This window comes from Mercenaria mercenaria, chromosome 5 (genome assembly GCF_021730395.1).
Source record: "Mercenaria mercenaria strain notata chromosome 5, MADL_Memer_1, whole genome shotgun sequence".
Taxonomy (NCBI): Eukaryota; Metazoa; Mollusca; class Bivalvia; order Venerida; family Veneridae; genus Mercenaria; species Mercenaria mercenaria.
In genome coordinates, this window is record NC_069365.1 from 54191324 (window position 1) to 54458749 (window position 267426).

At 35.8% G+C, this 267426-nt stretch overlaps 7 protein-coding genes across 18 annotated transcripts; all 7 read left to right on the top strand.

The window, feature by feature from the left end:
- The first annotated feature begins 16573 nt into the window (after positions 1–16573).
- Positions 16574–42671, top strand: LOC123557246 (kinesin-like protein KIF3A). Of its 4 annotated transcripts, none has more exons than XM_053543606.1 (18): positions 16574–16697; positions 20883–20972; positions 22569–22740; positions 23136–23280; positions 24719–24803; positions 25349–25454; positions 26129–26268; positions 28414–28611; positions 29211–29385; positions 29669–29767; positions 31724–31735; positions 34699–34852; positions 35252–35432; positions 36258–36368; positions 37156–37281; positions 38441–38563; positions 39122–39261; positions 39613–42671. In XM_053543606.1, exons 1-18 carry the CDS (start codon positions 16692–16694, stop codon positions 39653–39655), a joined length of 2106 nt encoding a protein of 701 aa, XP_053399581.1. In that variant the 5' UTR covers positions 16574–16691; the 3' UTR covers positions 39656–42671. The 4 variants fall into 4 exon arrangements, with proteins under 4 accessions (XP_053399581.1, XP_045204543.1, XP_053399580.1 ...); XM_045348608.2 differs by lacking the exon at positions 16574–16697 and adding an exon at positions 19840–19869; XM_053543605.1 differs by lacking the exons at positions 16574–16697; positions 26129–26268 and adding exons at positions 19840–19869; positions 26605–26744.
- A 2713-nt stretch (positions 42672–45384) lies between these two features.
- LOC123557248 (E3 ubiquitin-protein ligase TRIM71-like) lies at positions 45385–47817 on the top strand. Its single transcript, XM_045348615.2, has 2 exons — positions 45385–45886; positions 46205–47817. Exons 1-2 carry the CDS (start codon positions 45594–45596, stop codon positions 47592–47594), a joined length of 1683 nt encoding a protein of 560 aa, XP_045204550.2. The 5' UTR covers positions 45385–45593; the 3' UTR covers positions 47595–47817.
- Positions 47818–51238: 3421 nt separating this feature from the next.
- LOC123558416 (serine/threonine-protein kinase PLK4-like) lies at positions 51239–68925 on the top strand. 3 transcript variants are annotated; one of them, XM_053543602.1, is made up of 17 exons: positions 51239–51428; positions 54971–55066; positions 55980–56075; positions 59344–59458; positions 60325–60437; positions 60910–60998; positions 61200–61432; positions 61820–62153; positions 62390–63470; positions 63628–63767; positions 64035–64150; positions 64300–64362; positions 65214–65347; positions 65518–65730; positions 66212–66424; positions 66706–66812; positions 67234–68925. In XM_053543602.1, the coding sequence occupies exons 1-17, from the start codon at positions 51411–51413 to the stop codon at positions 67367–67369; spliced, it is 3297 nt and encodes a 1098-aa protein (XP_053399577.1). In that variant the 5' UTR covers positions 51239–51410; the 3' UTR covers positions 67370–68925. The 3 variants fall into 3 exon arrangements, with proteins under 3 accessions (XP_053399577.1, XP_053399578.1, XP_053399579.1); XM_053543603.1 differs by lacking the exon at positions 64300–64362 and adding an exon at positions 64544–64561; XM_053543604.1 differs by lacking the exon at positions 64300–64362.
- Positions 68926–71223: 2298 nt separating this feature from the next.
- On the top strand, positions 71224–216582 carry LOC123557249 (bridge-like lipid transfer protein family member 1). 4 transcript variants are annotated; one of them, XM_045348616.2, is made up of 73 exons: positions 71224–71340; positions 93781–94319; positions 95361–95504; positions 96070–96289; positions 97768–97837; positions 98268–98482; positions 101017–101096; positions 101399–101540; positions 103384–103540; positions 104863–105033; positions 105381–105498; positions 106501–106656; positions 108512–108609; positions 109232–109398; positions 109848–110166; positions 112018–112221; positions 112855–112992; positions 113850–114026; positions 115331–115579; positions 116156–117529; positions 117880–118089; positions 119767–119875; positions 120989–121094; positions 122523–122769; positions 123314–124584; positions 124862–125042; positions 126289–126846; positions 127212–127361; positions 128146–129024; positions 129302–129824; positions 131145–131225; positions 131994–132231; positions 132879–133091; positions 134480–134675; positions 138169–138258; positions 141894–141911; positions 147098–147232; positions 148732–148836; positions 149875–150003; positions 150329–150449; positions 150781–150854; positions 151541–151624; positions 153019–153115; positions 153805–154019; positions 154369–154483; positions 154852–154998; positions 159128–159333; positions 160151–160296; positions 160591–160714; positions 161745–161842; positions 162692–162826; positions 165265–165462; positions 171914–172093; positions 173843–173993; positions 174866–175051; positions 176580–176670; positions 180474–180652; positions 181402–181495; positions 184617–184823; positions 185653–185811; positions 186684–186827; positions 190585–190605; positions 192397–192630; positions 195940–196213; positions 197678–197835; positions 198295–198496; positions 202603–202826; positions 205136–205390; positions 206847–207017; positions 208978–209151; positions 209720–209848; positions 212925–213075; positions 215714–216582. In XM_045348616.2, the coding sequence occupies exons 2-73, from the start codon at positions 94112–94114 to the stop codon at positions 215922–215924; spliced, it is 15201 nt and encodes a 5066-aa protein (XP_045204551.2). In that variant the 5' UTR covers positions 71224–71340; positions 93781–94111; the 3' UTR covers positions 215925–216582. The 4 variants fall into 4 exon arrangements, with proteins under 4 accessions (XP_045204551.2, XP_053399584.1, XP_053399583.1 ...); XM_053543609.1 differs by lacking the exon at positions 190585–190605; XM_053543608.1 differs by lacking the exon at positions 141894–141911.
- A 17093-nt stretch (positions 216583–233675) lies between these two features.
- On the top strand, positions 233676–261689 carry LOC123557251 (uncharacterized). 4 transcript variants are annotated; one of them, XM_045348620.2, is made up of 13 exons: positions 233676–233805; positions 242258–242385; positions 242728–242974; positions 243280–243396; positions 251931–252120; positions 252990–253256; positions 253932–254111; positions 254712–254877; positions 255346–255507; positions 258080–258186; positions 259204–259338; positions 260276–260410; positions 260661–261689. In XM_045348620.2, exons 2-13 carry the CDS (start codon positions 242300–242302, stop codon positions 261143–261145), a joined length of 2277 nt encoding a protein of 758 aa, XP_045204555.2. In that variant the 5' UTR covers positions 233676–233805; positions 242258–242299; the 3' UTR covers positions 261146–261689. The 4 variants fall into 4 exon arrangements, with proteins under 4 accessions (XP_045204555.2, XP_045204552.2, XP_045204553.2 ...); XM_045348617.2 differs by lacking the exon at positions 233676–233805 and adding an exon at positions 234351–234488; XM_045348618.2 differs by lacking the exon at positions 233676–233805 and adding an exon at positions 234359–234501.
- On the top strand, positions 236593–239454 carry LOC123558417 (zinc finger MYM-type protein 1-like). Its single transcript, XM_045350296.1, has 2 exons — positions 236593–236837; positions 238251–239454. Exons 1-2 carry the CDS (start codon positions 236593–236595, stop codon positions 239452–239454), a joined length of 1449 nt encoding a protein of 482 aa, XP_045206231.1.
- On the top strand, positions 239524–240285 carry LOC123558418 (uncharacterized). Its single transcript, XM_045350297.1, has one exon. The coding sequence runs from the start codon at positions 239524–239526 to the stop codon at positions 240283–240285; it is 762 nt and encodes a 253-aa protein (XP_045206232.1).
- Positions 261690–267426: the final 5737 nt, after the last annotated feature.

Sequence of the window (267426 nt, forward strand, 5' to 3'; positions counted from 1 at the left end):
CTTCAAATAATAAATGGTATTGCCCAAATTGTATGATGGACCAGTCCATTTTCGAAATTTAGCAGGGTATAAAGGTTTATATGATAGATATGGCAGTCCAGTCTAAGTTAAACTTAACACATGGCAGTATGGATTCTATTCTTGTCTGGAACAGAATTTGCAGATTTAGTATCAGCTAAAATTAACAACAATGTCTCAAAGCAAAGAGCTGCATTTTCAAAACACAAAATTATGCCCCTGGGTGTGTGACCAAAGATTTTCTTTCTTGAGGTTTTAAGATCACATGAAGGTCAAGGTCATCTATATATAGGTCAGTTTGCAGTACTATGAAGAATGAGAGCTGTAGGCCAAAGCATTCTTTGAATAATAGCAGAAACTGTTTTTCAGTCTCAAGGTGACTGTCACAATGATATTTATTCTACTGACCCCAAAAACATCTACCGACTACAAGCAATCATCCTAAAAAGTTTGAACACTGTTGGCCCAAGCAAGCTTTAAATATTGACTGGGAACCAAATGATCTCCAATAGATGCCATGACCGACTGACAGACAGACCTCCCAACGTAAGCAAAACAAACAAATTCAGTGAATTTATATTCCCCACCAAATAGGTTGTTTTGCGAATGAGGGGACTATATTTTGAAAGATATTCATTTCAAATATTTCCATATATACACAAGTTATGTACAAAAGCACTGTGCAATTTGTTGCTTCTTATTTTTTACACAATAGGGCCATCATGTGTCGCTCACCTGAGTACTATTGCTCAAAATGATATGATCGTTTAAAACCAATCTCATTAGAAGCTGCTAAGGTGTATTCATTTAGATAAATAATAAAGGAGGTAATCTGTCATAAATTCAGTCAATATGTATCTTCACTGATTGTCCAAGTCCATCTGTTGACATAAATGAAATTTTAGATCAGTATCTTCATTAGTTACGGAGATATACCCATTTTAATTTGAAATAAAGGGAGGTAATTTGACATTAAATCAGTCCATAGTTATCTACCCTGATTGTCTCAGTCCAACTAATGACAATAATGAAATTTCAAATAAGTCCTATAAGTACTTACTGATATAAATCCATTTTGATTACAATCAGGGGAGGTAATAAGATATAAAATAACTCTGGAACCTACGATTGGATCCGACAGGTTCGTCATGGAATCCAAGATTTATTGTTGTTAAAGATATTTTGGAAGTTTGTATCAAATCAAACCATAAATGAAGTCTCTATATGGCTGCAAAAGCCAAAATAGCCAATTTTGGACATTTAAGGGGCTATAACTCTGGAACCCATGATGGAATCTGGCCAGTTCAAGAAAGGAACAAAGATCTTGTGGTGATACAAGTTGTGCACAAGTTTGGTTAAAATCAAATCATAAATAAAGGTGCTATTATGCAGACAAGGTCAAAATAGCTAATTTTGGCCCTTTCAGGGGCCATAACTCTGGAACCCATAAAGGGATCTGGCCATTTCAAGAAAGGAACCAAGATCTTATGGTGACACAAGTTGTGTGCAAGTTTGATTAAATTCAAATCATAAATGAAGCTGCTATTGTGCAGGCAAGGTCAAAATAGCTAATTCTGGCCCTTTCAGGGGCCATAACTCTGGAACCCATAAAGGAATCTGGCCAGTTCAAGAAAGGAACCAAGATCTTATGGTGATACAAGTTGTGTGCAAGTTTGGTTAAAACAAGAGCCATGTTAGACATGGCCAATCCCCCCGCCGGGTATATTATAATTGAAGGCTAAAGTTCCTGGCAAGTTAGTGTCTGAAAGTATTAATTTTGGGGAAAGCTTTGAAGAACCGTTTAGATGTGGTCTGCATCAGGGGTTTTAAAGATGTGGAAGAAAGAATAAGTCAGTAGTGAGGTGGTTTACTGCTAAATTTTATTAATTTTCATGAACAGTATAGCTATGATGTTTTTCTATATGGCTACTGTAAAAAGAAGGAATGGAAAGCTAACAGGGAACAAGAGTGCCAGAATGTCACAATATATGCCCGTCACAGCAAATTTCTTTACTCTAGCAGCTGTATTTGCAAATGGAATTTTAATTTTGTGGTTGTTTAGTAATCATTGTAAGTCTTTTGTTTTTCTAAGTCCACAAGAAACCTCCTTACCAGGTAGAGATATCTTAAAATACACCTAAAATTGGAAAGTAACATCCATGTTGTACCACAGAAAGGTAGTCTTGTTTTTTCCCTATGGTCAATTATAACAAGAGCACCGCCTTGCGGGTGCTGACGCTCATCTGATTTTTTTTGTGTAATAGAAATATTGTCCTACCCATGATTTTCTAAGTCTAAAAAGGGCCATCATTCTTGCAAAAAGCAGGATAGAGTTATGTTTCTTGATGTACAGTGTCCACTTATGATGGTGAAAAACTGTTGCAAGTTTTAAAGCAATAGCTTTGATAGTTTATGAGAAAAGTTGACTTAAACATAATACTCAACCAAGAAAATGATTTTCTAAGTCCAAAAGGGGCAATAATTATTGCAAAAAGCAGGATGTAGTTATGTTGCTTGCTGTACAGGGTCAGCTTATGATGGTGAACAAGTGTTGCAAGTTTCAAAGCAATAGCTTTGATAGTTTAGGAGAAAAGTTGACCTAAACATAAAACTTAACCAAGAAATCTGATATTTTCTAAGTACAAAAGGGGCCATAAATCTTGCAAAAAGCAAGATGGAGTTATGTTTCTTGCTATACAGGGTCAGCTTATGATGGTGAACAAGTGTTGCAAGTTTTAAAGCAATAGCTTTGATAGTTTAGGATAAAAGCTGACCTAAACATAAAACTTAACCAAGAAAACTGATTTTCTAAGTCCAAAAGGGGCAATAAATCTTGCAAAAAGCAAGATGGAGTTATGTTTCTTGATGTACAGGGTCTGCTTATGATGGTGAACAAGTATTCCAAGTTTCAAAGCAATAGCTTTGATAGTTTAGGAGAAAAGTTGACCTAAACATAAAACTTAACCAAGAAATCTGATATTTTCTAAGTACAAAAGGGGCCATAAATCTTGCAAAAAGCAAGATGGAGTTATGTTTCCTGCTATACAGGGTCAGCTTATGATGGTGAACAAGTATTCCAAGTTTCAAAGCAATAGCTTTGATAGTTTAGGAGAAAAGCTGACCTAAACATAAAACTTAACCAGGCAACGCCGACGCCGACGCCGACGCCGACAACCGCTCAAGTGATGACAATAACTCATCTTTTTTTTTCAAATAATCAGATGAGCTAAAAATGTTACAATATAAGTTATTTATAGTAACAACTAAGGGAAGTTAATCTTAAAAAAAAAAAAAAAAAAAAAATTGTAAGTCCACACAAAAATCTTTACCAGGTTAGAGATTGGTCAAAATACACCTCACAACTGGATGTAGCATGCATGTTGTACTACAGAAAAGTGGTCTCGATTTTTCCCTACGACTAGTAATGAAAAAGTTACAATAAAAGCTATTTAAAGTAACAACAAAGGGAAGTAATTCTAAAGAAGGGAACTGCGCATGTCACTTCGTCTCATGATGGTGTATAATTGTGCCAAGTTACATCAAAATCCCTCCATGCATGAAGAAGAAATGCTTCGGACAAAGTCATTCTTGTATCTGACCTTTGGCCTCTAAGTGTGACCTTGACCTTAGACCTAGGGACCTGGATCTTGCGCATGACACTCTGTCTCGTGGTGGTGAACATTTGTGCCAAATTATATCAAAATCCCTCTATGCATGAAGAAGAAATGCTCCGGACAAATTATTTTAAGAAAATATGATAAAGGGGAATAACTCAAAAAAAAGGCAAGGCAGAGTTATTGTTCTTGAACAATGCACTTCCTCCCAATGTGTTCTATCAGTGTATGAAGTTTGAAGAAAATCCCTCCAGTACTTTTTTGAGTTATGCTCCGGACAAAATTTTTTAAGAAAATATGATAAAGGGGAATAACTCAAAAAACTGGCAAGGTAAAGTTATTGTTCTTGCACACTGCACTTCCTCCCAGTGTGTTCTATCAGTGTATGAAGTTTGAAGAAAATCCCTCCAGTACTTTTGGAGTTAGCTCCGGACAAATTTTTTTAAGAAAATAAGATAAAGGGGAATAACTCAAAAAATAGGCAAGGTAGAGTTATTGTTCTTGCACACTGCACTTCCTCCCAATGTGTTCTATCAGTGTATGAAGTTTGAAGAAAATCCCTCCAGTACTTTTGGAGTTATGCTCCGGACAAAGATCGTTGCGGACGCACGGACGGACGGAGAGCATTTCTAATATCCCCTTCGCCTTTGGCGGGGGGATAAATAAAGTTATAAATGAAGCTGCTATTGTGCAGACAAGGTCAAAATAGTTAATTTTGGCCCTTTCAGGGGCCATAACTCTGGAACCTATAATGGGATCTGGCCAGTTCAAGAAAGGAACCAAGATCTTATGGTGACACAAGTTTTGTGCAAGTTTGATTAAATTCAAATCATAAATGAAGCATAATACTTGGTTTGGTGATTCTAGCTAACATACTTTTTGAATTATAAGGATTTTCATTTTTTTAACAAATTATATGGAAAAATTCTGCTTTTACTGGGTCAAAGGGGATAATACTACATACGAGCTCAAGTCATGTGCTAATTAATACTAATGAGAAGTTTGGTGAGTCTAGCTTACTCTCTGAATAAATAAATATTTTCAATTTTGGACAGATTCACTGATGGATGGATGGACAAACAAACTGACGAATGGCCATATGGACAATGCTAAAACAATATCCCTCTGACTTCAGTGGGGGAAAATAATATACCAAAATAATAATAAAGGTTAATAATGCACCTGATAAAAGGGATGTTTTACATTTGAAAATCACACATATATTTGGATAAAAGAAAACACCACATACACATTAAAATTGTTCAGGTTTTTTTTTATTTCTTTAATAGTTTTCTTAAAATTATTACTACAATTATCAAGTAAACAATACAGATTGAAATGCATATGCAAATTAAGGCTTATCACTTGATATTAAGAATTCATAGGTTCTACATGAAGAAAATACCATGAGCATACATGTATACAGAAAGGTTTTCCTTTTACATTAAACTTAAATTCCTTTGATTTAATTTTTTTGCAAATCCCAGATGATTTTCTTTTCATTCATTCTGTCAGAAAGTTTCAAACTGTTTCTCTTGTCAGTATCACCAAAATTAAAGTCAATACAAATATTAAAACAGTTATTGTATGATTACCTGGTGAATAATCCAAGTTTATGGACCTGACCAAGGTGATATTCATTGAGGGCCAAAAGCTAGATGTGAATATCATCTTGGTCAGGTCTATAGAGTTGTTTATATATGTTCTAAAAATAACATAAATTTCATTGGCCGAAACCGCTTATCATCTTATGTTTAATGGTTAGTGGGTTTAACATTAAATATGTTGCAACAAATATCAATGACTTATTCATAAACCTGAAACCATATAATAAAACAATTACTGACCCTTGAGCCATTGGATATGATGTGATATCCACCGGAAAAGGGGGAATAGTGACCTCTTCCTGTAAATATCACATCATATCCAATGGCTCAAGAGTCAATAATTGTATAATATTCACTGATATTGTCACTCATTAAGTGTTTTATTTTATGACTACCCTTAAAAATGAGCAATATGGTTAATATCTTGGTAAGACTGATTGTAACAAAAAAATTATTACAGTCAATATACAATTTTATCAAGATATAACAAAGGTATTGATTGGAATGGGCGTTTACGGAAAGTAGATATGACTGGTTGTGTTTAAAAGATCTATATTTAGTATTGTGTGACTTTGTTTTGACAAAGTTGCTCGTTCATGATTGTTTACAACTTTTTGCCGTGAGAGTCAGTATCACTTTCTATCGACCTACATGTGACCAGTTATTGACCAATGAGATTAGCTAAATTTACAAGTCTTAATATAATATCCTTTGTTACAGTATGACCTCTGGTCCCTAAAAAATGGTTGAATTAAGTTTTTACTACCGGTAATGTTTGCACAAATGTTACACAACTCCCAACCTGCAAGCCTGCAGCAGTCTTCAGAACTAATAATATTTTTGATACCAGACTATTTCTAGTATATTCAGTATACCGCCAGTCATAACACCCTATTCCAAATCTTAGGTATATATTTTTCCTTTAGTAAATTCTTGTGTGTAAATTCTTGTGTGTATATTATCAAATCTGGAATATTAGCACAGCTTAAATTTGTCTCAGAAATATGCTGTACTGTAGACATTCATCTGTACCTTTATCCATTTTTTAAAATTCTTTTTAAACTATAGATGTAAAAAAAGCAAACAACTATGTATATCAAATACACATGACCCAAATGAATTAAATACACATAGATTTTGCAGTATCAAATATGAATTGCTATTCTGTAACATAATTCAACAAAAGATCGGAGAACAGACTCAGCCTTATATACACTAATAAGTTTTTCATCACAAATGAGGTAACACTTTTCATCCTCTGTTATAACAAGTCACCAAAGTTTGTTTTGAATATTCTATCTACATTCATCCACTATCATTCTCGTTTTCCTCGAAACCTTGTCCGTGCATCAAGCTGCAAATAGAAGAACATATGAGCCGCGCCATGAGAAAACCAACATAGTGGCTTTGAGACCAGCATGGATCCAGACCAGCCTGCGCATCTGCGCAGTCTGGTCAGGATCCATGCTGTTTGCTTGCGAAGCCTATTGCAATTAGAGAAACTGTTAGCGAACAGAATGGATCCTGACCAGACTGCGTGGATGTGCAGGCTGGTCTGGATCCATGCTGGTCGCAAAGCCACTATGTTGGTTTTCTCATGGTGCGGCTCATATCATTTGTTGTTAATACAGTTACTGCAGTCTCCTAAAGTGAATCTTTATAAAACATATGAATTATGAAACATCCGCCCAATCAGCTCAGTAGGGAGAGCACAGATCTGTGGATTGAGGGGTTATGAGTTTTATCTCCAGGTAAGCCGTTCTCCATGACGATTGATAAAAGATATGTTGTGTCTGAAATCATTTTGTCCTCCACCTCTGATTCATGTGGGGAAGTTAGAAGTTATCTGCAGAGAACAGGTCAATACTGCTACAAAATCCAGGAAAGCTGGTTTGGTTAAATGCCCGCAGTTATATAACTGAAATACTGTTGAAAAATAGTGCTTAACACAGAGCAAACAAACAAACAAAATATGAAACAGACTGTGTTTTTTTTGGGTGAAAAACATTTATTCATTTTTAATTCCTTTTTAAATTCTTGCACAAATTTTATTTACACCTCATTTACATTTTTGATATCTGTTTAATAATAATTTTGCTGTTCAAAGTTCATCTGAGCTTACTGTTTTATGGCTTGCAGACTTGAAACAAAACTTATCTTACTGATTTTCATCTAAACAGAAATATAAGTCTGCATAATAATAAACATCTATCTTTTTATGCGCAAGTGTCAAAAGTTAGAAAAGACTGAGGAAATTACATATATATTTCATTAAACAAGAGCTGTCACTAACGGTGACAAACGCTCCCTCAGCGCCTTGACCTTTGACCTGGTAGCCTTGACCTTTGACCTGGTGACCCCAAAGTCAGTAGGGGTCATGTACTCAATAATTACTATCAGCATGTGAAGTTTGAAGGTCCTGGGTGCAGTGGTTCGCGAGTAAAGTGCCTTCATGCAAAAAGTTAACATTGTGACGAACGAACGAACGGACAGTTGAAAACTAATATGCCTCCCTTCAGGGGCATAAAAAAATGAAAAGTAACATGTTGGAAATAATATTAAAAATAGAAATTAATACATGTATACATCTGTTTCTCATCATTTATTATCACAACAGTATTTCAGGTATATAGTATATATACACTTGTCAATATACCTAATCTGTGTTCCAGGAATCCTTGCTGATATAAACCTGTTCCTCTCAAGTAAAGTATCACTTCCCAACAAGAATCTTAGGTGGAGGAGAAATAACCTATTAAGATGTATTTCTACTATCTATCACAGCAAAAAATAATTATCTAAAGACACGGCTTGCTAATTAAAAGTTCTGTGCTCTACCTATTAATTGAGCCTATTACAAGCAAGTCCAAGATATATAGGAAATCTCTCAAACATTTTGAATATCACTCATTCTCACGGGAATTGGGAATTTGATGTCGCCATACACTAAGTCCAACATGTGAATGTTATAATATTGATTTTGAAAAACAGATATCAAATACAGGGTGCAATCGACCCACTGGATGCAAAAAATTGTCCCAAAATCGATCAATGCATTAGAATTTGCTACATTACTGTGCAAAATGTAATGTTCGAGACTGTCGCCATTTACATTGTTCTTCTTTGGGTAGATGTACTGATGTACAATTGGACATTTTAATGATATATTTATCTTTGTTGCATATTTTGATATGTTACAAACAGAGTCTTATATGATTTCTTGAAAGAAATTGACGAAATAAATAAAAAATATGCCCAAACATGATGTCGCCAAATTTCTTGTTGCATTGTAATGTCCGCGATCAGTAATCTTATGTAATGCACAGTCCATTATATTTACACAACAGACATGCGAATTTCGTCACAAAAGGTGGTAGATTGATATGACATATCAAATTAAAGAATATTGAAATATTACGACAAATTTTAAATCACAATTATAGTTTACACTGAGGCCTGTTAACTCAGTAAGCTATATTACTGAACATAATGTAATGTCCGCGATCCATTTTCTATGATAAAGGTAAATCTTGGACGTTGTATTTATTTCATCACTGAGTTACATCAAATGGCTGTACGGCGGTAGCTTTTGGTAAGTTAAAAACGCAATAAGGCTGATTTGTCAAGCCAATAACAATGGTGTGTAATGTACGCGATTGTAATGTTCAATACTGTACTCATTAAATTGCAATTAAAAGACATTAAAAACACCTGTTAACTACGTCATTAATAGTGACGTCACAATTCTGTTCCAAGAATTTGTTTACTGCTAGAAAAATACCCCGGCAGCCATTTTTTGTGATGTTTGTTCTACGAAAATAAATACGATTTGGTAAGTAAATTCTTCTGCTTTCTTTTATATATTAATAATCATTTATGTCTTTTGCAAATTTGTAATGTTGTAACCATATAAATCGGGTAAGCGATGCAAATATAAATGATGAAAATATGTGAATAAATACATGCTTTGTATGGCGTGTAATGTACGCGATCTTTGGTATCGAACATTACACATTTATATATTATTTGAAATACTTTTAAGTACTTGTTTCTTTTGTGTTATATACTTGAATAAACAGCATCCCTCCCCTTTAAAAAGGTTTATCTATTCAGGGAAAAATATTTTTGATGCACATGAATGTTGTATATAAAATAATGCGTCGTAAAACATGTGTTATGTTTGGTATATTGTTCTAGCATTTGTTTAATGACATAATCCAAAAGGGGATATTTCTTAAGCAATTAATTACAATTTTACTAGAAACCAAGCCTTAAACTTGCATTTAATAGTTTTAAAAGCATATGATCAGGCGCCTTTATTGTAAAACTTGGTCTCGAACATTACATTATTATGTATCGAACATTTCATTGAAAATGGTAACGTTTTTCGTTTATATTTCAGGTGAATATGGTAAAGTCACGATCAGAAATATGTAAAGATTACAGAAAAAGGCTTAAAGAACAGGATAATGAGGCATATCTAAGAAAGGAACGAGAGAGGCGTCGAAAGAACTATGTCCCTTCTGGTGTATTAAGCTCATCTGAACGAGCTGTAAGACGGCATAAAGTATGTGAGGCCGTAAAACGATGTCGCGAGAGGAAAAAGGTGATAGCACAAGAAAGAGATAGGGCTGATCAACGTGAATCATTAAGCACAAGTGGGTATGAAAGTGCAGGTGGGTCTGCGGAAAATAGCGAGAGGCTTGTTGTTGCGATGCAGTTTTCAAATAGAGCAGTCGGACCAAGGAATCGAGTCACAAAGGAGTTAAAACGCGCCAACCAACAACTGAAAATGGCTAACCTAAACCTAATGAGAAAGTTAAAAACTGAACAGCGGAAACGACAAAGAATCGTCAAAAGACTTCATGGTTCACCCCAAACCCCAAGAACCAGTACAGAAAAGCTGATGAATCGAGCTGGACTTTCTAATATTCAGAAGAATAAAGTCAGAAAAGAAATCATATTTGGTCATGTAGTAGCTGCTGAGCTGAAAGAGAAGGCAAAGGTTTGCAATAAGTCAACAATAAAGAACATTCACCGACTTATTGCGGGTAAAATAGTCAAGAAATATAAATGTCGTTTCGCACTTGGCAAAAAAATTGGACTGAACAAAAACACTGTAACCAAGTACTCAGCTAATGGTGTACGAGTAAACAAAGAAAGCCTGAAGAAAACAAGAAAGTTGGAACAAGAAATAATCCAATTCCTCGAGCGCGATGATAACAGCCGAATGCAACCTGGGAAAAAGGACACAATAAAACATGCTGGAGAAGTCAAACAAGCAAGGGTTCTTACAGATTATCTTCAAAATCTGTATGAAAAATTTCTAGCTGAAAATCCAAGGAGCAACATATCGTTTGCAACATTTTGTAGAATCAGACCTAAACACATACAACTTTCCGCATTCATTTCAAGAAGTAGTTGTTTGTGCACTAAACACCAGAATATGGCACTAACGGCCAAAACACTGCGACGAGAAGGGGTCTCAACATCAGTCAACCCAGAGGTATTTTTAAAAGAGAACCACGATAGACAGGAAGTACTAGGCAAAATATCAGAGACAATTGCTGTACCTCAATGGAAGAGAGTTGAAATTGAGGATAGAGGGAAAAAGAAACATGTAATGAGGATAACCAACACTGATATGAAAAGGGATGAATTCGCTGATCACATTGATAAACAGAAGAATGATTTTGGTGAGCATGTTGACAGAGTCAAAACCCAGTATGCCCAAATAAGGACACTTAAGCAAAACCTACCTGTAGACCACGCGATAATTCAGATGGATTTCGCCGAAAACTATGCCTGTAGAAGTTCTGAGGAAATTCAATCGGCATATTTCAACCAAACTGGTGTGACACTACACCCTGTAGTGTTGTACTTCAAAGAAGACAACGAACTAAAGCACAAAAGCATCGTAATTGTGTCAGATACTCTTTCACATAATGCACAGACTGTTGTTACATTCATGGACAAAATTGTTCCAGAAGTAAAGAAGTTCGTTCCTAACGTGAAGGTGTGTCATTATTGGACTGATAGTCCTACGTCTCAATACAGGAATAAACTGATATTTGACACAGTGGCCAATCATGAGAACATATACAACTGCGCAGCTGTGTGGAATTATTTCGAGGCGGGCCACGGGAAGGGCCCGTGCGACGGGTTGGGCGGCACGGTTAAAAGAATGGCCGATACAGCCATTAAAACAGGACGAGCCATGATTCAAGACGCAAAAGATTTCTTTACGTGGGCAAGTGAGGCATCTACGTTTGAAATGTATCATTTATATTTGTTGGGGATCAAGCCATAACAGAGAAGGTCCGTGACATGTCACACATATTTGAAGATCTTCGACCGGTCAAAGGAACAATGAAACTCCATGCAGTTGTTGGAAATGGACAATCTAGCGTCTTAGTGAAAGAAACAAGCTGTTACTGTCAGCTTTGCTTGTCAGTGAACGCTGCAACACGTGGAGACAAGAACGAACACGTAAACGGAATACAGAAGTTGGAAACCAAACTGAACCCGAAAAACATTTGGACACACATATTGCAACACATACAAATATTACCATTGATGATTACGTTGCAGCAGTGTATGAGACCGGGTGGTATGTTGGGAAGGTGGTGGATATCGATGACGAAGATGACGAGGTTGAAATATCCTTTATGGTGAAGAAAAAGGAATTATATCAGTGGCCGAGGCAAGCTGACAAGATATGGATTGCAATGAGGGATATTTTGTGTGTTATTCAAACACCTATAGGAACTGGAAAAACAAAGCGAATGTACAAACTAGTAGATACTGATGAGGCGAAATGTGAGCAGTTATATGCAAATAGAAGTTAGATCTTATAAAGGTCAGGTTAATTGATTATATGACCAACAAAACAACATAGATGGTTTTGTAATGTTCGATACATCAGAACATAATTAACAAATTTTACTGTATATACATACTTATCAAATACAATTATGCAGAGACAACTAACTGTCATCATATATGAATGCAACGAAACATGTTTAGACATTATGTATTTACAAACAGAAGTTTATCTATTCATTTATAGAATTGAGTAATGTCCGATACCCCAAAATTTTTATAAATGTTTAGCTTGTATTCATATTGATAGCTTTATGATTGAAATTGTTATTATTGTTGATTTGTTTGTTCGATGTTGTTGGCAAAAATGTTTCTTTTTAAAGTTTATAATGGAGTAGAAAACATAAAATATGTGTTAATTAGTGTAATAGTGTGTATATTTGCATTATCCAAGAGAATTCATGCGTAAAATGTTTACCAATAATGTTGCAAAACATATGTTAAACAAATTGATGATATCATAATAACCAAATTTATGTGTTTGAATGGATATATAGTAATTATTGAATGGAATAACCGGTATAGTGTCTGTTACATAATCCATGTAATGTCCGATACAATTAGATCTAATATCAAAACGTATCAATACAGTATAGAATACGAACTTTCAAGTATTCAAATGTTATTATATTCAATTATAAACCATATACTATCTGTTTAAGAGGTTATTTTAAAAATTATGTCACATTCATCTAAATTATATACATTGAAACAAGGTAACTTTCAAATGTACACAATATTTTTATCAAGCACATTATATACACCTTCTTTGGATATTTCTAAATGAATATTATATAAATGTTTATTGTAAGATATCTTGTTCCACAACAGGCGTTGCTATACCTTTCGTTATTACAGTCGTTTATAGCCTACAATTATATGCTTCAATTACAGTATAAGGTATTCTTGTCAATACGTGTACATGTAGCGTACATTACTGGACGCAAAATAGGCAATCTCATGCTGTATTTTCAATGTGTCATAATTTTTTTGTTTTCTAAATGTTGTTCGAAAGTTTTTCACAATGTTTTATTCAATGTTCGATCAGTTAGTTCCATATAAAATAAATATATTTGGAACAATTCCATTTTGTTGTTTTTAGGTATGGCCGTTTTCCCAATTCTCGTGAGAATGAGTGTATGCTAAAGCAACTTGATGACAACTTTGTTTATACACAAGGTTTAATGTCAATCTATGTGGACACAGGGTGCATGTGTAATGAGCATATAATATGAAACTTCCAGTATGCAGTCTTCATATACAGAACAAATGCATGTTTATAGTTACATTAATATTCTTTCACTGAAAATAAATAAATCCAAATATGAATGGCAATGGCCTTTAAAAGTGATTACCTGAGATCTTTTACACTGGTACAATCTCATTCTGATAGGTTTACAGTCTTCTGGCATGTCATCCCCTCTTTGCAGACATTCTCTTGGTGTCAGGCCCTCCTACAATACAGGCATTGTACGTAAAGCATTTTCTCTAATGAAATTATTCATGTTTTTTTTTTTAATTCACAAAAACGTTTCAAATTCTTCAGATTAACAGCAAGATTGGGTATCCAAGTCTGATAGACATCACCTATTGCATTTCATTTCAAACACAACAGTATCAATACTAGTTATGCCACAGGTGGCAGAATCATTCATTAGCCCCCATCCTTCCTCACACAAGACCACTGATACAAGCCTGAAAAAAGTCATGAGCATTCTCAGGCTAGTACCAATTTAAGCCCTACAAGACCCTTGCTACAACCCTGAAAAAATCTAAATAATCAAGTCAGTACTTATTAACTTAATCACAATGCAGGTTGCAGACTCCAAAATGTCTTCCAATGACGAAAAAAAGTGAAATGGAAAATATTTTATTACAGTATAGTCATTTGTTGGCTCTGAATTAAGCAAATGGTGGAATTTCAGACATTTTAAATGAATAACAAGTATAGTGACTTGCCGTTAGAATACACCCGAGACTCCAAAACGATGATATTCTATGTTCCACATCCTTTGGCAAATGGAAATATAGCAGGCTTTTGACCTTTTAGTAACTACTGACTTGATGCACAGGCATGAGTATCATACCTGGGATGAACAAATATGACCAGACAGATAAAAAAAACATTTTTCACCCTAAATCAATCCAAAATGAGAAATATGCGGTGAAATATAAGCTTTTTTCAAATGATATATACATGTATATATATGATAGATGATGATGATGATGATGATGATGATGATGATGAATTGATGTGGGAGGATTTTTTTATTCAGGATTGTATCTTAGGGATTCATCCGGTGGGGATTACTTTTATTTATAATGTCGCGTAATTTTGGAACATGGTGGGGGCAAGAGTGATGTTATGTGCGCACCATAAACCAGTTTAAGCTCCCCATTGGTGTTTTTGCCACTGACAGTTCCAAGGAATTGCCCCACTGTCTTCCTTGTTTGTTTTGTCTTCATGTGTTTGATTTGTATTTGCGTGCGTGCACATACATGTGTGTTTGTTGTGTGCACATCAGCTTGTCCAACTAATTGTATGAGCTCTAGAGTCACGATATTGTGATAATTTTTGCACAGGTCAATATCTCTCCTCCACGTACGACATAGGATGGACCTTTTTCAGTGGTGAACCTTCCGCGTCGATTCTACGCGGCGATTTTTAATTCGTATTTTAATTATTAAAAATCAAAAATATCATTGAAATTTTAAGATATCTGGAAAGAATATCTATTTTTTTCGTCCATTCAATTGATGTATATGTGAATAAACGTCAAAACACGAGTCTGTCACTGTTTTAAAGAACACACCCTAAAGTTTACACACATTTTACACGTCTCCACTTCGGGTCACGTGACCGATAACTGCACTGTCAGCTGTACTGAGTTTAATGGAAGACATGTGAATACAGTAAGGTAGCCAAATGAAACATGTAGAGTTTACCCTTTAATTATTAGGCAGTGGCTACGATTACGGTACCGTAATCCTAGCCTCCGGTTCTAGGATTACGGAAGTTCCGTATTCCTAGACAACCCTATGAGGATAGGCTAGGATTACTGAAGTATTTTAAGAGGCATAAAGTATATGTTAGGACACGCATAAATGATGTTGTAAACTTACTTATTTCACTTGATTTTTCATGCCTGCCTTATTATTTGGTGTTTTCTATCCGGCGTTTTGGGGTAGTATAATTTTAATGGCGGCGCGCGGAAATATATTAGAAATATGAGTGTCAAAGTTATAGATTTAAAAAAAATTCTATACTTTGAATTTTATGATTTATAACCATATTGTATGTTATTAACCCTTACCCTGCTAAATATCTAAAATGGACTGGTCCATCATTCAATTTGGGCCATACCACTTATTATTCAAAGGGGTGTTCACTCAAAAATTACTGACTGAATAGCGAACAGTGCAGACCATGATCAGACTGCACGGATGTGCAGGCTGATCTTGGTCTGCACTGGTCGCAAAGGCAGAATCACTTGCCGCTAGCAGGCTAAGGGTTAAAGACCATTTGTGTTGACTTGATGAGAAAAAAAATGCAGGTATATACGAAACATAGATAATTCTATATTTCCGCGCACCGCCATTAAGATTATACTAACCCAAAACGACCAATTGATAGCACGAAATATAAGTGAAATTAAGTGAAATGAGTAAGTTTACAATGTCATTTATGCATGTCCTAACATAAATTTGATGCCTCTTAAATACTTCCGTAATCCTAGCCTATTCTCAAAGGGATGTCTAGGAATACGGAACTTCCGTAATCCTAGAACCGGAGGCTAGGATTACGGTACCGTAATCGTAGCCACTGCCTAATTATTAATGTGTTTTAATGTTATGTTTAAACCATACAAAATGATAGTTTTATTTTGTTTTACCACTTCATCCTTTAAGTATATTGCCTGTTTGTGTTTTTACCTAAATCTATTTTCACCATAGAAAAGGTCTTACTGGTTTTGATGTAGAGAGGAATTCTGCCCAGAGTATCACGAAAATATCTCAAAAATTTATTTTATCAGTTCTGACCTCAAATTATTTGGACTTAATCAGCTTGCTGGGAGTTGCAATATGGCGCGGCTGCGTATTTTTAGCGTGGTATTCCCTGCTGGATATTTATCCTTGTTCTTTCAGTAGGGTGGGTCTGAGATTTTTTTTTCAAGGTTGCATCAGGCAGGGTTCTTTCAATCTTTGTGGAAAGTGTGTTAACTGTTATGCAAGGCAACCTGTACACAAATCTTACAATTTTGTAACACTCTGATTGAAGAAGACAGTTCAACAAATCCTTTCTTGCTGATTCACAGGCAATTTTACTCTCTGGCATGACGCTGACACTAACAATACAGCTCCCTGACGATAAAAAATGAAGTCGTTGATTTGTTTGTTTGCAATAATTTTAGAGAGTAGCCTCCCCTGCATACGTCCTTAAAAATTTTAACCAATCAAAATATTGGTCTGTATTTAGTGCGAAGCTGCATGTAAATATTTTTGCAGAAATATTTTGTTTTGGTGAAAATTTGTATCAAGACAGAAAACAACATTTCAGTCATCTAAAAGAATGCCGGTACAGATTCTTTGATTTATAATAATCGTTATAAACTTGTAATCAATTCAACAATTTTACAGGGGCGGCTGTTTCATCGTTCAAATTTTATTTGCTTTATGCTAATGAGGTGGGTGGGGAGATGGTACCATTGCTATAATTTTTAAAATTGTTCATAAATGACAGCCCAGGGAGAGCCACACATCAGTTATCAGTGGAACGATCAGAGTCTCAGCTGCAACATGCATTGGAATCTGTGACCTTGACACCTGAAATTGGTAATGGCAGTTGTAGCGACAGCTTTGTCAGCGTTAGGGAATTTTTAACTAAAAATGAAAAAAATATATGTCAGGACCCACTGACATAACAGAATTAGGGTAGTAGTATATGGTTCATGTAAAAGAAATACAAATTTTATCATGTATCTTGTCATGTATACAGTTTATTTTCCCCAAAAAATAATTTTCTGTACTGTAAACTATTCTGCCAATTGCAGTGCCAATTTCTTAATTGTAATACTACTGAAACTTGAAAAATAGCATTTCAGATTATCAAAGGAGGCCCCGGATAAATGTCTTGATAAATAATGATTAATGAGCCACATTCAAATACAGGTAGTTAAAATAATTCGACGTTCAGATTGTTTTATATTTGTGACGGGCAATCTAAATGTCAAAACTTTGAAGGACCAAAATAATGGAAGTTAAATAACAGTACACAGTCATGTAAAGTTATTGGTTTTATATGCCATGTAGACACACGGTAAACGTTGATCGTGTACAGTACATACAAACGTTTAAATCACCAGAAAACTCGTAATTTCAGTCTTCGTCGTAACTGGGTTGCCCGAAGTCCGGGACAAGTAGATCCAGTTTCGGGCAAGCCAAAGTTTTCAGGTGGTTGCCCGAACGGACAAGTGCTTTTTCCGAAATTTAAATCCCTTAATTTTCACAATAATTACAAAAAAGTATTTCACGAATCTGAAATGAACATCCTAAATACTAGCTTTCGTATATTTATGCATGAATTGATGACCACATTTGCAATATATAACATTGCTTTACAAAATTCAGAAATTACATCCCTATGACTGGAGTTTACCCGCGAATCGTAAAGATATCAAAACGTCATGCCAGGAATTTTCCATTCCTCGAGCACGTGCGACCTATCGTATCGCCGTTACTTTTGTTTATCGACACGTACACAAAAAACGCGTGTAGTGCATTCATTTTTTAATATAATCGCTTCAAATTTTCAACACCGCTTGAGAAGTAATACAGTTTGAATTCTGTAACAATTTTAATAAGATATCGACAGAAATGAAGGCAAAATTCTATAAAAACGATCGAAGTTTCATACAATTATTTGTAAAATTTCAAACAGCGCGATCTTAATTATTTATTTATTTCTAAAAGTAAATAAATAATACATACTATGGTCATAAAATTCAGACTTTTGACAAGAAAGTACAAAAAACAGAATTAAAAAATCATAAATAATGAAAAAGCGGCAGCAATTTAAATACATCGAGTAAAACGTTTTTTGGCAAACAGATTTCTGCAAGTGCGGCAGAATAGGTTACGTGACCTCGTGAACGTAAATAAAAAATTGTTTTAAAATAAAGCAGTCTGATGTCGCTGTGGTTTTTAATAAGTTTAATAAGTATATGAATCTTTGTACATGTCTTTTTTGACTCCACACTATGTCAGATATTCTTTTCAAACAATAACGTAAATTCCTTGAGGGCAAATAGGTCACAGAGTGTAGGATATCTACTATTATCGTTTGACACATTTACCTGTCAGTTTATACGGGATATTGCACATTCGCTTTTAAAAAAAATTAAAGAAGATACTTTTTTACTGATTTCTTCTCAGCAATTTAAAGAACCGAGGCCGTACGATCAGACAGTGAAATGGCGCGAAAACATGACGTAATGCCATGACAATCTCGGGCAACTATACCGCTTTGATCTCCACTTCAAATGCCATGATACCGACACACTTCTTTTAGCTCTTTGAGGGGGTTTTAATTGATAATGAAAACAAGGGCAATTACTTGTTTATCAACAGAATAATTACCGATAATTGTTAATGTTTTTTTTTTCGCTTTAAACACGGGTGGGTTGATGATTATTGTGTCCATATTTTTTGGACACGTCGCCCCGGACTGTGATATTTACTTGATAATAATGATTCAACTTTTTTTGGCCATGCCACCAGAAACACAACAATTTTTTTTTGGGGGGGGGGGGGGGTGCCTAACCAGGCTGATCCATTATTGCAGTTAAATTTGAACAACTACACTATATTTTAAAGGCCCTGGATTAAAAAAGTAAGTTTTAGAAGGGTAGTGTAAATTTGAACCCCACACCTGGCATATAACTGGATACTGGTATAGGTTTTACTTTTTTTCTACAGTTTTCTCCCATAATTTTTGTCGGCTAGTTACTTGAATATTGCAACATGGTTATCCACTTATGTTGGCTTAGCCTGCCCATCAATAGTGTGGGTAGGTTAGTTGACTACCATTTAAATAACTGAATGCTGAATTAAGCATAAACCAAAATACATCATATTTATAAACAAAATGATTTCGGGCAAGTAAAAATGTTTTCGGGCAAGTGGTTTTCTTAACTTACTTGCCCAAAAGGACAAGTGCTGAAAAAAAATTAAGGCGAAGACTGTAATTTTGGATATTATTTGATAATATTTACATAGATTAATGAGGAATTGAATCCCCTTCTGGTACATGTAAGTTTTATTTTAATTTATGGCCAATTTGTGAAATAATCGGCATTTAAACCTATATAGCATGTAAGGCGTCGGCAGCGATGAAAATTTCATCGTAGTTGCTTCAACTATTTTGGTCTTTCAAGTGTTTAACGCGAGTGGGGATATTGCCCATATGAAAAAAATATCTCAATATTTCCTAGGATCCCATCAAATTAGTTGGACTAAAATACAGGGTAGAAACAAAAAAATAAATAAAAATAGTAACAAAAGGTGCTTGTCTGAAAATGTAATTGCATTTATTGGTGGAATATTTGTCATTTTTATTATTAGATAATTAATTTGAATAAAGCTTAAAATAGATATGACATACATAGTTTACATCAACATTCCTGAATGTTAATTTAGAGAAAGAGACTGGACTTTTTACATATTAAAAGAAAACTATGAGGATACCTTTGGTAAATTATTTGTTTATAATTCCCTGTACATTATAAAATCCAGTGCTGTATTATACTAAATGAAATTGTCTTATTGTTAAAACATCTTATTTAAGTCACTTAAGTTTGTAAATAAGGCATAATGCATAATGATGTTAATTATAAAAGATCATTTGGATAAAGAATTGAAGTGTATTTGTTTTCACATATTAATTTATTTTAAAACACATGTCTGAGACAAAGAAAGGACAAAACAAGTGTAGAATCCAGTGCAGAACAGAATGGTCATAAACCACGAAGTCCTTTCAGTTTGCTGTTTTTTTTGGCAGTTGCTAAATACAAGTATTAACACATTTTAAGAAAGACTTCATTAAATTTTTACCCCCTCCCCCTACCAAAATGAAAAAAATATATAAAGAACTTACTAAAAGCAAGTAAGAATGTGTAAGTATTGCTTGATAAAAGGAAGTGATGTCTGAAGTTAGCTTTTTCTGACTTCCTCATTCTCTTCAGTATTACCAAAGCAGTCCTAAGTTTCTTCAGTATTTTTCAGTTTCAATTGATTGAATACACGGATTACACTCTGTATCACTGACTTGTTCATATTAGCAAAACATTGGTACAGCAAATATGATAGTCTTAAAAAACGTTACTTGGCTGCATTTATATTAATTTGCAATGTTTCAGACTACTTTGATAGTTGATTACTATCTTCTTTGTAGTGAGTACTCACGGGGGACACTTACGGGGGTGGAACCATCATGACACAGTCACACGTCAATTTACATGTGATTTCATATTCTTGTTAGGCAGTTTGGCATTCTTTGGATGTAAAGTAGCTAGGCACACACAATAAAAACAGGAAAATGCCGAAATCGCTTAGTTACAGAGAATGCATCATTTGTCGATTGTCATTACAGGTCCACTACCTGTCTTTCTATGAAAATTTATGTTATTTCATATGTTTGATAATGTATTTTGATAATAACTTTAGATAGTTTTACAAAATTTCTATTTTTTATTTTACATAACAGGAGAAGGAGAATGACAATGTGCGGGTATGTGTGCGATGTCGTCCCATGAATGATAAAGAAAAGGGGCAAGGATGCACACAAGTTGTTAATGTAAGTATTAATAGTTATGTTGACAAAAAAAATTAAAAGTTGCATAGTTATGAAATAAGTTTTAATCTATTGGATATAAACTGTAGTGAAGTTTATTGAATATGATTTTAAATGATATATTATTAGACAGGATAGGCCAGTAAATTTCATTGATGATAAATGCAACATGTACAGTAACATAATACTGGGCATAGAAGCAAACCTTGCTGAATATGTAGTTCCACATATACCATATGAAGTTACTAGTTAGTAATTTCTGTATTTGTGACAGACTTATTTTTAGGAATTCTGTGGTTACATCAGTGCATTAAACTGAATCCTGACAGAACGGAAATTTAATACGTCAGACTCAGATAAATATCTGTTTTTAGTGAAAGCTTTAAATTTTGTGCCAATGAAACTAAATGATTTCACCAGGGTTCTCACTAGCAATTTCAAGTTGCAGTCCTGGGACTCCCAAAGCTGAAAAAGTTGCAGTCCCAACTACTGACTTGACTGACGGACAGACTTAAATGTTTCGTCAAAACACAGGCCTCTATTGTACTGTCAAATTAAGTGTAGACCGACAGACATTTTGTAATCACAATTCTTCACCCAAATATTGTTAAGGTGCGATGAAAAGGTGTCAAAAATTAATGTAGGACAAAATCACCCCTGCACAACACCCCCTCCCCTTTTCTGCCCCATCCCTGCTGTTTCTGATCTTCCTGGACAAAATCCCCCTGTGAAATTATCAAGGTGGACAAAATTCCCCTTGTAAAAATATCAAGTTAGACAAAATTCCTGGTGATAATTTTATCTTTACCTTTTTTATTTCAAAATGGAAACGTATATAAACATGGTCCTATAAACATACAGTGAAAAGAAAATACATGAACAATTACTGCTTTTATTTTAATATTTATTAAAGTTAAAACATTCGGTCTAAAATACATTAAGAATGCACAGTATGTCTATGATAACATTTTAATAAATGCTTCTTCAGTAACATCATCGATTTTGCAGAAAAATAATCACGTTTAATACTAAGACTGGCATCGACAGCATCTTAAAATTACTCGGATATTCATTCCTAATTATCACCTCTTCTAAAAAAGATCTTTAAAACTGCCTAGTAATTAGTACGTGAGAAAACAATCGGAGTTACTCCAAACACTACGTAATCCGTCGTTAACAATAAGAAATTGTCACCTATGCAATCACGCCGACAATCACATGTATACATTCGAGTTAATTATACATATGCAGCTTATCTCTCGGTGTACTGTAAACGGGCAACGCTGATTGGCTATACGCGGCTATTGGTGACAAGCGAGTGACTCTGCCCACATATTTTGCTCTCGAGTCAAACCTTGTGTATTCACAGGTTTATGTAATCAATTAATTTTCATTGCGTCTCACTGCAGAAACGTGCGTCCGGGGACTCCCAAGCTGCAATAAACACGCGTATACCGGGACCAATTATGCGTACAGGGACGCCGATTTCGGCGTTTCCGAGAACCCTGTTTCACAAAGTGTATAAGGAAAGCCTAGAAGCATACCATAATTGCAATAAGGTAAGGTAGAAGGCTCATTCTCTATTATATATTTTACCAGGTTGACACAGTAAGGAAGACAATCACAGTGGACCACAAAGATCACACAAACAAAGGAGAACCTCCAAAAACATTCTCATTTGATCAAGTATATGCTCCTGACAGTAAACAGCTTGATCTCTACAATGAAACAGCAAGACCTATTGTTGACTTTGTCTTGGAGGGATATAATGGTAGGTTAGCTTAAGTAAATTTTGTTCTTTTTCGATCGAGTAACGTTACGTAAGATAAAAAAAAATGTTTTTTCTTTCATGCTGTTTTATTTCTGAAGAAAGAAAAAACTCTTTTAGTCTTGTTATAAGAGCTAGACTGTATTGGAAATGCAATTCTTACAGTTGTCCGACTTTATGCTGGACAAAAGTTGCACACTGAAGTTACTTAAATGTAGTCATTTGAAAGAAAAATGTTTGACATAGCGCATTGATGAAAACAGGCTCTGGGTTTGGAAATATAAATGTTTTGGCGCTTGTTTTGGTATATGTGAACTTTTTGCAGCATGTAGAAATCTAAGACCAAGTGTAACTGGGTTAACAGTGTGTTAACAGTTTGATGAATTACTGTATTACAGGAACTATATTTGCATACGGACAGACAGGGACGGGTAAAACATTCACAATGGAGGGTGTCAGAGCTGTACCAGAACTTAGAGGAGTCATACCCAACTCATTTGCTCATATATTTGGTCATATAGCCAAAGCAGAAGGAGATACTAGGTAAACAAACAGTTTTCAGCCGCCTGGTTTTCTTTAAGTTTTATGGTGATTAATCAGATTTTGGCCATGTAACGGATTGGTTCGAAACTTTAGCATCTGATCATTTACACTCATTTATGTTCACTTAACACTTAATACAAACTAGATTTTCACTGGAAGTATTTTTAAAATTTCATTTTCCTATCCTGGTTGCCCAACCAAGATAGAGTTATTTTATCATAAGTATAAATTTGATAAACATACTTTGCCTAAGGAATTGTATAAATATTAGACATATTGTAATATATTTGTAAAATATTTGCATTAAAAATTATGTATTTAGATGGAATTCATTAGAAACGCAAGTTTGAAAATTATTATTACTTCCCTTCGCCTATCTTGGTTGCGCAACCAAGATAGATTGGAAATAAATGAATTCAGAAGCTACACACAGCTTTTTAACTTGCATTTTGGTTCAGATTGTTCAATAGTTGATATGTCTATCAAATGCAAATGTAAAACTAGACATTGTATCGAAATAAAAAGAAATACCCAGCTTTTTATATACTTTCATATTAAAGGGGAGTAATTACAAAATTTTATAAAAATAATAAAATATACATTTCAAATAGGAATCTAACTCTATGTAATCGGTCTTTTTGTTCCTTAAATAATTCTCTACCAGAATATACAAAAAGTAAAAAATGTCATTAAATGTTGTTTAAATGTGATTGACCACCTTTAAGCCCTGTGGTCTGAAGAGTTGAAAGTTTCAAAATAAAGAAACACCACCCTATTATTCATGTTTTAGAAAAAAGCGTTTTAACAGGTGAGAGGTTCTAAATTGAAATGACTTATGATGTGGTAAACTTTCTGAAATGAAGCAGTTTTTTGGGAGCCTGATTTTGTCTAATCAGTTTGAGGTTAATTTTTATCAAACAGTGTGTGAGAGCTTTATGAAATAATTTGAATTGTCGTTGTACACAGTGAACTTGAATGTTTCAGAACTTCAAATGAAATTGATGACATGGTTTTTGAGATTTATTTTTCTACCTGGTTCAAAATATATGAAGGCTATATTGGAGTCAAAGATGTTCATTTGGCTTTCCTTCGAGAATTCGTGTCCTCAACATATTTTCTTAACCACTGGCAATATTTTCATAATACTTGCAGCGCTTATTAACCTCATGGAGAGTGCACAGCCCAGGTCACTAGGTTAAAGGTCAAGGTCACACTTGAAGGTCAAAGGTCATTATCACAACATTGTACTTTCCCTGTATCAAAGCAGCATCTTGGGATATTGATCAGCTTAAGTGATAGCTCCAGTTTTCTAAAATATTTTTATTTTTACAAATATCTGCGTTCTCATTTATTTGAATCATTACTGCCTTACATTATATGGTGTTAGAATTTAGGTATAGCATATACAGCAAAGTGATCCAACTGTTTTTCTATACAGGTTTCTGGTGAGAGTCTCATACCTAGAGATTTACAATGAGGAAGTTAGAGATCTGCTTGGCAAGGACCAACACCAGAGGTTGGAGGTAAGCTTGCTGTTACTAAGTCTAAAGATTGTTTGTTGCCGTTAGTCAGAAGATTGTTTCAGAAAATTGTGAAACTTCAACTGTTTGCAAAATTAATGGAGTTTAATAATGCTGTTTCAAACATGTTATTGATATTTGAGAAAAAAGAATATCTAAGAAACAACAACTTTTATAAATGTATCGTAGTACCATAATTAATTAAATTAGCTGTTAAAGGTAAATCCTTTCTTTCTGAAAGAAGATGTTTTTGCATAAACATTTAGGTTCAGCAAATGTGCAGTTGAAGTATTTAAAAAAAATTGTCTTGTTGAAACATAAAGACTCCTTATTAACAAAAGACCTGACTACAAGTATGGATGTCAGTCTCTAGATGCAGTCTTATGATTGGTCCATTTCAGTACTGTGTACAAAAATAACCAGTCAGGTTTTAGAAATGTGAGACTGGTCTCAAAACCTCAGTTTTAAAACCTAATGTCTTGTTTTGTAACGGGATGCTCCATAGTGACTTTCATGCTTGTTTCACTGTTATTTGCTTTTTTATAAAGGTAAAAGAAAGACCAGATATCGGTGTATATGTAAAAGATCTATCAGCTTTTGTTGTAAACAATGCAGATGATATGGATCGTATAATGACTTTAGGAAACAAAAACAGTACGTTATATTTCACGTTTTGATTTTTTAGCTAAGTTATCTGATCTGCTTGTTAAAAAAATTATTAAGATTAATGGTTCTGTTTTACTCATCATGTGATTCTTTTTAAAGAGAAATTACTTTGTGATGTTTACTGCAAAAAAGATTTTACTTTCCCATATCAAATTGGTTTCAAATTATTTATGCACGTGTTTCATTATTTTTCAATTTCCTTAAAACAGAATTTTTTTTTTTAAGCTGCAACTATTGCCAGCCTAAAAGCTTGTCTTTTCTAGACTTTCATTTGTTCTTCATTTCTTTTTTGATTTCAGTAATCACATGCTATTGATTAATTTCAGTCTAAATTGCTTCTGTATTTAATCCTGTATATTTTATATGTTAACTTAAGTATTTCTTTGAAATATTTTTATGCAAAAGGAAGTTTTTAAATAACATGCATGATATCTTTTCTTTTCTGCCAGAAACTACTGTTGTGGAGACAGACCCCTGTGTGAAAAGTTTAATGTGTTTATTGGATGTAATTCCATTTTTAGTTTGTACATTTTATATTTTTGATACCTTGATTATTTGTATATGTAGACATATGTTGCATGTATAGTTTAAGATCTATATTATGTCAATAATTCTGTCTGCATTAATTATTATGTCAGTAACTCTGTCTGCATTTATTATAGGGGTAACAGGTGCCACAAATATGAATCTTCATAGTTCGAGATCTCATGCAATTTTCACAGTAACTATAGAATGCAGCGAGAAAGGTCCTGATGGCGAACAGCACGTCCGAGTGGGAAAATTGCATTTAGTAGATTTAGCGGTATGTAATCGAATATAATAAACATGGTGTATATTATTTTAAGGGTGTTTTGACCAACATTTGCCTTGACCCAACACAGGTTTCAACCAAACGATGCAAGGTAGAATAGGAGTATATATTATTGTTGCAGTAAAAGGCATTTGTAGAACTTTCATATTCTGCAAATTGCCTTTTCCTGCCAAGTTGTTGTTTAAATATGGTGTGTATGGTGCCCACCAGTTTGATGGAGCAGCAGGAAAGGTGAACACGTGTATGACATTTTTCACGCGGTATGGGTAAGTTAGAGAATTAGTTGAGGGTTTGTATGTGTATTACACCATCATACACTATTTTAAGGAGTGACAGGAGCAACAAACATGAATCTGCACAGTTCAAGGTCACATGCTATCTATACATGTACGATAGAATGCTGTGAGAAAGGCGCGGATGGAGAACAGCATCTGAGGGTGGGGAAGTTACATTTAGTGGATTTAGCAGTAAGTGGTGCAGTGTGGAATCAGTTCCAGGTTGAAGTTGCTCTTAAAACTCAGCTTATATGTTAATTTAAAGGTGGTGGCCCTGTAATGACAATAAGCAATTTTTGTGGAATAGCTCTTACAGGCATATGGTGGAAATCCACATGGAAAGTATGTATTCAATCCACATGGAGATTATGTATGTATTTCAAACGGAAATTTCCTATCCACATGGAGATTATGTATGTATTCAAATGGAAATTTCCTATCCATGTGGAGAGTATGTATGTATTCAAATGGAAATTTCCTATCCACATGGAGAGTATGTATGTATTAAAATGGAAATTTCCTATCCACATGGAGAGGTTGTATGTATTAAATGGAAATTTCCTATCCACATGGAGAGTATGTATGTATTCAAAACAAAATTTTCTATCCACATGGTGAATATGTATGTATTAAAACAGAAAATTCCAATCCACATGGAGAGTATGTATGTATTAAAATGGAAATTTCCAGTCCACATGGAGAGTATATATGTATTAAAACGGAAAATTCCAGTCCACATGGAGAGTATGTATGTATTGAAATGGAAAATTCCAATCCACATGGAGAGTATGTATGTATGTATTGAAATGCAAATTTCCAATCCACATGGAGAGTATGTAGGTATTGAAACGGAAATTTTCGATTGTCATTATGGGTTCACTACCTTCATGGAAATATTTAACTGAAGAGTGAAGTGTGAAGCTATGGCCTTTAAATACTGCTAGTATTATAAGTAGAGAGAACATATTTTTTTCTGGGTGTAAACATTTTTTGATATGAATATGTTGACAGTCTTTGCAAAACAGATCAGTTTCATGTAATAAATCTTTGCTACATATTGTTGCCACCTCTCACTTCCCCTTTGAGTAAAATAGCAATTAAAATAACTTACAAAATTAATGCACTTTGCACTTCGGTTATTTTCAATATTGAGCATTAATTTGTATACATGTATGTTAGTAAGCAAATTATTATATAGTTATCAGCAACATGTTCCATGTAACCAATGTTTGTAATTGTTTGCCAGAAGCTTTTTAACTAGAGCATGACCATGACATTGTATCATCATTCATTAGTCATTAGAATTGTGGAAAAACACCTGTCCTTGTAAATATTGTATATTGTGTGTGCACGGTTATAATACTGAAATGTTTATTGTGAAGGAAATGAGGCAACAGTGAGGAAGTGGTCTTAGTGGATCTCTTAAAGGAGCTTGCTAGATTTTGACTTGATGGTGAAATGACTACCGACCATGATTATTTGAATCAAACTGGCACTGTATTTTTACCAGTGACCCTAATCAGTTGTAACATTATATATTTAAAGTTCCAGTTTCAATGAATGTTTCAAGATCTGTTTAGTACTGTTCTATTGCTTTTTGAACACTAGGTGATTCATAGATTTTATTTTTTAAGATAATAAAATACATACATATTTAATGTTTGTCATATTTACATATAGCCATCGATACAAGTTTAAATATTGTAGAAATAGCTAGTAGAATGATTATGCAATCCAATTAAAAGGAAAGTTCTCTGTGTAATACTAAAATAATGCATAACATCTTAAGCTGATATTTGTTTGCTTGAGTGCAGTGCTAGCTGTTTGAAGTGGCATAGAAGTTAACTCAGTTAATTTTCAGGGTTCTGAAAGGCAAGCGAAGACAGGAGCTACAGGCCAGCGCCTGAAGGAAGCAACAAAGATTAACCTGTCACTGTCTACATTGGGTAATGTGATCTCAGCACTTGTGGATGGCAAGAGCAGCCATATACCATACAGAAACTCTAAACTTACACGTCTCCTGCAAGATTCTCTTGGTGGCAACTCCAAAACTGCTATGGTAAGTTTATAACTGTATGAGCAATATGGAAGTACATGTAACAAGAAAGTGGCCATATGACTTTTAATTGTTACAGTGTGATGTTAAACCCTACAGAAAAAATTACGAATTGTGATTAATTAAATAGGATTTCGAGACTGACCTAGTCTGTATAGTGCTAAGAAGGCAATAGATTTCTCAAAGCCTGCTGCACTGATGAGTAAATTATCTCCTTATCAAGGCTGAGGGTCTTCCATAAGATAGATTATCATAATAATGATGAAGAGAAGCTCCGCTTGGGCCCGTTTTTTCGTAATTATTTGTCATTTAGATCTTAGGGAGCTTCCTAATCCAGTTGGTACCAGTTTGCCAATTTGAAACCACTTGTTCCTCACTCTTTTGTTTAGATGTTAAGGTCTTTCATGTAAGTAAGGAGCTGTTTTAAACAAGGTTTGTAGTTCTATCCATGTGTCCATTCATACCTGAAATAACGTCCATAAAGGCACCTTGGATCTTAGGCCAGATAGTCGCCATACAACAAGTTATGTCCGTATGACACCAACAAAACAAAGCATATCATTAGAAGTGAAATACGAATAGATTCTCTCTGATTCTTTCAGATAGCAAACATTGGTCCTGCTGATTACAACTATGATGAGTCTATCAGTACATTACGTTATGCTAACAGAGCTAAGAATATCCAGAACAAAGCCAAGATTAATGAAGATCCCAAAGACGCTCTTCTCAGACAGTTCCAGAAAGAAATTGAAGAACTCCGTAAACAATTAGAAGAAGGTAAGGTTATTTGTTTTTCAGAGTAGCTATATATGCTCTGTGGAAAGAATTTGTTTTTCAGTACATTTTCTTGCCAGACAAAGGTCATATAAAGAACATACAGACTTTATCCCATGCACTCATACGCAGACCACAGATAATGTGCATATATAACACCATTTTTCTTACTTTGTGACATATGATATTGCTCTTAGAAATATGTCAAAATAGTGAATTTTGATGATAAGGCATTGTAACAGATTATAGACAGTTACGTATATTGTATTACTTTACTTCTGTGCAGGAGTGACAGATAGTGAAGGATCAGAGGAAGAGAGTGAAGAAGAAGTTATTGGAGAAGATGGAGTGAGGGTTAGAAGGAAAAAGAAGAAAACAAAGAAAGGTATTTTTTTTTAATTGTAAATGGGATGATTATATAAATTTTGTAAAATAATGGATTGTTGATTTGCTAACATGTAATATTCATTCGAGTTTGAAGAAGTATTTAATCAATTCATTAACATCAACTTAGCTTGTGATAAATAGGTTTTATAGGTATATATAATGGCTAGATTAGGTAGGTTATTCTCACCTTCATTGGTACCAGTTCTTTTTGTATACATTTGTCGTATTCAAGAAACATTATACACACAAATATAACAGCATTAGTTTTAGTAAAATGAAATGCTTTATAGAAAAAAAATATACTCCAGAAATGTTTTTTTTTTTTAATGTATAACAATGAAAAGTCATTTCTGTCATGGGCTTGTTTTTATATGAATAGCTTAACAGAACCTGATTGTCAACAAAAAAGTAAAGTCCTGTTGGCATGAAATTCATAGTTTTTGGACAAAATGGCTATTTGATTGGGATTTGAATTCATGGATTTTACCTAAGTGGAAATTATACTTGTCTGTTTGGATTTATTTTCGTAGATTTACCCATCCATGATAATTAGTACCCCTATTAATGTTAATAATTTCACAGTATTAAAATGTTTTTGTATTTACTTCTGGAACACATTCTGAATTTCCATTTTGATTTACGTAATAAATATACACTAACTACAAAAGTTCAGAAGAATTATTTAAGGTAGCAATCTGGTATAAAATGATGTTGAATTACATAGTATATTTTAAAGGTTGACATGTTGACAAATCCATTTTATTATTTAAAGAGACTTTACTTTTAACAGGATTTTCGAAAAATCTTCAAGCCCATGAATTAAATGACTGGATTTTTGTACATATAACTGGAATATGTCAAACCTTGGAAACTAGAAAATACAAGGAACTAGAAACAAATGAGCCACACCATGAGAAAACCAACATAGTGCATTTGCGACCAGCATGGATCCAGACCAGCCTGCGCATCCGCACAGTCTGGTCAGGATCCATGCTGTTCGCTAATGGTTTCTCTAATTGCAATAAGCTTTGAAAGCGACAGCATGGATCCAGACCAGCCTGTGCATCCGCGCAGTCTAGTCAGGATCTATGCTGGTCGCAAATGCACTATGTTGGTTTTCTCATGGTGCAGCTCAAATTCTTCCATTAATTTTGGTCAAATTTTATCACTGTTTAAGATTTCAGTTAAAATTTTCAGATTTCAATTTGAAATAATACCAAAGCTCATGTTATGTCTATACAGTATTTTCTCACAGGTCTTGTCAAGGTTTGACAGTATTTGATAGATTTACAGCTTTTAATCATTGATATACATGTGGCTTCAGAGACAAATCTGTGTCTTAGGACACTGTGAAAGCGTTTGATTTCATGGGCATAAAATTTAGTGATTTTGGGGGAAAAAACAGCTTTTTAGTGGAAGCATAAATTTGGGGATTTCAAAGATAAATGATACTAGTATTTTTTGTCCAGATTCAATTTTGTGGATTGAAAAGCATCCAAGAGTCCATGAAAATTAGTTCCACTCAAATATGTTGTTGGTTTTACTGTTTTAATAAATGAAGTTAAATATTTGTTCAAATGCTGGTAATATATTTACTATTTTCCTTTAAATATGCCGGAGATACTGGCAAAAACATTTTATGCAATAAAGTGAAGGTTTTAATCTTTCATCATTTTCAAGTTCCGAACCGTATGAAATGTAACGTTTTCAGGATGTCGGGCTAATTATAAATTCAAAATTAGTAACTGCTCAAATTTCTTTGGAACACAGTTACATATTGTTAAATTTTGACAATATTCTAAGATTAAGGCATAGAAAAACTTAGAGAATGTTTTGTTTGAACAAATGAAAGGTACATGTATATCAATTAAAACATTACAAGTAGTGATAGCATAGCACTTCATGTATATTTCAACTATAACCTATTTGTTGTTGATAATTATGATATAAACAGGAGAGCAATTAGGTATGATATGTTTTATTATCTCCCCTTGCACCTTGCTTGACATTATAGAGCACTAGCTAGTTGTAATATCATGTTTCCAATACTTACAAAAAATGACAACACTGATGATATGTCAGTGGTCATTTAAAGCTTTATGGCATTTCTTGAAGATGAATTTGTAAACTGCAAATTATGATGTAAGAACCATTCCCCTCAACAAAACATCACATAATAAAATCTTGTGCAAGTGCAGTCCTTAAGGAGAAAAGTGTGTGAATTGAAACATTTTTTTGAGAATCCACAATCTATTTTCGCAAATTCATAAGCGACTGGCGTTACTTGCGGAGAACAAGTTTGTACTGGTACAGAGTCCAGGAACACTGGTTAGGTTAACTGCCCGCCGTTACATGACTGAAATACTGATGAAAAAACGGCATTAAACCCAAAACAAACAACCAAAAGCAACTGGCAGATGACAAGGCAGTACTAGCAAGAAACCTAGGAATTCTGTTAAAACGTGACCAAAGTATGTTAGAAAATGACATCGAACAGAGTGACTTTGATAATACAAACATGAATAAGTTCTAGACCAGAATTATTTTCTCATGTTCAATCATTTAGCATTTAAAACTATTGAATTCGAAGATGACGTAAAGATGTCAAAATTAAAGAAATCTGTAAAGTTAAGGTCTTTCAGAATAACATGTTGTCTGCTGAAACAAGGTGCTGTTCATGCATAATTCAGAGAAACTATCAAAAATAATATCTATTTGAATTTGCATGCAGGTAGACTAGACTAGACAAATTCATTTTACAGTGGAATAACAGTATTTACAATAAAGTAGTATTTTTTGTTTAAAAAATATTCTGTCTTGTAATATGTAAACTTGAATATGTTGATAATATGATATTGTTATATTTATTCCTTCCACTTTGGGAAATGTAGTAGATGGTAGATATACTTGTTATAACTTGTTGTTGTTGTTTCTTGCATTTTATGCACTCTCCTTTCTATAATTATATTCACTGTAGCGATACAGACAATTGCCTGAACTGTCTTTAATGTTCATTTATTTCACCTTTGCCTAAATACTTGCTTGAAGTTTGCTTATTTTCTTGTTGAAGAGTGTATATTTTGTTCTGTTCAAGTCCATGGTCTCCAGTCAATAACTGGAGAATACTTGGGTCAGTGGCACTCAAAACTTCATAGGGTGATTGCCAGTGGTTAGTAGATGACCCCTGTTGTTCTGGGAACTTGTACGTCAGCATTGAAGGTCACTGTGACTTTGAGACTTGAACCAGTTTGAACTTATTAATTGATAAATATTTGAGCCTGTGGTCATTAAACTCTGTGTTGAGTAGATGGTCCCTATTGCTTTTGGGGTCAGTACATTAATGGTCTGTCAGAATGACCTTGACACTGAAACAGTTTAAATCAGTAACTAAGGTATGCTTGTGCCTCTGGCCATCAAATTTCCTACATCATTTCATGTGGTCAGAAGATGACCCCTGTTGTTTTGGAGTTCAAGTGTAAATGGTTTGTGTCATATTTGCCTCAGGTATGAAACAGTTTCTGGTCAATAGATGATGATTACTTCACACTTATAAAATTTTATAGGATGATTTCCTGCATGAGGCAGTTGACCCCTATTTATTTGGGGGTCGTAATGTCAAAGGTCACAACTATAGTTAGTTTCAGACTGAAAAAAAAACAAAACCTTTCAGGTCAGTAGCTGGAGAAATTTTTGATCCTGTGTAAAACAAAAGGATGATTGCTTTATGTTAATAGATAATCCCTTATTCTTCAGAGGTCAGTAAATTAAAATTCAAGGTTTACACTGATCTATACCTTCAACACACCCTGAAAATGGTTTCTACTTAAGAATTGGAAAAATCTTTAACCTACAGCAATCAAATTTCACAGATTGATTTTTTCCCCAAATTTTTGAGTGAAAAATGGTTAAAATTTACAGTAAAAATGTGTAACTGTATCAGAATTGTTTCTTTGCGGATAAGTTGAAAAGTAATCAAGATAGATTGAAAATTTAAAAAAAAAATCCTATTACCTGAAAATTGCAGTTGCTTAAATTGCCCGCTTACATTTTCCCAAAAAGCTATAATGGGGGCTTATTTGTTTAAAAAGCAGCTCTTTTTACACAAAGTATTTTAGTGTGTTGTTTCAAATTTCAGATGATATGTATTAACATCCACAAGTCTTTTGCTTTAGTACTTGAGATTGGTTGATGTACATGATTGTGTGCCTCTTTTCCTTTTCTCTTATTTTATTCATGTAAAGTTTTTCTGAGAGTGCTCTCTGTCATAGTTGCCTTTCAAGTGAAAAACTTTTAAAAATGAGCCGCGTCATCAGAAAACCAACATAGTGGCTTTGCGACCAGCATGAATCCAGACCAGCCTGCGCATCTGCGCAGTCTGGTCAGGATCCATACTGTTCGCTTTCAAAGTCTATTGCAATTAGAGAAACCATTAGCGAACAGCATGGATCCTGACCGGACTGCGCAATGCGCAGGCTAGTCTGGATCCATGCTGGTCGCAAACCCACTATGTTGGTTTTCCCATGGCACGGCTCTTTTAATGATCACTATTATTCTTCACATTAGCCTATGTGCCAGTTTTACATGCACAGGGAAAGGATGAGTCAGAAGACAGGATAGATGTAGTTAATTGCACTGTGTCTTTTGGAAATTAAAATCTACATTTATTATCCTTTAAATTTCATTGACATATTTAATGCAATATACATTAGATGACTACATTTACTTAGTTTTGGGTAATTATTTAACGTTAACATTTTGACTCAAAGTAGTAGGCGATAAACATCTTTATCATACAATTAGGTTGAATAAATTCTAAAAATTCATACAGTAAAAGATCTTGACAAAGTTCCGAGACATATGCAAGTACATTGTAAGGTATAGAAAATATGCAAGTACATTGATAGGTATAGAAAATATATGGTGTTTTAGGTAAACATATCTCAAAAGAAAAAATGGCAGAAATTCAGGCAAAGATAGCATCAGATCGTCGTAAATTGGAGGAACAGAAAGATATGGCAGAGGAAGAAAGGAACAAAGTTCAAGATGATCTCTTGGAAAAAGAATCTGAACTGAAAAAATATCAGTAAGTTAATTATAAGTTAAGGTCAGATGTATTAAAATGGCCATTTAATTGTAGCCCATCAAAGGCAAACAATCTCAGAATTTGGGTTAAGTTCAGTTTTAAAGGAGTTTTCTTTACTGTAGGAGGAACATAAACAAAGGCCTGGAACATGTGTACACTTTGGCATGAAACATATGCGTCGGCCTGAAACATACACATGGGCATGGGACATATGCATGGACCAGAAATTTTGTAGTTTCAGCAAAATGGCTATTCATGTTTTCTGAAAACAAGAAATTCTTGAGTTTCATTTGTTTGGTGTGATTTAATTTTGTGGATTTATAGTGTAAAAATATCTGTGAAAATTTGTCCTCCAAGAAAATTAGATACAGATTACCTCGTATTGTTTTTGTGATTTAGAGAGGAACAGGACGCTCTGGCACAGAAACTGGCAGCTATAGAGAAGAAGATTATAGTGGGTGGGGAAAACTTGCTGGAAAAGGCCGAGGAACAAGAGAGATTGCTGGAGGAAAGTGCCTTAGAATTACAGGAGAGAAAAGTTAAAGAGGAAAAACTACGCAAGCAATTGCAAGAAAAAGAGGTAGAGATATGGGCTGTTACTGCAGTTTGTTGTGCAGAAAAGTATTTAGTATTGGCTACATTTAATGCGATATAATAAAAGGTCCATAATGCTTTAAATCTTATGTTAAAACAGATGAAACAGCTGTCCAAATAGATGTTATCCATAATTATATGGATAGAAAAGGGCTACTTTTAATACTGCACATGAACTTATTATAGGTAGAGCCATAAAAGGGAGGTAATCAGAAACAGTAGGTTCAGGAACACTTTGTACTGTGTTCATCAATATTCAAACTTTTGACAAATATTAGAGAAAGCAATTAGAAAGAAATAGGATTTAATATATTTTTAATCATAACGGAAAATATGGCAACCACATTATAAACAACAGCATTATGGGCCTTTAAGTAAAAGGAATAGCGAGGAAGACGGTGTAATGATTGTACAGTTTTGATATGCAACTTATACTTAACGATGTGTTATAAAAGTATTTATGTTTTAATCATTAAAACAGTTTTTGTAATAGTTTACTAAATAGGTGGAGCATCAGAATTCCATTTTGGAGTTGTAAGATTCAGATCTTTTGAATGGTGTGTATTCTCTGTAATGACCAAATTCAGGGTGGAGATGTCAGTTCCTTATGGAGAACAAGTTTATACCGGCAAGAAATTCAGGAAAACTGCCTAGGTTACTTTACCACCATTATATAACTAGAAAACTGTTGAAAAATAGTGTTAAACTTAACAAATAAATCTAAAACAAAGGACTGTAATATTTTATTATATTAAAAGAAATGGTAAGATACTGTTTAGATTTTATAAAAGAAATGTATTTTATATTGTAGCAAGAACGTTTGGACATAGAGGAGAAGTATTCCAGTCTCCAAGAAGAAATAACGGGTAAAACAAAGAAATTGAAGAAAGTTTGGACTATGCTGATGCAAGCCAAGTCAGAGGTTTGTAATAAATGTGTAATCATGCTAAAAACAGAGAGCTCAATATGTAGAATTTTCTCATTCTTTTTGTGATAAGGTCTCATTTCCATAAAAGTCAGATTTAGAATTTGTGTCTTGAAAGTATTATTTATGGATCATTATATAATGGGTTATTTTTTAAAGCCATTTGGTCAGTCAGTTTGAAGTAAAAAGATGTGGCACCAACTACTTACATAGTTTGAATGAATTCCAATTTCCAGTGACACTTCATTCTCTTTATCACCATGAAATTGCAGATGTTCTCTACTATTTTGTCAAGGCTGGTCAGAGCAGGGTTATATGCATTTGTTTAGCATGGTTTGACTGATTATAAACATGGTTTCATGATTCGATTAAATGTCAAATACAAATCTCCTTCAGTTTTATGCAGGGGCCTCCGTGGCCGAGTGGTTAGAGTCGTTGACTTCAAACCATTTGCCCCTCATCGATGTAGGTTCGAAACCTCATTTGGGGCGTAGAACTCTTCACGTGAGGAAGCCATCCAGCTGGCTTACGGAAGGTCGGTGGTTCTACCCAGGTGCCCGCTCGTGATGAAATAGTGCACGGAGGGGCATCTGGGGTCTTCCTCCACCATTAAAAGTTGGAAAGTCGCCATATGACCTAAAATTGTGTCGGTGCGACGTTAAACCCAACAAAATAAAAATAAAATCAGTTTTATGCAGGAAAGTATCTGAACACTTAGTAATATTCAAATTAGTAATACTCGAGTCTTAGACAGAAAGAATGTTATTCTTGCCTACTGTTACAGATAGCAGATTTACAACAAGAACATCAGCGTGAGATGGAAGGGTTGTTAGAAAATGTCCGTCAGTTGTCGCGGGAGCTCAAGCTACAGATGACTGTAATAGACAACTTTATACCTCCAGAATATCAGGTAATCTACTTTAATGTTGACCTTGTTTGCCAAAAAAACTGCTTAATGTCATTACTGTCACAACCCGACTGCCATTATTGGTCTTTTGCACTACAAAGAGTGAGAATGACATTAGGCATTAAAATGATTTTGTAGTCCCCTAGCAGTGTGCCGCAGGTCACAGGAGAGAGACATCTTTTTGTGCTTGATTATAGATGATGGGTTATTTGGAGGATATGCAGGCCAATCATTTAACCCTACTAAATTTCTAAAATGGACAATTTGGGCAGTACCACTTATTCAAAGGGGTGTTCACTGAAAATTTATTGACTGAATAGCGAACAGTGCAGACCATGATCAGCCTGCACAGACGTGCAGGTTGATGTTCGTCTGCACTGGTCGCAAAGGCAGAATAACTTGCCGCCAGCAGGCTCATTAAGTTTCAGTAAAAAAAATTGATTTGTATAGCAGCAAAAATGACAAATGCACATTTCAGTTGGGGACTTCTTGGCAATAGTTTGGTTTAAAGCCCTGCTCCGCGGCTATTCAAATTCTATTGCGTGTATGCAACCCATGATTACAATAGGTAACAGTTAACGGCCACACTTTATTTCATAGTTCATAGTCAGGATTTTCATGTGCTTTTTCAGTGACAGTTTAAGGTTAAAAGGTAGGACTGGAGCAGGTCTTTAATGTGGCTTGCCAGCCCATTATGGGTATATTGCTATGAAGTCACTTGGGGTTTATAGCAATTGTGAAAGCTTGTAAGGTGATTTTCATTCAACTTCGAATTACTAATACATTATATCAGTAAGTGACACCAGTTAAGCTTTTCATGTGTAAATGAGTGAATCTCGGATTTCATCTGTATTATAATGTACTGTGCCTAAAGATAAGGATGTTACTACTTTCTGTTTGAGTCATCTTTTTTATGTGAATTATACCAATTATTTCTATACTGAATGCACATAATGCAAATGTCAGATATACCAACCCACAAAAGTAAATCCCCCTAAAAGCAAGCAAAACTCATTCATTTTCATCTTAGAAATTGAAATAATTTCTCAACAAAATGGCTGTTTAATCTTAAATCACAATATTTTATATCAACACAATTAGATGAAAGCACAGTATATATATTTATGTTCAGCCATCACCATGTACTGTTACTATTGTCTAGGAAATGATAGAACAACATGTAGCCTGGAATGATGATATAGGAGAATGGCAGCTAAGATGTGTGGCTTACACTGGTAACAATATGAGAAAACAGACACCACAACCTGATAAAGACAAAGAGAAGGTAACACTGTAGTCCATGCTCTGAGTTTATAAACTAATTTTGAATAAAAGTCTTAAGAATGATAAGTTTCAAAATTAAGCTGAGAAATAAGCCTGCATCTATAGTTAAAAAGTTAAGGTTGAAAACCAGTTTCAGACTGCAGCCTTGTCATTGGTCAGTTTTGAATTTGAGTTCTGAAATAACCAATCAGATGCTAGAGTTTTCAGACTTGTACCTGGTCTTAACCTTTGTGTAAAGCAGAACAACAATCGGTACTTGTTTTGATGACTTACTGACTGACTTAAGGTATTAGTCCAAGATTACTTTATGTAACAAAAACACTAAAGAAAAATGGTGTTAAAATTTCAAAAAACAAACAAGAATGCAAAAGTTCAGTGGTTCTACCTAGAACCTTAACACTTATTTCACTGTTGCACTTTTTAGGGAAGCATGAGAATGAATTTTATTAATATCTTATTTATATAATTTATTTAAAAGCAAGATTCTTAGCTATAGTTTGTTAATCACTGAACATTCCTCTACAAATCCTTTAAATATATTTGTATGTGTACTTTGCAGGGCCAGGAACCAGATCTATCCAACATTTACCTCGCCTACACTGCTGAAGGGGCACAGCAAGCCATGAAACAGAAGTCATCCAAATCATCCAGACCAAAGTCAAGTCGACCAAAATCTTCAAGACCAAAATCATCCAAGAAGTAAGTTTTGTACCAGATAAATTTCAATTTTAGGGCTCTTTCAGTATGTTACAATGATTTTCAAGAGCTTGATTTAGTTCACTTTCCTTCTTCGTATTATCTTTTATAACATAAAAGCTGGAATTTTGCAATATAATGACAAATTGTAGCAGTGTGACAAGACAGTTGCTATACATAGATTTAAAAATTGGCACTGTTATTATTCCGTCGGCCCATCTCTACAAGATTTTTGTCTCAAATCCAAGGATGAAATTTTGTATGTTAATGCTGTTCTAGGGGCTACATATGTTGTTGCAACCTTTTCTAGTTTTCTTTGAATTTCTGTTAAACTAAATGAAATAATTTTTTCAGGAAGCGGAATAAAGATGCTGAGATAGACTCGGTTTTGCAGTGACTTTACCATGCAGCTTTTGCCTTACTACTTCTAGACATGTATCTCTACTGGAGTTGTCTCTACCTGACCTGGTTAATTGATGGAGAAGTGGGGCCATTGTCACTTGCAGCTTTTATAGACTTACATGGGAATCATGTATACCCCTGGCTGAATTTAAGAACTTTAGCGGCAGTGGCAACATTTGTTGTTATCATATCCATGTGGCTTTTGTCATTCTTCTTTTTGAGACATACTGCTTGAAAATGACTCGCTATATTATGATCTGAATACTTTTAACTTTTACATGGAAAGTCCTTTATTTTCCATTGCATGAAAATATCTCATTGGATAACATGGTTTTGGACCAAGTGAAAGATTTAGTGACCAGTTATTTACTATTATTTTCTTTGTAATAATTTTTATGCATATTACATCAAGCTTAATATCATAATAAAACACTGACTTGTTTTGCCACAAATATTGAATAAAAACCTCAAGAACCGTATGGAAGTTGAGGACCATCAAAGTGGAGAGATATTTTGTCAATCATTTTGATATACAGTTTACTATACAGTTTCATGCATTGGTTGTTGGTAAACAGTCATGTAGTGTAAATCTCTGATTTAAGCATTGGATGTCCCAAGCCTAGCCTGGCTTCATACCAAACAAAAATCCAATCCTGCCATTGGTAAAGAAAACACAATCAGTTGTTAAGATGTTTATTGGCCTGCAGTAACATTGAAGTTGGGATCTATGGCTGTAAAATTGATATTTGAGACCAGTCTGGGAACACTGCTTTGCTACTGGTCAAATGCTTAAATTTTTAGGCTGGTCCCCAGATATAAATTTTTTAGGCCTTAGATGCTTAAATCTTCATTGCAACAAGAAATGAGACATTTTTTATAAAATATATATATATATATAATGCTATTGTTAATCTTTGTAAGATGATTGTCTGTGGTCAGTAGATGACCCCTATTATTTTGATTGCCAGTAGATCATTAGGTCAAAAGTCAGGGTAACTACCCAGTTGCTTTCTTGGGCAGGATCGCTTGAGGCGTTTGTGTTTTACAAAGGGTTCTTGTTCAGTTGAAGCCTCTCTATATTCCAGGTTTATTCGCGAAAAGTAATAACAGAATTACTGAAAAGCTACAACCTTTAGTTTAAATTGTAAAGAATGTTCACTGAAATGAATGTCAGGCAGAGTAATGCTTCCAGGAACAGACCTCTGCTGCAAATTGGAAGTACCATGCTTGCAAATAGTTTTAGCTGAAATACGTAATTTTTTTGTGAACTTGCTAGTATGTGCCAAAAGATCTTGTGAAAGCGAGAATAGTTTGGTGTTCAGATTTATTAGGATGAAATTTTACCCAGAAATATTTGAATGGTGAAACATTACATTCTTGGTATGAATTTGAAAGAAAGTCTCCTTTATTTGTTAAGGAGAAAGTTGAATTAAAAGTAAAAATAAATTCAAAAAGATACAAAGAAAATTTTGAATACAAGTACCTGGTAATCACGGGATTGTAAAAAAGAAATAAGAAGAAAATGTGCATGATATGTTTATTTCTGGTAAATATGTTTGTATGGTGTTTTACATCAAGGTTGTCATTTATTCACATCTTCTTGTTAAAAGTTGTTAATTTTTATGTACATAAAGATGTAGTCATCAATTTTTGATATACAATGAATAATATATGTTTAGATCTTTTTTCTTTGTTTAGTATTCACATGTTTAAAAGAATGGTTGTGAATTTCTCACACAAAAAATAATTGACAACATGAAACCTTTTTGTTTCTCTTTCTCTAGAAGTCATTTCTGATGCTGCATTGTGTTGTAGATGCATTTTGTCAGAATATGTTATTTACATGCACGGCTGTCTATATCCGACATGTATGTGGAGATCTTTTGTTCACTAAATAGGACACAATGTCATGTTCTCTGTAATGAATTAACAACAGACATACTAGTAAGGTTAAAATTTGTTCATTTTCAACAACTTCAGGTAAGAGTGGGGAAGTTCAAAGTTATTGTTTATTTAAACCTAATATTTATTTTCACAGATTGCAATTACTCAGCTGATTTGCTTTTGATGATAATATTTATCACAAAAGTTTAAGGTGTTCTGCACATTCATATCTAATAATTTTTTTCTACAGTATATGAATTTGATTAAACCCTGACTTTTAAGAATTTCATAATAGATGTATACATAGAAAATTTGGCAAAAAAAAGAAAATTTAGCCAAAAAAAGAAGAGATAGGGTCATGTCCCTGATTTTTTTTACCAGAATTATTTGAAAAAGATGGAACTTGCACAAGTTTTCACAATAGTAGTCTGTGAGAAAACCATGGTTTTGATGACCTTTTCGCAAATAGAAATTTTTCTGAAACTTAGATTTAATGGAAATTCACAAATTTGTAAAAAAAAAAAAAAAAAACAACATACAGTCTATAATATGGTGAGGTCTGTGCTTGCTTTCGAGATATTTGCAGGTCCATATATTTCGAGTGACATTATTTGGAATTGTTAAGTATGTTACACTTCTAAATATCAAATTTATATCTTTAGAAAGTTGGTGAAGTTGCCATTTTAATAAATTTACTGTGTTGGTGCGCCGTAAAACCCAAATAGATAAATAAATTTACTCACAAGCTGCCATAAAGTTATAAGTGATTTTCGTTCACCAAGTCCAGACTTAGTTCTACTTCATCTGGATAAATTACTCTTACTTCCGTTTGTTAAAACATTCATATGTACCTTAACAGAAAAATACTTTGATTTGTTTAGCTTCTTTTGGTGCATGTTACCATAGTATATATTTTATTTGATAAACCTCGTAATTCATTTTACCTAAGTAATTATTACTTTTCTATTCCCTCCATTCAATTTATTATTTTTATTTTATATTTTCCATAGACAATGCTGTGATATTTTCAAGTTTGATTATTGTAAAACTTTGTTTTGAATCCAAGTTGATATAGATTTACATTGTAATTTGCTTTTCAAGCATTAAAATGTCACTATTTTACATTCTGCTTAGTTGTGTTGTTCTTTACATGTTACACTATTTGAGCCGTGCCATGAGAAAACCAACATAGTGGGTTTGCGGCCAAGCACGGATCCACGGTTGGATCCATGCTGTTCGCTAACGGTTTCTCTAATTGTACTAGACTTTGAAAGCGAACAGCATGGATCCTGACCAGACTGCGCGTATGCGCAGGCTGGTCTAGATCCATGCTGGTCGTATGTTGGTTTTCTCATGGCACGGCTCATTTCAGTTGTGATGAAATATCTCTGTGAAATTACTTGCACATACAGTTGAACTTTGTTCGCTATAACTTGGATATTTTGAACGCCACCCTTCATTGAGCTCACCGTCGGGTCCCAGCAAAATCTCTGAGTTGTTTATTGTTCAATTGCTCGAACTAGCGCTAAACTCAGAACAAATTTTGGCTGCCCCGTCGAGTTAGAGTGAACGGAGGATGACCATACTAATTAAATGTTTGAACTTTGGAAAATGTAACAGATGAAAAGGTCACAAAGACAGCGAAGAGCTAGCAGGAACTTGGTCTATATTTATCAATCATTGAAATGCTTAGTTGACATTTCGCGCTATATTTTTGTACAGGTTTTTATTAGCCGTCTACAGGTGTTTCATTGGAGCGGACTTGCGCTGTTACCCTACTAGTCTGTCAGTCACAAAAAAGTTGGATCTTGCAGTAATTTTCAACGTACGAGATGGTTTTAACTGAAACTTGGTACATGGATATATGGCAATATAAAAAAAAATATGCACATCGATCTTTTTATTTTGTTGCGGTTGCAACAAACAATCTAAAAATGTTACAAAAAGTCCTGCGATAGCTTTTAAAGTGAAAAAGCTAAAGGTAAGGTCGAGTTCCCAGAAACACAGAGCACAAAAAACAGCTAGAGCCAGAGTCGGAGAGCCAGAGAGATTTAATAGATGGCTTTCTTAAAGAAATCCTACAAGTACATTTCAATCATATTCTAGATAAAAAAAAATAGGGACGAAGTAGAAAAAGGGCTAGGTGAAAGGGGAAAAAGCAAGGATGCATATTTAACACAAAGCCATGCTCCTAAAAACACAGCCTCCCTAGATCACAAACCTTAGCACTAAACGCGAACAAGACCAACGCATGCATGCAAGTACATACAGGCACATCAAAACAAACAGAACAGTAGGACTAAACGCACAAAGGAACACGGGTTTGAAGACATTTTTTCAGGAAACTCGGTACACTGATAGATAGCAGTAAGAAAAGTATGTGCTTCCTTTTATATTGTAGCTATAACAAAAAAATGTAGTTGCTATAGTAATAAATAGTCTGAAAATACGGCAAACATGTTATCATGGGATAACTTAAAACTGAAACTTAGAGGACGGTTTGGAGAACATGTGAATTATTTTTCATTTTTTCCATTCTGTTTATCCATACATCCATGTCTGTCTATCACTTATAAATGATGGATTCTGCCATACACGTGTTTTTTATTCATGAATTTTGGGACAGAAGGAAATATGGAGAATATGCATATCGCTCAATTTTCACATTGTTCTGTCTATCAAACACAAAAAAATACTGCGAGGCTTTTTCATGAAATCTGATTTATAGGTGATTGGTTATTTGACGGCCTCCGATTAAGTTTCACTACTAAAAACTGTGACAGTAAATGTGACAATGTCCATTCCTGTAGAGGACCGTTATACCCGGACAGAAGTCTTGTTGAAACTTGCCATAATTTAAGTATATACATACAAACTAAATACCGTGCAAAGATTCAGCAATATAAGGTCTTGCAAGTAGATATTCTTTTGATCTTTTGACCCCTGTCCCTTCCGGCAGACAAGCATAGTTTGCTCCTGTATGTATTGCGTGTTTCTTTGTCATAGGCCTAGAAGCTATTGTTGTATGTTTACACTTCTCACTTGTCTAAAATTTCTTTAAAACAGATTTGCTACGCTTAAGTGTGGAGTAAAATTTAATAGATATTTTTACAAGCTTAAAGTATTCGTACTGATACATTTGTGATTCAATCTAGTGCAGATTATTTAATAATGAGACAAAAGCGTGCAACCAAATTATACATCTATTATCGAAAGTTTTCAAAGTAAATGACTGAACTTGCATGTGCATTCCCTTTCTAAATCCGGCTTAAAACAGCATGCGTTAATGACTTCTGGAAAAAGGTAACTTGGTTTTCTTATCCAATCAGTCAGTTCAATAGACAAAGTTGCGATTGAATATAACCGGGACAGAAGAAAATGGAATCGCTAGATAATAAATAATGCAAGTATTTTCTTTTAACACGTAACAAGCAATGGTCTGTGGGCCAGTTTCTATAAGTCCTCTAGTTTTTCGATTTCGTAACCCAGAAATTAGGCAAAGGTTCATCCACAAGCTGTGGTTTGTACTTCTGTACTATACAATCAGCTATGAAATTATGCCTGTAACGTTGCATGCTGTAAAAGTATTAAAAACTGCCATCATGTGACCCAGTCTGAATGCACGACCTTTTCACAGACTCGCATTTTTTTTTGTAAGTTGCAATCGGTACATTTTGTAACGTGTTTATTTTTCTTTCTGAATTTTGAGGTAAAATATTTAAGTACAACACATTTATAAACGACCCGTAATGTGTTCTACATTACAAAGGATAAGGAAATTAAATATCAAAGATTATCATCAGCGTGTAAATACAAACTCCAAAGATAAAATTGCAAACAGGAAGTTTTAAAAAGTATGTGGGCATGGACGCACGCCAGTAAATTATCAGTAAATGATTATAACACATATTACATGGAGTGTAGGGACTTCACAAGCATTTGTTTTCACGTCTAACAAATGCTCACAAAGTTCCCCTTCTCATAGAGCTCATGAACTCCAGGCTGGGAATTTGACGCACTACCTACCAGCGCACTGGATATTTTGAACAATGGATACTATGTCATGCTCTCCGTGCTCCCGAGAAGGGACTAAACTTGCGGCTGTGAAGTACTGTGTGGACTGCGACAGCCATCTGTGTGCAGAATGCCTCAAACAGCACAACCGGTTCGATGTCCTGAAAAGTCACCAGATTGTTGATAAAGCTGCCGAATTGGACACGCCTAAAGACAAAGCTGAGCTCCCCACCCAGCGATGTCCTACACATCATGGTAAACTGATAGACATGTATTGTGAGGACCATGATGAAGTCTGCTGTGTCGCTTGTGTGGCGATATATCACAGGTACGTAGCTGTGTTTCCGTATTATTTCATAAACTTTAATATCAGAAGTATTGTTCAAGCTAAAAAAACTTTTTTTGAAAAGAAAACACTTAAAAAATGTATGAATTGTACAATCAGATTTTTTTTAGATTAAAGCCAATCGGAAACAGTGGTTCCAAACTGCACTTCTCTTGTCTGCAGTTTTGTAGGCATCACATGCATCATTAAATTGTAAGTTAACTGACAGTGCTAATCGTTCATATCCCGACATACATCGTATACACACCCGCGTCTTGATCATTTAAATTACGAGAAAGTTTTATGTATTTTGTCTTGCAGCCATTGCAAAGGTATCACTTACTTGCCCCAAGCGGCTGCTGGTTACACACACAACACCACTGACGAGATTGCTGCCATTAAAGATAGAGTAAGCCAACTGCAAACACGTCTTGATGCCTTTATACCAGGTAAACAAGACGATACGACAAGAGTAAATGATGAGAAAGAATCGATACTTCAAAAAATAAAGGTTATGAAAGATATGGTAGTAAAGCACTTTGATGAGCTGGAAGCGCAGATATCGTCTGCTTTGGATGTAACGGTAAATGGTTCATTGGAAGAAATAACTGGAGATATAAACAAACTGGAAGAAACGGTAAGTGCATTGAAGAATGAAGTCCGTTTGCTGGAGGAACAGCAAAGAGGAACTAATAGGTCATCTCTGTTTGTACAAATAAAACTGACAACGAGTTGCGAGAAACGTGGGTTGTCTTTGGAGAAGATGCTGAGCTCAAAGCGACCAAAAACTATTGAATTCAATCCGAATCTGAAGTTGTACACTTTCTTAGACGAGTTGAAAACGATGGGTGAAATATTTCACAATTATTTTGCCGGTTCTTCAGCAACAACTGGAGAGTGTTCGATACACGGCAGCAAAGAGAAGAACGTCTGCGATATATCGAGCGCGTGCGCTCTCCACGATGGATCCATTCTCCTTACCGATTTTAAGAATGAAACCATCAAGAAAGAATTGGGCGGTTTTATTGTTCAGTCACGGGAGCTACCTGGTCCTCCGCTGGGGATTTGCTATATGGACCACAGTACAGTTCTCGTCAGTTTATGGAACAAAATGAACGTAAAAGCTATTTCAACCAGTAATCTGAAGGCGACCCATGATTTACATGTCGGGAAACCATGTCGCGGAATTGCGTACAACGACAGTCTCATGTACGTAACATGCGGTGGATGGACCGAAGGCAACGAAGGTCCCGGATATGTAGCTGTTTATCAGATCATTCAACACTACCAGCGGAAAGAGTCAGAAACATCGTTTGAAAGCAATTTCCTGAAAACCATAAATAACCAGATAGGCTTCCCGCACCAAATAGCAACGAGTAAGGACGGCTCGGTAATTTATATTGCTGATGCCGACACTGGTCTCATTATCATGACGAAGTATGGACGTGTCTTAGATGTTTTTAATCACAAGGATATGGACACCCCAGTTGGAGTCTGTCTAGGACCAAAGAACCGTCTGTTTGTGTGCGGCGGCAAGTCAAACAACGTCATGTTACTGACAGCAGACGGACACTACCTGAAGACGGTCCTGACAGAAGATGACGGTGTTCTGAAACCCATGTCACTTTGCTACAGCGAGGAAAAGTCGCGACTGGTCATTACCATGAGCAAGAATGATAAAATGAAAACGATTGTTTTTAACAATAACTAATATGACAAACGGCATTGTTCATAATGTGATGTAATGCTGAACTAAACTGACCAAAAGCGCTACCAGTAATTATTTTGATCGACACCGTTGGTGATAAAGTTACAACTTATTACGTTTTGTAATAAGTTTTTTGTTGTTTTCATTCAACACAAATATCAGTTACTTTTGTAAAAATTGCGAATTATAGTTGGTTTGCAAATAAAAGATGTTTTGCTGAACGAAACCGTGTATCTAAGTCTTACATATGAACTTCAAATTGACCGATAATGGCTAATCGATAAACCCGATAACCTGTTTTCAAGGGAGACAATTTCGCCAATAAGCCAGCAAATTGGCTTAGATTTCTGGGTATGCTGGAGAAAACTGAAATTTCATTATCACACTATTAAATGGTGTGCAAAATTTATCCCCGAGATGTATTTACATAATACTCAGTCAATGGTTGATTATTATTTTTTTTGGAAAACTTTTTCAGTTAGGTGCATCACTCTGTAAACTTACTGCACTTTTATACAATGCCAATACTTAGTTACTTGCTTTCTGCAAGACTATGGCAAATTTTCCATATTTCTGCAAGAAACTTCACATAAAAGTACTATCCTGTCCTTTGCAAATAACTTGCAACTTCATAATGAACTGCTATCATGTTCTCCGCAAAAAAAAACTGACCACTTGACCATATATAGAACTAACCTGTTCCCTACAAGACATGAAAACTTCGTCATGTGAAATACTATTTAGTCGTCTTCAAGTAACATATTCTCTCCAAGCCACCGGCAAATTTTTCACTTGATATACAATTGGAGAGCTACCACGTGAATACAAGAAAGAGATACCGCGTGCGCACGCAGTAATCTTTAAATGCGTACGCAAAGGCTATAACGTGTGCACGCAACGGCTACCACCTGCGCGGTCAAATGCGATGGCGTGCGCACGCTAAAAATATATGTCTTCTATGTTCCACCATAGGTAGCGCACAATATGCCGCCATTAAATTATTTTGACTAAAAAAATGTCACTGTATGTGCGTCTTTGAGATATTTGTAAAACTTCCACAATTCATACAAGAAGATGCACAACTGGGTTAAGTTTTATCATTTATTTTGTAGAGTAACTACGCATTTTTTCATAAAATCGAGAACTACTAATAAGATCAAAGAGCAACTAAATTTTATCGGTCTTGCATAAAAAAAAGCTGTAACTGATCCACGACTTTATTAGATGAATGTAGTTCCCTAATTAGGCGTCATTGTCTCGAGGGTCGTGTAGCACTTGGTAGTTTTCTAATACTGGAAATGTTCGGCCTAGTGTGCAGTTATATTCTAGCGAATCTGGGAAAGGTAACCATGTATACTTATTCGACATTCAACATTTTGATGTTATTCTTGGGGATTGAGTCTGATTGAACTCTAACATGATACCATAAATGAAATTATAGGTTTTGTAGGCGTGCATGTGGTCAAATATTTTCCGCGAATCGGCAACCAGTTGCTTATTCAACATTTAAAAAATGTTTTAATTCTCGGAATTTTGAGTTGTATTGTACCCTAACGGACAGAGTATAGTACGACCTTTTAATTTTACTGTAAAGACTTTTTAATGGTCATAATTATTAACTCGTACATTTGTTTTTTTTTTTTATGTTTTCTAAAATGCCGAAATATAACTCTAAAAGTTAATCGATCGGGTCTATTTTCACATATCGGCATTACATAGAAATATATCAAGTGAATGACAAATCTCAAAAATGACAGATAGTTACTGATCGGAAGTTATTTGATAGATTAACCAGTTGTAGCTTTTGATAGGAAGATATTTGATTTTCCTATCGTTCTAATGTTACGAATTGTCTGTAATCTTTAACCCTTAGCCTGCTGGCGGCAGATGATTCTGCCCTTGCGACCAGTGCAGACCAAGATCAGCCTGCACATCCGTGCAGTCTGATCATGGTCTGCACTGTTCGCTATTCAGTCAGTAAATTTTCAGTGAAAAACCCTTTGAATAATAAGTGGTTCTGTCCAAATTGAAAGATGGACCAGTCCATTATAGAAATATAGCAGGGTAAGGGCTAATCGCACGGCATACACTTACAATTTAACCTCGAACGTAAAAAGGCTTTTCATTATACAATTCAGAATACTTTAACCCATGTCAATAATGTACAACTATCGCCTTTATGAATGTCCAGATGTACAATGCCTTTTTAAATGTCTAATTGAGATCTGTAGTGACAGTATGATATGGATTATATCTCAGTTCATGAATTAATATAAAATAAAGACAATGTCATCGATTTGATACTTTTACTATGTATGCACATCATTCAAAAAAAATGAAAGAACTTTAAGGAAGGAAATAGAAACTTTTTTTTTGTATTTTCAAATTTTTTTCTTAGTTTCGAATTTATCGCCGGAGAAATATTTTGATTCGGTATTTTCCATATCAAACCGTAAATTTTCAACAATTATATAGGTACGAAATATGCTTAAAGATGCTCCTACCCTTATCCATATCTGGATCTTTCAAAATGAATCGGTCAAAAAGTAAGTATTAATTAGTAGGGGAAACAACCTGTTCGGTAAGTCAACTACTGGGGTTTTCCCTACTGCCAGAACGTGAAACTTAATATTAAATATATTAAATCATGATAGTAACTTTTTCCCGTTTCGGAAGTAAAATCATCCTTTTTTGACTTGTTTCATTCAAAAGGCCCAGTGTATAAGAATATGCATGGTATCATTAAATGGAATTTTATTTAACACTGAAATTTCTCAATTTCAAAATTTCCCCGCATTGGAAACTTGACTTTCCGATCGAGAGGCTCATTATATAGATTTAAATTGAATTTCTTGTCTTTCACAGAGTACTAATTAAAGTTACATGCACATATATAATACTAATAAACACTTTGCCCTGCTTGATAACTACTAAAGCAAAATATTTCCAGATGCTTCAACAAATTTTTTTCGGACAAATACAGTTTATACTCATACACGTGCAGTTCTTGTTTTAACTGTTACGTTGCTTAAAACTGCACTGGCCCAAAATGGTTTTATGCGCTAGTATGCATCATTTGAAGCTTTCATATACAGACTTGAACAAAAACCTGAAAACAAATCATAAAAAAAGCAGAGAAAAAAAGCGGACAACTGAATGCAGTTCCATGTAAATATACATTTCTGTGTTTCCTGATTTGGAAGTTATGCTTAACTTTAAAGTTAAGAAATATACAAGTTAAATAAAAAATTTGTTTAGACAGTTCAAAAAATCTTAACGATAGAATTTTTTATAAAAATGTTTAATGTAAATTGACATGTTTCATTTAATGACACCGTGTATACTTTTATGCATCTGGCCTTTTGATGGAAACAAGTAAAAAAAGATGATTTTGCTTCCTGAATTGAAAACAGGAAAAAACATTAAGTGATTTCCCGAATGTTAATTATTGAGCTTGAAGAAACGTAATGGCCTTTTAGATTTGCACTATTTTTCTTGCACGGTACCATTATTAAGAAGATAAATCATTGATCCAGTTATGACAAAAATGCATAAAAAATAGCTGTAAATAAACAGGTCAGTGGTTTGCCCAAACATCCTTTTCGTTGATTATTGTCTTTTCGCTAATTCGGTACATAACCAGTCGGAATATTTCTAACGATCAAGTCGAGGCGCGTACGCCGAAATTTCAAACATGAAGATTATTTTCTAAACAATGAAGGGATTAACGTTTTGTTTTTGTATACATTTTAATGGATGGTTGTTCAGAAGGCAGAAATATTGTGTTTGTGATTTGGAGGATGTAAAATAATTCTAAATATGAGTGAAAGTATAGATGTAAGTGGTTGTTTACATTTTAAATCGCGAAAATTAGTGACAATTGTAGTTGTCAAGTTGTAACAGTTTCAATACACAAGTGTTAGATTCAGTTAGCCTTGCTAAATTGATCTGTTTATGTTAAAGTAAATGTTAAAGGACAATATGATTGCACTTATTAGACTGGCACTTGTGAATTTTGAAACCCAATCAGTGAATAACATTAAAATATTTTGTGACCAAAAATTATCATTGAAAATGCAATCTAATAAGCTTGGGAAATCCACTATTTTGTTCTTTCGAGTGTTTGACACGAGTGGAGATATTGCCAATAAGAAAAATAACTAAATCAGATTGCGTCAAATTAGTTGGACTATCTCTGTGTGAAGCATCGATACACAGGCTTTGCAATAGTTAAATGATGTCTTGCAAATAAGTACTCTTTCTTCCCAGCCACCATAGTACACAATGCTTAACATGATAGACCTGTTTTTAAACTGCTTTTATCTGTAAATCCTTCTTGTTTTTAACACTATCAACTGTATTTATACTGCAATACACACCGTGTATTACTTTATCCTCCTATCCAATCTACTTTTAACTTCTTGTACAGGTGCGCAGCTGCACATAATACTCGCAGAGAGGAGCGCTGCAGTATAAATAGATAGATAAATAGATAGCAGGTCTTGTAACATTTTTGAAGGAAAGTATTGAACTGTAGCATATTCCCTTAGAAATTTAGATAGGTATTATCATGTTTAGAAGTCATTTTCAATTTCAGAGAATCACTTAAAATTAGAATCATTACTGTTTTAAGTGTTTAAAACAGGGATCAGCCTAGGTCAAAATTTTAGGGAGAAGTGACTTCTCCCTCCACAGAATTTAGGGAGAAGTTGAGAAATTTAAGAAGAATCGGCATAGCATTCAGTTTCTTGCCTATATATATCCACTTTCTGTGGGTCTAGCTGTAACTTATAAACAGTAATTATTTAAGGAAATTGATTCTTGCATTATCATTTTCATGAATTTCTAAATAAAGTATAAACTTAGCTATGAAAAAGTCGCCTTTAAATTTTTATCCGAAATTTACATGTCCGAAATTCGTAAATTTAACAGGTGCACGATCAAAACGGCGTGAAAATTTTCATTAATGTTTCGATTCTCGTACTTTTATAATGCCCGATTTTTGCACCAATTTGTTCAGATTTATACATTTAATTTATTCATTTATTATTTTTTTCGAAAATAATACCAAACTCGTAGTTAATGGCGATCTTTTTACAATATTTTGTACGGCAGTTCTGACGTCCGCGAAATCATTTTTTATCCACAGTACCCGAGCCGTTCATTTACAGAAATTGACCGTAATTATGGTAATTGAAATAATTTTTGAAGTAATCTTTAATAAAATGAAAGAATAATATACAATTGTTGCATAAAATCATGCTCTCGTTAAGTTTATCGGCTTTTTACACGCCGATTGAAAATTTTCAAAATGGCGGCGGCTTACAATTTGATTGACACTGTTAGATATTAACGCTACGATTGGCTGAAGTTTGACAGGCGAGTAGGCGGGGTTGACTATAGATTTATCGATAATTTAATCTAGAATATGCATCAAGTTTTGCAACTTTAAGTAAACAGATAATAACTCGCTGAAAAATTCGGCGATTTGGATTTCGCCCGGAGGCGATAATTAGGCGAAGTGGCCGACTTTAAAGCGACGATATCGCTCAAATCGCCTTGTAGGCTGATCCCTGTTAAAATGAAGTAAGATTAATAAAAGCTAATAAACAGGCCTTTTTGGGGTTGCTCAGTGTATATATTATATTTATAAACTAACAAGGTAGGGACTTCATCTAGTCTAAATAATGAGACCTCGGGTAGACCGATTTTACATTTTGATATTTTACGTTGTCTACCTAGAGGTCTCAACCAGAAACAATCAAAACTGTGGTGGAAACTGTGGTCATTTGAAATTACGATTTATCAGTAGTCACGATTTTTCTTTAGCCCTTACAACTTACCTGTTGTTTTAAATCATAAATAGTAAATAAAAAACATAAGAACAGGACATATTTATCAAGAATTTCTGTTGTAAAAAATTTAAACCTCTAACGTTTCAGTCTTCTTCATGTATTATGTAATGGCGGTCGGAGGCGTGACCAATGAAAACGCTTCGTGTAGTAATGTGTTTACCTGTATCGGCCAATATGTAGTACACGCGATTTAAACCTCTGAATTTTTTTAACTGCCATAGTTGGAAAGTTTTTTAAGGAATCTAGATAATATATACATCATTGGAAAGGAAAAATTACAGGCTTTCTATGTATGTATTTCTTTTTTTGATCCGTCGCTTTATTATAACACAATTCCCGCCCAACGGATTCAGTTGGGTGTTATTTACGCAAAGAAGGGGACAGTGCTATCACATTCTTTTCCTTTTCTGGTTTGTACTCGAAGGCGGATATCGACAAGTCAAAAAAATATAATGATATTCAACTCTCGAGTACAATTATTTGGACTAGGACTTCATCTTGCAGACCAGTAATGTTTTCAGTTAAAAGCAATCGGGTTTCTCAAAGTAGGACTTCGTGTGAGATCTTCTGCGCTTCCTCGTTGTGTGCAGGCTGCTTCTTAAGACCACACAGTGCTTCGTGTACACAGTAGGCAGTAGAAAACATTTTTTTTTTAGTAATTTTGATGAATGTATTTTTGTAATTTATATACAGTGATATTAAGCTGTATCAGATTGTTTAGCTTCCTGACCTAAGTAGTATACTTTACAACACAGTATCAGGGGTTTAAATATTTTCATTAATAATTGAAGTAAAGGGGGGAAGTTGTAAATTAGAAGGGGATCTGAGGGTCCGCCCATTTTAAACATTATTTGCTATGGAAAAGGAGCCAGGGCTTCAGACCACAAATCCCCACCCAGGCCCATAATAAAACTTCTGTAGTATATACTGATTTGTAAGTCAGTGCTTACTGAGCTACATTTGGTATGAAACTTCACATCACAGAATATTTGGTAGCAAGATCATTTGTGTCATTAGTGAGGCATTTAGAAATAGTTTAATGTCTTTCGGGAATATAGTATGCTAAAATGTACAAAAATGTACGTCAGGGTTGGGAATGGGTGGTGGGAGAATCTTGCGTACTGCATACATGATAAACATTCACACAAACTATTATCAGTTCTAAATTGGTTATGATAAAAAATGTAACAAATTATTTGATGGCTTGTCAGTGGTGAGTTTTTAGAGCATTATTCTGCAGAAATTCTGTATTTTAAACAGTTTTTTCACAAGAGAAGGGCCTGGTCCTGTAATTTTAGGATATTAAACAATTGCTAGGTATTTGTGCAAAGGGAAAATAATCTAATTCAAAGTCATGTTTTGTGGAAAACTGCATGATATGAAAGAAGTTTTCTGATGGAATGGGCCTTTGAACAGGCTTTACAAAGTACCACAGACGAAAAACAATATGCTTCATTTATAAAACATACAGTATGATTATATAGTGTTTATTTAAACTTACGCCAAGTTTATTCTTATTTCCAGGACTATCGAGTGCTCAATCTGCTTGGTAAAGGTGGATTTGCCTGTGTATACAGAGCAAGAGCAATAAAGACAGGGCTCGAAGTTGCCATTAAAATGGTAAGTTTCAATAATATTTACTCTTAAATGATTTGTATTTCTTTATATATATTTTTAATCTTTATTCTTCATTAACTTGTTATTGTACATGTACAGTACATATGGAGGGGCTCTAGACAGTCTACAGATCCATTTGTCCGCTCAAATATTACAAGTAGAAATCATCGCCAGACAAATGGAACTTGCTATAGTAATCATCCTATAGGCTCTTCTTGTAAGGATAAGTGTGATTTTTTACCAAAAATAATTAAATATAATTTAATAATACCTTTAACAAATTCTTGACAGAGCCATGCAAAAGGCTATCGAAATGGAAGTTGTTTCAATTTTATTGTCTTGCAATTCTGAAATCGGTCCTGTTTCATAACAGACTAGCGGTAGCACAATATGGTGGCAAAAGGTATATGCTTGGTAACCTCCCATTCAACTTGAATTTCAAGTGTGTGCTGTTTTTAAAGGCTTTTAGCATGTTTAGAAATACACAATTTATAAGAAACTTTGAAAGTATAAAAGGCATTTTTCTAAAGTGAATTGCATTACAGTACAGATTGCAACAGTTTGAGTGAATGCAACAGTTTGAGTGAAAATTCTAAGCAGCTCACACTGCAGTGAGTGCAGTATGATTTACTTTGAAAGAATTTGTTGAGCTCTGTACAGTAAACTTTTTGTATGCTCGTGGAGTGCCTATATATGTAAATGAGACTTCAATGCAAGAATTGTAGATGCCCACATCTAATTAGACTTCAATGTAATTTGTGATGCTATAGATCTACATTTGTGCATTTGTGATTAACAGTGCACATGCCTTTTTGCTACAGGTCTGTGAAAATTAGGCTTCATTTGGTGCATTTCAATAATTTACTCAGAATTATAATGTTGAATTATTCATTATCCTGTTACTTTCCGTTTTAAGATTGATAAGAAGCTGATGAAGGCAGCTGGCATGGTGACTAGAGTAAAGAAAGAGGTTGAAATTCATTCCAGACTCAAGCATCCGTCGATCTTAGAGGTAAAGACACATTTTTGTTTGAAATGACAGGTTGCAGTGGCTTTTATATAAATATTGTTTTCTCTATATATTGCAGAATACTTAGGCTCATTTTTAATAGGAACCCGCCTGCTTAGCTCAGTAGAGAGAGCGTTGGTCTACGGATCACGGGGTCGCGAGTTCGATCCTCGGGCGGGGCGTATGTTCTCCATGACGATTTGATAAAAGACATTGTGTCTGAAATCATTCGTCCTCCACCTCTGATAATTCATGTGGGGAAGTTGGCAGTTACTTACTTACGGAGAACAGGTTTGTACTGGTACAGAATCCAGGAACACTGGTTACGTTAACTGCCCGCCGTTACATGACTGAAATACTGTCGAAAAATGGCGTTAACCCCCCCCCCCAAAAAAAAAAATCATTTTTAATAGACTTTTCTGCAAGGAAAGTAGGATATATAGGAACTAAGTTCATTGGAATACATCATTAGTCATGCCAGTAGTTACCAAAATTATTTTATCACTGAACTGGACAGATCAATTTTATCTGTTAACTTATATTGCAGTGTCATGTTTTATGGCTGTACACTTGAGAAAGCCACTGTCTTCAAGTAGATATTGATCTTGTCTATAGTGAGATTACTTATTGATTATTGGATGTAAAGTTGAGACATCTTCTATAGGAGAAATGATCAGAATTCAAATTAGCGTAATATACACCCACACACCTTAACTAATGGGATTAGATTGGAAAAATAAATACAAATTTTCTACATTTATACATTCGATTAAAAGATTAATTTTACTTAAATTTAAACCTTTATTCTTCAATACTGTTGACAGTACAGGGTATTATTAGCTCATCTGATTTTTTGAAAAAAAATGATGAGTTATTGTCATCACTTGAGCGGTTGTCGGCGTCGGCGTCTGCGTCGGCGTTGCCTGGTTAAGTTTTATGTTTAGGTCAGCTTTTCTCCTAAACTATCAAAGCTATTGCTTTGAAACTTGGAATACTTGTTCACCATTATAAGCTGACCCTGTATAGCAAGAAACATAACTCCATCTTGCTTTTTGCAAGATTTATGGCCCCTTTTGTACTTAGAAAATATCAGATTTCTTGGTTAAGTTTTATGTTTAGGTCAACTTTTCTCCTAAACTATCAAAGCTTTTGCTTTGAAACTTGGAATACTTGTTCACCATCATAAGCAGACCCTGTACATCAAGAAACATAACTCCATCTTGCTTTTTGCAAGAATTATTGCCCCTTTTGGACTTAGAAAATCAGTTTTCTTGGTTAAGTTTTATGTTTAGGTCAGCTTTTATCCTAAACTATCAAAGCTATTCCTTTAAAACTTGCAACACTTGTTCACCATCATAAGCTGGACCCTGTACAGCAAGAAACATAACTCCATCCTGCTTTTTGCAAGATTTATGGCCCCTTTTGGACTTAGAAAATATCAGATTTCTTGGTTAAGTTTTATGTTTAGGTCAACTTTTTTCTCTTAAACTATCAAAGCTATTGCTTTAAAACTTGCAACTCTTGTTCACCATCATAAGCTGACCCTGTACATCAAGAAACATAACTCTATCCTGCTTTTTGCAATAAATATTGCCCCTTTTGGACTTAGAAAAATCATTTTCTTGGTTGAATATTATGTTTAAGTCAACTTTTCTCATAAACTATCAAAGCTATTGCTTTAAAACTTGCAACAGTTTTTCACCATCATAAGTGGACACTGTACATCAAGAAACATAACTCTATCCTGCTTTTTGCAAGAGTGATGGCCCTTTTTAGACTTAGAAAATCATGGGTAGGACAATATTTCTATTATACAAAAAAAATCAGATGAGCGTCAGCACCCGCACGGCGGTGCTCTTGTTTTTAGTTTTATTGTAATGTTTCAATTTTATGAAATATCAAATATTAGAACTCACTCTATTATAACATTATTGTATTAAATATTAACCCTTATCATGCTGGACACGATTGATTCTGCCTTTGCGTCCAGAGTAGATCTTGATCAGCCTGCACATCCATGCAGTCTGATCATGGTCTGCACTGTTCGCCATTCAGTCAGTATCTTTTTGGTAAAGATGGACAAGTTCATTTAATATAGAAATTTAGCAGGTGCAGAGTTAATTTAATAAATACACATTTGAAAAGCAAACAATTTTATTTTATCACAAAAAAAAAACCACATTTTTTCGAGCTTTACTTTAATCGAGGTCAATCTTTTTTTTTTTACAAATTGTGAGTAAAACTAATGATAAAATATTTTGGTAAGCACCATATCAAGTCATATCAAGTGTTCAGTGTATTCATGTCCAACAATGGGAATCACCACAATTTATTAATCACTTTGTTAGTAACCACAATTAGTTTGTCAGTGGTCTATTGTTAGGTGTTCCACAGGAATAATAGGGTGGCAATTGTTTACCAATATAATCAGATTAAGGTCATCACACCTGTGCACAAAACGAAATATATACTGTAGTAGTAAACATGCATCTACTTAAATCCAATCGGATTATTGGATTTCAATAAACTGATTATCTTTTTGGAATATTCATGAATCTGCATAGACTGGTTCAGATGTCATTTTGTCACCATCTCTAAATACCATTTAATCCAGTTCTCCGTTTTCTTGTCTTAACAGGTTTTTAGAGTCATTCATAAACATTCAAGATAAGGCACTGCCTCAATGGGTTTTACATACTTTAACAGGATTAAATTGAGATCAATTAAACCCTCAGTAATAAGTTAGAAGATCTGAAATGGCATATACTTTCATGTTGCACAGACTTGTTTAAGATTCAGCTCCCTTCTTAACTTTAAAGTAAATATGTAAATATCCCATATAGATAATTCATTTCAACCTTATCTCTGGGTCTTGTTTACATGGCTTGAAAAGTTGGTCTTTTATATTCAGTGCGGATTAACGCCGATATTTGAGTATCGAATTTCATAAAGTGACTTTTATTGGAGTTAGGAAATATTGATTTTAATTATTGAGGTAGTAAAGGCTTTCACTTGGTGCTATTTAAATAGAACAATATTTTCGTTAAATAAATGTTTAAGTAATTAAGTTTATTGCAATGAAGGTGTCGATGACCTGTCAAATTTACTGTATACAATTTGGGTATTTTGAAAATAATATAAACTAACGATAGTCGTGTTTTCGCTTGCATGTAGTAAAAAAATGTTTACAATGAAATAGCATCGTTATTGTTATTATCATCGTTACTGTTATTGTATGAAAAATAAAAGTCTTTTATTCTGTTTGTTGTAGTTGTACAACTATTTTGAAGACAACAACTATGTGTACTTGATACTGGAGATGTGCCAAAACGGTGAATTACAGAGATATCTCAAGTCCAGCTGTAGAGTACTCTCTGAAGATGAAGGTGATTTATTGATTTACCTTTCGTAGAGAATTTGTCCATTAAAAGACAAAAAGTATCAATGTCTAACAGAACAATTACTTTAAAACATACTGTATTTTATCGAAAACGTTTATGTTTTAAATAACGTAGAAAGTCTCACAAGTGATTATTTTTGTTTGAGTTTTGCAAGGAAAATCATGCAAAAGGGAGATTGCAGAGTGGAATTCACTTGGATCATTCAGGGATATTTCTTTGCTTACATGTACTTACATTCTCTTTGAAGTTTTTGATTACTGGAATCAAACATTTTAGCCAGAACTTCACTGTTGCAGAGGCAAAATGTAACACAGTCTGAGCATTTCTTTAATGGAATTCATTAATTATCATCATCTATCGTGGCTTCTGATTGGTCTGGTGAGCACAAATGTGCATTGTTTTTAACACTTCTACTAACTTCTGTTGTATATTGATTTCTTGCATTGCTTTGATGTACCTTTGGTGTACCTTAAGTGTGAAAACAATTTTTGCTTTTTCCAACAACCATGTATTTAAAAGGCTTACTTTGAAAATAGTATTAGTCTGGTATGATGGTCTCAGAAAGGATGATAACTGAAAAGATAATAATTTTTATAATAAAATTGTGTTAAATTTTATGACAGTTTTATTTGAAGTGATGTATAGAATAGTTGCAATAAGTGAATACGTACATGTAGGGTTAGGTATACAATTAAAATTAAAAACAATGTTTAATGCAAAAAAGATGTACATATAATTTAGGTCCTAAGGAGAGTTAAGTTTGGTCTTGGATAGGTGCATTTGTTTATTTTAATGATACGTATTATTAAACACTTGCATTGCAATATAATTCAAATTGATATAAATTTCAGCTCGCCACTTCATGAAGCAGATTCTGGAGGGTATGCTGTATCTCCACTCATACGGAATTCTACACAGAGATCTTACACTCGCCAATCTTCTACTCAGTAAAGATATGGATGTGGTAAGTCTGTTTCTGCAGTACAAAAGAGGAAATTTGTCTTCCCTGCCGTATGTTTGGAGATATAATGATTTTATTTTGTCTGTCTGCGTGTCTGTCACAAAAGTTTGTCTGGACTTCTGCTCAGGAGAACCTGGTGGGATTTGAATTACATTTTGTAGAAAAGGTTAAGCATAAAGACTTATTTTGCATATGTTATATAATTTATCCATTTATTTGAGCATTAATGTAGATGATAATTATTGAACAGGGTTGAATAAAGAAAATCGTGTCAAGGTAATTTGTCTACATAAACAAGTGCCGTGCATTTCTTTAGAAGTTATTTTAGTTAGTGAGTTTCTTGATAACTTGTTTTAAATGTTGATTGCATCATATTGCATTTTACAATGGTAACATTTTAAATTATCTACTATGTTGAAAAATTTACTTTGCAGCTGTGTTAATGGATTATGGTATTTATACTTTCGTATTTCAGAAAATTGCTGACTTTGGTTTAGCAACAAGACTGAATGGTCCTGAAGAGAAACACTTCACCATGTGTGGAACACCAAACTACATTTCTCCGTAAGTTACTTTAGTTATATCACTAATAAATTATCAAGTAATAATGAATATCATTTTTTGTGTTTAGATATATAGGGAAATCAGTACAATTTTCTGCATGAAAGTAATTTGTTTTAAAAAGTTGATAAGTTAACTGACACATGAAAAAATAATTTTGATATCTATACAGTGGGTAATAATTCATTATTTTTCTGTTAATAGAGAGGTAGCAAGTCGATCTGCCCACGGATTGGAAGCAGATGTATGGTCCCTTGGCTGTATGTTCTACACATTCCTGGTTGGTACACCACCTTTCGACACCGACACTGTAAGAACCACACTGAACCGTGTTATTAAAGGTGACTTTGACTTACCAGACAACTTGTCACCGGAAGCTTTAGATCTAATTCATCAACTTCTCCAGAAAAATCCAACAAAAAGGATTCCTTTATATGGTATGTACTATTTAAAGTTCTTAGTTTATAGCTATACAAAATAGATATTAACGTAAGAAGAATGAATAAAAATATTGTAATTTATTTGGATTTCATTGCAAATATGTTACAGTTTTACCTGTGGGTTCGAGTCATGTTCATCGTGTGAGGAAATTGCCGATCTGGCTTACTGCAAGTCTGGTTCTTAACAGGTGCCTGCTCAGTGCTTAAAATACAGAGAGGCACCTTGGGTAATCTTTCACCATTAAACCTGGACTGTGTCAGTAAAAGTTAAAACAACAAAACAGTCTGTCACAGTCTTGAGGTTCATAGTTATACTGTATTCAGTTGTAGTCAGTCGACTCAAGCCTTGAATTTTCAATCGTAAGTTCTAAATTATGTTTTCAGATGTGATGAAACATCCATTCATGTTGAAGGAAAGCTCTACTGATTACACAAAAGGACATACAAATCTCGCGGAAGTGTCCATAGATAGTGGTCAAGGAACCATGTCAACAGGAATCATGTCTCGCATGTTCGGTGCTCCAAAACAAAGGCCGATGCCAGCATTACATCACATAGGTTCTAAGATTCCAGAAGATAGGGAAAACAGTGTGGGAGACAGTGATAGGTCAGCAGATGGGTACTACTCTGGAAATATGGCTTCAAGAACAGAAGCGCCTGTCATTAAAAATCCAGCAATGAGACACCCTCCATCACCTCCTGTTAGGTTACGTGATAGGTAAGTTTAAATTCCACTTCAGAATTTTAGTCGGGACCTTAAAAAAAATCTCCTTTAAATGCATTCATTGGGAAAGTTAATGAACATTCAGTGTGTATCTTCGCACGTCTCGGTCAAAATTGTGAATAAAGGCTTCATGAAACTGAATATTCAATTTCATAAAGATGTAGTTTTATTTACTATATAAATGTAAAAATAGATTTTTATGTGTTCATGTTGCTATTTTTGTCTTGCAGTAAAATGGAACGAAACAGCCAGAAGTCCCATAGCAGTCATAGTGATAAAATCTTCCCAGATAAGTTTGCAGATAGAAACACTGAACAGATGGGCAATCTTGATACTAGAATGGTTACTACCCCATCTAGTGATAGAAATGCACAGTTTGTTGACAGAACTCCAAAAATGAATCATGTGTCAGAGTTCACATATAAAGGTGGTGATACTGGTTATTGTAGTGCCAGTAAACAATCTAATATTAGTGATAATGAAAGTAGGTCACATAACCAAAGAACGTTTGATGTACCAAGGTTAAATTTAGCACAAGCTCAGTTTGATCCTACTAAATACCAGGAAAGGGTACCGACTCCTAGTAATTCCTCAGGATGGTCTTGTAGTGCCTCTTTGCACAGTAATGATGCAAAGGTGCCAAGTCCACGTGAACATACTGACACTAGCGCACAGGATATGTTACGAAAACAGGGATCAACTTGTATAAGTACAGTGTCAGATGCTTCTTCATACGACGGCAGTGAGTTTAGTTTACAAAATACGAAAAAAGTGCTTAATTTTGAAGGTGATTCACAGCCTAATAGTATCAGTGAACAATATTATCACAATGACAGTAGGGAATATTATTCAAACACACAGTCCAGAGAGAATACAGAATTCACTCATAAACAGATGTACGGTAGGAGTAACTCAGTCGATGAGTTGGAGTTTGACCGACCAAGACATAAAGTGATGGAGGCTAGAAGTAATTCAGTGGATGAATTAGACTTTGATGAACCAAGAGAAAGGCCTCCTAAACCAGTCCCATCAAAAACAAGTGGGCATGAAAATCTGAATAATTGTGCGAATGGTTTGTCAAGTGGATGCTTACCAAAGGAAGATTGTGTTAAATCAAAGCAGGTTTCAAGTAAAACAAACGATTTGGGTTCACCAATCAACTCGGCTCGATTGCGCCCCATCCGTCAACGAACGAGGAATGCCATTGTAAACATCATGGAGAACGGAGAGGTGTGTTTGGAGTTCGTAAAACAGAAACACAGAGAAGAAAAAGTTGTAGAAGTGTTTGTTATCTCTCAAAATGGCATGCAGGTAATTAACAAATTTCATATCAATTCTCTTGGTTTAATATGGTTTCACGTTAGAAGTTACACATACAAATTTGAATGTAAATATGAGATGTGTATGGTATATTGTATTCGTGCAAAGTAATAACATGCTGTAGTGACCAAGATCATTTATTTTTCAGGTGAGCATTTACCAACCTAACAATGGCAAAGGAGTACCTGCAGAGGACCAGCCTATTGCTTTACCGAAAGTCCCGTTGAAATCATTCGCTTTTAGTGAACTGCCAGAGAAATACTGGAAAAAGTACCAATATGCTTCAAGGTAAGCTAACCCAAGTATGCTTATATCATTTAATATTCGTAAAACATAGTTACAAACTAGCTGCTATTACCATAACATTGTAATTGCAGTCCAGTGAGAGTTGACATTGAAATTAAACAAGCACAAAATTATATTTGGTGGCATACAAACTAGAGTAAAGTGAAAATACTGTAAAGTGAAAAGGCTGTCTCCGCTAATCCTAATGAAGATTCTATTTTAATGTTTTCAAAGAACATCTAATAGAATAGATTATCTTTTGTGTTGCAGGTTTGTCAAGTTAGTCCGCTCCAAGACCCCGAAGGTAACTCTGTACACGCAGCGCTGTAAGTGTATGTTGATGGAGAACGGTCCTGACGCTGACTTTGAAGCCGTATTCTATGATGGTAAGCTTGCTTCTCTTTTGGCTGTTTTATTTTTTCACGATAATGAAAGCTTTCCTGATATATTTAGCATTTCCATTATCAAAAAAAAAGCTTTATTTTTATGTAGAAATCTATGCTTTAAATATACAAATAACAATGTTCACATTCAGATAAGCCAGACAAAAGTGTTATCCCGAGAAAGGGGTGTGATGACTCGGATATTATTAGTTGGAGTAAGTTCTAACACGTGTGAAGTCTTCTTGCAGTTCCACTGAGTTTGCAGCATTTTATAGAGAAAATTGATATATGCTTGCACAGATTTTTAAAAAGAAATGATTTGGCATATACATCTTTTAAGCTACTTTTCCGGGAGAAATTGAACAGAGTTAATTTTCTGAATGCTTTGATTTCTAGCAACTGGTTCATTACTTGGTATGTGTGTGGTGAAAATATATAGTGTGTGTGGTGTTGTGTTTCTTTGTTCTCCTCTGTACCACCACCCATACATCAAAATATTCCAAAATTGTTGTCAGATTTTTTTAATCTGTTGTGACTATTGTACCCATGTAACTTCAGAAATCTCTTAAATTTAACCGCTTTTTATCACCCTTGCCTTTTTTTACCTGCATGCATATAATCGCAAATATATTTAAATATTTATTTATATATGTATTGAGACTGTGTATTCTGTCTTTGTGCTTTTTCCTATATCCTATTTTCCTCAGATGGTACCTTGCACACTGTCAGTCTGTTTTCTGCACTTGATTCTACACAAAACTTGTTTACTTCTTCAGCATATTGCATTTGAATATTATTCCCTGAATTGTAATCAAGAGGCACAAAAAAAAATTGATTTGATAATATCACATGTTACAGTTCACAAGCTCAGTTTTTTCTCTCAGTAAATTGCATGTTTTTGTGATATATATCTTGAAATTAACTATGAAGATATTAAAGAGAGTCATGTGCTTTCACATCTTGTAACACCACAGATCTACATATTACTTGCAGAAGAACATATTGAATCACAGAAATTTGAAAGTTTCGTAGTTTTTACCATGCTGTGCTCTTTTTATTTTCACAGGTGCAAAATTTACGTCTAGCAGTCGTGGAATGAGAATCATTGAGCGTACAGGGACGTCGCTTGTCCTGGAGTCTCCAGACATGGAACAGAGGCTTACACAAGAAACCCAGAAACTCCTTGAATATGTCAAACAGGTAAACATTATGTAAGAATTATAAAAAAAAAATATACATTGTAATTTCAGTTTAGGTAAATGTGTACCGGTAATTGTGTCTATGTTATGTTAAAGCCAACAAAACAAATAATGAATATTTGCTAGAATATTGCATGTTTATTTGAAGCATGGTTGTTTGTTTGTTTGTAGTGTCGGCAGCAGTGTTTAGAGCTGGAGTCAGTGGTAACTGCAGTACAGGAGAGGTGTTCATTACAAGAAGAACTGTTCCCAATTATCATTGGCCGTCGACCCAATTCTGGTAATCTTAATGACTCTGGCAAGTTCAGCACTGCAAGTATAGGAACCGGAAGTGATGAACACAATACAAGTAACAAGTCTACAGATAGCAACAGGCCTCCGACAGTAAGTCCTATTGATGTTTCTATTGCTGATGAAGTATTTGAAAAACAGATGTATTTCATTTATGGTTAATTTTGACTTAAATTTTAGGAGCCCCATGGCCGTTTCATTTGCTGACTGAAATCACTTACACAGCACCTCTCGGTTCGAAACCCCTATTAGGGATATAGAACTCTTCGATGTAGTTTTTTCAAGGTGCCTGAAGTAATATCTGGAGGGGCACCTGGGGTCTTCCTTCACCATTAAAAGCTGTAATGTTGCCATATGACTTAAACTTACAAGTGTGGCTTATAAATTCAGCAAAATAAATTGACATAAATTTAGTGTGTTTTTGATAAGCAAAATTTGAAATGTAGAGTCAGAAAAAAAAAATACAGTTAATACACACTGCAGTCATTGATTCTAGAATTTTGTTCACAAAACATTGAATATTTTTGTTGTTCTTAATGTATCAATGTATTGTAATTGTGGTTGTTATTCTCAGATGACCTCCTTTGATGGTACTGTTGTCAGTACTGTAACTGACTGTGGAGAGAAGATGAAGTCTGACAGTTGTCATGACAACACAATGAGGTCCCAGTCTACAGTGATGGGAGCACAGGCCAATACCTCACCCACTAGCAGTCATGTACGCAAGCTGAACGCCAAGGATGTGCTCCGACAAGTGATGGTTCATGAGATAGGCTGGGCATCACAGGTATATTAATTTCTAATGGTATCAAAGCAAAAAAGTAAAAAAAAAATAGTGCCTTAATGATTCAATAGAAAAATGCTTTCTTGTTATATTCAAAACTGTGGTTAATAATTTTGTCAGTTCATCTGTATATGCTTGTGAATAAACATTTAAAAATGGTGAAGCATATTTGTGTTCTAAGAAATCATTTTACTAGGTCTTCATTGATTAAAATGAGTTTGATATTCTTGTAGGCTAAAATGTTTTTTTCTAGCTAATTTTTAATTGTTTCATCTTGTTTACAGCATGCTAATGGAGAGATCTGGGTGAAATTTTTTGATGGTACACAACTGGGAGTTAAATCAACCACAACAACTATCAAATTCATTGATCAGCATGGAAAACTTTGCAGGTAATTTATTCAGACTTTGAAATTATGATAATATAATATTCAGAAAGTTAGATTTGGGAAAAAAAGTTTAATAGTATGGTTATATGTAATGGAGATACCTCTTTTAATTCTTATGCTGGACAAGATTGATTCTGCATTTGCGACCAGTGTAGATCATGATCAGACTGCACGAATGTACAGGCTGATGCACTGTTTGCCATTCAGACAGTAACTTTTTTGTATGCACCCCCCATTAACAGTTAATGGTGCTATCCAAATTGAAAGATGGACAAGTTCATTATAGAAATTTAGCAGGTTAAGGGTTAAGCAACTGTCATGAAGCAGATACATTTTAGGCTTTCCAGTGATGTTTGATATAGGGCGGTTGCACTGTATTACTAGAATTGTCAGTTATTTACAGTTTTTGGTTTTTCATTTTCAGGTTCCAGAAGACAGACGTTTTGCCTGATGTTGTAAAATCGAGGCTCGAAAAAGTTCCTTTGGTGCTAGAACATTTGCTTCAAGACTCTCAACAACAACAGCAACAAATGTTAGGGAATCATCAGACACCCAGATGAAAATTTACGTAGTTATAGAAGCATCAATAGCCTTATCTGTGATAAAAATAGACATTCCTTCAGCATTGTGTTGAAGTGTCTGATTGGTCAGAATGCTCCAATTTCTAGACTTCTGTCATTTTCTGCAGTGATGAATGGCACTTTATAGTTCTAAATATATTAGGTTAGAAGTTTAAATTTTCTCCACAGGAAAACTTACTTTAGATAGATACTCAGCGGTAGATAAATGCATACGTGAATGAGATAGAGGACACAGGACTATAGTTTATATGGAGGTAGAGTTTCTCCTGCGTATAATGTACTTTACGTAGGAGTTTGATTACTGTGTCTGACAAAGAGTGGGTGTACAAGAAAAGCAAAGAAGATTTTTTGAGAAAAATGGTGCTGTGTACAAGAATTTGTAAGCATGATCAAGTTTGATTAATGTTGTTGGTTGATTGTGCTGACAGTTTTGTGCTAGGTGTAGACAGGACTTTGTAAATGTGTAATATCTGATTATTTATTTATTTATATTTAATTACCAACATGAGACGACTGTCCTTTTAGGCTTTATATTAGTAAGAAAAGAAATTGTTTGTTGACCCCTTTTCTTATTGAACTTCTTTCTCACTTTTTTGTGCCTTCCCTCTTGGAGGCTCTTTTCCTTCTTCTTTACTGCCATGTTTCAGGAATTACTTAAAACGTCCCCACCCCGCTCACAAAGTTTTTTTCTAAAATACTAGCTATTTGCAACAGTTTTGTCATAGGTCTGTGTTAAACTGCCCATATTTTAAATAGAATTACAACTGCCTTCTAAGTCTGGGAAGTTTTACATACGTAATAATTTATAGAATTTCATGCATATCATTTCAGTTTAGTTTAAGGAACTTTCTCAGGGAAATCTTAGAATTTTCTTGTATATACAAGATAATTTTAATGTTATATCTTGTATTGATTCATTTCTTGGTGCATTAAGATCTAACTTTTCACGTACCAATCTTAGTCATTCACTGAAATTTGCATTTGAACAAAGGTGTTGTTGTTTTTTTCTTCACTTCAAAATAGACTTTTTTTTGAAAAGCATACAGTTCTCATTTATCGTAGAAAAAAAATCAATTGGTAGAATTTTTGTTAAAACAAGTTTGAAAATGCATTTGTGTATACAAAAGTACAAGTGTATAAAACATATGGTGGAGTACTTGCATCTCTATGTTGTAAAGAATGGACTTTGTCTTAAATGTTGAAAGTGTTTTAATGCACAGGAACTGGCGCTATGGTAATAAATAAATGTTTGTTGTGGGTAATCATTTTAAAAAGTTGTTCTAAAATATGAAGTGACTTTAGAAATTTTTAAAAAATACTTTATTTTAATTAATATTGTTTTGTACACTAGAGTGTAGTGATATGAATTTTAGAATTCAAAGATTTTTAAAAAAACACTATGACATGTTTTGCATTTAGTTTTCATGATATGCCATATGCCAGTTCCTCTGTTAGAATAGATATAATTTATCTATGTTACTATTTATATGCTAGTCTATATATATGATAACTACAAAAATAAAACATAAAAGAAGTCAGTTCTTTTAGTATTTATTATCTTCGCCTCCGCTTAATTCGTCTGTTTGAAAAAAAAGTGAGTCATGCGATAACTTGGACTTTTTTCTGTGAAATCTGGTAAATGGAAAATGATATATAGTGTATGCACCTGTTGCTACATACATAAAAATACCGTTGCTTTGACAAATATTTTATACTAATTTGTTTTAGCTCGATTGTGATGGAAGCTTCAAGCTTACTGGAACCACTCTCAAGTCCGCTTCCTGCAAAAACCAGTACTGGTGTCATATGAGAAGTCATGGTCGTGACCCCAGTGGGGCTCGAACCCACGACCCCTAATTGATCGGCCGACACCTTATCCACTAGGCCACCGCTCCCCTTTATATAACAAATAATTCTAAAATGTGACAAAAATCGGACACTGCCATACTAAATTCAAAGTAAAAACAACATGGAAAGCAATCCGGTATGTTGAATATACTCGTTGTATTTAGCCTGTCCGTTATCACAACGATATTGTTGAAACAGAAAAAAAAATCTGTATGCAAACTAGCCAAGAAGCTGACTTCCTTTTTATCAGAATTTTATTAGCGGAGGCAGCATATATCTGACAGTTGCTCATCTCTGTATGTTGATTCTGTGCATTTATTTACAGTAAAACTTCCTTTTGATAAACTTAAAATATACAGTCGTATATTCTGTCACAGAAATGTTAACAAGCACATCACTTGCTATTAAAACCTAAATCTGTGTCAAAACAAAACGTAAACGCATTACATACGTACTATTTGTTAAATTTTATTTTTATACGTTTTCTGCTAGAATAACTTTACTGCATGCTTGTATAAACAGCATCTGCAGAATTCCTCGGTAGTCTGAAGATGTTATAACGTGACCAAACCATGCAATATCCCTTGGCTACAAAAGAATGATACAAAATATATTTATGTAATGATGCTAAAAAAAAGTTTTATTATAATGCGGACAAGCTTGTACGATTTTTTGGCGGGCAGGGTTGGGTTGGGTGAGGAGGTGGGGGGACACATGGATCATAGCCTAACCAAGGATTACTTTTGTCCGAACCCCGCATGTTATGTAGTTCTTTCTTTGGTGACCTCTTTGCGTGATCTTCTAAATTTTGTCAGACGGTTTGGAATCGGCGCGGAATCTCGTTTCTTATGACAAGAATAACTGTTGGGAAGTTGAACTGCCAATCGTTTTCTGATCTTGCGACCCAAAAACCTAATGGTTCATTTTCATGATTGTCACTTTGGCCCAGTTATCACAATTATCAAATCTCATTAAATTCCATACCTTTAGTATACTATACGTATGATTGTGGTCTTATTCAAGGTGAAATTCTATCCATTAAGTGAGGGAAGGTTTCCGGGAGGCATTGAACACCCTAAACACAGCCAGAGAACCAAAAATTTGTGTAAATGTTGTCGATACATCATTGATCAACTTTAGTTATGTAATTAGTTAACGACAATAATACTAATTCAAGATTTCAAGGTTTATTTAATACTGTCGTGTTTCATACGAACGTGTCACATAAAATACAAAATAATATAAAATGTGAACATGTAACAACCGGAACACAGAAAATTATACAAAGTAACAGGAGAATGAGTAACTATTACATTGTACTCATAATATTTTCTCCCACGTTCCAGGATTCCGTACCAAGACAATTAGCAAAGGTCCAAAATACCTGGGAGAATGACTAGCCTCCCTAGACTAGTTGATAATTCTACTTTTTATTGCAAAGATATTGGAGTAATCCCAAGTTCACCACATAACATACAATTGGGAGTACTTTACTTGAAATTTAGTATAATTTTGTCAAATTTTAGCTGAAGCTGATCAATAATCTTTAAATTTTCTATACCCCATGTTTCTGAGCCATAACAAAGAATAGGAACAATTATTGCATTAAATAAGTGGATTTGTAAATCAGCAGAAAGTAACAGTCGGTTAAAAAGCGTTTATAGTCGGTTAAAAAGCGCTTGTCGCTTATGTTGAATTGTTTCTCTGTCTTGCCGACATAAAATAAAATTTATCTTATCTTAACAGTATTCTAGCTTTTTTGACCAAGGAGAACATAGCTTTCCTGGCTTGGTCGATAAGACGTTTTTTAGTTTTAGCAAATTTACCATTATACGCAAATTGAATACCCAGATAAGAAAAATCTAATTCTAAGTTTTCATTATTAAAAGAAAATTATGTTGTATTTTCTCATTGCCCTTTAATTTTATTTCGAGTAGTTGGATTACTTTTTGATATTTGACGATCTTTGGGGTACTTGGAAACATATTCGGATGAATTCTGTTATGTAGGACTGTTTGTACTGTCAAAGAGAAAAAATACATAAAACAGCATTTTATTCGATTTATGCATAATGCACTAAACTTTCATAGTATATGGATGCAGTAAGTATGTTATATTGCCTCGAAAAGTTGTTGCCGTGTCGTATGGACCTCATATTCCTGTAAATTTTGTCTTGTCGCCTCCTACTAAACCTTCAGCCTGTTCAGGCCTAAAAAAATGTTTGTTTCCAGTAACATGCTGAAAAATATGGGGGTCGGTAGGTAGGATTTTTTTTTTTTTTTTTTAAATTTTTTTTTAGTAGGTGTCAGAACATTTCAGTGTTTAGTAACCTTATTATTGCCAATTAACTGCCTAATCGGGCCGCAACCTTAACTTTTTTCAGCAGTTGCCAGCAGGTTCACCAACTGCTAAAATCTAGTAGACCTGCTCAGACTTTAGTGGACCTCCAATTCTATCTCATAAATTGTGATGCTGTAGACGTCATAACTTCATATGACTCAAAGAAACAGGACTTATTTCTAAAATAATTAAAAATGGAAGACTGTAGCAATCTGTTATCCCGAAAAATAATTATTTTGAAAAATGTCCCAAAATATGGACACAATCATCATCCTTCCGACCAGTGTTGAAAGTGAAAAAAAAAAAAAAACATCAACAATTATCGGTAATCATTCTGATGATAAACTAAGTAACTGGCCTCGTTTTCATCATCAATTAACACCCCCTCAAAGAGCTAAAAGAAGTGTGTCGGTTATTGTGGCATCTGCAGTGGAGATCAAAGCGGTATCGAGATTGTCATTGCATTACGTCATGTTTTCGCGCCATGTGACACATCACTGTCTGATCGTACTTTCTCAATTCCTTTAATTGTTGAGAAGAAATCAATAAAAAAGTTTTTTCTTTTAATATTTTTTTTAAAAGCAAATGTGCAATATCCCGAATAAACTGACATGTAAATGTGTCAGACCGTGAACGATGATGACCTATTTGCCCTCAAGAAGTTTACATTATTGTTTGAGAAAAATATCTAACAAAGTGTTGTGTCAAAAAATATATGTACGAAGAATCATTTAAAACTTATTAAAAATTGCAACAACATCATACTGCTTCATTTTAAAACCACATTTCTATTTACGTTCATGAGGTCACGTAACCTATTCTGTTGTGCTAACAGAAATCTGTTTGCCAAAAAATCGTTTTATTCCATGTATTTAAATTGCTGCCGCTTTTTCATTATTTAAAATTTTTTAATTGTGTTTTTTGTACTTTCTGGTTCAAAGTCTGAATTTTATTACCATAGTATGTACCGTTTATTTACTTTAAAAAGGGAATAAATAATCAAGATCGCGCTGTTTGAAATTTTACAAAACATTATATGAAAATTTGATCGTTTTTAAAGAATTTTGCCTACATTCCTGTAGATATCTTATTAAAATTGTGATAGAATTCAAACTGTATTAGTTCTCAAGCGGTGTTGAAAATCTGAAGCGATTATATTAAAAAATGAATGCACTGTGCGCGTTTTTTGTGTCAAAAGTAACTGCGATGTAAATTAAGTATTACGATCGGGCGCACGTGCTTGTGGAATGGTAAATTACCAGCATGGCGTTTTGATGTTTTTATGATTCGCGGGTAAATTCCTGTCAATCCAGGTAATTTTGCCTGATGTAATTACTCAATTTGGTAAAGTTACCACGTAAAAACCACTCGCCTGATCGGTGGAGTATTCCATTCGTGCTATCCTGACTTTAACTCGCCAATGCTTATAACTGAAGAATGCCGTACTAATGCAAAACCAACTTCCGTTTTGTGAATTCGCCGATATGGGTACGATTCCCCCCCCCCCCCACCTCTATTTTTCACTTTTAAGGGTTTTATTTTATTTGCAGACCGTGACTGAAAATTGGTTGACTGTCGGTCTACCCAACTTTTGATGGTGGACCTGCCGATATTTTGGTTGCGTCGGTCCAACGGTCCACCGCTAAGGTCGAGGCCTGTGACTTAGCGTGACCCCTGAACAAGTGGTACAAACATAATAATAGGCTGCTCTTCTACGAATTGTTTACACAGGCCTTTTTTTATGCTGATTTTAGGGCCGAAATTCGGCCCCATTCCCCAATCTAAAAAGTATACTTTTTTCCCCACCTTGGCCAAAAATTCCCCATGCAAAAAAAAATAAAATTAGTTTTGATTTTCAGTCCTGATTTTAACACCTTTTCAGCAAATATATTCCTCCAAACAATGATTTCGCGACGTAAATTTCCCCTCCAAAAGGGACCTGGTACCCTTCCCCAAATTTACAAAAAAAGGGCTGTTACACATTGATCAATAAACACCTTTCATAATGAAGGATATTATTGTACTAAATACAAACCGTGAGATGGCCACGTGTCAGTTGGCGCGTGGCGTGATTGACATCTGTCAGTAGCTATTTAGTATATGACGCTCCGCCTACTGCCATACTTCCGCTTGTGGCGGCGAACAGTATTGAAATTCACCGAGATTTTGATTGACAAGGGGCAGAACTTTTGAACTCGATATGCATCAAAGAAAACTTCTCGATTTTCGCGGGTGAAAACCCGGAACCATGAGTCTACCGACAAACAGGCTTTTCGCCATGTTGTTTCTTGCCAACAGAACCAGGAACGTTCGTTACTATGCACGACGAGGTCGGGTACAACTAAATTATCCCTATAATCAATAAAGATATGATCAGAATCTCGAATTTCGGCCCATAAAAAAATTGCGGTCGGCGGTAAAAACTTACGGTCGGTCGGGTTACAGGAAACAGACATATTTTTTTTTTAGGCCTCAAATTATTTCAGTTTCCCTTTTGCCAGGTGCATTTTATTGATTCATATCCTCATCATTTATAACCCAGTTATTCACAGAATACGTAGAGATAGGCTTTATCCTGTAATAGTCCCCTCTACGGAATCACGGTGCACAATCACGTCTGATTTTTTTTCTCTTTATGGAAAAGGTCCGGTACCGGATAAGTTGGGAAAAATAGCGGGTTTTTTACTCAGATTGGGAATTTTTATAGTTAATTAATAACATCATTTAGAATGCTTCTTCCGTTAATTCCATGTAAATAGCTTCAAACAAACTGTTGAAATGGTTAAATCATGGTGAATATCAATGTAACTAAATCTTAATTTGTTCATTTGGGGAATATTTGGATGATAATTGGGAAAAAAGATTGCATTTTGCAATTGGGAAAAGGTCCTTTTAAGGGTACTTTATGAAGAAGGAAAAAAATTGCTGCATGTGACTTGTGACGTCTAGTTGGTCGTTTATCAAGGAACAGTCGCTTGAGTTTGGTTTTCAAACCATTTGAAAATATGCTTGCTGTGGAAGCATTGCGGTTTGTCCGGGTTACCAGCAAAACTAAAGCAGACACGGACATATGTTATATCACCGGAGGTACGCATTGATATAAGGGCTTGCACCAGTTATGTGTCATTTCACAAAAATATATCTTTAAAAACTTTACCTTAAAAAACGTTTTGTTTACGAATTTTGCTTGACGTGATATCCCAGTTGAAACGTCACAAGTCACGTGATTGTGCACCGTGGGAATGAAGTGTGTTAACTTGTAGATATTTAAGAATAACATTCAGAAGTTTTTTTTTTAGTACTCATAATTTTGGCTTATTGGGGTGACATATTTTAGGAAGTGGCTAGGGGTTTGGTATAGGGCAGGCTAGAGGTCTGGTAATCAAAATGAATACTGAGAACTGTATTTACAAAGAGCTAGGTTAAACATTTAGTAGATTAAATAAAAACAGATTTAAAAAGTTATATCTTGTTATCTTGTTGACTCCGTACATCAGTGTTTGGAAAGTTTATCAAAGTTTTAAGTCTAATTTTGCAGTATGGTAAATTTTTATGCCCCCACTTCGAAGAAGGAGGGGTATATTGTTTTGCAGATGTCGGTCGGTCTGTATGTAGACCAATCCGTTTCCGGATGATAACTCAAGAACGCTTTGGCCAAGGATCATGAAAGTTGATATGAAGGTTGGTCATCACCTGCAGATGACCCCTATTGATTTTGAGATCTGTATTTCAAAGGTCAAGGTTACAGTGACTCTGAACAGTTAAACGGTTTCAGGATGATAACTCAAGAACGCTTGGGCCTAGGATCATGAAAGTTGATAGGGACGTTGGTCATGATCAGCAGATGACCCCTATTGATTTTGAGGTCAGTAGGTTAAAGGTCAAGGTCTCTGTGACCAGGAACAGTAAAACGGTTTCCGGGCGATTACTCATGATTGCTTGGGCCTAGGATCATGAAAATTGATAGGGAGATTGATCATGACCGGCAGATGACCCCTATTGATTTTAAGGTCATTTGGTCAAAGTTCAAAGTCAGATTGGCCAGGAACAGTTAAACGGTTTCTGGACGATAATTTGAGAACACTTGGGCCAAGGGTCATGAAAGATGATAGAGGGTTTATCATGACCAGCAGATGACCCCTATTGATTTGAAGGTCAGTAGGTCAAAGGTCAAGGTTACAGTGACCCGGAACATTTAAACCGTTTCCAGACAATAACTTGAGAACGCTTGGGCCTAGGATCATGAAACTTGATAGGGAGGTTGGTCATGACCTGTAGATGACCCCTATAGATTTTGAGGTCTGTAGGCTAAAGGTCAAGGTCATATTGACCCGGAACAGTTAAACCCTTTCCGGAAGATAACTTGAGAACGCTTTGGCCTAGGATCACTAAACTTAATAGGGAGATTGATCATGACCAGCAGATGACCCCTGTTGATTTTGAGGTCAATAGGTCAAAGGTCAATGTCACATTGAACCAGAACAGTAGAACTTTTGTTTACAGTGAGCAAATAATTTCTGTTCCTTGTGAAATTACTGAATGCATCAAGGGGGGCATTTCGTTTACTATTTACTATTTTATAAGAGATTAATTTAAGAAGCAAAAAGACCCATTACATAAGACTTATATCTCTATTAGTTCAACAAATTTGATGCGATCCTAGGAAATATTGAGATAATTTTTTCATATGGGCAATATCCCCACTTGCGTCAAACACCCGAAAGACCAAAATAGTGGAAGCAATTTCCGATGAAATTTTCATCACTGCCGACGCTTTACATGCTATAGGTTTAAATGCAGATTATGTCACAAATTGGCCATAATTTCAAATAAGACTTACATGTAACGAAAGGGGATTCAATTCCTCATTGATTTATGTAAAAATTATCAAATAATATCCAAAGTTACGAATGTTCTGGTGATTTAAACCTGTATATGTACTGTACACATTAACGTTTACTTTGTTTACACGCCAATATGTGCCACAGGTGCCTGTCCAGTCTTGGTGCCCATATGGGTGCCGCCCCCTTTTTAAAAAAAAATTAAAAACACTGTTTAAAGCCTAAAACGAAAAAAAAAAATTTTTTTTTCCCGCTATAATATACTCTTAAATATGAGTATATATAGGGAAAAAAAAAATTAAAAAAAAATTCGTTTTAGGCTTAAAACAGTGTTTTTAATTATTTTTTTTTTTTTTTGAGGGGGCGGCACCCATATGGGCACCAAGACTGGACGGGCACCTGTGATATGTGCAAGCGATAAAACCAATAAATTCAAATGAATGTGTACTGTGATTTATCCTCAATTATTTTGGTACATGTATGTGCAAGCGATAAAACCAATAACTTTACATGAATGTGTACTGTGATTTATCCTCCGTTATTTTGGTCTTTCAAAGTTTGGAAGTTTCAATTGCCCTGTCACAAATATAAAACAATCTGAATGTCAAATTATTTTGACTAATATCCCTATTAGACATGTACATTTCACAAGTTTGTTTTACAGCTCACCTGTCACGTAGTGACAGGGTGAGCTTTTGTCCGTCGTCCGTCCGTTCACAATTTCTTGTGAACTTGATAGAGACCACATTTTGCAATCAATTTCAGTCAAACTTGCACACAATTTGTATTGGCATAATATCTAGTTTCTTTTCCAAAACTGGCCAGATCCCATCATGGGTTCCTGAGTTATGGCCCCTTAAAGGGCCAAAATTTGCTGTTTTTGGATTGTGAACATGGTAGAGACCACATTTTGCAATCAACTTTAATCAAACTTGCACACAACTTGTATTGGCATAATATCTGGTTTTTTTTCTCGAAAACTGGCCAGATTCCATCATGGGTTTTAGAGTTATGGCCTCTTAAAGGCCACATTTTGCCATCAACTTTAATCAAACTTGCACACAACTTGTATTAGCATAATATCTTGACTCCTTTCGAAAACTGGCCAGATCCCATCATGAGTTATGGCCCCTTAAAGGGCCAAAATGTGCTATTTTGGCTTTTGCAGCCATATAGAGACTTCATTTATGGTTTGACTTGATACAAACTTACAAAATATCTTAAACAACAATAACTCTTGGATTCCATGATAACTCTCTCAGATCCATTCATAGGTTCTGGAGTTACGGCCACTGATTGACCCCTGAAAGAGCCAAAATTTGTTAATTTTTACCTTGTGAACACGGTAGAAGTGACATTTTTTATTTGATTTTAACCAAACTTACACACAACTTAAGTCACAAAAAGATTTCGGTTCCTTTCGAAAACCGGCTAGATTCCATCATGAGTTCTAGAGTTACTGCCCCTCAAAGGGGCAAAATTTTCTATTTAGGCCATTTCAGCCATATAGTGGTTTCATTTATGCTTTGATTTGATACAAACTTACACAGAATGATGATCTTGATGATCTCTGGGCGTGGATTGAAACTAAGTCAAATCAGAGGAAAAGCATGTTAACACTCTTCAGGCCACATTTATGACCCTATCTTCATAAAACTTGGTCAGAATGATTATCTTCATGATTCCTAGGCCAAGTTCGAAACTGGGTCTTATGGGGTCAAAAACTAGGTCACCTGGTCACCTGGTCAAATCAATGGAAAAGCTTGTTAACAATCTTGTTCATTTGATGTGCATGAAACTTGGTCCAAATGTTTGTCTGCATGAAATATCAAATTAATTTTTATCTGGGTCATGTGGGGTCAAAAACTAGGTCACCAGGTCAAATCAAAGAATAAGCTTGTTTACACCCTAGGGGGCACATTTGTTCTATCTCGATAAACTTCGAAGAATAGTTATCATATCTTATATTCAATCTGGGTCAGGTCGGCGTCAAACTAGGTATAGTTGCATCAAAGAAAACTGCTATCATTAAGGCAATTTTGAAACTTTTTAAATTTTTTCATGCAATTTGACCAATTCAACTGGGTCAAGTAAATCTTGTATTTAGCACTTAGAGCCCTTTTGGTGACTTAGAAAATTGGTTAAAGTATTTACATGAATCACTATAAAACATGTCAGATATTGAATTGTAACTTCAGTGGTGACCTGGGCTTTGACTGTTTAATTAAAACGTCTTCCAAATTCTTTATTTCCAAATTATTGACTTTTGAAGGTAGTAATAATATTTTACAAGTTTGAGTCATAATGAATGCTGATTTATCATTTAAAGCATTATCAGATATTACAAAGCTTTATTTTCTTCTATTGCTAATAAATCAATGTACCTACCTCTATCATGGGTGAAGTATTTTCCCAGTAAAATTTGACATGCATTTTGCCAATATTAGCTTAATTAGGTTACTTTACTTGAAAAATCTGTTAACATCTTCTTGTGAAGATTCAACAGTATTATCTAATAAGGATATACGATTTCAAATTATTATTCTTAATCTAGTCCAATTCTACAATTCAACAAGGACAATCTATAACCCAGATGTTTGGCCATTATGCCACCTCTGACTAAGAAAATTCCTAGGGTTAAAGTTTTGCCGGCAGGTAATCAGCTATTACTAAAAGCATTTGGAAATCATGTGATCTTGTTTCTAGATCATTCCTAACTGTAGGGTCATTAGTTTAACAACAGGTTATATTTGACAGCAAAGTTAATCCTCCTTTTGGATTAGAAAATTCAATTTGAAGGTTTTACATGAGCTTCTATCCCCAAAACTAATGAGGTTTTGAATTGCAAGAACACTTGTTAACTTTTCTCTCGAGTGTTATAAAACTATTTTTGGTCAAACATCAATGTCCCAAATTATAATGCCATTTTGCAAACATTAGACTTAACCCATTTTTTTTTAAATTTGGCAAGATGAAAGTTTTACACTTCACTGTACAATATATCCTCGAATCATCCAGCTTTGCGTTTATTGGCAGTTTTTATCATTTTCATAATAACTTGTGCAGATGTTATGTTATCATGGGCAGTCCCTGTGGATGTACATTTCAAAGCTTGGGTCACGTGGGTTAATAATTTATTAATCTAGGTCAAAATAAGGAAACTTTATACCAGAAGGCCAACTTTTTATGCGAGTAACTTTGTCGAATTAATTTTAGTTAACTGAAAATTTTTGAAAGTTGCAAATCTGTGGCAAGAAAAGTCTTGTTTACATTTGATGAGGCCTTACGTTATAGGGGAAGTCCAAACAATGTAATTGTCAGATTATTTTGCTTTGCATGATAATCTCTGGTAAAGAACATTTTTAGACTGTTTATGGATTTTAAAGAGTGAGTACTCAAGTCCTCTTAGGCTCCCTGAGTTAATTTAAAACTGATAACTTCCAATTCATTGTATTTCAGTTATAGATTTCTATACCTGATACAAGGCAAAGTAATAAATAATTTTTACAAGTTAGATTCCTCAATAATTTATGGCTGAAACTAGTAATCAATTTAAACTTTAACATGTAGATACACAAGGCATTTACTATCATTGCAAACATGTCAATTTGGCTAAATCTAAATCTAAGTGAGATACTATGGTAATATCAACTCGTATACAGTGGATTGGTGTGGGGGGAGGGTTTAACAGGAATGCTCAGTGAAAATTTAACAATGATTTTTAGCTCACAGTTCAATAATAGGAGTATCTATCGATGAGGTTAGCTATTACGTTGTGTACACAAATCTGATTAACCCAATCTTTAAAACCATGAGAATTGCATTCATACTGTTACATCATCCCATCTTAAACAGGATACAACTCTATCATATGAATTATGGCTTTTGCTTTGTAATTATAGTTTGTCCCCAAATTCACAATTATCAACAAGAAACTAATTTAAACCCAAAGATGTTATGGCCTTGACCATATACCTACTGACCGCAAGAAGAAATACTAACCTCAGGCAGTCTTTGCAAGAAGTTTGATGCCCAGAGGCCCAGGTAATTTTCAGCTATTGAGCAGAAACCATTTGACCAAGTCACTGTGACCTTGATCTTTGACCTGTCCCAAAACTGTAAGGGTCATTAGTTTACAACAGGTTATCATTATATGCAACAGCAACAGTCATAATCTCTATAGTTATTGATAAAAAAGTTTTTCAATCTTGAGGTAACTTTGACCATGGACTTCTTGATCCCCAAAACAGTATACTGAGGTTGTTTGTTGACCACAGGTAAGCATCATTTTTAGTTTGACAGCTTTAGTCCAAGCCCTCTGCAGTAAATGTTAGAAAACCATTTTGGTCAAACAGTTGAAAGATGATGTCCAACATTTATAAATGCATTATTATGCAAAACAATAGACTGTGATTACCCATTCTTTTTTTTTAAATGTGGCAAAGATGAAAGTTTTTACACTTTCACATGAAGCAAAATGTGTATCACAATATCGATAAATTCATCCAGTTTTCGGTTTCATTTGGCAGATTTTATCATTTTTACAATGGTGAATTCCAGACTTTGTGCCAGATTGTTAATTGTTAACTTTCAGCCTCCGTGGCAAGTGTCCAAACTAGAGATGGATTATGTTACAAGTTTGATACAGCTAATGCAGGTCAGACAGTGATAGTTAATTATTTTATTAAATGTAGATAACATTATTAAATTAAGTAATACAATTATTGACCAGTGAGCCAGATCATAATTATTCTATGGCCCGCTAGTCAACAAAAGTTGTATTACAGAACATTCAAATTCATCAGTAATAGTCATAATACTGACAAAGAATGATTCACATACTGATTTGCAAATAAGCAGTGTTATGTTGGCAAAGCAGGGTATCAGTCTGTGTTTCTTAATATTGATGAGGCCTTATAGTTAGATAGGGGAAAGTCCAAAACCAATGTAGTTTTGAGATTGTTTTGCTTTGCTGATCATGCTCTGGACCAATGAGATTCTGATTATTTATAGACTGTTTACTTGGATTTTAAAGAGAGAGCATACCTCAAAAGTCATCCTTTTAGCTCACCTGAGCATAAGTGCTAAAGGGGAGCTATCTTGATCGCTGTGTATCTGGCAGTGTCCAGTGTTGTCATTATCAGCAATTTGACTATTAACACTCTAGAGGTCACAATCTTGGCCCAAAGTCAATGAAACTTAGAATGTTTCCCTAATAAATATCTCAGATAAGTTCATAACTGGGTCATAAGAAACTAAGTAACTAGGTCAAATATTTGATAACCTTGTTAACACTGTAGACTACTACTAGAGGCCACATATTCTACCTGATCATTGCAAAACTTTGTCAGAAATGTTTGTCTTTATGAAGTCTAGGTCGTTAAGTGAGATAAAAACTAGGTAACTAGGTCAATTCATAGTATACACAGTAGAGGCCAAATCTGGTGGGGGGGAGGGATTTCAGACAGGAATGGGCTGAGATGAAAATCTAACAATTATTTTTTTAGCTTGACTGTTCGAAGAATAGGGGAGCTATCCTACTCGCCCCGGGGTGAGTGTTAGCTTTAGCGTTAGTGTCACACAAATGTTAAAGTTTGTGTACCACCCCAAATATTTTCAAAGTCCATTGAGATATTGCTTTGATATTTTGCATACTTGTTTACCATCATGACCCCAGTCTTTAAACAGGAGCAGACAACTCTATCAAGCATTTTGACTGAATTATGGCCCCTTTTCGACTTATTGTAATGTTAAAGTTTGCATTCCCCCCAAATATGTTCAAATTATGGCCCCTTTTCGACTTAGAATACGCTTATTGTAATGTTAAAGTTTTACTCATAGCTTATATTATACTATCAAGCACTGAGAATAGTCGAGCGCGCTGTCCACTGACAGCTGTTGTTGAATTATCTCCCTTCCTTATACAAAATAAGGCTTGTCCAGAGCATTACTTGAAAAGTATTAATGGCATTTCATTGAAACTTCACAAAATGATAGAGGCCATTGACGGGAAGTACAGTGTCAAAGAATCATAGCTCTACCTTACCTAGTTTTTAAATCATCTCCCTTTATTCAATTTTCTTCTTTTTATTATCTCCATTTTTAGCTCCACTATTCTGAGAATAGGGGTGCTATTCTACTGGCCCTGGCGTCGGCGTGTCTTTTCTTGGTTAAAGTTTTTCGGCAACCTTTGTTTTTCTGTCATATCTTTGTTACTATTGCTTTTATCTTACTGCAACTTCACATAAACATTGTCCAGCTTACAAACAAAATATGTGCAGGGGCTGGGCCCATAATACCAAGGTCAAGGTCACCAAGGTTATTTTTAAGGTTAAAGTTTTTCGACAACCTTTGTTTTTCTGTCATATCTTTGTTACTGTTGATTATATCTTACTGTAAGCTCACATAAACATTGTCAAGCCAGGTGCGTAGCTAGGGCATTTTTCATAGTACGCAGACATAATGGGGGTGGTGGGGGGGCGGTGTATCCTCCCCTTGATTATTTATCAATGTGAGAACCGCAAATGGTGCATTTTAGCGTGTATTTGAAGCAAAAACATTGCACGAAAACCTTATTTCTTTGTTAATATAAAATGTTTTATTTTACTAGGTATGTGCGTAATATTGCACGTTCAGTCTGTGATTTAGTGATCCATGTTATATATGTGCAAGTATTAATTCAAAACAAATGGTTAGTGGTGGCACACTTTGAAAATATCATTATGATTGGATATATCATTCAAGAGATATGTCTGTATGACTGTATATATATGATAGCTGTTGTCAAACCTTGGCAGTACGCGTAGGATTTAACTAGATGTAATTATTTGATTTCTATTATATTTTATTTTCTACAACATTGGGACCATGGAATAATTGATAATTTCATACATTTAAATACCGTATTTTGGTGTGTATAGGTCGCGGTAATGTATAGTCCGCATCTAATTTTTGCTCTGGAAATGGTCGGAAAATTTAAGTTCTAGCGTATTAGTCGCAGTTAACTTTCGGATTTTTTCCCCAGCAATATTTAATATTTACCGGCAAAAAAGTTATGGCGGCGGCCATATTGATGCCGCGGACTGAATTATTATCAAAACCTGATTGGTGGAAATCGGACAGTGTTATTTTCGATCCCAACCGTTTCGTACCAACAGTAGTATCGGTAACAGACTACATCAAAGAAAAGCAGCTTTTTGACACTAATTGGCAGCAGACGGTTTGCGTTTACATTCTGTAATTATGCAAGTTTAAATGTGAATTGTTTGCACATCAATTATGACACCTTTCCACGTCATGTAATTAACCGCGTTCTTTTGATTCTGAGATTAACAAAATATCTCTTTTTGGATTTTTTTTCTTTTATTTAAAAATCAAAAGTAAAAAAATATCTTTTAAGTTTTTTAATGCGCTAAGAATTAGTATAAACAATGTTTGGAATGGATGACGGATCTGTCCGGATTTTATCCAACCCGGAGTACATGTCAATGGCGTCCAGTAAAACGAAAGTAGAAACAAACGTAATTGAAATTGCAAAAACATCTTTGAATTAAAGTAATTCGTAATTTTAATAGTCTGTATGGATTATTTACGATATATTTTATTGAAAGTAACCGCTATTGGTTGAAACGCCGCCGATATTGATATTTTTTATCCATTTTGTTCGTTCGTAACAGATGCACGTAATTTTGCGAGAGCTGCGGTCAGAAAATTGGCCCGAAAAAAACTCTGCTGGCAATGTTCTGTCGTATAGGTCGCAGGAACTTTTTCAGACAGCAAAATGGGTAGAAAAAGTGCGACCTATACACACCAAAATACGGTACAATTATAAAATATATCTATGATATCTGAAAATTACATAATAATTATTATGCGTGACAAATTACGTCTGCAATGTTATACAAATTGTCCTATTCAAAAGCTTTTAGCCTTGAAAATGTCTCTTTGCCGATTTCTCAACCAACAGTTTATCAATTTTTGACATGGTATTATAACTTTATTATAGAAATTTGACTCTTTAAACCATTAGCATAGATGGCGTATGAATGTAATATTTCACCTGGTCAGGATTATTACAAAATAAAAAGTAGGATGATGACTGTACCTAAATTTTATAAAACTACAAAGACAATTATTGGCGGATTTCAATGCATGTTAAATCAACCAATTATATAAACCAGTTTGCTATTACTTCAGTTTACTGTACTTTAAACAAAATATGAAGTAAGCAATGATTGCGTATGAAGCAATCTCCGCTGCATGATATAGACTTCTTGTTGCAACCAAATAAATTAGCCAGTTTGCCAGATTTTCACTATGCAGCTGTGTATCTGTGTAAAAGCAGCTACACACTAGCCAGCATACAAAGTATGTGCAAGGGATGGGCCCATTATACCCAAGGTCAAGGTCACCAAGTTGTTATACTTTGAATTATTTTCATGTTAAATTTTTTCGAAAGCTTCGTTTATATACATATCTTTGGTACTTTAAAAGATAATGACTTGAAATTAAAAATATTTCTTTATAATCATCACCTACATGTGGCGTTACAATCCCCATAACTCTAATTGTATTTTTGACAGAATTATGCCCCTTTTTTGGCAATCTACGCTTTCTGGATATAACTTTAGTACAATATAAGATAACGACTTGAAACTTAAAATGTATCTTTATCATCATCATCTGCTATAGTAATAAATAAAATAAATAAATAAAAAATAAATAAAAATATAATTTGAGTTTAGCAAAGTCTTTATACTTTATGTGCATATAAATTCTTGGACTATTTTTTCTGATGTAATTTACACGGGTGGTAAATGCGCAATCCAATTCCCGCTGGGAATACGCTTAAAATGGGTTGCGCAATGTCCGGTGCTGGTGTTGCGCTTAAAAAAAGACTAAATTGAGGGATGTGAAGTTATGATTTTGCTTAGTATGAGACAAGAATAAAATTTCTTGAAAAAAGCAAAATGCTATTCGACACAAATATGATAATACATCATATATGTAGAATATCTGGTTTGTAATTCATGATTCGGCTCTAATATCACAAAAACTCAGGCGACACGAAGCTTGTAAAAAGTATGAAATCAACAAAAATAGAAGTTTCTGACCTCATATGCCTAATCTGAGGACATCTGATGCTTTTTATGATAACTCAAATGTTATAAAGTAACGAATATCAAAATTATTTGCTTCAAATCCTGCTTATGGGGACATAATTGACAAAAAATCATCGGGAATGGGGTTGCGCACCGGGAATGGAGTTGCTCGTATACATCATAAAGTATATAATGTATACGCGCAACTCCATTCCTGGGGCGCATCCCCATTCCCGATTATTTTTTGCCAATCTTTTTCCCAAAAGCAACATTTCATTCAAGTGTATGTAATATTCATGACTGTTTTACGCATGTTTGATCATTAGAAACGTAACATTCCAGAAATATGGCACAAGAGTTAGAAAATTTGCATTTTTCATGATTCCATGCTTTTTTTGACAGTTCTAGCCAGCAGAGTTTTTGTGATAACAGAGCTGATTCTTAAATTAATAAGTTGGTATTTCACATATATGATCTTTATTCATTTTTGTGTCGAATTGCATTTTGCTTTTTTTCGAAAACACGCGTAAATGTGTCATTATTTACAAAAACAAAAACCCACCTACCTTGATTTTGTATATATTGATGTGCAACACCAGCACCGGAAGTCGCGCAACCCATTTTTAGCGTATTCCCAGTGAGAATTGGATTGCGCGTTTACCACCCATGATTTAATTCCATCAAAATAAAGAATGTCAGTACCACTTCCATACTTGACCTTTAACCCCTCTGGGTAGTACGGTCTTTTTAGCTCGACTATTCGAAGAATAGTCTAGCTATTCTACTCACCCTGGCGTCGGTGTCGGCGTCAGCGTCGGCGTCACACCTTGGTTAAGTTTTTGCATGCAAGTACATACAGCCATCAATTAAAGGCATATAGCTTTGAAACTTATTTTTTCTTTTTCTAGGTCAATTACAAACCTCTCTGGGTCAAGTCCCATAACTCTGACATGTATTTTGAGCAAATTATGCCCCCTTTTGGACTTAGAAAATTTTGGTTAAAGTTTTACACGCAGGTTACTATCTCCAAAACTAATGCAGATATTGATTGGAAACTTCACATGTGTCTTCGGGGTTATAAAACTAGTTAATAGCAGGAAGTGCCATAACTCTGACCTTCATTTTGGCCAAATTATGCCCCCTTTTGGACTTAATAAATTCTGGTTAAAGTTTTGCGTGCAAGTACATACAGCTATATCTAAAAGGCATATAGATTTGAAACTTATTTTTTCTTTTTCTAGATCAATTACCAACCTCACTTGGTCTAGTCCCATAACTCTGACATGTTTTTTGAGCAAATTATGCCCCCTTCTAGACTTACAAAATTTTGGTTAAAGTTTTACATGTAAGTTATTATCTCCAAAACTAATGCAGATATTGATTTGAAACTTCACATGTGTCTTCGGGGTTATAAAACTAGTTGATAGCAGGAAGTGCCATAACTCTGACCTTCATTTTGGCCAAATTATGCCCCCTTTTGGACTTAGAAAATTCTGGTTAAAGTTTTGTGTTCAAGTACATACAGCTATTACTAAAAGGCATATAGATTTGAAACTTATTTTTTCTTTTTCTAAATCAATTACTTACCTCACTGGATCAAGTCCCATAACTCTGGCATGTATTTTGGGCAAATTATGTCCCCTTTTGGACTTTGAAAATTCTGGTTAAAGTTTTACATGCAAGTTTCTATCTCCAAAACTAATGCAGATATTGAATTAAAACTTCACATGTGCCTTTAGGGTTATAAAACTAGTTGATAGCAGCAAGTCCCATAACTGATATTCATTTGGTCAAATTATTCCCCCTTTTGAACTTAAAACTCTTTTGATATTTAACCTTTTTGGGTAATATTTTCCTGCTTCTGGGACAATATTTCGAATAGTCGAGCTTGGCTGTCTTACGGACAGCTCTTGTTGTATATTGGTGTATCTTCCTTTTAAAGTAGAGGTCTCTTATTGAGACATAAATTCATTTTACTGTCAAATCGCCAAATAGTGGAGCGCCCTGTCTTATGGACAGCTCTTGTTTTTGGTTTCTAATACATTCCCCATATTGGGACAAGTACATGCATCAGGGAGCATCATTCATTTTACCGATTCTTTGTAATAACCTAACTTAAGAATGCTTTTACCTTTGATCTTCAAACTTTACATGCAAATTGCATGACATCTATTGATTTTGAGGTCAGTAGGTCAAAGGTCATTGTCATTGTGACTGTTTGTACAAACATCATCTTCAGAATGCTTTGACCTATAAACTTCAAACTTGACAGGTATATTTGCTCATGGGCATTGCATGATGCCTATCACATTTTAGTTGAAAGGTCAGGGACACAGTGACTGTTATGACAAAAAAAAAAAAAACAACAAAAAACGTTTCCACTTGTCATCTTGAGAACCCTTTGACCTAAGATCTTAAAAATTTGCAGTCACATTGCCTGTGGGTAGTGAATACCCTTTTTGACTGTAAGGCCAGTTGGTCAAAGATCAAGGTCACAGTGACTGTGTTTCCTCTCAATGTCTTGAAAATGCTTTTAAATACTTAACCTTAGTAAGCACAATTGTCATGGGTGGTGAATGACCCATACTGATTCTGAGGTCATTGGGTTAAAGGTTAAGATTACAGTCTGTCTGTTTGCAGTTTAGTTTCCACTCAGTAACTTCAGAATGCTTTGACTATACCATGATTCTTAAATTTGAAGCACATTGCCTTGTGCACAGTTTGCTCCACACAGTGATGTTCGTATTATTGTTTTTACGTCCATTAAATCAATGTATTTAAGATTTCAAATTTATGTAGTGCTGCTGAAACGTCTCATTCTTTTTACCAGTATTTTAACAGGGCCTCCTCTGCCATTCGCCAATGTAGCCAAAGGCTACAAATTCAAAGAACTGGCTACAGATTTTTGAAAGTGGCAACAAGAGTTTTATTAAAATGTGGCCAAATTTCAGCAATTCAGGTTCAATTTGGCTCTTTCTCTCACAAAATGGCTACAACTTTATAAGGCCTAGGGGAGGCCCTGAATTTATTGTGACAGTTAATCTTTAGGCTAGCATGTTTTTGTATTATGTTAATCTTTAACCTAAAAAAGGTACTAGTAGTGTAAACATAATACTTGTGTCTGAGTCACTGTCAGTGATGACTTTACTTCTACTTTTGGGTCAGCAATAAAAAAGGGTTGTAAAACTTGTAAAAAGTAAGAAAAATGCTCATAAAATTTGATGTGAATGGATGGTGTAAATTTATTTATATTGAGAGAGTGGTATGATATACAACAATGGTTGAATTTACAACCTATTGCGATAAAGCATACTCAGAAATCCTGATCATTTATTAATGAGAAAATTTCGTGGAATATCGTAGACAGATATACCACAAAGTGCACCCAGTTGTTGTAAAAGAAGAAATGAAAGGAAATAGTTATAAGTTTGCTGTCATTGGCAGTGTAATGGAAGTGCCCTGTAGGAAACCAATAAAATGGTACAAGATAAACGATTCTTTCTGCACAAGGAAGATATAAGTGTATTGAGACATTAACCCTTAGCTTGCTGGCGGCAAGTGATTCTGCCTTTGCGACCAGTGCAGACCAAGATCAGCCTGCACATCCGTGCAGTCTGATCATGGTCTGCACTGTTCGCTATTCAGTCAGTAGATTTTTAGTAAACACCCCTCCAAATGATAAATGGTACTGCCCAAATTGGAAGCTGGACCAGTTCATTATAGAAATTTAGCATGGTAAGGGTTGATTAGTTTTATGTTCACTCATTATTCCAAGAGGTTTCTTGGCTGCAACAGTTTGTGATGATGTTGCAGATAGTTTGTGATTTAGAGTTAAAATATGAAAAAGGGAAAACATGCAAAATGTAGAAGGGATATCTAGCATTTCTGGTAAGGGAAGAGTGAAACTTAAGGAGAGACATTTAGTTTGATAGTTTTTGAAGACTTTGTCCAGCTTTAAGCTATTTTGAGGGAATTATGTGGGGCACATTCAGTGTATATAAGATTTTTAGGGAGTAATTTTTTGTGATCGCCCTGTGTCCGTCGTCGTCGTCAGTCGTCAACAATTTGACTGTTAACACTCTAGAGGTCACAATTTTGGCCCAATCTTAATGAAACTTGGTCAGAATGTTACTCTCAAAAAAATCTTGGACGAGTTCGATATTGGGTCATCTGTTATTGTAATGTTATTTTTGATAATCTTTAGGTCAAGTTCAAATCTTGGTCATCTGGAGTCAAAAACTAGGTCACCAGGACAAATCACAGGAAAAGCTAGTTAACACTTTAGAGGCCACATTTATGACCATATCTTAATGACACTTGGTCAGAATGTTGATCTTGATAATCTTTAGGTCAAGTTCAAATCTGGGTCAGGTTGGATCAAAAAATAGGTCACAAGGTCAAATCAAAGGAATAGCTAGTTAACACTCTAGAAGCTACATTTATGACTGTATCTTCATAAAACTTATTCAGAATGTTAACCTTCATGATCTTTAGGTTAAGTTCGAATCTGGGTCATGTGGAATGTGACCTACTGACCTACTTTCTTGTTTTTAGCTCACCTGAGCACAAAGTGCTCAAGGTGAGCTTTTGTGATTTCCCAGTGTCCGTCGTCGGCGTCGGCGTCATCAACAATTTGACTGTTAACACTCTAGAGGTCACAATTTTGGCCCAATCTTAATGAAACTTGGTCAGATTGTTACCCTCAATAAAATATTGAACGAGTTTGATATCATGTCATCTGGGGTCAGAAACTAGGTCACCAGGTCAAATCAAAGGAAAAGCTTGTTAACACTCTAGAGGTCACATATTTGGCCCAATCTTAATGAAACTTGGCCAGAATGTTACCCTCAATAAAATCTTGGATGAGTTCGATATTGGGTCATCTGGGGTCAAAAACTAGGTCACCGGGTCAAATCAAAGAAAAAGCTTGTTAACACTCTGGAGGTCACAGTTTGGGCCACATCTTAATTAAACTTGGTCAGAATGTTACCCTCAATAAAGTCTTGGATAAGTTCGATATTGGGTCATCTGGGGTCAAAAACTAGGTCACTGGGTCAAATCAAAGGAAAAGCTTGTTAACACTCTGGAGGTCACAATTTGGGCCAAATCTTAATTAAACTTGGTCAGAATGTTACCCTCAATAAAGTCTTGGACAAGTTCGATATTGGGTCATCTGGGGTCAAAAACTAGGTCATCGGGTCAAATCAAAGAAAAAGCTTGTTAACACTCTAGAGGTCACAATTTGGGCCCAATCTTAAGTAAACTTGGTCAGAATGTTACCCTCAATAAAATCTTGGACGAGTTCAATATTGGGTCATCTGGGGTCAAAAACTAGGTCACTGGGTCAAATCAAAGAAAAAGCTTGTTAACACTCTAGAGGTCACAATTTGGGCCAAATCTTAATTAAACTTGGTCAGAATGTTACCCTCAAGAAAGTCTTGGACGAGTTCGATATTAGGTCATCTGGGGTCAAAAGCTAGGTCACCGGGTCAAATCAAAGAAAAAGCTTGTTAACATTCTAGAGGTCACAATTTGGGCCCAATCTTAATTAAACTTGGTTAGAATGTTACCCTCAATAAAGTCTTGGACGAGTTTGATATTGGGTCATCCGGCTTCAAAAACTAGGTCAACAGGTCAAATCAAAGGAAAAGCTTGTTAACACTGTAGAGGCAACATTTATGACTGTATCTTCATGAAACTTGGTCAGAATGTTAATCTTGATGATCTCAAGATCCAGTTTGTATATAAATCATGTAGGATCAAAAGCTAGGTCACCAGGTCAAATCAGAGGAAAAGCTAGTTCGTCATGAAACTTAGTCAGAATGTTAGTCTTGATGATCTTAACGTCAAGTTCGAATCTGGGTCAGGCGGGGTCAAAAACTAGGTCAAATCAAAGGAAAAGCTTGTTTACACTGTAGAGGCCACATTTATGACTATATCTTCATGCAACTTAGTCAGAATGTTAATCTTGATGATCTTTAGGTCAAGTTCGAATCTGGGTCATGTGTGGTCAAAAACTAGGTCACCGGGTCAAATCAAAGGAAAAGCTATTTAACACTGTAGAGGCCACATTTATGACCATTTCATAATGAAACTTGGTCAGAATGTTAATCTTGATGATCTTTAGGTCAGTAGGTCAGGTGAGCGATACAGGACCTTCATGGCCCTCTTGTTTAAGATACAGCCTTGAAATTTGGATGACATGTACAGTTTTGCACACCAATCTTAAAACTAACATTCAGTGACCATGAAGGTGACCTGCTGACCTACTTTCTTGTTTTTTAAAATACAGCCTTGAAATTTGGATGACATGTACAGTTTAGCAAACCCATCTTAAAACTGACTTTCAGTGACCATGAATGTGACCTACTGACCTACTTCCTTTTTTATGCCCCCACTTTGTGCGGGGGGGGGGGGGGGGGGGGGCATATAGATTTGCCCTTGTCCATCCTTCCGTCCGTCCGTCCGTCCGTCCTTCCGAAAATGTTGTGTCACACCTAGCTCCAAAAGTATTTGACGTAGAGTCACAAAACTTTACAGGAATGTTGGTCAGCATGTGTAGTTGTGCACCTGGGGTTTCACGTCCGGATTCATTCAGTCGTGTATGAGTTATGGGACCTGACTTTGTAAAAATTGGTCATGTTAGTGTTGTGTCACGCCTAGCTCCAAAAATATTTGACATAGAGTCACAAAACTTTACAAGAATGTTGGTCAGCATGTGTAGTTATGCACCTGGGGTTTCGCGTCCGGATTCATTCAGTTGTGTAGGAGTTATGGCCCCTGGCTTAGTAAAATATTGGTCATTTTAATGTTGTGTCGCACATAGCTCCAAAAGTATTTGACCTAGAGTCACCAAAGTTTACAGGAATGTTGGTCAGCATGTGCAGTTGTACACCTGGGGTTTCGCGTCCGGATTCATTCAGTCATGTAGGAGGTATGGCCCCTGACTTAGTTAAAAATTGGTCATTTTAATGTTGTGTCGAGCGTAGCACCAAAATTATTTGAGCTAGAGTCACTAAAGTTTACAGGAATGTTGGTCAGCATGTGCAGTTGTGCACCTGGGGTTTCGCGTCCAGATTCATCCAGTCTTGTATGAGTTATTGGCACTGACTTTGTAAAAATTGGTCAAGTTAGTGTTGTGTCGCCCCTAGCTCCAAAAGTATTTGACATAGAGTCACAAAACTTTACAGGAATGTTGGTCAGCATGTGTAGTTGTGCACCTGGGGTTTCGCGTCAGGATTCATTCAGGATGACATGTACAGTTTAGCACATCAATCTTAAAACTGACTTTCATTGACCGTGAATGTGACCTACTGACCTACTTTCTTGTTTTGTAAGATACAAACTTGAAATACAGTTTTGCCTGCTGATCTTAAAACTGACTTTCAGTGGCCATAAATATGACCTACTGACCTACTTTCTTAATATTTTAGCAGTTTGACATTTGAAAACCTGTAGCTCATATTACTCAGGTGAGCGATTCAGGGTCATCATGACCCTCTAGTTGATCCCTAGTTCTGAGCAGTTTGTGAAGAGAGCCTTAAGTATTTTTCCCATTAGAATCTGCTCTGAGGCTTATAACACAGTAGATAGCACACTCAGGGGTTTCACTAAGGGCCGGAGGACAAGAATTTCCTCATATAGTAGTGGTGCTGTAGCCCAGGTAACTTTTCCTGTGGCATACAAAATTCTAGATAGACCGGGAGGAGCCACAGACCCCAGTTACTTTGCAACTTTCACTTTCAAATAACATTGTTGACTTGACTTGACTTGACTTGACTTTCATCTTTGACTTCAATACTTAATCCCTTACCATGCTAAATTTCTATATTGGACTGGTCCATCATTCAATTTGGTCAATACTTTTTATTATTCGAAGGGGTGTTCACTGAAAATTTACTGACTGAATAGCGAACAGTGCAGACTATGATTCTCCTGCACGGATGTGCAGGCTGATCTTGGTCTGCACTGGTCGGATCCGTGCAGGATGATCCTGGTCTGCACTGTTTGCAAAGGCATAATCACTTCCCGCCAGCAGGCTAAGGGTTAATGAAACACCTGCAGATAGGGGATGTTAGTTTAGTTAGATATTATGCCAACTATCTTGCATTATGACAGATAGTATTTAGTCTCAAAACATAATACAAATTATAATGTTTCTTTGGAAAAGACATGCTTTTGTTCTTTTATTTAAAAAAAAAAAAAAAGATTTTAATAATGTAATACAGTATTACATTAATGTTTGTCATTCATATTACAGATACAAGTCTGTGAAGTGAAGACACTGATATTTTGCCTGAAAAATGTTCCTGGAATGGCCTGACTGTAAGGAAAGAATCTCAATTTAGCACTGACCTTTTATGAATTTTTAAGATGTTCTTAACAACAAATCCTATTATACAAAAAGCTGTGGTTATTGTCAGAACTGTAATGAACAGTTTGTAGTATTAGTAAGTCTGAAAAGTAATGCGCGTTAAGAAGGCCGATTGTGGACTTTCAAGTGAGAGTAATTGTGCAACATGTCATCATTGAAGTTAGCTTGTTGAAATTAGCTGACCAGTTTAACATTAATTTAAATAAACACAACCAAGATGGCTGACAGAGTTACCAACGAGACGGAAAGCTTTATAAAAAGTATCGAGACAGCCATACCAAAGTCTACTCTCTACTGGTTCTTCATTTCACTAGCCGCAGCTATAATATGGACAATTTACCTCGCTTATTACAACTCGAGGGTGATGGGATTGATTGCCACACTGATTCTTAACAAATTCAGCAAATATGGCCGCATAAACATTGGTAAGTTTTGTTTCATTTTAGACAGGTTTACTCTACAAGTTCAATAAATCACTGATCGCTCAAAATTTCAATTGAATGAAGAAAATTGTTTTGCTATCCAGGGTTTCAAGTGATCTAAACATAGAAATGTAAGGAAAATGGCTGGTATTGGCTGTCCAGGGTTTCAAGCAATATTAAACATAGAAATGTAAGGAAATATTTAGCTGGATATTGGCTGTACAGGGTTTCAAGCAATATTAAACATAGAAATGTAAGGAAAATGGCTGGATATTGGCTATCCAGGGTTTCAAGCAATATTAAACATAGAAATGTTAGGAAAATGGCTGGATATTTGCTGTCCGGGGTTTCAAGCAATATTAAACATAGAAATGTAAGGAAAATGGCTGGATATTGGCTATCCAGGGTTTCAAGCAATATTAAACATAGAAATGTTAGGAAAATGGCTGGGTATTGGCTATCCAGGGTTTCAAGCAATATTAAACATGGCTGGATATTGGCTATCCAGGGTTTCAAGCAATATGAAACATAGAAATGTAAGGAAAACAGCTGGGTATTGGCTATCCAGGGTTTCAAGTGATCTAAACATAGAAATGTAAGGAAAATGGCTGGATATTGGCTGTCCAGGGTCTCAAGCAATATTAAACATAGATATGTAAGGAAAACGGCTGGATATTGGCTATCCAGGGTCTCAAGCAATATTAAACATAGATATGTAAGGAAAACTGCTGGGTATTAGCTTTCCAGGGTATCAAGCATTCTAAACAAATAAATTTAAGGAAAACTGCCAAATATTGGCTATACAGGCGATCTAAACATAGAAATGGTCTAGACTACATAAATTGCTTGAGTAAGCCAAGGAGCTTGAGACAGCTTGCCAGTGTCTGAAATGATGTTAAGATTGGCACCAGCAGTTTTCCTTCACCATTAGAAACTGGCAAGTCATCATATAACCTGCATCATGTCTGTGTAATGTAAAACCAAACAAATTAAAATGTTTACGCACTTTACTTTCAGTTTTACAAGAATCCTGTTTTATTTCAGGGTCAATATCATTGTCAGTACTAACAGGTAAACTGATGTTTAGGGGTATACATTATATCACAGAAGATTTCTCTGTTAGAATCGAGTATGGCTGGATTATCTTTAAATGGTGGAGACCCTACGTTTATAAGGAACTTGGAGAAGGTAGTATAATTATGTTCTAATTGCAAGAACTTATGTTCTTACATGGATACATGTACAATCTAAGGGATGCAATGTTATCATTTTTTGTGGAGTATTGTATTAAGCTGCATTTATAGGGGTTTGACATGTAATTTCGGGCATTTCATTACTGTTTTTGGATCATTAAATGCAAATAATGTATGTCAGTAGTGTAATTAGATTTCTTTGGAAAAATTAGCATAACTGAAAATACATGTTACTGGTTGAACATGATGTTGAGGAAAACATGGTCAGGTGGTTAAGGTCATCAGAAGTGAATCGGTTCCCCCTTGCTTGTTCAGGCTTGTACCTTACATAGTACGCAGGTTGGTTTATGTGATGAAGGTATCCAACTTCCTGACTTTTAAACGGCTGCTTGTTCATCCCATTTCTTCCCATATGTGCCCTAGAGAAGACAATTTGGGGGTTTTCCCCCGCAATTTCAAGCCTGAAAGTCACCATAATTATTACCATTTGTGTCACTGTGATTTAAATTGGAACAAAACATTGAACGAAACCTAAAACTGATGGATACATCATATTTCAGACATGTCACACTCGGAGACGAGATTATTTTCCTTTATTGAAACATTTGAAGTTCACGTTTACAATCGATCAGCCACATACTCACGTCTAGAAAAATTATTTGGTCTTTCAACGGAACTAAACAGTGAGGAAGATGAGGAGGAAGAAGAAGAAGAAGACAATAAAAATATAGAAACTACTGATGATAAACCGGGATCACCTGACAATGGAAAGAAAAGCAGGTAAAAATACAGGTTTATGTACAGAATTAAAGATGACAGTGTTGCATACTGTTTTGTCATACAGTTGAACTTGCCTCGGTGGCCATCTGTATTAAGTAGCCTTAAGAAGCCAGCCAATTAGTCCAGCCAGGCTGTTTGTACAGTTTACTTGACATTCTGCTGAACAGACTGTACACAAAGGACGGGTACATGTGCTATACCATAGTGGATGGGTCACAGAGTGGGACAACCAGTCACCTGACTTCCTAAATTAACCTTTTGTTTTAATTTCAACATCTTAAACAGCCAACTGCATTAAGCAACCAGATTATGTCACTCCCTTGACTGGCCACTCAAAACAGGTTTGACTGTACAAACTATAAAAACTTTTGCTCTATTTTATGAAGCTTGCAGCTTTTTTGAGTCACGATATAGTCTGCTTTCATACAAAAAAAACAAAAACAAAAAAACATCAATGACTGTAGTAAGAAAACCTGGTCCTAATAAAGTTCATAATGCCACAATCAGGCTTGAGTTTGAATGATTAAAACTGACCAAGGGAAGACATAATATGGCTACTAAAAGGCAGATGAAAATAAGAAAATGTCGGTTCAGGATGTTAGTTGGCTGGCTGCTTAATGCAGATGACCACTAAGGCAGTTTAACTGTAATAGCATGAGTATTCTTTAAATTGTCTGTAGTACATAAAAGTGTAAGTAATAAAAAGAGGATATACATGAGGAATTTTTACTCTGACATTCCCTAGCCTGCCCGCTCAGCTCAATAGGGAGAGCGCACATTACGGATTGTGGGGGTCATGAATTGGATCCTCAGGTGAGGCGTATGTTCTCTGTGACAATTTCATAAAAGACATTTTGTCTGAAATAATTCATCCTCCTCTGATTCATGTGGGGAAGTTGGCAGTTATTGGAGGGGAACAGGTTTGAACTGGTACAGAATCCAGGAACACTGGTTAGGTTAACTCCCTGCCATTACATAACTGAAATATTGTTGAAGAACGGTGTTAAACCCATATTAAACAAACAAATTTTAGAGTTCATATGCATGTACAAATACTTTGAAAGTAAAGATGATTTTCAATTTTCTCAGTTTATTTTCAACAGGATTTTGAAGAGAATTCAATACAAGAATTGTTCTCTTTTATTTTACCAAAATATTTAAAACTCTTTAATAAAACAGTTGAAATTTGTTTGCTCGTTATTTCACAGGACAGGCAAAATTTGCTGGAGTTATTGTAGTTTAACCCGCCGAAAAATATACATTAAATAGGGATTTTTGGACCTGACAATGAGCTGGAGTGAAGGGTGGCATATGAATTATCAGTTTGAGTGAACAAAGTCAAAAGAAGTTTGCATTATGTTTGGTAATTCTGTGTAGATACCCAGATACTGGTTGCCACTCTGGCATTGTGGGGGCCAGGGTTGATGGGCACACATGGAAAAAATATTACTTACCGACATATATTTTTCATGTTTCAGGGTTGATATCAGTAAAAAAAACTTGCACTGGAGAGATTTGATTCCAGTTTGTAAATTTGACATCACTACAGTAAGTTATTTTGTTTATAAATTAAATTAAAGTCTATATTGTGTATATATATATGTGTGTATATTGTAAACTTGTGAGCTTAAGTTTCTGATTTTAAGTTCTAACACAATCCTTTGCTGAGTGAATTTCAGCAAATAATATATAAGGCAGAATTTAAAGCACAGCTGGTTAGCTGAGTAGGTAGGGGACAAGACTGTTTTTAATGTCCTGAGCATATACTCCATTGACAATGTGACCAGAAGACCACAACTGTGTCGGAAGTGACTCGCCCTTAACCTCTCATTCATGTGGTGAAGTTGTGAGAGGAAATCTCCAGAAGTCAGTACTAGTGTAACATGTTACGTTAATTGTGTATTCATGAAAATGGCGGTAAACACGAAACAGACAAGCAAACAAAACAGAAAAGAACAAATGTTTACATGTATTTCAGTGCCGATTTGTGTTTGGCAACAACCTAGTCCCAAACACTTTGATAGTGCACCTGGATGACAGTCATGTGACCTATACCACAACTCCGCCTTCTACGCCCTTTGACCTTTTCATGCATGATCTCAAAGTTAAATCAGACAGTCTCAGGATAATGTTTGTACCCAGTGACAAATATCAGATGAATTCACAGTTTTTCTCTGGCAAAGTCGAGGACGAGTAAGTGACAGTTGATTAACAGTTTTTGCTTTAGTATGTTTAATGACACAACAAAGTATTGTGTCTGCCATTGAAATATGCCTGTTATGTTTTATATTTACTTTTTAGCTCACCTGTCACATAGTGACAAGGTGAGCTTTTGTGATCACGCAGCGTCCGTCGTCCGTGCGTAAACTTTTCCTTATGACATCTCTAGAGGTCACATTTTTTGTGGGATCTTTATGAAAGTTGGTCAGAATGTTCATCTTGATGATATCTAGGTCAAGTTCGAAACTGGGTCACGTGCCTTCAAAAACTAGGTCAGTAGGTCTAAAAATAGAAAAACCTTGTGACCTCTCTAGAGGCCATATATTTCAAAAGATCTTCATGAAAATTGGTCAGAATGTTCACCTTGATGATATCTAGGTCAAGTTCGAAACTGGGTCACGTGGGGTAAAAAACTAGGTCAGTAGGTCTAAAAATAGAAAAACCTTGTGACCTCTCTAGAGGCCATATTTTTCATGAGATCTTCATGAATATTGGTCAGAATGTTCACCTTGATGATATCTAGGCCAAGTTCGAAACTGGGTCACGTGGGGTCAAAAACTAGGTCATTAGGTCTAAAAATAGAAAAACCTTGTGACCTCTATAGAGGCCATATTTCTCAATGGATCTTCATGAGAATTAGTCAGAATGTTCATCTTGATGATATCTAGGTCAAGTTCGAAACTGGGTCACGTGGGGTTAAAAACTAGGTCAGTAGATCTAAAAATAGAAAAACCTTGTGACCTCTCTAGAGGCCATATTTTTCATGAGATCTTCATGAATTTTGGTCAGAATGTTCACCTTGATGATATCTAGGTCAGTTTCGAAACTATGTCTTGTGGGGTCAAAACTAGGTCAGTAGGTCTAAAAATAGAAAAACCTTGTGACCTCTCTAGAGGCCATATTTCTCAATGGATCTTCATGAAAATTGGTCAGAATGTTCACCTTGATGATATCTAGGTCAAGTTCGAAACTGGGTCACGTGCGGTCAAAAACTAGGTCAGTAGGTCTAAAAATAGAAAAACCTTGTGACCTCTCTAGAGGCCATATTTTTCAATGGATCTTCATGAAAATTGGTCAGAATGTTTACCTTGATGATATCTAGGTCAGGTTCGAAACTGGGTCACGTGGGGTTAAAAACTAGGTCAGTAGGTCTAAAAATAGAAAAACCTTGTGACCTCTCTAGAGGCCATATTTTTCATGAGATCTTCATGAATTTTGGTCAGAATGTTCACTTGATGATATCTAGGTCAGTTTTGAAACTGGGTCTTGTGGGGTCAAAACTAGGTCAGTAGGTCTAAAAATAGAAAAACCTTGTGACCTCTCTAGAGGCCATATTTCTCAATGGATCTTCATGAAAATTGGTCAGAATGTTCACCTTGATGATGTCTAGGTCAGGTTCGAAACTGGGTCACGTTGGGTCAAAAACTAGGTCAGTAGGTCTAAAAATAGAAAAACCTTGTGACCTCTCTAGAGGCCATATTTCTCAATGGATATTCATGAATTTTGGTCAGAATGTTCACCTTGAGGATATCTAGGTCAAGTTCGTAACTGGGTCACGTGGGGTCAAAAACTAGGTCATTTGGTCGAAAAATAGAGGCCATATTTTTCAATGGATCTTCATGAAAATTGGTCAGAATTTTTTATCTTGATGATATCTAGGTCACATATGCTCAAAAACTAGGTCACTATGTCAAATAATAGAAATAACGACGTCATACTCACTTCAACACTGGGTCATGTGGGGATAGGTGAGCGATTCAGGACCATCATGGTCCTCTTGTTTGTGTTTTTACACCAAAAAAATGCTATCTGGTAAATGACATTGAGAGATTTCCGTTATCATTGTCAGATTTTCATTGTAAACGAACAGCATGAATTTGGGGATAAAGGAACAGTAATTGGATGTATGCTGATCTGAATCCGTGTTGGGCGCAAAGCCCTAATACTTGTTAACGCCTAGCCACACTTGCATCTTTTTGGACATGATACTGAAAATGCTTTGACAGCTTAAAATTTAACCGCCTCGGTAGCCTAGTGGTAGAGCGTCCACTTCGCGTGCGGGAGGTCGTGGGTTTGATCCCCGGCCGCATCATACCAAAGACGTAAAAAATGGTACTAGCAGCTTCCTCGCTTGGCGCTCAGCATTAAGGGGATAGTGCTAGGACTGGTCAGCCCGGTGTCAGTATAATGTGACTGGGTGGGGTATCATGCCACGTGTCTACGGCGTGATATTCCAGTGAGGCAGCACTATAAAGTTGGGCATTGTGCTCACTGCTAGAAGTAGACACCGTCGTTTATATGACTAAAAAATTGTTGAAAAAGACGTTTAACCCGAACACACACACACAGAGCTTAAAATTTGTCAGTTGCACTCATGTTTAGTAAATTGTATCTATAAGGAAACTCAAACGGTAAAGGATATTCCACATCGTATTATTAGCTCAAGTTCTAGAAACGTTTGAAAATTGTGTAAGCATAACGATTTAAACAAGTTACTTATTTTGTAGACCACCAAGAATGATGGGAGAAGGTTTTGTGCTCATGCAGTCCACTGAAGTCAAACTTCATTATTATATGGATGAACCAGGTTTGTAATGTCTTCTTGTGATGACCCGTGTTTAATCATGATGACCCATGTATACTCTCACGATTACCCGTATATACTGGTGATAACCCCTGTCTACTGGTGATAACCCATGTCTACTCGTGATGTGATTACCCAAGTCTGCTCTTGTTGACACATGTTTAATCATGATGACCTGTGTTTAATCATGATGACACGTGTTTAATCGTGATGACACATGTTTAATCAAATTTATGAATGTTGAGTATTTTGGTGAAGAAATGTGATGTCCGGTTCTTTTTTTCAAACCTGAATGTTATTTTCAGGTTTAGTCCCATACGAACCAGAGAGAGTAGAATTAGCTGATGGTGAAACTCTGGTAAGAAGAACATATCCAACCATTGCACTAGATGTGGAGTGTGGCAAAAATACAGACTTTAACTATGGGCCTTGGGCAGATAGACAAAGGTGGGTACATGAAGTATGAATTAACTTCCATTAACTTTTACTGTGCAGCAGATAAAAATGTTCAGTCTTTGGAATGTCATTTTTGAGTCGGCTAAACGATGTAATCGTTTTGACGAGTCCTTGCTATCCAGCGATTCTCTAAGTCTAAATGGACCAAATAACACAGTGAAGCGATGTAGTTCCATTAGATTTCTCAAACTTCAAACAGTTCACTGCAAGAATGAAATTAAGTTGCGTGAATTCCCTTTGCTATGACCAATATACGATGTAATCTGTCATATTTATGACTTGTAATTGTGCAATACTCGAATGTAACTCATTAAGCATAAATGTGCATTTTATGAATTGCGCAGGCTTACAAAGCTTGCGTAACATCCAGCGAAAGACAAAAAATAGTTCCACAGGGATCCAGATAAGATGCGTATTAGCGTAAATTACGTATAGAAATAATGCAAATACGCATGTCTAATAATTTCTAAACGTATATAAAATTACAGAAATGCACACAGTGCTTTTTTAAAAACAAAATCTGAATCATCTGGATGCGTTAGGTAACATAGCCGATCCCGATCAGCCTTAATTCTCCCACATTGAACGTATACACGCATCGTATGATTTCTATAAACTTTGCGTGGGTTTCTACACACACACATGAATTTTGCAGGCAGTAAACGGATAAATTATCGGAAGAAGAAGCTATTACTGGTTTGTTTAGTTACTACAGATATTAAAAATAATTTTAATTCTTATTTTTCGAGAAATAAACAAATCGGCGAAACATTAAATTGTATTTTCTTGTAGTTTTTGAAATCGAAAGTAGATCGTCTATGTTTGGCGAAATGAAACAACTTTTTTATGAAAAGATTTAAATAAGAGGTAATTTAACCGTAAACTTCAATGTCAGATACTGCCAATTGCTGCTAAATGTCTTCGTATCATCACAATTTGTAAAATATATTGTTCAAACTGGAGAAAAGTGTAATCGTATCCGGATATAATATTTTGGGTAAATATCGAGCTGTGTTATGAAATTTTAAGAAAAAAAAACTAAAAACAAACTGAAACTGGTAGACTATACTGTCAGTACATCAATCATTAGCCGACTCAGGCCATTCAGGCCTTTGATTCTGTATTACTTTTTATGTTCCCGGCATCTACTGATGTGGGAGGCATATAGTGATTGTCCTGTCCGTCTGTCCGTACGAGGTTAATCAAATGGGACCGTTTCGTCTAGCATCAATACCCCTTACTAGAATGACTTGATACTAATGCAGATGTATTCTGTGACCATTCCTCATCTTCAGACATCACCTGACCTCGTTTTGGACTTAGGTTGCTTTGTATCGACAAGGATGCCACTGGGGGCATCAAGCGTTTATTGAACGCAGCTCCTTGTTCTGTGTTACATTTTATATGTCTGTTTTGGAAAATTACCCCCCACCCCTCCCAAAAAGAAAAAAAAAAGACCCAAAAACCCTGTCCTTCGTATTTTGTGTCTGTTTGTCTGTAGTACACTTCCAAACTATTCAAGGTATTGAATTTAGCCTTTTTTAGTTCATTTTAGCGGATGTACCCAAAACATTTATAAGTCTGTCTGTCAAAGACTTGCCATCGAAAGTTGTTTGAAGTAGTCTTAATGATTTATATAGTAAAATAAAGACATATAGCAAAGAACATAGTTCTTGCAGAGATCAAGTTTAATGCAAGTAAGGCAAAGTGATGTTGTTTTTTTTTCAAAAGACTATTGACTTGGGTTAACAAATTGTAGCTTTACTTATAGCCTAAGAATTTATTACCTATAGCTGAATTACTTTCATGTGAGGTTTTACATTTTATATTTCAGGGAATATTTATGGAAGTTTTTCTATCCCTCTGACCACCAGCCAATGGAACCAACCAAAGTAGCTGAGCCTGGAGAGAAAAGACAGTTTAAGACATTTGAATTTAGAATGAATATTGTAGCAGAGGCTACCAATGATGTTCTTTTTACAAAGAACTCGGTAAGTATCTTATGTTGTAAAATAATAGATAAAAGGGCCTCCATGGCTGAGTGGATAAAGTCACCAACTTCAAATCACTTGCCCTTCACCAATATGGTTTCAAGCTTCAATCAGGGCATTGAATTCTTCATGTGAGGAACCCTCCCAGCTGGCTTACAGAAGGTCGGTGAATCTATCTGTGTACCCACCCATTGTGAAATATTACAGGGATGAGCACCTGGGGTCTTCCTCTACCACCAACAAAGCTGGAAAGGCACCATATGACCTATAATTGTGTCATTGTGATGTTAAACCCAACAAAAACAAAAAATAATGGTTAACTAAGTCTTTTTTAAAATAAAAGGCACTTGGAAGGAAATTGTAATTGTGCTGTCATACTGTGAAATGAATAAATTTGGCATCAAATGTCATGGGCTAATTTGAGTATTTCGAGGCTACAGATGGTACATGAATTTGTTCATTACAAGTATTACATGTAGAATAAATGAGAAAACTTTATCACAAAATCCATTAGAAGTTGTTTGACATGAAAAGTAATGCTATCACAGCACTTTGGTAAATCACTTAAAAAGAAAGCTTAAGCTGAACACTTGGCTTGATTTCACATAAAAATACAAGCAATAATCTGGTTTATTTAAAGGCAATAATCAAGTTTCCTATTTAAAAGCAGTTATCTGGTTTCCTTAATAAAAGACAATAATCTGGTTTCCTTATTTTTAAAAGCAATCATCTGGTTTCTTATTTAAAGGCAATAATCTGTTTTCCATATTGAAAAGCAATTATCTGGTTTCTTTATTTAAAGGTTCTATATTTAAAGGCAACAGTCTGGTTCCCATGTTGAAAAGCAGTAATCTGGTTTCCTTAATAAAAGGCAATATTAATTTGGTTTCTTTATTTAAAGGCAGTAATCATGTTTCCTTATTTAAAGGCAATAATCTGGTTTCCTTATTTAAAGGCAATAATCTGGTTTCCTATTTAAAAGCAGTAATCTTATTCCTTTATTTAAAGGTTTTATATTTAAAGGCAATAATCTGGTTTCTTTATTTAAAGGCAATATTTTTTTTTATTTAAAGGCAGTAATCAGGTTTCCTTATTTAAAGGCAATAAACTGGTTTCCTTATCTAAAGGCAATATTAATTTGGTTTCTTTATTTAAAGGCAATAATCAGGTTTCTTTATTTAAAGGCAGGAATCTGGTTTCCTTATTTAAAGGCAATATTAATTTGGTTTCTTTATTTAAAGGCAATAATCTGGTTTCCTTATTTAAAGGCAATAATCTGGTTTCTTTATTTAAAGACAATTATTTGGTTTCTTTGTTTGCAGGAAACACAGGCTGTACATATGAATATGGGTCAAGGGTCATATATAGAAGCGAGTATACCATGGGTCACTGAGGAGACAGGTTATACCTCTGTGGTTAGAGGGCAGTTGTTGTTACTGGAAGCCACAACCAGTATGAAATACAGGTCTCTCCTGGAGTGTGAAACTTTAGATGTAAGTTATAGTATGTGTATTTTGGTGTATATTTCATACGATATGATGCCATCTTTCTTCAGTCACTCAGTGAAAGTATCCACCAGTTTTTTTCGTAGTCTTCAAAATAAAACTACTACTTTCCCAGATATAACTAAAGTGAAAGAATAAAGACAAAAATGTAGCGAGACCACATTGCAGTGCTATTTTCAAAATGATTAGAGGAAAAAGATGGTTGTAGCAGAACAATTTACTTGAGATATTAAATGAGCTGGAGCTAATTTGATTCTTTTGTGGTAATTTAGGACAGTTGAAATGATTAAAAGAATCATAAGACTGATGTAATATTTTAATGTGTATTTTTTCAGTTTAATATATCTGTGGACTATCCACTAGAATGGAATGACCATCAGAACTGGACGTGTTCTTTCACAGCATGTAAAGCTACCGTCTACTTGATTTTTGCACACAAACTTTTCATTAGTGGTAAGTAATTAAACCATTTTCTAGAACTGTTTTGTCGCTTCTATTACAGAGGGCTCTGTGGCTGAATAGTTAAGGTCACTGACTTCGAATCAGTTGTCACCCACAGGTTGAAACCTGGCTTGGGATATAGAATTCTGTCATGAGAGAAAGTATGGAATGTTAATGTTTCTACCCAGGTTCCCACTTGTGCCTAAAATTATTCAGGAATGGGCACCTGTGGTTTTCCTCCTCAAAAGCATGAAAGTTGCCATATGACCAATGATTTTGTCTTGATATAAGTTTATTTTGATATAAAAGTTGAACATCTTCTTGTTGCGTTGTCAGTTATCTCAAAACATTTCATGTCTTGATTTGTAAAGTTGACTTATGGGCTTTGATTAAAATTACATTTATTTCGCAATGATTGCTAAAGTTATCAGCTTCTTTCACACAGTTTCCTTCTACACCTTGCCATAAAAAAACTTATATACAGTCATGTACTTTAATATATCTTAAACAATGATTTTATCAAAGGAATAATATAACAAGGATGCAGTTTTAAGCCGTATTTGTCTTTAGTGCGTCCCAGTGACATTAGATGCCATGACTTTATTATTGTGATTCACAAGCAGTGATTGTATAGCGTAATAACGTCTCACTTTCGGTCCGCTATGTTTATTTGGAAAACAAATCAGGTAGTGTTAGAATAAAAATTTGTATCTTTAAGGCTGTTATGCCTTTGGATGTAACACTGATTGTTGTTCACATCTATTTTAAATTCTCGAGTTACACTGTTTTTGAATATAAGTGAAATGTACAGCAATTCCAAATATTTATATAATTTTTATGTACATGACCCTAAGAGGACTTGTAATTTTACAGTATCTTCAAGTAACTCCTCATTTGTATCCAAAAATGCATCCCATATTCATTGTAATGTCATTTTTGTTATGGATTAACACATGTACTAACAATTTCACAGCATATTCGGACTAAAATTGTTGAAATTATATTTTCCCATAGATCTGATAGATGATTGGTCAACAAAGAGCGTGCCAGATGTGGTGCATTTTGTGCCATATACCTACAACATAAACATTCTGATTAACCAGTTTGAACTAGTCACACTGTGTAATGAATACAACTGGATAGATACATCGTCACACAACCCAGAAAATGGTAGGGACGTTGGATATCACATATACACTGTTTAAGAGTAGATATTTAAGAAATCAAAAGGTACCTGTGTAGTTATCACATAAATTTAAGTAACAAACTTAAGGAATTCAAAAGACCAGTATATGTAGGTGAGTTATGAGTGTTAACATTTCTTATTCATCCCAACTTCCCTTTGAAGAAGACGGTATATTGTTTTGCTTATGTTTGTTGTCTCATCCATAGGCCCTTCAGTAAGTACTTTGGTTTCTGATCAATAACTAGAAAACACATTGTCCTTGAGTGGTCTTATTGCATTGGATGATTGTCAGTGGTCAGTAAATGACCTCTATCATTTTGTTGGTCAAAAGTTTAAAGGTCAAGGTCATGGTGACCTTCGGAACTGAGACGATTTTTGCAAAGTAACTGGAGAAGGGTTCAGACTTCTTAGGATGATTTCCCTTGGTCACCAGGTGACCCCTTTTGTTTTAAGGGTCAGTAATTCAAAAGGTCAGGTTGCAGTGACCTTTAAATTGAAAACTGTTTCTGCTCAATAACTGGAGAAGGTTTGGGCCTGTAGTAGTCAAACTTCATTGCATGATTGTTTGTGGTCATATATAAGAAGTCAGTATGTCAAAGATCAGGGTAAGAGTGACCTTCAGGCAGAAAACGGAATCCGATCAGTAACTTCAGAGTGATTTGGTATACAGAGGTCAAACTTCATAGGATGATTGACTGTGGTCAGTAGATGATCCCAATTATCTTCAGGATTAGTAAGTCAAAGGTCAATGTCATAGTGATCTGAAAATAGTTTTTGTGCAGTTAGCTATAAAGTGGTCAGACTTCACAGTATGATTGCCTGTGGTGAGTACAAGACCCCGATCACTTAGGAGGACTGATGGTCAATGATGTAATCTCAAGACATTCAGACTGAAAACTGTTTCTGCTCATTAACTAGAGAAGCCTTAGCCCTGCAGTGGTCAAGCTTCATTGCATGGTATCCTTTGGCTAGAAGATGACCCCTATGACTTTGGAAGTCAGTTGGTCAAATACTATAGTGGTCAGTAGGTCAAATACTATAGTGGTCAGTAGGTCAAATACCATAGTGGTCAGTAGGTCAAATACTATAGTGGTCAGTAGGACAAATACTATAGTGGTAGATTGATTGCTTGTATCAGTAGATGACCATTGTTGTTTTAGGGGTAAAAATGCCTAAGGTCAAGTTCACAGTAAGCAGTGTCTGATCAATTACTGGAAAAAGGCTTTTGCCAACAGGTGTCAAACATGTTTGGACAATTGCATGTGGTAAGCAGAAAGCCTGTCAGAATGTCGTAGGTAAAATTACATTGACAATGAGACTGAGAGCAGTTTCCAGTGAGTAGCTGGAGAACGTACTTTTTATATTGTTCTCAACATTTGATCTCATTTACTGTTGTTGTCATAAAATGGAACAACAGTTAAGCTTCTGACTTTTTTGTATGCCAGTATATATTTTTATATATTTTAGATATTCAATACTTCTTTCATTAATGAAAACTTGCATTACAGTGTAAGGTAAAACTGAGATGGAAAACATTATTTTAGTGCAAAATGTAAAAAGTTACAAGTATAAAGTGGATATTTAACCTTTAGCCTGCTAAATTTCTAAAATGGACTGGTCCATCATTCAATTTGGGCAGTACCATTCATTATTCAAAGGGGTGTTCACTGAAAATTTACTGACTGAACAGCGAACAGTACAGACCATGATTAGCCTGCACAGATGTGCAGGTTGATCTTGGTCTGCACTTGTCGCAAAAGGCAGAATCACTTGCCACCAGCAGGCTTAAGGTTAAAGGCTGTATTTATTCTTGAATGCATTTGTCTATGTCAATTTCAGCCCATTTAGCATTCTGTGGTGAGATGTTTGACCTGTCTCTTCAGTTACCATATATTGACTTCCTACCTGCAACAAATTCCATAGGATTTATTTTCAAGGTATCAAAATTAATGATGTTAAATGTATTTTGAACTTGTCAGCATGTAGCAGTATTCTATATTAGTGCATCAAAGCTTTTGGGTTTCTGTATGTATTTATGTGTGTAATCAGTGTTCCTGATCATAATTCCAAGCAAGTAGGAAGCTGTGTTTAAACTTGAAGTTGATCTTGAATTGTTTGGCGTCACTTACTTGTAATATTTTTAGCGTGGCGATAAACCTTGAATAGGTTGAGGCTTGGATTTAATGTCTGGTCCATATCTTCTTAAATCCATGATCTTGATTCTACTTATCAGTATGACCAATGTTATAATTGTGCCAGCCCAAAGTCAAGGTCACGACTGAAGGTCGAATGTTTTAAGTTTGGCTTGTTATTGTACAATTTACTCAAATTTTATGAGACCTATTGAAGCAATATTTAAACTAAAAACCACGAACTTGTGACTTGTGGAAATCAAAACAATATTACACTGAACAAGCAGTGATATGCATTAACATTTCAGCATCATGATTAGATAGTTGTTACACTGTGTCTGATTAAGATGCTTCTATTGGTATTTACTCCTTACTGAAGAGTCATCAGTTAAAATATTTTATACAGAATTCTGTTTTAAATAAATAGGTGGAGACAGTGTTTTGTCGGATATATCTGCCAGAGAACAACACCAGCCGTCATGTGATCATAGCCCTGTCAGAGAATATGAAGATAGTGGATAGAGATGGCAACATTCAGGAGGACCCGTTCTGCTATGACATAAAGAAACAGTGGAGAAGACTGACAGAAAGAAGGTGAGTGTAAATTGCAAGGTTTATCATGACTTCTTTCTTTGAAGGGGCACTCCATCAGATCTTTGTCAACTTTTTAAAAATTTTGTTTGCATTCATTTGCTAGCAGTCATTAAAGTTAAGTAAAAATAAACCGATTGAGTTCACAGTGGTATTGATTAATGGCTAGAGAGCCATGACAGACAGATCTACTGATCATTGGGTTGGAAATTCTATCCCTGAGTGAGGTGTAAATTCTCCATGTTGATTGGATAGAAGACATTGTGCCCAAAATCATTTGTCCTCCACCTTGGCTTCATGTGGAGAAGTTGGCAGTTACCTACAGAGAACAGGTTAATACTTAGTACAGAATCCAGGAACACTTGTTAGGTTAAATGCCCACCATTACATAATTTTACTACACTTGAGACACGGTGCTAAACCCAAACAAACAAACAAGTAATATTTTTCAGTGCTGGATGGATCGATTGCTGGATGACATCAAATGTTGCCTTGAGTATTACATACAAGTACCACCCAATGCCACCTCTGCTGAAAACAGACACTCACCACATCATTCTGCCCTCCATGGAGGACCTGACAGGGATTCCAGAAAGCCCGGCCATGGAAGAGTTCATTCCATTGAATTATATGAGACCAGAGTCATTGAAAGTTCCCGAGAATTTCGATGCAGGTGTAATGGACTCAGACCTGATCAGCGTGGAACTGGAGGTGGCGCCGTCAGTCCTATGTGCTTATGGTTCCCTGTTGAGGAATTTCTTACATGTTAAGGTAAATACCATTTCAAAAATGAATTGTTAAACAGTGTACTATTCCTCCAATGACTTCTAACATTGCAGCTTCATTATATCTTCTTCAATGCAGTTCTATCTGTGGATGTTGTGAAATACATTAAGAAAATGATGTTTGTGAAAAAAATAATCGATAAAGCAATGAATGTTTTAAATGTAAGTCTGACGGTCTAACCTACATAGCTGTCAGAATAGCTGTCAGTTGACTCAAGTTGTGTGTTTTTGTGTGCTCATGTAAAGTAAAAGTCATTGATGTCATACTGATTTTTAAAGTTGAAGGAATTTTTATAAAAGCTTGTTTTATTGTTACACATGTACGATTGTTGATACAGTAAGCTTAATAGGTAGAGTACAATAAAATGAATGAGGAGGTTATAATTTTGATCCAAGGCTGAGGTGTATAATCTCAATGACAATTTGACAGTACTGGTTGGGAATCAGTTTCCAGACACATTTTCATATTTCGGCTCCATTATTTCCTAAAAAAATATTTGACCTAAATGAAGTCCACACTGCACAAACTTCATCTCCTTCTGCATCCGATTTTATAATCAGCATCGTGTTGTGACGTAAAATGTGGGTTCCATGGGGCCTCAAATGGGGTCACAAAAAGAAGTTATTTTCCCCGTAAGGTAAACCAGTAGCCGGACAAATATTTTGACGATGTTTTGCTGTTATTTTGATATCAGTAGCCTTGTTCAAGTGACCCTGTATATCATGTGAAGTAAGTAATTAAACTATTTTTACACATTTCTTTATCATTAATCTCTTCAAAAATGCACATAAAACATAACCCGACGTTCAACAGCAGCTACGAAAGCAAACAGAGGCTGACTATAAAAAACTCGAATTTTGTCTAACACGAATTCTTGATAATTCCAATAGATAAAGAATAAAACTAGTGCAAAAATCGACAGCCCTGCATTTTATTTAACTATTACCGTGAAATTAAAAGTAGCACATGTTATCAGCAGACAATCAATATGTAGTTTAATTATTTCTTCCCCACTTGATACCTCAACAAGTGTAATTTACTGCGCATGCGCAATGCTATCTTCATGCCCCGTTAAGACAGAAAGTTGTTTTGTAAACACAGGTGAGGTATCATCATAAAACCTAACATTATACAGCCTTGTAATATAATGGTTTGTTGTAGTCATGAAGAACAAACATCCAAATGATCTAGATGAAACAGTTACGTGAATAACAACAAAATAAAGCGGATATTACATGTGTCCGGAAACTGGTCCTGTCCGGAAACAGGTTCCCAACCAGTAACGGTTGTAAAAGACATCTCATTATTCAACCTCAGAGACATGTTGGGAAGTTGTCAGTTACTTGCCCAGACCTAGTACTGATACAGAATAACGAAACACTGTTTAAGTTCACAGACTTCCATTGCTTACTGTGAAATCATTAAATTTTGTGGGCTTGAAATTTTGTAGTATTGTGGCCAGAACAGCCTTTTTCATCAAAAGAGTTTGTGGATTTCATAGGAATTTTACTTGTTTTTGTGGATTAAATGTTGTTGATTGACTCAACCATGAAATCATCAAAAATAAGTCCCCCACGAATATAAAGTGATTTCATAGTAATTGAAATACCAACTTCATAATTTCTTGTGTTATTGCTAGTTATAGCTTACACAAGATGAAAGGTAAGGGTAGATTTACCAGAAAACACAGCCATAGAGCCATGCATCACAAAGTAGGCCTGCAAGAAAATGTAACGGAAAAATATAGTAGACCAGTTGCTTCAAAAATAATTTTAATTATATGCAAGATACAAAAATATGTAATACAGAATACAAGACATATACATATATTTACAGGAGAACTACCTAGGGGAGGATCAGACCTACACAGATTTCTATGACTCTCCAGACACGGGCGTGGAATCTAAGGAGACAGAGGGTCTGCAGGGACCACTGACAGAGAAGGAAGTGGTGGAGGGGGAATTTGACCCCAGAAAATATAGACCGTTTGCTGTCACAGTTTCTGTTACCTTACATGATATACAGGGTCACTTGATCAAGGTAAATAGTCTTAGGTTTCAGTAAGAATGAATTTTACTTTAGAGGTATCTGTGCCCATTGATATGAAATTAAAAATAAATGGTTTCTGGGAATGGTAATCAGTTGAAGTGCTCCTGATGCAGCATTTGGGCATGATACAGTATCTATTAATTGGAATTTTTACATTGAAAGTCAGACTCAGTGATACAATTTCAGTCGCATTGTTTTTCATCATCTCAGTGGTTTTCTTATGTCATGATATTAATACGTTTAAATTTCTATGCATCAGTATGCATTGTGAAGTTTTCTGTGTAATGTCTTTTACACTCTTTTAACCTACACTGAAAATACATTGCACAATACTTCTACCTATGTTTGCAGTTTTCATCTTCAATTACAGGCAAACTTGTATTAAGCAGCAAGCCAAGGAAGCGACACAATCTGGCTGTTTAAAGCAGGTGGTTGTTTTAAACAAGTTGGTTTTAAAGAAATAAAAGAATTTTATAAGTTAGCTGACTTGCTGCTTAAGGCAAGTCGCTGCTTAATACAGGTGGCCGCTAAGGCAGTCACAACTATGTTAGTATAACTAATTTGAGTTCTTAGTAATGTTTTCACAGGAATACTCAAATCCTAAAATGTTTGATGTAATTTCAGAACTGTAATTTAGAGACCGTACCGTGTCCAAGTGTGTATATAGAGAGGGTCGGCTTTGAGTTAGACAAGAGATACCACGAGACTAAGTTACAAGTTCTTATCTCACCTGCCATACTTATAGCCAGGGATAGTTTTGAGGTATGTTTGTTACTTCCAAAGTGTTTTGAATACATGTAGTTAATAAGAAGAGTTAGTGAATACAACTAACAAAGAGGAGCTATGGAAGTGATTGCCAAGTGATTAAGGTCACCGAGATGGATTCTCTTACCCCTCACTGCCGTGAGTTTGAAACCTTCCGTAGGGTGTCGAATTCTTCATTTCAGGAAGCTGTCTAGCTCACATATCGGTAGTTCATAGTTGTAAAAGTCTTCATTTCAGGACGCTGTCTAGCTTACTTATCAATAGGCCGTAGTTGTTCCCTGATAAAATACCTGGAGGGCCACCTGGAGTCTTCTCCCACCACCAAAACCTGGAAAAGTCACATGATTAAAATGGGGTCTGTGAATTTCTGAATCCAACAACTGAAATTAAAGCAAGGATTGTAGCCACAAGCTTACTAAGTTAAATAAATATACAGTAGCTGAAATAAAATTACATAGAATTTGTCTGCTGTCAGCTAGTGAAATTGTGTGATATTTCTGATTGATCTCCATTATGTTAAATAACTTTTAAATGCAAAATCAGCGTAAGCTTTGATGATTTATGTACATTGTGTTGTGTGAAGCCGTTCTGGTTTACCATGTACTAAAGATGTTTTGCAGGACTGTGAATTGGGTAGTTTTCACATCACTCTCATTTCGCGAATTTGCAGAACACAACAATATTTTGCGATTTTAAGAATTCCAGATTTGTGGCTTGTTATGGATTTTGAGATAATGCTGCTAAATATTCATGATTGTTTAGAATTTGCATGTCCTGCTGTTTTCAAAACTTACAAATATAACCCAATCTGGCCAGTAGATACAGCAAAGGATAAAATGGTTGTATGATTTCAGAGAGAAACAGAGCAAGCTCATCTGACTGAAGGTCATCTAGCATTGTCAGGGTTACAGGTCAGAGGTCATGCCATGTTCTCACATAAAGATCTCCCACTTGAAAGTGAAACATTGGAGTATGCTTGGTTAGTGGAGGCAGTGGTTGGTGACCTCTCTGGCAGGTTGACCTCCCCACAGGTAAACTCTTTATATTATCATGCTACACATGTGAACTGTTATATTTACTGTGCTTTGGAGAGCCAAAAGTGGCCTTTATTTACTTACAGGTTTTCTTTGTGTACAGGTTGTCTTTCTTTGTAAAGGGTATTTGATGATTTATAGATACAATATTACCTCTTTTTATACCCCCACAAAAAGAAGTTTGGAGAGGTATATAGGAGAGAGCTTGTTGGTCGGTCAGTCCGTTGGTTTTCATGGTTTCTGGACAATAACTCATGAAAGGCTTGACAGATTTAAATAATTTTTGGTACACAGGTGTAACATTATAAAATACAGGTCAAGTTCAATTTTGAGGTCAGTAGGTCAAAGGTCAAGGTCACAATGACCCGGAACAGTTTAACAGTTTCCTGATGATAACTTGAGAACGCTTGGGCCAAGGGTCATAAATTTTGGTACACAAGTGTAACAGCATAAAATACAGGTCAAGTTTGACTTTGAGGCCAAAGGTCAAGGTCACAGTGACCCGGAATTGTTTAACGGTTTCCGGATGATAACTTGAGAATGCTTGGGCCTAGGATCATAAATTTTGGTACACAGGTGTAACATAATAAAATACAGGTCAAGTTCAACTTTGAGTTCAGAAGGTCAAAGGTCAATGTCACAATGACCCGGAACAGTTTAACAGTTTCCGGATGATAACATGAGAACGCTTGGGCCTAGGATCATGAAAGTTGATAGTGGGGTTGGTCATAACCATAGATGACCCCTATTGATTTTGAGGCCAGTAGGTCAAAGGTAAAGGTCACAGTGACCCGGAACAGTTAAACCATTTCCGGACAGTAACTTAAGAACGCTTGGGCCTAGGACCATAATAGGAGGGTTAGTCATGACCAGCAGATGACACCTAATGATTTTGAGGTCAAAGGTCAAGGGCACAGTAACCCGGAACAGTTTAATTGTTTCCAGACGATAAAATATTTGGGCGTAGCATCACGAAACTTCAAAGGGAGGTTGATCATGACCAGCAGATGACCTCTATTGATTTTGAGGTTAGACTTTGACATTGGCTTACTTCTGTGACAAGGCCGTATTGTGGGGGTATAATTAGTCACTCCTGTGACAGCTCTCGTTTGACATGTCTGAAAAGAGGAAACCTTTTTACAAAATCTGATATTTTCCTTTTTTTAAGTAAAAACTTCAGGAAAGAAAAATCATCTATTAAAAAATATATATGTCAGTCTATTCAATTACATCGTCACATAGGCTTTAGGAGAAATGGTTACATAATAACATAGAAAAAAAGAAAGGAACTTTTTTTTCAGATCCAGAATATTGTCGAGTTTGTTCAGACATTCATCATGTTGGTAGAGGACTCGGAGAACAGTCTACAGCGAGCCGTGTCCTATCAGCTGTGTCAGCATATGGTACCACAACACAAGTGTAAGAAGTTACAACCACTGTACAATATACCATGTCCATCATCAGAGGATATCAAATACAGGATGACAAGAGCTTCTGTGGACTCGTTAAATATTTATCTCGTAGAATCTGGATCGGCCCTTAATGTTCAAGTAAGTTTGTTTAGTTTTTGCTGGTTGGTTGTAGGGTGACTTACTAGCTTTATTGGTAGTAGAAGATGCAAGGTTCTGTTTTGGGCATTATTTCAAGCCGTAGTAATAACCTGGATAGAATCACAGACCATCCACAAGCCAGCTGGTTAGCTTCAACATAGGACAGAATTTTACATCCTAAGCAGGGTTTGAAACCTGCAGCAGTGACGTAGAAATAAATCAAAGTCAATTTCTTTAATCACTTACCAACAGAGGCCCTATAGCTTGAAAGAATCCACTTTGATGATAAAATTGCTTTAAAAATAATCATAGGTATGTTTGTCATACTTTTACTTGTAGTATTTTCAGTTTGATTTTTAATGCAGGAGTTTGAAATTATGCTCATTAAACAACCTTAGCGTTATTTTCACCAAGGTAAAGTAATGACTTTGTTATGCTGGAATATACAGATTTAGAAGTTAAATTGTTGTACATCTTTACAGGTATTCAAAAATTATAAGTTGATGCAACTTCTATCAGGAATAAGTTTTTTTTTCTGACAAGAGAATAGTAATTTGTATTTTCCTTTCTTCACAGGTATTTCCAGTAAGGCTTGCTACTTGCAATCTCCATGGTGAAAATACCAGGGCAGGTATTACAGGTCTTGTTGAACATATATCGCTGAAGCAGTATATCTCTACAGGTCCAATCAGACATGACACCAGCCAACCAGAAGTCTGGATTGAGTCAGGTGGTATCTCGCTTGGACCAATCAAAGCTGAGGCAGCTATGGCATTACCCAACCAGGACTTCCATGCTCTTCAAAATGAATTTTTGCTGACTCATGATGGCAGCAGTATGAGATTATGGTTTCTGTGGCCAGAAGATACTCTTAAAGTGCCAAGTATTGTCATAGGAAAGTGCGGTTGTATAGGGGGATGCACCTTTTTTGGGAACAATAAGAATGGGGTTGGGTTTTTCCATCCCAAGAAATTTCATGAAGTGACTCCAAATGCTGTATGTAAGGTGACCCCAGAAGGGAATGACCCAGGTTTTGGACAGAGTTTATTGCATAAAAACAAACTTGTGTTTGAGATTGGAAGTACGGCAGGTTGGGGGACGCCAAACAAGGAGTTCACATTTACTAGAGGGTACATGAGTACTTTAACCACACCAGATACACCTGGTACAAGCATTACTGTGATAGAAGAATATACACCCAGTCAGAATACATTAAAACCAGGGAATGTTACTGATACACCTATTAGTCCATCTCCGCGTCAACTTGCTCGAAGTGCAACAGTTGAGACACAGTCAACGTCAAGTTTTACGGGTGAAACTGTGGGGGATAACATCAGTATTAATCCTTTTGATACTCTGAAATCCACTGACTCATCGGTATTAAGAGAGGGTGACAGAAGCATTCAGGATGAATTGACAAGCAAGTCGGCGCGGAGTATTTCCCAGAGTTCATCGTCATCTCCTCCGCCATTTAGTCCAACAATGCGATCTTCAATTGCTCACAGTCCCTCGTCTCGGTCTTCCATGCAGAGCCCTTCTGGACATTCCTCAATACATAGCACTAGTCCCACTTCTCTCAGACTTAAACAAGGACCTCGGTACGATCCAACAAGACAAAGGTCTGTTGTCTCCCTTGATAGTGAAATGTATTTCTCTGCAGAGGAGGATGCACTTTCTTCCTCTGATCCAAATTTTTCTTTAAAGCAGCCTTCATTTACAGATATTGGAATAGAGGGGGAAAGTGTAACTTGGACTCTTGATGAAACGTCACCGAAACTTGTCATGAATAAAAGTGTGATGTCGCAAGTAGATACAACGGTTATTGAGCGGCAAGATAGCACGTCTTCGACAAACTCGACATTGTCGTACATGTCAGCCGATACTGATCCAGATGAAACTATGTCAGGAGGTGTACCTGAAGAATTCTCAATGGTTGATCTTCATAGTCAGGTAGGTTTTGTTCACTCAGCAGCTTCTGTTCGGCAAAATTCATAAAATCGTTAAAATAGGATATGTTGTATGATTATAAGTGATAAAATAACAGTTCTAATTCTTACTTCAACAAATTTGATAAATGATGAGACCATCTTCATTAGAGATAGCATAACTGTATTATGAGTATAGTTGCCGTTTCAGTATATATGTACCTGCATAGCTGTAAGGGATGCCTGTTGACATTGATTTATTATGTCGTATGATGTGTATTGTGTGTAGTTGACACAAATTGATAATTTATGTTTGTATAACCTGAAAAATGTTGCCAGTGTTTTCATAGCAGTCATTATGAAAACTTTTTTCAGGTGAAGAACGATATTACAAAATCACCAGTGTTGCTGCCATGCTACTCAAATCACATGACCCGTTTGCAGTGTAACAACTGGGTGTCGCCGGCACCATTTCCTGGTCGGTACCACAGTGTTCAGACAGAACAGTCCCAGTTCTCGTTGTCATCTGTCAGCCAAAGTGTCCAGCTGGGCCAGTCTCAGATATGTCTACCTCACTTTGTTAAAGTAGGTGTCATTTTTATCCTGCATTGATTAACTCTAACCCTGCTAAATTTCTAAAATGGACTGGTCCATCATTCAATTTGGACAGCACTATTTATTATTCGAAGGGTATTCACTGAAAACTTACTGGCTGAATAGCGAACAGTGCAGGCTAAGGGTTAAAGGGGCCCACAATGCTGTAAAACCTGAAATTTAACAAGGGATTTATTTTCAATACATTCGCTTGTTCACTGTAAATTACTGTTATAAACAGTTCTGCGTATTTCACAAGCCTTGTACTGGGAACATTCTACCTTGTGAGAAAATCCTTATTTCAGAAGTCTGATTAGTTAGTTAAAATGTTAAGTGCAAATAAATCCTTTGCACAATTTCAGTACCTTTAACTTCATGGCATGTACGAATTATTTGAAAAGTCAGTCAAAAATCATGTGTTGTTTCTGACTGATTTCCTTGAATCATCATCTAAGATATGACTTACTGTAGATGTTAAGATCTTTGAAAAAAATGGCTGCCCTTTGTTTGTTTGTTTGATATGGAATTTAAGCTACTTTTTGAAATAGTATATCAGTTATATTAGGGCAGTCGGTTAACATAACTGTGATTCTGCCCCAGAATTAAATAGTTCTCTGCAAGTAAATGAGCCGTGCCATGGGAAAACCAACATAGTGGGTGTGCGACCAGCATGGATCCAGACCAGCCTGCGCAGCCGCGCAGTCTGATCAGGCTCCATGCTGTTCGCTTTTAAAGCCTATTGGAATTGGAGAAACTGTTAGCGAACAGCATGGATCCTGACCAGACTGCGCGGATGCGCAGGCTGGTCTGGATCCATGCTGGTCGCACACCCACTATGTTGGTTTTCCCATGGCACGGCTCAAATGACAATTAAGACACCATTTTCTATCAAGTCATCTCTACAACATTGCCGTAGGACAGGACTGCAACATTTTCGTTTTTGTCGTGTTGAGCGACCTGTGAAGTTTCCACTAAGTCTTGTTCTATTTCATTGTCTTTTACTCCACCTACTGAGGTTACTTGGCTCATCAAAAGGCTTATCTGATTGTGTAACAAAACGGATGATGGGGACTTTTAGGAGCATACTGCTATTGTCAGTAAAGGATTAGTTTCCTTACCGGGGTGCGGGTGTGCAGTGTCAGACTCCTGATCCAAAGGTCACAGGTTTGAATGACAGAGCTGAATTATATCACAGGCTTTTAATCCCTAACAATGTTGAGAGTATTGGCCAGATACCCAGGAAGTATTTATTGATTGTAATTACACAAGTAGTGAGAGCTCTTAAATCAACTTGAAAAAGAAAAATATTGTGAAATGATTGATATTCATGGGGGACTTATTTTTGTGGGTTTTGTAGTTGAGTCAGTTCATTAAATTAATGCCCAATGAACAGGTAAAGTTCCCATTCATTTTATGTTCATAGATAAAAAGCCACAAATTTATGTTTCCACAAAGTAGCAATTTTGGCCAAAAACCACCAAATTTCGCACCCACAAAATTGATTGATTTTTACAGTAGGTGTAAACAAGAAAATGTTCAGTTATTTGTTTGATATTTATTGCTAGAAAAACTAACTGTCCATATCTCTAGAGAATACTATAGTTTTGTTTACCGAAAAAAAATCCTTCAGTATTTACACAGAAATCTGTATGTTTGTTTGTTTTTCAGATTAAACAAGGTTTTAGTACTCGTATTATGAAAGCCAAAGATTTACTGTTCCCAGCTGAGAGCCATGATGGCACTGATTCCTGGGACAATATAGAGGAGCCATTGTTAGGTAAGATTACAGTGTCTATAACAGTAGGATGAGAACTGTGTTATTGATGTACGTAATATTATGAGAATAATGAGTGTTGGAAAAACTGATTTTTTGGCAGAATTTACCAAAAACTGTGTTCATCATTATTTATACTTTTACCAAATACCTTTCTAATCCTTTGCTGAATCGTTGTTTATTAATTGACTTTAACCTTTTCCTTGCTAAATTTCTACAATGGACTGGTCCATCATTCAGTTTGGGCAGTACCACTTATTACTCAAAGGGGTTATCACTAAAAATTTACTGACTTAATAGCGAACAGCGGATGTGCAGGCTGATCTTGGTCTGCACTGGTCTTGGGTTTGAATGACAGAGTTGAATTATAATCACAAATGTAATTAGAGCTCTACAGTCAACTTGAAAAAGTGGTCGCAAAGGCAAAATCACTTGCCACTTGGGTATGTAGAATTCATTCGTGTTTAGGAAAGCACCCAGACCACCAGTGGTATGCTGATAGGACTGCCCAGATATCTTCCGCTTCCTGATATAATTCCAAGTCTTCCACAGATAGCTACCATATGACCTAAACATTTTGTCAGTGCATTAAAATCGGTCAGAACAAACAGATTAACGTGTTGGAATTATGTCTATAGACTTGACAGACTGTCTCAGCGTAATATTTCTGATGTATTATACATAATGTTAGGTTTGAATCATGTCAGTTCTATATTGTTTTGAACTCCCACAACATGCATACATAAAGTAGACAGAAAGGTTAAATGAGCCAGGCCATGAGAAAACCAACATAGTGGCTTTGCAACCAGCATGGATCCAGACCAGCCTGCGCATCTGCGCAGTCTGGTCAGGATCCATGCTGTTCGCTAACGGTTTCTCTAATTGCAATAGGCTTTGAAAGCAAACAGCATGGATCCTGACCAGACTGCGCGGATGCGCAGGCTGGTCTGGATCCATGCCGGTCGCAAAGCCACTATGTTGGTTTTCTCATGGCGCGGCTCAAATATATATTCAAGTATACCCAACTATATATAGTTTCAATGAAGGAAATTGATTTGGACTGTAAGTATGTAAGTATTTGTGAATAGATAATTTACATGATACTGTATACAACAGATACTGTGGATGGGATGGAGAATGCAAGTAGAACTACAGCCACAGTAAAACTGAGGGGATCTGTTGATGTTCTCATTACACCTTTACTGCTAGAGTCATTCCAAAGGTTAGTATTCTAGAGTTATGTCCCTTGGTGACACAAGTTTTACTATATATGCTGTAGATGGGACTAGGATGGAGAACGCAAGTAGAACTACAGCCACTGTAAAACTGTGAGGGTCTGTTGATGCTCTCATCACACCTTTACTGTTAGAGTCCTTCCAAAGGTTAGTATTCTAGAGTTATGTCCCTTGGTGATGCAAGTTTTACTATATATGCTGTAGATGGGACTGGGATGGAGAATGTAAGTCTTACCACAGTTATAGTTAAACAAAGCCCACCTGCCTGCCCGCACCCTTAGCTCAATAGGGAGAGCACAGATCTGTGGATTGGGGAGCTCATGTTTATGATTTCTTGGCGAGGCATATCTTCTCCATGACAACATTAGACATTGGGTCTGAAATGATTTGTCCTCCACCTCTGATTCATATAGAGAAGTTGGCAGTTACTGCCGAGAACAGAATGTTTTAGACTGTACCAGTACAGAATCCAGGAACACTTAACAGACTTAACTACTTATGTAGTTCATTGTGTAGTTAGAATATTTTCTGTAAATAAAGTCGTTACTTACTTACTTACAGAAATACTGTTGAAAAACTGCCCTAAACCCGAAATAAACAAATAGTAGAACTGAGATGTTTTACCTACTAGGGATGTAACGGTTAATTAAGTCATGGTCTGTTTAATATTTCTGACTGATCCAGGATTCAGTATTTACCAACTTTCCTCTTGAATGCCTCTGCAGACTTTATGGAATCTATAAATGATTAACCAAACAGGAAGCATTAAGTACAACTTAAATCTTGTAATGATGTATCATGTAGTTTGCTACATTCTTGCCTGTTTATGTAGTTCATTGTGTAGTTAGAATATTTTCTGTAAATTATTAACATCTATTTATGCAGGTTTCTTTGACGTATGCGCTGTATAAATGGAAGAAAATTTTAAAAATGTTGTTTGTTATTTTATGGACTGAAGATATATATACAAACATTGAAGTTATTACTGAGAGTGATATTAAAAAAATGATGAAGTTTGTGGATGCAGTTTGTGGCATTATTATTTGCTGAAAACTAACTTCTGTATAAAGAGAGTAAATATTTCAAGATGATGAAAACAAAATATGGTACTGGTAAAGTGAAGAATCAAAATGTAAATATTTTCATTTGATATGCTATGTTAAGTAGATTGACTAGATTCTGTCAATTTGTTCAGGAGAGTGCATCGTAAAATTCCAGAAAAAAAATGTTTGTATTTTGAATTGGGTTTAGTGAAACAAAAGGAATAAATGACAAAAATTTTACACTTTTGTCTTTCTTGTTATCAACCAAAAAAAAAAAAAAAAAAAAAAAAAAAAAGGCAAAAATATTAATTTGTAATCAGTTATAAAATGGCCACTGAAAGATTTTGATATAAAATTGTTTGAATATTTCAGATTGTGTGAGGCCGTAACACCAACACTAACCAACCTGCACCCCTCATCAATATTGGATGGACTTCATTCACGGTGTTTAGACAGACTGAAAAGTCAGAATCGGTTGAAGAAAGTGGAAAATTCGACAGATGCCGAGACACCTGACATTGATACATCTCCCACTCAGAGACAGTTTAGTTCTGAGAGTCGAAGCAAAGGAAATGAGATAAAGACTTCAAGTTACCAAGCTTTAATCACCTTACCCAGGGTAAATACGGTTATTTTCCCAAAAATCCTTATATAAGCGCTGCTGCGCAGAAACCAGCCTTAAGGCTTTGTGACCAGTCTGGATCCAGATTAGCCTGCACATCTTTACAGACTGATCTGAATCTGTACTGTTTATTTATCAGTTGCCTACAAGTGCTGAAATTGATTAGCAAACAGTATGGATGTAGGGATAAATGAGCAGTTTGGTGGTTAAGGACAGTAAAACACTGATTATTTGAGGTCACAGGAAGATGGACAAACTGCTCAAGCTAACCAGGGTCTTGAGGGACTGGAACATAGTTCAACTCTGTAAAAACACCCAAGACCCCAAGAAATGCTAAAGTAAGCAAGGGTGCTTTAGCTGTCAATGCTTGAGTAAGCATGTTCTGCTGTAATGGTAAATTTTTTAGAAAATTTATGGAATGGGTCCTTAATCAGTAAATTTATACTTCTTATAATTCAAAAGCAAGTGAAAGAGACTTAGATAAGTAATTTGACTTAAAAATCGAAATTAGTCCATAAAATAGAAGTGAATTCTTTTTCAGATAAACATTTGTACTTTACAAGCTGGTATGGTGGAAGAACTGATCTCATTCTCGGCATTAGATAACATACACGAAATCACGTGTGTCTCTCTGATGGGTGTTTCCATTGAAGATGTGCGGTGTCAGTTACTTTCTAACAGCCATTCATGTAAAACACAAAATAGCGTGCTTCCAAATTTGTTAAATTCTTCTCCTGCTTCCAACAGAGGTAGGTTGGATACCTCCGAGACTGAGAGGGAAGATCTTCCAGAGGTTTTACGTGAGGAAGACGTTGGAACAGTTGATATCAAGGCAATACACTTTCAGTTACGTAGACTTTTAAAAGATAGTAATTTTTCAGATGGGATTGTGTTAACTGCAATACCAGAGCAGAAATCGAAAGTTATGTTTACGTTTGAAAATGATGCTACAAAATTGTTTTCACCAGTATCGGCTAAAAGTGGCAGTCGAGTTAAAAGAAGTTCTTCAGCACGGACTGAGAAGGATAAAGACAGCAGACGGCCATCTCTGGCTAGACATGTTAGTCACGATCCGCCGAGAAATGCAGATGATCGGTCTTCTCTTAGAAATGTGAACACAGAAGACAATCCTTTTGATGCAGCGCCCCAGCCGAAACTTTTACGTCAGAGGAGCATAAATAAGGATAAACCAGAAGACGTTCCACGTAAAAAATCAAAGGACAAAATTCATAATAAACATAGTATAGGTTACATCATGTTTGAATGTGGTTTAGAGGATATAGGCATTACAGCAGTAAGAAGACTGGGTTACAAAGACAAAAATGCTCCCGATATAGCATACCAGTCTGATAATTTAGAAACGTCGGTAAATGAAACTCAGAAGAAAACAAAGAGTGAAATGGAAGGATCAAGTTCTAGTAAAGATAGTAAAAGTAGTAAAAGTAGTAAAGGTAAAAGTCAAGATCAAGGTGGGAAAGCAGAAGGAACTGCTACTAAAGGCCAAGGTGCGAAGCAAACAGGTCTATCTCCTACTCCTGTTAGTCAGCCAAAGACCAGCTCCCAATCCAGCAAGGGCAATCTGCAGGTGGGAATCGACCCGTTAGGTGTTGGACCGGTTGAAATGTACACAAGTTCAAACTCTGTCCATTCCTGGGATTCCAGAATCTCTATTCCATCAGACAGTGGAGAACTAATGGAGACTAAAGAATTAGTTGGTGATGCATCCAGTGGAGTGTTACATCTCAAAACCATCTGGTTTAATTTTGCTGCACCGCCACCTTTACCAATCAAGAGAAAGGCAGACTTTACAAAGTAAGTTAGTTTAACAGGGCATTTTTTTGTTGCTTTTGTTGTTGCATTAATCTATAAAATTCCAACAAATAAGTAAAGATTTCCAAATGGCCTTTATCTGGTTTTTGGCTTGGGACTGCAGGACGAAAAGGATCTCTTTTAAAATTTTCCAATTTGATTAATTAATGACAGATAGGAATGAAGGAGATTTGAAAGTCATGTTATTAGAATATTACAAGAAATAAAAATCCTTATCAGCTTGTGTGTTGATTGTAACTATGAACTTCATGCATTTTAGATATGATTGGAACCTGCTGAGTACAGCAACACCTGCAATAAATGCCTGGTTGAGTCCCTTTGACCGGTTAATGACTGCAGCTCGAACCCTAGCACAGGAACTCACACACAGGACCAACTCAGTAATGGCTTGTATCATGACAGAGGGTTTGGAATATCAGAGCATTCATATGCCTTATAAGGTAAGGTCATATGTGTCAAGGAAACAGACATTTCTGAAGCATGTCTGTTTGTATAAATAGTGCTGTGTCATCACTGACTCATAGGCTCAGAAACAGCAGGACTGTGATATATTTATGAAATAGTCAAGGTCTTCAAATGGTTTGTCATCTAATTTATCTTGGTTCAGAGTTCAGATGCGCAGGAATTGAACCACGAGGGTGTTAGCCCCAGTGGTCAAATATCTAAGCATCTGAACGATGAACCTTGGTAAATTAGAAGATAAACCATGAGAAGGCCTTGATTGTTTTCATTCTTAAAATGTTTTGATTAATTCTATGCTGGATTTCATTTATGTGAGTAGTAGTGAACCGGACGTCATACGGCAATTTGATGTCATAATGCCCTATTAGCGGTCAGCGCATCAACCGTTGTTTATCGCAGAATATACAGAGCTTGACTTTCTTCTTTGTTTAACTAGCAGTCAAATTGAGCCATGTTAGATTGCAGTCAAACTTACGCTAAAGACTGTCCTAGAACAGATCCCACCTTACTCTTAATTTAAGAGCGCTGTTTTTATTTGGAATTGAACATATTCAATTTATGTAGCCTGTGTTTAAAGACCAACTGTAAATAAAAACCACTTTCATGCACTTTCCTATATATACAGTTTTTACTTTCAGCTAATTTGTTGTGACAGCAGTAAGTGCATTGAAATTTAATAACCAGTTTTCAGCTCCTCTCATATTGCGTTATTGACATGCATTTTTGCTGGAATGAGAGAATATAATTATATGCAAATTTAAACAGCACATTTCTTGAGGCACTGTACATTGGCCTTACTGATGATGATATTATTTAAGGAGATTGAAAAGTGATGAATATATAAACTTAATTTTTATATCAGCCCGCCTTCTTAGTTCAGTAGGGAGAGTGCAGCTCCACAGATCACAGGGTCATGAGTTAGATCCTTTGGCAAGTCATATGTACTCCATTATGATTTGATAAAAGACATTTGTGTCCGAAACTATTCGTCCTCCACATCTGATTCATGTGGGGAAGTTTGCAATTACTTGCGGAGAACAGGTTTGCACTGGTACAGAATCCAGGAACACTGGTTAGATTAACTGCCTGCTATTACATAACTGAAATACTGTTGAAAAACGGCATTAAATCCAATACAAACAAATAATTTTCATAATTATCATGTATTCATTTTGCTTAATTTTATATTTTCATAAATTTGTTTTATAACCTGTATTATTTCAGAGCAAATACTCGAAAATTACAAACTTTTCAAGAACATTACAAGAAGATGCCTCATGCCAGCTTCTAACTGTGCTAAGACGGTACATTCACAAGCAAGGAACATGCCTTGTGGAGCAGGCCGTCAGTTCGGAGACCATTCCACAGCTTATAACAATCCAGAAAGGGATCCTTGCCCTCACAAGGCAGTGGAAAAATGTCCTTTATATGCCTCAGATATCACAGTTTAACTTTAAATCTAGGAAACACAGACCATACACTGTGTCATTTGCTGTGCCGCCATCAGAAAGTGAAGAAGAAATGGAATTTGATGATGAAGGAAATGTTCAAATACATCTTGAAGATGAAAATGTGTCACTAATTGATGAAGATGTTAATGCAAAGAAGACTGGTTCCAATGTGAGTTTGGGAAAAAGACAAGTACGGTCTGGTTCCCAGCCCAGTTTAAGGCAAAGTAGTCCACAGAGATATGGAGATGCTTCCAAGGAACCAGTGCCCAATTTAAACATCTCAAGAACGTCATCATGGTCTGGAGCACAGCAGACAAGAAAAGCCCATCAGGTAGATTAAATGCTTTTTGCTTGATTTTTTTTTCTTCATCCCCAATCCTCTCTCAACTCTCCCAGAAACTTGTTAAATATGAAAAAGAGTACATCTCCTAATATTTGTTGATATATATAAAATGTTTTTATGTGTTTGAAAAAAAAGGTTTATGAAACAACTTATAGGTAATAAGTTCCTAAAGTTGTTGAGATCAGACCTTAAAACCCCTGCTTTAATTTAAGATTTATATAATCGCAAATTTCTGTTACATTTAATGTTGATGTAAGTCAATTTAGGCTTCTGCTGACAATAATATCGATAGTTCTACTTGCCTGAAATTTAAGAAATTTAGTTTCTCACTTTATTTTTGTTGACTATTCCAGGCACACAGAACATTTGAATCTCCACAACGTGAGACAAACCCTCATATGACCAGTCTATTGCGCAATGACAGTGTATACAGTTTCCAGTCCGCCAGTGCAATGAGTGGCGACCATCATGTTGGACCTACTCCTCCTGCCACACCTTATAAGGTATTTTATATGATAAAGTGGACTGTTGATAGGACACTAGACTTCAAAACGAGGGATCACTCATAATTCCTCGTCCTAAAAATTACTGACAGTTTTAGTAGGTGACTTTAATTTGAGGCAAGGTTGGTGGTTCTACCAATGTGCCCACCTGTGATGAAATAATGCCCGGAGGGGCACCTTGGGTCTTCCTCCACCATTAAATGCTGATAAGTCACCATGTGATCTTTAATTGTGTCTGCTTAAAGTTAAACCCAATAAGAAAAGTTACTTCGAGTCCGGTGTTGGCTGCTTCATGTATGAGAGAACGCTTCTGGAATTGGAGTATGTTCTATATCAAACCAAAAAGGACAGCTTCTTTTAGTGTTGAATAAAATAACCTTTGATATATTGGATATAAACATCTGATTCACAATTGTTTGTTTGTCTGTCAATCCAGCCTGGCCACTTGTTTTATTTTAACATGAATTTATATAAATTTTGACTTGGAAATCTTCTAACAGTCAGGATCCAGACATTAATCTAAATCTACAATATCTGGCATTTCTTTACCATAGTATCATTTGAGGAAGTTGTTGGTTTATCACTAAGAACATCTAAACACATTTGAAAATGCAAGAAAAACTGCTACTTTTCCATACTTTCAACTACTTTTGAAAAGGTAGTATTAAATCCAATATTAAAGTCTGCGACGACATAAATTTTGCCAGACATTGAAAATTTTGTTGTTTTGTCATCTCGTATTGAATTTTTCCATTTATGATTATTGATTACTTTTATTTTTCAGAGAGATTTTTCAAAGAGTAACATGTTGAAATCCAAGGTGGATGATTTGTATCGCTGGATGACCATGCAGCAGAGTGGTGGGTTTGCTTCCCATCCACTTGACGAGGAACCAGTTGGCTCAGTCAAAAGGCAGGACTCGTTTCTCGAGGCATTCGGACGTGGACTTGGTGCTGAGGAAAGTCACACTGATGTAAACATGGAACATTTCACGCTTGGCACGTCTATAATGCAGCTTGCAGATGCTCGGAATTTGTTCAAACCATTCTTGCAAAGTATTGGATTACACGTGGAAAATGTACGCCCAACTGCCATGCTGAAAAATTTTGGCGGGAATTTGTCTTTGCAAGGACGACTTGAAGTTTTGAAAATCCAGATCGCCGACTCTGTAAAAACAAAGGGAAAGGGGAAAGGAAAGGGGAAAAGAAGCATGAAAATTAGTGACGCTGTGCTAGATTCGTCAGCGTTCTTGTGTGAAATGTTCACGATGAAAGTCTCCATGAGAGACGTGACTGACTTTGAAAAAAGAGATTCAGAGGATGGTGACAGGTTCAAGAAATTTCCTTTCAAATTTGCCATGCATAAACTGGAAGCAAAACCAGCTACACTTCAAGTGAACCTTCTTGTTAATTGTCAAGCTGTGACGCAGTATGTGGATATGCCGCTGCTTAGACTGATACACCAGTTTGTAACGATGATTGGGAACGTGAACGAGACTCGAATTGAGTTGAAACAAGGACATTCTTCCGTTGATTGGATTAGGACTCACAGGAAGCAGGATTCTAAAGGGTCTTCGTCAAGTGCTGAAACTGTCCATTCGGAAGCATCCCGGACTGAGCTAACTAGAGGCAAAAACACTGAAGCTAGTCCTTCCTCCTCAAGGGTATTGTCTACTTTTTCATTTCATGCTATAAACTATGGATAAACAATTTGAGTATCTCTAAACAAGAAGAGACCATATAGTACCTTCAAACGTTCTTCAAATGTGTTTTTATACAATCTTAGCTAAAACTTGACAAAAAACATCATTTGTATGGTAGAATTAGAAATTGAAGGTTAACTTCCAACCCAGAATGGCCTGAAAACTTAGTCTCAAGACTGCATGCTTCAGAGATAGTGTTACATTTTGTTTCTAACTTTGCTTTCATTTATTTTTCCAGACAAACTTAGCATCAGAAGCGAGGCCCACTGACGCATTGAAATCACACAGGAGTAAACCGTCTATATCTTCCTTTAAGTTTCCCTTTGACACCATCAGACCTGAAAGACTGAGCTTCCCAAGTTCAGTGAAAAAGACTAATATTAAATTTGCTAAAGACAAAAAAGGACAAAAGATGGAATCTAAGTCACCTGGAACACATTCTCATGTCGTAACACCGCCACAGTCGCTAAATCTGAGTGATTCTGTACACATTGATTTGGGTGATATGTCGTCTCCGGCCGTCATGGAGAAGACAATTGTTGACGAAATCAAGGAAGAAACGCCACACTGTTGGAGAACTTTGTACCATTTGTTGCAACTGTATTCAACTATGCCAGAAACAAAAAAGGTAGATAGAAAGTCTGCAGGGCAACAGTTACCAGTGATTGAAGAAGAGCAGTCGGATAAGGCAAACATGAGTACACCCTCGGGAAGTGTGAAAACCCGTATTGATCTTGCTGCAGAGGAAGAGGCTGGTTTAGGTACTTATTTTGTAAAATTATATTTAAAGCAGTTTTTTTCACAGCATTTTGTTTTCGAAAAAATAATCAAAGATTTTGTAAAGTTTGTTCTTTGTTAATGCAGTCGTTGGTATAAAGTTATGGATACATAACATGTAAAGGGGTAAGTTTAAGGCCCTGAAGGATGTGGCATGTAGTAATTATACTGTTAGTTAGTTTGTCTGTTAAAAGAAAACACAACGTTTCAACTATAACTATTAAATGATTCAAGAGATTTACATGAAGCACTACTCAAATGTCTGGTCTGCATGTCGAAGGTCAAGGTAAGAGCATTTATCTGTGAGGAATTTATCACATGCTACTGACATCTCTTGCTTTTAAAGTATGTCTGCATATTACAAATCTGTTTTTTTAAAGGCACAGAAGCATTTCAGATTGGTAATATAGTACGGTACTGTGAAATCAACAATATTTGTGGAGGACTAATATTCTTGGATTTTGTGGTAGCATCAATCCATGAAGTGAAATGCTAACAAGCAAATATAATTCCCTTCATTTTGTTTGCTTAAGTTGAAATCCATGTTTGCCTGAACCACAAAGTTTCCTACCCAGGAATCTGTTTTGTTGGGTTTAACATCACACTGACACAGTCATAATTCATATGAGCCGTGCCATGGGAAAAGCAACATAGTGGCTTTGCGACCAGCATGGATCCAGACCAGCCTGCGCATCCGCGCAGTCTGGTCAGGATCCATGCTGTTTGCTTTCAAAGCCTATTGCAATTAGAGAAACTGTTAGGGAACAGCATGGATCCTGACCAGACTGCGCGGATGTGCAGGCTGGTCTGGATCCATGCTGGTTGCAAAGCCACTATGTTGGTTTTCTCATGGCACGGCTCAATTATGGTGACGTTCCAGCTTTTCATGGTGGAGGAAGACCCCAGGTGCGCTTCTAGGCATTATTTCATAATGAGCTGGCACATGGGTAGAGACGTTCTGTAAGCCAGCTGGATGGCTTTCTAACATGAAGAATTCTACGCTCCAAGTGAGGCTCAAACCCACATTGGTGAGGGGCAAGTAATTTAAAGTCAGTGACCTTAACCACTCGGCCAAGGAAATTATAAACAATTTCACAGTATTTAGAGTTTCATTAAATACCTTTTGTTATGTTGATTGTATGTATTTTTGAATGGTAATACATTTCATGTGAGTATTTGAGGTTATTGAAATATTTACTACATTTATAAATGGATAGTTTCAAATACAGTAACTCTTTTGCAATTATGGTTGTGTCTGTCTGATTAAAGACGATTCCAGACAAAAATATGTTTTGTTCTTGCAGGGCCTGGGACAAGCAGTAGTGGGGAGTATGAGAACACACCACTTGCTAGATCTACGTTCAGTAGAACCAGGTTTAAACAAAGTAAGTCAAGATCTATTTTGTTTGTGACACAGGTAATGACCTGAATATGTACAAATGCAAGAAAAAGCTTTATTAGTGAGATGGTTCATGTTGGTATTAGAATATATAGATGCCCTTGTTTTAACTGTAGTCCTTAGGAAATTGGACCTGTGGTGTGCTTTGGGGGAATATATTGTCTCAGATTTGAGCATCGTAGAGTTAATTTTTTCTGCATGTTGAGACATTAAATTTGTGTAGCACTGAAAAGTTGTTAATTATTAGAGGTATACTGGTATGGGATGACATGTGACTTTGAGAAATAAATGTTTGAATTTTTGAGATTTGTTTTCAACAGTTCACTGAGCTCATAGAATTACGTTCTTGTTATTTGTAATGAACAACTTTATGCTTTACAAATACTGAATGATTTTGCCTAAATCTAGGGATGTGTCCTTGTACTGATTTATTTTAGCTTGATTGTAATAAAAGCTTAAAGCCCATTTGAACCGCTGTCAAGTCACCGACCTTGGAAAACCAGTACTGGTGTCGTATGAGAATGCATGATGGTGACCCCGTTTGGGCTCGAACCCAAACTTTCTGGGCTGAATGTCTGACACCATAACCACTAGACCACCACTCCTGTCCCTTTCAGTTTGACATTATTAGTCCAGGTAGACTTTCTTAAAGAGAAAATGTGTCATAAATATTTTAAGATTTGAATTTTGTTCAAGTAAGGGTAACACAGATTATTGAAGCATTTGATTTAAATCTGAATAACTATTTGTGTAGGTATCTATATTGGAGACAGTATACCACTTGTTGTATTTGGCATTGCGAAAGTTGAAAAGGTGAAAATTCTGGCGGTACTCAGCGGTCTAAAGCTAGAAGCAGAGATGAGAAATGTACATGGTACTGGTACTATCAAGGAAAAAGTGAAGGGATTTCTGCAGAGAAAGTCGTCTGAGTCATCCTTCACGGCTCATGTAGGACACACCATGCTGGTGCTGCTGGAAGGCCCAAGTCTACAGTAAGTGGACCACCTGTTGAACATATAGGATGTTGCCAAAATTTATGCCAAAACCTCAAAATTTTATACTGATGAAATTAAATGATTTGACAGAACAATGTACATCTCTTTTTGCAATAGCAGATTATATTTTGTTTAATATTTTAAAAAGTTTTTGATTAAGGCATACTAGATATAGTAATTTCAAACTAAGGAATATAATGAGGGTATTTTCAAAGACTGGAAGTCTGTTTGACTTTACTTGCCTTTACTTTGCATTCAGAGCAAGTCTTGCATGCATAATTTTGCATTGTTGCATTATAGTCAAAATAATGGCTACATAAAACATTTAACTTGTAATAGACTTTTGCTAAACAAGGTAAACTTGGTAACTGTTAAACCAGACAGTTTGGCAAGGGGTTTATATTAAACATATTAAATTATAAAAATTATAAAAATTATAAAGAAATTAACTGAATAAATGCTGATGAATGTGCTGTTACAAGTAGTCCTACATATTTGGCAAGTAAGCGGTACATTGCAAATACTACCTTGCAAATTAATTGTAATTTCAAATAACAAACTTTCAGCATTGTGAAAATATTTGATTTAACAGTATATTATCAAAAGCATTAAATCACGTGGACAATTCTGTGTCTTTATTCCAGAACTGTGGTAACTGTCAATGTTGGTCGTTCCCAAGCCTTGCATACCACAGTAAAGCGAAGAGGAAAGGGACACAACTCTGCTCTTGTTTCTATAGGAGAAATTGAAGTGGATATACCACAACACCCTGTGGTGCTACATGGCATGTTAACAAGGGGAACAACCCAGTTGTCTAGCACTTTACAAGAGTTCCGCAGACCAATTTATAGAGCAAGGTTAGAAAGTCATTGATTCGCCAAGTTCCATTCGACAGTAAAACAAGGGGTCTATGAATGTAGATTGATTAGCCTTTCTGGATAGCTCAGCAGTCAGAGAGTAAGACGTTGCATTAACCCTTATCATGCTGGACACGACTGATTCTGCCTTTGTGACCAGTGTAGATCATTATCAGTCTGCACATCTGTGCAGTCTGATCATGATCTGCACTGTTCACCATTCAGTCAGTATCTTTTGGTAAACACCCCTTTTAACAGTTCATGGTACTGTCCAAATTGAAAGATGGACAAGTTCATTATAGAAATTTAGCAGGGTAAGGGTTAAGATATTGGCACTTTGATCTCAGGGCAAGGTGTGTGTTATTGTGACTATTTGAAAGAAGACAATGTGTCTGATGTCATTAGTCCTCCTGATTTATGTCGGGAAGTTGTCACTGATTTGCTGAGAAAACAAGTTAGTGCAATGAACTGTGTTAACACAACTATAAGATGGGTAAATTTAACTAATATTTAATGTCAGAAGTTGTTTACCAAATTTAATAAGGAATAAAAATAATTTTGATAATGATTGGCAAAGTTCCAGTAGCATTTCACCATTCTTATAAATGGGTCTTGACAGAAACCATCTGTTTTAGGGACAATGTCAGGACCCCGTCTTACATGCAATCCACCTTATATGCAAGTAAACATGGTACTGGTTCAGAATCAATGAACACTTGTTAACTTAACTGAAATTCTGTTTGAAAAAACATGTTGAACCAAAATCTTGAAGATAAAATAGATTGATGTGTTTTATTTTTGCAGTATCACCATTTTGACAGACTTAATCAGTTTTTCAGCTGAAAACACTTGTACTAGACTTTTAACTTTTAGGTGAAGCTGGATTTTGACAACAGAGTTCTAGTAGAATTGAGTTCTTTATAGTGTGTGTGTTCGGGTTTAACGTCTTTTTCAACAATTTTCAGTCATATAAACAACGGTGTCTACTTGTAGCAGTGAGCACAATGCCCAAGTTTATAGTGCTGCCTCACTGGAATATCACGCCATAGACACGTGGCATGATACCCCACCCAGTCACATTATACTATATTATACTATATTATACATATAGTCCTAGTACTATCCTCTTAATGCTGAGCGCCAAGCGAGGAAGCTACTAGTACCATTTTTTACATCTTTGGTATGACGCGGCCGGGGATCAAACCCACGACCTCCCGCACTCGAAGCAGACGCTCTACCACTAGGCTACCGAGGCGGTTATAGTAGAAATAAAAAAAATGTATATATAATTAATTTTTACAGTAATAGTATTTTGTTAAAAAAAGACAAAAAAAGTACAAGTAGTATCATAAGAATTTCAAAAAAGGTTTTACATATTGTTACTGTAGGAATACAGAGATGGATTATGGCACCATTGATTCTAAAGGCTCGGGAGCAGACACATCCCGTCCATCAACTTTGCCTCGCCCACAGAGAATCTTTGAAGCTAAGAAGTCAGTGACTCTCCATATACACCTGAAAGCTATTCTACAGGGAATAACAATAGGAGCTTCTTTGCTTCCTTCACTGAGAGCTCAACACAAGGTAAGTCATCCTATCTTTATATGGGTTTTCTGATCTAGACAGTGAAACTTGGACTAAGTGTTTTTGTTGTGTCTAGGTTTGCAGCCTCCAAAGCAGAATGGTTAAGTTAGTTGACATTGCCCCGCACTGGTGTGGGTTTGAACCTGGGGCCAAAATGCGACTATAGGCGTTATATTTTTAACCAAAACCTGAGTTATTAGATTGGGGTAGATGTCGGTCGGGCTGGCGGGCGGGCAGCGGTGGCGTCAAACTGGTGTTTCCGGTCAATAACTTTTGTTTCAGTAAAGATATTTGAATAAAACTTGGTATGTATGTAGCTTATATCAAGACAAAGGCTGGGATTGATTTTGGGGTTTCTGGGGTCAAGGTCAAGGTCACTGTTACTTAAAATAGAAAAAGGGTTTCCGGTCAATAACTTAACTTAGGAATGAGCTATCATGATGAAACTTGGTGTATAGAAAACTTATATAAAGTTGTAGCTTGGGATTGATTTTGGGGTTTCTGGGATCAAGGTCAAGGTCATTGTTACTAAAAATAGGGTTAGGGTTAGGTTAGGGTTAGGGTTAGCGTATCTTCTACATGCATGGAGGGATTTTGATGAAAGTTGGCACAATTGTTCACCATCATGAGACGGAGTGTCATGCGCAAGAACCAGGTCCCTAGGTTTAAGGTCAAGGTCACACTTAGAGGTCAAAGGATAAAAGAATGAAAACTTTGTCCGGAGCATATCTTCTTCATGCATTAAGGGATTTTGATGTAACTTGGCACAATTATACACCATCATGAGACGAAGTGTCTTGCGCAGTTCCCTTCTTTACTTCCCTTTGTTGTTACTATAAATAGCTTATATTGTAACTTTTTCATTACTAGACATAGGGAAAAATCGAGACCACTTTTCTGTAGTACAACATGCATGTTACATCCAATTTTGAGGTGTATTTTGACCAATCTCTACCTGGTAAGGATTTCTGTGTGGGCTTACAATTTTTTTTTCTTGTATTTTTTTTTTTTTTTTTTTTTAAGATTAACTTCCCTTAGTTGTTACTATAAATAACTTATATTGTAACTTTTTTATAATTGACCGTAGGGAAAAACCAAGACCACTTTTCTGTGGTACAACATAGTTGTTACTTTCTAATTTTAGGTGTATTTTAAGGTATCTCTACCTGGTAAGGAGTTTTTTTGTGGACTTAGAAAAACAAAAGAATTACAACCACAAAATTAAAATTACATCTGCAAATACAGGTGCTAGAGTAAAGAAATTCGCTGTGTCATTCTGGCACTCTTGTTTATTCTTATGAAAAGTGTTGAAAACCTGGTTTCGTGGCATTGCTGCGTTTCTTGTCTACCCTTGTAGCGTCGATATCCGATTATATGCGTATTATCAGGACTCCTCCCAGGACGGCGATTGACGAGTATATATAGTCTCGGCACCAAGATCAAGCTGATTGCGTCACGTACTTGTTAATTTTTGATAACCTGACAAAAGCAAAATGTATTTGCATACTGGCTATTATTTCTTACATGTTATAACTATTAATTGTGTTAATAATTAGTTCCCTCATTGAAATAAATGTTTGTAACTATGCGGTCATGTAAAGGAAATGAAAAAGACAAACTCCGCTGTGTTTCGTTGATACTTTATTTGACTTTTCAAAAGAGTACAATAATGTCGTCTGGAAGTGATCTTTCTGAAAATGAAGAAAATACATGTAATCATTATCATTCTAATTCTGACATATCAGTTCCGTCGGATGATGATTCCGACGATAAAATTCTGTTGATTCAGTTAGCTGAACATCAGAGAAATGAATGGTCGGAGAATTAGCATGTACACGTACATCGCATACTATACAAATGGATAAAATTAACACCACTAAACATGTTTGAAATTCATAAAATACAAAAAAATGTGTGTAAATAAACGCATGTTTGTAAATTTAATAATTCTTCAAAGATGGATGTAAATATCACGACTTCACTGTACTTTACACAAGCTCTCAGCGCGTGTCACACAACGTTCATGTACATGTTTATAAATAGATTATAAATCAAAATGAACCGTCGATATTCACAAAAAAACGGATGTAAATTTCAAGTAATGCTGATGTATATATTCTGTGTTAATAATGTATTTCTATTTATTGAAATTTATTGTGTTTATATGTGAAAAAAAGTAAGAAAATCAGAAATGATCAAATATTTATTAAATTTAATAGGTGTGTTAAAATTGTGAATATTTCGAATTCTATTTGGATATAAGTTACGGATGAAATTGGATATAAAAATATTTGTTCAAACTTCGAAGATTTTATAAGTTTATTTTAATTCACACCTAAGTTATTAATGTTTCTCTGCATGATTTCAATTCACTGCATGCGAGTGTGATTATGATAAGATCAGATAATGTTCTTCAACGTCAGGTAGTAATTCTTATCTCGCCGCAGCAGGTATGTTTCGCTATCGGCCTCAGGGAGTTAAAGCTTAGAATTCTTTATTTGAGGAAGCCATCTAGCTGGCTTATGGAAGATCGGTGGTTCTACCCACTGGCAGGTGCCTGACCATGCCTGGAACAATGCCCAGAGTGACACCTGGGGTCTTCCTCTACAGCAAGAGAAATGGTTTCTCTTTTCTGGTCAGTTTTTAGCTCGACTTTTCGAAGAAAAAGTAGAGGTATTGCACTCGCCCCGCTGTCGGGGTTGCCGTTGGTTAAAGTTTTTGATAAAGTCAAATATCTCTGTTACTATCAAAGCTTTTGACTTGAAATTTAAAATGATTATTTACTATCAAAGTCTTCACCAGGGGAAACAATCCCCATAACTCTGGTTTGAATTTTGACAGAGTTATGCCCCATTTTAACTTAGAATTTTTCGGGTATAGTTTTATAAAGTTTTTACTGGAAAAGCTCTGATTCAGAGTCAAGCATCGAGAAAAGTCGAGCGTGCTGTCTTACAGACAGCTCTTGTTTACTCTGCTGGATCGTGGCATAAAGATATCATAATGTTTGTCCATCTTTTGATGTTTCTGTTGGGGACGTCCAAAGACTTCAACTCACTTGCCCCTCACCACTGTGAGGTTAAAACCTCGCTTTGGATGTTGAACTCTTTCATGTGAAAAAGTCATCCAGCTGGCTTACGGAAGGCCAGTTCTACCCAGGTGCCCATGAGATATACACAGAGGGGCACCTTGGGTCTTCCTCCACCATCAAAAGCTGGAAAGCCGCTCTATGACCTATAATATTGTTGATTTTTATTAAACTAAACACAAAAATACTGTCATTCATGAAGGGATTTAGATACTTCACGGGTATTTGAAACTTTACATTGATATTCTTGATCAGTTACGTTATATGATGACTGGAATTGTTTTTATGACTTGACCTGTGTTATTTTGTGACTTATATAGTTTTTCAGGCTGGACCTATATTATTTAATAACGTTTATTGTTTTTCAGACTGGACCTATATTATTTAGTGACCTTTATTGTTTTTCAGACTGGACCTATAACAATAAGTGGTATAACACTGAAGAAAGCCAAGTTTACTTTAGACCTCCCTCATCATACACTCAGCTTTAAATCCAAGGTTTGTTTATGTTTTATAGAAACAATTTTGTGTTTGTGCCCATTAAAATGTAATCAAATGACATGAAATATAGTCAGAGTAACCCATTCATATTGAATTGATATTCATATAATATGTGATATACTTTTGAATTATTATGTCGTCCCCCCCCCCCTCCCCCACTGGGGGACTGGGGGAGACATATTGTTTTTGCCCAGTCTGTCCTTCCGTCCGTCACACTTCATTTCCAATCAATAACTGGAGAATCATTTGACCTAGAACCTTCAAACCTCATAGGGTGGTAGGGCTTATGGAATATACGAACCCTTTTGTTTTTGGGGTCACTCCATCAAAGGTCAAGGTCACAGGGGCCTGAACATGGAAAACCATTTCTGATCAATAACTTGAGAACCACTTGACCCAGAATGTTGAAACTTTATAGGATGATTAGTCATGCAGAGTAGATGACCCCTATTGATTTTAGGGTTACTCTATTAAAGGTCAAGGTCACAGGGGCCTGAACATTGAAAACCATTTCCAGTCAGTAACTTGAGAACCACTTGACCCAGAATGTTGAAACTTCATCGGATGATTGGACATGCAGAGTAGATGACCCCTATTGATTTTGGGGTCACTCTGTTAAAGGTCAAGGTCACAGGGGCCTGAACATGGAAAACCATTTCCGATCAATAGCTTTAGAACCACTTGACCCAGAATGTTGAAACTTCATAGGATGATTGGACATGCAGAAAAAATGACCCCTTTTGTTTTTGGGGTCACTCCATCAAAGGTCAAGGTCACAGGGGCCTAAACATGGAAAACTATTTCCGATCAATAACTTGAGAACCACTTGACCCAGAATGTTGAAACTTCATAGGATGATTAGTCATGCAGAGTAGATGACCCCTATTGATTTTGGGGTCACTCTGTTAAAGGCAAAGAAAATCTCCTATATAAGTGACCCCCCCCAAATACCAGACTTTTTAATCCCCAATATACAAGATCCTGTCTGGTCCAGTCTGATAAGGGTCCATAAAACCCCTGTAGACTTGACATGTAGCCTAATTATTTTCAGAGAATCATAAATTTTATTGCCTACAGGTAAATTGGTTATTTCCTGTGTTTTGCATTTTATTAATTGAAATGTTGTTGTTTTTTTTTAGTCTTTTTTTTTAGAATGTACACAAAATTATTTTAATTGATAAGATACTAAATTTGATTGCTCAGTCATGTTGAGTAATGTTTTGGCCCATTAAATTATAACTCTTATAGCAAAGCAATTCTCACTATAAAATAATTTTTCAAAACTTAATAAGAGAAATTACAAGTTTGTTTATTCAATGATTATGATCTTTTTATCAAAAGTAACAAAATAAAAACGAAAAAAAAGATAATTGCTGGATTTTATTAGAAATTAAAGAAGCGTTCAGTTGCATTTTTAATAGATAAAGAAGGTATATAGACAAAAGGATGTTATATATTAAAACTGCTTAATTCCTCTTGTGTTGTCTAAATAATGTTAACTTTCTTTTATGTATAATAAAATCCAGCAATAAAGATATATCATTGTTCAAAATACACAATAATTTATTACTTTTAAAAGCTATGTGCCTGAATGCATTTTTTTTTTTATATTTTTGATAATAAAAACAGCAATAATGAGATGTAATTGTTAAAAAACTTACTTTATTAAAAATATGATAAAAACACTTTTGTATCTTATCACTTTGTTTATTTAGCCCTAATTCAGTCAAGCTTTCTAAACTCGTTATAAAGGTGAGAAATATCACCTGCAATTTATTTACTGCACAGTAGCTATACAGTAGCTTATTATGATAAACAGAAGCAAGTCTACCAATGGTCCCGACTTGTGTATTGGCCCATATCGCCAATACACAGACCTTATCATCTCCATAGGCCACATACCAGGCATACCAGAATCAGTGTCTTTAAAGGTCAAGGTCACAGGGGCCTGAACATGGAAAACCATTTCCAGTCATTAACTCGAGAACCACTTGACCCAGAATGTTGAAACTTCATAGGATGATTGGTCATGCAGAGTAGATGACCCCTATTGATTTTGGGGTCACTCTGTTAAAGGTCAAGGTCACAGGGGCCTGAACATGGAAAACCATTTCCGATCAATAGCTTGAGAACCACTTGACCCAGAATGTTGAAACTTCATAGGATGATTGGACATGCAGAAAAAATGACCCCTATTGATTTTGGAGTCACTCTGTTAAAGGTCAAGGTCACAGGGGTCTGAACATGGAAAACAATTTCCGGTCAGTAACTTGAGAACCACTTGACCCAGAATGTTGAAACTTCATAGGATGATTGGACATGCAGAGTAGATGATCCCTATTGATTTTGGGGTCACTCTATTAAAGGTCAAGGTTGCAGCGGACAGAAAATGGAAATCCATTTCCAGTCAGTAACTTGAGAACCATTTGACCTAGAACCTTCAAACTTCATAGGGTGATAGGACTTACAGAGTAGATGACTCCTATTGTTTTTGGGGTCACTCCATCAAAGGTCAAGGTCACAGGGGCTGAACATAGAAAACTCTTTCTGATCAATAACTTGAGAAGCACTTAACCGAGAATGTTGAAAGTTAATAGGATGATTGGACATGCATAGTAGATGACCCCTACTAATTTTGGGGTCACTTGATCAAAGGTCAAGGTCACAAGGGCCTGAACATGGAAAACCGTTTCCAATTCATAACTTGAAAACCGCTAGGCCCAGAATGTTGAAACTTAGTGGGATGATTGGACATGCCAAGTAGATGATCCCTATTGCAGCCAACCATCAGTGTCTCTTTGACTTTCGCCTTTTGTCCCCTGTTGACTTCTTGCTTATATGACTATGCATTGGGGGAGACATGCGCTTTTCTACAAAAGCATCTTCTAGTTTAATTTTCATGGGCCGAAATTATTATGGTTTTGGCCAAAACGGCTATTTTGAGGATAAGACTTCGCAAATTTCCACTTCTGAACATTAAGTGAATGGTAATTTGACTTGTTGGTTTTTGATTTAATTTTGTTGATTGAGTCAACCACAGAATTCATGAAAATTAGTCCCTCATGAATATTAATGATTTGACAGTAGATTTATTTTAGGTTCTTTTTTTCTGTAAGTTTCAGTAACTTAGACATTTTGTGTGGAGGAAAGCACTCATTGTACTGTCTTTGACGCACTTTATTTTATGAAAATCCATCGAGTAATAGGGAAAATATAGGCAAAATATTACCTGAATCGGGACGTTTTCTCAGTTTGTAAGGTGTCCAAAAGTCACACGGATTGGCCACCCTTTGATGCAGTGCTTGAACTTTTTTTTATTAGAACATATAGCTACTGTTAAAATGGGTTTAAACTAAATTTTAAGCCAAGAATTGTCTAATTATCAATGTTACATTTACATATGAAAGTTTTAATCATCATTTCACATTTCATCCCAAATTTTTTATTTGTTTTCTAGTTCGCATAAAAAATATGCATGATATATTTGTCTGTAGATGTGTGCATTTTTATACATACATTGTATTAAATCTGCCCAGTGTTTTTTTTTTCATTTTGTACATATTAAACCTTCCCTGTTTTGATTGTTTGTGATGTTTTTATTTGGTGTTTTCTGTTGTTTGACCTTTTTGTAGTCTGAAATGTGGGAAAAGGTATACTATCTCTGCAATGTACTGCACTTTTGTTCTGAATATGCATGTCTTTTTGGTGTAGTTTTCTTTCTTCGTCATACACATAAAAATTTATTATTTTGAAAATTTCATAGTGTGAGTAATGATTACCACATATTGCTTATATTTTTACTTCATTCACATTTTTATGCACAGGAATATTAATTTTCAACTCTATCTAAGTCTGCTTGCAAATTAAAATATCTTGGGCTTTCTTTTATAATTCAGACTCAGAAACTTTTTTGGATAAGAAATTTTTTTTCTACCAAAGAGTTATTTGAATGCTTCAGATATCTGGTATACATGTATGTGTGAAAAAACTCTAGTTTCTCTATGATAATTTGACAATAGACTTTAATTGTTATGTTCATCATAGCATAGATATTGTTGAAAATTGATAAAACACACAGGTGCAACTACAAGGACTTGTTTAACAATAAGTTTCAAGTTTCTCGACTGGATTGAAATATTGTAGCAACTGATTGTTTTGTAATTTTTAGCTCACCTGAGCACAAAGTGCTCATGGTGAGGTATTGTGATCATGCTGTGTCCATTGTCCGTCCATCCATTTGTCAAGTCATCCGTCGTCAACAATTATGTTTAAACGACATCTCCTCCAAAACCACTGAATGGATTTTGATGAAACTTGGCCTGGATGTTCCTTGAATAGTCCTCTTTCAAAGTTTTTCAAACGGTTCCGCTTGGTTGCACATAGGGGCCGCCAGAGCTAAAAATAGAAAAATTTTTAAACGACATCTCCTCCTAAACCAATGGTCCGATTTTGAAATAATTTTACACAAATGGTCCTTCTGTCACCCTCTACCAAGATTGTTCAAATTATACTGATTCGTCAAAAAACGTGGCCGCCAGTGGGTGTGGTCTATTTTCCCTATACAGTAAAACACCGCTCACTCGAGGTGGCAAGGGGATGAGCAAAATGCTCGAGTTATCCATGGTTTCGAGCGACCCAAACATTGACCAACATATGAAGAAAATTGAAGTTTGTTTTACCAATTGTCATCAGGACCATTTACAGAGGAAACAGTGATGCGTAATAATAACACACTCGTGACATTTTCAAAAACGTATTACATACGTTATACTCGAATCCGCATATAATAATTAATCATTATTTGATCAGTAAAACTTTTCTTCAACCTTTCATCAATAATGAATCTCATTTTTAGACCAAATATACCGACAAACAAACATTTAAGATAGTCTGGGAATAGACCAAGCAATTCTCACGGCGTGCGAAAATTTTAAATTAACCAATTTCTTTTGTCTGCCGAAGGTGTTAAGGTAAATATTAATATTTTGACACCTCTGCTCGAGTTTGCCAGAAGCAACAAAGAGTAAATTAATACACAGGGACCAGATGTCATGCTCGAGCGATCGAGTTATCGATGCTTGACCCAGCCATGGTAATTTCACATAGAAAATAGAAGGAAATTGACCGGGACCAAATGAATTGCTTGAGCGAGCCCGGGTGCTTGAGTCATCGATGCTCGAGCGAGCGGTGTTTCACTGTATGTATATAGTGGAAACTTTAAAAATCTTCTTGTGTGAAACTGCAGGCCCAATTTTAAAATAATTTTACACAAATGGTCCTTATGTGACCCTCTACCAAGATTATTCAAATTATTCCGATTGGTCAAAAAACATGGCTGCCAGGGGGCGTGGTCACTTTTCCTTATATGTATATAGTGGAAATTAAAAAAATCTTCTTGTGTGAAACTGATGGCCCGATTTTAAAATAATTTTGCACAAATGGTCCTTGTGTGACCCTCTACCAATTTTGTTCAAATTATTCCGATTTGTTAAAAAACATGGCCGCCAGAGGGCGTGGTCACTTTTCATCAACAATTTCTTTAAACATCTCCTCCAAAACCACTGAATGGATTTTGATGAAACTTTACACAAAGGATCTCTGGGTACCCCTCTTTCAAATTTGTTTAAATGGTTCCGGTTCATTGAACATATGGGTCTTTTTCGTTAAAAATAGGTTTTCAACTATCACACTTTAAGAATCTTTTTCTCTTGAGCTTTGATATTTGGCATGTGATATAAGGGTTTAACTCTCTACCATAATTGACCAAATTATTGCCCTAAGGTCAAAAATGGCCATGCCCCTGTATGTGACATGTACTTACTATAGGCTTTTATATAAGAAACTTTGAAAATCTTCTTCTCTGAATCAGTTATAGCTAGAGCGTATGATATCACAGTTGTACTGTCAAACTATTGCCCTAGGTTAAAGAATGTGTGTGACAGCTAACATAGAAGAAACCTATCGATACTTGTACCATTGCGTTATACAAACACACTTAAAGCCTTATACACAGGTGAGCGCTTTAGGGTCAGTGACCCTCTTGTAAGATTTTAGTTTTAGGATTTCACTATTTAGTCCTCATTAGCATACATAACAAACTTTTGGATTGTACAATACAATACAATAAATTTTATTTAAAGTCGGCAAGACATCAAAACAAGAAACATAAGCTCGAGAAGAGCTTTTATAACCGACTGCAATAAGTTTGTACCACTGGTCACTTTCAGAGTTCTCACTTTTTATGAATTTTTTTGAGAGAAATTATTTTTTGCCTAAAATGTGCGGGTTAGTCCCTTTAAGGTTGTTGCACATTTCATCACCAGTTGAGCCGTGCCATGAGAAAATCAACATAGTGGGTTTGCGACTAGCATGGATCCAGACCAGCCTGCGCATCCGCACAGTCTGGTCAGGATCCATGCTGTTCGCTAACGGTTTCTCTTATTTCAATAGGCTTTGAAAGCGAACAGCATGGATCCTGACCAGACTGCGCGGATGCGCAGGCTGGTCTGGATCCATGCTGGTCGCAAACCCACTATGTTGGTTTTCTCATGGCGCGGCTCAGTTATGAACTGACTTTTGAAGATCGATGATGATATTATTTTCTTTAGGACTTAATTTCATGTCAACAATGCAGAAAATTAATCCAGGTGAACAAATAAAATTTCCATCTTCAATAATTTCGATCTTCTTTATTTATTTCCTTGCAACATATCCTTGCTGACTAAAAGAAATGATTCAGCAGTTACTGTTATAATTGTTAGAGATTTATAAGTCAAGTTTACTATTTCCGCTAGTAACCACTATAATTGTTAGAGATTTATAAGACAAGTTTACTATTTCCGCTAGTAACCACTACAATTGTTAGAAACTTATAAGACAAATATACTATTTCCGCTAGTAACCACTATAATTGTTCGAGATTTATAAGACAAGTATACTATTTCCGCTAGTAACCACTATAATTGTTCGAGATGTATAAGACAAGTTTACTATTTCCGCTAGTAACCGTTATAATTGTTAGAGATGTTTAAGACAAGTTTACTATTTCCGCTAGTAACCGTTATAATTGTTAGAGATGTATAAGACAAGTTTACTATTTCCGCTAGTAACCGTTATAATTGTTAGAGATGTATAAGACAAATATACTATTTCCACTTTTCTGCTTCTTTATCTTCTTTAGTACAGGCTAGTTCAAATAATTGACATTGAGCTTTGAATATTAATGGATTATTAACATGTACCATTTGTCAATTAAAGTAATATTTTGGTAGTGTTGTCACAAAATTTGTTCAAAGATACAAAGATGTTTTGATTGTAAAGCACACTAAAAATAAAATGTTTTAGTCATTTTTAGCTTGACTATACAAAGTATGGAGAGCTGTCCTACTCAACCTGGCGTCGGTGTCCTTCCGCGTCCGCACCTTGGTTAAAGTTTTGATGCACTTTCTCCTTATCTCTGTAATTACTTGATGGATTTGTTTCAAACTTAAAATAGTTATTCCTATTCATCACTCGCATCATATGGCACAAGGGCCATAACTCTCATACCAATATTTCATGAATTATCCCCCCCCCTTTTTACCTAGAATTTCAGGTTAAAGTTTTGATGCACTTTCACTCTATCTCAGTTATTACTAAATAGATTTGATTCAAACTGAAAATAGTTATTTCTCATCATCTCCCACATCATATGACACAAGGTCCATAACTCTGGTACCAATATTTAATGAATTATCCCCCCTTTTAACTAGAATTTCAGGTTAATGTTTTGATGTACTTTCACTCTATCTCAGTTATTACTAAAGGATTTGATTCAAACTTAAAATAGTTGTTCAACATCATCACTCACATCATATGACACAAGGGCCATAACTCTTGAACCAATATTTCATGAATTATCCCCCTTTTTACTTAGAATTTCAGTTTAAAGTTTTGATGCACTTTCACTATAGTTGTTCCACCTTATCACCTACATCATATGACACAAGATGCATAACTCTGGCACCAATATTTTCATGAATTATGCCCCCTTTTACTTAGAATTTAAGGGTAATTTTGATGCATTTTCAGTATATCTCAGTTATTATGACATGGATTTGATTCAAACCTAAAATAGTTGTTCCACCTTATCACCCATAATTATCAGATGACACAAGGTGCATAACTCTGGCACTAATTTTTCATGAATTATGCCCCCTTTCACTTAGAATTTAAGGTTAATTTTGATGCACTTTTTGCTTAGAATTATACTTATATAGTGTTTTGATACACTTGATTTTTACCTCTCTTATTACTTAATATTTTTGACACAGACTCAAGCTATTGTGCAATATCTTCATCCACCATTGGAGTCATTAAACACTCCAGTGACAGCTCCAGTTTCCTCAGGTGTGCCCAGTTTTACTATCCAGCATCAGAATAGTCGAGCGCGCTGTCTCCTGTGACAGCTCTTGTTTATATCATTGCAGCCATTTTCTTACAAAGTTTTCATCTTACAGTCTGATGTTTTCATTTTATTTTGTATATTTTCATACATCATCATAGTTTTGTGTGTGTAATTTATTTCCATAATACCAGTAACCTTTAGCCTGCTGGCTGCAAGTGATTTTGCCTTTGCAACCAGTGCAGACCAAGATCAGCCTGCACAAATGTGTCTGCACTGTTCACTATTCAGTCAGTAAATTTTTAGTGAACACCCCTTTTAATAATAAGTGTACACCCAAATTGAATGATGGACCAGTCCATTTTAGAAATTTAGCAGGGTAAAGGTTAAATGTTTTATGCTTTGTGTCTGCTACAGTTGGAGCATTTGAGTGTTATTATCTTTACTTTGTAGGTTAAGACAATGGAAACTTCAATACCTTCTTCGGCCAGTATAGACCTGCCACCTATACATGTATATGCTGACTACAGACACTACAGTGCTAATGCACCAATCACAGAGGATCTAACAGAGGGTCTAATGTTAAAGGTAAGCATAAATGTACTGATTTTGGACACTACAGTGCTAAGCACTGGTTGCAGAAGGTCTAACAGAGGTTTTTATGTTAAAGATAAGACTTAGTGTACATTCAGTATACTCCAATGCACTATGATCACAGATGATCTGATTGTAAAGGTTTGTGTATATGATATTCTGACTTGTGACTCTACATTCAGAGAGGGTCTTACATAAGGCCTAATGTTAAAATTATGTTTATATGCTGGCTACATTCCTATAGTAACTACCAGCTTACCCACATGAATCAGAGGTGGAGGGTCAAAGGTCAACAGGGCTTTTTTCCTGTCCGGTCCATAACTCTGCCATCCATGAAGGGATTTTGATATTACTTGGCACAAATGTTCCCCATGATGAGACAATGTGTAATGCGCAAATACCGGACCCCTAGCTCAAAGGTCAAGGTCACAATTGGAGGACAAAGGTCAATATGTTTTTTTTCGTGTCCGGTCCAGAACTCTGTCAACCATCAAGGGATTACAATATTACTTGGCATAAATGTTCCCCATGATGAGACGACGTGTCATGCACAACACCCAGAACCCTAGCTTAAAGGTCAAGGTCACACTTTGAGATCAAAGGTCGATAGGATTTTTTTCCTGTCCAGTCTATAACTTTGTCATGCAAAACAGGATTTAAATATCAGTTGGCACAAATATTCCCCCGGATGAGACAACATGTCATGCACAAAACCTGGGCCCTAGGTCTAAGGTCAAGGTCATACTTAGAGGTCAAAGGTCAAATTAAAGAATTACTTTGTCCGGAGCATTTCTTCTTTATGCATGGAGGGAATTTGATGTAACTTGGCACAAATGTTCATCACCATGAGACGGATTGTTGTGCGCAAGAACCAGGTCCCCAGGGCTAAGGTCAAGGTCATACTTAGAGGTCAAAGGTCAAATTAAAGAATTACTTTTTCCGGAGCATTTCTTCTTCATGCATAGAGGGATTTTGATGTAACTTGGCACAAATGTTCACCACCATGAGGCACCCTTGTTTTTAGAATTACGTCACTTTGTTATTACTATAAATAGATTATATTGTAACTTTTTTATTACTGGCCGTGGGAAAAATCGAGACCACTTTTCTGTGGTACAACATGCAAATCCAATTTTTAGGTGTATTTTGACCTATCTCTACCTGGTAGAGTTTCTTGTGGACTTACATTTTATAGAATTTTTTTTTTTTTTTTTTAGGGTTAATTTCCCTTTGTTGTTACTATAAATAACTTATATGATAACTTTTTTATAATCTGCCAAAAAAATTCCATATGAAAACAACTGTAGGTGTTTATATATGCAAATTTTAATTCAAGTGTTTTGTTATAATATATTGTATATATAGTACAATATTGTTCATACATCATTGACAGATATCAGTTCATTATGTTATACTGCAGTAGAGAAAATTAGGTGCCTTCCAGTAGGGGACTTTGTATTGCATGGCAATACTTCATTCACTTGTTTTTACAGGAGGGTAATTACTTAAATGCTGTAGCTGAGGTCGGAATGTTTGAGCACAGTTTGACCACAGATTTACTCAACCATCTTGTTTTTGTGCAGAAGGTCTTCATGAAGGTAAATAAACTTGAGCTAGTAGAAACAATTTCAGTGTCAAACCAAGTGAATTATATGTCATTCTAATATGACCAGGCAATGCTTAAATCATCACAACGATATTATGTTGACGTCACGTCAACTTGATATTTGTGCCATGTATGCATCGAGAAATAGCGCTTTCAAATTTGATCAAATATTTTACTTAAAAACATGTTTAAACGAAATGTCACATAGCACAACTGTTTTGATTCATTTACACACACACTGAGTTGGTAATTCGCTGTGCAGAATAATTCGCCATCATTTGCGCTCTAATTGAACTCTTTCCCAAGACGTATTACCATTTGCGGTCCAGGCCTGTATAAACAAAGGAGCGTGACGACCTACCATTTGGCGCCTTACATCTGCGAAGAAACAGTTCTGTCACATTTGAACTGATTTTTACAATAAAAGGCGTATTTGAATCGAAATAATTTATAGCAAAACCGTGTTTTAACACTATTTATACACTCCGGCGGTTATATGTCGTACGAAATAATTCACTCGGGCTATGCCCTCGTGAAATTAGTACGCTCAACGTATAACAGCCTGTCATGTATAAATAGTGTTAAAACACTGTTTTGCTATAAATTATTTCTTAATTATTACTTTGAGTTTGGTTTTGCATCACAGTGATGTAATTTATGTCATGTGGCAACTTTCCAGCTTTTGGTGGAGGACAACCCCAGGTTCCCCTCCAGTCAGAATTTCTTTCATCCTTGGGCACTTACATAGAGCCACTGACCTTCCTCAAACCAGCTGGATGACTTCCTTACATGAAACCACAAGCTATTCAAAGTCAGTGACCTTGACCTCTCAGCCACAGAGGCCCTGTACTATTAAACACAGTGAAAGTTTCCTTTGAATGTTTGAATTGTGTGTGAAATATTTGTTAATAATAATAATATATTAAAGTAAAAGTTAACGAAAATATGTAAAAATGATGATTCAGGTATTGAAATGTTTTGTCAACTCTTATTTTAATCAAATAATTCTAAGATGTTCTTCACATTTCAGGAAGTAAATGAGTTACTTCAGAAGGTATCGGGTGGTGACAGACCTGTCCCTATCTGGTCTGATACTGACCAGGCTGTCAAATCCTCACCTGAAGAACAAATACTCTACTCATTCCACTTCAGACTCAAGGTAAGTAGCTATTTTTTCTGTGGTAACATTCTGTAACCTGTTTTCTGTGAAATCTGTTTAGAAATATTAAATCCCCTTTTGCTGCTGTATATTGCTTATAAGTTAAAATTACATAAATTTCTGGAAGCCTAAACACAAAAAAGTATGAGAAGTTTGTCTGGAGGTAGTTATTGTAACGTGCTTTTTAAAATCTTACAGAAAAGGAGTTTGGGGTGTGTGTAGAGGGTGTTGATTAATGTTTACTATAATGTTAAGATAGTATAAGAAATTTTCTGTGAGTGGTTTCTGTGCTTTACATATGCAGTGTTTTCATATTTTGTTACAGGGAATTCAGATCACTGCTACAACACCAACAGCGAGCGCAGTAAGGTTAGAGACAGAGGCTATAGATCTTGAGGTTTCTAACCGAGTACAAATGGCATCGCAGGAAGCTAACCCTAATCTTTGTAAGAGGGATAATGTTGTACATTAGATAATTTATATAATGGTTTTATTTATTAATAAGTAATGACATAAATATATAGCAGAAATGTTTTTAATTGATATAGACACAATAAAGGGTGTATAGTATTACGTCTCTGAGAATAATTTCATTTGGATGTCACATCACATAGATTGTATGGCCGTTATTTGAAAAATTTGTTTAGTAAAACTGTATTAGTGGTATTTTGATTATTAAATGATGGTGACTTAATTTTACCATGTTTTAAAATATACAATGTATATATGATTAACACTTACCAAGTACTGACAAGATAACATGCTCTAATGTTACAGTGTATGAGGACAACCAGAAGGTGTTTATCAAGGCCCAGATAGACCTCAGTCTGTCTCTAGGACAACTCATCAAGGTAAAGTTCTGAATATGTTGACTGGGGCCTTCATGGCTGAATGTTTTGAAACCTTGCATGGATGCAGAATTATTTTATGAGTAAGCCATCAAGCACTTACAGAAGGTTTGTGGTTGTACACAATTCATGAGCCCATCCATGCCTGAAATATTGCCCACAGTAGTGCCTGGTGTCTTCTTTCACCATAAGATAGCTGGAAAGAGACTGAAAGATCTGACATTAGGGGTGATTTAAAACCCACTAAAAACTTAATATATTAAAAACTTGGAAAAAAAAAGCCCACAAATGGTCACATTTGTTAAATGAAAAAGAACTATACTTGGTATGTGTAATAGCATTTATATGTCTTGGTTTATGTAATGAAGAGTATCAGAATTGTCCAAATCTGAAGAAATGAAAAATTGTAAACATGTTGCTTGGACTCTCATAGGCAAGCCGACTGATGGGCTTTCATTTAGATACCTGTTGGCCAATTTTATACACTGACTAATATATTCATAAAGTTGGGATTGTACACTGACAAATGTATTCATAAAATTAAAATTGTTCACTCACAAATATATTGAATTTCATAAAATACATTGACAAATATATTCTTAAATTGAAGATTGTACACTGACAAATATATTCATAAAATCAAATTTGTATGCTGAAAAATATATTCATGAGGTCATATTTTTTTTCAGAACCCTATGTTTGAAGAAGCAGATCCAGAATTCCAGACAATGGCATTCTTTAAAACAAAGATCTCAGTCAGAAATGCCTTGCAGGTGGGTACATCATGTCATTAAACTATGGTGAAATTGCTGAATTTCATGGACATAGAATTGCGTGGGTTAGGTCGAAACAGCAATTTTTGGGGTACATGGATACATGGATTCATGGATTATACATTATATGGATTAAAAACAGGAATTCTATATTTTTTGTAGGGATTTGATTTACTGTTTTAAAGTTCCATAAGGCTTTAATTTTTATTTTAAAATCAGATGAAACAGCTGTTCAAGTAGATGTTTTGCATAATTATATGGTTAGAATAACACTACTTTCATTACAGCACATGACCTTATTCCATTAGAAACATAAAGGGAGGTAATAAAAAAATGAGTTCAATAAAACTTCCTATTATTTCAATATTCAAACCTTTAACAATTATAATTAGAGAAACCAATTATCGAACACAGGATGTAACAAGAATACATTTTGTGTTCATAAAAAAAAAATGTGGCAGCCACATAATTAGCAAAGGCAATATGAGCCTTTAATGCAGTCATGGAATCCATTAAAACTAGTCCTCCTCAAATGGTGTTTATTTCTAACTATATACTATATAGTGGAGATAGACTCCTGTTGTATTTATTGGTAGGATATTCTTTAATTCTATATGATTCTTGTCTTAATCTGAAAGAATATTTTGTAGGAGGAAAATGTTGACCATGCTAACAGTGATCTTTAATTTGTTCTTCTTCACTTCTGTAACCGCCTGATTTACTTTGAAATCATTTGATTTTGTGGGCATAAACTTTGAGCTTTTAGTATAAACAACTATTGCTTGGAGACTTAAATTTGTGAATTTCAAATTTCAATGATAAAATGAATGGAAAATATGCTTTCTTATTGGTATTTGATATTTTGGGTTGACACCACAACAAAATCCACAAAAAATATTCCCCAATGAAAATCTATGATCTGAAGGTATATCATTTTTATATGCCCGTCTCTGAAAGAGCGGTTCGTATTATGTGAACACCCTTGGGGGGCGGGCTGGTGGCAGGCGGGCAGGCGGCGGGAGAGCAGTCAGCGTCCAAAAGCATGTCTGCTCTCTATGTTTTCATCCGATCTGCACCATACTTGCTGACAATGTTTGTGGGCATAATATCTCGGCCAAGTTCGATAACCACCCAAATCGCCCCAGGCACTCTTGGATTATGGCTCTTGAATTACTCGAAAAACTGCCTATTTAGCCTTGTCCGCCCTCTAAGTTGAACACTTTTCATCCGATCTTCACCAAACGTGGTGACAATGTTTTTGGGCATAATATCTCGGCCAAGTTCAATAACCACCCAAATCGCCCCAGGCATTCTTGGATTATGGATTATAAGCTTTGTACTGCATTACTCACACATTAAAAATATGTCATATACTATATTTATACATCTTATAGGATGAGATGATACCTGGTGTGTCAACAGATCAGGAGGCCTTACTTATCAACATGTCTAGACCCATTGTACTAGCACAACCATTGGCTTTTGATAAAGGTAAGAGATTATATTTGATTTCTCTTAATAATACATATTTTTCAAAGAGAAATTGATAAAACGGGACAGAAACTTTTCTCCAGTTGTGTCTGTATTCGTATTGAGAAAATAAAGTTTTGTTGTGCCCCACAAGATGTTTGGGGCACTATGATTTGTTTTTGTTCATACAGATGTCCATCTGTCCAAAGTTGCATTTCGCATATCTTCAAAAGTATTTGACCTATTTTCATGAAACCGTTCGTTATACATCATGTAAAGCTGTGCACTTGGGGGTTTTGTTTGGGATTTCACTCAGCCATATTAGATTTATGGCCCATGACTTTGTCAAAACTCATCATAAAGGACCTAGACATTGTGTCACACATTTCAAAAAGTATTTGATTTGGAGTGATGAAACTTTATAGAAACGTTAATCAGCATGTGAAGTGCACCTTTGCACCTTGGATTTTATTATTTGAGATATCATCACCCCACTTCTCTCCAAACAAAACAAAAAATCTTTTATCATGTGTTTCTTGGTGGATATATATATATGTAGTATCTTTACCCCCTCCCCCATGACAAGCACCCAGCCTAAGGTAACATGAACATTTACTAAGACTTACGTTGTCAACAAGTAACAGATGATTGTACAAAGTCAGTAAATGAGGGCCTACGGATCAACATCTAGTTTGCTTTTTAAAACATAGCTGTGTTAGTGTGGCTGAACTACAAGAATGCCTATGAGTACTGGACAGAACAGAGACTTGCGTTGAACAAAGAAATACAGAGTGCTACCCGCCAGGTGATTGACCGACTACCACAGATGGCGCCAGCTACCCAACAAGCCCTCAGTACACTGTTCCTGCAGCTCACAGTGGATGATATTGGTCTCTGTTTACCTGTCACACCATTTAATTCCTTTGTAAGTAGAATTGTTGAATTGTTTTTATACACTCAGCTTCCGACAGTATAAGTAATACTTGTACATTATAAAATATATACTAAAGCAATATTTTTCAATAGAGATGAGTACTAATTGAATGAAGAGGTATGGTAAAAAGGACAGGGAAAAGAGTGCCATTTGAAAAAACCCAAAGTTTTCATTATTGTGTCAGTCATAATTATCTTAACACATAAATTTAGAATGGTAACTCTTCTTTAAAAGTATTGCCTAAATCTTTTGAAAAATTCTACATGTATAACTTCCAAATACCTTGTATATATAAAAATCAGTTTACATTTCAATGCAAACATTGATGTTATATTTGAAGGTGCCAAGCAAGATCACAGATACAGAGCCTGGTGTGGCAGTTGTTCTCACTATAGAGAGTACTCAGATCTGTGCCTGCTCCTCCGGATCGCTAGTTAGTAAAGGAAAATTCAAAGGTACTTGGTTTATTAGTAGGGGTCTCTGTGGCCAAGTGATTAAGATTGCTGACTTCAGATTACTCACCATTCACTGTGTGGGTTGCTAGGGTTATAAGTGAGGAAGTTGCCACCTGGCTTGTGAATAGTTGGTGACAGAAGTGCCCGCCTATGCCTGAATTAATGCCCAGAGGAGCATTTAGAGTTTTCCATCATCATTAATATAGTTGGAAAGTCATTTTATGGAATTGTTAGTTCACTGTTAATGCTAACTAACATATTGAAAAATTGCATACAGTTAATGACACATTTGTTTTTGTAGCGGCTTACCATATTTGAATCAGTTTATTGGAATAGTTAATTTTTTTATTCTTTCAACAAAATTGCAGGCTTCTGTTTGAGGATAGCAGAGGATTTTGAGACAAGTCTGGATGATTGGAAGCCGAGTCAAGATGATACACAAGTGATGAATGCCTGTGTTGTACCAGAAGGGACGTATGAAGTGTGCTCACGTACCACTAACCCGCAATCATCTGGTAACCATGTTTGAAATGATACACATTCAAACTTTTGCTAAGGACTACAGTAAAACTTTTATTAAGCAGCCATCCAAGAAGCAGTCTTGCTGCCTTAGAGAGGTGGCTGTTTAAGACAAGTTGAATTTAGAACCAAAAGCCAATTAAGGAAGTTAGGTGATAGGCTGCAAAAGGCAAGTGGTTGCTTAACACAGGTGGCCACTCTGGCAGGTTCAACTGTACTTATGAGGAGAGGCCTCTTAGCTCTATAGACTGTCAGTTTCTTATCTGATTTAACCTGCACAGTTAAATGTATTATCTAGTAACACCGTTTGTTAAAAACACTTCCAGTTTTTTATGCTTCACGAAGGGGGGAGCATAAAGTTGCCACCTTGTCCTTCCTTCATACTTGACATATTGATAGTCAGTGAGAGGGATTGCAGTGACCAGGAACCATAACTCTAGGTGGTCCATTTTTAGCCCACCATCATCAGATGGTGGGCTATTAAAATCACTCTGCGTCCGTGGTCCGTCTGTCCGTCATTCCGTCCGTCCGTTAACAATTTCTCATTATCGCATCTCCTCAGAAACTACTGGGGGATTTTGACCAAACTTTGCCAGAATGATGTATTGGTACCCTAGTTGTGTCCCCCTGAAAATCAGACTGGTTCAACAATTTATGAGTGAGTTATGGCCCTTTGTTTATTTTTATAATTTATATAGATTTATATAGGGAAAAAATTTGAAAACCTTCTTGTCCAAAACCACAGAGCCTAGGGCTTTGATATTTGGTATGAAGCATCATCTAGTGGTCCTCTACCAAGATGATTCAAATTATTTCTCTGGGGTCAAATATGGCCCCGCCCTGGGGGTCACATGGTTTATATAGACTTATATAGGGAAAAACTTTGAATAACCTCTTGTCCAAAACCACAGGGCCTAGGGCTTTGATATTTTGTATGTGACATCATCTAGTGGTCTTCAACTAAGATTGTTCAAATTATACCTCTAGGGTCAAATATGGCCCCGCCCTGGGGGTCATATGGTTTACATAGACTTGTATAGGGAAAAACTTTGAAAATCTTCTTGTCCAAACCACAAAGCCTAGGGCTTTGATACTTGTAATGTAGCATCATCTAGTGGTTCTCTACCAAGTTTGTTCAAATTATCCTCCTAGGGTTAAATATGGCCCCGCCCCGGGGGTCACATGGTTCATATAGACTTATATAGGGAAAAGCTTTTAAAATGTTCTTGTCAGTAACTACAACATTCAAACTTGGACCACATGTATGGTTTTGAGTGGCCAGATGAACCTTGACATGAGTTGACCTTGATTTTGACCTAGTGACCTACTTTCACATTTCTGTAGCTACAGCCTTCAAATTTGGACCACATGCATAATTTTGTGCACTGGAAAAAACTTTGACCTTATTTTGACCTAGTGACCTACTTTCACATTTTTGAAGGTACAGGCATCAAATTTGGACCATATGCATAGTTTTGTGTTTCAAAATGAAATTTGACATTGATTTTGACCTAGTGACCTACTTTCACATTTCTCAAGCTACAGCCTTCAAATTTGGACTACATGCATAGTTTTGTGTACTGAAAAAAACTTTGACCTTGACATTGACCTAGTGACCTACTTTCACTTTTTGAAGGTACAGGCTTCAAATTTGGACCACTTGCATAGTTTTGTATTCTGAAATAAAATTTGACCTTGATTTTGACCTAGTGACCTACTTTTACATTTCTCAAGCTACAGCCTTCAAATTTGGACCACTTGCATAGTTTTGTGTACTGAAATGACCTTTGACCTTTACATTGACCTAGTGACCTACTTTCACATTTTTAAGGTACAGGCTTCAAATTTGGACCACATGCACAGTTTTGTATTCCGAAATAAAATTTGACCTTGATTATGACCTAGTGACCTACTTTTACATTTCTCAAGCTACAGCTTTCGAATTTGGACCACATGCATAGTTTTGTGTACTGAAACAAACTTTGACCTTTACATTGACCTAGTGACCTACTTTCACGTTTTTGAAGGTACAGGCTTCAAATTTTGACCACATGCATAGTTTTGTATTCTGAAGTAAAATTTGACCTGGATTTTGACCTAGTGACCTACTTTTACATTTCTCAAACTACAGCCTTCAAATTTGGACCACTTGCATAGTTTTATGTACCGAAATGAACTTTGACCTTAAGATTGACCTAGTGACCTACTTTCACATTTCTGTAGCTACAGGCTTCAAATTTAGGACCACATGCATAGTTTTGTATACCGAAACAAACTTTGACCTTGACATTGACCTAGTGACCTACTTTCACATTTTTGAAGGTACAGGCTTCAAATTTGGACCACATGCATAGATTTGTGTTGTGTACGGAAATGAAATTTGACCTTGAGCTAGTCAATAAGTCTTGAAATTTGGAACACTCAAAAATGGCACATTGGTGGGCGCCAAGATCACTCTGTGATCTCTTGTTGAATGATCTCCCTTCTTTTGGAAACATTGTCTGGGGCATAACTTCATACTTTACGAAATAGTCGAGTGCGCTGTCTCCTGTGACAGGTCTTGTTATGCTACCTCAAAGGGTACATTCTTATACTACTTTGTTCATCGTCCGTCCGTCTGTTCATCCATCCGTCCGTCAAACTTCTTGTCCAAGGATAACTAAAAAAAGTATTGAAGGTAACAATTTGTAACTTTATACAGTGATAGAGCTCATTGAGAGGAAGTGACAAGGACCTATAACTCTAGGTGGTCCTGTTTTTGAATTATCTCCCTTTTTTAGCTCGACTATACGAAGTATAAGGAGAGCTATCCTACTCGCCCCGGCGTCGGCGTCTTTCCGCGTCCCCACCTTGGTTAAAGTTTTGGTGCACTTTCTCTTTTTTCATCTTATTTCTGTAATTACTTGATGGATTTGATTCAAACTTAAAATACTTACTCCTCATCATCATCCACATCATCTGACATAAGGGCCATAACTCTGGCACCAATATTTCATGAATTATCCCCCCTTTCACTTAGAATTTCAGGTTAAAGTTTTGGTGCACTTTCACTCTATCTCTGTTATTACTGAATGGATCTGATTCAAACTTAAACAATTGTTCAACATCATTACCCTTATCATATGACACAAAGTGCTTAACTCTGGGACCAATTTTTCATGAATTATTTCCCCTTTTTACTTAGAATTTTAGGTTAAAGTTTTGATGCACTTTCACTCTGTCTCTGTTATTACTGAATGGCTTTGATTCAAACTTAAAATAGTTGTTCAACATCATCACCCACACCATATGACGAAAGGTGCATAACTCTGGCACCATTTTTTCATTAATTATTCACCCTTTTTACTTATATAGAATTTTAGGTTAAAGATTTGATCCACTTTCACTCTGTCTCTGTTATTACTGAATGGATTTGATTCAAACTTAAAATAGTTGTTCAACGTCATCACCCACACTATATGACACAAGCTGCATAACTCTGGCACCAATATTTATTGAATTATGCCCCTTTTTGCTTAGGATATACTTATATAGTGTTTTGATACATTTTATCTTTACCTCTCTTATTACTTTAAGTTGATATTTTTGACATAGACTATTGTGCAATATCTTCATCCACAACTGGAGTCATTAAATACTCCAGTGACAGCTCTAGTTTCCTCAGATGTGCCCAGTTTCACTATCCAGCATCGAAAAAGTCGAGCGCGCTGTCTCCTGTGACAGCTCTTGTTTGAAAACCTTGTCCGGGGCATAACTCAAATACTATGTAAGGTATTGACTTGATACTTTACATATTCATAGAGATCAGTAAGAGGGAGTGCAGTGTTAAAGAACCACAACTCTTGCTGACCTCATTTCTCTTTTACACAACTCTGTGACTGAAAAGCCCCTTATGCTACAGTAATTTCAGGGAGCATCCATCGGTGTTACCATCGCCTTGTTTCGGTAGCATTACATAATTATATTATGCTTACTTACACATTTAGTAGTGTTGAAGTATTTTAATACTGTTTATACTCACAGGTATTTCAAGTTTATGTTAACATATTCACTTTGCAGTAATCATCCATATTTTCAAATGTTGGGCATGATATATCTTTAAGTTTACTGGAACTGTATTTTCAGATCCTAACAGCAATGCAAAATGGATTTTGAATATAAAATGGGAAATGCAAGGTATAGATGTGCACTTGGATACAAATCTGGGCAAGCGATTATCTGACCTTGGAAATACTCTCACATCATTGACAGGGGAGGAAGAAGATGAGTATTTACTCGATCCCATGGATGAAAGACTTGATGTGTCACTGGAAGATCTGACAGAATATCCGGTAATGTCTTGTGTTGTGTGATATAGATGTGCTAAATAGATTGACTCCATGTTATAGTGAAGACCTATAAGATAAAAAGATATGATGCCTTCACAAAGACAAGAATATAATCTCACTAAATCTTGTTACAAAAATGTATCAGTTTAGGGAGATTTCATTCTTTGTCCATGTGTGTGTTGAGATTTTGTTTATCGATGTAAATGGTCACGTTGTATTTTACTTAACAAGCATGTAAGCATTTGATAATTTGGTCATGGTGATTATACAAGAAAATGGCTAGATGCAATTCTGTTTTTCATTTCTGTGAAATCTTTAAATTTTAAGGGGGACAATTTTTCATGGTTTTCATGGTTACATCTGCATAATCAAATCCCATTGAACCAATAAAATTCCTATTCGTTTCATCTTTAAATATTTAAAACCATGAATTTATAGCCCTACAAAAAGTTGTTTTGTCGAAAACCACAAAATTTCATGCCCATGAAAAATTGTTTTACAGTATTTCATTGTTCGAAGTCATATGAACCTGTAACTTATTAATTATTTCTTGTCTTTGAATATGAGCTGCATGTTGATATTTTATGTTAAATATTGACAATTCAGAGTTGGGGTGAGTATGTGGATGGAGGACAGGGATTTTGTCTGACTCGCACAGATTGAGATGTATGTCGGGAGGGAATTTTTTCTTACATTCAGTATCAAGATAATTTTCAGCATTAAGATATTAGCAATGACTGTCCGTGTATAGTTTGGTGTATTGTTTCGTCTTTAGCTGTGAATCCATTTTACACTTGTATTATCCATTTGTTTTATGCAGCAACAGGTTGAGTACTGCAGGAGGGCCAGTGTTGTCCCAGAGACTCTTCCCAAGTTTGTATTTGATACCAGTCTAGATCCAAAGAAACGAGCCAGACTCCTTGAAAAAGAAATGAATGAACAAGCAAAAATAGTTCAAGATCTCAGGTAGTTCTTCTCAAAGTATATAATTTACTTCATAAGTTTTTGCTGTTTTTCTCTGCTTATTTGCTAAAAAACTAAAAAATAAGCATTTTACTTTCAATCATTTTTCAGCTAGTGATTTTAGCATTGTGACCATTCTTAAAAAGATCATTACATAGTTTGACACTGAGCTTAAACGTGAACATCCTTTATGATCAGAGGTTAAACTTGTATTCTGTGTACTTTTTCTGTTAATTGATGAACAAGAAAAAGCATCTGGAATTGCTGTGGATATTGTATATTTGTTACTTATATCAGGGAACTTGGAGCGAGCCAGACCACCATTGAAAGTGAGACTCGGAAGCTAGAGGAACTGAAGGGAGTCATATTCAATGACTTCAGACGTGAAGTACTCGGTAGGATAAAGAAACAAAGTGAAAGGGTTAGATATACAGCTTCAATTATATTATTTAATTAAAAATAAAAATCTGAGGTGAATGCTTTCATCTTAACAGATGGACAGGCATTATTAAATTTTTGAGGATTTAATGCAGATTCTACTTGATATTTACTTACCTTGACTGATTATGGTTAGGTGAAATTCTGATTGAAACATTTAGTTTATATGATCATGTAGTTGTTACTGTCAATTAAGTTTTTAGCTCATCTGATTTTTTGAAAAAAAAATGATGAGTTATTGTCATCACTTGAGCGGTTGTCGGCGTCGGCATTGCCTGGTTAAGTTTTATGTTTAGGTCAGCTTTTCTCCTAAACTATCAAAGCTATTGCTTTGAAACTTGGAATACTTGTTTACCATCATAAGCTGACCCTGTATAGCAAGAAATATAACTCCATCTTGCTTTTTGCAAGATTTATGGCCCTTTTTGTACTTAGAAAATATCAGATTTCTTGGTTAAGTTTTATGTTTAGGTCAACTTTTCTCCTAAACTATCAAAGCTTTTGCTTTGAAACTTGGAATACTTGTTCACCATCATAAGCATACCCTGTGCATCAAGAAACATTACTCCATCTTGCTTTTTGCAAGAATTATTGCCCCTTTTGGACTTAGAAAATCATTTTCTTGGTTGAGTATTATGTTTAAGGCAACTTTTCTCATAAACTATCAAAGCTATTGCTTTAAAACTTGCAACAGTTTTTCACCATCATAAGTGGACACTGTACATCAAGAAACATAACTCTGTCCTGCTTTTTGCAAGAGTGATGGCCCTTTTTAGACTTAGAAAATCATGGGTAGGACAATATTTCTATTATACAAAAAAAATCAGATGAGCGTCAGCACCCGCAAGGCGGTGCTCTTGTTTAAATATAAATTAATCTGTTTCTTGATAGACAGGTTGTTCAGACATGTTTTTGAGGACTTATGCTCTTCAGGACTTCTGTGGCCTTCTGTTTAATTGTATTTTAAATTTAATAATTGTGAAACAAATATTCCAATTATGGTATTCTTTTAGGCTTCTGTGATCAAAGATAAGCTTGGAATTGGCTCCAATCCTGCACATATAAGAACAAGATCATACGGTGGTAGAGCAGATGACAAGCACAGAGAAAGGTAAATGGATTTAACTTGTTTAGTCAACGAGCTGTTCAAAAGATTAAAGGCATATGCTAGAATTCCTGTATATGAGTTGGGCGAAATTTTTCCCAATAATAGAATTTCTTCAAACTTTGGATATTGAAGGACAATCATCTAAGAAACAAAAATATGCATTAAGTCATAGGTCACTGGTATTGAAAAAGAGTTATCTGCCCTTGAAAACGGCATTTTTGGGGAAAACAGGAATTCTAACGTAGGCCTTTAAACGTGTTTACAAATTTCCACCTTTTAAAGACTATCTATAATGGTCTTTGCAGTATAAATGATGTTTAGGAAGGTCACCAAATAGACAAACGAGGCACCCAGATAGGTATATGGAGAAACATATAAAAGGGCAAATACACTAAAAGGTAGACTTACAAACAGTCTGTCTGGCAAATAGATATGAAAACATTTAGACAGGAACATGAAGACAGGCAGTAAGACTGATAGAGAGATACATTCCGTCTTCTGTCAACATTTGCCTTGTTAACACTAGAGGCCACAGTTGTGACCCAATTTTTATAAAACTTTGTCAGAATGTTTGTCTTGATGATCTCTAGGTCAAAAGCAGAGAAGTAGAACAAATAAAGAGAAATGCAGATAGGCAGGCATGCAAACAGTCTTGTAGATGTACAGACAGGAAGACACATGAAAAAGTCATGTAAACATACTTGCAGGTAGCAGATAAAAAGGCAAGTAAATTTGACAAGATAGCCAAACATGCAGATCAGACATACAGTTAGAAAGACAGGAATGCGGATATATAAAGAATAGAAAACTATGTCAGTAACATGCTGGAATATGATCTTTATACATTCACAGTGCTCCACCAGAGTTCTTGAAGCCAGATAGTTTGCCATTGCGGTCATTGTCAGAAACCTCGCATGTTACCGACCATTCTGGTGGCTCCCGGGTTCAGTTTGGAGAAACTACATCCTCCACGTACACTCCACCAATGTAAGTATTTACCGTTCCAATAAGTTCTTAGACAAATGATAGAACAAGATTTTTATATTTATTGATACAGTACTCAGAGAAGACTGGATTCTTAGAAAACCAAAATTTTCTCTTTACAATAAATGGCTCGGTCCCAAAAAGCCCTTTATTTTAGTGTTATAAGATTTAACAAAATCTTTGTCTGAGAATTCTGAATTCCAAATGTCAGTGTCAGTCCCAGATGGCATAATTTTATTCTATTTGTACCCAAAATAGCAAACAATAAGTAATTGAAGCCATCACAGTGAACTGAAAAATTGAGCAATATTATTAGGCGGCTTGTCCAATATGGTTTTCTCAGCTGGGTATGAGTCCAAATATATCTCCGTATTGTACAGTACAAAGTTAAATAACCTTTTTATTCTATATCTATTTTATCTTAGTTTAAATTAAAAATGTTTCACTGAATATTGTATTCCAGCCTTTTCTCAGCTTGGTATGAGTGCAAATATATATTATACAGAACGATGTTAGGCCCTAAATAACCTTGTTATTCTATATTTATTTCACTTCATACGTAATATACGTAATTCATTTAATGTTCTTTTTCTGCATATCAGTATTAAATAAATTATATGGTGCAACTTCCCTACAACAGCCATTTGGCAATTTGGGTGGTTATAATACTTGGCTGAGATATTATGCCCACAAACATTGTCAGCAAGTTTGGTGAAGATCCGATGAAAACTGAATTAGAGAGTGGACATGCTTTGGATGTTGACCGCCCGCCCGCTGCCACAGGTGTTCACATAAAACGCCGAGATATTATGCCGACAAACATTGTCAGCAAGTTTGGTGAAGATCGGATGAAAACTGTTGGATTTAGAGAGCGGACAAGGCTAAATTTGCAGTTTTCCTGTACGGGTTGTCTAGAGGTCCGGTTACCAGACCCCTAGCCACTGCCATTCAAAATTTTCTCATCCTGTGACAAAATAATAGATTTTTCCAACCAATAAGATTTTTTTCCAATTATATCTGTATAGATCTAGATCTATGTAATTTCTGTTTGGGAATATCCTGATTTCAAGATGATAATCAAATTCTGTACATAGAGCGCCTACTTCATCCGATTTACATTTGGAACATTTTCACGCGTTTCGGGCTTTATCGTATGTTTAACATGGGACTGTTGAACCGTCCAAATACAGAAAATACAGGATTTTTTGTACGCACGTGCGTCCAAATACCGTAATACATTGTACGGTCACGTGTTGCAAATAAACGTTCGCAACTGGATAGATAAAATAGATACAGAATATTGTGTCATATTTTATCTCATTAATAACTACTGTATGCAAGAAATAATAAGGATCAAAATTAGGTTTATTGTAGATTCTAACATGACTCTGTTTGATTTCCAGTTAAACAAAGAAGGAAATCAAGCTCTGTATATTCTGCGATAAACAACGGTTGACGCGCGAGAGCATTATGACGTCAATTATGACGTCAAATTGCCGCATGACGTCTGATACATTACTCCTCGCGTAAATGAAGTCCAGCATTATATTTATTGAAATATATCAATGAGCATGTCAGAATGAAAATAATCTAGGCCTTCTTGTGATTTATTGTCTAAATTACCACAGTTCATCGTTCATATGCTTCAGTATTTAACCACTCGGGCTAGCGCCATCATGGTTCAATTCCTACGCATCTGAACTCTGAACCGTGGTAAGTCAGACGATAAACCACTCGAAGGCCTAGATTATTTGTTAAATAACCCAAGTTCGGAGTTCTTATGCATATGAATATATCACGAAGGCCTGAGTGATATATTTCTATGCATAAGAACAACAAATGAGGGTTATTCTATGATAAACCTTATTAGATACTTATTATAACCTTAATATACTTATAATTTTGATTCTAACACGACTTACTTCAAATAACATAAGACGTGAATCAGAGGATTATTTCATTCATAAAACGTAAATTACAACTGCGTGCTACGCCACAGCAAAACACGGTGCATGTGCAGCATAGTTCAAGGTCGGTTTATTGCAGAATAACCCAAGATAGATTTTGCTCTACAAGTATGTAGGTTATAAGCTGGATGTGTTAGAATGTAATTTTTACTTGATTATGAAATATTTACAAATACCCCATCCTTTTTGTTTAAAAAACACACCGCATGCATGGTTGTTTAGATATTTTTAATCGTATATAAATATTTCATCATCAGTTAATACTGTGAAAATGTTAATATTAGATAGTGGGGGTGGGGCGGGAAGAATTTTCGCAAATGAGCTAAAACCACAGAATTGAATCCAAAGGAAGAAATTATGTTTTTATTCATTTTATCTTCAAAAGCTGAAATCTTTCAGTTCTTATACCTGCAAAATAGCTGTTTGAACCCGAACCCGAAAATTTCATTCACATGCTACTTTACCCAATTTTAGAACTCCTGAGGGAACCCCACTTCATCGTCCCAGTAATGGAACTTCTGCACCAAGGAGAGCCGTAAGTTTGGCGGTGCCGACATTCCGACGGGAGTCGGCATCAACATCATCATCAGCATCAGGATCATCATCTGCAACATCAACAGAAAGTTCAGCAAGTGATGATGAAGCCAAGAAAGATGTTTTTGACAGGGACAGGTATTGCATTTTTTAGCTCACCTGTCACAAAGTGACAAGGTGAGCTTTTGTGATCGCGCGGTGTCCGTCGTCCGTCCGTGTGTGCGTGCGTCCGTCCGTAAACTTTTGCTTGTTACCACTCTAGAGGTCACATTTTTCATGGGATCTTTATGAAAATTGGTCAGAATGTTCATCTTGATGATATCTAGGTCAAGTTCAAAACTGGGTCACGTGGGGTTAAAAACTAAGTCAGTAGGTCTAAAAATAGAAAAACCTTGTGACCTCGCTAGAGGCCATATATTTCACAAGATCTTCATGAAAATTGGTCAGAACGTTCACCTTGATGATATCTAGGTCAAGTTCGAAACTGGGTCACGTGCCCTCAAAAACTAGGTCAGTAGGTCTAAAAATAGAAAAACCTTGTGACCTCTCTAAGGCCAGTTTTTCAGGGATCGTATGAAAGTTGGTCTGATGTTCATCTGATGATATCTAGGTCAAGTTGAAACTGGGTCACGTGCGTCAAAAACTAGGTCAGTAGTCTTAAATAGAAACTTGTGCCTTCTAGAGGCCATATATTTCAAGATTCTTCATGAATTGGTCAGAACGTTCACCTTGATGCATCTAGGTCAAGTTCGAAATGGGTCACATCCTCAAAACTAGGTCAGTATTTTCAAATATTAAAAAAACCTTGTGACCTCTCTAAAGTCCAATTTTTCATGGGAACTGATGAAAGTGGTCTGAATGTCATCTTGATGATATCTAGGTCAAGTTCGAAATGGGTTCACGTTGGGTTTAAAACTAGGTCAGTAGGTCTAAAAATAGAAAAACCTTGTGACCTCTCTAGAGGCATAAATTTCAAAGATCTTCATGAAAATTGGTCAGAACGTTTCACCTTGATGATATCTGGTCAAGTTCAAACTGGGTTAAACGTGCCTCAAAAACTAGCAGTAGGTCAAAAATAGAAAACCTTGTGACCTCTCTAAAGGCCATGTTTTCATGGGATCTGTATGAAAGTTGGTTTGAATGTTCATCTTGATGATATCTAGGTCAAGTTTGAAACTGGGTCAGGTGCGGTCAAAAATAGGTCAGTAGGTCTAAAAATAGAAAAAACATGTGACCTCTCTAGAGGCATATATTTTTATGATTCTTCAGAAATTGGTCGGAATTTCACCTTGATGATATTTAGGTCAAGTTCGTTAGTGGTCAGTGCCGACAAAAACTAGGTCAGTAGTCAAATAATAGAATAAACCTTGTGACTCTCTAAAGTCCAATTTTTATGGGATCTGTAGAAATTTGTCTGAATGTTCATCTTGTTGATATCTAGGTCAAGTTCAAAAGTGGGTCACGTGCCATCAAAATAGGTCAGTAGGTCAAATAATAGAAAAACTTGTGACCTCTCTAAAGACCATATGTTTTCAGGGGAAATCTGTATGAAATTTGGTCTGAATGTTCATCTTGATGATATTAGGTCAAGTTTGAACAGGGTCATGTTGCGGTCAAAAACTAGGTCAGTAGGTCTAAAAATAGAAAAACCTTGTGTCCTCTCTAGAGCCATGCTTGGATGGATCTCCATAAAAATTGGTCGAATGTTCACCTTGATGATATCTAGGTCAATTTGAAACTGGGTTTGGCCGTGGAAAACTAGGTCGTATTCAAATAATAAAAAAAACCTTGTGACCTCTCAAGAGGCCATACTTTTCATTGGATCTGTATGAAAGTGGTCTGAATGTTCATATTGACATTCTAGGTTAATTTGAAACTGGGTCAACTGCGGTCAAAAACTAGGTCAGTAGGTCTAAAATTATTAAATCTTTTGACTCTCTCCTAGAGGCCATATTTTTTCAATGGATCTTCATTGAAATTGATCTGAATGTTCACCTTGATGATATCTAGGTTATTTTGAAAACTGGGTCACGTGCGGTCAAAAACTAGGCCAGTAGGTATTAACAAGGGGACCATGATGGTCCTGAATCGCCTCCTGGCCAATTGACCAGTTTTGAACTGAGTTTTGACGTTATTTTTTTTCTATTATTTGACATAGTGACCCAGTTTTGACCTCATGTGCCCCAGTTTTGAACTGACTAGTATATCAAAATGAACATTCAGACCAACTTTCATACAGATCCATGAAAAATATGGCCTCTAGGAGGTCACAAGGTTTTTGTATTATTTGCCCTACTGCCTAGTTTCTGACGGCACGTGACCCAGTTTTGAATTGACCTAGATATCATCAGGTGAACATTCAGACCAATTTTCATGAAGATCTTGTGAAAATTATGGCATCTAGAGAGATCACAAGGTTTTTATTTTTAGACTACTGACTAGTTTTAAAACCACAGCTGACCAGTTTCGAACCTGACCTAGATATCATCAAGATGAACATTCTGATAATCTTCAAATGTTCCATGAAAAATATGGCCTCAGAGAGGTCACAAGGTTTTTTTATTATTGGGACCTACTGACCTAGTTTCTGACGGCACGTGACCCAGTTTCGAACTTGTTAGCATCATTCAATGTGAACATTCTGACTTATTTTCATAAAGGGATCCATTCAAAAGTATGGCTCTAGAGAGGTCACAAAGGTTTTTCTATTTTTAGACTAATGACCTAGTTTTTAACCGCAGCTGACCTAGTTTCGATTGACCTAGAATTCATCAGAGATGATTGACACTTTCATACAGATCAATGAAAAATATGGCCTCTAGAGAGGTCACAAGGTTTCTATTATTTGACCTACTGACCTAGTTTTTGACGGCACGTGAACGTTTCGAACTTGACATAGATATTATCAAGATGAATCATTCTGACCATTTTCTGAAAGATTCTTTTGAAAAACTAGGCCTCTAAGAGGTCACAAGGTTTTTCTATTTGTAGACCTCTGACCTAGTTTTTGACCGCAGTTGACCTGTTTCGAACTTGACTAGATATCATCAATGATACTTTCTGACCAATTTTCATAGATCCCATGAAAAATGTGACCTTGAGGTCACAAGCAAATTTTACGCACGGACGCCGCACGGTCGAGGCGTTTGCGCGATCACAAAAGCTCACACTGTCACTTTGTGACATGTGAGCTAAAATATTTCAAAAACTTGTGACCTCTCTAGAGGCCATATTTTTCATGAGATCTTCATGAAAATTACTGAGAATGTTCACCTTGATGATATCTAGGTAAAGTTCAAAAAGAGGGTCACGTACCTTCGAAAATTAGGTCAATAGGTCAGATAATAGAAAAACCTTGTGACCTCTCTAGAGACCATATTTTTGAATGGATCTTCGTGAAAATTGGTCAGAATTTTTATCTTGATAATATCTAGGTCAAGTTCAAAACTGGGTCACATGAGCTCAAAAACTAGGTCACTATGTCAAATAATAGAAAAAACGACGTCATACTCAAAACTGGGTCATGTGGGAAGAGGTGAGCGATTCAGGACCATCATGGTCCTCTTGTTTGTGATTACAGCAATGAAGGGCCATGTGCTAAAAATAATCTCTTATGATATATTATTATTATTATTATACCAGATTTATATAGCGCCTTTTTCATGATAAACACGTTCAGAGGCGCTTTACATATAGCAAACGCAGCCACACAGGATGCGAAATTCATAGTACAGACACAGAGCGATCAGACAAGAGGGACAGGGTGAGATAAAGCCCCGAGAACAGATAGAGAGAAATCCTTTTTAGATACAAACTTATATCAGTATGATATATAGTCATTTCTGTTGTCTGATCACAGTGACATGATTAATAGTTGGCAGAAGTTGTATTGTCTCATGGGCAGCTTATTTTTAGATCACCTGTCACATAGTGACAAGGTGAGCTTTTGTGATCACCTTTCGTCCGTCGTCCGTCCGTGCGTCAACAATTCCTTGTCTGCACGATAGTGGTTTCATTTATGATTTTATTTTAACCAAACTTGCACACAACTTGTATCACCATAAGGTCACGGTTCCTTTCTTGAACTGGCCAGATCCCATTATGGGTTCCAGAGTAATGGCCCCTGAAAGGGCCAAAATTAGCTATTTTGACCTTGTCTGCACAATAGAAGCTTTATTTATAATTTGATTTTTACCAAACTGGCACACAACTTGTATCACCATGAGATCTTGGTTCCTTTCTTGAACTGGCCAGATTCCATTATGGGTTCCAGAGTTATGGCCCCTTAAAGGGCCAGAATTAGCTATTTTGACCTTGTCTGCACAATAGCAGCTTCATTTATGATTTGAATTTAACCAAACTTGCACACGACTTGTATCACCATAAAATCTTGGTTCCTTTCTTGAATTATGGGTTCCAGAGTGATGGCCCCTGAAAGGGCCAGAATTAGCTATTTTGACCTTGTCTGCACAATAGCAGCTTCATTTATGATTTGAATTTAACCAAACTTGCACACAACTTGTATCACCATAAAATCTTGGTTCCTTTCTTGAACTGGCGAGATTCCATTATGGGTTCCAGAGTGATGGCCCCTGAAAGGGCCAAAATTAGCTATTTTGACCTTGTCTGCCCAATAGCAGCTTCATTTATGATTTGAATTGAATCAAACTTGCACAAAACTTGTGTCACCATAAGATATCGGTTCCTTTTTGATCCGGCCATGATCCACAATGGGTTCCAGAGTTTGGCCCCTTAAAGGGCCAAAATAAGCTATTTTGACCTTGTCTTTCATAATAGCAGCTTCATTTTGATTTTTTTAACCAAACTTTGCACACAACATTGTATCAGCACGAGGTACTTGCTTCCCTTTTTTCAGTGGCCAGATTCATCAGGGTTCTAGAGTTAGTGCCCCTTAAAGGTCCAAAATTGGATATTTTGAGCTTTTGCAGCAATTATATTTGACTTTATTTATGGTTTTATTTGATACAAATTCCAAAATATCTTGAACAACAATAAATCTTGGTTCCATGACAATCAGATCCATCGTAGGTTTTCCAGAGTTATTTTATATCTGATTACCTCCCCTGATTGTAATCAATTGGTTTTTATCAGTAAGTACTTATAGGACTTATTTGAAAAATTTCATTATTATTATTTTTGTTGGACAGAGAAATCTTGGGTAGATAACTATGGACTGGTTTTATGTCAGATTATCACCTCTTTATTTTCAAATTAAATTGGGTATTATCTCCATAAACTAATTGAAGATAACTGATCTGAAATTTCATTTATTGTCAACAGATTTATTTGGCGATCCTTCTTTTGTTCACTTACAATTTTTTTATTGTTTTAATTACTTCCCTTTTACGTTACTATAAATATCTTATTTTTAGTAACATTTTTATTATTTAGCCGTAGGGAAAAACCGAGACCACTTTTCTGTGGTAACCAACATGGATGGTATCTCCCAATTTTTAGGTGTATTTTGAATTTTTTATACCTTGTAAGATATTTTTTTTTTTTTGGTTTAAATTTTCTTCCCTTTGTTGTTCCTGTCCTTTGGACTTTGATATTTTACTGAGGACCTTCTTGTCCTCAAGTGCAATGATAACAGGCGAGCGATATAAGGCCATCATGGCCCTCTTGTTTAATAATAGATATGACATCTAGTCATTCCATTGTCTTAACCAATCACATGATTAATGAACAAAAGTTGTATTGTCTCATGGGCAGAGTCAAATGCACTTATTGAACTGTTCAGAAATCCTCAGGAGAACAATAAAAAAATTTCAATGGCTACAAGTCTATAGTTATAGTAATATAATTATAATAATAGTAATAATAACATAACAGTAACAGACATGGCTGAGACAGAACCTTTACCATATTCAAGGAAGAGAAGTAAATTTGAAACTATGTATCACAAATTTTAAGGGATCGAGTTTTTTTCTTAGATATAACCCAACTTCAACTTAAAATTATGTTTTGTATTCGTATTGACCTCAGTTAAAGGCAATGCATGTATAGTAATGCTGCAAGGCAGTTTTATGGTGCAAATACAGGTATAATTTTGTATAAGTAAAGTGAGTGGTGCAGCATGTTAGACATCTGCTACACTAACTTATTCTTAGGGAAGGGGCCTCCGTGGCCTAGTCGTTAAGGTCTTTGACTTCAAATCACTTGCCCCTCATCGATGTGGATTTGAGCCTCACTCGGGGTGTTGAATTCTTAATGTGAGGAAGCCATCCAGCTGGCTTACAAAAAGGTCGGTGGTTCTACCCAGGTGCCTGCTTGTGATGAAATAATACATAGAGGGGCGCCTAGGGTCTTCCACCTCTATCAAAGCTGGATAGTCGCCATATGACCTATAATTGTGTCGGTAGAACATGATACACAACAAAATAAATAAATATTCTTAGGGAAACAAGTTGCAACATGAATTTCACCCATACTACATATCTTTAAATGTCCAACTTTTGTCACTCCAAATGTGGACAACACAATCCACAGACCAGTATCAAAAACATGATTGTGCTGCCGTCTTTGTATAAGTCTCTTCTCCTGATGCGTAAAAACTTCTCATTTACAGTTACGATACCAGTACAGTAGTGGGGAGTGAGCAGATAAGTGCATCCAATCCGAGCATAGGCAGCGGGGGTTCCAAGTCTGTAATAGAGCCTAACGTAGATTTTGAGCTCGATGTGAAAGTCCATATTGACAGTGGAAAATGTGTGCTGCATCCAAAAGACAGAGATGAAGAAAATAAAAGGTCAGTCTCCTTTTATTTTGTGAAATCGTTATTATTCATGAGGACAAAATCCTGAAATTTAATCCAAACAGACTAGTACAGTAGTCTCTAGTTTTATCTTTAATATTTAAAATCAGTGAATTTTTGATGACTGTTGTCTTGGATTTTATTTCACATATATCATTCACATTAGCATTAAATCTTTGAAAAATACTCAAAATAATTTCAGTTACCAAAATCAGATATCAAAATAATACAGTGCAACCTCTGTATAGCAACACCCTTTGGGAGATACAAATATTGACTGTTATGTAAATGTTGTTGTTCTGGAGAGGTAAATTTGATAGTATATTTCAGCTTAGGGAAATTTTGATGTTGTTACAGAGAGGTTTTTCCTTAAGAGAAGGCCACCTTGGAGAGGTTGTACTGTAATAATAATAAAAAAAAATGATTTTTCAAAATCAGGTAAAGTTCTTTGAGGTGGCAGAAGTAAAAAGGGGAGAAAGCTCTATGCAATATTATTTATCGGAAGTAAAAACGGGAGGCAATTTCGTGCAGTGTTATTTTAAAGGACTCTATGCAATATTATTTTACAGAAGCAAAAAAAAAAAAAAGGGAGGAAACTTAATGCAAATGTTATTTTACAGGAATAAAAGGGAGAAAACTCCATGCAAGATTTTTAGCTCGACTATTCGAAGAATAAGTAGAGCTATCCTACTCACCACGGCGTCGGCGTCACACCTTGGGTTAAGTTTTTCATACCAGTCCACATTTTGACAAAGTCTTTTGAGATAAAGCTTTGAAACTTTCAACTCTTGTTTACCATCATCATGGCCAGTTATAGGCAAGAACACATAACTCCATCAAGGATTTTGGCTGAATTATGGCCCCTTTTGACTTAGAAATCATGGTTAAGTTTTTCGTACCAGTTCATATTTTGACAAAGTCTTTTGAGATAAAGCTTTGAAACTTTCAAAAACTTGTTTACCATCACCATGTCCAGTTATAGGCCAAGAGCACATAACTCCATCAAGGATTTTGGCTGAATTATGGCCTTTTTGACTTAGAAATCTGGGTTAATATTTCGTTTCCAGTTCATATTTTGACAAAGTCTTTTGAGATAAAGCTTTGAAACTTTCAACACCTGTTTACCATCACCATGTCCAGTTATTTGGCAAGAGTACATAACTCCATCAAGGATTTTGGCTGAATTATGGCCCCTTTGACTTAGAAATCATGGTTAAGTTTTTCGTACCAGTTCATATTTTTTGTAAAGTGTTTTTACATATGGCTTTGAAACTTTTATCACTTGTTTAGTTAATAGTCTCTATCTGTAGGAAAGAGAACATAACTCTGTCATCTATTTTGGCTGAATATTGGCCCTTTTTGGACTTTGAAATTGGTTCTGTTTTCATACAAGTCCATGTTTTTTCAAAACTATTTGACATATGGCTTTTAAACTTTGAACACTTGTTTATCATTATGATTTCCATCTGTACCAAGAGTACATAACTATTTTGACTGAATTATGGCCCTTTTTGGACTTTGAAATTGGCTCATATATTGCCATTTAGTGCAAGACTTATCGAAATCAAAGTAATACAGGAACATTGTTTGTCTAATCTATTTATTTCTTTTGTCTGAATATCTGTGGAAATATTTTGACCCCATTCTGCAATCAATTCTTCGAATATCGAGCGCGCTGTCATCAGACAGCTCTTGTTTACAGAAGTAAAAAAGGCAGAAAACTTCATGCATGTTATTTTACAGAAATAAAAGGGAGAAAACTCCTGTGACAGGGCTAGAGAAGCTGAGAAAGCAGGAGTCAGCATCATCTATACCAAGCAGTAAGAATTATCAAGCCCCACAGCTACCTACCATAGAGAAAACTGTATTCTTCTTACCAGGTGTTGATGTCAAGGTACTGTTCATTTAATATCTTTTAAAGAGGCACCTCCACAGATTTATGTATTTCTTTTATTATAAAACTTTATAAAAGTACTTCGTTTTTTAATATTTGTAAATAAGAACTAAAATTGGGGTGATTGGTAGAGTTCTAGGCAGTAATTATTGGTAAAAAATAATACAGTGTGTAAATATGTGTAAATGCCTTCAGAGGCTTAAGTCCAGCAGTAAAATAAAGAGAGATTGATTAGAGAGTTTTGTTTAAAAACTATACTTCAGCTTAAGAACAGCTCAGCATAAATGTTGTGCTCCTTGATCTAAAACATGCATGTAAAGAAGTCAACAAAAACATAATTAGGCCGTGCCATGGGAAAACCAACATGATGCGTTTGCGACCAGCAGTGGATCCAGACCAGCCTGCGCATCCGCGCAGTCTGGTCAGCATCCATGCTGTTCGCTTACAAAGCCTGTTGCAATTAAAGAAACAGCATGGATGCTGACCATATTGCGCAGATGCGCAGGCTAATCTGGATCCATGCTGTTCGCAAATGCACTATGTTGGTTTTCTCATGGTGCGGCTCAATTGTAATATTGAAAATTTTCTTATGCAAGGATTTGTAAAGATTCATCTGTTGTTAACATCATGCTGGACATGACTGATTCTGCCTTTGCGACCAGTGCAGGTCATGATCAGCCTGTACATCCATGTATTCAGTCAGTATCTTTTTGGTATGCACCCCTTTCAGCAGTTAATGGTAATGTCAAAATTGAAAGATGGACAAGTTCATTATAGAAATTTAGCAGGGTAAGGGTTAATATCATAGTGAGAAAGATTATATAAATAATAATAGTAATGGTATAAATGTAAAAAGACAATTTATATGATAGGTTCACTACAACTCCAAGACAGATCACTGGAGTTCTCCAGCCAGCACATTGTCTACAGAGATTGGACCTGACATTCTGGATTCTTCAGTCAAGTGTGATGATTCCATAAGTAGCACATGTAGATCACGACCGGGGATGAAGAAAGCTAACCTATATGCCTGGTTCTCCCTACAGTCTCTTCCTAAGGTATAATATATGTGGGCCACCAGAGCTGAAAGTAGAAAAGCCTTTAAATGACTTATTCTCACAAACTTCTTGATGGATCTTCATCAGACTTGGCCTATAGCATCATTATAAGGTCCTCTCTCAAGCTTGTTTAAATCGGGGCATTTGGTCCCTTTTGGGGGCTGCTAGAGCTAAAAGTAGAAGAACCTTTTAAATACCCGTTAAAATACTTTTTCTCATAAACCACTTGATGGGTCTTCATCAAATTTTGTCTGTAGCATCATTATATGGTTCTCTCCCAATTTTGTTCAAATGGGAGTGCAAGATTCCAATGCCTTTTAGGGGCGTTTGAGCTAAAAATAGACATACCATTAAACAACCTTTCTCATGAAGTGTTTGATGGATTTTCAGCAAACTTCTTCTCTTGAACAGCTTGATAGATCAACACTTGGTCTGTCCTGCCTCTGGAACTTTTGACACCTGGAGCATATCATCTTCCAAAGTTGCACACTCTATAGCCTGTTTAAGGTCTGAAACTCGGGTGACCAATCTAGGGCCATGATGGCACTCTTGTTAAAATGCAGATCAGATGATACTATTTTGACAGAATCATCTAAAGAAAATAAAGCCTTATTGTAACCCCGACAACAAAGTTGTAAGGGGGGTATATTACTTGTTTCAGGTTGTCTGTCTATCCGTCCGTCCGTAGACACAATCTTGTGCGCACCATCTATCCTCATCCCCTTGACACAATTTAATGAAACTTCACACAAGTGATCAGTAACAACAGTAGTTGTGCATGGGGCATGTTAGGTTCTTTCAGAAAAAAAATTGCAGAGTTAGGGGACTTTGTTTTTTGTTACTTTACTATATACATAGACACAATCTTGTGCGCACCATCTCTCCTCATCCCCTTGACACAATTAAATGAAACTTCACACAAGTGATCAGTAACAGCAGTAGTTGTGCATGGGACATGTTAGGTTCTTTCGACAACAAAAATTGCAGAGTTAGGGGACTTTGTTTCTTGTTAACATACTATGTACATACAGTCTGCATATGCAATCTTGTGCGCGCCTAATCTTCCGAACTCTTGCACACAATTTAATGAAACTTCACACAAGTGATCAGTACCAGTTACGTTCTTTTAGATAAATATTCTGCATAGTTATGAGACTTTGTTTTATGTTACTATACTGTATACATACAGTCCACATAATTTTGCAGTCTTGTGTGCGTTAAATTGCAATGTACTGTGTCAGTGAATTGGGGAGGGGGGTGGGGGGGGGGGGGTACATTCATCACCTTTAGTGATAGCTCTAGTTGTTGATTGTTAAAACTGAAGATTAGAACTGACTGGTTATTTTCTCTGATGGAAAATGATGACACTTTTACAGGAAATGTGAATTTACATAACAGGAATTGCGTGCTTCTTTTCAAAAATAAAAAAAATAGTTATAATGATGTTACCTTCCCTAGCTAGGTGCTGATAACTGATTGTACAGTTTCGGTTTACATGTGTATTCATTTTGTTACAATCTGGTTACAGACAATGGTAATAAGCCCATGTTTATTGGACTACCTGGAGCAAGCACTGGAACCAATACCAATTTCACTGACGTCACAGATCAGCAAAAAGGGTAGGAAGTGTTTTGTTATACCCGGAAGTACAAAATAAATGAGGTTTACATTTGTGTTATATGTGTACATTAGTCCTGAGACATACCTCCAAAGCCATTCAGCAGATTTTCACATGAAATTCAAGGTTCACAGAGACCTTGAAAAGTCCTTGAATATGATGCTAGTCCTTGAAAATTTCTAAAAGCATAATTTTAATACTGCATATCTTTGAAACTGCCAGAAAGATTTTCATAAAATTTTTATCAATTTTTTACCTTATCAAGAATAGATGCAGAGCACACAGCCCAGATCACTAGGTCCAAAGTCAAGGTCACAGAGGTCAAATAGCTTTGTTTCTTGTCTGCTTCATTTTTTGTTGTAAACTGTTGGAAAGATTTTTAGCTCGACCATTCGAAGAATAGGGGAGCTATCCTACTCGCCCCGGTGTCGGCGTGAGCGTGAGTGTTAGCTTGAGCGTCGCACAAATGTTAAAGTTTGCGTACCACCCCAAATATTTTCAAAGTCCATTGAGATATTGCTTTCATATTTTGCATACTTGTTTACTATCATGACCCCAGTCTGTAAACAGGGGCAGACAACTCTATCAAGCATTTTGACTGAATTATGGCCCCTTTTCGACTTAGAATATGCTAATTGGAATGTTAAAGTTTGCGTACCGCTCCAAATATTTTCAAAGTCCATTGAGATATTGCTTTCATTTTTTGCATACTTGTTTACCATCATAACCCCAGTCTATAAACAGGAGTAGACAACTCTTATCAAGCATTTTGACTGAATTATGGCCCCTTTTCGACTTAGAATATGCTTATTGTAATGTTAAAGTTTTACTCATAGCTTATATTATAACTACAGTACGTCCAAAATGAAAAGTTCCAATGGACACCCATCACCGTGACACCAGACTAGCGTGTTCAAAGAAATTTGACCACCCAGCTGGGTGATTTCACTGCAAATCGCGGTGAACAGCGTGTCCGGACACGGTGCTCGCCGAACACGCTGTTTCGCGGTGAAATCGCGGCGGATTGCGGTGTACATGATATTGTTTTAAAATATGCTATTTTTCATTTTATTTTAACCAAAAATTAAAAGATATATTTATGTGTATGTTAACACAAAATATCATCGTAATTTTTCAGTTTCAATGTTCATCTGCAAGGAAATTTTGGAAACTTTTCGTATTTTGCAGGTACAGCACTTGACACGAAGCGTATACGACGAGACAGTGCTCAATAAACAATAAAACTTGTAAATTCAGTTGTTTTATTTAGAGTTCACTTTTGCAGTTTTGTATGTTTGTTGCAAACTTCTGTTGTTATACTAACAATTACTTTAATACGATTACGTTATTTAAAACCCTAACGATTAATCTTCGTTTACAGTTTGGCATGGAGTTAGATAATTATTTAAGAGGTAAGTTACCAGTTAAAATCAATAGTTTTTGAATAACTTGTTAATTTGTAATGAATTTATTTGCTTTTGTAAATATCAATAAAGAATTTGAAATTTAATCTTAATGCAATATAGAATATTGGCATTAAAATTTTCGCTCGGGAAAGAAAACAGTGGTATTCACTTAAAGTAAACAAAGTAATTATCCATTTAAACATTTAGATGCTTGTCTACATGTCTGAAACAACAAATTAATCGAATTATATCAGAAGACATTTCAAATTTCAGGAAACTATTAATGTGTTACATACAGCTGAAATTATGTTTTATCTGCTTTTTTTTTCAGGGCAAGATTACGAAAAATAGTGCTGAGTAAGAGCCTTGGAAGCAACAACTTACAATTTAATATTTTTTTTATTTTTTTTGTAAACATAATTTTATTAGCATTAAATGTCATATATGTTTATAGCCTCATATAAAACAAAAACCTGTGTATCGGTAATGCTTGCAGAAATTATTTTGTGTTTATTATATAATTCATATTATGTATTCACTACTGACAAAAATTGTTTATTCTCCATTCTGTATTATTTTCGGTAAGATTAAGATACTTTCATATTCGTAATATTTGCATATTCGTATTAATGTATATGATCTTTTTCATAAAATTTTGTCTGTGTAATAGACTAAAGGGAACAGAAACAAAATATGAAATAGAATTATACTGTTTAGTTTTAACAACTGCCCGTGTATTTGTCATGTTATGTGTGTGATTATTACATGATGATTTATAGAATATGTCTGTCTGTCTGTCTGTATTTTGTGTAAATAATCTTCGATTGTTGGTATCGTTTGTATCTATGTACATGTTATGAATAAGAAATAAAATCAAATGGAAACATTATATGAGAAAGCAACATATTTTTTTCTTTCTAGTGTAAATCATTCTTGGTTTTATTTGTTTGAATTGTTTGTGCTTCCTAATAGATATTATATTCCGTTAAATTTCGTATAGAAAAAATGTGAATTAATAAAAGATATAGAAGCCTGATTTTCGTTTTCTGCTTCTTCCCTCCTCTGGTGTTGAGCTGTAATTTTCACTCTTGTTGAAAGTTTCTACCAGTACCCGTAAGTATAGATAACAACTACTTTACACTTTCATTATTTATTATAAACCATATGGAAATGATACATATTTATTAGTGGCTTTAAAACATCCTGTAGTGAACAGTCCCACACGACGGCCAAAAATCTAGTATGTGATTATCACTGCTCTTGTAGTCCAAGCAAGACTGTCTAGCTGAACGTGCCTCACGTATGACTAGCTTGAGGACCGTGCGGGACCGTATTACTAGCCACAACCGCGTCTTGCTCTGAAACTTCACTTCTGTTTTTTCTCTCTTCTATTTTTTATATACTAGTAGTTGATGTGTACCTGAAATATAAAATAATTGCTTCATAACTTGATTTATCCCTTGTTTCATTGTAAATTTTACGATAATAAATCATTGCAAATTGAAAATAAACTAGACTACATGTACAAGTGAAAATGATATTGATTTAAACCTCGAACAATTTTCATGACTTGAAGTTAAAATTAACTGTTTGAAACTGCATTTTATAGAAAGAAGTTTTACTCGAAAACTATAAAATTTAAATACTCTTTATTGATGTCGACAATTACCTAATTAGCACTTGTTATACCAACATGAACTTATTAATCATAAGTAACTTACCAAATAATTTCGCAACATGTGAAAATGGGCAAACATGCTAAATGAAAGAAAGACTTAGGCAGTTTAATTGCAACAGAGGTGAGTAAAACATTTATTCCAACATGTTATGTTAAGAGTAATTGTTAGTGGACGTTTTAACATTTTTAAACATACAACTATGAACATAAACAAAGGAAACAAAACAGTTTATAATTACACATCTTATAAGCTTAGTGTTCACCTGAAAACAGAAAACAATATTGTTAAAACAAAATATAGGAGCAAAAATTATCTTTCTACAATCAAAAACGGGATTAATTGAGAAGATCTGAACACGGAGAATCACCGCAATTGTACACCGCGACGCACCATGTCCGCCGATCGCTAGGCAGCCGATAATGGACTCTGTGTCCGTTTCGATGTGCTAGCGTGTTCGGGACACTGCAAAAGGACACAGTCAATCGTTTCTTGTCACCAAGGTCGCGCGAAAAATTGACTTTTCATCTTGGACGTGCTGTATCAAGCACTGAGAATAGTTGAGCACGCTGTCAACTGACAGCTCTTGTTATAAAACTAAAACTAAAAGAAAATTTGACGTTACCAGATTTTGCCTGATTTGCATGTTCATCAAACATTTTGTTTAATATTTCCGTTTTTGTTGAAATTGATGCTATTGGATTGTTTCCAATCCCTTGCAGAGTCACCAACAGCACTAGATAACTTGATGGATACAGAACTGAATTCTTCATACGCTTCTTTGGGAGGACCAGTTTTGCTTGGGTCATTTCCTGTTGATGTGATTGTATTTTTACGGGTTGAACCATCAAGTATACGTTTCAACTGTTTGCCGGAATCCAGAGTGGAATGTCTGCTTCAGGTTTGTATTGGCAGATTTGATTGTATTTACAAGGGTACTTTATGTATGTTGAACCATCAGGTATATGTTGCAGCTGTTTGCAAGAGCATTATTTAAATGTGTTTTGGGTTTTAGAAGATCGAAGACAATTTTTTAATGCATTTAAGGCTTTTCAGGCCTTACGGTAAGAGGTAGGATCCTTGACAAATGTACAGATGACATGTTAGGAAGTAGACCTGATATTTTGTCTGTAGTCAGTTGTCTGTAATCAACTGTTCTTCTTGTAATTGTTTTGTTTCCCTGAATTTAGACCTCTCCTACTTGTAATTGTTTTGTTTCCCTGAATTTAGTCATATCCTACTAGTAATTGTTTTGTTTCCCTGAATTTAGACTTCTCCTACTTGTAATTGTTTTGTTTCCCTGAATTTAGACTTCTCCTACTTGTAATTGTTTTGTTTCCCAAAATTTAGACTTCTCCTACTTGTAATTGTTTTGTTTCCCAAAATTTAGACATATCCTACTTGTAATTGTTTTGTTTCCCAAAATTTAGACATATCCTACTTTTAATTGTTTTGTTTCCCTGATTTTAGTCATATCCTACTTGTAATTGTTTTGTTTCCCAAAATTTAGACCTCTCCTACTTGTAATTGTTTTGTTTCCCAAAATTTAGATGTATCCTACTTGTAATTGTTTTGTTTCCCTAATTTGAGACCTCTCCTTCTCTTAGCAATTGAATGTTATAAAATTGATTTGTATTATTCATCTTCCAGGTGCCATCACTAGAGTTTGTGTTCTCCACAAAGAGATCTGACATTGATGCTAGTGTAGGGGGAAGTGATGGAACTCCACCACTGAAAGCAAAATGTGAGACTATAAATCTGCTTGGTTATATGGTTGAATATAAGATTACACTTACAAATGTCAGCATTTTGTTAAACTCTAACCTGCTGGCGGCAAGTGTTTCTGCCTTTGCGACCAGTGCAGACCAAGATGAGCGTGCACATCCATGCAGACTCATCTTGGTCTTCACTGTTCGCTGTTCAGTCTGTAAATTTTCAGTGAACACCCCTTCGATTAATAAATGATATTGCCCATGGCAAATTGAATGATAAGACAAGTTCATTATAGATATTTAGCAGGGTAAGGGTTAAACTCATATAGGAATGTAAACCTTAGGCTAGTGGTTAGGGATCAGCTATGGGAATTGAAGATCAAAGGATTGGTTCCCACTGGGAGCTGATGGGATGCGGCCAGTCTTTGAGCAGCTAGTGGTTAGGGATCAGCTTTAGGAATCGAAGATCAAAGGATTGGCTGCCACTGGGAGCTGTTGGGATGTGGCCAGTCTTTGAGCGGGCAGTTGAAAAGTATTAAAGGCCTATCTTCCTGATGGAATAGTATTCAGGAAGTTAAAATGCACAAGGCAGTTGTGTCTCATTGATAAAAATTTGCCGGTCCTTTCAGAATGGTGGCACAGTAATAAAATAAACTATTTTGAAGGGATTTTTGGTCTCTTAGGCAAACAATGCTGATGAGCATTCTGATTCACTGAGCGGCAGTTCCTACGCTTGGTTATAGATCCAGAAAGCAGTCATTCAGAAGGGCATGCCACTAGATTTATGTCAAAATTTCAGAAATTTAGAAAACAGGAACAAAACGTAAAAGAAAAGTGACTCATTGAATTGTAAGCTGTATTTATAACATTCACTTAAGGTAAAATATGCAGAACAAAAGTAGTCATGTGTATAAAGTATATGTAATACCCTAGATAAAATTTTATTCACATTGTTTTATTTTGCTAATTTTCCTGAATAATGCCACTCACAAATTCAAAATTTTTGTGAATATTAATTGGCATTATGTTCTGAAACACATTCACTTGAGTTTCTTGAATGCCTGAGAATGTGACAGAGGCTGCTAATCATGAAATGGGTGAGTAAAGGCAATGAGAAAATTACCCAGTCTATAGTAAAGCAGAAATTTGGAGGTACTTAACCCTTACCCTGCTAAATTTCTACAATGAACTTGTCAATCTTTCAATTTAGACAGTACCATTAACTGTTAAAAGGGGTGCTTACCAAAAAGATACTGACTGATTGGCAAACAGTGCAGATTATGATCAGACTGCACGGATGTTCAGGCTGATCAAGATCTACACTGGTCACAAAGGCATAATCAATCGTGTCCAGCATGATAAGGGTTAATATAACTCACATAAAGTATCATCTTAAACTAAGGGACATAGATTTATGATTCTTAATACTCCACTCACACACTTTCTTGTATGTTTTAAAAAAGATATTCTCACGTGTATTACTCTGGAGGCTAGACACTTTAACATATGAAAATAAGTTGTAGAATAGTTTATGCTATATATCAAAAGAGGTGATGATTGTTTTTTATGCCCCCGAAGGGAGGCATATAGTTTTTGAACCCTCTGTCTGTCGGTCTGTCTGCATTTTTCGTGTCCGGTCCATATCTTTGTCATCGATGGATGGATTTTCATATAACTTGGCATTAATGTGTACCACAGTAAGACGACGTGTCGCGCGCAAGACCCAGGTCCGTAGCTCAAAGGTCAAGGTCACACTTAGACATTAAAGGATAGTGCATTGATGGGCATGTCCGGTCCATATCTTTGTCATCGATGGATGGATTTTCAAATAACTTGGCATGAATGTGTACCACAGTAAGATGACATGTCGCGCGCAAGACCCAGGTCCGTAGCTCAAAGGGCAAGGTCACACTTAGACGTTAAAGGATAGGCATTGATGGGCGTGTCCGGTCCATATCTTTGTCATCGATGGATGGATTTTCAAATAACTTGGCATGAATGTGTACCACAGTAAGACGATGTGTCACGCGCAAGACCCAGGTCCGTAGCTCAAAGGTCAAGGTCACACTTAGACGTTAAAGGATAGTGCATTGATGGGTGTGTCCGGTCCAGATCTTTGTCATCGACGGATGGATTTTCAAATAACTTGGCATGAATGTGTATCACAGTAAGATGACATGTCACACGCAAGACCCAGGTCCGTAGCTCAAAGGTCAAGGTCACACTTAGACGTTAAAGGTCATTTTTAGCTCATCTGATTTTTTTAAAAAAAATGATGAGTTATTGTCATCACTTGAGCGGTTGTCGGCGTCGGCGTCTGCATCGGCGTTGCCTGGTTAAGTTTTATGTTTAGGTCAGCTTTTCTCCTAAACTATCAAAGCTATTGCTTTGAAACTTGGAATACTTGTTCACCATCATAAGCTGACCCTGTATAGCAAGAAACATAACTCCATCTTGCTTTTTGCAAGATTTATGGCCCCTTTTGTACTTAGAAAATATCAGATTTCTTGGTTAAGTTTTATGTTTAGGTCAACTTTTTCTCTTAAACTATCAAAACTATTGCTTTAAAACTTGCAACTCTTGTTCACCATCATAAGCTGACCCTGTACATCAAGCAACATAACTCCATCCTGCTTTTTGCAATAATTATTGCCCCTTTTGGACTTAGAAAAATCATTTTCTTGGTTGAATATTATGTTTAAGTCAACTTTTCTCATAACCTATCAATGCTATTGCTTTTAAACTTGCAACAGTTTTTCACCATCATAAGTGGACACTGTACATCAAGAAACATAACTCTATCCTGCTTTTTGCAAGAGTGATGGCCCTTTTTAGACTTAGAAAATCATGGGTAGGACAATATTTCTATTATACAAAAAAAAATCAGATGAGCGTCAGCATCCGCAAGGCGGTGCTCTTGTTTCATGATAGTGCATTGATGGGCATGTCCGGTCCATATCTTTGTCATTCATGCATGGATTTTAAAATAACTATGCATGAATGTGTGACACAGTAAGACGACGTGTCGCGCGCAAGACCCAGGTCCGTAGGTCAAAGGTCCTAAACTCTAACATCGGCCATAACTATTCATTTAAAGTGCCATCGGGGGCATGTGTCATATGGAGACAGCTCTTGTTTATGTTGACTTTATAGTTGGGAAAAAACTTCGAGAGCGAAACCTGAGTGGAGGGAAGGAGAGCAAAGCTCGATCAGCAAGCACTACGTCAGATCTCGGTACCATGACTTCCTCGGGTGGACTGAGCGTTACTGGCTGTTTGACAGATTTCTCACTCTACATATTTCATCCTTATGGAGGAGGCCAAAGAAAGACTGGAATACAAACGTCTCCTAGATACCTAGGTAATTATTTGATTGCTGACAAATCCTCATAATTTTAGACTTCTCTCTGAACTCAGTTATGTATACTCTTGACCCAATACTTTCTTAATTATGATATATGGGCCTCCATGGCTGAGTGGTTAAGGTGGCTGACTTTTAATCACTTAACCCTCACAGATATGGGCTTTAGCCTCCCTTTGGAATTCTTCATGTGAGGAAGCCATCCAGCTGGCTTACCGAATGTCATTTGTTATTCCGAGATGTCCACTTGTGATGAAATAATGCATGGAGGGGCACCTGGGGTCTTCTTCCACTACCAAAAGCTGAGTTGCTATTTTCAGTAAAGAATGTTAGTACATTAATTTAAGACACAGTCACTTTCATTGGCTTCCAAAAGAAGTATATTTTTTATATCAAAAATATTGTAAAATTTTCTCATTTGTAGATACAGGTCAGCACACACAAAAGTACAGTGAAAAAAAACACTAAATGAGCCGCGCCATGAGAAAACCAACATAATGGCTTTGTGACCAGCATGGATCCAGACCAGCCTGCGCATCCGCGCAGTCTGGTCAGGATCCATGCTGTTCGCTAACAGTTTCTCCAATTCCAATAGGCTTTAAAAGCGAACAGCATGGAGCCTGACCAGACTGCGCGGATGCGCAGGCTGGTCTGGATCCATGCTGGTCGCACACCCACTATGTTGGTTTTCTCATGGCACGGCTCAAATTTCATGTGCATGAAAGTTAAATGATGTCACAGTAGATTTTAGTCTGAAAGCAGCTTACGTTTCATTCTGAAGTTATGTATTGAATTTCTAAACAAAATGTTATTTGATTGATACTATCAGGAAGTATAGAAGAGCAGACCATACTGGGAGATACAAACAGGAAAGATTCTCTCAGTCTCAACTTGGAGTATGTGAATTTAAACATTTCACGAACAAGGAAACTTGAAGTTAGAATGGACAGATCAAACAATGAGAAATTTAACATTGTTAGATTCTCAAGTAAGTAACCATATATAAATATATCTTCTTTAGATAAATGAGACTTGTGTATAGTTTCTGTAATATTCAAGGATTGTTTGTTACAGTTTTTCTAGTTTTACGTATGGCAATTTGGACAGAGGTGTCAGCTGTGGCTAAGTTGTTAAAATAGCTGACTTCGGATCAGTTGTTCCTCACCAATGTGGGTTTGAAACCATAGTTGGAGTATAGAATTTTTCATGTGAGGAAGCCGTCCAGCTGGCTTATGGAAGGTTGGTGGTTCTACCCAGGTACCTACCATGCCTGAAACAATGCTTGGAAAGGCAAAAAATAGACCCGTCCCCCCCCCCCCCCCCCCACCCCCACCCAACCCCACAAAAATATTTGGATTCGAGTGAATCTTGTATTTGCAATTATTTCTTACTTTGAATGAAATATGTATTAGTTTGTCAGTTTTTTGTCTTGTTTTAAAAACTAAGGACTTACATGCCAAGAAAATCTGTCTGCTCTCTTATAACTAATTCTATGCAGGCTAGTGCATCTAACTGAGTGCCCTGCCAAACAACATAAACTGGGTCTCAGTTACAAAATTGAATTCGGAGTCCAGTTTTAGAGTGCAGCCTTGCCATTGGTCAGTTCGGAGAATGAATTCGGAATCAGCCAATCAAAAGCAGGAATTTTGAGACTTTTTTTTTTTTATAATTTTGTAAACTGGATGAATTTTCAGTAGTTTGTCACAGTCGGTGAAATGTAGGGACTTCATGTATGAAGTGTATATGAAACTGGAAGGTTTGTTACGTGAAATGATTGCTATATATAAATCAAAGACCTTTTAAAAAGTTGAAATATAGTTTTAAGCCAAGAAAGCAAAATGTGATATTTTTACATTACAGCTGTTTGTGATATAGGAACTGCAGCTTTTAAATATGACATGAGACGTTTGTCGGAGATACTCTCCTTTCCAAAAGCCTGGTATCGACGTAATCTCGCTCGTAGACTTTTCCTTGGTGATGAAAGTTGGTTAATGGAGGATGAAGGTACTTTACTCAGTCACAGTATAATCTGCTTTTTTGTTAAACAAGTTCTGTTGTTGTGATTATGTTGTAAAACTGTGATTTTATTCTGATTGAATGTTGTGATATAGAGAAAGCTTCTGCTGGCCGGGAATTTGTTTCCTGTAATATACATGGTTCACACAGGTCTTCAGTTTGATGCCTAGTACTTGAAATGTACTTGAATTTGATGCCTTGTACTTGAAAAGTACTTGAATTTGAAACTGCCAAAAACTCCTTGAAAGTACTTGAATTTTGAAAAAAAAAATGAGTAAATTTTGATAAATTGTCCTTGAATTAATGTTCTGCGAATAGAAAATCAGAAAAAATAACAGATCAGACCAAAAAACAGAAAAAAAAAGATGAACAAATGACAGACCTATCTTCGACAGGGCTTACCAATGAGTAAAGGATATTACGGTACTAATCAAAATTAGTACTTTAAACGCAATTATCACGTGAAATTTTATTGGTGCTGAATTGAAGATCATTTCTGTAGAAAATCGACAGAATTCGTCATGGGTAAAAGAAATAAATGCGACAAATGCGATTTTGTAGTCCTTGAAAATGGGGAATAAATCCTTGAAAACTACTTGAATTTTGTTTTGAAAGTTCTGTATGAACCATGAATTATATAAAGACAGCATTGTAAAGGTAGTGCCACTTTTAATTATTAGCCTGCTTGCGGCAAGTGGTTTTGCCTTTACGTCCAGTGCAGACTAAGATCAGCCTGCACATCTGTGCAGGCATGTGCAGGCTGATCATGGTCTGCACTGTTTGCTATTCAGTCAGTAAATTTTCAGTTAACACCCCTTTAAATAATAAGTGGTACTGCCCAAATTGAATGATGGACCAGTCCATTTTAGAAATTTAGCAGGGTAAAGGTTACGTCTAGTCTAGTCTGCTGGATAGGTATGCAGGTAATACACACCTTTTTGCCCATGTTTTTTTCATAAAAAAATTCTTGTCCAATGGTCAACAAAAGAATTCTGAGTGCAGTGGGGTTTTTTTGTGATAAGGTAGGGAGACATGAAACACCTTTATTTTAACGATTAGGCCTCACCAAATTAAAAAGTTGTTCATCGGATTTGCCGCTCGTATATTTTCAGAAACACAAAAAAAATATTTTTTTTTGTTTTTGGCTTGTGCTCGCCCCATTGAAAAAAATCAATCCAAAATTTTTTGGTGCGCTACTTTTTACGGACGTAAAAGTGTATAAATGCTTATACTTCCAGTCCCAGATTGTTCTCAAATGGATTTTAATCAAAAAAATACATACTACGCACACATCGTCTATAATAAATCATAATAACTTATATCTAGTTGCATTATGTTATTTCCCCTTTATGCAGTTACGCCATTTTTCTTCAAATGTTTACCAAATTACATATTACAAAAAATCGATTTATTTCATTGAAACTGGATGAAGAAAAACATACTAGTTTGTTTGATAACATCGATCTACATTATTTTGGTAAGGGTAAATACTTTTTGATGCATGTCACTTATCTGTTTTCTGTTTTTTTTCCTGTCCAAATGATCAGCATTTGCATACGAAAGTTGGTGGGGTAAGGAATTTACATTACGAGTTGTTTTCAGGACAGTTTTGATTTTCAAATTTTCCAATCATTTAGTAGACTAACGTTAATGCACGTTAATCTCCATTTCAGACTTTAATTGAGACTTTGTTTCAACAAATTTAATATGTTATGAAAGTTTAAAGTTAGAAAAAAAGCTGTACATAAGACATCATGCTCGACTTTTCTAAATCAGAGCTTTGCCAGTAAAAGGGACATAACAGTCAGAAGCTATTGAAGTACAGAGCTATTGGTCATTATATAAAACTTAATTAAAAATTCTATGTTAAAAAGGGGCGTAACTCTGTCTAGATTCAGACTTAAGAGTATTGTTTCTCCTGGTGTAGACTTTGACAGTAATAACTGTTCTAAGTTTCAAATCAGAAGCTTTAATAGATCTAGCACACTCACATAGATATTTGATGTATCAAAAACTTTGTAAAGTCAGCTAAGAAGCTACATTTTCATAGCAGTAAATATTCGATTCGATATTTGATTACACTGTACTGTATGACAATGTTATTATCTTTTTTCATGAGTTGGCATTGTTGTGCGTCTGCGGGTTAGATTTTCTCAATCCCTGGGGACTTACTTTTTAATTTAAAAGGGCTATACATTCTATTTTAAGGTTTTATTAGTCAGTCGAGAGCCAAATGAAGACAAATATATTTCTTCGCTCTTCGCTCGCTCCTGATTTTCTCAAAAACCAAAAAAAATATTTAAATTATTTTTTCGCTCGCCGCTTCAAATTTTTCAGAAAAAAATCCGATGAACAACTTATCAATTTGGTGTGGCCTTATCTGAAATAGATGGTTAAGAAAACAGAAAGTGGTTTCCATTTGTTTTTCTCTCATTGAACAGTTTCCTTAAAAAATGACAGTTGATTAAAACAGACAAGCCAAGGTATACCCAAAGTATTCAGGCCAAGGGAATACCCATGGATTTGATCTGTTGATTTATAAACTACTGATTTGTTGTTTATCTTTTAGTATTGTGATTTAGAATGATGTCTCCCACACCACTGTGGTGAGAGACATATTGATTTATTCCTGTCTGTGTGTGTGTGTGTGTGTGTGTGTCCGTCTGTCACAAATCTTGTCTGCGCTCTAAGACGAACATTTCTCATCCGATCTTCACCAAACTTAAACAAAAAGTGTTTGCCAATAAGTCCTCAGCCAAGTTCGATAACTAGCCAAATCAGCCAAAAGCACTTTGGAATTATGGTCCTTGAATTACCGAAAATCACTCAGGTCTTGGGGTATAAATGACTCATATACTACTAATCATGTGAATAGTAATAACATTATATTAGTCATTTATACCCAAAGACCTAGTCATGTCAGATGATTAGGCAGTTGAGGTCTTGGGGCATGGTTGACTCATATACTACTATTCAGATGATTAGGCAGCTGTGGGAGAAATGCGCTTTTCTCAAAAGCAGCTCTAGTTTTAGTTTTTTTTTTTTTTCAACACAGTTTTTAACTTTACTTGGTTTGATCATTCTTTACTTTAACAAGAAAATTTTAGCTTAGTCGTAGACATAAGTTATCAATATTAGAAATCTAATTTTAAGTAGGTGGTAAAGAAAAGAAAGAAGATTCTTGCCATAAAGTTTTTTTTTTTGTTATGAGAACCTTTCATAGGTTGTAGGTGGTCTTAGAAAATATGGCTTAGAGGTAACTGTTTTGAGGTTACAAAAGTGTTGAGTTACTGCAAAAAAATTACCAAAGAGAAGAGTATTTCCATATGCCTTAACAACTGGTGATTGATTGTTTTTCCTTGCATACTGTATTGTACTTATATTAAAGAAAAAAAAAATAGGACAAATGATTGTCTTTTAAGCAGTAGTTTCTCACAATAGTGTATGAATCTAATTATTCATTTTTAAATGTAGTTTGTAGTGATGTCGTGTCATGCTAGCTCTGGAGAAAACTCCAGAAACTCTTGTTTAGTATGCAAGAAACTTATTTTCCAATCATACTACCCAATAAAACTTCTCTGAATATATTGTACACTTTATGTACCATTAGAAACATTGATCATACTTTAAGGCAACTTGCATATTTTTATGTAACCAACTTGAATTCTGAGATTCTGAGGACAGAAAATCAGGAACCTTCTATTTTCATACTTAGTCTAATGAGTTCACATGTACAAATTATCAGGGAAGCGACGTTTCAAGAAAGGTAACTCCAAATATACTCCAGAACAAAATTCATGTTAAGGACATATGCTAGAATTTGGTGCGAAAATTTTCCCAATAACAGAATTTCTTCAAACTTTGGATATTGAAGGACAATCATCTAAGAAACAAAAAAATGCAATAAAAATCACAGGTCACCGGTATAGAAAAAGAGTTATCTGCCCTTGAAAACGGCATTTCACCCAAAAATGACGTTTTCAAGGGCAGGTAACTCTTTTTCGAATCCGGTGACCTATGATTTTTATTGCATTTTTTTGTTTCTTAGATGATTGTCCTTCAATATCCGAAGTTTAAAGAAATTCTGTTATTGGGAAAATTTTCGCCCATCTCATATACAGGGAATTCTAGCGTACGCCTTTAACCTGTTCCAGCTATTTCTTCAATACCAGTATGTTTGTTTTTTTTTAACTTGATTTCCTGGCTTTAGTAGTTTTTTAGCATATTGCTGGTACTCAATCACGACAAAAAATTATTAGAATAAATACTATTCTTATTTTGTGAAAATTTGGGATAATGAGACTTTTATTGTGGTTGGGTATTTTTTTTGTGTACAAGTTTTTAAGGGGATTTTTTTTTCTTGAGGTATTTACTAATAAGAAATGTCTAGAATAACAGTTAAGTTAAAGCACAAATGGTAGAGAAATAGCTGGTACATTGAGCAAAATAAACAAGAAAATCGAATGAAGATTTTTTAGCTGTCCTTGTCAAATAGAACACATAACAGTAACCATGCATTTACCTTAAAATCTGCTTCAGATTATATCAAGCACACTTGCATTTTCTGCACAAATTATACATGCTGGCAGTTATTCTTAACCTCGTATATAAAATACTGCTTTACCTAAATAAGGAAACATAACTTAAAAATACTGAGGAACAGAACAAGGTAAGTTGTGATTAGGCAATATACAGCTTCATTGCAGATTTCAGTCTTATGTGAGCCAGTCCACTTAGCTCAATAGGGAGAGCACAGATTTATGCATCGTGGGGTCAGAAGTTCAATTTCTGAGAAAGCCGTATGTTCTCCATGACAATTTGATAAAAAACATTGTGTCTGAAATCCTTTGTTCTTTGTTCTCCACCTATGATTCATTTGGAGACGTTAGCAATTACTTGAGGACAACAGGTTTGTACTGGTATAGAATCCAGGAGCACTGACTAGGTTACTTTCTCGCTGTTACATAACTGAAATACTGATGAAAAATGGCGCTAAAACCAAAAACAAAACAGATATCAGACCTATGCACTTTAACTAAATCAAGGTTGTAAGATATGTTATTATTATGTATGTGTAAACTTTAGTGCAAATGTAAAAAATATCTGTCTTGAAGTAAAAATTTAGTGATATTTAACATTACCTTTCTGTTAACAGCATATCTGGAAATAACCATATCAGAAAAGACCAATGATATCACAGCATCAGCAATAGCTACAGTTTCATTTTATAAAAACTATCTTTTTTGTGTGTAGTCAGATTTCCATTTTTTCCCTCATGCTAATGTTTTGCCTAAATGGAAATGCTTCAGAATACACCTATATTCCCATTTAAATACAAAACTTAAGTTCTTTATTGGTATCCCTATATAAAAGTTAAATGATTATCCCAAAAAATTGGAAGCTTTCAAGACTGATAGGTTGTTGTGTTGCTGTTACAAGTTTATATTTTGTTGTTAGTTCTTGAAATGTTTCTAGCATGGCCATGTTGTTGTTATTGTTGCTATATTTTCAGTTTGTTTTTTCATGTATTTTTCAGTTATGTTGATGTTGTTTTCAGATAGATCCAGCCTGTCATCCACTTCCTCATCCCCCGGGGGCATGGACTCGCTCCTGAGTCCCCCATTTACAAGAATACCCTGCACTTCCTCCCCAGCCTTGCATGCGCACTCGTTTAGTGACTTTGAACTTATTCAGGGTCACCAACGGAGTGGTTCATCAGGAGATAAAAATACCACTCAGATAAGTGCCGAGTTGAAAAGTGAACTAGCGCGTAGGATGTCTGAAAGGAGAGGTGTGTGTAATATAATTTTAGTATATATATGTATATTTATTTACTGTTTGTTAGCTTACCTGTCACATAGTGACAAGGTGAGCTTTTGTGATCACCCTTCGTCCATCGTCAGTCCGTGCGTGCGTCTGTGCGTGCTCACGATTCCTTTCTTGAACTGGCCAGATCCCATTATGGGTTCCAAAGTTATGGCCCCTGAAAGGGCCAAAATTAGCTATTTTGACCTTGTCTGGACAATAGCAGCTTTATTTATGATTTGATTTTTACCAAACTGGCACACAACTTGTATCACCACGAGATCTTGGTTCCTTTCTTGAACTGGCCAGATTCCATTATGGATTCCATAGTTATGGCCCCTGAAAGGGCCAGAATTAGCTATTTACCTTGTCTGCACAATAGCAGCTTCATTTATGATTTGAATTTAATCAAACTTGCACAAACCTGTGTCACTATAAGATCTTGGTTCCTTTCTTGAATAGGCCAGATCCCATTATGGGTTCCAGAGTTATGGCCCCTGAAAGGGCCAAAATTAGCTATTTTGACCTTGTCTGCACAATAGCAGCTTCATTTATGATTTGATTTTAACCAAACTTGTACACAACTTGTATCACCACAAGATCTTGCTTCCTTTCTTGAATTGGCCAGATTCCTTCATGGGTTCCAGAGTTATGGCCCCTTAAAGGTCCAAAATTGGCTATTTTGGCTTCTGCAGCCATAAAGACACTTCATTTATGGTTTAGTTTGATACAAACTTCCAAATTATCTTCAGCAACAATAAATCTTGGATTCCATGACAAATCAGATCCAATCGTAGGTTCTTGAATTATTTTATATCTGATTACCTCCCCTGATTGTCATCAAAATGGATTTATATCAGTAAGTACTTATAGGACTAATTTGAAATTTCATTATTGTTATTAGTTGGACTGAGACAATCAGGGTAGATAACTATGGACTGATTTTATGTTAAATTACCTCCCTTTATTTCAAATTAAAATGGGTGTATCTCCGTAACTAATGAAGATACTGATCTGAAATTTCATTTATGTCAACAGATTTATTTGGCAGATCTTTCTTTTGTTCACTTACAATTTTTTTTTTAATTACTTCCCTTTTACGTTACTATAAATAGCTTATTTTTAGTAACTTTTTTATTATTGGCCGTAGGGAAAAACCGAGACCACTTTTCTGTGGTACAACATGGATGGTACCTCCAATTTTTAGGTGTATTTTGACATATCTATACCTTGTAAGAATTTTGTTTTTCTTTTTGGTTAAATTTCTTCCCTTTGTTGTTCCTGTCCTTTGGACTTAAGATATTTTTTCTGAGGGCCTTCTTGTCCTCAAGTGCAATGATAACAGGTGAGCGATATAGGGCCATTATGGCCCTCTTGTTTATAATTGTCATTTGTTAGAAGTGATGTGCTGATTAACTGTTGGGTTAATGAACCATGACTAAATAATTTATGAGATGATCCTCAAACAAAAAAAACAAACAAAAAAAAATTCAGGGACCCCCTTAGCCGAGTTAATGTTTGCTGACTTCGAATCACTCGCCCCTCACTGTTGTAGGTTCAAAACCTCGCTTCGGGTGTAGAATTCTTTCATGTGAGGAAGCTATTCAGCTGGCGTACAGGAGGTCATTGGTTTGACGTATGTGCCCGCTCATGAAATAATGCCCAGGAGGGCGCCTAGGGTCTTCCACCTTCATTAGAAGCTGGAAAGTCACTATATAATTATAACCTATAGTTGTGTTACTATGACATTAAACTCAACAAAAATAAAACAGCTGAACATTATATTGTCGGCGGGTTCTAACAACACAATAATACTCAAAAAATGTACTAGTCATTTTATTGACAAACTTGCTATATATGCATGTAAAATGTTCTGTAAATCGGAAAAATTATGAAAGCTTGACCAGGGTACACTTTACTTATAAAGTCATCAATATATAGGCATTTTATCACAGACAAAAAGATATGACATAATATTTTTACTGATTTTCATTATTAATGGTGTATCTGATTGTAATCATGATTAATCGGTGATCTGATAAACGGATACAAAAAAAATCATTGTTTTTAGACTAATTTTAAATGTGCTATATTGTAAAACAGATGTCTCATAAGTGTAATCTGTATTTCCTTAACCCTTAGCCTGCTAAATTTCTAAAATGGACTTTTCCATCATTCAGTTTGGGCAATACCATTTATTATTTGAAGGAGTGTTCACTGAAAATTTACTAACTGAATAGCGAACAGTGCAGACCATGATCAGCCTGCACAGATGTGCAGGCTGATCTTGGTCTGCACTGGTCGCAAAGGCAAAACCAATCGCCGCCAGCAGGCTAAGGGTTAATTTACAGTAGGCAGAACTGCATGTTCTATTATTTTCCAATCCACGTTCCCAGAATTTTCATTCCTTAAGTATTGAATTATCCCCCTTTTACCCCTGGCAATGAAGTAATTATATACATGTAGTCAAGAAAAGTAACTCTAGAAGTTTTAAATGCCTCTCAGACAGTGTATATTTGCATGCCAATTTATTGTCTTCATACTAATGGTGAATTCTACTTTGAGGAATATTCCCATTAATAAGTTAGGCAACCCCTGTTAATGTCATTGTCTAAGTATTTACAGGGTATTTTGACATGTTATTGGCAGTACCTCAAGCAATACTTGTAGAGACAAATGTCATAATACGGATTGATATGTGTATCATTTAGAAATGAAAGGTGAATCTTCTATACATGTAGTTAAGGTAGATGAGGATTGTATATAACATGTTTCAGATTGTAGTAAACTGTCAAAAATTTAGTGTGTTAGGATTCTGCTGGGCGTGCAGGGTCTATCCAGCTACATCTTTATTGTAAATGCTGTTTGCAAATAGTTTTCTGCGTACCTTTAAAGCTCAACAGTTGGTGCTGTTTAACTCTTAAACAACCAATGAATTGTAAATCCAATTTGTTATACAGTTCTAAAGAATAAAAGAATATCTAAATAAACATACTTTTAGCAGTACATTTACAAGTACTAATATTAGATTTGTATTGAAAAAAACAAAACAAGTTAGTTGGCTGGCTTATAGTGAAGGTGTTACATAATCCTGTCTTCGGTGGTTTCAAGATTGTGAAGGAAATAGGTCTATATCATTAACTTGTGAAGGAAATAGCTCTATATCATTAACATGTGAAGGAAATACATCTATATCATTAACAGTAAAATAATTTTAATAAAGGAGCACCGCAGACATTTCTGCTATTATCTATCAGGGGTCAGTGCTAGTGAATGAAAACTGTATTTCTTTTAGGTGCTTCAGCTCCACAGTCTCCTATAGATGCCTACCACAGTCCGGACTTCCACCACACGACCCCAGGTGCGACACCCAGCAGCTCTCAGACAAGAATGAAAACACAGGCAATGTTGAATCGACGTAACAGCCAACAGCAGAATATGGGAACCCCTTTAACGAGGATGACAAGCGAGCGTAAAAGCGCCGGATGGCAGACGCTAGTTCTTTATGCCGTCAACCTCAAACAGCTGGATGTGAATGTGAACATGAGCAATGTTATGGGAAATACCGTGTACGTATCCTCTGCGGTCCTATTTACTGTATAAATGGATATATTTGTGGGTCAAAAAAGTAAGGGGCCTCCATGTCCGAGTAGTTAAGGTCACTAACTGCAAATCACTTGCCCCTCGCCGATGTGGGTTTGGGATCACTCGGGGCGTTGAATTCTTCTTGTGAGGAAGCCATCCAGCTGGCTCACGGAAGATCAGTGCTTCTATCCAGGGACTGAGGGGCACCTGGGGTCTTCCTCCACCATAATAGGTGGAAAGTCGCCATATGACCTATAAATGTGTAGGTGCAACACTTAAACCCAACAAAACAAACAAACAAACAAAAAAGTGAACGAATTGCCAGTTACAGACTTTTCATGAAGGGAAATGTTAATGAATTGCTGAAAAACTTTGGTGTCAAAGCAAAGTCTTTCTTATCTTTACTTTAATGTAATGATGTGTCTTGATTAACACAGAAATTTACTCTTGATATTTTCATGAATTTCTTGAATTTGCAATGAAAATAAGCAGACATTTTCATGTCACAAATGCTTCAACTTGTACAATATATGCATATCTCACTCTGCACTGTACCTTATAATTTCACACAGTTGAAAACATATTGTGGTACAGTGCATTCATTAGCTTTACTATACAAGGGAACAGGAGGCTTTAGATAACCAGTGTGAAGGTCAGTATTATGATATAAGAGAAGAGAGTTGATCTAGGACATCATAATGTAATTCATTGGTCCTACATGTCATAGGGAAAGTTGGCAGTTACTGTGTAGTCAGTTAATTTCATGGGCACAAAATTTAATGATTTTGGCCTAAACTGCTATTTCATGTGGATATGAATTCATGGATTTCAAAACTTTTAAAACATTAGATAAATGGGAATTATACAATGTTCAACAAGTTTTAACTTTGTAGGCTGACACAATCAGTACTTCTACAAATATTAGTCTCACACAAATATTAATGATTTTACAGTATTTCTGAAGAGCAAGTTACAGGTAATTGAATATCCAAAAGCCAAAAGAGGCTGTTAACAGGAACACTATTAAAGTCCCATAATTCCTATCTTATGTCAAAAATAGATAACAGCTATCTAAATAGAGAATAGGCATAATTAGATGGTTAGTACTACTTTCAATATTGCACATGAAGGTGCAGTTAAAATCACAAAGGGAGGTAATCAAAAACAATTCAGTAAATTATGCTTCCTAATATAAAGGGAGGTAATCCAAAATAGTGAATTCATTATTTCTTCCTATGTTAAGCAATAGATAGTTCTTTGACAAGTATTTGAGAAAACAACAGTTACTATCGAAACAAGATTTAAACAAGAAATTAGTATGACAAAAAAAAAATGTGGCAGCCACATTATAAACAAAGCATTATGAGCAATACTGTTATGTACTTTGACTAGCTCAGTTTGATTCTTTAGATAATATTTCAAGCACTATGCATCTATTAACATTACAGATGGAACACTCAGGATATACAGAGTCAAGGGAGATTATCTATTGACAGTACAGGTCACAAAGATCTCAGTATATCAGCCGGCCTGGGAGGGTCACACCTGGACAGCAGGGGTGGAGTCATAGGTGGTAATGTGGATCTCCAGGGCATCTCTACATACTGTAAGTATTAATGATAAATAGCAACACTATAATAATTACATTGATGATAATACTAATAAGAAGAAGAATGATAATAAAATGTTAAGATTATACAAAGTATGGGTAGTTCCTGTTAAAATAGTTACGGCTGTCATTGCCTATATCATCATCATCATCATCATCATCATTATTGGCAGCATCAACGGCAGTAGCAACAGGTGCTTCTGTGACTGTATAGTTATGGTCACTAATACCAAATTACCTTCCCATCCTCATTATGGGTTTGAAATCCCTCACAGGTTGTAGAATTTTTTTATGTGATGAAGCCGTCCAGGTGGCCTATAGAATTTCTGTTGCCTACAAATGTGCCTGCTTATGCCTATGATGCACAGAGGAGTTTTGGTGTCTTCCTGATCTATTAAAAGTCAAAAAGCTCATCAGACTGAAGAGTTACTTTCGACTTTGTTATATTTCAAACAGTTGAGTGCAATGAAGACCCTAAACTAGGCAAAGACCCATTACATGAAGCTGGTGTGTCCATGTATGCTATAGAAGGTAGGGTAGATTACATGGGATCAAGCGTTTTGATGACCCGGCTCAGTGACATGAGTCTGAGTGTCAGAGATGAATGGAAAATTGATAAAACGCAGGAAAAAACAGATGCCCCACTTGCAACTACTAGGTATGTTTTTGTTATGATAGAAGTTAGATGAACCTGAATGTTTCGAAGATACTTTCATAAAAGTTGTTGCTGTAGTTATATAGTGACATAAACATCTGAGTATGATTTAACCTCTTGTAATGACACCTCTGAGGAAAAAAGTACAGTTGAACATTTGAACATGTCTTAGCCTGACTGTTATAATTTCAGCTTGTCTTAAGCAGTCACCTGCCTTAAGCAAACAGAAATGCATCACTGTCTTGGCTGGCTGCTTAATACAGATTTGACTGCATGCAGATATTTACTTCCCCATAGAATTGAATAACCAACAAATTTGTGTCTTCTGTTTTGCTATATCTTATCAAATAAAAATCTTAATTTCATGAAAGATAGGTTGGATTGTTTTTGCATCCTTGTTATGGTTCTTTATTATATTTATGCCCCCTTCAAAGAAGGAGGGGTATATTGTTTTGCAGATGTCGTTCGTTCGGTCAGTCTGTAGACCAATCCGTTTCCGGATGATAACTTAAGAACACTTGAGCCTAGGATCATGAAAGTTGATAGGGAGGTTGCTCATAAACAGCAGATGACCCCTATTGATTTTGAGATCAGTAGATCAAAGGTCAAGGTCACAGTGATCCAGAACAGACAAACAGTTTCTGGATGATAACTCAAGAACGCTTGGGCCTAGGATCATGAAAATTGATAGGGAGGTTAGTCATGACCAGCAGATGACCTCTATTGATTTTGAGATCAGTAGATCAAAGATCAAGGTAACAGTGACCCAGACTTGTTGAACGGTTTCTGGATGATAACTCAAGAATGCTTGGGCCTAGGATCATAGAAGTTGATAGGGACGTTAGTTATGAGCAGCAGATGAACTTATTGATTTTGAGGTCACTAGGTAAAAGGTCAAGGTTACAGTGGCCCGGAACAGTTAAATGATTTCTGGATGATAACTCAAGTACATTTAGGCTGAGGATCACAAAAGATGATAGAGGAGGTTTATCATGACCAGCAGATGACCTCTATAGATTTTGAGGTCGGTAGTTCAAAGGTCAAGGTCACAGTGACCCAGAACAGTTAAACCATTTCTTGACGATAACTTGAGAATGCTTTGGCCTAGGATTGTGATATTTGATAGGGAAGTTGATCATGATCATGATCAGCAGATGAACCCTATTGATTTTGAGGTCAATATGTCGAAGGTCAAGGTCACATTGACCCAGATCAGTAGAACTTTTGTGTAGGGTAAAATGGGGTAACTGGGACAATGGGGAAACTGGGACACTTTACACTTTTCAGTAAATTGGGGTAAATATTGGTTACGTTCCCTAAATAAGATCATATGTTGAAAAAGAACATTCAGTGTTAAAGCCTATTATGACAAAACTTTTCTGCCGATGGATTGGAAAATATTTTAAGAATCGATTTCCTTAGACATATGTTGAGAATATTACTAATTAAATAGAAATAAGAAAACATAAAATTACACGCTGTAAATAATTATGCCTACTTTTTTCAGATGGTGCATTAAAATATTCTCGTTATGTTTCTGTCTAGTGAAACGCACAGTGGAAATAGTCGTCTGACTTTCTAGATATATTTGCTTATATGTGGACGGTATATCAATAAGATCTTAAAGATATTTAATTTCGGTACCGTAACGGCTTGGTCATAAATGTGACGTCAATTTTGACGCAAGAAGCTGGTTCTCGTATACATGTAATATCTCATTTAACTTGTTTGAAATATTGAAGCGTATTATGTATCATTGCAAATCAAGGACATGGCATTATTTATTCAAAATTCTATAAAAATGTTTTATGATTTTGTTTTATTGACTTTCATTTTGAATAATAAAGTGGCCTGTCATGAACCGTTGCGTTGACGTCAGACAACAACATTATAAAACAGGTGCTTGTTTATGAAATATGGCATGTCCAAAATATTTATATTGGTATGTGTTGATACCTTCAGTTATGGGAAGAGATGCAAAACTGTAGGTATCACATTACTATTTCATACAATGAGATTTGTTTTGAGAAATTACAACATACTTTATTTTTGAACGTTCCTTTTCAAAAGTGTCCCACTTACCCTAATGTATTGGGGCAAGTGGGACACTGTCGTTAAGAACAAAGTTCTCCATGATTTTATTTTTGAACGAACTGGATGCTGGAAGAAAATGGGGATACGCTCCAATGGACAGTACATAAAATGTTGTACATAACTGGACATAACCACTTTAAATTGTCAACTTTTAATCTTTTTCCACAAATGAAATGAAAATAGGAAAGAAAGTCTAGTAATGACGAAACTCTGATATTTTGTAAGTATACCACTAGTTCACAGGCGTGGTCATAATATATATTAGCTTAACTCTGGTGCAACTACTGAATTTTCTACCCGATACCAAGTTTACATGATCTAAGTCACTGTTTAGTCACATACGTTTATTTAAAGGGAGATCGTTCCGTGAACCCCTCCAACTCATTCCGCGTAAAATCTGGTGAGTTTAGAATTTTTGATAGTCTTATAGGCTAACACTGATATTTCTTTCATGTTTAAAGAAACTGTCGGCAAATCTTATATTAATAAGTAGTGTATAAACTAGGTGAAGCGCAGGAACCAGCTGACAGTCAAGCCAACATAGTAGTTCTTTTAGTTAATTACTCCTTTAAAAGATGACGTTGTGTCAAATATTCAAGCTAAAGCAAACACTAGATATTGGCCAGACAACACATTTTAGGTACAGTTGCCAATAGTTTCCGAGAGCATATGCCCATGTGTCCGTCTAGATCTCCTTAACCCTGCCTTCATTCCCCTCATATTTCATCCCCTCCTCCCCGAGTCTTCCTGTATGCAAAAAGCTAGTTAATGTCCTTATTTCTTTGTGAAAAAAGACACACATTTTAATTGTCCCGTTAATATTTGATAAAATCTATGTTTTAAGACTGTTTAAAATTTTGATCAGTTTCAAGTGTAAAAATCACATATATAAGTACATAATGGATTATGTCAAGTTTATGTTTAATTCATACATAGTTATTTACACTTATAACATTTTTCTATTTTAAACGATTTATATAATAAGCATATATTGAAACAAATAATGACATAATTTAGGCAAAACTTGGATATATTGATTTCTTTAGGCATCCTTGTTTTACAAAACAGTCATAAATTGTAATTAATACTGAGCTATATTTTCAGTTTAGAATTCGTTTTTGATCTGTGGACATGAATGGTTTCATTTGTCATAAATGCGACTGTAATATACATAAATTCTAATAAAACTAAAATGTCCCAAGTTACCCCAACTGGGTGGGGTAACTTGGGACACTTGACCAATGTTTAATTAATTTATAGTTAATCACAGGTTATCAGGTATTTGTAAAAGTTTATATTCGATATATATTATATAGGTTGCGCATACTGAAATATCAATTAATCAAGTATATATTTTGTCTTTCTAAAATATTACTCAACAGTGTTTCTTTAAGTGTCCCAGTTACCCCATTTTACCCTACAGTGATCAAATGATTTCTGTTCCTTGTGCAATTAATGAATGCATCAAGGGGGGCATTTCGTGTTCAATGAGCTCTTGTTTATCTTATACATACAATTTATTGGTTTGAAATGGTACCTGTAATTCACTAAGAAATACAAAACCATGTATTAAATTCTTACAGTATACAGAAAGATATTCAATGGTTGGAATAGATACTTAAGTTGTGATGTCAAATATGATGTAAGAAAATGATGTAATGGTGCTTTTTTGCCATTATATATGTTAGAAAGTTAAATTTTCAAACATGTTTTCAGTCTTAGTTGCCTAACATCGTAGTATGTTTTGGCTGATGAAACACTAGAGGTAGATATATGTATATGATAAAAGGGGTCACTAAAACAGTAACTTGATCTGCAAAGATAGATTCATCTCTGACTTACGGATTTTGCCAGGTCAGATCACATGATGCGCAAAGGCCTTGTGGTAGCAGATCTGGCAAAATCTACTCAAGCCGATTACAAAGTTGCAGATCAAGGTACTGTTTTAAAAACCCTATTTTATTCAAGCTTCTTCATATTTTCTGATGTAGAGCATGATTCTATGCATGTTACAGGACAGCCTTGTTGTTTGCACATGGTGATTTGCGATGGGATAAATTCCATATTCTGATCTCCCGTTCCACTACACCAGATCTCATCAAAATGGTGTCAAAACTGGATGAGTTTATAATGCAGCAATTCACCAGCAGTAAAAGGGCATTAGGGGCCATAGGACCAATTCCAGGCAGCGGGAGGCACAAAGTACATGAGAAACATACATCAGCAGATGAAGAATCTTGTAAGTTATTTTTTTATCTTTATCGGCTCTTTGCTTATCTTGTAAATTTCATACATGTTTATTTTCTGAAAATTTTTGAAGTATAATCATATAGGTCAGTTTGAAGGTCCTTATCGTAAGCATTGATAAAGATTTATATTTCATAACTTTAAGGTAGCTGGTTTGAATCACTTGCCCCACATCGATGTGGGTTAGAGCCTCACTTAGGGTGTTGAATTCTTCGTGGGGAAGCCATCCAGCTGGCTTAACCAAATGTCCACCCTTGATGACATAATGCACGGAGGGGCATCTAGGGTTTTCTTCCACTATCAAAAGCTGGAAAGTTGCCATATGACCTGTAATTGTGTCGGTGTGACATTAAACAAAAACAAAAATAACTGAAATGTTAGAATACAAAATGTTTCCTTAGTTATGGCAAATGCTTTTTCGGCTTACGAAAATGATCTTCTGTTTTACCATTAAACTTCTATGCCAAAATACCTGTAACATAAACCAGATGTTTGGCCAACAACAAATACTGATTTTATTTAAGAGCAAATCAGTGTTTAAGATAAGATGTTTTGATACAAATGTGATAACAATGATTATTATGTCTCCCTCCACTGGGGGAGACATATTGTTTCTGCCCTGTCCGTCTGTACGTCCATCCATCACACTTCATTTCCGATCAATAATTTGAGAACCATTTGACCTAGAACCTTCCAACTTCATAGGATGGCAGGGCTTATGGAGTAGGTGGCCCCTATTGTTTTGGGGTCATTTCTGATCAATAACTGAAGAACCACTTGACCCAGAATGTTGAAACTTCATAGGATGATTGGTCATGCAGAGTAGATGACATCTATTGTTTTTGGGGTCACTCCGTTAAAGGTCAAGGTCACAGGGGCCTGGACATGGAAAACAATTTCGAATCAATAACTTGAGAACCACTTGACCCAGAATGTTGAAACTTCATAGGATCATTGGACATGCAGAAGAGATTACCTGTCTATCTGTCCTTTCGTCCATCCGTCACACTTCATTTCCGATCAATAACTGGAGAACCATTTGGCCTAGAACCTTCAAACTTCATAGGGTGGCAGGGCTTATGTAGTAGGTGGCCCCTGTTGTTTTTGGGGTCACTCTGTGAAAGGTCAAGGTCACAGGGGCTTGAACATGGAAAACCATTTCCGATCAATAACTTCAGAACCACTTGACCAGAATGTGGAAACTTCATAGGATGATTAGACATGCAGAATAGATGACCTCTATTGATTTTGGGGTCACTGTATTAAAGATCAAGGTCACAGCGGACAGAACATTGAAATCCATTTCCGGTCATTGACATGAGAAGTATTTGACCTAGAACCTTCAAACTTCGTAGGATGATAGGACTTGCAGGGTAGATGACCCCATTGTTTTGGGGTCACTCCAACAAAGGTCAAGGTCACAAGGAGCTGAACATAGAAAACTCTATCCAATCAATAACTTGAGAACCACTTGATCCAGAATGTTGAAATTTAAAAGGATGATTGGACCTGCAGAGTAGATGACCCCTATTGATTTTGGGGTCACTCTGTTAAAGGTCAAGGTCACAGGGACCTGAACATTGAAAACCATTTCCAATCAATAACCTGAGAACCACTTGACCCAGAAAGTTGAAACTTCATAGGATGATTGTACATGCAGAGTAGTTGACCCATATTGATTTTAGGATCACTTTATTAAAGGTCAAGATCACAGCAGACAGAACATGGAAATCCATTTCCGGTCAATAACGTTAGAACCATTTGACCTAGAACCGTCAAACTTCATAGGATGATAGGACATACAAAGTAGATGGCCCCTATTGTTCTTGGGGGTCACTCCGTCAAAGGTCAAGGTCACAGAGGGTTGAACGTAGAAATCTCTTTTCAATCAATAACTTGAGAATCACTTGACCAAGAACGTTGAAACTTATTAGGATGATTGGACATGCAAAGTAGATGGCCACTACCGATTTTGGGTTCACAAGAACAAAGGTCAACGTCACAGGGGCCTGAACATAGAAAACCGTTTCCAATTCATATCTTGAGAACCACTAGGCCCAAAATGTTGAAACTTAGTGGGATGATTGGACATGCCAAGTAAATGATCCCTATTGCAGCCAACCATCATTATCTCTTTGACTTTTGGTCCCATCCCCTATTGCCTTCTTGCCTATACAACTATGCACTGGGGGAGACATGCGCTTTTCTACAAAAGCATCTTCTAGTTACCTACAGCATTTATCAGAATGAGCAAACAATCAAAATTAGTTTCTGTTCAATAAAGTTTGCTTTTCGTTACAGTGCTGTCAGAGTTACGTCACCACCGACACTGGCAGAAAGCACTGGGAAACATCACAGGTTGTAGGTTCTCTATGCTGCCTGCCATGCTCCCCAAGGAGGGTATGATACTTGGTGGGACATTGACCTTGAGGGGTAACAACTTGACCTTGGGATGTTTCCATGGCATCAACTTTCGCTCCAAGTCATGGGCATTGTTTACGATGAACGAACCATACATTTGTTTTGCTACAGAAGCACAGAAGACAATAGATGAAGGTATGGTTGAGTATTTTATAAAATAGTTAAATAAAAATTGTTGCTAATACAGGTTGCTCTGTAACAAACTTATAGTAAAAAAAAACATTACAGTTTGAAGATAAGATTTTAGACAAGTGTTGGTTTTACCTGTTCAAGCTGGTGAGCAATATAGGATTATGATGGCCCTTTTGACATGATATATTCAAGCCCTGTTAGTTTTGTACAGAACCTTGCATTTCATGTTGGACATACAGTTGAATATCGTTACCTCGATATCGGTTAGCTCGATACTCCGGTTAGCACGGTGTGTTTTAGTCGGTCCCGATTTTTCCCTATATATTTTAATGTAATTATTTATCATTACCTCGATATGATTAGCTCGATATTTTGTTTAGCTCGATGAGATTTTTTCAGTCCCGTCAACTTACCTGTACTGTTTTTACACCTGGTTTCGTCGTTATCACAGCTTGTCAAAAATATCCATGTTATTTGTAAGGTGCGAAAATCAACCTATTGTTGTTCGGCGATGTAGTAATCATAATCAAGCTAGTTTGAGTGTTTGTTTTGTTTGTTATTTAATCCTTAATCCAATTTAAATGTCAGAAAAATTGCATTTAATTCCCAATAATTAGTCTTATAAAACAGCGTGCAAGCGAGCAAGCTGTTTTCCAATTTAACAACTTATTTGGATGAAATATTTTTCTGTTTGACGGAGTAAAAATCTGCCATTTAGGATTGAGTAACAATATGTGTATTTAATTGGCAAATTTTTGTTATCAAAGCACAGTCAAAATGACTACTCAACTAGGAACATTACCGCTGCATTCAGACTTGTTTAAGGAAGGAATAAAAATGCTAATGTTTTCACGTATATTTTGAAAAATTAAAAAAAGTTGTATGTATGTACTATGTACATGTATTTACTATTTAATTAAGATGTTTTATTTGTCAATAAAAATAAAATCGTATTTACGTTTTATATTATTTCTTTCCCCTTTCAAACCCTCTGGAATACGTATTGGATATAATTACAATATAGACGTCCGACACAAGTACAGAGTAGTCCCAGACAGTCGATATCGTTACGTCGAACTTCGGATACGTCGATGCAGTTTTTACAGTCCCTTGAATATCGAGGTAACGGTATTCGACTGTAATTTTTTCAGGTCCAATGTTGTACTGATTCTTGAATTCTGTTTTGAAGAAATTTGGACGTAATGTTTTCAGGTACCAACATAACCTTACATTCTATTTTGGACATGATATTTTCAGGTACCCACGTTATACAGGACCTTACATCATGTTGTACAGGACCTTACATTTTATGGTGGACATGATATTTTGTGCATGACGTTAAAATCAATGTTGGACATGATATTTTCAGGTACCCATGTTGTACGGGACCTTACATCTTATGTTGAACATGATGTTTTGTACATGATCTTAGATTCTATGTTGGACTTGATGTTTTCAGGTACCCACGTTGTACAGGACCTTACATTCTATGTTGGACATGATCTGGCATCACACCAGGAGAAGAACATGGCAAATGTACTGAAGATCTCACGAGGACATTCAATGCCTCCAACGTTTACTAACACCCATGAGTGGTTCCATTATGCCTTCTCAAACAGTGAAATAAAAGGTAAAATGAAATATAAAAAAAGTAGATTAAGTGCAATGGTCTTGGAGTAAGTTTAATTTGTAACAGGTGAATTTAGGAGTAATATACTGTGAAATGACAAGAGATGATCCTCATCTGAGGAATTTAGTGTTGATACGATACATGAATTCAGCAGTGTTTACTTGTTTTTAGCTCGATCACTTTTCAAAGAGAAAGTAGAGCTACTTCACTCCCCGTGGTGTCAGCGCTGCCGTTGGTTAAAGTTTTTAATAATGTCAAATATCTCTGTTACTTATAAAAGCTATTGACTTGAAACATAAAATAGTTATTTAATATCAAAGTCTACATCAGAAGAAACAATTCCATACCTCTGATTTGACTTTGGACAGAGTTATGCCCCTTTTTAGCTCGACTTTTTGAAGAAAAAGTAGAGCTATTGCACTCGCCCCAGCGTCGGCGTCGGCATCGGTGTCGCCGTTGGTTGAAGTTTTTGATAAAGTCAAATATCTCTGTTACTATCAAAGCTATTGACTTGAAACTTAAAATAATTATTTACTATCAAAGTCTACACCAGGAGAAACAATCCCCATAACTCTGATTTGAATTTTGACAGAATTATGCCCCTTTCTAACTTAGAATTTTTGGTTAAAGTTTTTGATAAAGTCAAATATCTCAGTTATTATCAAAGCTATTGACTTGAAACTTAAAATACTTATTTACCATCAAAGTCCTACACCAGAAGAAACAATCCACACAACTCTGATTTTTTTACATTCTGATAAAGTCAAATATCTCTGTTACTATTAAAGCTTTTGACTTGAAACTCAAAATAGTTATATACAATCAAAGTCTGCACCAAGAGACACAATTCCCATAACTCTGGTTTGAATTTTGACAGAATTATGCCCCTTTTTAACTTAGAATTTTCGGTTAAAGTTTTTGATAGTGTCAAATATCTCTGTTACTATCAAAGTTTTTGACTTATAACTTAAAATACTTATTTACCATCAAAGTCTACACCAGGAGAAACAATATCCATAACTCTGATTTGAGTTTTGACAGAATTATGCCCCTTTTTAACTTAGAATGTTTTGTTAAAAGTCAGATATCTCTGTTACTGTTAAAGCTTTTGACTTGAAACTCAAAATACTTATTTACTATCAAAGTCTACACCAGGAGACACAATTCCCATAACTCTGATTTGAATTTTGACAGAGTTATGTCCCTTTTTAACTTAGAATTTTTTTTACTGGCAAAGCTCTAATTCAGAGTCAAGCACTGAGAAAAGTCGAGCGCGCTGTCTTACGGACAGCTCTTGTTTATCTTAGAATTTTTTTGTTAAAGTTTTTGATAAATTCAAATATCTTTATTACTCTCAAAGCTTTTGACTTCAGACTTATAATAGCTATTTACTGTCAAAGTCTGTGCTAGGAGAAACAATCCCATAACTCTGATTTGAATTTTGTTTGAGTTATGCCCCTTTTTAACTAAGAATTTTTTGGTTAAAGTTTTATAAAGTTTTTATTGGCAAAGCTCTAATTCAGAGTCAAGCACTGATAAAAGTCAAGCCTGCTGTCTTATGGACAGGTCTTGTTATCTATACTAGTTGAATCCGTAGTGTTTTGTCAGTGGCACAGTTTATTTGTTTGTTAATATTAAGTTAATGGTGTTAATGTACTGGCTATATAATCAAGAAGTGTGAAGTCATTAAAATTTTTAATTTCAGTTGCAAACATTTTCGGGGTTTTGACTAAAACTGCTATTTTGTCAGAATGTATTTGTAGATTTCAGATTTCTAAGATAAAATGAATTTAAATTTTAGTTATTTGTGAGGATTTAATTTCATAGATTGGTGCTATCACAAAATTGATTAAAATTCCTTCCTAATGATTGTTATGATTTTGTTATGCAAACAGTACTATATACAAAATGTATTAAATTAAAAAATATATCAAGAAAATTTTGAATAATTCATTTCCAGACCTCGATGCTTTCCCTAGAATGCAGCGTGCAGGAAGTGAAAGCCCGTCTGATTACCGTAAACGGAAATATATGGATTATAGCCATGATTCTGAGATGATTTTTGCCTTACCTTCACTCCAGCTGCAGCTGAGAACCACACATCAACAGGCAGAACAGGAACCAGTAGATGATGGTACACTTCCTGTCCTTGCTAATTTTGTAGGGGCCTCCATAACCCATTGGTTAAGGTCACCGACTTCTTGCTCCTCACAGCTGTGGGTTCAAAACTTTGCTTTGGGTGTAGATTTTGTTCATGTGAGGAAGCCATCCAGTCAGCCTACAGAAAGTCAGTTCTACCCAGGTGCCAATCTGTGCCTTTAATAATGCCCGGAGGGACACTTTGGGTCTTCCTCTACCATGAAAAACTGATTGCTACTTCGGCTTTCAGTTAAATAGGGAATTATAGTAAGCTTGGTCATAAGCTGAAGGTTTAACAGACCAGTATCAATATGGCTGGCTGGAAATATTGCACTTATGGAACAGTCATTGTGATATTACATCTCAATTTGGGTCATGTGTAAGTTACATGTTTTCTTAGATTCAAACCTGGAGCCGGATATTTCTTCAACTGTTGGAAAGCATAAAAATAGCAGAACTATGCATAATCAACAAGAATAGTTTTATTGAAGAAGTATGAGTAAAGTTTTACATAAGATTCTTTATAATCATTTGATTTATCGATTGTTAAATTTATCTTACAGATCCTAAGCCAGTGGTAGAGTGCAGTTTTGTCACAGAGTTTGAGGATCATATTTATGTTGCCATGGATGCCGAAGTGTTCCTGTTCTTACATGACCTGGTCATGGCTTATATCCAGGAGAAAGATAAAGGTGTGTGGTTTCCATAAATGAAATAATTTTATGTCATCTAGTGCCTCTCCCCCAAACCCCCAATTATTTTGGAGAGAGGGGTGAGATGGGCATGTAGATTTGCCCTTGTTCATACATCTGTCCGTCCATCATTCTCAATTTGTGCTGTGCATGTCTCAAATATTTTTGACTTAAGAGTCAGCAAATGTCATCTGATTGTTATTCAGCATGTTATGTCATACACCTGGGGTTTTATTTTGGATTTCATTTAGTAAGACAAGAGTTATGGCCCTTGCCTTTATCAAAACTGCAAAAAGGACTTGAGCTTGTGTCACAAGTAGCTGAAAAAGTATTTTACCTAGGGTCATGCAACATTATAGGAGTGTTAGTCAGCGTGTGAAGTTGTGCACCTGAGGTTTTATTAGCCCACCATCATCAGATGGTGGGCTTTTCAAATCACTCTGCGTCCGTGGTCCGTCGTCCTTCCGTCGTCCTTCCGTCCGTTAACAATTTCTCGTTATCGCATCTCCTCAGAAACTACTGGGGGGATTTTGACCAAACTTTGTCAGAATGATGTATTTATACCCTAGTTGTGTCCCCCTGAAAATCAGACTGGTTCAACAATTTTTGAGTGAGTTATGGCCCTTTATTTATTTTTGTAATTTACATAGATTTATATAGGGAAAAACTTTGAAAATCTTCTTGTTCAAAACCACAGGGCCTAGGGCTTTGATATTTGGTATGAAGCATCATCTAGCATGTCTAGTGGTCCTCTACCTAGATTGTTCAAATTATTTCCCTGGGGTCAAATATGGCACCACCCTGAGGGTCACACGTTTTACATAGACTTATAGAGGGAAAAACTTTGAAAATCTTCTTGTCCAAACTAGAAAGCCTAGGGCTTTGATATTTGTAATGTAGCATCATCTAGTGGTTTTCTACCGAGTTTGTTCAAATTATCCCCCTAGGGTCAAATATGGGCCCCGCCCCAGGGGTCACATTGTTTATATAGACTTATATAGGGGAAAACTTTGAAAAACCTCTTGTCCAAAACCAAAGGGCCTAGGCTTTGATATTTTGTATGTGACATCATCTAGTGGTCCTCCACTAAGATTATTGAAATTATCCCCCTAGGGTCAAATATAGCCCCGCCCTGGGGGTCACATGGTTTACATAGACTTATATAGGGAAAAACTTTGAAAATCTTCTTGTTCAAACCACAAAGCCTAGGGCTTTGATATTTGTAATGTACCATCGTCAAGTGGTTCCCTACCAAATTTGTTAAAATTATTCCCCTAGGGTCAAATATGGCCCCGCCCCGGGGGTCACATTGTTCAAATAGACTTATTTAGGGAAAAACTTCTTTTTGTCGATAACCTACAACATTCAAATTTGGACCACATGTATAGTTTTGAGAAGCAAGATGAACCTTGATATGAGTTGACCTTGATCTTGACCTAGTGACCTACTTCCACATTTCTGTAGCTACAGCCTTCAAATTTGGACTGCATGCATAGGTTTGTGTCCCGAAACAAACTTTGACCTTGACATTGATCTAGTGACCTACTTTCACATTTTTGAAGGTACAGGCTTCAAATTTGGACCACGTGTGAAGTTTTGTGTTCTGAAATGAAATTTGACCTTGATTTTGACCTAGTGACCTACTTTCACATTTCTGTAGCTACAGCCTTCAAATTTGGACTGCATGCATAGGTTTGTGTCCCGAAACAAACTTTGACCTTGACATTGACCTAGTGACCTACTTTCACATTTTTGAAGGTACAGGCTTCAAATTTGGACCACATGCATAGTTTTGTGTTCCGAAATGAAATTTGACCTTGATTTTGACCTAGTGACCTACCTTCACATTTTTCAAGCTACAGCCTTCAAATTTGGACTGCATGCATAGTTTTTTGTACCGAAATGAACTTTGATCTTGAGATTGACCTAGTGACCTACTTTCACATTTCTGAAGCTACAGGCTTCTATTTTGGACCAATGCATATTTTTGTGTTCTGAATTGAAATTTGACATTGATTTTTACCTAGTACCTACTTTCACATTTCTCAAGCTACAGCCTCCAAATTTGAAGCACATGCATAGTTTTGTGTAACAAAATGAACTTTTACCTTGAAATTGATCTAATGACCTACTTTAACATTTTTCAAGCTACAGCTTTCAAATTTGAAACACATGCATGGACCACATGCACAGTGTTCTGTACCGAAATGAAATTTGACCCTGATTTTGACCTTGAGCTAGTCTTGAAATTTGGAACATTCAAAAATGGCTCAATGGTGGGCGCCAAGATCACTCTGTGATTTTTTGTTTTGGATTCCAACCCCTATCAGTAAAGCACAAGATCTTCCTTTAAATTAAATATGTATGTGACTGTAGCATTTATAGGAGATGATTTTAGTCAGATAGAGTTTCTTTTATCTGAAGATTCTTGGAGATGTTTTGTAGTATCCTTAACTGCACTCCTTCTACCAGCACTCCCACCCCTTTGTAATGTGAAAGTTTACTTTCATGGTCAGCAAGTACCAAAACATGCAGTGACAGGAAAGTGGTGGCTTATGGATACACATGTAGCTTAAGTCAGATTGACACAGTTTTGTGTATAAAGCAATTTTCCAGCTTTTTTTAAGGCTGGAAAAAGTCTCTGGATGCCCGGCAAGGCATTGTTTCAGGCCCGACTGGCTACCCACTTTCAGTAAGACAGCTTGATGGCTTCCTAACGTGATCACACAGGCAGGGCTTGAAATGTATGTATATACTACAAAGTGTCTCCATATATTGAGACTTTGTTTAAAAGAACACGGTCACTTCAACCTTGCTTCAGACTTTCTCACCTCTGTCCCAAAGTATCTGCTTCACAGTACATATAGCATCAATGATACATGAGAAGGAAAATTTATAATTGATTCTGCAAACTTTGTCATTAGCTGTCTTGTAATTCTTTGGTCCTCATTTTTTATTCCAAGTGAATGATTATTGACAGATAAACACATCAGATTTTTCTTTGTTTTAATATCTCTTAATCCTACATATGAATGGAATGTGTTAAATGATTGTAATGTGGGTGTTTTTATTGAAGGCACGAGGACATCAGTGGTAGCATCTGGTGGCAAGTCATCAAAGCCTCAGTCTGAGTCTGAAAAGAAGAAAGTTATTGACCCAGTTACGGTGCTACAGCAAGACTGGAGGGAATATGAATGTAAAACATGGCATCTGGAACCTACAGTTAGGTATGTGAGGGTAGTTGCTTTCTTATAATAAGAGGAGGCTTAATTTTAAATATGAAATATTACATTTAGGTTTGTTTTTTTTTATGCCCCCAAAGGGAGGCATATAGTTTTTGAACTGTCTGTCGGTCTGTCAGTCTGTCCGCAATATTTGTGTCCGGTCCATAACTTTGTCATCGATGGATGGATTTTCAAATAACTTGGCATGAATGTGGCATGAATGTGTACCACAGTAAAACGATGTGTCGCGCGCAAGACCCAGGTCCGTAGCTCAAAGGTCAAGGTCACACTTAGACGTTAAAGGTCATTTTTCATGATAGTGCATTCATGTCCGGTCCATATCTTTGTCATCCATGGATGGATTTTCAAATATCTTGGCATGAATGTGTACCACAGTAAGACGACGTGTCGCTCGCAAGACCCAGGTCCGTAGCTCAAAGGTCAAGGTCACACTTAGACGTTAAAGGTCATTTTTCATGATAGTGCATTCGTGTCCGGTCCATATCTTTGTCATCCATGGATGGATTTTCAAATATCTTGGCATGAATGTGTACCACAGTAAGACGACGTGTCGCTCGCAAGACCCAGGTCCGTAGCTCAAAGGTCAAGGTCACACTTAGACGTTAAAGGTCATTTTTCATGATAGTGCATTCGTGTCCGGTCCATATCTTTGTCATCCATGGATGGATTTTCAAATAACTTGGCATGAATGTGTACCACAGTAAGACGACGTGTCATGCACAAGACCCAGGTCCGTAGCTCAAAGGTCAAGGTCACACTTAGACGTTAAAGGTCATATTTCATGATAGTGCATTGATGGGCGTGTCCAGTCCATATCTTTGTCATTCATGCATGGATTTTAAAATTATTGGGCATGAATGTGTACCATAGTAAGACGACGTGTCGTGCGCAAGACCCCGGTCTGTAGGTCAAAGGTCCTAAACTCTAACATCGGCCATAACTATTCATTCAAAGTGCCATCGGGGGCATGCGTCTTCCTATGGAGACAGCTCTTGTTTTTTGTTTTTTGGATTTAACGTCACACTGACACATGATAGGTCATATGGCGACTTTCCAGCTTTAATGGTGGAGGAAGACCCCAGGTTAGTTTTGGTAATATGATTGCACTGTTTTAAAATGAGAAGAATTGATGTAGAATATACAGCATTACCTACAGTTAGGTTAGTGTTGGTAATATGATTGCATAGTTTGAACATGAGAAGGATAGATGTAGAATATGAAACATTACTTTGAGTAGGGTAACACACAGGTAAGTGTTTGTAACAAAACTGCATCCCTATCACATGATAAGAGTATATTAAAGAATTACCTAAAGTTAGGTGTTTGTAAAACACAGTGTTTGTAAGCGTTGGTATTATTATCGCTTTATTATTGAGTAGGAAGAATGTAGAAGGTCTGATCCGGGTCTTACACGGATTTAAGGACGTTTTTTCATACGTTTTAATTCAGATTTGCACAATTATTTCAAATAATGTGATAAAGATAAGTAATCTAGATAGTATTTACATTTTTTATGTCCCCGAAGGGAGGCATATTAGTTTTCAACTGTCCGTCAGTTCGTCACAATGTTAACTTTTTGCATGAAGGCACTTTACTCGTGAACCACTGTACCCAGGACCTTCAAACTTCACATGCTGATAGTACTTATTGAGTACACGACCCCTATTGACTTTTGGGTCACCAAGTCAAAGGTCATGGTGCTGTGGGGGCATTTGTCACCATTAGTGACAGCTTTTGTTTCTTACCAGTTCTTGTTTACTTCTCTGTAACTAACTGACAACTTCTCTACATAAGGATCTGAAACTTAGACAAGAAACAATTTCAAAACTTCATCAAAAACATTTGCCTTAAACATGGAAATCTTACCTTTCCTTATTGAGCTAGCATTGTGTTTTCAAAATGAGGTAGAGCCTTGATTGAATTACTTGGGTTAAAGTTAGGTAAATCATTGCACACTAAGGATACACACAGGGGAGAACGATATGTACCAGATTTGATATGGAACTTTTAACAGAGCTGAATGATTTTTGTGGACTGTATATGTAAAATTCAGAAATTTTCTTTTGCCTTTCTGGCAAAAAAAATTTAAAAAATTAATACTCTCCATTCAAAAATTTGCATAAAATCTACATCAAAGAATTCCTGATTTGATTTTATTCTGATAAGTGGAGATACAGCTGAAACCAAATAACTCAAACTTGCTTATCTGTTAATTTCAGCTATGTTGAAGACATTTTCAAGTCCCGTCTTGAAAACAGGTGCACAAAATAGCATTTTAGTTTAATGTATGTGGAATTTCGGTTATCTGGAAGTAAAACGTTTGATCCATTGGAATTGGAAGTACTGAGTTTCAACTGTACTTTCAATATGAGCCGCGCCACGAGAAAACCAACATAGTGGCTTTGTGACCAGCATGGAACCAGACCAGCCTGCGCATCCGCACAGTCTGGTCAGGATCCATGCTGTTCACTAACAGTGTCTCTAATTGCAATAGGCTTTGAAAGCGAACAGCATGGATCCTGACCAGACTGCGCGGATGCGTAGGCTGGTCTGGATCCATGCTAGTCGCAAAGCCACTATGTTGGTTTTCTCATGGCACGGCTCATGTATTCTGTTTCAGATTACTTCACTGGGCCAGCAAGCAGATTGATCCTGTCGGTGTTGACTACATTCTTCAGAAGCTTGGTTTCTCACACGCTCGTGTAACAATTCCCAAATGGATGCAGAGGGGCTTTATGGACCCATCGGATAAAATTCTATCCATGCTTGTGAACAAACTGATTGTCATGCTGCGTGAGACATCTAACACAGAATCTCCAAAAAAGTTGTGAAATAACATGATCATGTGATCTGGAAGTAAAGTTATACACTGAATGAAGTGTTTATATGATCTAAAAGTTACCTGAGTAATTGATGCGTTCATCTGTTGAACAGTTTCATGAGTAATCAAAATGTTCATGAGATCTACACGTAATATGATTTACTAAACTGTACATGTGATCCATAAGTAGCATAATATTAACAAAGTGTTCGTATGATGTACAAGTAACATGAATAACTGAAATGTTCATGTGATTTAGAAGTAACATGAATAACTGAAATGCATTTAGAAGTAACATGAATACCTGAAATGTTCATGTGATTTAGAAGTAACATGAATAACTGAAATGCATTTAGAAATAACATGAATACCTGAAATGTTCATGTGATCTTTAAGAAACATGAATACCTGAAATGTTCATGTGATCTTTAAGGAACATGAATAACTGAAATGTTCATGAGATGTAGAAGTTATAATTAACTGAAATGTAAGTGTGATCTTGAAGCAACATAATTAATTTAAAAGTTTTTATGTGATGTTGAAGGAAACATGTTTAAGTGAAATGTTTGTGTAATGCGGAAGTAACAGGATCATCTCACAAAAATATGAGCTGTGCCATGAGAAAACCAACATAGTGGGTTTGCGACCAGCATGGATCCAGACCAGCCTGCGCATCTGAGCAGCCTGGTCAGGCTCCATGCTGTTCACTTTTAAAGCCTATTGGAATTGGAGAAACTGTTAGTGAACAGCATGGATCCTGACCAGACTGCGCGGATGCGCAGGCTGGTCTGGATCCATGCTGGTCGCAAAGCCACTATGTTGGTTTTTTCATGGCACGGCTCAATTATAATCTCGATTGAACTAATTTAAAAATAATCATGGATTTTGTCTGCAACTTGACATACTGAAATAATCGTTGGATGTTGATATAACAAGAAATGTTAACATGATTTGGAGGTGACATGATAGACTAGGTTATTCATGTAGAATGCTTGTATCAAGATGAATTATATCATTCATGCAGCTTTTGATGTAACATGAAACATTAATTATTCATATGATTTGGAGGTAATATAATGACGTAAAAAATTTGTGTGATTTTGATAAACAGTAAAAGACCGATCGCTTGAGAATGCAGGAGGAAGATCAGAATGCTCGAGTTATACATGGTTTTGAGAAAACCCAAACATTGACAAAGTTACCTTACAAATTTAAGTTAGTTTACCAAGTTTTCTTTGAAAGAAATGATGATGCATAAAAATTACAGACTTGTGACATTTTCACCAAGACATATTACAGATGTTACTGTGATAGACATTTCAGTATAGTATTTGTAAAAGGCAAATGCTTAGAAACAACCAGGACTTTTTAAAGTTTGACTTTCTAAATTTATCAAATGCGACTTTGACAATTTTTTTTCACATTTATTTTGGATTGGAGTGCACAAAGCATACTCAAGTGCTCTCTTTTCTTCTCCAAATCAACATCACAAAATTACCTTTTCTATCCTACAACAACGATACAATAAGTACTTTGGTATTTTTTAGACCCTTAAAAGGGTCATAAACTTTTTGATTTTAATGTGGCTATCACAATTATTTTAATGAATATGTACTATAATAATTTCTTGTTAAATCCAATTTTGGATATTGTTTTCTCATGTTTTTGCTAGAGGTTTGAACAGTTGACATAGTGCAAAAAAATATTAGATCCATCATTTTGATTACCTCCCTTTTAGAATATTCTATCCATTGTTTTGATTACTTCCCTTTAAGTGTTCATGTGCAATATCAAATAGAGTGCTTTTCTAACTTTGTTAACTTTGTTCTTATACATTTTCTTTATTTGGACAACAGGTTTAACTGGTTTTAACATAAAATTAAGGCCTTAGTTTTAATCTGATATAAATAATGATCAAAGAAAAAATTTCTTTACCTTTCATCAGTAAACAGTTTCATTATCAGCTTAAAATACCAATATACTTTTTTTTTTTAAAGGTAATCTACCATGTTATTGTCATAGCGTGCAAAATTTATAATTCTGACCACTTAAGGGATGGACAGTTTAGTCACCTGTGCTCTACTTTGCCAATAGCTACAGTAAATAGAATGATTGACAGGGACCAGATGTGGTGCTTGAGTGGTTAAGGTAGTGATTTGTGATGCAGCCATTGTAATTTCATATAGAAAATAGAGGGACAATGGTCTGGATAACATGAAATGATTGAGTGAGCCTGTGTCCTTGAGTCTTTGATGCTTGAGGGAACAATGTTGCTCTGTATTTTCATCATGTTAGAACTTGAATTTGTGTGATCTGAATGTCATATCATCGACTGAAATAAACGCATTTAGAGGTAAAATAATTCAAACAATTTATTAGTATGATTTGCAAGCTATAAACATTGGGAAAATTATCCTTTTGGAACTGTAATCTGCTTTTGACAGTACCAGTATAGGTCTTGAAACAGAACTTTGCTTGTGAAGTACCAGACTGTTCTGTGTTTGATAGTACCAGTATAGACCATGTTTGATTGAACCTATGTAGACCTTGAAACTGTAATTTGCTTTTGACAACACCAGTATAGATCTTGAAACTGTAGTTTTCCAGTTGACAATAGTAGGACAGACCTTGAAACTGTAATTTGCTTTTGAGATGACCAGTTAAGATATTGAAACTGTAATTTTGCTGTTGACAACAGCAGGATAGACCTTGAAGCTGTAATTTTCCTGTTGACAACAGCAGGATAGACATTGAAACTGTAATTTGCTTTTGAGACCACCAGTATAGATCTTGAAACTGTAATTTTCCAGTTGACAATAGCAGGATAGACCTTGAAACTGTAATTTTCCTGGTGACAACAGCAGGATAGACCTTGAAACTGTAATTTGCTTTTAAGATCGCCAGTATAGATCTTGAAACTGTAATTTTCCTGTTGACAACAGCAGGATAGACCTTGAAACTGTAATTTGTCTTTAAAGTACCACTACAGACTGTGGAAATGAAACTTGCTTTGACATTACCAGTATGGACGTACAAGTTAACTTGCTTTGATGGTACTAGTTTAGACTGGAACTATAAATTGCTTTGACAGTAAAACTAGAACTTGATATAACAGATATAGACTATGTAATAAAATATGTAAAAAGATCCTTTGGATCCTTTTTGTAACAGTAATTTGCTTTGACAGTACCTGTGTAGACTGTGTAGCAGTAATTTGCTTTGACAGTACCTGTGTAGACTGTGAAACTGTAACTTACTTTGACAATGCCATTTTAGACTGTCAAACTCCAATTTGCTTTGAAAGTAACTGTGTAGACTGTCAAACTGTAACTTACTTTGACAATGCCATTTTAGACTGTCAAATTCCAGTTTGCTTTGACAGTACCAGTGTATTCCTGGATCTCAGAAGTGAATTCGCAAGTGATAGATTTGAATTCAGGTCCATTTATTTTCTTAATGATCTTGCATTATACATTAACCATTTATTTTACATAGCTTTAAATATATATGTATATATATATATGTATTCATACTATTTCTTCAATTTTTAACCAATATTTTTAATATGGAAATGATAAAGGTATATGATCAGTATGTGTAAAGATGGTGTATTTTTGTTGAACTGGTTGTGATTAACTTTCAACATCAGTAAAGTACATTATAATTCTATTGAAAAAGGAACAGAATCCTGTTTGTATTTAAGCATTACCTTGCTAAATTTCCACAATGAATTTGTCCATCTTTCAATTTGGACAGTACCATTAACTATTAAAAGGGGTGCTTACCAAGTAAATACTGACTGAATGGCGAACTGTGTAGATCTTGATCAGACTGCACAGATGTGCAGGCTGATCATGATCTACACTGGTCGCAAAGGCAGAATTAATCATTTCCAGCATGATATGATAATGGTTACGGTAATGGGCAGTTGGCAAATCCCGTCATTTTAAGACAGGGTTCATTATTATCTTTATAAATGGTTTATTGGATTTTTTTTCGCAAGGAAAAGCTGACCATTACAATGCTCTTTTATTTTGTGTATCTAATTCTATTTTTAATGGTAAAGACTCCTGCTGATGCTAGTGTTTTATTTTAAATGTTTTTTTTTCTGTTGCTCAAATCTATTATTTTTCATTTGTGATTGTTAAAATCTTACTATTTATTCTACCTGTACTTTTACTGTTGTGAAATAGATTTACTCCCAACATAATTATTTTACTAAACTATAGAATTATTTGCTTATGTTATAATTAATTGAGCCGTACCATGAGAAAACCAACATAGTGGGTGTGCGACCAGCATGGATCCAGACCAGCCTGCGCATCCGTGCAGTCTGGTCAGGATCCATGCTGTTCGCTAACAGTTTCTCCAATTCCAATAGGCTTTAAAAGCGAACAGCATGGAGCCTGACCAGACTGCGCGGATGCGCAGGCTGGTCTGGATCCATGCTGGTCGCACACCCACTATGTTGGTTTTCCCATGGCACTGCTCAATTGTTTCATAATGTAAACAGTGTTGGATTCAGACCACTTTGTTAAGGTTTCCAGATTGTGAGTTCAAATCATAAGAAGTACATAATCAGTGCAGTGTTTCAGATTTCCAAATTATGAATTTAGGTGCTTAACCTCATAAGAAGCATACACATATATAATCAGTACAATATTTTAGATTTCCAGATTATAAGTTTTCTAATGAGTTAACCTCATAAGAAGGACATGAGTATGTAAGCAGAACAATGTTTACATATTTCCAGATTTTAAGTTAAGATGTGTTAACCTTGTAAGAATAATCAGTACTATAGTTTAGAGTTCTAGATTGAAAATTCAGATTTTGTTTTTCCCTAAAACTTTTACATTTTGTACAGACTTCAGGATTTCAAGATCAGATTTTTGTTAACTCATAGCACGTTGGTTTTTTGCAAGATATGTATCTAAAGTGTAAGTTAAACCAAACCTGTATATAAAGACCACCTTTGGAAGAGACAAAAAGTGGTCTTTATTGGGAGGTGGTCTTGATTCACAGGTTAAAATACCCTGTAAATGTTAAGATAGGAAACAAAACTAAAGGTCTTTTGAGCCATTTGGTCCCTGTTGGAAGGTGGTCTTTGTCACAGGTTTGTCTGTATTTTGCACTGTGTTGGTTTAAATCAGTTTGAAATCTTTATTGTTTGTTATTTTAAGTGCAATATTGTACAGCATTTTTACTGTCCGTTTTACTAACTTCAGTAGTGTTATTTGTTAAGATATGTCATGAGTATTTAAAAAATTGAAAGAAAAAAAAACATCTTTGTTGTTTTTATTTTTAGCTCACCTGTCACAAAGTGACAAGGTGAGCTTTTGTGATCGCGCGGTGTCCGTCGTGCGTCCTTGCGTCCGTAAACTTTTGCTTGTGACCACTCTAGAGGTCACATTTTTCATGGGATCTTTATGAAAGTTGGTCAGAATGTTCATCTTGATAATATCTAGGTCAAGTTCGAAACTGGGTCACGTGCCTTCAAAAACTAGGTCAGTAGGTCTAAAAATAGAAAAACCTTGTGACCTCTCTAGAGGCCATATATTTCACAAGATCTTCATAAAAATTGGTCAGAATGTTCACCTTGATGATATCTAGGTCAAGTTCGAAACTGGGTCACGTGCCTTCAAAAACTAGGTCAGTAGGTCTAAAAATAGAAAAACCTTGTGACCTCTCTAGAGGCCATATAATTCATAAGATCTTCATGTAAATTGGTCAGAATGTTCACCTTGATGATATCTAGGTCAAGTTTGAAACTGGGTCACGTGCCGTCAAAAACTAGGTCAGTAGGTCAAATAATAGAAAAACCTTGTGACCTCTAAAGGCCATATTTTTCATGGGATCTGTATGAAAGTTGGTCTGAATGTTCACCTTGATGATATCTAGGTCAAGTTCGAAACTGGGTCACGTGCAGTCAAAAACTAGGTCAGTAGGTCTAAAAATAGAAAAACCTTGTTACCTCTTTAGAGGCCATATATTTCATGAGATCTTCATGAAAATTGGTCAGAATGTTCACCTTGATGATATCTAGGTCAAGTTTGAAAGTGGGTCACGTGCCATCAAAAACTAGGTCAGTAGGTCAAATAATAGAAAAACCTTGTGACCTCTCTAGAGGCCATATTTTTTATGGGATCTGTATGAAAGTTGGTCTGAATGTTCGTCTTGATAATATCTAGGTCAAGTTCGAAAGTGGGTCACATGCCTTCAAAAACTAGGTCAGTAGGTCAAATAATAGAAAAACATTGTGACCTCTCTAAAGGCCATATTTTTCATGGGATCTGTATGAAAATTGGTCTAAATGTTCATCTTGATGATATCTAGGTCAAGTTCGAAACAAGGTCATGTGCGGTCAAAAACTAGGTCAGTAGGTCTAAAAATAGAAAAACCTTGTTACCTCTCTAGAGGCCATACTTGTGAATGGATCTCCATAAAAATTGGTCGGAATGTTCACCTTGATGATATCTTGGTCAGATTTGGAACTGGGTCACGTGCGGCCAAAAACTAGGCCAGTAGGTCAAATAATAGAAAGACCTTGTGACCTCTCTAAAGGCCATATTTTTCATGGGATCTGTATGAAAATTGGTCTAAATGTTCATCTTGATGATATCTAGGTCAAGTTTGAAACTGGGTCAACTGCGGTCAAAAACTAGGTCAGTAGGTCTAAAATTATTAAAATCTTTTGACTTCTCTAGAGGCCATATTTTTCAATGGATCTTCATGAAAATTGATCTGAATGTTAACCTTGATGATATCTAGGTCAGTTTCGAAACTGGGTCACGTGCGGTCAAAAACTATGCCAGTAGGTCAAATAATAGAAAAACCTTGTGACCTCTCTAGAGACCATATTTTTCAATGGATCTTCATGAAAATTTGTCAGAATTTTTATCTTGATAATATCTAGGTCAAGTTCAAAACTGGGTCACATGAGCTCAAAAACTAGGTCACTATGTCAAATAATAGAAAAAATGACGTCGTACTCAAAACTGGGTCATGTGGGAAGAGGTGAGCGATTCAGGACCATCATGGTCCTCTTGTTATTATATGCTTTAACTGCTGCATTGTTGTTAGAAAATTATTTTTAGTTTAGATTATGAAAGTACAATGTAATAATGTACAGACTGATTAACCTTTACCCTGCTAAATTTCTGAAATGGACTGGTCTGTCATTCGATTTGGGCAGTACCATTTATTATTTGAAGGGGTGGTCACTGAAAATTTACAGACTGAATAGCGAACAGTGCGGACCATGATCAGCCCGCACAGACGTGCAGAATCACTTTTACCTAACAGGCTAAGGGTTAAATAGAATATTTAAACAAGTTGGCATTCACAAAACCAAACATTTTGTCATCTAGGTATTTAGTATGAAAGGTCCTGTGTTAATTCAAACATTTGGAAATTAGAATTTTCACATTTTTTTTGTGTGTGAGAGAGAGCTTGACACAGCAAATGAATACTTTTTCACTCTTCTGGGCACAAAGAGAATTATTGTCATTGCCAGGTGTTCATTTTCCTTTGATATCCATTGTTAAGATTTTGACTGTTAACACCCTACAGGTTTTAAACAATTTTAACCCATTTTAATTAATGGAAGTTTGTTGAAAAGTATGTCACATGAAAGTCTGGGGTGAGTTAAAATTCATGGATATATATGGGTCAGAAACTAGGTCACTAGGTCAAATAATAGAAAAATCTTGTCAACATTCCAGCGGTCAAATTTTCTACATGATCTTTATGAAATCTGATCAGAATATTCTATGAAATCCAAGTCAAGATAGAAACTAGGTCACATGGGATTAGACTGAAGGTCGCTAGGTCAAGTCAAAGAAAAGCCTTGTTAACATTCTAGAGACCACATTTTCTACCTTAAATACAAGAATCTTGGCCAGGATGTTTGTTTTGATAAAAAAAATGTCTGGTTGGATACTGGACGGTCTTTGGTCAAAAACTAATTGCTATAGGTAAAGTCACTAAAAGTAAATAGTTAATACATTCAAGGCCTTGATCTTGATGAATCTTTGTCAGTATGTTGGCTTGATAAAAACTGTGTGAAGTTGGAATCTTGATCATCTGGGATAAAAAAAACTTTGTGACTGGGACCAAAGAGTTATAAAAATGAATAGATCGGCAACTTGAAAGGCAGATAGAGCAAATGTCGTCAACATCAGGCGGCTACAAACGAAATCTCTTTACCGGAAGTTCTACACGTGCCATTTTGTATGCGAAAGATATGCCCTTACAGAAGAAAAAGGCCTGCTGCGTACTCTTGCTGTGTACATAAAGCGTATATGATGCGTACATGATGTGTACTGAGCCCGCCCGCTTAGCTCAGTAGGTAAGAGCGTTGGTCTACGGATCGCGGGGTCGCGAGTTCGATCCTCGGGCGGGGCGTATGTTCTCCGTGACGATTTGATAAACGACATTGTGTCTGAAATCATTAGTCCTCCACCTCTGATTCATGTGGGGAAGTTGGCAGTTACTTGCGGAGAACAGGTTTGTACTGGTACAGAATCCAGGAACACTGGTTAGGTTAACTGCCCGCCGTTACATGACTGCAATACTGTTGAAAAACGGCGTTAAACCCAAAACAAACAAAAAATGATGTGTACTGAAATCTAGGGCTTTAAATAGTACGCAGAATATACACCGCACATACACCAATAGTACGTTTGTAGTACACTTTTGACATGCAAATGAGCTCTGCTGCGTACTACTTGCTGCTTACATGCTGTGGACTACATAGTACACAGGATGTACGCTGGAGGAATTTAGTATGCGGGAAATAGTACGCAGCATGTACGCGGCACATACACTTTTTACATGCAAATGAGCCTGCGGTGTACTACGCCTGCGGCGTACATGCTGTGTACTGTGGCGTACATGCTGTGTACTCCTGCGGCGTACATGCTGTGTACTCCTGGCCCGAGTCCTGCGGTGTACATGCTGTGTACTCTTGTGGCGAAACTGCTGTGATAATGTAAATTCCTTACCCCACCAACTTTCATATGCAAATGCTGATCATTTGGACAGAAAAAAACAGAAAAAAGACAAGTGACATGCATCAATAAGTATTTACCCTTACCAAAATAATGTAGATTGATGTTATCAAGTAAATTAGTATGCTTTTCTTCATCCACTTTTCAATGAAATAAATCAATTTTTGTAGCATGTAATTTGGTAAACATTTGAAGAAAATGGCGTAACTGCATCAAGGGGAAACAACTTTAATATAACTAAATATAAGTGTTATGATTTATTATAGGCGATGTGTGCATAGTATGTATTTATTTTGATTAAAATCCATCTGAGAACAATCAAGGACTGGAATTATATAAGCATTTATACACTTTTACGTCCGTAAAAGTATCGCACCAAAAAATTTTGTATTGATTTTTTCCAATGGGGCGAGCGCAATTAGCCAAAAACGTTCTGAAAATATACGAGCGGCAAATCCGATGAACAACTTTTTAATTTGGTGAGGCCTTAATGAGTTAACATAATGAGCATTAAAGCCTTAAAGTTTATAAAACATGATAAAATGGTGTTTTGCTTAAGAGTATTCAAATAACAGTGAGAGCTATTAATTTTTCTCAATCGGGCGCTGTTGAGGCATTATCTTGGTAATTATTTCATGTATTACAAAATGTAATGCAAGGAAGTTCAAATGAGGCTTTTCAATTATCCAAGTTAGAAAGCTCCAGGATTAATTCAAAATGAAAAAGAATATATTTTTACACTGCATGCAAGGTGCAGCTCAGAAATCATGTACAAATCCTTCCTGCATGAAGTGTACTTCAGACTTTTATCTAAAAAAATTCAAAGTATAAACACCAAAAGAAAATGAACAAGTCCCTCCCGCGTATATGAAGTTTGCTTCAGACTTTAACTTATAAAAAAAAACTAAGTATAAATGCCAAAAGAAATTGTACAAGTCTTTCCCGCATATATGAAGTGTACTGCACAAATTTCAAAGTATCTGCGGTGTACATGCAGTGTACTATTTTCTTGTACAAGTCTCTCCTGCGTACATGCAGTGTATTCCTTAAATTTTCAGAGTCTGTGCTGCGTACTTGAAGTGTACTAGTGACCTCCTGCGTACATGCTGTGTACTCGTCGAAATAGTACTCGGCATGTACGCGGCATTCAGTGTATGTAAAATGTACTCCTCTGGCGTACTACTGTGTTCGAGGCATATACACAGCAAATACGCAGCATGTACGCCACAGAGGCTTGCTTCTGTAAGGGTGACACTGTCAATTATTAATTATCACCGTATGACCACGCTTTTTTGAAAGTAAGAAACGTGTATTTTGTGCTTAAGACTATTTCATATTAAACAAATGTTGTTTTAGAAGCTAACATGTATTTTACATGTAGTTTTAAAGGTACTAATTGCAACTCAATGCTCGCTTCACTAAGATAACGCCAAATCACGCTCGGACGCGAGATCACGCGAGATTACAGTCAGTTGCCATTCTGTGTATTTTATACTTCTTTGCTGGGACAAATGATAATAAAATTTGATAACACTGTGGAGGCCTTATTTTCTATCAGGTCAATATAAAACCATGTCAGAATATTTGTCTTAATGAAATCTAGGTTGAATTGGAAACTATGTCTTCTGGTATAATAAAACTAGGTTAGTTATATAGGACGCTGGTGGGCTTCATTTTTAGCTCGACTATCTGTTCTACTCACCCGGCGCCGGCGTCATACCTTGGTAAAGAATAGGAACCACTGCCTTACCCTTGCATGATCATAAGAGGTGACTAATGGGGTCTTAACACTTGGTTTTGCAGTAACTCTGTGATTCCAGCAGGTATGCAAATTTTGATTCCATACCTCATGTTTTTATTTCAATGTAAATGAGATGTGGAACCAAAATTTGTAGTCCTGTTTGGCACCATATAACCTATACTGTGTTGGTGCACCGTAAAACCCAAATAAATAAATAAATACCTTGATTAAAGTTTTGCATGTAAATACATATGGCTATCATTTAAAGGCATATAGCTTTGAAACTTTTTTTTTTCTTTTTCTAGGTCAATTACCAACCTCACTGGGTCAAGTCCCATAACTCTGACATGTATTTTGGCCAAATTATGCCCCCTTTTGGACTAAGAAAATGCTGGTTAAAAGTTTTGCATGCAAGTTCTATCTCCAAACCTAATGCAGATATTGAATTGAAACTTCACGTGTCTTCGGGGTCATAAAACTAGGTGATAGCATCAAGAGCCATAACTCTGACATACATTTTGGCCAAATTAAGCCCCCTTTTTGACTTAGAAAATTCTGGTTAAAGCTTTGCATGCAAGTAAATATGGCTATCATTTAAAGGCATGTAGCTTTGAAACTTACTTTTTCTTTTTTTAGGTAAATTACCAACCTCACTGGGTCAAGTCCCATAACTCTGACATGTATTTTGGCCAAATGATGCCCCCTTTTGGACTTGGAAAACCCTGGTGAAAGTTTTACATGCAACTTACTATCTCCAAAACTAATGCAGACATTGAATTAAAACTTCACCTGTGTCTTCGGGGTAATAAATTTAGGTGATAGCATCAAGAGCCATAACTCTGACATGCATTTTGGCCAAATTATGCCCCCTTTTGGAATTCTGGTTAAAGTTTTGCATGCAAGTACATATAGCTATTACTTAAAGGCATATAGCTCTGTAACTTATTTTTTCTTTTCTATGTCAATTACCATCCTCACTGGATCAAGTCCCATAACTCTGGCATGTATTTTGGCCAAATTATGCCTCCTTTGGACTAAGAAAATCCTGGTTAAAAGTTTTGCATGCAAGTTACTATCTCCAAATCAAATGCAGATATTGAATTGAAACTTTACATGACTGTGTCTTCAGGGTTATGAAACTAGGTCATAGCATCAAGTCCCATAATTCTGACATGCATTTTGGCCAAATTATGTTACCTGGTAACTTAAAGGTTAAAGTTTTGCTGCAAGTTACTATCTCCCAAACTAATGCAGATACTGGATTAAAACTCTATATATATTCTAACATTTAGGGTAATACTCCTGCTTCTGGGACAACAATTCGAATAGTCGAGCATTTGCTGTCTTATGGACAACTCTTGTTTTAACTCGGTTTATGATGTTTTTTTTATGGAAACTAGTGCTGTATATTTCAGTAGTACTGTTACTTGATCAGGTCATTCAAATTAATTATGTACTAATAGTGTCCTTCTTTGTAATATATGCTATACACTCGCTACACACCAGTATGTTAAAGCATTTAATTTCAGACATGTTTGAATGTAGTTCTAATGAATGTAAGACATGAAATAGAGTTTAAAAATACTCTATGCTATATACTCGTTAAATACCAGTATGTAGAGGCATTTAATTTTAGACATGTTTAAGTGTAATTATAATGAGTATAAAAGATGAAATAGAGTTTAAATACTCACACCAATAATTATGATTATGTTATTGTCATTGTCATTGTTGGTGACATTAAAACCATATAATACTTAACAGGTTTTGGTTATATTTTGTTCGTTTGACATATTCTTTATATATAGCACTTCCTGAGAAAAAAAGTAGGGCATAAAAATAGGCTGAGTCTGACCGTCTTTCACTTTTTAAAGAAAAAAAGTGGGACATAGAAACAAGCTGAATCTGTCCTTCTGTAATAACTTGTGTCCTGTCCATAATTCTGCCATCCATGAAGGAATTTTGCAATTACTTTACAAAATATTCCTATTAATGAGACATGTGTCAGTTGCAAGACTGAAACTCCAAGGTCAAGGTCAGACTAGGAGGTTAAAGGTTAACAGGGTGTATTTTGTGATCGGTCCATTACTGATATTCATGGAGATATTTCAGAATTGCATAGCACAAATGTTCCCATAATGAGATGACCTGTTGTGCACACATCTGGTATATAACTATGCTATCCATTTAGGGAATTTTAAAAGTACTTGGCACAAATATTCTCCATAATGAGATGATCACGATGTTGCTTGCAAGACCCACACCTCTTGCTCCAATGTCAAGGCCACACTTTGAGGTCAAAGGTTAACAGGATATTGTGAGCTTATGGTCTTCAGCCCATTTAAAATATATAAAATGAAATAACAGGAGCAATAACACTTTATTAATATGAGCACCAGACAGTAGTTAAATATGTTGTAGTTACATAATATTAATTGTCACCTGTTTTCACGACCCTTGTTCACCGATGACCAAATAGTAGCTGGCTAGATCACTGGCTGTCACAAATTTATACCCTCTGAAATTGCCATGACCAGCAAAATGAACCAATCAGAACCCTGCATTAATCCAGGGAGTCGGGTAAGAATTTAAAATTCCTGGAAGCAAAGCAGCCATATTGCCAGGACAATGCCACAAAAATCAGATTTTCAACTAGGGGCAGTTATGGCTATAAAGCAAAACTAACTTATTATCAAGATCAGTTACAACATATTCCTGAAATACAAACACTAATGTTACTCTTATGAAAGGTTATTGGCAACTGAAAATTTCTAGTGGACAGGAATTTGAATCTTACCGCCTGGAAAACTTGAAGGTCAGACAGGTGAGTGATATTACACAAAATTACACACACACAAAAACCCCAGACCATATAAAAGTGAAATATACATATTCCTTAAGACAAAATGAAACTCATCCTGTCTCTGACATAAAATTAGGATTTAAATTAGACAAATCCGTTAGAACAATAATAAACTGTCAGGATTAGATTGGAGATATTTAAATATTTTTTTTAAAAAAAGGTAATATTTTATGTCTATATATTGTATCCTATAATTATTAAAGTCCTATAAATGTCCATTATGCAAAATATACACAGTCATTTTCCTATAATAAATGTTTTTACTGATGTAGACAGTACAGTCTCGGGTCGGAATTCCTGGCAGAGGTTAGGGTGTTTTCAATGTTTATTTCTAATAAATTCTGAATGTAATTAAACTGTTATTAATTTCCATTCTAAATGTTTTTCTCTGAAGAATGATGATTGTCGTCTGAAAGCATTTATGAAAGTCTGAGAAACCCTACTTCCCTTACAATATGTTTCATGGTTGGTCCACAATTGGATTTCCAAATCAATTTACACAACTGTTCTCCATAATGAGACAACATTTTGCATGGAAGACCGAGAGCCCTGTCTCAAAAGTAAATGTCACACGTAGAGATCAAAGATAGTATGTCACTTTTTGTTGTTGTACTGGTCCATAACTTTACCATCACAAAATGACGAGTCGCATACAAGACCCATACCCCTAGCTCGAGGGGCAAGGTCTCAATTGGAGATGAAATATTTTGGTCATTTTTTTTTGTCCAGTCTTTAACTTTTTTATGCATGGACGTATATTCAAATTGCTTGACTTAAATATTCACCATTATAAGTCAATGTTTCATGTGCAATACAGAGACCCACATCTCAAAGGTCACAGGTACCCTAATGGCTGCATAGACAAAATAAAAAATAAACGGGCAACATGAACAAAACAAATATATTAACCTTGAACTTGCTAAATTGCTAAAATGGACTGATCTGTCATGCAATTTGGGCAGTACCATTTATTATTCGAAGAGGTGTACACTGAAAATTTACAGACTGAATAGCGAACAGTGCAAACCATGATAAGCCGGCTGATTTTGGTCAACACTGGTCGCCAAGGCAGAATCACTTGCCGCCAGCGGGCTAAATGTTAAGGAACACTGCGGGGCACCGCCTTTGAACGATCATTGGCAGTAACACCTCTGGGGAGATGCAGACAGTCTCTCTTCATCTCTACCAAATTTCTGCGTTACAGGAAAGAGTACGCGACGGGAATTCCTTATATAAGTATTGGCATCGTAAGGCACAATATGTAAACGCACAAATGCTCGCATAAAATACAAAAAAAAAGAACTTGAAGAACTAAATATGCATGTGCTCAATGCCTTTGCAGAAAGAGGCGCAGTAAGAGAAACACCATTTAAGGGCTCAGTCCCAGTGGGCTTTAAGAACTGCCTATTATGGAGTCTTCCGCTTGTCTCATCAGACACAACCATTCGAAGAACTGTTAAAGAATTGAACACCAAACATGCGGCGTGTCTCAAAATAGCTTGGGCATTCTGTCTTTTAATAAAATGTTTAATCTTCCCAAATAACTGTAAAGTTTCCATGATCCATATATAGTTTGTACATAACACCCCCATAAAGTCAATGTAAGACATGTATATCATCAAATAGTGGGTCAGTCGTCCGCTCTCACCTGAAATTCATCTAATCATAAATACTTCTGATACCATATGCTGACAGGGAAAAGAAAATCTCCGCTTACTTTCTTAAATTGTGCAGTAGAAAGTTCATGCTAGTTTGGGCATAAACAAAAAGGGAATGACGTCGGAAAAGTTCTGGATATGAACCCAGTATCGTTTATAATTTTTCCTCAAAATATTTACAAGTGTTGTTGATATTTAGGGTGCCTTAGACTGGAAATTATGGTAGGAAAGTGCAAGTTTTGACCCTGAAGAAATGTATCTGATTTGCATGAAATCAAAATATTTGCAAATGTTGTTGATATTTAGGGTGTGCGCCTTAGGCTGGAAATTATGGTACGAAAGTGCAAGTTTTGACCCTGGAGAAATGTGTCTGACTTGCATTTATAACATAGGTTAAACAAACTGATTTATACTAACCATAATGGGTTTACAATGTGGCTGCCACATTTTTTGTTACGGGTATAAAATGAGCCGCGCCATGAGAAAACCAACATAGTGGGTTTGCGACCAGCATGGATCCAGACCAGCCTGCGCATCCGCGCAGTATCCGCGCAGTCTGGTCAGGATCCATGCTGTTCGCTAACGGTTTCTATAATTGCAAAAGGCTTTGAAAGCGAACAGCATGGATCCTGACCAGACTGCGCGGATGCGCAGGCTGGTCTGGATCCATGCTGGTCGCAAACCCACTATGTTGGTTTTCTCATGGCGCAGCTCAAATATTCTAATTTCCTGTTAAGACTGTTTCATCGCAGGCTTGTCAAATGTTTTCATATTGATTAAAGTAGAAGACAGTGTTACTGAATCAGTTGTTTTTATTACCCCACCCCTTTAGGTTACAACACACTAAATAGCTGTTCTTTTTTTATTCTATATAATACTGACATATTTCCAATGGCCGCAGCACACATCAGGACCCATTTTAAATGTCTGTAACTTACATTTTCTTGAAGAATACCATCCGAGTTGCTGAATAAAATGCAAAAGAAAAGTGGGGTCATGTTTGATGCAAGAAAAATATTTTCACACCCAAACTGCAAAATCAGCTAAAAAACGAGACCCCAAATTGTAGTGGTGGTGTATGATCTAAGTGTCCATGAAAAATTCTGTCGTGTTGTTATTTCATTATGAAAATGCTACCTACTTGTCAAGCATAGATGTGTCATGTGATTTTAGCAAAATAAATTGCAAAGAAAATACGGAAAATAGCTCTACAGAGCAAAAAATCTGCGGACTATTTGTATCCACCACTGTGCGACTACCATTTTTTTCCGCGCCATTTTCCTATTTAGTGTCTGTATGCCTTTATGGCTCTTACTCTACAAATATGTAGTAATGTGGAAAACCTTTTTTTCGATATAGTATACGACTATTGTGGAGCTAAAGTTGAAATACATAAATTCTTCTTCATCAAACGCCAATTTTTCATCGTATAGAATTTATCTTCCCAAGATAAGAAGCATGTCAATATTCTGATAAAATGACTAGCACCAATTTATTTGATATATCTACAAAATTCAGCGAGTGTGGTCGTAGGCAAGGTAAAATTATTTTCTCGGTTAATAATTTGGATAATCAAAATGGTACTATCAATCAAACAATTAACGCGTCATAATGTATTACCTTTGAATTACTTGTGAGGAGGCTACAAAAGCTTTTTTTTTACACCCAAACCATTTACAAGTATGTACCTAATCTTTATACACATGTGTCAGAAAAGGATATAGGATTTTGGTTGCGGGCGCAATTACCTGGACATGATAGATAAAACTACGTTATCATTCATTCCTTTAGGGCCACCGTCTCTTTTATTGAGCGTGCGCGATGCGCGAGATCCCGATGACAACACGAGAGATCACAATGGCAAAGGGAGAAGCGAGAGATCCCCTTGGTGAAGATAGGTCACGATGTCGAAACTGCGAAATAAGTTTGCGCTTCTTTAGAGTGACCTCGCGCTCCGTCATCGTAGTTTCTCGCTGTGTCATCGTGATCTCGCAACTTGCGCACGGTCATTATCGCAGAGGAGTCGATGGCTCTAACGGAACACCGTACTTAACTGAAATTACTCAGCCAACGAATTGACACCCACTGATCCCCATAGTATTCACTGTGGAAATACTACAGCCTATAGATTAAACACAATTCTTTGATCTTACATTGTTATATTATATTCTTATAGCATTGCTTGTTTCATCATTTTTTTGTAAGTAGTGCATACACAAACGAAGGCAAGTTCACTTTAACTGGTATGGCCTTTTTCGTTATTATGATCCAAAAGGACGAGTTTTCATTATAACGCTTCTTAGTCGAAGCTGAAAACATAAATCATAACCATTATCGCAACAAAAGTTGATCGGCCAAGTTGATCACACAAATGCGTAACAACCTGCAAATGGAACTCTCCACCTATCGAGACAAATGGTAAACAAATGTTTACTACTACCAATTTATTTATTTGAGCAGTTGTTTCTATAATGGGACACACAGTGTGCTTCAAATTAAGTTTGTTTACATGTTTACTTACAAGCGAGACATTTAGTAATTCACGAAGATAATGTAAATTAGAATCACCAGCCTAGTGAAAAGGTCAGCGTCCGTCCATCTGGTCATTTTATTACGCGCAGGTTTGTTAAATTTCAAATGTGATAAATTCAAGTTTAAATACCTCGAGGCAGTTTCAACCGAGGTTAATGTTCATAATTATACTAATTGTATCGCTTCGGTCCAGAAAAAATCTCTGTAAATTTTGAAAATTTTAGAAGAAAATTTCAAGAATTTTTATAGGGACAGTAAGGGTTCACTGGATTAATTTATTTTCCATATAAATGGTGATACCTCCAGATTCATAGCAGTGTTTTAGGAAAATAATTTGGAAATTTTTTGAGTTGTGGATTCCTGTGGCGGTACGTATCTAGAAGATAAAAGTTAAATGTAGCAGTAGGTATATTTTCGTATGATTCAAATCGCCAATATGAAATATTATCTGTCTCAAATTATTTATAAAAACTGATACATTTAAAATGATTTATTTTCCACCTACTATTTTCTATCAGTCAGTGACCACCATCGTGAATTACGAGCACAGCGGTGGGAAAGAATCTATCTTAACTTAAATTTGAAAAATTCTCTCTTTAATAATTGTAGAGTAACTATAATTAACGCTAGTAACTTGTTGTGCGTGCGGTGTAGTAGGTCAGTTGGATATACAATTTCGTTTAAATTTATTTACATCAGTAGTTGTGGTAGTTTCACACGCGATTTTGAGAGGATTACTATCTCATTTTAAAAGGACAAATACACTGGGATGGTGAATATTAACAGTTAATATATTTATAACATGCTTTCAGTATATTATTGAAATGTATCATTAAAATATATCAGATAATTTCAATGTAAAAAATATAAAACTGTGCCCAATTAAAGTTTTAATATCATTAAAAAAAGTTACTTGACATATTTACTGTAACTGTCTGGCTTTTTTTTTTACAGGTAAGGAACTACAAAATTGGTGAAAGTTTTGATAAGCAAACTTGTTTTGTTTTTGCATATAAGATAAAAAAAAATGAAATAAAAGAAAGCTTTCACTCATGAACACCAAATCTTACATATAGCTTATCCCTGAAATGTTGCATATGTTGTTCACTGGGAGGGGTGGGGAGGGCGTGGGGGACGCGGGTAGAGTGCACACTGTATGTCATTTGGATGGTTTTCCTCACTTGAAGAGTTTTACACCCCAAGTGAGGTTTCGAACTCTCGCCAGTGAATGATTTAAAGTGAACAGCCTTAAAAAATAAAATAGAATGTTTATCATACATATGAAAATGCTTTGAAACTTGTGTTTATGTATTTATCTTCGACATTTTACAGCATCGATAGCCTAGTGGTAGAGTGTCCGCTTCGAGGTCGTGGGTTCGACCCCGGCCGCGTCATACCAAAGACGTAAAAAATGGTACTAGTGCCTACATTGCTTGGCGCTCAACATTAAAACGGAAACTGGCCTCTTCTCTCATATCCTCGTGGCAATAGATTCCATTAGGAATGAGGTCTCGAAAGTGATTAATAGAAGTTGTAGAACTTGTTTCACAATCGACCTAAAATAAATTAGTATAAACTAAACACGGTTTTATTGAAACATTTTATTGTTCATTAAGTACGGAAACGCAGCTGTGGTGTTGTTCAATTCTAATTTTAAATTTAAAGTTTAGCATGACGTTTTTTACAATACATTTGATAGAGGTTTTATTTTCGTTTATTGTTTCTATGTAGTACAGACATTTTAGCATGCTAGAATATAATTTCTTTTTAATTTCGTCCATAATAAATTTATTTTATTGTTAATAAGAACCTCATTAATGTATTTAAACAATATAAAGAGTGTAACTATGGAAACAGTCATACAGTTATATTTTGTTGCCACTTTTATAGCACAGGCTGAAAACAGTTTATAATTCGACTTTAATGTTTCATAAAATAATTGTACAGACAACTATTACAATAATACATGAATACGTACGAGTACACTTAGGTGAATAGGGTTATTACAGGCGCGTAGCTGCCTATACGCGAGTACGCGGCTGAATCCACATGATTCTGACAAAAAAAAAAAAAGCCAAAGTTTACACGTACTGCAGCATGTCTACTTGACTACATGCTCATATAAAACGTTCCTTGCCGTTTCTATACTAAATAGCCATTGAATGTATAATGACCCCCTCTGCAATAAAAATCCCCGGAAATCTAGCTGGGGTTACGCAAGAAGTTTCCATACATCAAAATTTATAGCGGACCGGTGCCACTTACAACCTAAACAAAGTCGTCTGCACAAAAGTGACAGGAAAGTGTTTTGCAGTTTTGTTTTGTCTACGTACGCCAGCATTTTCGCAGATAATTATATATTTTGAAGGTAAGTTTTAAAATAATTTTATGTCTTCATTGTCATGTCCCACTACTGTTCTTCGGAGAAACATTTGTACATGTTATTAAACTTAAAATGTAATGTTTTTTTCGTGGGACGATGTGTTGTTTATAATAACTAAATATTTTTTTCATTATTTTGAAGTGTAGACCTCTACAATTTTTTCATACTTATATGCATCTCAAAAATTAAAAAATCTAAACGAAAACGGATATTCTTTAAGGTGATGAAAAAAAAAATCTACGGAAGCGCATAATGGTCTTAAATTTATAATTTAAAAAAAAGATATAATGGTCTTTATTTCGGTTGTATTTGTATAACTTCAACTAAGTCTTGTAATGTCAAGAAATATGAAGTATATACGTAATAATTTAAGTGAGGTAATTTTTATAACCTTACTGAAAGTCACAGACATTTATATCATCATACTATAAGAGTCATTTATTCACAATTTCAGGGACTTCTAGACATTGTAGTTTTGTACAAGTTTACTAACATGTCACAGAGTAGAATTGACAGATTTTTTACTGTCCGGTCAGGAGAAACGCTATCTGACGAGTTAGAGGATCAGTCAACCGAGCCTACGAAAGAAGATGAGCCAGATAAACTTTCGCGGATCTCTAACACGATGTATCCAGATCCGGCAAAGTTGTCGCGTACTTGCGACGACGCATTGAAGATTACAGTCCATACTGTAGAAAATAACAGAGAATGGGCAAAAACGTTCGAGTTCAAGTCAATGTAAGCAAAACAATATACAGGCCATTTCACTCATTTGTAAATAAATATCATAAACAATAGATAAGTATCAAAAATACTAAGATGATCATTTAATTGTTTGCTTCAGATCAACGAGGTTTGCGATAAGTATGCTTGACATCTAAATCGCATGGCCGTTACATACGTCTATCAAGTATGCAAACTGTATATGATGAAGCAGAATTATTCAACTGATGAATCTGACTCTCCCCAAATCCTTATTGTAACATGTCCATTGTAAATGTAAACAGTCAACCATAATTTCCTAGCTCAAATTTTTTCCATTTAAGTCCTCTAATTTCATTGTATTATAGCTCGGTGTTTTTTTCTTAGTAATAGAAAGAGCATGGAAACTCGAGGGTAAACGATTTGTACGAGGGGGCGTAGCCCCCGAGTATAAATTGTTTACCCGAGAGTTTTAATGTTCTTTCTGTTTTGTATCATAGCCATCCATATATGGTAGTTGTAGGCGTTTCACATTGCCATATACAGCAGTTCAGTGGGTACTTAAAATCCTTGCTTTACAAATGTGTAAAGCCCAGGTAAAATAAACGAATGCTAGAGCAGAAAATCAATAAAATACACTTCACTGTCTACTGTTCCAGACACGCTGGCATACTTTTCTATCCAACAGTGCGGTAACTAGCGTGCGGGTATTAAATACCTGCACACTTTTAGTTACCGTGCCCTGTACTCAGTGTATACGAATTACCTGCACCAAATTTGTTAAGAAAACACACCGAGCTATGATACAAACAAATTTGGTGCAGGTAAATCGTCACATGCACTGACTTCAGGGTGCGGTAACTAAAAGTGTGCAGGTATTTAATACCCGCACGCTAGTTACCGCACTGTTGGATAGGAACGTATGCCAGCGTGTCTGGAACAGTAGACAGCGAAGTGTATTTTATTGATTTTCTGCTCTCGCATTGGTTTATTTTACACATTTGTAATGCGAGGATTTCAAGTACTCACTGAACTGCTGTATATGGCAATGAGGAACGACTACAACTACATATATGGAAGGCTGTGATACAAAACGCCCCCTCGTACAAATCGTTTACCCTTGAGTTTCAATGCTCTTTCTATTACTTAATTGAGCGTCACTTAATTATAGTCATTTATGTAGCCTAAATAGACTATAATAATTCATAGGAAATCGGAAATATACCTTCTGGCACCTGTAGGTGACCATGGACTCTGGTCAGTCCACGTCTGAAACGCACATTATGTACGTGACTCGCTAGTATTATCTCCCTTGTTTACGAGTTGATGATCAGTGAAAAGCAGACTATATATGTGTTGTATGCAGTTGATCTAAATCCATGGTGTAGGTAGATTTATACGTGATGCGGTTCTTTGTTATCAACTTCTCATTATGATTTAATATTTCAGCCCAGAGTATGGTACCAAGCGTCAATTTTCAAATGATTGGTTAGAGAAATATGAGTGGCTACGATATTCAGTTTCTGAAAATTCCGTCTACTGCACACCCTGTCTCCTGTTTAGATCTGCATCTTCAAAGGAAAAAACATTCATCAGCACTCCAGTATCGAAATGGTCGAACCTAGGAAAATATATCAAGAGGCATGTCGAGGACGGTTCAAGTCATCATAGCTGCTGTGCTAGAGCTGATAGTTTTATGAAGATTGTCAAAGGGAAACAAAAGAGCATTACAGCACAGTTGTCTAAAAGCCACGCAGACACAGTTGCCAGAAATCGACATGTGTTAAGATCAATAATAGAGGTAATCATTCTTTGTGGTCGTCAAAATATCCCACTTAGAAGCCATGATGACAGCAACAGTAACTTTATGGTGTTGTTGAATGACAAGGCTACTAGGGATGAAATATTGAAATCTCATTTGGCTTCAAACGCAAAAGTAACATACACATCCCCTGAAATTCAAAACGAATTGATCACTTTGTGTGGAGAACATATTGGCAACAAAATTGTGAAGCAATGCAACGATGCTGTTTGTTATTCGTTTCTTGCAGACGAGGCGACAGATGCCTCCACTATGGAACAAATCGCCATGTGTGTGAGGTATTATTCCGAGTCGGAAAATGACGTCCGTGAGGATTTCGTTGGGTTTATTCAAGCAAAGTCAACTACTGGAGAAGCTCTGTTCAATAAGTTCATTGAAGGCCAGAGGAATGTTGGGTTAGATATTACTAAGATGCGTGGCCAGGGTTACGATGGGGCCAGTAATATGTCGGGGTGTCATCGTGGTGTACAAGCTCGGGTACAGCAACTAGTTCCACAAGCCATGTATGTTCACTGCAAAGATCATAGCTTGAATCTTTCCATCGTCCACGCCTGCAAAGAAGTACTTGTTAGAAACTTGCTGGACACCGTGCAGCAAATTGGTTTTGCATTTAAGTATTCTGCAAAACGTCTACTTGCATTCCAGGAAGAGCTAGGAAACGACCCTGTTGCTAGAGAAGAAATGAACAAGCGAACCCGCCTGCAGAGTCTCTGTGAGACAAGATGGGCCAGTCGTGCAGACTCACTATACACCTTTAAAGCCGCATACACCACTATAGTAAATGCCCTCGAGGTGTTAGAGCGAGAAGGAGACTCCAAAGCGCGCAGCTAAAGGTGTAGCATCCTTGAGTTCGACTTTATCGTCTCTCTGGTTGTTGTTGAGTTCGTGCTTCAGGGTGTAATGCCGCTGAATAAACTTTTACAGAAGCAAAATATCGACTTAGTTGAGGCAGCCAGGGAGAGCCAGGTTCTTATAGCAACATTCCGTGCCGAGAGAACGGACGATTCTGTGTGGGATGAGCTATACGGCAAAGCAGTTGCCATGGCCGAGGTGCAGGAAGTGGAACCTTCAAAGCGAAGAACAGCTCGACACCAACGCCACCGTGGCAACGTTCCCGCCGATTCCATCTCGGAATACTGGAAAAGGGCGCTATTCTCTCCGTTCGTTGACCATCTGGTTGTAGAACTAGAAGATCGCCTTGTGATTGCCAACGACAGATTCAAAGTACAGTATCTGATACCAAGTCTTGTTCATGAACTGACAACTGCTCAAGAAGATGCAATATTTGATGCGTTTCATTACGACTTCAGTGGAGATCGTGAAAGCTTCAGACGTGAAGTTGCCCGCTGGAGAGTACGGTGGTCTTTGGAAGAAACAAAGCCTTCTGACATTGGTGCAACGTTAAAAGACACAAACAAAACTCTGTATCCAGACATTTTCATATGTCTGGTGGTGTTTATCACCATGCCAGTCTCAACAGCCTCGGCTGAGAGGCAGTTCAGTATCATGAGAAGGGTGAAAAACTACATGAGATCTACTGTGTCCACTGAACGTATGTCTGGACTAGCAATGCTGCATAGTTACAGAACTATAGACATTGACATTGAAAATATTATCATACAGTTTGCTGGCAAAAAGGACAGAAAATTAGACTTCTTTTAGAAAATCTAATTATTATGAATATAATCGGGGCTTGTACATGTTTGTTTGATAACTTGGCTCTATTTCAGAAAAAAAAATCTGCCGAGTAAAGGGTTTATTTGTTGATTTATGCTCCTTAAACTGTCTATTTTCATTAGTAAATAAAGCACCTCAGAACGCCCAGAATGCACCATTGTTTTCAAAGTTTTCCGGTGGGGCATGCCCCCGGACCTAGAAATTTTTGGAATCCACATCAAAACATGGCTAGCTATGCCCCTGTTATTATAATAGTTGCTCGATCTAGGATGTTGTATTTTGCTAGATCGGATCTCACGAGGCGCGAAATCGCCGAGTGTGGTCCGTCCTTGCAAATCCACGATAGCCGAATACAAAATCCCAGATGTCGCTATTGTTATAATGACCATTTTGTTATATACCTCCAGCTTTTTTTGTTTGTTATTTTGTAATCGGATGAAATTTTTAAAGTTTATCGACGTTAAAATAGAACTGAGTGAAGTTATATGAGCTGTAAGTTCATGCATATTAAATGAAAGTAGACCGGCAACTTACTATACAAAAGGTACAATACGGATCTTAATTTTTTCTGCCTGTTCTTTATTTGCCAGAATTTATGTAGGTATATAAGAAATTACGATATGATCACAGTAAGAAACAATGTGCACGTGTTTTTCGTGTGGTCATTCGTTTAGGATTTTAAGAAACAGCTTTAAACATTGTTGATCATGACTTAATTTGTAAACGGGTAGATAAATATCTATTTCGTTCTAGTTATATATGCAATCTCTGTTTTGCACGGTAAGTGTTAACAATCCTTGGTTGATAAATATATTATCTTTACATTAGGGTTTATCAGTCAAGGCTTTAACGTTTTCAGACTGAGTACATATTTAAAATATTTAAATGATAAAGATAATTTATAAAATGAGTTTATACTGTTTAAATACCTTTTGTTCAAATATTAATTGTTTAATTAGATTCAAGACAATACGAAAAGATTAATACATGCTTTTTTCGTAAATCATATTGAAATATGAAAAAGAAATATATTCGTTAACTTCCTGGTAAAAGATATCAGTTATAGTTTTCTCTAAAACGGAATAATTCTGTTTGTGATATTTAGCTAAACCATTGAAAAAGACATGTAATAAAGCAAACAAAATGATTGTTTTAGATAAACCAAAATACAGTGTATAATTTGAAACTAAAAGATCGTATATTTTCACGAGCGTTAAGATTATTGCACCTGGTTTATGTTGACTGATTTCTCCCACGTTTTGTTCTAGCGTATTCGCGTGTTTTAAAAACGACAAACTAACTCACCAGTATGGCAAATAATACCTTTACGACAAAACCATTACGACATAACGAAATGCAGAAATCACCCGCCATAAAAATTCATTCAAGGACAAAACTCTCGGTATATAAACATATGATTCAACGAGGCTAGATATAAATAAATACACAAATTCGATCAATTAAGGCAGACCATAACACTTTTGTTTGACATACTTTTAGCTTAACTTTATTATCCGTATCTTAAAATTAATTATCTGAAGTAACATATCGGAAGAGTGTTGCGAGTTTGTTAAGTGGCTACTGGATGCATTATGTACAGTGCAACCTCTGTAGAACAACACCATTTGGGAGATAAAATATTGACTGTTAAGATGAGGTTGTTGTTCTGGAGAGGTAAATTTGATAGTATATTTCAACTTAGGGAAATTATGATGATGTTGTTTTAGAGATTTTTGCTTAAGAGAGGGCTGCTCTGGAGAGGTTGTACTGTATTATGTAAATGCTAACTATATAATAGATAGAAAAAGTGACATTTACATCAAAACATAAAAATGATTTTAAATACTTTTGCATATGTATCTACATTTTTTAAAAAATTACATTCACCTTTTCTCCGTCATGTTCCAATGATCACGAGTACAACAGGAGCACCTGAAATACATTTTGTATTTTGTAGATAAATTTAGTGACATAAGGAGTTAAATAACAGTTCAATGCAATGGCGGCAGTGACTGCCATTTCGCCAAACATTTCTGGATGTGTTAAGGTGGAGTTAGCTAATATCACAGCCAGGGGAAACTTCGGGTAAGATATTTACATTTGTTTTTACATTAAATAGGTCTGATGCATGAACAATGATCGCTATATGTATGTCATTTCTACCTGTCCGCTTCATTCACTTTCTAAAGTAATAAACTTCAAGGCCAGTGTAAAATGCATCGAATAAAGTGTTGTGTTTATTCAGTGTTTAAATTGGTTAATAGATACTTTACACAAGAAAAAGTCGTTCAATAAGTTCTGCAAGATGAACTCGGATTTCATTAATTTATAACATGAATATTTAAAAATAAAATTGCTATGACATTAAATGATATAGCAGTGTTTCTATTCTACTCTCTACTTCTATTGCCTCTATTTATTTCACAGTTCTATACAGCCAGTCCTAGAAAAATATGAAACGGGTCTCTTACTTCTTCTCGGGTTTGCGGGCATTTCCGTCATTTTAGCCCTCCTCCACCGGTTGGTTAGAAAACACGTGTATAATGACGCCAACAACGTTGACACCGCCTTCGATGCTGGTGGGCGTGTCAGTACAAGTTTGACAGCAGTGACGGTTGCTTCCCAGTTTCTTTGGCCAGGGGATATTCTGCAAAGTTCTACGATCACTGTAAAAGTAGGTATTACATATTTAATATGCCCCATTAAAGTCCATGCATTGAGTTATTCTATATTAGTTGCAACGAATCAATCCGCAAAAGAACGCAGTTTTAATTACTTACGCAGCTATCTGGCCACAAACATTGAATAAAATGTAAGAATCCATTGAATATCACGAATCTCGAGAACTGAGTAATCGTGATTCGATATTATGCAAAACGGAGGTTTGCAATGTTCAGTGTATTCTAGTCAACTTATCCACGAAGAAGTGGAGTTTTGATCAGATGTGCGCTCTTATAAATAGTTCACGTATAATTTCAGAGCGGAATTTCCGGTCCATTATGGTATACTGTTGGTGCTGCTTTAAACATTGCCTTGTTTCCAATAGTATCTGTGTACCTAAAGACCCGAGCTCCCGGGGCAAAAACCTATCTACAGGTAAAACTTTTATACAGGGAATCTTTCAAAATATTTGCCACCGTCTTAATTTACCCATCATACATTTTTTACTATATTAAAACAATTGACTAAAATAAGAACTGACTTTTAAGATCTGTCGTACAAATGTAGCGGTGTGCGTTACTATGGCAACGGCAGATGAAACAGGTCATGTTTGAAAATTCAGATTTTGAAAATAGATTTTAAACTAAAACAACCGAATATTTTTCAGTGAAACTTGAAATACGATATAATTACATCCAGTACCTATCACACAGATTCAGAATAACGGAGATTACTGATCTAAATGACCAAAATTTGGGGCGCACGTGCAAAATTACATAGTTGGCACGTACATAACCATCATTTTTAATGAGTTCGTCTTAAAAAATAGTTTTATAGCATCATTTGATGTTACTGCAAACTTTTTATGCCAAAATCTCTGATGAAACTGCTAACTTTTTATGCCATAATCTCTGATGAAACTGATATAAAAAAATATATTAAAATTGTTTCCCAGTCCATTTGTCTTTTCTTTCATATTTGATCATAGCACATCTAAGAAAATATTAACCAGCCGCTTTAAAATCGAAAATATTTCTTTCAGAGGATGCACGCTTCATTTGTATATCGATCAGTTTTTTTATTTTTTGAATTTTGATGGATGCTGCATAATGATCGCTTGCAGTCTAAAATCATTTTACTTGTAATAGTGATATCATTTATTGAGTTAAAACTTTAAAAAAGAACGTATGCCTATTATATCATAGTACAGTTTCCACAAAAATAAATAGATAATCAGTTATTTTGTTGGAAAAACATAAAATAACTGAGGTACTTTTCTGGAGCGTTTTGACATGGACAACAAATTAACTCGTATGAAACAAGACTGAATTTATTTATTTATTTATTTGGGTTTTACGGCGCACCGACACAGTATAGGTTATATGGCGCCAAACAGGACTACAAATTTTGGTTCCACATCTCATTGACACCGAAATAAAAACCTGAGGTATGGAATCAAAATTTGCATACCTGCTGGAATCACAGAGTTACAGCAAAACCAAGTGTTAAGACCCTATCAGTCGCCTCTTACGATCATGCAAGGGTAAGGCAGTGGTTCCAATACAAGACTGAATATCTAACAGGTACAGCCAAACATGACTGCATATCTTAAGTTTGAAATTCTAGTTTTTTTACAGCGAGAACAGCTTGTGAAAATAAATAAATTACTTTCAACACAAAATCTGTGCTAAAAGTACCCTTTCAATTAATTAACAGATTTAATTTAAATAGCTTTAGAAAATGTCAATGGCCGCTCAACCCGGGAATCGTGTGTTCGAGCCCTACTGGTGCCACGATCGAGCCTTCTCATAAGAAACCAGTACTGGCTTTTCAAGGAAGCGGACTCCAGAGTGGTTCAAATAAGCTTTAAGCTTTTATCACAATCGAACTAAAATAAATTAGTATAAACTAAAATTTCAATGGGCTGGTAAATGCGTTTGCACATTGAAAACTATTGAAAAGGGCACCTTCAGCATCTGCTCTTTCGGCATCAAGCCAAGTGTTTGGACGTGTAATTCGAATCAGTTTGGTGGGACACGTGCACATGCACATGTTGTTCTACCAGTCTGTTTCGAAGCAATAGTATGTTGCACTTTTACGGGGACATGGAACCATAACCTTTTGCTGTAAAGTGTTTACTAAAACTATTTAACAGAACCAAGGCCAATGATTATATGAAGGACGCATTCATCCACTGATATTTTCAGTTCTTTATTTCAATAAGCATTTTGCACTTATTTATCATCGACAATTGCCGTTTGACAGTCAATATTTGACATTAAGCATTTGGTAAATAACATTTTGCACTAACGATTTGCCATTTAGCTTTTGGCAATTAGCATGGCGCATCGACATTCATGAAGCATATAGCATTTGGTACGTTGCGTTTAGTATTAGGTATTTGGCATTTTTGCATTAAGTAATTGGCATGCATTAAGTTATTGGCATTTAGCAATAAAATATTTGCAATTTAGCATTTGGCAATTAGCATGGTACACCGGCCTTCCATTTTAATATATGTAATTTCGTTTTCAAAACATTTTACATAAGGTATTTGGCATTTTGGCATTAATATTTGTTATTTAGCAATTGTCAACTAGCATAGCGCACCGGGCTTCCGTAGGAACATGACTGTATACATGAACATTAGCACCACTTTGGAAGAACAACCCCATACACACTGAAGTCTTTATTCCCGGTACCGCTGAATCATGGAGAAAAGTCCAGTTATATACAAGTAATTAATTGTTAAAGTGATAGAACTATCAGTACAGTGTGGCCGAAAAACATAATGTACATGTATCCACGTTTATTTCAATAATTTATTTAACTAACATTGCTTTTTAGCTCACCAGAGCACTTCGTGCTCAAGGTGAGCTATTGTAACCGGTCATTGTCCGGCGTCCGTCGGCGTCCGGCGTCCGTTGTCAGTCGTGCGTCGTCCGTCGTGCGTCAACATTTGCCTTGTGAACACAATCCTTGCGTGTATCAGTGCTATACACTGGGCACGTTAAAGAACCGGGCTGTCTATTCGAAACGAGCTAGGCTAAGTTAGCCAGACAAGCCTATATCTGATTTCTGATCTCTCTGTCGTGGGGGCTTTGTCTCACTCTGTCCCTCTGGTCAGATCGCTCTGTGTCTGTACTAGTAGAGGATGAATTATGCGCCCTGTGTGGCTGCATTTGAACTATATAAAGCGTCTTTGAACGTGAAATTGATCATGAAAAGGGCGCTATATAAATCTGGTATACTAATAATAATAGAGGCCACATTTGTGACCCAGTCTTTATGAAACTTGGTCAGAATGTTAGTGTTGATGATCTCTAGGTCAAGTTTGAAACTGGGTCATGTGGGGTGAAAAACTAGGTCAGTAGATCAGATCAAAGGAAAAGCTTGTGAACACTCTAGAGACCACAATTTTGATCCAATCTTTATGAAACTTAGTCAGAATGTTAGTCTTGGTGATCTCTAGGTCAAGTTTGAAACTGGGTCATGTGGAGTCAAAAACTAGGTCAGTAGATTAGATCAAAGGAAAAGCTTGTGAACACTCTAGGTACCACATTTGTGACATAATCTTTATGTAACTTGGTCAGATTGTTAGTCTTGATGATCTCTAGGACAAAATTTGAAACTGGATTATGTGGGATCAAACACTAGGTCAATAAGTCAGATCAAAGGAATAGCTTGTAAACACTCTAGAGATCACATTTGTTCCCCAATCTTTATGAATCTTGATCAGAATGTTAGTATTGATGATTTCTAGGTCAAGTTTGAATCTGGGTCATATTGGATAAAAAAAACTAGGTCAGTAGGTCAGATCAATGGAAAAGCTTGTGAATACTCTAGAGACCACATTTGTGACCCAGTCTTTATGAAACTTGGTCAGAATGTTAGTCTTGATGATCTCTAGGTCAGATTCGAAACTGGGTCACGTTGGATTAAAAACTAGGTCACCTGGTCATATCGAAGGAAAAGCTTGTGAACACTAGAGGCCACAGTTGTGACCCAATATTTATGAAACTTAGTCAGAAAGTTTGGCTTGATGATTTCTAGGTCAAGTTTGAATCTGGGTCATGTGGGGTCAAAAACTAGGTCACCTGGTCAAACCAAGGGAAAAGCTTGTGAACACTCTAGAGGCCACATTTGTGACTCAATCTTTATGAAACTGGGTCAGAATGTTTGTCTTAATCATTTCTAGGTCAAGTTTGAATCTGGGTCATGTGGGATCAAAAACTAGGTCACTAGGCCAGATCAAAGGAAAATCTTTTCAACACTCTATAGACCACAATTTAAGTTTGAAACTCATGAGCATTAGTCAGAATGTTTGTTTTTGATAATCTATAGGTCAAGTTCGAATCTGGGTCATGTGGGGTCAAAGACTAGGTCACCGGTCAAATCAAAGGAAAAGATTGTGAACACTCTAGAGGCCCCAGTTGTAACCAAACCTTTATGAAATTTAGTCAGAATGTTTGTCTTGATGATCTTTAGGTCAAGTTCAACTCTAGGACATGTGGGGCCAAAAACTAGGTCAGTAGGCCCGATCAACTCTGGTGAGCGATATACAGGGCCATCATGGCCCTCTTGTTTTCATATTATATGCGTTAAATATTTCAAGCCAAGAGTAAGCGAGTTATTCCTTAACTTCATTGCCCGTATGTATTGAAAAAGGAAGCGAAATAAGAACCTAATTGTCATGTTGCATTAATGTTATTTTAAAATTTTAATTGCATGCGTATTGTAAAACATTTTCCAACTCAAGAAAAACCGAAATTGAAATTAAATCTACAAAATATTTTCTTAATAAGAATTGGCACCTTTTTTGTTTACAATTGAATGCACTTGCTAATTACTAAAATGCACGAGCTGACGACAATTAAGAATTTAGAATATAATCACTGCAAACAATAGGTAGTAATAAAATAATGAAAATAGGACAAATTCAAGTTTCTAACACTACTACCCTTTCAGCGTGTCCAATCGTTACTATGAAAAACCGGATCAGTAACATAAGATCTCGGATCAAATGGAGCGGTTTAAGAAAATTATATTTTTCTGTTATTTAGAATTTATTGTCAAGGACGGCATATAGCGCAAGATGTGCTCCGAATGTTACGAAATACTCGTTCCTATTCATTTTCCAGCAAATCTAAGCACTTTTCTCAATTACTTTGGAAACCAATGCGAAAATAGATAAACAATGCCATGACTCAGATAAAGTATTATTTCAGGACGTTATTCGGCAAAAACACTAAATTACCACTTCCACGATATCACTGACACATTCCTGTAACATATTTTGGCATAAATGATAAATTATATTTCTTGGAAGACCAATATAAGGTGATTAATGACCGTGCTGGTCAGTAACATCAGCGACTGCAAAATGCAGTAATATAGGAGCTTCTGAGTTTTCTTCTGTGTTCGTTTTCATCAATTTATGTTATTCACTTTATTTATCTATCAAAACATTGATAAGTAGTAGCAACACAAAGAACAACATGATCAAAAAGATGTTTAATGTTCCACTCTGGTAAGAGTCGCGCCACTATATGTTGCTACTAAATTGAAGTATATGAAAATTGAATAGATGAAGTTAGAACAAACAGGACGGCTCCAACTTACCTAAGAACTTGAAATTACACAATTATACTGGTTGTAATAAAAAAAGTGTTCCATATTGTGGACATAACATTGGGTTCCCTGTTCCATGAAGGTTTACACCAGCTCGCCAGAACAGTAGAATGATTTATTACATCTGTTACACTGGCGGCGAATTTTGTCTTTTGTGACTTTTCATATGTCTCTTCAGGTTTGATTTTGTTGATTTTGTTTGATAGCATATATAGCACACAGAGACATATTAATGAAAGAATAATACAACGACTCACCCTCTTTCTTTGCTTACATTTCGAACTCCTATAGTTCCGGTAATGATAGCGCTGCCATGGGGGTATCATTAACTCTTGTTTCAGCTCGCCTCCAAAAAGAGGTGGAGCTAGTGTTTACATGCCATAACTTTGAGAGAATAACTTGCAAAGCAGTGGTATGATAATTTGTATTTTTAGACAAATTGAATTATTTCTGCTAATGAATTGCTAATACTGTAATTCTTCAGTTTAGATACTGTAGATTTTTACTATTGAATACAGTTCGTAGCGAAAAGTCTGTGATTGTCGTCAAGGACCCAAGAGCTTTTGCCTTACTTATAGTCTGAAAAAGGAAAATTTACACACTAGTCTAAAGGAGGTAAAATCACAAGGGTGAGAACCATCTAAGAATAGTCGCGTAACTGGGGACAAGTTCTTGCTTGAGGACACATGTTCATTGCAAATGTTTTTGTCATTTTGGTAGAAACGCATTAATAGATGTGCTAAGGTGAGAAATAAAATTACACTGTAGTATGAAAAGTAGTTCCAAGACAGCATTTTAATTTTGATCTCAGGAAAAATCTCTCGAAAATGGCTTTCTCGCCATCGTGCTTATAATTTAAAATGGGACAAGCTATCTGTACATTTTTTTTTTACTTTATATAGAAAATATAAATAACAGGAATAAGTACATGAATGCCTTTTTCTGCCGAAAACATTCTGACCACAGTGCGACCGAATTCCTGCCCTTAAATTAATGATAATTGAAGGGGTTTCATCAGAAGAATGATTTACTATATAAAAACACAATAAATTGCTGTTGAGAATAGAACGTTATCAGGAGACAATACTTATCGCAGTTTCTAAAAGATAAATTAAATGAATAAAGGTTCTTTCTCTTGGAAATTGATGAAAACGAACACAGAAGAAAAATCCGAAGCTCCTGCGTTACTGCATTTGCAGCCGCTGATCCTTTGGCTCCTGCGTTACTGATCAGTTCAGTCATGAATCGCCTTATATCGGCCTTCCAAGTAATTTAATTAATCTTTTGTAGCACTAACGTGTTACATGAATGTATCAGTGACAACAAGGAGTTGGTTATATTGTATGTTTAACAGAGAACGTACTGAAAATAACACATTTTGGCATGGCATGTTTACCTGCTATTTGAGAAAAGTGCTTAGATTTGCTGGAAAACAAATAGCAACGAGTATTCCATAATGTCCAGAGCACATCTTGCGCTATATGCGGTCCCTGACAATAATTTCTAAATAAATGGAAAAGACATTTTTTTTACCAAAACCGCTCCATTTGATCCGAGATCTTACCTTACTGATCCGGTTTTTCAAAGTAACGATTGGACATGGTGCTTTTGAAATATGACAATTGAAAATTTTTGAGTTTCCGCGATTACCTGTATCAGTAGCCGTTTCTATGGTTACGACACACCGCTAAATTTCTACGACGTCATTAAAAACCTCTATTTATTGCCGTACTATATTTTTAGATAGGTAAAAAGTTTATATGTTGGGAAAATTAAAGTAATATCCGTAAACTGGAAGACTAGAACTCCCGTGGCAAAAGAATACCTGCAGGTAAAGCTTTGTTTCTAGTGACATCCGTAAACTTGAAGACCTGATCGGGCTCCCATGGTTAAAAAAACATACCTACAGGTAAAGCTTTGTTTCTAGTAATAATTAAAACTCAGACGTACAGAAAGCCTATTATTTCAGTAGGTATAGAGCGTAAGCCTAAATGGAAATGACGCGTGTTCGATGCCCGGGCGCATTGTGGCTTTACAGAATTCAGTACGTCATTCGTCCTCCAACCATATGTGTATATAAGATAATTTGTCAGTTATATGCGTAGAACGACTATGAAGAGTTGTTGAATGATGTTGTGATGAAGCCACTCTGTCAATTAATCAGATGAAGTGTTATGAAATGATGAGGCTCAGCAAGCATATTTTGCTCGATCTCAATTTGGAAAGGTCGAATTTATTGTATGTGACATTACCTTGAAATACGTTTCTGGCTTTATTACCTTCTTGCAGAAAAGCTATGGAAATAAAAACAACTTTAAAATGTGCAGCATTGATTCATTTTTTGAAAGTTTAAACATGTAAAAAAAATGCATTACGTTAACCTGTTCAGAGAAGACGTCTGTTTGTAACATTACGGGATTCAGTTAGGTGCGTGGTACATTTTCGATAATCAGAATGTTGTGCGTCGTATCGTAGTGTTGCGCTGCACGCATTTTTTTTTTGTAGACATGCTTAAACTCACTTTATAATACCGTGTTCACACTAGCAGATCGGTTTTATTTTTATCAGGCACTAATTGGCTATAATTGGTATTTGACATTTAAAACCCATCAAAATATAATCTAGTTTGCGTCCACACTAGGTAATGGAAGGCCAGAGGCAAAAAAAAACAAAAAAACAAACGTTTCTTCAGGTAAAGCATTGTTTCTAGTAATATCCCCTTTCTTGAAGACCAGAGCTGTCTAGGCAAAACACACATACAGGTAAAGCTTTGTTTCTTATGACATCCATATACAAGAATACCAGAGCTTCCGCGGCAAAAACACACCAGGGAATACTTATCTGATGTACGGAGTAAGAATATACATAATATTCCATGATTAGTGTCAAGTTTTTTATAAAATAACTTTAGGCCGCCTATTCGTCAAACAATAGACTCTTTACAAAATCCGATTAAAAATGTTTCGCCCGCAGTAAATATTTCGAGATGTTTTTTTAACAAGGCACAGATTAAAGGTTATTATTATTATTATTATTATTATTATTATTATACGTATTTAATGATTATAAGCTAAATGGAAGTTTCAATTAAATGTTGAATTAGAATGACACAAGTCGGTACTGTAGCAGTCCGCATATACATTCGTACTTTTGATCATTCGTAACACATGAACACTATTTTTATGAACTTAAAATTCCGTTGTAGGATGGTAATATTAAAATGCATAGCACTTAGATAGGAATGTTACATTTTCCATACTTTTCGCTTTCTACTTTTACGCCAGTTACTATTTGATCAAACAAACTGAACATTATCAAAAGTATATTCCTGTTTACAGATAATGAAAGCACGATATGGCAAACCTGCTCACGTCATCTTTGTTATTCTGGCACTGCTTGTCAATTTGTGTGTCGTCTCTACATTGATTGTGGCTGGTGTCGCCACATTTCAGTCATACACTGTGGACGCCTCCAACGAGTTCTGTGTCATGATTATTGCCGTGCTTTTTGGTTCATACTCATTTATAGGTGTGTACATTATTGATACGTATAGTTAAAACTATTACAGACTTTATTTTTTACTCTTTTGCTAATGATTGAATCACTGAAAGTCGAGTATGGATTACAAGCGAACCTTTAGGCGAATGTATGAGTTCCATTAAACAAAATCACCCGGACAAAATTACCCCTGCTCAATTTTACCCCTTTGATTTTATTGAACAAAAAGTCTTAAATGTACAAAAAAGCATGAAAAGAAATAAATAAAAAATTAAAAACAGTTTTTAATATTATAAATGTATTTTTTTAAAGGAATGATGCAAACATTTGGATATCTAAGGGGAATAATAACCGCCTTGGTCAAAGTAAGAAAGGGGTTTGAGATTTATTTCCCTGGCGATTGTGTCCCTATCCCCTTTTAAGCACCTTGCAAGAAGAGACTTTGTCCAAAGTACTATTACTGACTCAAAATGTCAGACGTTTGGTTGCCTGAAATAAAAGTTAGACCCGAAAATATCTGGCGAAACAGCAACAAGCGCCATGTATCTGAACCACAGAGTTCGAAAAGTATATTATCAATAACTGTATGCATACTGTTTGATCGTGAGTAGTAATAAACGATATGTTGTACAAAAAATTGAAAATTAAATCCTCCAAAACATTTGAAGCTATGTACATGTATATTTAAACCCCATTGTCGTGTCGATTCTGTCTTACCCAACGGATAATTTGAGTGCTTTGACATTTTATGTGTAATATTTCAATACCATGCTCTTGTTCGATATTTACAGTAAATTTCAATGGATGTATCGATCTTTTTCTCATCTTATACAGGTTTTTCTTTAGTTTCGTGTTGCTTATATAGACGATATTTTAAATGCTTTAAGGTGTTTTTGCAGGAGGCCTAGGTACAACATTTTATGTGTCCTATTTCAACGCCGTGCTCATATTTGGCATTCTTATTGCACTGAACGTGAAGATTCTGTATTCACCCGACAGCGACTCGGGTGTTGGATCTATAGATAAGATCTACGAAAAGATGCAATGTCTCATAGCCCCTGAAGGCAATGCTGAAAGGAGTTATTTCACTTTCAAATCCGAGAATGGGCTTGTTTGGGCTTTTATGGGACTTTGTGTTACTGCTTCTCTAACCTACTGCGATCAAGGTAGTTATTGTGACTGTTTTGATTTAAACACATATAAGCCGCGCCATGGGATAACCAACATAGTGGCTTTGCGACCAGCATGGATCCAGACCAGCCTGCGCATCCGCGCAGTCTGGTCAGGATCCATGCTGTTCGCTAACAGTTTCTCTAATTGCAATAGACTTTGAAAGCGAAAAGCATGGATCCTGACCAGACTGCGCGGATGCGCAGGCTGGTCTGGATCCATGCTGGTCGCAAAACCACTATGTTGGTTTTCTCATGGCGCGGCTCAATTATGTATATATAGTTAATTATGTTTAGTATGTAGTATTTTCCCATCGTAAACGAAAATGATGTTTTAGACACCATCTACTGATCTTGTTTCTTGTGAGAATGTTTCAATGGCGCTTCTCTGTTGGAACGAAGCAATATTAAAGCTAGACACTTGCTAGCCTTTGCTTTTGGCATGAAACGGAAATTTCATCATTACATTTCATTTTGTAATGAATGGAAAGAATCAGTAATGTTATTACATGGAGTAGTTCTACCTACTCATATTTACAATCTGCATGAAACCAACTTACTTTCTCGAGTTAAGTTTTTTTAACGTTTCTGTGTCAAAAGTCATTGTATACATTTCTAGTTTCCCTTACGGACAAGTTTATTAAAACCAATGTTTCTTTGTTTAATTTCCAGCTGCTTGGCAGAGCCGTATCGCGGCTAAACCTTTGCAGGGGGTATTGGGATTTCTAATAGCTGCTTATATTTGGTTTGCTATTCCAATATCTATATCCACATCAGCAGGTCTGGCCTATCTTTCTATGGCTCTAGATAATTCTTCAACAAGTGTACTGTCACCAGCCGACGTGGATGAAGGTATACCAGATTTATATACAACTTTTTTTTCATAATAAACACATTCAAAGGTGCTTTTCTTTACATACAATCATGAGGCACTTTTAACCTCGTTATTTTTTATACATGTAAAATGAAAAATCATTTCTAAATGGTTATACATTAGGTAGGTTATGATAAAAATATTCTTGTAATTACAAGAAGGAAAATTACCGACTTTAATGTCTGTAGCAATATTTGAAATACTTCAGTCTAAATACCTATTGTTATTTTTATTTTTTTTTGAATACGGTATGCAAGAAAAAGATTCTATCACTAGTTGTAGGTGCAGATGGGAATATCCGGCTATCGGGGAAACTGTTTACGCGGTAACTCGGCAAAGCCTCGTTACCGCCTAAACAGTTACCCTCGAGGCCGGAAATTCCCATCTGCACCTAAAACCAGTCCATAAATCTTATATGAGTATATATGATAATAAACTCATGTACGTCACTCTGGGAATGAGAGCAGGGCCAGGATTATCATAAAAAAATTTTGATGAGTACGTCGCGGGGAAGACCATGTTTTTTTCGTGTATTGTTATATATTTAATATACGGCGTATATACACCTCACATTGTAGGACTTATAACACCGTTTATGACGGAGCGTCTTCTTGGTGACGTTGGTGGTGTCCTGATTGTCACCATGATTGCAATGACCTTGATGAGTACGGGGTCAGGAGAGGTCATGGCCGTTTCATCTATCATTGTTTATGACATTTACCAGGTCTACATCAATCCATTCAGGTAAGACACGGTGTTGTTCCGAAAGACAATTTACTATTTCCTAGAAGAAATGCATTAATAAAGTTTTTCCCTATAATTTGAAGAAAGAAAGGTTTATGTACGCATCTTACCTGCACGTATCTAACGTGAATTTCTTAGACAACAATGTATTTTTTTAACATATTTCTTTATTGTTCACTTAGTGTTTCCCTTTTTTCTTTTTATTTGTTTCCAGTGTCAGAAAAACAGCTACCACTGAACACTGCACTTTTTCTTGGGCATTTAATACTAGTTAAACCCGTATTTTTTTTTCTTTCTTCATTTCAGTAGTATTTGTTTATACATGTAATGGCTATTTATAATTGATTATTCATAATGATTGTGATATCAGATTTTTTTGCAAAGTTTTATTTTGATACAATATAATCTCGGTAAAGCATTACGAAATTATCACACTAAATAGTTATAGAATTTAAATTTCTGTTTCAGAAAGTCCCATAACCCCGAGGATTGTATTTTATGTAATAAAAAACTTGCAGAACCGAAACAAGAAGACCAAACTGTTATATGCACGTGTCCGAACGTTCTCACGTGCCAGGAGTGTAAGACTGACGAGGAAATAAACTCCAAGGAAGGCCTCACATACATTGGGTAAAATTTTCAACTCATGGATAAATTAACAAGAGGGCCAAGATGGCCCTATGTCGCTCACCTGAGAAACATACCATAACAGTGTATACATGTTTGACCTAGTGATTTCATGGAAACAAATATTCTGACCAATTTTCATTAAGATTGGACCAAAAATGTGGTCTCTTAAGTGTAAACAAGTATTTTCTTCAATTTGACCTAGTGACCTAGTTTTTGAGCCAAGATGACCTACATTCGAACTTGACCTAGATTTGATCAAGGCATTCATTCTGATCAAATTTCATGAACCTCAATTGAAAAATACAGCCTCTATCACATACAAAACGTTTTTATTTGATTTGTCCTTGCGACCTAGTTTTTGACCCCAGATGACCCATATTCAAACTTGACCTTAATTTCATCAAGGCTATCATTCTGACCAAATTTCATGAAGATCAATTAAAACATCCAGTCTCTATTGCATACACGAGGTTTTTCTTTGGTTTGACCTAGTGACCTAGTTTTTGAGCACAGATGACCCATATTCTAACTTGACCTAGATTTCATCAAGGCAATAATTCTGACTAAATTTTATGAATAGCCAGTGTAAAATGCAGCCCCTGTTGCGTACACAAGGTTTTGTTTTAATTTGACCGGGTGACCTAGTTTTTTACCCTAGATGGCCCATATTCAAACTAGAGCTAGACTTCATCCTGATAAATATTCTCATCAAACTTCTTGAAGATCCGGTATAAAATGCAGCCCCTGTAGCATACACAAGGTTTTTCTTTGTTTTGACCTAGCGACCTAGTTTTTGACCCCAGATGACCCATATTCAAACTTAACCTTACTTTCATCAAGGCTATCATTCTGACCAAATTTCATGAAGATCAATTGAAAAATACAGCCTCTATCGCATACACAAGGTTTTTCTTTGTTTTGACCTAGTGACCTAGTTTTTAACCCAGATAACCCATATTTAAATCTGACCTAGAATTCATCAAGGCAATCATTCTGACCAAAATTCATGAAGATCAATTAAAAAATACAGCCTCTATCGCATACACAAGTTTTTTTTTGATTTGACCTAGTGACCTACTTTTTGACCCCAGATAACCCATATTCAAACTTGACCTAGAATTTATCAAGGCAATCATTCTGACAAAACTTCATGAAGATCAATTGGAAAATACGGCCTCTATCGCATCCACAAGATTTCTCTTTGATTTGACCTATTGACCTACTTCTTAAACCCAGATTCAGATTCGACCTAGATTTTATCAGGGCAATCATTTTGACCAAATTTCATGAAGATCAATTAAAATACAGCCTCTATTGCAGACACAAGGTTTTCCTTTGATTTGACCAAGTGACCTAGTTTTTGACCCCAGATGACCCATTTTCAAAATTGGCCTAGATTTTATCAAGGCAATCATTCTGACAAAATTTCATGAAGATCATTTGAAAAATACAACCTCTATTGCATACACAAGCTGAATGTTGGCAGACGACAGTCGACAGACGTCAGACAGACGCCGGACATCGAGCGATCACAATAACTCACATGAGCATAGCTCAGGTGAGCTAAAATACATCTAAGAAAATGGTAATTACAAAGTAACATACAACCACAAAATTCCGGTAAGTCATGCCTAATATGGCATTTCGTCTGAATGGATATCTTCATTTTCCCGGCTATAGAGGAGAAGATTCTCTAAGCCAAAAATGGTCTAAAAATGAAAGTTTTTAAATGGTGAATATTATTGTTATTATAATTATTATTATTATTATTATTATACCAGATTTGTATAGCACCCTTTTCATGACCAGTTTCACGTTCAAAGGCGCTTTACATAGTTCAAATGCAGCCACACAGGGCGCATAATTCATCCTCTACTAGTGCAGACACAGAACGATCTGACCAGAGGGACAGATTGAGACAAAGCCCCCACGACAAAGAAATATTCCAATTTCTTTTCGCAAAAACTTTTTTTTTAATGAATCTGCATGTACTTTCTTACATTTCATGCATTACTGAAGAAAATACCTGACGAAATTGAAAACATTCTTAACATTATGGTGATGGGAAACCTTAAATTTTTAACCTGCTTCTTAAACAAGTCTGTCTGAAATTTTCAGTATGGACCCAGCTTTCGACCACAACCAAAGGACTATAAATTCAGTGAAAGATGTTGAATCTATGGTCAAAATATTGCTGTTATCCTTGATTATGCTTGCTATTAAAACATTCCCATATGGCCTAATTTATGGCAAAAGATAGCCGAGTTTCAAAAATGCATTATTTCATCAGTATTCAGTCACATGTTTTGAACAAATTCGAAGAAGAAATTCTAGTAGCATTTAATGTATAGAATTCTGAGTTATCACCAATTTGATTTTTTTCCCAAATTATGAAAGCTATAGGCTATTTGGCTTGAAAATAGATCTACGGCACTTGCTTTTGTTGGAGTATTAACATGAAAACCTCATTTCATGCAGAATGTCTTCTGGCAGTGATAAAACATTATTAAAGTACCCGTTCTTTATACTTGAGACCAAATAACTGTACAAGAATTACTTTTTTTTATTTCAGACAGTACCGATGTCAATACCATGGCCGATATAGACAGTACCAAGAAAGGATGCTTATGTATAAGAGTTGGTGTATTCTCTGGGTCACCATTGCTATCGTTCCCTTAGGTAGGGTTGAGAAATAAGCATACTTAGCATTAAACAAACAAATATTTGTACAATCCAATATAAAAGTCAGATACATGTAATGTCATGGGTTCTTATAAATTTACTTGTAAATGATGTTTAATGGAACTAGCACTTACAGTCAAAACTTGACGTCTTTGTCCTGCAGTCCTCAAACTCAACATCTTGAACCTGCTATCTTCAAGCTCGACAACTTCGTCCCGCAGTTTAATACCAGCCTTCATGTTTTCGTTCAGCAGTCCTCAACCTTGACGTATTGTCCTAGCACTCCTAAAATTCGGGGCCCCTCAACCTCGACGTCCTAGTTCCGCAGTCCGCAACACTACACGTCTTAGACTCAAATTCTTCAAACCCGACGTCTTCGTCCTGTAGTCATTAAAATCGATGTATTCGTCTCTCACTCCGCATTTTCGATGTCTTCAGCCTGCAGTCCTAAAACTCAACATCTTCGTCCCGCAATCCGCAAACTCTACATCTTAGTCAGGCGTCAGACTCGACGTCTTAGTCAGGCGTCAAACTCGACGTCTTAGCTAGGCGTCAAACTCTACATCTTAGTCAGGCGTCAAACTCGACGTCTTATCCAGGCGTCAAGCTCTACATCTTAGTCAGGCGTCAAACTCTATATCTTAGTCAGGCGTCAAACTCGACGTCTTAGCCAGGCGTCAAACTCTACATCTTAGTCAGGCGTCAAACTCGACGTCTTAGCCAGGCGTCAAACTCTACATCTTAGTCAGGCGTCAAACTCGACGTCTTAGCCAGGCGTCAAACTCTACATCTTATGCAGGCGTCAGACTCGACGTCATAGTCCTACATTCCTCAAAATTGAGGAAATACTTGTAGTACTTACAGGTACATTACTTCCTTCTGACTGCCTTAAGACGTCATGCATTTATCTCCACATATGATTTACATTTTCCTCCAAACTTTACGAACAAAACTCTTAAAATGTGTGCACCCCTATGATGTTAGTTTTTGCAGTCCTTCCTTTTGTTTCAATAGGGCTTGCAGTAATCGCTAGCGGTGTTGACCTCAACTGGGTTATGATGAATGGCTTTATTGTAACACTACCTTGTTTTCCGCCTGTTGTACTGTCAATATTTTGGAGTAAAACATCCAGAGCAGGTGTTATCTCTGGTAAGTAATATTTATCTTTAATAAGCCATATCATTTACTTTTACTTAATAGACAAAAAACAAGAATTTTAATATTTCTAATGTAGATGTTAATATTTCTAATGTTTTTACAGTATAGGTTTTTTTGCAGCAAGTTGTTTTAATACGGCAGTTCCGTAACAGAGCATGTGTCATATTCATTCACGAAAACAAGTCTTCAAAATGCCATTTAAAAAATATTATGGAATCAAATAGTGTGACTCGTTGCGCACTAGTTGAGAAGCGTGGTGCATTACGTGCCAACAGAGGACTGTAATGCTGGTGAGGATGGTGCCTTGCGCAACAGTAGAGAAGCGTGATGCGTTACACGCTACCTCAGGAGCAAGGTGCATTGAGCGCCAGCGTGGTGCGTTACATGCTACTCAGGAGCAAGGTGCATTGAGCGCCAGCGTGGTGCGTTACATCTACCTCAGGAGCAAGGTGCATTGAGCGCCAGCGTGGTGCGTTACATGCTACTCAGGAGGAAGGTGCATTGAGCGCCAGCGTGGTGCGTTACATCTACCTCAGGAGCAAGGTGCATTGAGCGCCAGCGTGGTGCGTTACATGCTACTCAGGAGCAAGGTGCATTGAGCGCCAGCTGAAAGGCGTGGTGCGCTTCGTGCCAGCTGATGCGAAACATATAACATCTGATAACTCCATGCAACCTGACGAAAGAGTTAATGTATTTTAACATTTATTAAAAGGAAAGGTACATCGCAAGAAATAGATACTACCATACTCAACTACATCCCTTTCAAATGCAGTCTTACTTGAATTTATTCATTTTTCTTAAAAAAATTCATGTTAGAAGAAACAGACAAAATAAAGAACATGAAAACTTGCGCTTTACTGACGTTGAAAATATGATTAGAAGTAAGCAAACAAACAAAAATAATATAAAAAGTGCTGTACCTTTTCAGGAGCCCTGTTTGGCATTGTATGTGGAGTGAGTGTAGCTTTAGGAGTAGCATCCACTTATGAGGGAGGACTCAACAATTTTCTCGAAAATACCGTGCAGAATAACTCTGTCATGGCTGGTGCAGGGACAAGCATTGGTAACAGACTCAGAAACGTTTTCTAATTTCAGATAAAAAGAAATAATGTCAAAGATGTTATACGAGCATGCATATTTCTTTACTTTTAGTTTAAACTTATTGCTGTAATTAAGCCCCGTTGCCGAGAAGCTTGAAGTATATTTGAATCACAAGTTTAAATAGTTATGAAATCAATCTCTTCCTTTGATGATAACTTTCTTGCTAATGTTCTGCTCTTTTAAATGGATGTATTTTCCTTTTGTATTTACAGGTGTAAGTTTTCTTGTAACTCTCTTGGTCTCTTGCGGAACCCACAATATTAAGTCTGAAAGTGATGTAAAACGGGAATGGCTAAAATTACGTGATATAGATAACCCTCTACATCCGTGGTCCCAGCTTTACGTGGAAGATATTCCGGGCCTACAAAAGGGAGATAAGCCTTCTGTAGAACAACTCGATAAAGTGTTTAAAAAGGCTCGTATCTTAGCATATGTTGGCGGCGCATTCACAGCTGTTCTTTTTGTTGGCATTGTGCCAGCAGTGATGTTGAGCCTGCACGTGCTGACCATGCGTGAATTTGAAGTTTGGACTCACGTGTTACAAATATTTTGTTTCTCTATGGCGGCAGTGGTTGTTGTGGTAGCGCCGGCAGAAGAGATTATACAGATATGCCGACAAAGGAAAGAAAACAAGAAAGAAAAAAGACGTTCATACTTGAATTCTTACACAAACGATATGCATCTGGGACCGAAGTAATACGAAAAAAAAACGTGCAATGACTTCTAGTATCATGTTTATGATTTTTATGTTTTAGGCATTTTTGGTCGGAAAAGATAAGTAAGATATTTGGTAAAACGTTTATGATTTTGTCTCCCAAATATGGGTAACATGTTAATGATTTTTATCTGCTTTATGCATTCATCGTCGTAAAAATATTTTGTCTGTTTTAAGCATTTTTCGTCGGAAAAGATAGCTAATCTTTTTAGTAACGTGTTTATGATTTGATGTTTAAAACAGTTTTCGTCGTAAAAAAGATAACTAAGGTTTTTTTAGTAATGTGCTTATGATTTTTATCAATTTTAAGCATTTTTCGTCAGATAACTTAGAATTTTAGGGACATATTTATGACTTTTAAATATTTATCGCTGGAAGAGATAACTAAGATATAATAGTAGTGAAAATGAAACTTGTAGGTACCTTTCAAACAGTTTACAAGAGTATGTATTATATCTAGTTTTATCTACTTTTATACTGTGTACTTTTAAAATATTGTACAAATAAAATATTTTGCTACATGTAATATGAATTAAATTTCTTTAAGCACTATTGTAATAGACTGAGAATTTCATAAGTAAATTTAAGCTTAAACTAACATATGGATATTTTTATAAATAAACACTCTAGACAATGTATCTTAAACAAAGCATAATTATATATAAACTTCGGATTACAATGTAGGATACTTTACTGACAGAATTTATTGATAATGAAGCAGATATTTGGAAATATTTAAGACATTTCTGAACTTTTCGTGACTGTGCCTTTTTCCACTATTTTATGTATTTTAAGAGTATACCTAACAAGTTGTATTAATACAATGTTATAGGACGTTCTGCACATATAGGACTTTATAGGGCACTTATTAAGGGGTTGTATTTGAAGAAACTATTGATTTTCTTACCTTGTTATCAACTGGCTTCAAAATGGCCGACACGAGTTGTCTACCTTGGGTCAAACTTCCAAGGCCTCTCTATTAATAATTTAGTCGCTAATTCTTTACATATTATGTGTCACAAGAAACCTTTTAATGACTGTTTCCTCATCTAGAAACTATGTAAATTTCCTATTTTTCAGCTATTCTTGCAGTATTTTGCAATAATGATTTGTCCAATAATGACCTCTAAGTTTGGCAGGCACGAATATTCAAAATCCTAGCAGCCAGGAATTTCTATTCCTCAATACTTCTTTCTTTTTATAAGTTTTTATTAAAGCCTTTGGTTATACTTTTAGAATGACTCAGTAAGGCTTGTATTTTAAATGTTTTTAGCATAATATCATTCATATTATTTATGTAAATTCACTTTTTCTAAACTATTCCTGGCAACATGGCCATTTCAATAAAATCCTGTAATCCTGCCAGACTTCCAGGACAAATGGAACCATATGATTAGTCAATTTTGACAGTCCTGGCACTTTCAGAGTTGATATAAGGGGCCAAGACTTGTCATTTGGAACACTTTCAACTTGGTTGGCAAAAAACAAGGTCGTGAAAACTTGTGACAAAACTTTGGTAAATGATTTAAAACTATATCGACTTGTATTCTTTTCACTGGTGCTCTGCTAAAATAAACAACCAAAACTTCTGAATTTCCTTAGCCAATTTTTTAAAAACTTACTATGTTTACACTTTTTATATTATATTACTGTAGGAAATTGATATACGGCATAAATACATAGGATTTGAGGTTATTTCATAGGAATTATTGGATTTATCATTCTTGGATATATACTGAACGAAACAGCTAACCAACATCTTGTATTTTAATCAGAATCTAAAATTACTTAGATTGCTTATTTGAATTTTAGTGTACGATCGGAAATTAAGCGAGAAAATAAATAAAATCATACCGATTGATACCTCCCAAAATCTTTGATATGATTTCCTAAAGATAACTAACTTCAACAGTTATGTGCGATTCAATACATTCACGGTTATTGGCGAAAATCAAACCGTCTTATATCAGGTTGTCCCCCTTGATAACAGCTTGGTAACCGTTTGAGCAATAGATTATATATAAGGAAACTATTTTCAATGGTTAATTTCAAAAATGTGTTTTAAATTGTGAATATATTATCGTCGTGAAGTTATGACATAATAGATATACACCAATTTCTCCTAATCAATTTGATGTATTTTTAGCTCACCTGAGCAATTGTGATTGCTCGATGTCCGGCGTCCGTCGTCTGTCTGTCTGTCTGTCTATCTGTCGTCTGTCAACATTTAGCTTGTGTATGCGATAGAGGCTGTATTTTTCAACTGATCTTCATGAAATTTTGTCAGAATGATTACCTTGATAAAATCTAGGCCACTTTTGAAAATGGGTTATCTGGGGTCAAAAACTAGGTCACTAGATTAAATCAAAGTAAAACTTTGTGTATGCAATAGAGGCTGTATTTTTCAGTTGATCTTCATAAATTTTAGTCAGAATGATAACCTTGATAAAATCTAGGCCAAGTTTGAAAATGGGTCATCTGGGGTCAAAAACTAGGTCACTAGGTCAAATCAAAGAAAAACCTTGTGTATGCGATAGAAGCTGTATTTTTCAACTGATCTTCATGAAATTTTGTCAGATGAAATCTAGGTCAAGTTAGAATATGGATTACCTAGGGTCAAAAACTAGGTCACTCAGTCAAATTAAAGAAAAACCTTGTGTACGCAATAGGGGCTACATTTTACACTGGATATTCATAAAATTTGGTCAGAATAATTGCCTTGATGAAATCTAGGTCAAGTTAGAATATGGAACATCTGTGGTCAAAAACTAGGTGACTAGGTTCAATCAAAGAAAAACCTTGTGCATGCAATAGAGACTGTATTTTTCAATTGATTTTCATGAAATTTGGTCAGAATGATAGGCCTGATGAAATTAAGGTTAAGTTTGAATATGGGTCATCTGGGATCAAAAACTAGGTCGAATCAAAGAAAAACGTTCTGTATGTGATAGAGGCTTTGTTTTTCAATTGAGGATCATTAAAATTTGGTCAGAATGATTGCCTTGATCAAATCTAGGTCAAGTTCGAATGTAGGTCATATTGGCTCAAAATCTAGGTGACTAGGGCAAATTGAAGAAAATACTTGTTTACACTTAAGAGACCACATTTTTGGTCCAAATCTTTATGAAAATTGGTCAGAATATTTGTTTCCATGAAATCACTACAAACATGTTTACACTGTTATGGTGTGTTTCTCAGGTGAGCGACCTGGGGCCATCTTGGCCCTCTTGTTTTTATTGTAGCTAAATTTCTTATTTGCAATTTTGTTTTAAATGTATCACTTACATTGAGCACATAATGAGAATCATTTTAAAATCATTCTAGCATAGAAATGCTGTTCTTGTTACTTTTCGGGGGTGTTTTAACAGAGATTCTCGCGTTCACGAGCTGTTAAAACATTTTTTTTTGATATTTGCGCGTTCCGTGGCAGAACGTAAACGTCATTTGGCCCGAAAGCAGATAATTCACAAGGAAATGACGTCAACGTAAAAAAGAACCAACCCAGACATTCCTTATGACGTTGAGTGACAGTGTATTCATTTATCAGATTTTACGCGTTTTATGCTAGAATAGCGTTAGCGCATGTTTATTTCGATTTCGTGTTATAATATTTTCAGAATCCCTCGGGATACATCGGTACCCTAGTCCTACCTGGCTCGGGCACCAACCAATTCCTTTGGATACTGCAGATGTTATAACATGAAAAAACATGCGTTATCCCTACACAGTATCTTTCATTGTAGAGGCAAATAAATCATGTTTCCCCAAATATGACAAACTATCAGCATATATGCAGGTTTCTTGATTTCATAATATGATAATACAATTTAGTAGTGTCAACGTTTCTTGCTTCCATTTAATCTCAGAGTTAATTAAGACACTGAAATCTCTTGGATTTCTTAAGATCTGTTGTAATTTAGACGCCGTTCGTATAATCTTTTCCGATACAAAAATAGTTTTTAAGGAAGAATAAAGACGCAGACCAGATGTCCATATGCACAGGAATAACTATTTGGTCCTGGCACAGCATTTCAAACACGAGAATCGTGTTTTAACAGCACATGAACTGCTGTGTTAATACATGAATTTTCTCCCCTTAATATATGCCCGGATACAGAGAAAATTAGTTTTTTATGCAATAATACACAGCAATCAACCGTAATTTTAAAGATCCGTGGCTTAAATGCAACGACTGAAAAGAAGCTGTTTTACGATAGGAAAACTTAAATGAGTAGTGTTGCTTGGTGTGTCGCATCAACGAAACTCTGTCAACTTTTCTGACTCATTAGTAATAAAATGGACGTCATCCGGCAATTTTCCGCAGCATAATTAACGTTACTGCATTTTTTAACTAGTTCGTTCATCAGCCGTTGTTTGTCGTTTGTTTGTTTGTTTGGGTTTAACGCCGTTTTTCAACAGTATTTCATGATCAGTCATTTAACGGCGGGCAGTTAACCTAACCAGTGTTCCTGGATTCTGTACCAGTACAAACCTGTTCTCCGCAAGTAACTGCCAACTTCCCCACATGAATCAGAGGTGGAGGACGAATGATTTCAGACACAATGTCGTCACGGAGAACATACGCCCCGCCGGAGGATCGAACTCACGACCCCGCGATCCATAGACCGACGCTCTTCCTATTGAGCTAAGCGGGCGGGTGCCTTTTAGAATCCATAACGCTCAGCCCACTTCTTGCAATTTTTGCATACATATCAATGAAACATATCATTGAAGGAACACGCATCTAGATTGTAGGTAAAATGTTTTGAAATTTGAAAGGTAACCAAATACTTGAACAAGTTCTGTAGAACACAATTCTATAAAACACAATTTTAGCAAATTGCTGGTTCATTATCAAACCTTCTGCTTTCACCTGTATGTTGTGTTTTCATCTTATTGCTATTCCTGTTTAAAGGAGTGTGGCTATAATATAAACGAGACTACAACGCAACATGGGGTAGCTCATTCATGCGTCGAAAATGACTATGCTTGTCCTTTTGAGCCAAAATGTGCACTTTCCTCGCCGCGGTTTTAAACTGGGAAGAACTGGTCTTGGAAGGGGTTTATACTTTCTGTTTGCAGAAGATGTAATTGGGGTACAAAGGAATCATATTTCTAGATGTTGATGCAAGAATTCGTGCCTTTTCGGCCAAAACTGCAAATTAAGTTCACTAATATTAGACCATAAGCCATTAACTTTTTACCAACTGACACATGGAACGCAACGCAGTTTATAGACTGGCATCAGTCCTTAGAGTCCTTCAAAACAAATATCTCTACTATAAAATCTTCTTTAATAGCACTTTCTTGAAAAATTTACAATATCTCTTATCTCTGACTCTAAGGTCTGTTGGGATGAGCCTAGAGAGAAAATGGTTTTCTGAGAAAATGTCAGTGTCAGTATGTAGAGAGAAATTAACATTATATTACAGATTATTTGATCTCAACAGACTTTGTAAGTCTAGGCAGTATAAACAATAAGAATATACATATTGACACGCCCACCAGCTTGGTCAAAAACAAAAGTCGTTAAGCCATGACGCTTGCACTACAGCGGCACAACTAAGACTATCAGAACTTCTCCCTTCTTTTAGTTTGTTAAGGTTTATCGAATGGCTCTCTGGGATTTTTTCTTCACAAAGCCAATTAGAATAACCATGATTTCTGAAGGTGAATTTGTGCAGTTAGGGCGTTTCTAGACCACATTATTTGTGCAGGTTCTGTTTGGTAGGAGAAAAACCTACAGGTGCTCTACTGAACAAAGAGATTTGAGGCATATGTAAAAGCCCTGCAGTTCACGCAAGTAAGATATTCCTTGTACTTTAAACTTTAAAAAAAAAAAAAGAAATATCAATAAAATTCAAAATAAATATTGGGGTTTATGTTAAATGCCGTTAATCTGAGTTGTATTGTATGACGTAACTTTGCTTGATGAATGCTAACGTGTAATTTTTAAAGACGAATGTCTTGTAAATAGACCTACCAAGTCAATGCTGTAAGCATGACTAAGATCAGCAACTGGTAATATTTACTGTATTTGTCATTATTGTCGTAAAGATGCTTTATTTTCATATTATTCAAAATTTTATATTTATCGACTTGTTTAGCCGAAACAATTTTACATTCTTTAACTTCTGTATTGTATGCGTACTCGACACGAACATGTGATTTTTTTCTACATTATGATCTTCATCGTTGTCATATAAATAATCATCAACACCATTTCATCATCATCATGATCATCATCGTCGTCGTTATTATAA

Bases quoted from the DNA above. Each gene is read 5' to 3' on its own strand.
- LOC123557246 (XM_045348608.2), top strand. The intron at 24,804-25,348 runs GTAAGCTTGCTG...TTTTTTATAAAG, and splicing joins ACCAACACCAGAGGTTGGAG to GTAAAAGAAAGACCAGATAT. The intron at 38,564-39,121 runs GTAACACTGTAG...TGTACTTTGCAG, and splicing joins CTGATAAAGACAAAGAGAAG to GGCCAGGAACCAGATCTATC.
- LOC123557248 (XM_045348615.2), top strand. From the start codon at position 45,594: ATGGATACTATGTCATGCTCTCCGTGCTCCCGAGAAGGGACTAAACTT. The intron at 45,887-46,204 runs GTACGTAGCTGT...TTTGTCTTGCAG, and splicing joins TGTGTGGCGATATATCACAG to CCATTGCAAAGGTATCACTT.
- LOC123558416 (XM_053543602.1), top strand. The intron at 56,076-59,343 runs GTAAAGACACAT...TGTTTGTTGTAG, and splicing joins AGCATCCGTCGATCTTAGAG to TTGTACAACTATTTTGAAGA. The intron at 60,999-61,199 runs GTAAGTTACTTT...TTCTGTTAATAG, and splicing joins ACACCAAACTACATTTCTCC to AGAGGTAGCAAGTCGATCTG.
- LOC123557249 (XM_045348616.2), top strand. From the start codon at position 94,112: ATGGCTGACAGAGTTACCAACGAGACGGAAAGCTTTATAAAAAGTATC. The intron at 109,399-109,847 runs GTGAGTGTAAAT...AATATTTTTCAG, and splicing joins AGAAGACTGACAGAAAGAAG to TGCTGGATGGATCGATTGCT. The intron at 192,631-195,939 runs GTGTGTGTAATA...TATTTCTTTTAG, and splicing joins TAGGATGTCTGAAAGGAGAG to GTGCTTCAGCTCCACAGTCT.
- LOC123558417 (XM_045350296.1), top strand. From the start codon at position 236,593: ATGTCACAGAGTAGAATTGACAGATTTTTTACTGTCCGGTCAGGAGAA. The intron at 236,838-238,250 runs GTAAGCAAAACA...TTAATATTTCAG, and splicing joins ACGTTCGAGTTCAAGTCAAT to CCCAGAGTATGGTACCAAGC.
- LOC123558418 (XM_045350297.1), top strand. From the start codon at position 239,524: ATGCCGCTGAATAAACTTTTACAGAAGCAAAATATCGACTTAGTTGAG.
- LOC123557251 (XM_045348620.2), top strand. From the start codon at position 242,300: ATGGCGGCAGTGACTGCCATTTCGCCAAACATTTCTGGATGTGTTAAG. The intron at 242,386-242,727 runs GTAAGATATTTA...TTTATTTCACAG, and splicing joins ACAGCCAGGGGAAACTTCGG to TTCTATACAGCCAGTCCTAG. The intron at 254,112-254,711 runs GTATACCAGATT...CTCACATTGTAG, and splicing joins ACCAGCCGACGTGGATGAAG to GACTTATAACACCGTTTATG.